Source organism: Watersipora subatra, chromosome 7 (assembly GCF_963576615.1).
Source record: "Watersipora subatra chromosome 7, tzWatSuba1.1, whole genome shotgun sequence".
NCBI classification, from domain to species: domain Eukaryota; kingdom Metazoa; phylum Bryozoa; class Gymnolaemata; order Cheilostomatida; family Watersiporidae; genus Watersipora; species Watersipora subatra.
Genome location: NC_088714.1, coordinates 20,702,717 through 20,991,074, shown reverse-complemented (window position 1 = coordinate 20,991,074; position 288,358 = coordinate 20,702,717). Strand labels below are relative to the sequence as shown.

Below are 288,358 nucleotides of genomic sequence, written 5' to 3'. Positions count from 1 at the left end.
TAATTTGAATACAAAGTATTACCTTTTTTCATTATAACATAAATACCTAGCAATGAGAATCTTTACCATAATTAAAGCAATGTCCATTCGTTTAACCCTACGCCTGCCAAAAGCCACGCTAGAAGAGTTAGGAAAAAAGCTTGCACATCCCTCTTAATTTTTAGGAAATTACAGTAGTTGTTCACTTTGCTTAAGATACGGAATTATTTGTTGAAATTTAATAAGGAGATTTTTGGCAACGCCTCAGCAAAAGGCATAGTTTGAGATCTTTAAAAATGTCTTGTTTCCGGTTGATGATAAATAAATGATTGCTTGTAACAAAGGCATTTAATTTATGTTAAAAATGTTTTCGTGTGTTTTTCCAAAATTTATCAACACTTTATTTATCACATATTGATGAAAGTGGCGGAGAGAACATACCTCCAACTTTAAAAATAGCCATACAAATTTACAAGTACTTTTAACTTACTTTATCCCAATTTAAATAGTTTTTGACATTCTAGTCATATACATATATCTTTTTAAGGTACTTGTAGAGAAACCAATTATGCTTACCAGTGCCATGCATCTTGTCATTTTCTTGGGAAATTTAAAGCATTTCAAAATTAAAAATATTTTCACCTCTGTCAGCAAAAAAGCTATTATGCAGTAACAATGACACACCGATCTCCCCTTTACCACCACCATTTATCATCCATGGCATTGCACGCTCTGAGCTAGTGATAGCTGATTCATATGATAGCTATAGCTAACCAAACGCAAACAGTTGCACAAACAAATAACTGGCAAGCCACATCCAGACTGCTTCACAATGGTCCCTGACCAGTAAAACCATACACATCCAATGCTTTTCTGAGAACAAGAAAAAAATTGTATGTCAAATCACTAGCACAATTGGAGAGGAACCCTTTTTTCAGAAAAGTTTTAGCTATCAGGGATACGTGACTCATCCCATAAGCCTCTTTAGGTCTCTGACAAGCAACAATAGTAACTTAACTATTATCGACATCCTTCAACCGCATTCATTATTGACCTCCATATAGTAGACCAATCACATGCGGATCTAGGTCCCAAGTTGCAAATCTTTAAAGCTCAGTAGTCTAGTTTCTTGATTGCATAAGTTAAAGGTTGTCCTTAGCTCATTGAGTTTTCAGAAAATCACAAAATGTTCCATTTTTTCGCTTAGTACTGCAAAGTGGTGCTTTACAAAATGTTGGCTTTTTTAGATTTTATTGTAAGTATGTGGCTAATAAGCTTTTTTCTCAGAATTTTTATAAAATCAAGAAATTTTCATTGTGAGTGGCATGTAAGCAGATGGTATGGTTTTTACATTTGCTGAAAGATTCACTATTCATATCAGATTGTGAAATGTTGCCGCCTCTGAGTTTCCCTAAAGGTACTGTAGGCAACGGATACAATTGCCTTAATGGTATACACATTCAATAAGGAGTGCATAGTTTTATTCAGTAAACCTTTATTTCTGATTAAGCGCATTTTGTAATTATCCTAGTAGTTACATGTATATAGAAGGCAACTCTTATCCAGCTCCTAAAGATTACAAGAGTTGACAAATGCTCTGATCAACCACTTTAACACAAGACACTGGATAGTAATCCTAGTGAAATAAAAAACAAGTAGAGAACTATTTGGAGCATGATATAAATGATCCAGCGTGTCCCTTTATCTTTCTGCTTAAAATTTAGTTTTATATCCTAATCGTGTGTGTGTTTTTTTGGCAACAGGTATTGTAAAGGATTCATTGTGTTCTTCGACTTTTCTACTGAAACTTAGTTTACTATCTGAATTATGTGTTGTTTTTTTGGAATATATTGTAAAAGGTTAGCAGTAATGCTTTACTTCTCCACTTATAATCCATTAATTACTCTTGTAGTATAATAATATATTGCGTATAAAAGTCAAATATAGAATAGAGCGTGTAACAAGGTACAGTAATTCTCATTAGATTCTCTTCATGCTTTTGTACTTTTGAGTGTGCTAGCCTCACCTACTGCAGGCCTAGCCTAAGTAATATAATTAGAGCCGGGCAGTCTCTCCAAGCAGGCCGGCCACTCTTCCTGCAAACTATCTATGTTTTTGCTAGGCTTGTCAAGCTGAGCCATCTCTCTTTCTTGCTCTGTTGTTGTTTTGGTCCAGGAGGGTTGACCATTTTTCTGCTAGACAATTAAAGAATTGGCCAGTCTGTGTTTTGGGGTTCTAGTCAAGATAGTGGTCAGAATGCTTCTACCACAACTTCTCCCACTAGAAGCTGTGGGGTTGAGATCTGAACTCTAGCAGTCACATCTCTTGTAAATGGTCTTATGGTGTAAATATCTTCATTTCTTGTCACCTTAACTCTGGGTTAGACACAAATAGCCAGTAACTTTGGCCATTTTCACTCAGATGTTGCTGTTTATCATTAGCTGGCTGGCCCTTGGCTGTAATGTCAAGATGGCAGTAAACTGGCATCTCAGGTTTTAGGCAAGGGATTCAGATTGTAAAACCTGTTCAGCTTGATTTTTGCAAAATTTTGATTATAGGTACTCAGTAGATCTTTTAGGGCTAGTGTGATATTCAGATCAAGACGGGTGATTTCTGGAACCAGTAAACTCCATTTTCTCTTTTTCCTTTTGGCTTACATTTGCAGAGTCAACAAGCTGTAGTTAGGAGAGGCTACACAGTTTCATCGTCAGATTGGAGCTCTAGTCAAGGTTTCTGAAGAGCTACTTGTAGTTGCGTCTAGGTAGTTCACTGTGCCTCCCTATCAACCATCCTCATGTATCATTTGCTGTTGCATCACCTGGTCAATAGACACATGCTGCCCTGCATAAAAACACTTAAACATTGCAAAGTGCTAAAGAATGTCGTACTAACATCTTTTACGCCTGCTCTCATAGCTGCAGATGTCTTGATATCCTTTTGTGCTACTGTTACTCTGTTTCAGGTCTCCTCGGCGCTGCATCTCCCAGTCCGAACTATGGCTTTAAATACTGGTTTGGCAGTACCCTATTCAGCTCTATTTTAGTGTCTGTGGTTTCAGAGGCATGAGTAAAGTACCTTGTAGCTCTCTTTTCAACCCCAAGCTCTCTTCTAGGGCAAATCATACGTCAGTAATCAATTTCTGAGGTGTTTGATTAGCTAGGATGCTTTATTAGACTGTTTCGCAGACCTCAAAGTGGTTTCTAAGGATGATAAAAATGGGGATATTTCACTTCCGGTTATTTGGTCTGCAGATTTTAAAATGTCTAGCAGAGATGTCAATGGTAGTGATTTTTTGAAAAAGAATTTGAGGAGGAAAATGTAGATTATTTAGATTTATAGTGTAGAGAAGAAAGTGATAGTGATTTTGGAAGCAGTGAGATTGACTTAAATCTTGATAATGATGGGTAAGATGGGAATTTTTGCCAAGTTTTACTGATAACAGTAGTAGTTTAGAGACATCGTCTAAAAAAAATACCGTTGCTCTGCCCTGCTTGGAGGATACAGGTACTGCTCTGCCAGCAGATGAAGAGTTTTATCTCCATGATGATGAAAACCTACTGCAAGCAAGTAGGTGTAGTCTAAGAAAAGTATTGCATGTATTATGGGTATTATTTTATTATGCATTGTTTTATTTGTATTATTATGTAGTATTATTATCTTCTTCCATAGTTTGGTTGAAATTACTAACAATCTCTTTCCTTTACCAATCTAACCCTCAGTGTGATACATGTATTTAGTGTCATGAATTCATATTTACCTCAAATCAGATAGCAGCATGACCCGACTGATATGTGTTAAGCTTACGATATTTTTAAGGATGTAAACCGACATGTGGCTGCATTTCATGATTTGAAATGTTTAAGCTATGCCTCATTAGAAGCCCTAGATTGTCTACTCTAAAGACACTATCTCATTCATCTCAGTGAAAGTTTTGTGAGTGGATTGGGTAATTATTCTAACACTGATACGTTTGCATCAATGTTATGCTCAAAATATTCAGTTCAATGCGCAACACATTTTGGTAGTAGCTCGATCCTTCACTTTGTATTAATGCGTACTGTTCAACAACATACCATGTGTGCGTGTGTGCGTGTGTGCGTGCGTGCGTGCGTGTGTTTATTTCATCAAGCAGACAAAAAATATACACAGATTTAAGTTATAATAATAAAGAGCAGAAAACATATAGTCAGGTGTGTAAAAAGAGATAACCTGAAGAGATGATGATGGGGCCCATTGCGAAATGGCAAAGCCAGCAGTACGCGAGCCCGAGTCAGCAGCACAAAACAAGACAACAACAATCACCCGACAGAGTGAAGATAGAGCCTCAGCTCCACCTTAAATTCTCCTAGAGATTTTATTTGCCTTAAAACCGTTGGCAGCTTATTCCACAGCGCAGGTGTAGCAAAATTATAGGATCTTTGACCAGCAGATGTTAGATGTTTGGGAACAGGAAGTGATAGTAATTGATGACGAGTACGGTAATGTGATAGTGATACAGAGCTACTAGTGTGAAACAGTTTATGAGCTTGAATTAGTAATTTATACTTATAAAGTTTATCTACAGTTAAGATATCTGAATTGACAAATAGGTCTTTTGTTGGAAACCCGAAAGGCTTAAGGTTAATTATACACAATAGTTTCTTTTGAAATATGGTTAATCTTTTTAGATATATCTGCGGTGCATTCCTCCATGTTTCAATTGAGTAACATAATTTTGAATAAATAAATGAATAATAGAGCATAACTAAAATTCTTTTTGGGACGTACCCACTCACATGATGAAAAATTCCTGAGATAGGTCGAAAATCCAATAAAAGTTTACGAATGTGGGAGGACCAGCTCAAGTTTTTATCAATTGTGATTCCAAGGAATTTGACTTCATCTACTGCTTTAATTGGCATGTTATTTAAAGTGATATTTAGATTGAAAGTTGATTTGTTTTGATAGGTTTTAAAAATGGTGTAATATGTTTTTTCTGTGTTGATAGTTAATTTGTTATTGTGGCACCAAACACTTAGTTTATTCAGATCAAAGATCACTTTATGAATAGTCTCATTCAAGTTTTTTGAACTCAAGAACAGAGCTGTATCCTCAGCATACAGTAAGGGCGTTAGGTAGGATAAACAATTATGGAGGTCATTTATGTAGAGCAAGAATAGTGTAGGACCCAGCACAGAACCTTGTGGTACACCACATGTTATGTTACTAGGATTTGAGTACGAATCACCTATTTTTGTAACTTGAGTTTGATGAGTTAAATAATTTTGTATCCAATTAATTGTAGACTGACTAAAATTAAACTGCTCTAATTTTTGAAACAATATGGTGTGGTCAATGGTATCAAAAGCTTTTCTAAAATCAATAAAAATTCCCAATACACATTCTCCTTTATTAAAAGATTCTAGTATTTAGTTGGTAAAAATTGAAATTGCTTCCGATGTACCTCTGCCTGGTCTAAAATCATATTGATTTTTGTAAAGTAATGCTCTTGACTCCAAATAATCAACAATTTGCTGATTCACTAGCTTTTCCATGATTTTACTGAAAACTGGCAGTATTGAAATTGGGCGAAAGTTACCGCATTCATTCAAAGAGCCTCCTTTGTACAAATGTATTATCTTAGCTTTTTTCAATTCATCAGGTACTATTCCGCTTTCTATTGATTGAGTTAAAATTTGACATAAAGGATCAGCTATACTTTCAGAGACTGATTTGATAAATTTCACTGATATTTGGTCAAGACCGGAGGCTTTATTTGTATTAACAATTGCTATCTCCCTTAAAATCATAGTTTTGTCGAAGCGATGGAGTTCAAAAGCTGCGTCTCTCATACTGGGACCAATGGACAAAGTATGATTTGCTACTGAATACAACAATTCATTGTCAACAAAAGTGGAAGCTAACCTATTACCAATGGTACTAAAGAAATGATTAAGTTCATTAGCTATTTCGGTATCAGTAGTAGCTATTTCCGTTGGATTAGAAAATTTAACTAATTTGGAAGGCAGCTTAGTGTTATCAGTCTTACGTTTTCCCAGCAGCTCACAATTGATAAGCTTCCAAATTTGTTGAGAGCTGGAACAATTATTAAAAGCCTGCAAATAATATTGATATTTGGAATTCCTTAAGCGCATGCCCACATCATTTCTCAATTTATTATATTTATATTTCAGTTTTGAATTTAATGGATTGGACTGAAGCTTTCTGTGTAAGGCATATTTTTTTATGCTTTCCAAAAGGTCTTTACTCATCCATGGCTTTAAAAAATGTTCACTGTTTTTATATAATGAATCTGTAAGATTTCTACAATCCTGAGCACATATGGATAACTTGTGTAAAAAAGCATTATAAAACAATCTGCATTTTTTGAGTATAACTCATTCCAATCAATAAGCTTAAGCTGGTCATTCAGTTTTTGATAATTAATGATAGTGTATGGCATTAGAATTTGCTTGGAGATAAGATTCTCAGTCTTAAAATCATGTATGAAAGAAAACGTGGGCAAATGATCGCTGAAGTCAGCGTTTAAAACTCCAGAAGTTACATTGTGACTACTAAAATTTGTCAAAATATGATCTAAACATGTCCATTTGTTGGAAGGTTTATAGTAATGAGTTGGAATAGTAATAGTGTTGTAGAAGCAGTATGATGCAAGCAAGTTAATGTAGTCATCATTAGAGAAGTTTAAAAAATCAATGTTAATATCGCCAGCAATGATATGGTTACTTGCGCGTGATGAAGAAATGTAGCGTTCTAGGTCAACAAGAAACTCAGCAACACCCGCGCTGGGCTGCCGATTGACAACTGTCAGGAACAAAGACGAGACAGAGGCACCAAAGTCCAATCTGACTGAGTGAACATCAGACCCAGCAAGAACCACAGCAGGCAACACACCCACACAACAGCCATCCCGCACATAGACCCCAGCACCACCTCCCCGAGATCCTCGCTGGGTACGTGAAAAAGTATAATTTTTTATTTTAAAATACTCCACCTCGTCATCATTCAACCAAGTTTCAGTTACACAAATAATATCAAAGGGAACATTACAACAATAAAGAAATTGTTCAAAGACAGAAAATTTATTTGTTAGGCTTTGACAATTCACATTAAGTATTGAAAGTTTATCAACAAAAAAGCTCTGATTAAACTGAATATCATCAACACAGTAATTTATACAGTTTATGTCTAGATTATAATCAAAGTCGGTCATTTTACTGAGTAACTCAATTATTAAAAAAACAGAAAGCATGTGATCTAACACTAAACAAGTTTTAGAGCTTGCAAGTCATCCTCTGGATTGATAACCATTGCATCCGAGTCCGACGTCTTGCGCAGATAAATTCGTTGATTGTAGGTCCATACAAATTTGTAATTATGATCGACTTTAAATTGTCGAGTTTCCCAGAACAGTGTGATGTGAGCATGACTGAGGACTTCATTAACATAGATCTTTCCCTCTTCCTTAAAACCAAGCGACGACAGGCATTGAATGTTTTTACGATACATATGAAAGAGCTGATTACGTTGGTTAGTTTGAGAAAACTTGATGATTACACATCTGGTTTGTTTAATACGATATAACTTATCCACACAAGACATTGGTAAATCAGCAGACTCCAATGAACTAATTATTTTGAAATGGAATGCCATTTAGCTCTACACATTTAGCTCTTTCAGCAAATTCTGCTGCCTCTATTCGAGTCTCTAATCCTTGCAGTTTATTGAGTTTTTGTTTTAGTTCTGTTATCGACGTAGTTAGGTCTTTTTGCTTGGTCTGAATGTCTTGATTTTCGAGATGAATATGATTTAACGATTTTTCGAAATCCGAATGTTTGCTCTCAATTTGATTGAGACGAGACTCAATGTTACCAAGTTTGCCAATAATTAGATTTAGCTTTTCATCTACATGTATGTCCATCAGCTTCAGAGCGCCACCATCCTCAGTCTCAGATATCGACTTAACTTGTTTCTTTGGTCCCATGATTGAGGACTGCAGCCTGACAAATTAGCTCAGATTGAAAAGCTTACCCTATGTGACCATAAACTCATTGTTTTATGTATTCGAGTTCATGTGATGTCATTGGGACCCATTTCATATTGTTGGCCATGCTTTTTCCCTATAAATCTCAACATTCATGAAAATGCAATGTTTGTCGTGTGCGGTTGCTATGACCTTCCAAAACTTCTACAAAAACACTGTTTAAAACTCAATCCATCAACATTAAAGATGAATTTCTCAATTTGTGGTGTCAACCACATTGACAAACACCTTTTTCAATAAAAACCTGTATCTCAGGTTAAATTGCTTCCATTTCAATTTCAAAAAAAGTTTAGAAAAGCAGAGAATTTTTTCTATTACATTGGATCAAAAAGAATTTTAGGATCTGTCCTTATTTGTGTATTGAAAATGACACGAACTGTCACAAATTATAAAACGGGTAATGAATCTGTTGTTAGATTTAAGAATAAAGCAAATTTTACTGCCAGCTCACTGCCAAAAGGTAAATACACAAGATTAGCAAACTGACATATAAGCAGATATACGAAATTCACAACCAATCCAGATAATTTGTTTGAAGACTGAAGGCTCACAGACTTTGCACTTGACTTCATCACTGAATCAGCAGAATGTTCAATGGCATTACAGACTGCATGAAACCTACAACTGAACAAGCGTTTGACTTCTTTTTCTCCAAACATATTGCCAGGGATGAAATGAGTTCTGCACTTCTTTTTGGATCAGTTGATGAGTTTTACGACAAGTGGTTGGGTTTGTTGTAGAACAACCAAATATTATGTGATTATTACAAGTTAGTTCAGTCACAAAGAGAAATAGAAACAGAGTACTTTACAGAAACTACAGGAAATGGCTTAGTCTTTTGTTATGGGTTTTTAGGTTTTAGTAAAACTAGTGTCATCTCTCAAAAGACAAAATACATGTTGCACTGTTTCAAATATCACACTGTTCATGTTCAGTCTTTTAGTTTGTTCAATGGAAAGTAACTCTGAGAATTTTCAGTGGTTTCATAGCATGATATGGACCATAGCAGCAGTACTTTTCAATATATATAATTAAATTGAGGTAAAGTTACGGATGGGTCACTCCAAACCAGAGGCTGCTACTTAAAAGATGAACTTGCACAAAATTTCAGAAAATTTTCATTAGAAAGTGCCAATACTTTTCAATCATTTGTAATTTTGGTTGATGTATGAGTTGATTTGACTGCCAAAACATACATGTATCAATATTACAGTCGAAAAAAGTTGATTGCGGTTAAAATACTCAGAAGAAAAATATGAGCGAAATAACATCACTCATTGGTGAGTGTTGCTTTAGCCGATATCGGTTATTGCGTTCAAGTTGCAGAATTTTTGTCTTTTTACTCTGTCCAGCTTTTTGCAACTATTGATGTCATGATTAGACTTTCGCTTAATCTGAGCATTTTTATCAAGTTTTCCAATTTTAATTTTAAGCCATACTAGCAGTCGGATGACTTTAAACGACAAAAACAATCATAAATGATGGGAAAGTACTCATAATTTCTAATAAAATCTACTAAAATTATGTGTAAATTTGTCTTCAAAATTTTAATGACACTGATAGCCACATTCTTAATTAATGGCAGCTAGTGTATATATCTTTATCTACTTGTGGAGATGGAAACAAGATGAATAGGCTTAGAATTTTGTGTTTTAATAAAATCAAGGAACCTTGCTGAGCGATAATGAAACAAACACCATTGAGCTCATATGTTTTCACAGGGTTTACCTGATCTAGGTGAGGCTGATTCAGATCTGGTTTACCAGATGGTAAAAGGCTGCCAAATTCTGGGCTTTATAATACAAGCATTTAAGATTTTAAGTTTTAGCATGAGAGTGGAGTAGCTAATACTTGACATATTTGATTTTGAAAAAAGGCATTCATCATGTAAGCCAATCTAAAACATGGATCCATCCAACCTTGGTCCCGGCACTCTACAGTTACACTAGTGTAAACATGATGACTTTATAAAGACATTTGGTGTTGTTAAGAAATAATTGAAAACTAATTGAAGCAAATAGAAACCTCTCACATTTATATTATAACAAAATATGTTTCATTAGCGACCTTCAATTTGATGAGAATGTTAAATGCTACTATAAGTTGTCAGAATATCGGGTGGTATAAAAGGCAAAAAAAAAGAGAATTGAAAAAAGTGAACAGTTTAACCTGTTGAACAAACAATAACAAAATATAGCTTCCAACAGAGCAGCGTAGCTTTGACACAAACATATGTGCTTTTTACTTAGGTTACTATGAAGTTATGTGAAAAAAATAAAAACGATGCTTTTATACCATTTGAAGTACATTTAAATGCAGAGCTGTAGTTTATGGTTTGACATGTAAAATTACACAAAATATCTTCACTCTGCTTACATCTCAGAGAGTGATTCATAGTACCCATCTTTAACTTTATCTTTTCTCATGACTTTATATTCATTAGAATCTTGAATCACCAAACCTACACCAGGCTCAAGTGCAGAATAATCAGATGATTTAGGAGCTGAGAGCTTAGTATAATCATCAAGGCATTGGTTTTGTGTAGAAGGGGAGTTTTCTTCTCTATCAGGTTGCTTTATTTAGTCTCAGGTATGCAATTATTCCACCAGCAGCCAAAATCAGTATTAGGAAACTTACTGCAGTTTCGATTCCGATTCCGAGAGGTTCGATGAAAATAAGTTTCAGATAACATTATTTTTTATAAAAAAGCATGTCCTTAATCTGTCATACACTTACCAAATTTGTAGAGGTTAGCGAGAAAAAAATAAAATTGTACTATATTATAATTTTAGGTAATACAAGTTGTTATATAAAATAATATAATATACTATAACACATTTTAACTGGATATAGTGTAATTTATTTTATATTGTATACTATGCAAAATCAAACATAATCTAATAAAGAGTATAAAAAAATTTAATCAATTACCAAAAATTTATTTGTATATTTAAAATACAAATCCTATCATATGCATATTTTTTCTATTTCTATATTTATATATGTATATTTATTTCATAATGTATTAGTTAAATGCTGACATATGATACATGAGATTTGTTGCTTATATATTAATGTTATTAATTAAATGTATTATTGATGTCATGAGCTCATCAGTACATGTGAACATTTTAACATCAGACTTTAGTGTCTACTGTGCATGCGTTAAAAATAACTCTTTCGCTGCCAAAAATATACCGCTCGGACTTCCTGAATGTACCAAGCCTATCAGTTGCGCAATTTTATTCTTACGAAGATACAAAAAGGCTGCTACAACTTACCTACAGCTAGTTGTAGATATTTTAATTAATATGCAGTAGAAAGCTGAGAAATATCCCTACAACTTTGTATATATATTGCTTGCAATCAACTTGAAAAATATTATAGTCTGCGCTGCATTTTTGGTGCTTCTAATATTTTATTTTGTTGAACAAAAATTGAAAGCATATTTTTATTTTATAGCTGTACTTAACAACGTCGCATAGAACTAACTGCACCAATTGATAAGCTGAGTTTACATAATGACAATGATGCCATCAAATAATATGCAGCTAATTTTCAACTTTGTAAGTTCCATAATAATCCATAAAGCACTATGTACAGCTTGGAAATGGGTGCTAAGGACAAAACCTTCCTTCAAAATAGTAATCTAGACTCTATTGTAATTCCTCAAATCAATAAATTACTTGTGATATTATATATTTTCAAACAAATGGAATTACTTTATGAAGTTCTAGAAAAACATGAAACCACATGCACTGACATGGGTTTCGTACACAGAGACAAGTCTTGTATCCCAACATATTCAATTACAGTATGCAAAGGGTTAAAGATAAGAAAACGAGGTAAGAGGCCAAATTTTTAGAACTACTGTTGCAGTAATAAACAAAGTACTTATTGCATGGCATATAGATTCATATTAGATGTATAGTTTAAGTTCATATCAAAATTAAATTTTAGTTTCCTAGGACGCCCAAAATTTGCTTCCTCTAATACAAGTGTTGTTCATTGTGCTATATGCGTGTGCTCAATTGTTTTTACCAGTAAGCATTAAAACTTATTCAGTTCTAGCAGCTTTTTATCCTTAGACTAATAAATGCATACCTGATTCAATTCTAATTTTGACATAACATGTGTCTACAGACAATTGTTTTACTGATTTGTAGTAAATTCTGGTCAATTTTTTGCCAGCACAAATAAATTTGCACTACGCTCTAGTAAATTTCAATAATTTTTGAAAAGGTTAAATTTTTATGACAAAGGAAAACTAACTCCTAGAGTAGATAAGAAGTTCTTGAATCCACTGAGTGTCATTGTTGTCCATAATAGTGCATTCCAACTGAGAATCTCCTATGATTCTGAGGTAACCATCATTGCATGCATAAACTTTTCTCTAATTTTTTTTATAACTGCTGCTTCCTACTGTAGTATTCTTTATTGTAGGAGGTGGTTTGCACGAGATGGCAGGTGCTGAAAATGTAAATAATTAGCTAGTATCTCAACTTAAACTTTGCCATATGCTATGCATGAAAATTTATGTGTTATATAATACGCAATATGTAAAATTGCCCCAAAACTTCAAAGCAAAGTGAAAATTTAAACCAAAGCAATTTAAAAACCCATAACCATATGGTCTAAAAACCCAATAAGCTATGTGGTAAGTAAATTTGTAAAAGAACTTCATGTAATTAAGCAGCTCAAAAATGCCAGCTTCGTCTAAACTTTCACATAAAATTCATAATAATCAATAAAGGAAAATTGACATTTGACAGAAAAAAGTATTTAGTACCTGTAAATAATGTAACTTCGGGTATCGTCTGATAATACAAATCTCCATTCTGCAAAATAGGTATGTTATATCAGCATGGACACAGTTTTCTAGCATGTTTTCGAGCGACCCATTTGATGGTGAGTTTTAGCTCACAGTGTTTTGTTATGCCGGTTTCAAGTAGCATAAGACAACATTGTTCAGCCATTTTCAAAGTCAACTAGATCCAAGCACTTTTTAAGTTTTGGTCTTACCACTAGTCTATCAAAAAAACTAAAATGATTGCAAATTGAATATCTAACTGTGATTTCATAACATTTGCTTCAATTGAATAATTGCCTATAAAACTCAAAACAACTAAAATAAATTCCAGCAAATGTCTCATATAGAACACAAAACGTTTTCATGAAAGCTGTGATTTATCAAGCAACTCTTGCAAACCACTATATTGGTAATTAAATCTATTTTAGATATTGGTTTCAATAAGCATTTTACGAAGTTCCACAATCAATCATAATAAAAACTGTCATGATCAAACTTATAAAATCGATTTAACAAAATGCACAAAGTTGCCAACTAGGAAAGAATAAAATAGGATACCATGTTTTGACAGCAATATCACTAGTTAGAAAATTCGCGCAATCTTTACATAAACTAAAGTGAATTAATGGTAGATTTGAATAAAAATTTAATACTTCTAACCAATTGCTATATAATAAAATAATTATAAAAACCCTTTAGGAGATACATTGTTTGTATAATAGTTTTTTACTCACTGTGGGTACCTGCACAGATATTGCCAGTTGCAATAAATACTCATTTCCTGGTTTTAATGGATTGTTTAGGTATCCACCATAGATTTTTCCATCTCCGATGTAAAATATATACCCATAATTGGTGATCAGGTCATTTTCTAGTTTTGCTATAATATTACAGTTTCCTTGAACCACATCACATTTCTCCAACTCAGTTTCTTCTGCGATATCAAGACCTTGCTTGTTCAGTAGTACAATATATGACCTGTGAAAATAATAAAAAAAAGAAAGACAATTATAAATACACTAAAAATTGCAGGTTTATATCTGTGATTGGTTTTTGCATTATTTTGTGGACCCTCAAAAGGATCAAAATGCTCAGCACAATGTGTTCAGTGAAATTTATATCATATCATTTAAATGGAGATGGCATATTAAATTTAAAAGACAATGCAAACGTAATTGTCGTGTTTCATTTTAAGGTAGATCGCTAAAAGTTCATGCATGTGCAAGGTGGATTTTTAATAAAATCATTTCTAAATAAGTATCACAAACAGTCTTTCAAAATTCAGATCAGAACTCAGACAAAAAATTGCTAACTAACAACTTTACTAGATTGGTGCATTTCACATGTATTCACATGTATTCACATGTGAATACACAAGGTTTCACATGTATCCGTTATATGTATTATTTAATTCTAAAGTTTTGCTGTACAGCGATGCATAGTTGCGGATGGCAAATGTGCAGTAATGTACTTAATAATTAAAGGTTAAATAAGTCTGTGAATATCTAGCACAAGCCTGTTCTATTTCACATAAACATACACTCCTATAATTTAGTTTAAGTCTGGTCATCATCTACCAACATAAAGTTTCAGCACAAGCTAATTAACAATCTACCTATTTATAAATAAATAAAAATCTTTAACTGTCTATATCACCAATATCCTAATGAAATATACTGAAGCTTAGAATTTGGAATGTCAAAAGGCAATTGCAGGAAATTTAATCTTAGCTGAAAGTTTTAACACAGGTTCTAAAGTTCTATTAACTAAAAAGGCTATTGAAGTTTGACCAGTACTTTGCATTCGCTACAATGGTGTATTCATTAGAATAAACACGAGCTGTGAAACAAGATTTTGAAATAAGGCTTTGGTGGTGTTCATGAATCATGATTAAAAGCAAGTGAGGTCTGCAAATACCTGATAGTTAATTCTTGACTTTGCAGTTCAACTTTGGAGAGCTCCACTCGAATGAATGGCGTTTGTGAAGATTCTAACAGAAAAATCTTAGGTGGATTACTCTGGTTTACTGTAAATATGTACAGTTATGATTGTGTTATTTTATTTTGAAATATACATATTGTACATTTTTTAGGCAAACCACTTAAAAGATTGTTTTTTTACAAGAAATTAAGTTTAAATGCTTCTTTGTGTCTTAATTGATTGTATCAATAGATATGAGCAATAATATTAACAGTCAGTTTTAGTCATATACTAACTTAATGCAAGTTATGGCTCGACTAGCCCTATAAAAGCAGTATAAAAATATAGATTTATGCTTGTATTAAACTGTTCTTAAAGACAGATGCTTTGTGTATAGCAATCAAAATAATTGTTTTTACATGAAAATAATTTTTAATATCTCATCGTGTCCTAATTGAGTTTATCAATAAATATGTATGAACCGTAATATTACCAGTCAGTTCGAGCGGTAAACCAGTTTAATGGTTAATGAAATTAGTGGAGTGTAAATTATGGCTCAGACAGCGCTATAAAAGTAGTAAAACATATAAATAGCAGACTATCTAATAGTTAAAAAAAAAATGTTACACTTGGTAAATGTGCTAAAAACTAACCTCAGCAAATTTGGTAGTGCCTGCATTTAGTCAAAAAGGCTTCTTTCTATCATCTGTGAGTAATAGAATAGTAATTAAGAGCACATCCACTGGTATAAGCATCGGTGTAAAAATAATTCAATGATAAAGTTTTTAATTGTAACTCTTTGCTTTCATATTGCTATTTTAAAATAATCAAACTCACATATAAGCTGACTGTAGACTGACACATTTGCTGGTAGTCCAATTCCAGCAGAGTTTTTGCTTTAACAGAACAGTAGATCAGTGATGCTGGAGGTAAACCACAAATTTCAGCTGCATCACTGGTTTCCATAGGAGTTACATATATGGCTGCTTCTTTATTGGCTTCACAGACAAACTGCAGTAAATCACGTATACACAATTATATATATATTTATTATAGATAATGTATACAGATAAATTATACATTTGTATACAGATAAATGCACACAAACACCTAGAACACGTATATATTTATACATATTCTTTATGTGTATATACATATATAATACATATAATTATATACACATATATAATACATATATATATATGTATATATATATATATTTATATATATATATATATATATATGTATATATATACAAAAAAAAATAATATTGTTTCCTCACCCCGGATACCCCGCATGGGTGGTAAATTCTGCTTTAACTCGGGTCTCCTACCAGAGACCTGGGAGTTTGAGCACTCGCCTCAAGATCTTAGCTGTTCCCAATAGTGCACTTTTCTGCAACACACCTGAGTTGATTGCTGTTGGTATTTGGGCAAGCCACATTTTATGCGCCGGTGTTATTGCGCCCAGTGCCCCAATGACTACTGGGATTACAGTTGTTCTTACATTCCAGCATTTTTCAATTTCTTCTCCAAGAGGGAGATATTTCTTTACCTTTTCTTTTTCTTTGCTGGCTATATTGTAGTCATTGGGTACTGCTATATCTATTATAGTAGCCCTCTTATTCTCCTTGTCTACCACCACTATATCTGGTTGGTTTGCTAGGACATGCTTGTCAGTTTGGATGTAGAAGTCCCAGAGGATCTTAGCCTGGTCATTTTCATTGACCTTACCCGGAGCTTCCCACCAGTGTTGTGGTTTATTAAGGCCATACTCATCACATAGACTTCTATACACAACACCTGCGACATGATTATGCCGCTCATATATATATATATATATATATATATATATATATAGTCGATAGTTCGTCGACTATCGACAAACTTCTTGGTCGAACTATTGACGAACTTAGTTGGTCGATAGTTCTTGGGAATCGGCCCTGCTTTGGATCTTTTATCAGAAGTACAGTTTGACCAAAGGACGAACTGTACTTCTGATAAAAGATCCAAAGCAGAGGCCGATTCCCAAAAACTATCGACCAATAACGTGCTTGCTCACCACCTGGAAACTGCTCTCAGGAATAGTTGCAGACAAACTGAAAGAGCACATGAGTCACTATATGACCAGTGCTCAGAAAGGAATTGGGCGCAACACCCGAGGAGCCAAACATCAGTTACTGGTGGATTGGACGGTCTGTCAAGACAGCAGGAGAAGGCATACCAATCTTGCCATGGCTTGGATCGACTGCAAAAAGGCCTATGACCCAATTCCCCATAGTTGTATACTTGAGTGCCTCAGTATGTACAATGTTCACCCTGCTCTTGTAGCACTTAACCGGTGTAAACAATAATTTAGTTAAATGAGTTGATCATTTTTAAGACCTTATTTAAAAATTTCGCAAACTTTGTTAAATAAAAATAACTTTTTTCTGCTTAGCTAAATAGATTTTTAGAGCCTAGCAATAGTAATAGATGCAATCTAAAAAAGTTAGACAGTTTAAAGAAATCTAAAATCCTCTATTTTTAACAAGATAGTATTTAATTAAAATGCTTCTATTTTCTCTTTTTATATGCTTGAATGCTTATCAAGAAGTTATTTGCCCTTTCACTACTTTACGGCAAGGACAGATAAATCTTTAAAGAGAATCTTAGTATTTAGCAGTATCCAGAGATTATGCCTACAAGAAAATATGACTATGAGAAGTTACACATATTTTACTGACAGCGTGTTAACCCTACAAACTTAGATATTATGCCTAGTATCTAGGATATTACGCCTATTTTAATTCTGTGATGTATAAAATAAGGAGTGACATTATGAATGTATGTTTTGCTTGTGTGGATGTATTGTATATATATATATATATATATATATATATATATATATATATATATATATATATATATATAAATATGTATATATATATAAATATATATATATATATATACTATACTATATATATACTACTATATATATATACTGTACTATATATATATACTACTATATATATACTACTATATATATATACTATATATATATACTACTATATATATATATACTATACTATATATATACTACTATATATATATATGTGTGTGTATAGAAGTCTATGTGACGAGTATGGCCTTAATAAACCACAACACTGGTGGGAAACTCCTGGTAAGGTCAATGAAAATGACAGCGCTAAGATCCTCTGGGACTTCTACATCCGGACTGACAAGCATGTCCTAGCAAACCAACCAGATATAGTAGTGGTGGACAAGGAGAACAAGAGAGCTACTATAATAGATATAGCAGTACCCAATGGCTACAATATAGACAGCAAAGAAAAAGAAAAGGTAGAGAAATATCTCCCTCTTGGAGAAGAGATTGAAAAATGCTGGGATGTAGAACAACTGTAATCCCAGTAGTCATTGGGGCACTGGGCGCAATAAAACCGGCGCATAAAATATGGCTTGCCCAAATACCAACAGCAATCACCTCAGGTGAGTTGCAGAAAAGTGCGCTACTGGGAACAGCTAAGATCTTGAGGCGAGTGCTCAAACTCCCAGGTCTCGGGTAGGAGACCCGAGTTAGAGCAGAAACTACCACCCATACGGGTTAACCGGGGAAGGGAACAGTTTATATATATATATATGAAAAAAAATTGATTCCTCACCCCGGTTAACCTGTATGGGTGGTAGTTTCTGCTCTAACTCGGGTCTCCTACCAGAGACCTGGGAGTTTGAGCACTCGCCTCAAGATCTTAGCTGTTCCCAGTAGCGCACTTTTCTGCAACTCACCTGAGTTGATTGCTGTTGGTATTTGGGCAAGCCACATTTTATGCGCCGGTGTTATTACGCCCAGTGCCCCAATGACTACTGGGATTACAGAAAGGGACATTGATTCGCTAATACACCTCACTCAGGTATACAGCAAGGACATCGGAATGATCTTCGGTATTGAGAAATGTGGAAGGCTAATTCTTAAGAAAAACCATTCTATGCTCACAGATGGCCTAAGAATGCCAAATGGTACCATAAAAGATATAGAAGAAAGGTACAAGTACTTGGGGATTGTGCAACGCAACATCAACCACGAAGCCGAGGTACGTCACAAAGCCATTACCGAATACAAGAAATGCCTTCAGCAGGTCCTACGGAGCCAGCTCAATGCCAAGAACCAAGTCATGGCAATAAATACCTACGCACTGCCAGTAATAAGATATCCAGCAGGCATAATAAAGTGGACTGAGGAAGCCATCAAGGAAACAGATATAGCAACTCGTAAACTGCTGACCTTGCATGGAGCACTCCACCCAAAATCTGATACTACTAGATTGTATCTCGATAGGAAAGATGGCGGTAGGAGACTCAAAAGTGTACAGCAGACAGTGGAGGAGGAAGAGCAAAGCATCAAAGCCTATGCAGCCTCTGTGGCCACTTCAGATAAGTTGCTAGCTGAATTTCAATCGACTGCTCTTACAATGGACCTTTGCTCTGATGATGAGGAAATTGACTGGCACACGAAACTTCTTCATGGTGCTTACCACCGACAAATATTTAAGGTTGGCGATCTTCACCAGACATATATGTGGCTGAACAAAGGAAACCTAACGGCCAATACAGAGTCGCTAATCCTGGCAGCCCAGGAGCAAGTGCTCCCAACAAGGCAACTACAAACAAAAATCTATCACACTAGAGACGATCCTAGATGCAGACTGTGCAAAGATGCACCTGAGACCATCCAACACATCATCAGTGGATGCAAGCAGCTAGCAGGAAAGGCATACAATGAGCAGCATAATCATGTCGCAGGTGTTGTGTATAGAAGTCTATGTGACGAGTATGGCCTTAATAAACCACAACACTGGTGGGAAGCTCCTGGTAAGGTCAATGAAAATGATCGCGCTAAGATCCTCTGGGACTTCTACATCCAGACTAACAAGCATGTCTTAGCAAACCAACCAGATATAGTGGTGGTGGACAAGGAGAACAAGAGAGCTACTATAATAGATATCGCAGTACCCAATGACTACAATATAGCCAGCAAAGAAAAAGAAAAGGTAGAGAAATATCTCCCTCTTGGAGAAAAGATTGAAAAATGCTGGGATGTAAAACAACTGTAATCCCAGTAGTCATTGGGGCACTGGGCGTAATAACACCGGCGCATAAAATGTGGCTTGCCCAAATACCAACAGCAATCAACTCAGGTGAGTTGCAGAAAAGTGCGCTACTGGGAACAGCTAAGATCTTGAGGCGAGTGCTCAAACTCCCAGGTCTCTGGTAGGAGACCCGAGTTAGAGCAGAAACTACCACCCATACAGGTTAACCGGGGTGAGGAATCAATTTTTTTTCATATATATATATATAAACTGTTCCCTTCCCCGGTTAACCCGTATGGGTGGTAGTTTCTGCTCTAACTCGGGTCTCCTACCCGAGACCTGGGAGTTTGAGCACTCGCCTCAAGATCTTAGCTGTTCCCAGTAGCGCACTTTTCTGCAACTCACCTGAGGTGATTGCTGTTGGTATTTGGGCAAGCCATATTTTATGCGCCGGTTTTATTGCGCCCAGTGCCCCAATGACTACTGGGATTACAGTTGTTCTACATCCCAGCATTTTTCAATCTCTTCTCCAAGAGGGAGATATTTCTCTACCTTTTCTTTTTCTTTGCTGTCTATATTGTAGCCATTGGGTACTGCTATATCTATTATAGTAGCTCTCTTGTTCTCCTTGTCCACCACTACTATATCTGGTTGGTTTGCTAGGACATGCTTGTCAGTCCGGATGTAGAAGTCCCAGAGGATCTTAGCGCTGTCATTTTCATTGACCTTACCAGGAGTTTCCCACCAGTGTTGTGGTTTATTAAGGCCATACTCGTCACATAGACTTCTATACACACACATATATATATATAGTAGTATATATATAGTATAGTATATATATATATAGTAGTATATATATAGTAGTATATATATATAGTACAGTATATATATATAGTAGTATATATGTAGTATAGTATATATATATATATATTTATATATATACATATTTATATATATATATATATATATATATATATATATATATATATATATATATATATATATATATATATATATACAATACATCCACACAAGCAAAACATACATTCATAATGTCACTCCTTATTTTATACATCACAGAATTAAAATAGGCGTAATATCCTAGATACTAGGCATAATCTCTAAGTTTGTAGGGTTAACACGCTGTCAGTAAAATATGTGTAACTTCTCATAGTCATATTTTCTTGTAGGCATAATCTCTGGATACTGCTAAGTACTAAGATTCTCTTTAAAGATTTATCTGTCCTTGCCGTAAAGTAGTGAAGGGGCAAATAACTTCTTGATAAGCATTCAAGCATATAAAAAGAGAAAATAGAAGCATTTTAATTAAATACTATCTTGTTAAAAATAGAGGATTTTAGATTTCTTTAAACTGTCTAACTTTTTTAGATTGCATCTATTACTATTGCTAGGCTCTAAAAATCTATTTAGCTAAGCAGAAAAAAGTTATTTTTATTTAACAAAGTTTGCGAAATTTTTAAATAAGGTCTTAAAAATGATCAACTCATTTAACTAAATTATTGTTTACACCGGTTATGGTAAAACCTCTGTGCAAGTAAATTGTGTTTTGGCTATTTACACAGAAAAAATAATATACAAAATTATTGACATATCTTGATATCTCATATTTGACCAATAATATGCGCTACTTTGCAAGTGAAACTGGGAGTTGGCAGGTCTGGAGAATTGCTATACTTATTGTAGCTGAAAACTCTACGCTATCAACTTATTCCTGTAGAACTAAGTCATTACGTTTCAAAATGAGGAGTCTCCAACTCTCGCGATTGTTGCTGTTGAGTACAACTTTATCAGTGTGCGACTGCGAGTTTGTTAATCCGTCTGAAATGGAGAAAGAGGTAAGCCATAAATACAGTACAATAGAAGAATTTTAAAACTAAAGGATTTTCTCTAAAAACCAAAACTTCAAGTATAGACTTCTGTTTACAAATGCTTCTTTACACAATCACAAAATGAAAAAGTGTGGAGAAAATATTATTAAAATAATATTAATATTATATTTAATTGTGAGTACAGGTAATATTAATATTATTAATATTACTCTTATTAATAATATCATTAATATAGTACTTTATTATTAATATTATAATACTTTTGAGGTACAGGTAATATTACTATTATATTAATATTTCATTAATGTTACGATTTTAATATCACAATATTAATATTATATTATAATATTAATATTATAATATAATATCCATGTAATATTAATATTCCCTGTACCTCAAAAGTATCCATTAAAATTTATCGACCATCAAGCCAATATATATATCCATGTCAGAATAAAATAAAAATCCCTTAAACTGATTTTAAGAAAAAGTAAGAAAGTGAGACATTTAGTACAATGAGTAGCATCTATTTGAACTCACTGAAGATTATTAGTAAAGGACATTAAAATATTATAATACCCTTTTAATATTCCGTACTATTGTACAAAAATCAACAACACATTAAAAGTTTAATCCTTTTTTTTAAATAAGTTGGCCTTTAATCCTTATATTTCTTATATTTTTATTTTAAGTTTGCTTGCGCAAATCTAACTCAAAGAAGTATTATTTGATTACCATTTTAAGAAAATACCAGTTTCACATAAAGATCTTTTGGTACCATCAGTGTCTTTAAACTAACAGCTGGATCTATGTATTACATATGGCGTGAACTAATGTACAATGCTATTGTTGTTTAGCCCTTAATAAGGCAGCATTTGTTGAGTGACTACTAGATGTTTTTGTTAGATTTCATCAAACAACATTTGATATCAATAATGTCAATGTATTTGATCTCTGGCAAAAGCATTTGTTCTTTAAAATAAGCCTTTTCTCTTTGACTAAAACATTTGTAAGTGACAACCAGCAAACTGTTGAGCCACAACAAAAATATTGTATACTTTGTACTATTTATCATTCAAAAACTACTGCATATAGAGTCTTTTCTACACTAACACTAAAATAACTATTTATAAAATAGTTATTAAAAGTTATTATAGTTTTTAAAATGCATCAATGGCTAAAATTCATAATTTAAAGCAGAGAATAATTATGGAATTTTAACCAATGTAGTATTCAGAATCTAGCAACACTGCAAGACAAAATTTAAACATCTTTTATTAGTTTATTGGCAATTGTTTCATTTTAAACAGAAACATTTTTAAAAGAATCCTAAAAAGGACAACAGTTAGTTAATCAAACCAAATAAATAGTTTGACATATAGCGTTTAAAATATATTTCTCTGTTAAGAGAACAGACATTAGGTAGGGAGTTGTTAAAGAAATGAGCGATCTTACTTTCAAATTAGTTGATAGTAAATAACTCACATAATATAAGTTGAAATGAGTTTAAAACTTGTAATTGTCCTTATAAAATGAGGACACAAACCTATTAAATATCTTGAAACCTTCAATTGACGTAAAATAACATTTAGCATCGGCTGAGTAAGAAGATGCAAATATAGTATTTGGAAAGATCATCTGCTGGAAGAAAATATGCTGGAATATGATGCAGATGTGCAATTAGTCAAAATGCTCTTTTTGCAGCACAAATAAGTCATTAGTGACATACATGTATCTTGGAGCTACATGATGATAAATGTGTACGCGATAAACAATATGGCACATAGTACTGCAATAGAAAGGTTTCAAGGAATTATTACACTAGCGAAATTTATAAAGAATGATTATTGGTAAAAAACCTTCTAAGTAAATTAAAAAAAGCATTGTAAAAGCTTAATCAACTAAAGGATTTCCTTAAAAAACTTGTGTTTAACCATTGGGAACAACTTTCATCTTTAGAATACTAAACCTAAAACAATTTTTATAAACTATTTTGTATCTTTTTTAAAACTACCTTTTGTAACATTATCAAAATGATTTTGTTGATAGCTTTTGCGCATGGCAATCACCAGATAAAACAGAAAGCATCAACAAGGTCTCATCAAAGCAACCACGTGATTAAGAAAAAGTGTTTTGAGTTTCTCTGATATGATATTGCAGGGCACAGCTGAAAACAGACTGGTGCTGCCAACGGATATCTATCCAAGAGTGATGGTAGTAGCTGACATCGACCTCCAAAAGAAGATCGGAGGTTGTGAAATTAATGTGAGACAATATATTCAACAACTCTTTGGACTTGTACAGCAAGTGTACGATACAATCGCACAGCCTAAGTTTCACCTGAGGATTGCTGACATATACCTGTGCAGGGTAGGTAGTGGCCTGTATATAACGGTAGAATGTGTTTGTGTTTACAAGCATTTAATATGTTTCCAAAAGTTTATTAGCTGGTTTTTAAATAATTGCTTGTATTAGGGAAGAGTTGGGATTAGTAATTTTATATCAAATTAAAATAAAAAATGTTTACATTGTTCAATTTGTAAAGAATTTCCTTTTGTATTTTATATACATTTTATAAAGTTTTACGCATGTTAAAGTGTATCTTAGGACATAACTAATTGTATATTTGTTCTTTTAAATTCAATTAGAAGTAACACAGAGTATTAATTTACTATAAGGGGGAGTGAAAGATGCGTCTTAAAGTTTGCTATCAGAAATCCTTCTTTAAAAATATTTTTGAAAAAAGATTAAGTATAACAATCTGGCATGGTCTGACTCATAACTACAAAAAACTTGATTCTGTGTTGCTAATCTATATATCTATTTCTCGAAGTCCGTATGTCTGTATGTCTGTCTGTTGGAAATCCAGCTATAGCTATTATTAGAACAGCTGAGTTTGACAAGAATAAAGACTCAAATTCATGGAATCTCATGGAAATTGATGGAATTCTTACTTTCATTGGAAGCCTAACCTTATTAACTAGCTTAGTGGAGTTTCCATTGGCAATATGCCAGGCCACTAGCTTGAAAGGTACAGTTGTTTGACAAAGTTTTAAAACCTTTACAGTTGTTTTTATTTCTCTCTTAATTTATTTCAACTACACGACACACTTCTCCCATGATGTGTAGTTTGGAAGTTAGAATGGCAAATGTTGTTATATGTTAAATACAAATCAATTTTCTGTCCAAAGACTCTTCTATTACACGGGCAACGCCGGGTGGCACAGCTAGTCTTCAATAAAAGTGTTTAGCAAACAGCTACCATATTTTTGTAAGCGAGTGTGTACATGTAGTTATTTTTTTCAAGTTGGCTAAATGTAGTAAGTGTAACTAATTGAAGACCCTAAAACAGCCCTTTCTCTCGTTTTTTCTTAAATCTTACTTATTTAGGAGATATTCTTCAGGTTAAAGTGCAAAAAACCAGCAATGCATAAAGAAGTAGGGCCTACATCACAGAGACATCAGGTTTACTTCATAGTGGTTTCGGATGCACTAAGCCCTTTTATATAAAGCGTTACCATAAAACCATATTGAATGAATATATTTATATATAAACATGTAATAATTTTATAGGATATTTTTTATAAATTTTTCCATTTTCTTATTTAAATACATGTATTTTTTGGCACAAAATTATGTGACAGTTTCTACAGACCATTATTGCTGTGCTCTGTTGTAAACATATCTCTTGGAGATATAATCGCATAACAACAGAAACCAACACAAAGGGCCTATAAAAAGGTTTTGAAAGCATATATAATTTAGTTTATAAAATTTCAAACAAATATAGTGCAAAGAATATACAACAAATAAAAAAAAATTGGTAGCCGTTTAAGCATAAAATGTTATGAACAAAAAACAATCTAAAATGAAGCTACAAACCATTGCTCTTAAAATGCAAACACAACTGCAGCTCACACCAGTTGGTTTGTTTAGCAATAAAGCAATTTATATAGAATATTTACTGTCTAGCATCTGTCACTAATGACACACCATCATGGACGGTAGCAGATTTAATAACAGCGCAGCTTTCATGAACCCCAATAAAACAAGACATTAGAGACTACGTTGGAAGCAGCAGCTGACAATAGTAGCCAGCTAGCAGCTGGGGAGAGCAAAATAGATTCTCTTGCTAGTGTTATAGCAGTTATTATCCGATGTGTAAATTGTGTTAGCAATCAGTCAAGACGAACAGAAAATGCAAAAAGATGAACCTTTATACAAAAAGTTTTTTGTTTTTTTCCACTCGCAATTTTTTTTATTGAACTTAACTTCTATTTTTATCGCAATAATTTTATGATGCAACTGTTAGCTAGGATTGAGTTATTTTTAATCTGAATAGTTAATGATAGACCAATAGAGAATATTTTAGATTATCACTAATATTTGAATAATTTATACTATAATATATAATATAAGAACTTTTTTAGACATTGTTAAACGTTACATATTATATTTTAGTAATGTACCCACTTTAAAAATGTTGTTTTAACTTTGCGTAACCACTAATTGTCACAATTCTGCAACAACACAATTTGCATAGCCAGCAACTTTCATGATTACTAAAAACTTGCAATTATATCAAATGTATGAACATACCACTTTTAAATTAGTTTATTACTTACTAGTACATATCAAATCTATTGATAGAAAACTATTGTCTCAGTTTTTTTGTTCAAGTTACACCAATCAAGTACATGTACGTGACATGGGAGCTACAATGACAGTTGAATTAGTGGCTACATTGGTTGTGTGAAATAGGGGCTACCGTGGTTGTGTAAGATATGGGCTATGATAGCTGTCGGAGATAGGGACAGCAGTGACAGTGTGAGTGGGGGCCACTCCAACATTTGTGAGATAGGCACTACAGTGGCTGTGTGAGATAGGCACAGCAGTGACAGTGTGAGTGGGGGTAACTCCAACATTTGTGAGATAGGTACTACAGTGGCTGTGTGAGATAGGCACAGCAGTGACAGTGTGAGTGGGGGTCACTCCAACATTTGTGAGATAGGTACTACAGTGGCTGTGTGAGATAGGGACAGCAGTGACAGTGTGAGTGGGGGTCACTCCAACATTTGTGAGATAGGTACTACAGTGGCTGTGTGAGATAGGCACAGCAGTGACAGTGTGAGTGGGGGTCACTCCAACATTTGTGAGATAGGTACTACAGTGGCTGTGTGAGATAGGCACAGCAGTGACAGTGTGAGTGGGGGCCACTCCAACATTTATGAGATAGGTACTACAGTGGCTGTGTGAGATAGGGACAGCAGTGACAGTGTGAGTGGGGGTCACTCCAACATTTGTGAGATAGGTACTACAGTGGCTGTGTGAGATAGGCACAGCAGTGACAGTGTGAGTGGGGGTCACTCCAACATTTGTGAGATAGGTACTACAGTGGCTGTGTGAGATAGGCACAGCAGTGACAGTGTGAGTGGGGGCCACTCCAACATTTGTGAGATAGGTACTACAGTGGCTGTGTGAGATAGGCACAGCAGTGACAGTGTGAGTGGGGGTCACTCCAACATTTATGAGATAGGTACTACAGTGGCTGTGTGAGATAGGCACAGCAGTGACAGTGTGAGTGGGGGCCACTCCAACATTTGTGAGATAGGCACTACAGTGGCTGTGTGAGATAGGCACAGCAGTGACAGTGTGAGTGGGGGTCACTCCAACATTTGTGAGATAGGTACTACAGTGGCTGTGTGAGATAGGCACAGCAGTGACAGTGTGAGTGGGGGTCACTCCAACATTTGTGAGATAGGCACTACAGTGGCTGTGTGAGATAGGCACAGCAGTGACAGTGTGAGTGGGGGCCACTCCAACATTTATGAGATAGGTACTACAGTGGCTGTGTGAGATAGGCACAGCAGAGACAGTGTGAGTGGGGGTCACTCCAACATTTGTGAGATAGGTACTACAGTGGCTGTGTGAGATAGGCACAGCAGTGACAGTGTGAGTGGGGGCCACTCCAACATTTGTGAGATAGGTACTACAGTGGCTGTGTGAGATAGGCACAGCAGTGACAGTGTGAGTGGGGGGCCACTCCAACATTTGTGAGATAGGTACTACAGTGGCTGTGTGCGATAGGGACAGCAGTGACAGTGTGAGTGGGGGTCACTCCAACATTTATGAGATAGGCACAACAGTGGCTGTGTGAGATAGGCACAGCAGTGACAGTTTAAGTGGGAGCCACTCCAAAATTTGTAAGATAGTGACAGCAGTGGCTGTGTGAGATAGGGACAGCAGTGACAGTGTGAGTGGGGGTCACTCCAACATTTGTGAGATAGGTACTACAGTGGCTGTGTGAGATAGGCACAGCAGTGACAGTGTGAGTGGGAGCCACTCCAACATTTGTGAGATAGGTACTATAGTGGCTGTGTGAGATAGGCACAGCAGTGACAGTGTGAGTGGGAGCCACTCCAACATTTGTGAGATAGGTACTACAGTGGCTGGGTGAGGCAGGGGTTAAAGTGACTGTACTGAGCATGTTACTGTTCAACCGTAAGCAATTAATAACGAGTGTGATTTACTATCACCCAGCATATATCAACAATTGACAGGATCAGTGCGACTGCAGCTACATATCCAAGAACAAGGTTGGCAACTTACTAGAGATCAATGGGGAGGAATTTATGAATGAAATGGTGAGCTGGGCCAATGAAAGAAAGAACTCAAGTGTTTCTTATGACTTGCTGCTTACCCTTACCTCGTAAGTACCATCTTCCATAAATTTAAAACCATAATTTGTTTTTCCATTATCTATTGTTTTCTTAAATGATCGGAAAATATTTTGGAAATGTTTCTTAACTTTTGTGTTTTTTTTTAACTGACTTCATGTTCAATAATATTCTCATGCAAATATTCTTTCTGAAAGATCTGTTTGAAAGTTATTTGTTTGTATTCAATAGCTTAGAGATGTACCGGAACATAACTGCAGATGGAAAAGCTGTAATTGGTAAGTCCCTTGACACCCGCCAGCTTGTCATTAAAATTATGAAGCATTAAAATTTATTCCTAAATACTCATTGCAAAATATTTTTGCTCTAGAAATAAATCCTGATTAGTTGAGACGTAAGGAAGCTCGGACTTGCATTTTATAGGCGACAATTCTTTATATACATGTATGTCATCCAATGACTGGCAGTATATATGTATGTCATCCATTGACTGGCAGTATATATGTATGTCATCCAATGATTGGCAGTATACATGTATGTCATCCAGTGACTGGCAGTATATAGGCTATGTATGTCATCCAGTGACTGGCAGTATATATGTATGTCATCCAATGACTGGCAGTATACATGTATGTCATCCAGTGACTGGCAGTATACATGTATGTCATAGAATGACTGGCAGTATACATGTATGTCATCCAATGACTGGCAGTATACACTTATGTCACCCAATGACTGGCAGTATTATACATGTATGTCATCCAATGACTAGCAGTATACATGTATGTCACCCAATGACTGGCAGTATAAATGTATGTCACCCAATGACTGGCAGTATACATCTATGTCATCCAATGACTGGCAGTATACATCTATGTCATCCAATGACTGGCAGAAACCTAAATATATGCATGTATACGTATAATTACTAGTTGCAAGAAAGCTAATGTTACAAATAAACTGTGATTTATAATTATACATAGAAACTTTGTTTAACAGGATAGTGTTGACAGTTTCACCAGAAGATGACCCTAACGGACCTTCAAATTGCTTATTGAGAGTGAATGTTGTCCGAAATAGTTTATACACTCTGACTTCAAATAGCTAACAAAGTTTTCTTTTTTTAGATTTAATTTTGGAGTGAAATAACAGATACTGGGCTTACATTCGAGCAAAACATGAACATGTTTTAAAATGCAATGAATGCTTGATTCTGGTTGGCCTTTTTTATGTGAGAGTACGAGAGACGTTCATTGGAGAACTTTAAACACTGCAATAAAATCTTGCTCTTTAGTTCAGCTTGTCAATGTTCTTTCTCATTCTGAGTGTTTTTTCCTTTTGCCCTGAATAATCCCATAATTCGCAAAGCTATCTGCAGTCCGTGAAATGCTAGTCGGTGTTGGGATATTTATGTCAAACTACATGTAAAGCATCTTGCCGCATCAGCTTTCTTTTTGCATTTTCAGAATGCTTTTAGAACAAATTTTTTGCTCTAACGTAAGCCCAGTATCTGAACTTCTTGTAAGCATTTTATAAACTTGTTAAAATCAAAATTTTTTGGACACCCTTTAATCTAAAAATACACATGGTGTAATATTGATTCGATAGTTTCTTAAATTCTATAATTTTTCACAAAGCATCGAAAAACATCACAATTACAAGCAACATGAAAATATCAGCACAACACATTTACATATTTGAGTGATTTTTGCAATTAAAAACTTAATGGGCCTTTTAATGAGCTCATAAATAAAATACTTATAACTACAGGAGAAATTTCATTTCTGCATGTAAGTTTTTATGTGATCCTAATAAATAGAGATTTTTATTAACAAATCCCACCTTGTTGTGTGTGTGTGCGCGCGTGCTTGCGTGTGTGTAAGTGTGTAAGTGTGCGTGCGTGAGGGTGGGTGCATATGTAAATGTGTGTAAGTGTGCGTGCATGCGTGTGCGTGCGTGTGTAAGTGTGCTTGCGTGAGGGTGCTTGTATGTAAACTCTGTGTTTCCACATATTTTGCTGATTTCATCCACTGATTTTGCTGATTCATTGTATTCCGTCAGGTCACTAAAATTTTTGATTTCAAAACTATGTCTGATTCCTAATTACCTCTTCAACACCACTCAAGAATATACATGCATTAAAGACAATGGCCATCAATGGATGCCTTCATGGATTTGTGTTGTGAAGAAAGTGTAGAAATTTGCATTGAACAAGCCCTCGCGTGCTGCAGGCTATCAAATTGAAAAGGAAAGACATCTCGGACATTGCCCGGTTTAATGCTAATAACTGATAGAGAGAATATTTGAATATAATAGGCTAAATATATAAGACTAATATAGCGTGACCTTAATTTCAATAGCGTAAGCCTTGAACACATCTATTGAAAGCACGATTTGTCATGATTGGTAGGAACTGGTCTCTCTGGGAAGGCTTCACTCGGAGGAGTGTGTGGAGTATCAAATACAGGCATCATCACAGACAATGGAGGCTTTGCATCAGTTAAAAGCATCTCACATGAACTTGCCCATTTGTACGTACTTTTCAAAAAGAACTTACACCAATTTTAGCAGATTTTATCAGAAAATATTGGTATTTTTCTATCGTTTGTGATTGTTTTTTATGTTTGAGGTAATCTGACTGCCAAGATGTTTCAAGATTAAAATTGACAAAACTTGATCGCGGTTCAAACACTCAGAAGAAAAATACGTGTAAAATGACAAAACTAGGTGATATCGTTGCTATAGTTGACATCAGCTCTTACATTCAAGTTGAAGAGTTATCAGTCTCTTTACAACTATAGACATCGTAATCACACATTCGCTTGATCTGAACATTTTAACTGCTATCAAGTGTTGTCAATTTTAATCTCTAAACATCTGATCACTTCAAACATGAGAAACCATCGCTAATAATAAAAAATACCGATATTTTCTGATAACAATGAGAAAATTTTTATGTAAATTTAGCTTTAAAGACAAAGAAAAATAGGGCCTAAGGAATTGCTGAAAGTTTATCAATGGCTGTCAGACATTGAGATTTAATTATTATTTTATAAGTCATTTCACAGTAGCTCAAAATTTTTCATAGGTTCTTGTGAAATTCTTGTCTTACTATAAGCAATTATTCATCAAATGATTTGTTTACAATATTCAAAGATTCAGAAATATTTATGCTATAAATAGACATGTATACATAATTCATAACATTAAATTGTTAATTTACAGAAACGCCCGATCTTTATTCTTATGGCTACTTAAAATAAACTTTTAAACGATAAAATTATTTAAAAACCGGTCGGCACCCTAAAAGCATGCAGTTACTCGTACCCAAAACTATAGTTTGTAAATCTTTTGACCTTTTACATTAGAAGCATTAACAATGAATAGAATTTTTTCATTTGAAAAGAATTTTTCAATCAATCGACTTATTTTTAAGACTTAACTTTTTATAATGATAACCAGCTATTGGTTATGATGCTAGCTACATGCTTATTTCAATATCTAATTCAATCAAAGCTACCATTCTTATAATATTACAATAAAATAGATATATCGGTAACTCAATTCTTATTATTTATTTAATAGTCTATTCTACTTCTAAGGTTCGGAGCAGTTCATGATGGTGACATTGGAGGAGGGGAAGAATGCAAGGAAACAGAGGGTTTCATTATGGGTATGTCCACCATCCTAACAAATCGATACCGTCCCTCACCCTGCACCATCAGATCCATGGCTAGGCATATTTCGTAAGTTCATAATTGCATTTACAAATAACATTCTCTCATGTATGCTTTTAAAGCTAACCTTTTCATATCATCAACAATATATGATTTTGTACAACTGTTCAAGCTAGCACCATGTCTAGAGCTTTGAAAAGTAGTTGCATTTAAGTTTTAAAAATTTGTATAAAGATCTATGACAACCAGAAGTAAAACGATAAGATATGCTGGGCAGTGAGAAGGTTTTGGTAAATAGTAGAACTATAGAATCACTGAATACCTCTTTGTCAATCAACATCAACGCTTATCAGCGAAACCTTATACGATATAAAAAATTGCATTTCGTAGTTTCGACTTGAATTATAATAAATAACCTGTCACATAATTTTCATAACTGTGTGCGTGTTTAGGTTGTTTTATGATGCTTCACAGTTCTGAAATGAAACATAAGTAAGGCCTAGTTCAGACCAACTTCGTGCGAGGCGCCGCATCCTGCTATGCAAGCTTATCTAGGTGTGCAATTGATGTGAATGCGATAGCTATAAAATTTCAGGATGATGCAACTAAATTCTGCGCGCACTCCACAAGAGCATTGTCTAGCGCAGTTGTACGTGTTCTGGGCTCACTATGCAAAGGCTAAAATTTATGTAAATCGAGCGCTCAGCGTAATCTCAGACTCACTATGTCTCCCGCCAGGGAAAAATAAGCACAAATTGTGCAGCTATCAATTGCGTCTGTAACAACATTTGTCTATGTAGGATGTAATAATTGCGTGGCTGTGTACTGTGGAAGTGTGTGCACGATAGCTCGCATAGCAGGGAGCAACACCTCGCACGCCATAAATATGACGTTGTTCTTAAACAAGCCTTATGCTGTTAAATTGAGGTCAGAACTAGCTTATGGATATAAACTACAATATATTTTCCTCCAGTTTCACTAATTCAAACAAATACATTACATGTAACATTAATATTTGAAACTATGATGTAGCAATTGAGAGAAACTCCAGACTGTATCCTTAAGAAAAGCAAAAACATGATTTGAAATTTTTGCACATCATGTATATTCCTTGCACTTATCAACAAAAATACAAACAATTTTGACTTACTAGATTGTAGTCCCACTGACAAAACCATTATAGCTGCAAATACTGATTTTACTTAGTTAATACATGATCCATTTAATAAACTAAAATATGGCAGCATTTGCAAGCTTATTGTGTGATGCTCTAAAACCTTATTTTAGCCTATTGCAAGTCTTTGCTTCATGTGCTTTTTAAAATTTGTGGGTCATATAACAAAATACATAATAAAACAAGAAAAACAACGATGAATGTCGATTTTACTTTCTAATTAATTATTATCAATAAAAACTTTTGTTTACACCCGTCTCTAGCACAAAAGCTGCAGCAAAGGCTAAACTTTATGGAATGCTTATCTTTTATATTTTTCTGTTGCTTTCCCCTTTTTATTGTGTTTAAGATGTTTAATACTAGTAGCAAAATATTCTAGAATTATATATTACTAAGGCCCTGGCAGTCTAGTGTGCTGTGAGAGATCATGAGAAATTGTGAGATGGGCCTATAGAACACAGAGAATAAGTATGCTCGCAATTATTCTAGTGGTTGGTTAGTGCTGGTGTTGGAGTGTGGGCTGCTAAGCTAAGTGTCATGAGTTTGAATTCTGTGAGAAGCAATCTTTTTTGTTTGACCTTCAACCTCGGCTTTGGACAGATGGACACGCCTCTCATTACAATAAAGATTACAAACTTTAGCTTTCAGCCATTAACAGCGGTTTGATCCATCATGATAAATGCCATTACCTCATTTTCTAATTCTATAACTACAAATAATTTAAACAGATCAGCTGAAAAAGACTGCGTAAAGGTAGATGAACCTGGAAAGTACCCCTTAGATCACACATTACCGGGAGTGAACATGCCTACAGATGAGCAGTGTAAAATGAAGTATGGACCTGAGTCTATGAATTGTCCATTCTTTGGGGATGTTCATGTAAGTATGAACTGAGACTACATGTACTTATAGTTATGACACATAAAAACTATGTAACGTAGAAAAATCTTTTTGAACACTATATAAATCTCACTGTTTGTCTGTATTCTGTCTGCGTGTCTGTCCGAGTGTCCAGTTATAGCGATGAAGTTCTAGGAATAAAAAGGTACTTTGCCCTGGATTTGAACTCGGCACCTCCAGTTCTGCAGAATGACATATATCCCACACACTACGCTGTCTGACTGGCTATATCGTAGAATAAAATGTGCACATACTTATTACAATTGCCAATATTTTATGGCTTCACGCTGAACACTTCAGCTAGAATTATGCGTAAACCCATACCAAAAGAAAAATATGTGCCATACGTGAAGAAAATACTTAAACTCGCATGACCAACATGGCTATTGCAATCAGTATAGATCTGTAGAAGGCACTGCAGCCAGTACAGTATAAATTACACAGAAATAAACACAGTACATGACAATATATACAAACACCTCACCTTCATTTTGTAGTTAGAATAGTAAATTCTGTATATGTTGATTAAAAGTAAACTTTATGTACAAAAACTTTTTTATTTCCTGAGCAACACCGGGCATTCAACTAGTACACTTACATAAACAACTGCGTAAACAATACATAAAATGCTTAATTGATAATATCTTACAAAAGACAAACCAGGAGAGATACATTCAAATTAGAATCTTATTATAGGGTTTTTCCAGTTCTTATGGAACACTTCCTTTTACCACCAATGATGGTTCATTTGTATATTTGGTAAAATTTATATAAAAAGTCAGGTTTTATGTCTAAGAAAGTAACTATTCTGATGTAATCTAGCCAGTAAACAAAATCTTTAATTTTTGAAGTTTTTTATAGGTTTATGCATCATGGCTTCTCTTTTCAAGCCTCATAGCTGTTATCTGTTTGCATACTTTGCTCAAATAAAAACATGACACGTTTTTTACATAGCCAAAGATTTTTAGGTTTCTTAAAACATGTTGAAACAACGTTTAGTAATGCAATAAAAAAGCAACTAAATACAATGTAGGTGGCAAATACAGAAGCACTATTGAAAATAATATGGTATAGCAGAATATTTAACCTGTGAAATTTCTGTTGAATGCTTGTTAATATCTAGCAATTAGAAGTTCTATGTAACGACCACCACAAATCACCAACTATTCAAAAGTGAAGTGACTAGAATAGCTTTAAAATGAACACAATAGAGTTACCCTATTAGTAGATGTATCGTCAGATGAAGAAACCATACTTACCTATTAAACCATATGGAGCATATTTAAGTCTCCTCTAATATTTATTTCATTTGCTAGCATCATTACACAATTTTTAACAACTTAATTTATATTAATAAACCATAATAATAATAACAATAATAATAATAGTAATAATAATAATATTATTATTACTATTAATAAACAAAGAAATCAAACAGTGTCAGGTCATAGACATAGCAATACCTGGAGACACAAGGGTAGTACAGAAGGAAGATGAGAAGATTGGTAAATACAAAGAGCTTGGATTCGAGATAAACATACTGTGGAAGGTGAAGACCGAAGTGATACCAATAGTAATTGGTGCACTCGGAACAATATCAATGAGGCATATAGCATACTTAGCCAAGGTGGGAGTGAACTTGTCTTTTGAGACTATACAGAAGACAGCCATCTTAGGAACAGCTTACATTTTGAGGAAGGTCCTCTCTTAGTGGAATTAAGGAAGATGTTGGATCCTTTGGCCTTTTGTTAACACCCGCACTCAACACGGACTAAAACTAGTCATCTACCACCACACGACTGTGAAGAAAATTTTTTACAACAATAATAATAGTAATAAACCACATTCTATCATTGCGTGTGTCTGTCTGTTAGTCTGAGTAAACTCTAGACGTTTCCAAAATTTTTTGCCATTTTTAGCCAAACATCACTCGCATATGCTCCAGGCCTTCTGGTAGTTCTAATTTTTGGTTTTGAAACTCCGTCTGATTCTTGAGAACCGGCCTCTTAAAGACCAACCTGCAGGATATCTGATTGAGAATGAAAGACATCTGGGCGTCGCTAGACTTACTTCTAGTAAAATAACAAAACCTTTAGCATGGAAGATATAAACGGTTTCATTTTTTACTACTACATTCTTGAATATTTGTCATCACATTAACAATCTTTCACTAGAACTGGTTTAGGTGCTGACTGATATATACCATGTTAGAAATGATCGTTATTCAAATACCCGTAATGCATTTTGTAACACAAAAGTGTCTTTGAAGTGTACTTGAATAGCTGATCCTTAAAACCTGTGCTATTTGTTGGTCAATGGGTAGGGTACCAAGTATCCCCCAAACTAAGTTGGTTAAGAGTATATAAACTTTTAGAAAGAGAAATACTATGCTGCAAGGCCCTTTACCGCTCACTCAGTTCTATTAATATACTCACTAACCCTTCATAACCTATAACAAACATTTGAAACTTGCTTGAGATTAGCTCACAATAACTATTTAAGTTTTTTGATATATTTTTATTTTGTTGCTTGTATCTGATCTTGAAGCTAAAAAACAAATCTGATTGGTGCGTACAGAGCTTATTTATACAATTGTGATGATGGTCCAGACTGATCATAAAACTTAAATTCAGAAAATACCGACACTGATCGTAGTTTCTTCACATATTTATGGTTGGTAGTCAACTTTGAATGAGTGTTTTCAGCTGTCGTGTTTGACCAATAGTAATTATTAATTTTTTTACTTATTTGCAGAACTCCAATGTGTGCAACAAGCACTACTGTTACTATCCAGTGAGTGGAACTTGCAGAGCTCAAGGAGGGGCCTTCTCAGGCACTTCATGTGGCTTGAATAAAGTAAGACTTATTCTAGTCTCAACGGACTCCCTCTTATTTGCAAACTTGAAGGAAATAAATAATTAGCTGAAAACTTTTTTTACTGAGCTTACATCTTCAGTTAAAATTCTGTTTTGAGCCATTAAAATTCATCAAATATTTTTTTTTCCCGAAGCATTTTATGACATAATTATGCTTTTCTAAAAAGAGAGAAAAAGAGTGCAAAAATAAAAATGGACTTGAAACTTTTAAAGTATCGGTAATGCAACACCATTAGATTAACAAATTGTGCTTTAAAACTAACCAGATTGCACTCTTTGCAAATATTTTACTGTGTGTGCGTGCGTGTGTGTGCAGAATTTATTCATGCTCAAGAAAATTTAAATTTAACAGTGGGTGCACATGTATGTTATTACCCTGAGTCATCAACTGGTTAAATAAAATATTTTTGTAAAACCCATTTTTTTATATCATACAAAACACACGCATATATAATATTTAGATCATTTTGCAAATCCTTGAAAACAATAAGCTAAAGACAGCAGATGTTTTAAATGCTGTTACAAGTCATTAAAAATTTGCCTACTAATTTTTGCACCTCCTAAACAACAAGCCGTTAAAAATTATTTAAAAAAACTTGCAAAAAATTGAAACCTCGCGTTTTATTTTCAAACATGCTAGAGCTCAAATTATACATGCTAAACAGTACATTTGGCAATTTTTTTCCTTTAAAAAGATTAATTTTATTAACTGTAAAAATCACCTTAAAATGTTAGGAAAACTTGAGTTAGCTCGAAGTTAGTTAAAGTTAATTTGAAATATGACGACAATAACTGCTCAATACAAACTATCTAAAATCAGTAATAAAATTTTTAACATTAGTTATTGTGAACTTAACATGCGACTTACTCCACCCACTTCTCAGCTATCATACATACTCAAGGATTAGTTCACTTAGTTGCACCAGTAAATCAATCGTGTTTTTAGCTTGAGGCAGGTACACTGGGTGCTGAGCGTGACATTCATGAAGTTGCACTAAACACTCATGAATCAGACCGATATTGATAAACTACATATTATAAAACATTTAACTTCGTTTAAAAAATCAGCTCACAAATATTAATAATCTTTTGCTAGAGCATTACGTCTTGCTAGGCAACCTTGCAATATGAACTTAGGCATAACTAGAATGTTTGATACAGGCCAAGGTTGTAACTCAAGATGTAAACAGTGTCAAATGTATAAGAATTGATAAAAATAAAGAGACAAAATGTGACTGCTAGATCTACTAGATACTGTAACTTGGAGTTTACTCATTCTTAATGCATTGATACCCCTACTTTTGTCTTAAGGAATAAAATTCAGGCTTTAACCAAAATTAAGCAGCAAATACAATGCACTTTAGTGATAAAAAGAGATCTTATAATCATACTTACTCTTGTACTTGGCCATCCACTGCATTTATCTTTCTTCAACAAAAGCTTCAACAACTTATACCAGATACGAACATCTTGCCAATTTATATTATAGAACAGAATTATGCAAAACAATCTTTTTCTTTCAATAAATATAGTTTACTTCACTCTTTTTTGTTTTTGTCTCATAGTCTAATTTGCTGAAAACGGCCTTGACCGGTGTAAACAAAGTTAATATATATATATGTATCTATCCATCTTTCTATCCATCTTTCTATCCATCTATCTATCCATCTATCTATCCATCTATCCATCTATCCATCTATCCATCTATCCATCTATCCATCTATCCATCTATCCATCTATCCATCTATCCATCTATCCATCTATCCATCTATCCATCTATCCATCTATCCATCTATCCATCTATCCATCTATCCATCTATCCATCTATCCATCTATCCATCTATCCATCTATCCATCTATCCATCTATCCATCTATCCATCTATCCATCTATCCATCTATCCATCTATCCATCTATCCATCTATCCATCTATCCATCTATCCATCTATCCATCTATCCATCTATCCATCTATCCATCTATCCATCTATCCATCTATCCATCTATCCATCTATCCATCTATCCATCTATCCATCTATCCATCTATCCATCTATCCATCTATCCATCTATCCATCTATCCATCTATCCATCTATCCATCTATCCATCTATCCATCTATCCATCTATCCATCTATCCATCTATCCATCTATCCATCTATCCATCTATCCATCTATCCATCTATCCATCTATCCATCTATCCATCTATCCATCTATCCATCTATCCATCTATCCATCTATCCATCTATCCATCTATCCATCTATCCATCTATCCATCTATCCATCTATCCATCTATCCATCTATCCATCTATCCATCTATCCATCTATCCATCTATCCATCTATCCATCTATCCATCTATCCATCTATCCATCTATCCATCTATCCATCTATCCATCTATCCATCTATCCATCTATCCATCTATCCATCTATCCATCTATCCATCTATCCATCTATCCATCTATCCATCTATCCATCTATCCATCTATCCATCTATCCATCTATCCATCTATCCATCTATCCATCTATCCATCTATCCATCTATCCATCTATCCATCTATCCATCTATCCATCTATCCATCTATCCATCTATCCATCTATCCATCTATCCATCTATCCATCTATCCATCTATCCATCTATTCATCTATTCATCTATCCATCTATCCATCCATCTATCCATCCATCTATCTATTTATCCATCTATCTATCTATCCATCTATCTATCCATCTATCTATCCATCTATCTATCTATCCATCTATCCATCTATCTATCTATCCATCTATCTATCTATCCATCTATCCATCTATCTATCCATCTATCTGTCTGTCTGTCTATCTGTCTGTCTGTCTGTCTTTCTATCTATCTATGTATCTATATATCTATTTATATATTTCTATCTATACATCTATCTACATATCCATCTATACATCTATGTACATATCTATCTATACAGCTATATATCTATCTATACATCTCTCTATCTATGTACATATTTATCTATACACCTATGTATCCATCTATGGATCTATGTATACATCTATTTATCCATCTATGGATCTATCTATCTATATATATATATATATATATATATATATATATATATATATATATATATATATATATATATATATATATATATATATATATATATATATATATATATATGTCTGTCTATCTACTTGTATCTTCTGAACTTCCTTGTGGGGTAATTACAAAGAGAATTAATAAAACAACTGCAAGACTTTTTCAAGACTTTCACAAAACGGAGAAATATAACAGTGATTCATTTCTTGATTTGCTCATTCAATCATTTACCACTGAATGTATGAAAACAATTTTATACTTTTAGTATTGCTATTTAAGCTATGGCTGTGTTGAAGAAGGCTTCAAAGCACCTCAAGTTGATGTTGACCTCTCCGACTTCATTTTTGTGACACCTTAGAAGATAGCTTAAGCATCTACAGAATGGCTTGAGGTAAAGCATCTAACCAAATACACGTCTCAGAGTGAATTCTTTGTCTTTGGGTTATTTTAAAGGTATACTTTTGATTGTGCGTGCTCCATAACTAAAACATATTTTGTAGGTTGTAGCTATCCGCTTCATTTTAAGATTTGATAAGCAAGAAAATATTTAAAATTATTTTTATAATGCTCAATAACAAGAGTTCTGGGTTTTTGGATTATTCTGTTCAGGACTATTGTTTTATAGTCAGCAAAATTCTCAAAAAACTTAAAAGGTAGTTTAAAACAGGTTGTAGTGTTTGAGGCTGATCAGGAAAAATCTTTATATAAACGTTAATAGTTTATTTTTAGCAATAAAACTATAACTGAAAACTTTCATCATGAACTTGTGAATGGTTGTCTAAAAGGTTCTTGTTCATTTATGTCTGTGACACTAAAACTGTCTAGCAAAAGAACACCCTTGACTATTTACACTACATTGCAGAAAAAATCAGAAGCGGTCACTTGATTCAAGTGTCAATAGCTGAATTATTTTAGTGAACTAATGATTGGGAGACACCAGCAATTAAATTATAAATTGTAACAAAAAAGTAAAATTACTTTACACTTGCTCTTCTTAGAAACTAAAAATGACAGAAATAGCAACAAGTGAAATATTCTGGAATTTTTCGCAAAAGTTTTTTTAACTTGATTTCAGGTTACATTCTTTGCAATGGAAGTGATCAACTGTACAACAAAGCAGTAAACAACTTTCCCAAAAGTCTCACTGTAGATTTTTGTGGTAGTTCTTTGTTTGCATTAAACACAATAAAAATCAATTCACCATATACATCACGTTCAATAATAAAACAGAACTAGATTTCTATTCTAACTTTTAACATAACACGTCTTGCCAACCTGATCAACAACATAAAATACTATTTTGAATATGAAAAAATAAACATATTTTAGAAGTCTTGCTTTAATTATTATTGCATGAATTACAAATGCTTTATTGCAGTATTCCTGTCTTGTAGCCACTCTGTGTCTGAGCGTCTATTAACCACTGCTCAGCTCTATATACTGATGGATGATGGAACTAAGGACTTACCTGATGTTCTCATGAAGTCTTCATTATTACTGACTTATAAACAATATTTACAAACGTACATGATAATAACTACATTTTAAATTGTACCTTTTTAAATGAATATGTATATTATCTCTGTCTGGTCATACACCGATCATTTTTTTGCTCCGTTGTTTTTAATTAATAGACTATAATGCCAGAGTCAAAAAACAATGCCTCAGACATAAACAGTTATGATTTAAACAAAATACCGTACCCGAATCCGACAACTAGGAAATAGTATTTTGGTGATATAAAAATGCAGCATTCAAAATAGATAAACCTATCAAACAACAAAACTGGTAGCTACTCAAACTTCACATAATGAGTTATTCTATGAAAAAAAGGCTAATTCAAAATTTGAATACAACAGTTCATCATGTAGTAGCCTCAGAGTCAAAGCTCATTTAGAAGTAGAAACAGACTACACTATGCTACCCTTATACCTCTAACTCTCAATAAAGAATCAGCAACAGACTAGCTTTAATGATGAACTTGCAAAAAATTTTAATAGATTTTCCATATTTTTCTATTGATCGAAATTGTATTTGATGTTTGAGGTGGCCTGACTGTGAAAATATTCTAAGTTCAAAATTGACAAATCCTGACCGCTGTTAAAGAACTCGGAGCAATCAAAAGTGCAATTATTGCATCTATAGTTGCAAAGACACTGGCAGAATAGAGATGCGTAACACTATAACGTCAAAGCAATAGCCGATACCAACTAGTGACATCATTTTGCATGTACTTTTTTCTGAGTGTTTCACCCGCAGTCAAAGTTTGTTAATTTTAATCGTGAAACATCCTGTCAGTCAGATTACCTCAAACATCAAAACAAATCTCAAAAGACAGAAAAATAGTGATATTTTCTGATAAATTCTACTAATATTTTGTGTAGGTTCCTCTTTAAAAACAGTAAATTTGGTATTGGAAGCTTTTTGGCAGCTTTCCAAGCTTCACATCTGCTTATTTAGCACTTTGAGCAAAACAAATAAAGCATAACAGCTAACAATCATACTTCATATATAGTCTAGTTTCTGTGACTAAAGATTCATAGAGTAGATTTGCTTATGTAATCGTAAACTAAAATGTCTATGATAATAATGCCTGAGAATACTGAACTATTTCCTAATAGCTATTAATAATAATAATTGTCCAGCTCTGAAGTGCTAGTAAGTTGTGAGAGAAATCACAAAATTGTTGTCAATGATATGCATGTACCTACAGCATAGCAGCTCAGACTACACACTGCATCAATATAAATCATCATGCAGCAAGCTTCAAATCATGGGTGCACTTTATGTGGGGATATCTTGAAGGCCTTCACCTTGCGCAGGTACATTTAAGCGGCTACGATTAATGTATACTTATAAAATAGATTTCTATAGATGAACTTTGTAGAAATCTAAGTGTTGAAGGCGTAGTGAATGTGACAATTGTCATTAATAAGTACACCAAAGGTCATAAGACTTAGAAAACATTTTCTTTACTTGATTCGGTTGCACCTTTGTAAAAATAGGCTATTAATAACATTGGCTGGCTATAAAAACTGCATGACGCTAAAAAATATTTTTGCTAGCAACTTAATGTAAAATGTAGAAAAAATATGAATTTTTTTGTTTGAAATTTTTCATCAGTTTTTACTCAACATATAATACTTTGTTTGTCTGATTACTCACTAGCAGAATTGAGGCTATTAGTAACCAGTTGGATGTTTTCTTGAAAACTTAGACTTCAAAACCAATTATAAATTATGTTAAACTCTGTTATAGGCTTATAGCTCTCTTTATTTTTAGACTTCAAGCAGTGAAAGGTTCCAATCAGAACACATATTATGAAAACTGTACAACTCTCCATGATTTTCTGGAAAATAACCAATCGCTCTCTGCAGACGATCAGAATGCATATTATCTTTCTCTTTACCAGCTGGGTAACTCCTTGTACATGTAGTTTGTTTCCTTAAGAGAACTCTTGTTTTAAAATGGCTTTTTATAAGCCTGTTTATGCTGTGAAATTAGTTTTAAGGAAATTTCACACTTTCTACAGAAAATGCTCAATAGTGTACCATGTATTATTCGTGTACCATGTATTATTGGTGCACCATGTATTATAAGTGTATCATATATTATTAGTGTACCATGTATTATTAGTGTACCATGTATTATTAGTGCACCATGCATTATTAGTGTACCATGTATTATTAGTGTATCATGTATTATTAGTGTACCATGTATTAATGTAGTGTACCATGCATTATTAGTGTACCATGTATTATTAGTGCACCAAGTATTATTAGTGTACCATGTATTAATAGTGCACCGTGTATTATTAGTGTACCATGCATTATTAGTGTACCATGTATTATTAGTGTACCATGCATTATTAGTGTACCATGTATTATTAGTGCACCATGTATCATTAGTGTACCAGGTATTATTAGTGCACCATGTATTATTAGTGTACCATGTATTATTAGTGCACCATGTATCATTAGTGTACCATGTATTATTAGTGCACCATGTATTATTAGTGTACCATGTATTATTAGTGCACCAAGTATTATTAGTGTACCATGTATTAATAGTGCACCGTGTATTATTAGTGTACCATGCATTATTAGTGTACCATGCATTATTAGTGTACCATGCATTATTAAGGTACCATGTATTAATAGTGCACCGTGTATTATTAGTGTACCATGTATTATTAGTGTACCATGCATTATTAGTGCACCATGTATCATTAGTGTACCATGTATTATTAGTGCACCATGTATTATTACTGTACCATGCATTATTAGTGTACCATGCATTATTAGTGTACCATGCATTATTAGTGTACCATGCATTATTAGTGTACCATGTATTATTAGTGCACCAAGTATTATTAGTGTACCATGTATTAATAGTGCACCGTGTATTATTAGTGTACCATGCATTATTAGTGTACCATGCATTATTAGTGTACCATGCATTATTAAGGTACCATGTATTAATAGTGCACCGTGTATTATTAGTGTACCATGTATTATTAGTGTACCATGCATTATTAGTGCACCATGTATCATTAGTGTACCATGTATTATTAGTGCACCATGTATTATTACTGTACCATGCATTATTAGTGTACCATGCATTATTAGTGTACCATGCATTATTAGTGTACCATGCATTATTAGTGTACCATGTATCATTAGTGTACCATGTATTATTAGTGCACCATGTATTATTACTGTACCATGCATTATTAGTGCACCATGCATTATTAGTGTACCATGCATTATTAGTGTACCATGTATTATTCGTGTACCATGTATTATTGGTGCACCATGTATTATAAGTGTATCATATATTATTAGTGTACCATGTATTATTAGTGTACCATGTATTATTAGTGCACCATGCATTATTAGTGTACCATGTATTATTAGTGTATCATGTATTATTAGTGTACAACGTATTAATGTAGTGTACCATGCATTATTAGTGTACCATGTATTATTAGTGCACCAAGTATTATTAGTGTACCATGTATTAATAGTGCACCGTGTATTATTAGTGTACCATGTATTATTAGTGTACCACGTATTATTAGTGCACCATGTATTATTAGTGTACCATGCATTATTAGTGTACCATGTATTATTAATGTACCATGTATTATTAGTGTGCCATGTATTATTAGTGTACCATGTATTATTAGTGTAACATGCATTATTAATGGACCGTGTATTATTAGTGTACCATGCATTATTAGTGTACCATGTATTATTAATGTACCATGTATTATTAGTGTGCCATGTATTATTAGTGTACCATGTATTATTAGTGTAACATGCATTATTAATGGACCGTGTATTATTAGTGTACCATGCATTATTAGTGTACCATGCATTATTAGTGTACCATGCATTATTAAGGTACCATGCATTATTAGTGTACCATGTATTATTAGTGCACCATGTATTATTAGTGTACCATGCATTATTAGTGTACCATGTATTATTAGTGTACCATACATTATTAGTGTACCATGCATTATTAGTGTACCATGTATTATTAATGCACCATGTATTATTAGTGTACCATGTATTATTAGTGTACCATGTATTATTAGTGTACCATGTATTATTAGTGTACCATGTATTATTAGTGTAGCATGCATTATTAATGGACCGTGTATTACTAGTGTACCTTGTATTATTAGTGTACTATGTATTATTAGTGTACCTTGTATTATAAGTGTACTATGTAATATTAATGCACCATGCATTATTATTGCACTATTATTAATTTTTACCAGTACAGGGCCTCAGTGTTCATGATAAAGAATATATAGAGCGGTTTGCTAGCTTCTCTCAAAGTCAGACGCTGCATGCTACAAGGCAAGCTGTAAAAAAGTTGTTTGAAGATGTATTCCTGGAAAAGATAACATCCTGGCTAAAGATTGCTGCGGTGAGTTTTGTTTATCTAAAATACCTATATTATTGTACATGTATATATATATTCCAGCAATTAGACCATTTTAAATAACAAATTACATACTAACAACTGTTCTAACACACGGGTTGCCAACTTATTAACTGTGTCAGTGTTAGCTTGGAGCAAAACATGATATAATATAAATTTATGCGCCATACTTGTTTGTTACGATTTTGACAAATAAAAACAACTGCAAGATGGTTATACAGTTTCAAAGTTTACAAAATTCAAAATTAAAATTGATAGACTACGTTTGTCACTGTATCTTTAATATGATAAATCCTATTCCATTAAGTTAACTTGAGTTATGAGTGCAGAAACACAGTATTAATTTGCAGGTAATGGAGCTGGTAGCAGCTATCATTATCCGTAATGTCAAGCATCTCATTATCGTGTCTGATGTTACAAGCTACTTTCAACATACAGCCATAGATCCTCACAACTCTGTTAACTCATGGATAGATTCAAATGGTCACCTGGTGGGTTTGAGCACTTGTCTTTAAATCATTGGACATAAGAGCAGTAATAAGCTTTCCAACTAATGTTTTTTTTTCAACTTTTAAATTTTAAGTAGCGCAATGCCAGCCTAAGATCTAATTTAATTACAAAAACCTGAACAATTTACTTATTAATATCAACTATCTTATTTTATTAAAATATTTTAATAATTCTTTTAATAATTAATAAAACTTTACTAATTTATTTCATTATTTAATTTTATGGAGAATATACTGATTGGGTAAGATATACCAACAACCAACACGGTTAGTTTGCTCTTCACGAAAGAGAGCGTAGATATGACATTTTGCTTTAAAATGACAACTTATGGAATAGTGAATCTCAAATCAATAGATTAAAAGAATTGCTGCACCGCCCAATGTTTTAGTACTTCTATGCCCCAAAGTTTTGTTTCAATTATATGTGTAGAGTAAGTCTTTCAGCTTTTTCTTCCTTCTGGCTTCGACAAACTGCTAGTTTTTGATAATGAAACTGACAAATGAATTTGTGTTAAAAAAATGTTTTTTATAATTATTCCCTGTTCTAGTTCATAAGCATATAAACTAGGGATAACAACTAGTCATAGAAACTATTATTGCAATGGTTGGAGTTAGTCTGAGAAAACTTGTTAGAAAACAAACTGTTTCTTTTGCCAATAGTAATCTATATATATATATATATTTCTCAAAGTTCGTTCATTTATAGGATTGATTGTTCGGCTACAGCAATTATTAGAATAGTTGTAGCTGGACAACAATGCAGACGCAAAGTCATGGCTTACCACCGTTAAAAGCCTATCTTATTAAGCTGCTTACTAGAATTTTCCATTGGCAATATGCCAGGCTACTAGTTTGTAGGTTACAGTTGTTTGACAAAGTTTTAAAACCTTTACAGTTGTTTTTATTTTATCTCTTAATTTATTTCAACTACACAAAACACTCCTTTTGTGATATGTAGTTTAAAAGTTGGCAAAGAATGGCAAATGTTATATTGTAAAGGTTTTGTGCGACCTTCACTTTCCTCCACTAGTACAAGACTCGTGCATGAGTACAATACATATATTTCTGCTTAGTTCATCAAGGTGTACAAGAAACGAATCAAGTGACACGCAATGAACAGGCCCAAAACAGCTCTGCTCTACTAGACAAATGTTCGGGCTTATATAGCTGCTAAACTCCGCCCCTGTTCTGCTTGGTTAGACCCGGCACGGCCCGGCTTGGCTCGGCTCGGTCCAGCTCGGCTCGGTCTTCAGTCGGTACGGCTCTGGCTTGGCTGTGCTTGACTCGGCTGTACATCGGCTTGGCTAAATGTAAGGGAGGACGCCATCCACCACAATAATTATGTTAAATACAAATCAAATTTTCTGTCCAAAGCCTTTTTTATTACACGGACAACACCGGGTAGCACAGCTAGTTAGCTAAAAAATTTAATCAATAGACAATCAGTCGACTAAGTTTCAACATTTGTAACCTTGACCAATGTCAGGGAGGCATGTGCTAAAAACATCGGTGAAGACATTCATCTTTTATTTATGGAGACCTTTCATCAAGTCTATCTCAGTGCTAAAATAGCAGATGGCATGACAAGCTAACTTCCACACTTTCATAGTTTGAAGCTAATGTTTGTTAGCTTTGTATATTCTTACCATCATTATACCGCACAGCAAAAAGAACAAAACCCTTTCCATACAAAACCATCAAAAAATATTACATAACTGTTAGATATATTAATTGAGTTTTGGGTAGGTGATAGAATGATTTGATACATGTACATAGGCTTTATTTTTGTTGTTAACTAATCAAATGGTAAATTAATATTTTAATTGAAATTAGGCAACAGTTTTTAATAAAATGAAGTTGTGCCACTTGTTTCAATTGTGATTTGTTAGGTAAGCTTATTAATGGAAAGCTTAAACGTTGGGGCACATCTAGAAAACTTCGATGAAACCCAGAAGGAGAAAGAACAGAAGTCTAAAATGGAGCAAATCTTTGTTGAAGCCCCTGTATTAAATCACATCTCCGAGAACAACTGAACTCAATGCTGGCTATTAGCCTCTTCCCTCACTTAGACCTAACAGGAATAATAAACTGCCAGAAGCCATGAGGTATCAAAGACCAATAGGAATCACCATTTGGCAGCGGAGAGAAATATCAAAAAAACGAAAGCGAAGATTTCTGGAACATATCAATAAACATTCATCAGCACTTGTGCTCAGTTGTGGTCGACTATTTTTAGAACCAAAGCTGTGATTCAACTCTAGCTAGAAGTGCTCAATACATTTTGTAATAGTAGCATATGTATTAAATAAATTTGCTAAATTGAAGCGAAGCTTATTTAAAACAAGGGGCTCAAACATTTTAAGAACTAGTGATAACCTGAAGCACTTGCAGATACTTGAGACTAAAGTCTTCAAATTAGTGGGTAAAGAATTGCCATTGACAAAAATTAGTAAAAACTCTGAACAAGCTTTACCACGATAATTCAGTTTAGGCTGACCTAGGAAACTGACGAGAAACATTAAGGTACACGTAAGTAGTCTATGACTACAGTTATTGTGATAGTTTCACTGCTAAAGAACCAATAAATATTCATACGAAGCTTTGATATCTAATCTAGACACTTGAAAACATTGTAAGCAAACTTCTTTAGATTAATTTTAAAATTTTTCTGAGTTTCATCGACTATAAACCAATGATTCTAAACGAACTGACTAAAGAATCTAGAACTTTTCTTATTGAGCTTTATAGAAAGAATTCTCGATATGGTTTTATGATATAAGTTTGTTTACCAAACCACAAAATGAAGCATCCACTTACAACTTGCGCAATAATTTTTTAGTTATGCATTACCAATAATTACAATGATGTTATGCATTACTTTTACATTAGTTTTAAGAGCCGGGTAACAATGGTAACACGAGGCTTCCACTTGAGCATCTTATGCATAATTACGTTAGCTAAGAAGTTAATGTCAGAGTTCAATTAGGGGAAACATGGGTGATATGAACCATTTAAGTATTGAGCAAAATTGGTTAAATTTCTAAGAAGGAAAATTACTTGGACATATAGCATTACCATGTAAACATATTTATACGGAGTGTCAGAGCCAAGACTTAACTATTGCGGCAGTACCAAGCAACATTAGGCATTCCATTTTCCCTCAAATTGTTATGCTGTTATAGGTGACATGATTCCATACAGTTTTACATGCAAAATTTTCTATTTTGCTAGACTGTATTAAAAGATTTTCACATTTTGACACCCAATACATTTTGCAATAGTAGCATATGTATTAAATAAATTTGCTAAATTGAGTAGGCTACCATCTACAGTATACCACCATTTTATTTAGAAATGTAATAACATACCATAATACATTTGAGATAATAATAATACAGTCTAATATTATAAGTAAACGTCTGCTGCTAAGAATGGCATTACTGCTGCTCTCTCAGACTCGCAGTTGTGCCCCCGCATACACGCCATGTCCAGGTGTGCATGCTTCATGTGCCCAGTGTTCTCACTGGGCACAATTATTACTCGCCTCTGTTTTCTGCTTCAGTAGTTTGTCTTTGCCCTTTGAACCATCTTGACTCCCTTTTGCTTTTTTGAGCTTCTTCTTGTAGCAATGTGGTTTTTATTGGGAGCCAATTAGCAGCCGAATTTGCAGGAGCCAAAATTGCACTTACTTGTGAGCGTGGTCTGTTTCTCTTACTGATTGGTCGAAGCTTGGGCCTTGGAGAAATCTTGGTCAGTATTGTGACTACACACTTAGTAGGAGATGCTGCAATTAGTGTCTCAGTATTGCTGTTGATGTTGCCAATTATTTTTTAGCAGTCATTGGTACATTTGAACAAAATAGCTGTTCTTTATGCTCTGGATTCCTGTACTTTTCATCAAGAAAGATGTCTCTTTAAAAGGCGAAACTCTAGCAGCGCAAAATCCAGAAACAGCAAACTCCATGCGGCAAGTAGTTGTATATGCGGTATAAAAGATGCTGGCTACATCAGCTGGTGAAACATCTTTACCTAGGTTATTTAGCAACCACATTTGAACACTTTCAACTTACTCGGTCTTCAATGGTTTAAAAAACTAACATTTAATGGTTGTAGTTGGTGCAAGGTAAAAGGGTGGAATGGTGACAAACCTTATGCCATTATCTTGTAGGAACTGCCAAATAGTCAAAGATATATGGCTGCTATGGTTGTCAGCAATCATTAAGACTTGACTCTCAAGAGAGCTGTTGGTAAATTTCTGGAAATGTTTCAGTTATTTCAGAAAGAGATTCTCATTGACCCAGCCAGACTCTGAACATTCTCCATTTGTTTGTACTGGCGCATGAGGTGAGGAGCCATTCTGATTCATTTATAGATACACATGGGAGGCACAAATGCGCCAGTAACATTCATGCAACACGTAACTGTTGTGTTAGAACCTCTTTCTCCACCAGCTATAGCTACGACTCTCTTTTTGCCCCTTTCTGCTAGGATTTTACCCCACTGTGTAACTGTAGAAATTTCAGTTTAATCTATGTTAAATGTTTTCAAGGAGTCTAAACCTGTTTCTGTTCTAGATTGTCAAAGAACTTTGCGACAGCATTTATACTGAAGATTATGGCACGATTTATTTAATTTTAAGTAAACAAATTGAGATCTTCAGATGCCTCTTAACGAGCCTTGTTAACCATTCCCGCCAAACCATTTCTGTTTTCTTGCTAAAGTTTTGGCTTACATCTAACCTTTCACCGAGCTGAAAAATTAATAGACAGGCTGAAGTAGTAGAACATAACTATAACAAACTATCTGTATTTCACATATATTTAAAATGATCCATGAATTGTACTTTGGTAGGTTCAAATCCTATACAAACTATTGCTCTCCTCACATACCTTATATGCAAGTTTTCGTAGATCTTTAGCCGTCAGGCCCTACAGCTCCTTCCCTATTTTTAGGACATGTGTCATTAATTGAGCTTCCACTTTTCTATGAATAGACTTTCCTCCAATTGTGATCTTCCCCTACAGCAGAATTTATAAATAATCTTCCTAATAAAGTTGAGCCAGGAATTCCATCATCTCACGAAGCGTTACAAATCTGTGTACCATATTTGACACACTACATCGCTCTGGATAGAGCCACTTCAGACCACTGTGACCTAATCTTCCGGGATGTATAACGTGACATTTTCTAAAATAGAGAGGCCAAAAGTGTACTTCATTAAAAATATGGACTGTTTTCATTGTACAATAAAATTAATTTGATATGGGTAATATGGACCACCTGCTCATATCACCCAAAGTTAATTCTTTAGAAAAAATGGTATAAGATTCTCACTTGAAATTATATAAATGTAAAAATACTGTAGCACTTTTTACATGCTTTACAACTACCAAACATATCATAAATCAAATATAATGATATGTTTACCAAGATAGTAACAAAGAAAATTTACTTCTTTTATTATAAATTTCAAAAATTCTTTTTTCTTGCTTTAACATAAACACATTTTTTTCCCAAGGAAGAGTCTATTTTACAGGAGGTCATGCTTTTTAACCTTGACCTTCTAATCTTTGTTTTCTTCCGTAGTTGTGCTTAGTGAGAGGTCAACGGTCCCATATCACCTGTATGGTCCATATCACCCATGTTTCCCTAACCTTTTCTAATGTTGCTAATAACAGTTTATTGAACTAGGAGCATGATGGTAGTCAACTTGTGGAACTTGAAAGTCTGTACATGGAAGTGCTATTCCAATGTTGATCTGTAAAAGTTAGAAAACCTATGATAATTGTTATCTGTGAGAGCAAAAACCAAAGTTTTGCAATTGGTCACCTGCCAACTTTCCCTCGAGCAAAAAGATATCTGGGTCTTATGCTTGAATGCTTCTCCTTTATCATCTAGCCTTCTGCTTTTCCCAACAATGTTTAATATAGACCAAACAAAGTGATTTGTGAAAAAAACATGGCAGCGGTAAATAATGATAAAAAGATCATTAAAATAAAAGTGAAGCGTTGCAGTTGAAAAGGCGTGAAGCTTCACTGTCTGGTTTATGTATTCAAACTCAAATATCATGCATCAAGAGTTCAGTCTATCAACCTTTGGTAACTTGTACTCAACAGACTTTGTTGGAAAGATTTTTAAAGTTTTCTGATTCTGTCACATTGACATTTTTTGTACTTGTTGATGAAAGTGGCCAGTAATTTAGTTTGCCAGCAGACAGTAATCAACAATTATTAATAGAAAGCTCAATTCTAAATGAGTAAAGAGGTTTATGGCAGCAATGTGCCAATTTTGATTAAAATAACACCGACTCTACCTAATTGCTTGCTGCACCATGAAGCGATGATTTATTTTGGAAGACTTCAAGGTAATTGACAAGACAACTGCAGTGGTTGTGTCTGACTTGCATTCAATTACCAAACCTAACAACTTTTACTGCATAGCATGTGGAATCATATAATACATAAAAGTTTTACTTACCTTCCTGTATAATCAATATGGTTGAAGCTGTTTTAACTGTTTTATGAGTAACCTGCGTTTTAGTTCCCATTATCCCTTTCGCAGCTAAATAACAATGGTGATTGTAATTATGGGTTACTTGGTAATTGTTTTATATCCCTTGTCATTTATAGCATAGACTTACCTTTTTTTATTATTTCACATAATGTATGTTATTATGAATGTTTGAGAAGCAAGCTTTTTATACACTCTATCATAAATAGTATTCTCAAGAAATATAATCTATTTATAGGGCACCTGTTTTATCCTATTTTGAGATTAACAATAAGGGCTGAAAAAGTAAATAGTAAGATTTGTTTGCTAATTTGTCAATTTTCTCTCACACTAAGATGTTGTGTAGCTATATGTCATATGCGTAAGATTAACTTAAGAGGATTGTTAAATTCTACTTACAGAGTTGCAGTTTTCCTTACGTCCGAATGGAATGTTTGACTGTCAATCTTTAAATAGTTATTTTAAAAGTACTAGCAATAATTGTATTTTCAAATACCAGTCATGTCTAACAATCAAACACTGCTATAATTGTTGAAGAGCTTCTTCAGAGTAACAGCAGAAGATATCATACGGATTCACGATGCAGCAGGCTGCATTATCAGCCAATATTTTGATCAGAGATATTTTGAAAGCCTTCATTTTGCGCAGGTAAATTTACAAGCGACGATTACACTGTTTAGTAAATGATAGTTTGTCCATTTACAAACTTCAAACATAGTTTAGGCATTAAAAGCATAATTCTAAGATGGCTCTTGCTCATTGCATCCGCATTAGTTTTATAATTCAGAAAATGTATTTTTATGCAAGGGGCTGATCAGATCTGCGTATAAACAACATAAACCAGTTTTAACAACTCAAATTTGTGAACAACTTGGATGTTTACTTATGAAAACTTAAATGTATATTTATAGACAACTTAAATTTACACTTATGGACAACTTACATATAAAAATATTTATAAACAACTTACATGTATATCTATGAACAACTCACATATATATTTATAGAAAACCTACATGTATATTTATAGACAACTTATGGGTATATTTATTGGCTACGTACATGTATATCTATGAACAACTTACATGTATAGTTATAGACAACTTACTTGTATATTTATAGACAGTTTATATGTATATTTATGGACAACTTACAGGTGTATTCATGGAAAACTTACTTGTATATCTATGGAAATCTTACATGTATACTTACACATTTTAAAATGAAAAGTTGATGAGTTTTTTATAAACTATGACAGGTACAGTTAAAGCCCGACAGTTTTAGCTGTGTACTGCATGGGTTTTTTGCACATTTATGCTCACAAATGTCTATTAAAAGTAAAACATTGGTGGAAATGCTTCTGTAAGGAATATATTAAAGAAGATAGACGCTTATGATAGAAGTTTATGCATTTATCCTGCTGGGCTAAAGCACAGGCTAACAGCGAGACCTTTTCGTTATTGCTAATCTTCCACTACTATCATTATTTTCAAGATTGACTCATTAAATAGCAACGTTTATTGATTTATTGATATATTATTTTTATAGCAGTAATTAGCTGGCAGAGTGCAGGATTTTTTCCCTTCGATCAGATAGCCCCCAGGCAGGCAGTTAGGAGGCTGATTTTCAAGAACCAGATCAAGTTTTAAAAGATATCACTCACAGATGTGCGCATATGCACAGTGACAAAAATGGGATTAATCAATGTTGATTAAACCAACCAATATAGATTGGTTTTTAACATTCTGCGACAGCACATTAGCCAACTAGTTGCACATTAACTTAAAGCTTAAGATATTCTTTGTGAGCAACAAACTATCATTGTTTTTTTCAGGCTACAAAATGCAACTGGTTCTGATCAGAACGTCTATTATGAGAACCTTATAACTCTGCATGACTTTCTGGAGGAAAACCAAACACTTTCTGCAGCAGACCAGGACATGTATTATACAAGCCTTTCTGAAATGCGTAATTACCTACAATTTTTCCTGTCTTTTTGAGAGGTGTTTTCATGACAAGATTATTTGATGAAACAACTGTTTGATATAAAATTTATACTAAGCAATTTATACAGTGTTTGAGACGTCATCCTAATCATTTGGAGACCAAATTTTAGAAACTAACCAATCACCAAATACGTAACATATTTAGGTACTCTAAAGATAAGACTGACCAAATCGTGGCCAAAATTATTTTATTATAGCTTTACTCTGATTGGTTTCCGTCGACTCTACGGCAACTAATCAGAGTAAAAATACAATACTAACTAAAAAATTTGCTTTTTTGGCCAATGTATATTATTTTCGTACAGTTTGACCAGCTTCTCCTCATTAGACCTAAGCCACACTCACTATTTTGTGCAATTGAAATAAATTAGGAGAAAAATAAAACAAATGTAAAGGTGTTTAAATGTAAATGTGAAATAATTGGCAAGAAATGGCTAAATGAAATATGTTTTGCTACGGTTAAAACGAAAAAATGATTTGGTATATAACTATATGATTTTAATTTGTCTCAGTGTTGACATAAGGCGAGAATGTCGTATAAAGCAGTATAGAAACTTCTAGTAATTATCTATTGCAAACACCTTCTGGTAAAAATCATCAAAGTTTTATGTACATTCAGTACATATTAAAAATTGGCAACAAAATAATATTTTAACCTTAGTAAATTTAATTGTATATTGTACCTTCAGTGTATTTATTGGTTATGATCTGCAATACTATTTAGCATTACAATGCACTATGTGCAGTATACGTACAGTATAGGGAGTTCTTACCTTTGAGACAGATGTATAACATAAATATTGAATTTAACTTAAATGAATTTAATTTACTAAACACACACTTAAAGTTAAGTTTTAGTATGTATTTTACTAAGCTTAACTTCAACTTTGTCATCTGCTAAAATCACCTGTTTCTTTTGTTTTATCACCATCCAATTTCTTTCAGGCGTTGTGAAAGAGATTTTGGCGGATAACACATTGACATCTTTGTTATTTTGACATAATCAGCACATCAACTGCCAAATTGAATTTTTTATAGAATTTTTTGTTGATATCGTAAAGAAGCAAAAAATTGAAAAATATTTTGTCTTCGTATGGTGAGAACGAAAAAACATTGAGTTCCATTTTGTAAGGCAAAAAACTGTATAACAGGGGCATATTTTAACTCGATGGCCCATTATATTAAATAACGATAAAAAGCACACATTTAGCTTGTGCAATCTTGAAAAGGATATACAGTATACATAAGTTTATGATAAGAGCGATGGGTGTGATAAGAATGATGTAGCCTTGTGGTTACACACGCTTGTTAGTAGACTTGCTATTTAAATATCGTGAGTTCAAATCCAGTACAGAGGTGATTTTTCAAAGCTAAAGCTTTATCCCTCTAACTGAACAAACAAAAAAAAACAGACAACAGGCAGATGACCAATAGACACTGAGATTTATAGATGTGACTGTATGCATTACTCTGAATTTGTTTGGTTTAGACTTCTGTTAACTGCTGCGTGTTATGATTAATTCAGTGAGTTTACCTTTTAATAGTTAGAAAACATTCAAGTGAAGATTTTAGAGTGATGGAGTTGCAACACTTCGATGACTGCTGCAGCGCTACATGTACTTGTTGTCTTCACTAGTATTAGAATTGTGTTCTCTTGTATCTGGATATTTTTCTTGTTGCTGTTATAATGCACTTATTGGACTAAATTTTGGTAGTCAAGTTTTATCTGGTTTAAAGGTACGTTGCGGTTTTCTATGAATCTGAGTGGTAACAGTTTTTTCCAATTGCACATGAAGCACATAAAACTGGATGACGCTAGGAGAATAACATTATTCACAAAGAAGAAAACGCTTGGGTTGAATAACTTATATTAACCTCTACCCATGCACACAGCTAGGAGTTATTAAATACATGAGTGCTATTTGAACTGGATATCTTTGCTCTGCGCACCAGAACCATTTTCAAAAACTGTTTGAGCACAAAAACGCCATCAAGGTTGACCCTAATGTAAAGCCTGTTATTACAAGACCTTGAAAAGTGCCACCATCAATATAATGGAGAAGGTTTGTGCCACCATCAATATAATGGAGAAGGTTTACACCGAGTTATAAAAAAGGAAATGAATGGTGCTATATCTAAAGTTCATTACCAAAAATATGACTTAACATCATGATGGTGTTAGAAAAAATGATCAGATTAAAATTTGTTCACACTGAAGGAAGTTGAACAGAGCCGTTCCAAGAGAAGAAAGAGCCTATGAGTTTGCTAACATTGCAAAGTTAGAATGGAGCAGGCCGGACTGGCATCAAAAGTATCATAAAAATAGTCATCTGCTCACAACCTTTGAAATATTGTTTGGATAGTGTGCTTTCCATTGGCTTGCAAAACTAGTGGAGGATACCTAGATGTTTGTTTAAAAACATTATTGCTTATTACAAGGATCAGACTGATAAACTTGCATGAAACCGTCAAAGAAGGAAAGTTATTTTAATGTGCTTGGTGACGTGGTCTAAAGATCAACACCGAGAAGGCCTATTTGAACAAGATCGAGATAAACTATTTCAACATCGACATGCCCAATTTAACACAGAAGTGTGGCATATAAAGGTAGCTTGATAAACTCAATTTTCTACAAAATAAATGGTAAATGATGTTGAATATCAAAGCGCCATAAACAATCTGATCAGCTTACAGTGTCAGAATATCGAAAGGCATATTACTTTGCAAAATAATTGCAAACCCGCATCTGTGTAGGTTTGCTAAGAAATGGTGATCTCCTATTATAAGATTGAGAGCTCTTACCGAAACTGAGGAATAGATCAGTTATGAACAGCAACATGATTTTCAAACAGGCCATAAATATTAATTTAAACAATGTGCAAAGTCTCTCCAATACTTCTAGAGATTACGAGCATATCTACTTAAACATGCCGTCACCTGTGAGAGCAAGCTTTATAATTAGCTGATGGGCTTTTTAGACACGCATACATATAACTAGTGGATCCAGCAATCGTGTTTGCAAGGTAGCAATGGCTCGTATCAGTCTGATGCAAATTGGGCGATTTCTCCAGTCGGTGAGTCAGCTGTCAGAAATTAAAGTTTTCGGTGAACTGAATTATTACACGGCTAGTATTGAATCGCTATCCAATCCCATGTTTATTCGCTAAGCATGAAATAAAATAATAAATTGTGTTCAATGTAAGGTTTAAACTTTACAAAGAATATATACCAAAAAGTACATGAAGAATTTATCAATTTATAATAATGTTCTAATCATACTTCATTATCTACTAAAGTCAATGAGACATCTGGTGTCGGTCGAAGTTGTCAACAAGTTGTTTGAACAAGTTTTCTGCTTGCACAGCTGATGTAGAGATTCTTCGCGAAGACTGCAGGTGCACACCAGTTACACTAGAATGTAGCTTATGATCAAAAAGTTAGTTCAGAAATGTATGTAGACCCAAACAGAACAAATAGTTGCATGGCCATGCTTCTTAGGTTGACAAACTTGGATGCATTCTGTAATTCCCACAACCAAACGAGCGGAGCGAAGTTTGAGAGTTTTTATGATAAATGCATGTGCACACAACTTACGAAAATTATTCATCAACAGCGTCGCAAACCCTTGTTTTGAAATCTCATCAACAAGTTCAACTATCGTTTTGTAGAGTCGTTAAAATATAATAATAACGATACAAAACACATATAAGATATGTTACCAAATCTTTGTAAATTTTTGACAGTATTTTAAAACTTACCCATCTGATCGGATTATATATAATTAGACAGATTAATTTGGCTGAAAATCGCCACAAAACGCTTGATAAGCTTGGTTTAATAAAAGTTAATACCGGCCTATGATACGCCAATAAAGCCGTGCAACAGATAGTAGAACTATTTAGCAGTGCTCATTTCATGAGAAAACCTGCTCATTTCACCAGTCTATGGCATTGTTTACTTGTAATCGAATTTATCCGAAGGTTTCTGTAATAAACATAGACCGTTTAAGGCGTAGACCGATTTAGAGGTATGAAATTGTGGTACACAGTTTATCAGCCTATGTTTTTTGTCCAATCACCAAAGGTTTCATTAAATTATTTAAAATGTTAGCCGAAACTTTTTACAGCTTACGCACAAGCTAGGGCCGAATTACAATGCTCCTTTATGACGCGAACATTTTTCTTGCTCCAATTTGCTGAGAACTTCCAGACGCGTGAACGCTCATACTTGCTTTCTGTTAAAGATCGCTATCAAAACCATTCTACATTCAACACAGCCAACCTTCAAACTGTGCATAGTACACAGTAGCTTGCCATTTTACTTCTAATTTTGCATTACATAGATATAATAAACATATTTCCTTATTGTTGTTGTTAAACTACATACATTACAGTAGGTTAGGCCTGCAGCTTTAATTAATATATAACCAGCACTGCCACTTTTTTCCATTATTATCAGGTCATGGGCTGATTTCTAGTTTTTTAAGAATTTCTAGTTCATAAAATTTGTCAGTTCTTCTAGATTGTTCTAGAGTTTCTCTTTTAAAGTATAGTCACACTGCAGATCAGTCATCTCACGCTGTACAGCCTCTAGCATGAGAACATTCCTGCATGATAAGATGACATGTCTTATAACAATAGGTTATTGACTAAAACAGACATACAGGCAGAATAGACATATAGACAGAGTATATCTATATATTGACTTTGGCAATATCTATCTATCCGTCTATCCGTCTATCCGTCTATCCGTCTATCCGTCTATCCGTCTATCCGTCTATCCGTCTATCCGTCTATCCGTCTATCCGTCTATCCGTCTATCCGTCTATCCGTCTATCCGTCTATCCGTCTATCCGTCTATCCGTCTATCCGTCTATCCGTCTATCCGTCTATCCGTCTATCCGTCTATCCGTCTATCCGTCTATCCGTCTATCCGTCTATCCGTCTATCCGTCTATCCGTCTATCCGTCTATCCGTCTATCCGTCTACACACCGCTCTACACACCGCTCCACACACAACTCTGCACCCCGCTCTACACACCGCTCCGCACACCGCTCCGCACACCGCTCCGCACACCGCTCCGCACACCGCTCCGCACACCGCTCCGCACACCGCTCCGCACACCGCTCCGCACACCTCTCCGCACACTGCTCTGCATAACTGTTGTTAAAAAGGTTCAAATATTTACTAAAATTAAACATTGCGAAACCATTATACAATCTACAATCTGTATCTTGCTGAGAGACACTGAATATTCATACGATCAGCAGATTTTGAACTTTTGGCCCTACTGAACTATTGTGTTATGACATGACTGCAACTAAGCTGGCTGCTATTACACTCACTATTTCAGCATTACAAGATGCTGGCCATTTTGAGCATTACAAGAAGGCTTATGGTCATTTTATGATAAAACATAAATTTATAAAAAGTGTGCTTTTGCGCTCATGTAAAATTATCTGATAAGTCTTCAGCTAGTATATAAAGCTGCGATGACCTGTTTTTATGCAAATGTTTTTTGGCCTGCTCTGATTCTAATGGTGAAGACGTACATTTATTAAATTATCTGTTCTTAAAAATTGTACCTTCACAAATTGGCATATGATATTACTCTATCTATATGTACTGGAAAAGCTCCTCCTGAATAGTCAATAAACTTCAAGAAACGAGTAAAATAGATTTTATACAATATTTTTTGCAGAATTTTCACACATTTTGCACAAATTGTCATGAACTTTATTTGGCAGTACAGAGAAGCCTGCACTCTCAAGATGCAGATTACATAGAGGGCTTTGCTAACTTCTCCAAAAGTCGAACTCATTGTTGTACGAGGCGAGCTGTGGAACTATTGTATGTAGATATATTTGCGGACAAGACTCCATCTTGGCTGAAAATTGCTGCTGTGAGTTGTGTTTATATTAATGTAGTAAATACACGCATTGTGCTGATAAAGTCAAAAGTATTAAAAACTAAATTTAAATTATAGAATTAATCTAGATGCTGAAATATTTTTAAGACATTAAATGCTACAAAAGTTACTAAAGTTGATGGTGAAGAAAGTTATTGGCGCTTTGCTAGTGAGTCACTATTAGAGCAATTGGTAATTCACACGGTGTTGCATCATAATTTGTCTCCAGTTTTTGAACTTGTTCACATGACGTAAGGCTGTTTGCTCATTGGCTGGTTAACCTATCATTTATGCTTTTAGTACATAGAGTCTGTATTTGATGGTTCATTACTTTGTTAGTTTTTTCCTAGGAACTTTAGTTGAACTTTTAGGAACTTTATTTGGAGTGGTTCCAAGTCAAACTTTTCAAGCACAGTACACAGAAACATACACAAATACAACAAAAACAAAAGCTGAACTGAAAAATTAATATCGGCTAGGAGTTACTTTCTACTCAAAGGCGTTGATTATCGTATTATATACAGAACTAATCTTAAAAATTTGGAAATACGTTGATATTGATGAGACGTTATATGGCTGGGTTGTTTTTGCGAACTCCGTAATCTTAGTTTAGGTTAGATAAAGCGATGTACATATTTTTGTAGAGTTTTTAGAGCCATAGTTGATAAAAGATCTGCTTTGGACTTGATTTTGATTTGATATGATTTGATATGATTTTGATTTGGCGTGATTTTGATTTGATACCAGGTCGTTTTGTAAACAAGTTTTTATCTTTGTTGAAGCTTAAAATAAGGTTTTTATTATTTAATTGTCTTTTTAAATGCACTTTCTTACACTTTGTGCTACTAAAACTTGAAATTTATGCATCTTCCATTAATCATGCTTAGCATTTTGAAAAAAGCTAAAAACTGCTACCTGCCGTAATCACCCATGTCTCACACATGTCTCTACTACCTCTGAAAATCAGCAATACATTTTTCACCGTCCTTAATTTTAAGAAGACTCGAGCTCTACCATACCTCTTCGTATATTTATTCCTAATGACTTCTTTTCATTAACACTGCGCTGATTTGTCTATTTTTCACAGATGATGGAGCTAGTGGCAGCCATAATAATTCGCAACATCGAAAATCTTATTATAGTACATGATGTGATAGAAGACTTTCAACAAGTAATGATCGACAGAGCTGGCACCACTGTGTCCTCATGGATAGAGGAAAATAGTCGAGCTGTGAGTTTTCACAATTATGTAATGGGAAGCTAGTTTTAAAAATAGTCTAACACAAAGTTTCAGTAGATTTTATAACAAAGTATGAATCTTTTTCCATCATTTGTGATTTTTGATGTTGGAAGTGATTTGATTACCAAAATGTTTCACGATTAAAATCTACAAAACTTATAAGTTTTGTAGATTGATGTTTGTTTTATATACATCACAGTTTTAAACTTGACCAATTGGTCAAGTTTGAAACTGTGATGTATATAAAACAAACATCATTCTGCTCATCATCAACCAGTACAAAACACCAGATCACATGCTCAGTCATCTACTGTGTACTTATAGTATAGAATTGAACATTTGTATATTTTAGTATTATCAAATTTAACTATGAAAACTATAGACAGAGATGTTTAATAAATATATGTCAAACATGCTTTAGAGTATCATATGCCGAGGCAGATATGTACTCATATCACGATATCGTTATGATGACTTGTTAAACAAGCTCCATTTTGGTGTTCACGTGCAATATATTCAATACTTACGTGTAAGTTTGAGATATATACAAAGTCCATATAAGATAGAGCTGGAATACCAAAAAAGTGATGGAATTTTATCTCATTGCATTTTTAGGCAAGCTCATTAATTGAGAGAATGACTACGCAACAAAATCCAAAAAACTCAAAAGAAAATACAATTAGACCAAGTTGTAAGAAGACCCCTGAGAGAACAAACATATATCAAATGAAATCTCCAGTACAGCCCTTCGTAATCAAAATTCCCGCCATAAACCCTAAACACGCTGCTCCTCCTTCAAGACAATCTGATTCTGAAGATGATACACTTTCCTCATCACTAGAAGAAAGAAATCTTTTGACAATAGGAGCTTGCAACAGGCCCGACTTGCTTAGTAAACAAACATCAACTATAATAAATCCTACAGTCGATGCATTGCGTGATAGCACCAACAAAGATGAATCAAACATGAATCGCGCAAAGCTTTCACGGCATCCATTAGAACCATTGATGGGTTGTAAGAAAATTTTCATAAGAGCGAAAGCTGCGAATCAGTACTGGTTAGAGTCACTCAATGTGTTTTGTGAAGACAATGATTGCATTAAAGAAATTTACAAAATAACAGTTCAGCCCTCAGCAGAAACAGTTACATTCTACGATTTAAACCGCAGCAAAATTTTAAAAGCAAAGGGTGGTCTGAAGAATTTTGAAGACACAATGACACTGAGTAGGCGTTGTAAAGCATCAGCTGATGAAGAAATGACATTTGCAAAGATTGATGGGACCGTTTTAGAAGATATCACGCCGCAGAGGATACGCAGAAAAATGAAATGGGAGGCAGGAAAAGTAGGAAGAGATGGCGTGTTTCACATAACAAGATTAGGACGTACTAGAACTACAACGTTGAATAAGTTTTGCAAGATCTACACTGCTAAAAGCTTGGTTTGCTTAGAATTCAGTTCTAATGTAAAGCAAAGTCTGTCTCATGCAGAACGAGCAATAATATTAATGGGAATGGTAAAACTTTATTACTCCATTTTCAAAATGGACGAACTTCCGAAGCCTGCGGGTCGTTTATATGAACGAAATCCTATTAGGGTTTACTTGCCTGAACCCTCGACTGAGCTGCTGCTTCGCTCGAGACTGCTGCGTCTCCGATTGCATGCCAGCGTTAAAAATCAAAATGGAGATATATACTTAGACGCGTTGAATGTGAGTAGCAATGAGATTGAACTGGTCTTTTGTCTGTATTTGCAAAGAAATGAACTATATTGCCTAGAGCCTTGCGGGCATAGGATTTTCAGTAGTAAAACCATCTCTGCCGAAGAAGTTCAAGTAGACAACCGAGATGGGTCACTTGTAGGAGTTTTCTCAAATGCAGACGGTTTTGTTGACTTTTGGATTGGCGAACAAACGGATTCTTCAATGGTGCAACGTACTTCTAGCGTACAAGTTGGAAATGAAACGGCTACGAGCTATCAAATATTTGATACTGTGACAACTAATTTAATAGCTACAATAGAACCGGAGGAGTCTTGTATTCTGGTATCTATTGCCTCTGGTAGGCTCGCTAGTGAAAATGCTCTTATACATGCTTATGCAGTTTTGTTGGCTCATTTTCACTACAATATCAGTGAGCAAATTTTAGGAAGAAGTACGTATTACTTTCAACAATCAAAATAAAATTATTTTTAAATCTAGTTCGGTATAAAGTATTTTATTATCTTACTGAATACAGCCTTTATTGTCAAAGATCAGTTTTTTGGTACACCATTGTAAGTTTAGAAATATTGGCCAGCATATCTTGATACATTATGCAATAATAAAAATATTGAATACCACTATTTTTATATAAACATTATAGCTGGCATGTTCAGGCATCAAATATCAAAAATAAAACAAAATAAAGCAATGCTGAATTCAATATTACCATTGAGGTTTAAAATGCAAACAAAGAAAATATCATGCAGTGGAGTTAAAAATAAGAGACCACTTTGAGTTTGACATATGACAAGTAACCTGGAAATAATGTGAAGCAGGTTTTACTATGTATATGATGGGCATCAATCTGATCATATCGCACAAGCAAACTGTAAAGAATTTTGGCTACTAATGCGATCCAATCAGAATTTGATCATGTTTTGGTATAGCCGAACTAAGGGGCGAACATTCCCTTTCTAGTGATATATATTTTGCTATAGCTTATGGCAGACAAAGAAAAAGTATTGGTAATAAACTGCAAACTTTGTGTGAGTCTGACTGATAATATGGATTTCACCTTTAATGGCATGATGTAGCTTCATTAAATTTTATTCAACATTTTATGGCATAAAAAATCAGCCAAAAAGCATTAATAGTAAACTCGACAAGATTGACGAATGAAGTGGTTGGCTTTCTGAAATCAATTGAAAAGACTGGGAATACAAAAAGGTGAACATAAGAAATTAATTACTAAGGCATATGCTTACTAGAGTGGATCACAATTGGTCAATTTCAGAAAATTTATGAAACTTAAAGTTTTGGAAGATAGCTCTAATGCTGCTGAACCATGATAAACGCCTATAACAAAGCTTCCTATAAAAAAAGGTGGTAACATTGGCTAACCAGTGTATCGGCGGCTCCTGGAGGTGATGTTCACGGAACGAAACCTACCAACATCACAAAAAATACTTCAATTAAAGGCAAGCATCTTCCTGAGAGGCTTCAATTGAAGCATCTTACTTAGATTGCTGATTGGTTGCAGATGCCTCTATTAACTAGGTAACAGTCAGTTAGTCTATATTTCTAAGTGTGGCTATTGAATTTATGTAGTGTTGCAATTTGACTACAAAATATCAAAACTACAATAAAAAATTTCATTGCTAGAAGAGCGGGTTTAAAACTGTTTGCACCCTTTGTGTTAGTTAAACAGTATTAAATATCAAACTCCGAAAGAGGCTACTGTTTATACAATATCAATATTTGGTGCTTTACTTAAACTTTCTTAAACTAAAAAGAACAATATCGAAAGATCTTGCATCGTTCAACTTTGCTGAGCAATTTTTCCAATAAAAGATATAAAAAGTATTCATTTATTTTTCCGTCATGTTCTTAACAATCGCATTCTATATGCAAAACAACTCTCACTTATTCAGCTATCAAGTTTAAAAAATGGGGAAAGTTCTGGAAGTCAGATCACACAGAAGGCAGAACTAAGTGGTAGAACTTATCTATAATATTCAGACTTGTAATGCATTAAAATCTCTATCAAAACTCATTGTTAGGTTACTAGAAACTCTAAAATCTTCTAAAAGTGAACAAAGATTACGATAGAATTTACTCGAGGCTTTAATTCATTGCCTGTATAAAATACAAAAAGTTATTGGGAGAGCTGGGCACAGTAAGCTAGCACTACACTTTGTTATATAAGGGCTTTTTGTTAACCCGTTCATCTCAAGTATTTTTAGCCAAAGTCCTAAAAGGAAGTTTATGTAACTAACAAGTATATATTCTTAAGAATGCTTTTTACAGTCTACCATATGCAACCTTTAACTTTCCTACTTATCGATTAGCAAACCCCCAGATCTCTGTACACGAGCTGCACACAGCCGAGCATGAATTACTGAATTACACCAAAGCGAGTCATTGTGATAGCGGTTGAAATTTAATTAGAGACCACTAAAGATAAGTTTTCAATTTCTCTGACGTTTTGAACTGTATATTACTATCAGTTTTATGCCAGTAAAACTATAGAAGTTGTGAAGGGTCAAAGACAGATGTGCCAACAATCTTTTTGATGTTAGTCAAATACAAAAATAATTTTTAACAGCATAAACATTTGAAACTTCAATATACACATACATAATGTAGTTGCAGTATATATAGGCTTCTATAGTCTCCAAAGGTTTATTAAGTTTAAACCTAAAGCAAATATCAACAATGACAAATCTCTTGCCGTAAGAACTAATAAAGCTTGGTTCAGTAGACACAGCTTGTTTTTAATAAAAAATCGTTACATAGAATTATAAAATGAAAAAACATTTGCCGACAACTACTACATATAAAATTGTCTAAATCTTAATTGGTATATTAGTTTAGTAACATCAACAAAGAAACATTTTATTTCATATTTATTTATATCTATTATTTTAGTATATTTATATCTATATTTATTTTTATCATACTTATTTTGGTTTGGTTTGCGTACGTTACTATGACAATAAAGACGATTAACCAGATACATAAGTTGGTAAGCTGTAAGATAATTAGAATGTCACTATACAGCAAAGTAGAAATTGTTTTCAAAATATTTACCTACTGATATTCTCTAGTTTGTTAGCAGTATAACAGCCAATCTAAACTTGTGAGTCTGTTACAAGCGTGTTTTTATAGAACACTATTCAGCTTGGTTCTCCTGTCCTTCAGAGGATTAATGGCATTATTTTGCATGTAAAACTATAGTATTATTCGAAACTATAATACCAAAAATTATAGTATTTTTGTAATGTTTATTTCAGTTGCCAAGATTGGCCTTCAAAGCTGGTTGGCAAGTCTGTGAAAATTTGTTCAGTTGAAACAGTTTTAGACTTCATTCAGCGACAGCAGAAATATATGCTGGCATTTGGTGTCAGCATGAAGGGGATTCACCTCCTGTTGTTACTGTTGGCTTTAAATACGTTATTATTGACAGGCTATAGCTACTATGATGAGGAGTCTCACCACTCTGAAGAGGTATGTTCTTTGCAAAGTTGTTTTAAATAGGTTTTAAAACCAACAATTGTATTATGATAATAAGTCATATAAATAAATATAATGTGTGTCAACAATTTTGATAGAATTAATAATGTTTTTTAAAAATATTTGGGTTAAACCCAGTTTCTATGGAAAAAACATGCAGAGTGTTGGCTTTGCCAGGTAAGAGCATGTAATGTTCTGAGTTTCTAGGAAAAGCTAAATGAATATAACAAACAAGAAAAAATCAATTAAATGCGCAACAAATGATCAGAGTGCTAATTCAGTTGTAAGTTATGTAAGTCTTAGAAAATATAATGGAAAATAATAAACTGAAGTCAGGTTAAAAAGACAAGAACGTTCTCTATCTCCAAACAATATATTCTGTTATCATTAATTAAGTGAACCAATAAATGAGTTTTCATTACTATAATTCATACAAATCTTCAAGGATATAAATAATATCGGGTTGCTCTTGCTTTCGTAAACAAATCCAACTAATTAAAATGTAAACGAACACAACTTATTAATATGTAAACATATAAATAATACATATTATATACACCAATATAATACTTATAAACGTAAAACAGTATAATACATATAAATTTTATAATGTAAATATAGCAGTATAATATAATGCAACATATTGATGTCATATTGTAATACAAGTTAATCTAGTACAGTGCAATATAATATAAAATATTAAAACATACTTTGATATAAGATATCATATTTGATAATGGTCATTATTGAATTAATTATATAATTTAATGCACCGCAACACAAAAAATGCTTTAAAAAAGTCAATAATATAATATATTACAATATAAAACAATATCATATTATGCAATACAATATAGTAAAATGTAATATACTAGAACATAAAATGATATATTCTAATAGAATGTAGCATGATACGATATAACATAAATTAATATAATATACTATATAAAAAATGCGAATTAATGTATAATATTATATTATATATTACACCACAACACATTACAGTTTGGTATATTATGATTCAATGTATAATAGCATGAGGTAATATAGTTTAATATATATAGCATACTGTGATACAACAAAATAGATTATTATTATATTATAATGTAATACATGCTAATATAATAATACAGTATAACATAAAAAATGTAATAAAAAGTGAGACATAATGTAATAAAAATAATAAAACATATACAGCTTATATACTCCCTATAAATGCCTAAAAACTATTGGCTATCTTATATGAAATGTCTAAAAGCTTTAGACGCAAACAAACGATAAATATCATGTGTCAAGAGCAGTATTAATAAACACTTTTTTTATCTGTTATAAAAAACTGGTAAACAAATTTCTTATTTAAATAGGATTACAATTGCTGAATCTATTTTGAGAAGGTACATAGCTCACATAATGTAACAAATATAAAAGCACTGCAGCTATAAACTGTATTAATGTTTACATCTACTTCAGGACTTGTATAATCACAAAGGAGAGATACCAACAGATATTTATCCAGAAATATTGGTGATAGCTGATCTTGGCTTTCAAAAGAAAATGGGAGGATCTTCAAACAATGTGAAAGAATATATTCAGCAAATCTTTGGGGGTGTACAAGATGTTTATAATACAATTCTACAGCCCAAGTTTCACCTCAGGATTGCTGACATATATTTGTGTGAGGTATGTACATGTACATGCTTGTATATTATTCTTTGGTAGGGTTTAATTTTTAAATTATATACATATATAATTCAAAAAGAGGCAAAAAACATATATACTAGGTAAATGCTCGGCATTGTATAGGTAATAAAATTGTTTTTTGCGTAAAAAATCTACTTTAATTGGCTAAGTTTTTTACCCAATGAATTTGAGCAACTCAACTTACAACTATAATAAAAGCTTATATTATAACTTGAGCCAGCGTTAGGAAAAGAGATTGTGTCATGCTCTTTAAGCGCGCAATAGCAGAAGCGGGAGTATATTAACCAATCAGCATTAAAGGTTGGCAGGTTCATAAGTATGTCCACTATTATTCATTGCTACGGCCAGTTGGACACGTAGTCTTGTGGTTTAGCACCCCTGTCTGCAGCATCTGTTTAGAGGTTTCTAATTCAAATCCTCTGCGAACCAGATTTTTCGTTCTTAAAACTTTATCGCTATAACTGGACACACGAATGACAGATCAACCAACATACAAACGACAAACATTGAGGTGTATATGTATAAGTTATTATTATGATGTCAGAGTTCCGTGGGGACTTAAAACCAATTAGAGCAGTTAATGAGCAAGAAGGGTTTCTACTTGCAAGATTTTTTGTTTATGAAATGGCTTCCAGAACAAATTAACTATGTAAGCGAAGCCTGCAGCTGTATACCAGTTACACTGCACCATTCTTTATATCTTTTTCATATCTTAGGAAAAGAGATTGCGTCATGATCTTTTAGTGTGCTAGCTGAACCACAATTATTTTAAAGTTTGACTTGCAACAAAATTCACATTACAGGTATTTGCTATCAAAAGGTTCACCATGTCTTACTCTGTTGTGTGGTAGGTGCAAAATGCGTAGAAATGTGATTACAAGCTCTTAAAAGCTCAAAAACGAACAGTCAATCCCGCCATCACAAAACCGCCGCAGATCGGAATTAGTTTATTTCTATACACATATATTTAGATTTATTTATATATTTATATATATATATATACACTCATGCTACAGACAGTACTGTTTCGGCTATTGAAGCCTCATCAGTGCAGCTCAGAGCTTAGGCAAGGGACACAAATCCCATTACCAATGAGAGTTGACTTCCTGCCATGAAATAACTAAGTTGCCTCACAGACTTTAAGAAAGTCAATGCGCTGACACCAGAGTGCTCAAATCACATGAAATGCATTCATTCTAAATTTGCACTCAAACTTTTTACAGTGAAATTTTAAACAATAATTTTTTGATATATTTCAAAAAATATTGCAATAAAACTTTTTTGCCAAGCTTTGAATAAAAATTCAGTTTGATTTAGGTAAAAGCTATCAACAGGTAATTATCCTGACATGCTCATAACATATTTTATGTGACTGTCAATATTTATGATGGCAAAGTAGAATGCATACTGACAGCTTTTTAAATGGCCATCAAGGAGCCTCATTTACCATTGAATGATAGTAAGAATGTTTGAATGTAGATATATATATATATATAAATATATATATAAATATATATATATTTATATATATATATATATTTATATATATATATATACATTCAAACATTCTTACTATCATTCAATGGTAAATGAGGCTCCTTGATGGCCATTTAAAAAGCTGTCAGTATGCATTCTACTTTGCCATCATAAATATTGACAGTCACATAAAATATGTTATGAGCATGTCAGGATAATTACCTGTTGATAGCTTTTACCTAAATCAAACTGAATTTTTATTCAAAATTTGGAAAAAAAGTTTTATTGCAATATTTTTTGAAATATATCAAAAAATTATTGTTTAAAATTTCACTGTAAAAAGTTTGAGTGCAAATTTAAAATAAATACATTTCATCCGATTAAACTTAAGAATTCAGTTTGACTTACTAATCTTACGTCAGTTTTCCAAAAGTAATAGTTAACTCACATGAAATTTTTAACAGTTTAAATTTATTCTAACATAACATATTTTAATACAATATCAGCACGCAAATATTACAAAATTTAATCTTCGCATTGTAAGGTCGGTTTCTGTTTGACAGAACGAAAGTGACTGCACCTATGTATCTAAGAACAAGGTTGGTAACTTGCTAAGAGTTGACAATGCAGAGTTTATGAAAGACATGGCTGATTGGGCAATGACCAGAAGAAATGTGACAGAGCCTTATGATCTGATGGTTACAATAACATCGTAAGTATACCTATGATTAGTTGAATGGTATGAGTACATAACATATCCCCTGGTATAATCAGCCTTTCCAGAATTACAAGTTACCAGAATCTTTTTAGAGGAGCTCTAACCGCTACTTTAACTGCTAGACATAACTCTAAACAGCTCTATTATAGCTGTCTATAGCTATAGCTAGAGACAGCTATAGCTTCCTGTAGCTATAGCTGTCTATAGTTATAGACAGCTATAGCTATGAATGCTATAAATGTCTATAATGTTTCCTGTTTAGTGCTATAGACAGGAAACACTATACATTTTGGCAGATGGATGGACTGACTTTTATTATAGTGAATTTTCTGTGAGTTTTTTTATAGTCAAAGAATTACATCTAGTATGCATAAGTAGCCTGAGCTTTAGAAGGTAAACAATCAAAATGTAGTCGCTGAACCTGAACCTTAGAAATAGTATACATAATTTTTGTGCGGTTTGGAGGCATAAAGTATTTAGATAAACTAATAAGGCTTAGAACTTGTAGGCTAGAGTTTATTTCAAAAAAATAGGAATTTCAAATGATACAAGCTAACATACCCTAAAAGTACTTTTAAAACTAAGCTGAAGCAAAGATTGGCTTGCTGAGACGTAATGCTGGCACTTACCTACGGGTTGTAGATTGCGAAATGTAAATAGAATGGAATCCAAAGATATATAATGTGACTAGTGTGTATAAAAAGCACTGAGAATTGAGCACAAAAGCATTGAGGATCAGTGACCCATAAGTGTAAGCTAAACCTACCACCATGTAGTTGTGCCATGGTAAAACTCACCAGACAGGTTGTTCAGTAAATGTGATCCTTCTTTAAGGTTCAATATCTTCACATTAGATACTCTGGTAAACCACATAAAGGTGTCAACTGTAGTTGACCGGTTGCTAACTTAGCAAATTACCCTAGCAAAACCATAAACTGTAAACTGAAACCTTTCACAATTTGAATATATATTAATTTCCCTTTCAAACTCTCTCAGATTACTAGAATCAATCTATCATTGATCAACAAAACCTGTTTTCTATTTCACCATGTTCAGCGGCTGCTGGTTTCAACTGCTCTTTCTCCTGATTAGCAAACAAAGTAAAATCACTGCACTGACTACTTCCAGTAAACAACTTATTATTTGTAGATTTTTGATGATGTCATTTTATGCTGAACAGTGTATTTTACTCTTAAGAGTAGACATATTCAATTTTAAATTGCTGTATTTCTCAGATTGGAGATGCACAGGGAAATAAATCCTAATGGAACAGCTGTGTCAGGTATTATGCTTTAACATTTTCTGGTATTCAGCTAACATCTTAAGTAAAATAAAATTTAAGTTTGAAAGTTTTGCAAAAAAATGAAAAATTATTATCAGCTGCCTTTTTGTGTAACCAAGCATTCTTGAAGATCCTAAAACTCAGTAATTTTTTGGGGTCAATGTATAAAATTTATGTGACATTTAGGGCTTTGTTGAAAAGTTTGGCAAGCTAGCAGCTGTGAGAGAATGCTAGTCAATATCTATTAGAGAATTATCTTATTTGTGAATTCAGACATTTCCAATGTTGCCAGTCTTATCTTTACAATAAAAATTTGTGTCACGTGTAGCATACACTTACACAAATACTTACAGGTTTACAGTCGGTGCCAAATAGAGGTTTTACGTTTTTTTTACAGTCGGTGCCAAATAGAGGTTTTACGTTTTTTTTACAGTCGGTGCCAAATAGAGGTTTTACGGTAGTTTTACAGTCGGTGCCAAATAGAGGTTTTACGGTATTTTTACAGTCGGTGCCAAATAGAGGTGTTACGGTATTTTTATGATCAGTGTCCTGCCCAAGCACATCAAGTACATGTAATACAAAGTGCTTGTCTGTTAGTACAAATGCCACTCGCCCTTTTCCTGTATCCTAGTAACATTCAGATAGGTCATTTTCAGCATATAGATATGTTTTAAAAATCCGTTTGTATTGTATTGAAAAGTAATTTAAGTGAGATTGTTTAAATTTTATAGATTCAAATAGTTTTTACATAATTTTTCTCAGTTATTTTTCTATTTTGGTTTTAAACTTTTCCTTGAATGGTTTAGCCAGTTATAAGTGGCAGATGGATAAAAAAACATGATAATAATTTAAAAATATAACTAAGTTTCACACCAGCTAATATATGTAGTTTTTTGCTATTTTTCTAGAGAGTTTCATGCATGAATCATCGATGGCTTACGATGAGTTATCTTGCAAGGGTTTACAATGAAAACGCATTTTTAAGTTTATCTGTGTGTTTAGCTAACAGTGCTGAATGTAAACAGAAAGTGTTTATGGATTCCCTACAGGAACTGGTCTAGCTGGCAAAGCCTTTCTAGGAGGGGTGTGTGGAGAGTCTAATGTTGCCATCATTTCTGACAAAGGAGACTTTGAAGGAATTAAAGTCATCTCTCATGAAATGGCTCATTTGTAAGTAGTGACATACCAAACCATGCTCGTGTGGGTATATAAAAATGTACTTGAATTTGCTTTTTGATCGTAATCTATTTTTGTATGATAGTTTGGAGCAGTTTTTCGTATGACAGTTTGGAGCAGTGAAGGCTAGAGTGGAAACTAGCTCTATTCATATATTGGTAATAGTTTCTACAGTTCCTACTCTTCTGTTGTTAATAAAATTATGCCTTACCTTCATTTAGTAAAGCAAGTAAGCTAGCAAGCTACTAAGCAAGCTACAAGTAAAAGTGTTAATGCAACTCCGATATGCCAAACCGATTCAATATGGGAAAACAATCCTGAACCAATAAATTTTAGATAAGGATTGTTAAGATAGTTAAAAGTGAAATGAGCAGATTAGTGTAATGATTAGATGCATGGGTCAGTAGACTTAGATGTTCTGAGCTGAAGTCCAGCACAATGAAAATGTTTTATTTCTAAATTTTAATCGCTATAACTGGATAGCAGAAAAATAGACAAACCCGGAGATTTATACGTAGGTGCATCGTTGAACTAATAGTCTTGATCATGTAATATTTGGTAGCAAGAGTCTATTCATAGAACAATCTAATGATAGCACTTGATTGTCGTTACTTTAGAATTTATTTTGTAGACTGCCTAGTTAACTTAGAATTGGCATGCATCAATACCTGTACTAACATCACATAATCATACTAATATTATTTTAAAGCACCAACTATTAGTAAGCTTGGCTTAAAAATTTTTTAAGAAATACAAAAAAACTTATCTTGTTTTGTTTCACATATTTCTGATGAAATAATCAGAAAAATTTTTTCTTTGTAAGAATATGTACATGTATTTGTTTACTTGCTTCTATTGCCTCGTCACAATCAGAAAATAACCTTGCTTAATAAAAGTAATGCATTTGGAAAATAGCTATTTTTGAGGAAAAAAACATTTTCTAATTTTATTGATGCAAGGCAATATTCACAAGTCATATTAATTGAGGATGTACTTTATTTATTAGGTTTGGAGCTGTGCATGATGGGAGCAGTGGAGGTGGAGAAGCCTGCAGTGCCAGTGATGGATATATAATGGGTGGCTCTGGACCACAAGAAAATCACTTTCGGCCTTCACCTTGCACAATTTTATCTATGATTAAGCACATCATGTAAGTTCCTTTAAGTGTCGTTTACTTAAAAAAGAAATAAGGAAAAGATTGAAAAGTTAGTTAGAAAACAAAGGAAGATACAGTGAGTAAGTTACCGAGAACAAAATATTTTATAACAAGACTGCCACATAACACATAAAAATTTTATCAATGTGTGCATGAAAAAATTAAGATTTATAAAAAGGCAAACACAATTATTTTGGCATGAAAACTCATTTTCTTGACCAGTTTTATGTTAATTCTAAACCAGGTTACATATACAAACATCTGATATCAGAAGCAATGTAATAATAATAATTTAGTAATGATATCATATACTATATGACATCATTACTAAATTTTTGTAATGATGTATAGTTTATACATCATTACGAAGTTTTTATTTTATTTATTACATTTAATATTTATTTATGAAGTTTATTTATAACTTTTGTAATAATGCAGTAATTTTCGCAATCCTTCATGTATTTTCAGATTGCCTTTTTGATAATGGACTTAAATAGAAATGTTTATAATAATTCATGTTCAATCATGCAGTCTGATCAGCAATTTTTCATGCGACAAACATAATTTTTGATGCCACACGTTCTTTACATGTTTTTCAACCAGCTATTGCTTGCTTGATCAAAGTTTAATTGAACAAAGGTATTGCCTGAATACTATTCTAGATGCCTTAAAATACTTAACTGAAGTACCTATCAGGTAATAAACTAGATGGCGGTATATGCAATTAACAGTAGAATGTTCAGATAACCACTAACTGAAGGTGCCAAACATGTATTACTGGTTTGTGTAGATCACCAAAACGAGACTGTTTAAAAGACAACAGACCTGGAAAGTACTCCTTAGATCACACATTGCCTGGGGCCAGTAAATCTACTGATGAACAATGTCGGCAAAGATATGGACCAGAGTCTAAAAACTGCCCCTTTTTTGGAGATGTAAGTTTCAATGCTCTATTCTCACATGATTAGCTTATGACAAAAATACTGCCTTTTCTAGATAGTTGGTAGCTAATGCGGTAATAATACTAATAATAATTAGAAAATGATAATGATTATAACAATGGTAACAATATCTTGTGATAAAAGTTAATCGAATGCGCTAAACAAGAGCAGTTGTTACTATAATAAGAGCCGTGTCTGTCCGTCTGGCCAAAACCAGACGGACAGACATGATTGCCCGTCTGGACATTGTGACAGACAGTCAGACGGACAGGATTGTGTTTGGAGGTCTGGCTAAAGCCAGACCTCCAAACGCAATCTTTTTCCAACCAGTTGGAAGTTGGAAAAAGATTGCATCATATGGGTCAGAAACTGGACACATTTGACGTTTTGACACACTCTTCCACATACTCGGATTGTCCTGCCTTTCAACATATCAAATTAGTTTTGCGTATTTTATTTTTTTGCCTTTACCGACTCCTGACAATCTCCAACAGCACTCAAGACTGCCATGGTCCTAGTACCTGTAGTAACTAGGCACTGATTGACATTGATCACCAGTCTGACTGTAAGAGAGTATTTCATGACAGCTGAATAACATTCAGAATTTGTCCATTTGGGATCACCTAGCATTATCAGGAAGGTACCACTCACCCGGGTGCAAGTGAACTGATTAGATAAATGCTCAGCCACCAGCAGAGACTGAGATTCTGTACGACAATAATAATAATAATAATCAGATGATGGGCTTTCCTCTTTTGCCAGTCTCCAACTATTGGACAGTTCATTTTGTTTTTCGTCTGTACTTTTAGCTATTTTCTTTGCTTCACCTAAAAATTACATGCAATAAAACATCACACACACGCACACGGGCACACACACGCACACGCAAACGCACACACACACGCACATGCAAACACACACACGCACACACAATAATGATACATCATGTATTTTTATTTTAGTCTGCAAGCTAATCGGTTGGTTCAGTATTGCATTACCTGTTTGCTATGTACATATAAAGAAATATTTCTCCATAACTGACAATTAAAACTATAACAAAAATACCCAAATTGTGAAAATGTTTTATGTTGAAGGTTGCATGGCTGCAACTGGTGACTTGATAATAAAAAGCACAGGCGTGTCTTGCAGTTAGTTTTGTTTTACTTGCAGATAGTCTCGGAAGTGTGTCAAAAACACTGGTGTTTCTATCCTCCAACTGGGACCTGCAGAAATAGTGGAGGTGCTTTTTCTGGTACCCCTTGCAACAAGAGCGACCCTCAAATGGTAACTAAAGCTTTTTGAATACTAAATGATTGCTATAAACATTAGACGTTATATGTCAGCTAAATTGTGTAATTGATTACATTAAAATTTCAAATGCAGGCATGTGTGCATTTGAAATGTTAATGATAGTTTTATCATTCTTATGTTCACCTTTGCAAGAATGATAGACTATCAGCACATAGGAATGTGAAAACCGTTAGTTTTTCTTTACTAAAGTTTGTCATTGAAGCTACCACAACTTCAGACTAGTTTTAGTCATAATCTTTACTAGACACGCTTGTGAGTTTCTAAAAATAGCCTTTAAAAAGTTCAATAGGTAAAGATTTAAACGTGTTCACTTTAACATAAAATAATTATACAGGTTACATAGAAGTCATGTTCCAGTTATACAATTCTTACTGACCACCATTTTTACTGACCACAGTTTTTACTGATCATAATTTTACTGACCACAATTCTTACTGACCACCATTTTTACTGACCACAGTTTTCACTGATCATAATTTTACTGACCACAATTCTTACTGACCACCATTTTTACTGACCACAGTTTTTACTGATCATAATTTTACTGACCACAATTTTTACTGACCACAGTTTTTACTGACCATAATTTTACTGACCACAATTTTTACTGACCATAATTTTACTGACCACAATTATTACTGACCATAATTTTTACTGACCACAATTTCTACTGACCACAATTCTCACTGACGACAATTCTTCAGGCAGTTTTGCATAAGAAAACTATTTATAACATAATCAAAATATATCTTTATGAATAAATTTAAGTAGAGTAGATTGTTTTTATTCCGATAGATTTACACTAAGACTTTCTTTATAGCACTGCTATCTCAGCTATGGATGCGTAGGAAAAGACTTTGCAGCTCCTCCAGTTGTAGTCGATCTTTCCACCATTGTATCAATGGCCACATCATCTGAAGTTACTCCACCTTCAAGGACTACTTTTCCAGGTAATTAATTACTAATCTAATCATTGATTAGGTTACTACTACTAAAGCTATATATATATATATAAATCTCAGTGTTTGTCTTTTGTTGCTCCCATGTTTCCAGTTTCAGCAATTAAAATCTAACAATGAAAAATCCGCGTTGCATGAGGTTTGAACTCGGTGGCTACAGGTCTTAAGACCAGCAATCTGAACCACTACACTACAACCGTTCAACTGATCATAGTGATGAATGATTGTAATTACATTAACTGTATTTAAGATACTCATGGTTAAATCGCTTGGGGTTACTAATAGTGCAGTTGAACGTAACTGTAACGATTATTAAGCTGCCTCCAAACACGGGTATCCTTCGTTTTTCCGTGACCTCATTTTATCATTGTCGGCCATCTTTATAGACAATTTTTTCGTTAAAAACGTGAAGCTTGTGCAATGAATTTATGAAAACGATGCTTTTGTTTGCATTTTATTATTATAGTATTAAAACAACACTAAAAAGTACTATTAAATAAAAGAATAGCGATCGTTTTCTACAAATATGGCGGCTTTTTCGTGAACGGGCGCATGTGCAAACAGCTTGATGCCGTAAAAAAAACATTGATTGTTTTAGTAAAGATTTAGACTAATAGCTTACTAATTAAGTTACCAAAATTCATTGGGTAATTATTTTATTATTTGCGCAACACTAGCCATTGTAACTAGTGTAATAAAACTAGCCAAATAGAACCATAAAGAAAATTTTTCTCAATAAAACATGTGATTTGAATATGACGATGATATTATGTCATCTACTAACTGCTGGTGTACTGAATCTAGTAGTAATTTTCTATTTTTTCATTTTCTTTTGTTTTTAAATTTGAGCCGTCAGCAGTTGTAAGCTGGCATACAAAGTTATAAATAAAGCCCTGGTCATCAAATATTTACAGTGAAAGCCATCAATTACTGCTACTCTGGCATCAGAGAGGGCTATATAGGATTATCTAACCATTCCATTTCTACATTGCAAAGACCTCTCTAGGAATACATGAAATTAAAACAAATAATTTATTCTATAGCTGCGATACTCAAAAATGTACTCAATCACCTGACGTATGTAGATCCACTAAACAAGACCAACTCTTTGGCAAACAGTTACAGTAATTAAAAGCAACTACAGTGAAACATGGATAACTCGCCCACGGATAGATCGAACACATGGTTAATTCGAACGGTTTCTTTGGTCCGTTCCCACGTAATGATAAATTGCTATAGATAACTCCAACTCAACAGTGTTAACTCGAACTGTTTTTCCCCAACGGCTACCAAAACGGTTGTTATCGCTTTAGAAAATCACTTTATTCCAAGCCATAGAGGTAAACCTCAACTTTTCGTAATTCATAAGCGTCGTTATTACCACCATCAGCAAAATATTTTTGTCAACGACTTTTCTAAAGGTTTGGTGAAATTTGATTTATACCAAACATCCGCTTTGGGATCGCCCTTCGGAAGCAAGGTAAAGTGAGGTAATCTTTGCATAAACTTCAAGAAAAATCGGCAAAATTGATCGTGGGTAAAACGCTCAAAAGAAAAAAGATGTCTTTTCTTTTGAGCATTTCAACAACGATCAAGTTTTGCCAATGTCAATCTAAAAAACGTTTTGCAATAACGTCACCTCAAACAACAAAACAATCTCAAGTAAAAGAAAAATCTCTATACCTTTTGATAAAAATGTTTAAAACTTTACATTGGAAGCATTTAATTTGAAACAAGCCATTTGTGCTTTTGCTTTATATTATAGTTTGTATATATACTGATGTCTTTTCTTTTGAGCATTTCAACAACGATCAAGTTTTGCCAATGTCAATCTAAAAAACGTCCTAGCAATAACATCACCTCAAACAACAAACCAATCTCAAGTGATAGAAAAATCTCTATACTTTTTGATAAAAACGTTTTAAACTTTACATTGGAAGCATTTAATTTGAAACAAGCCATTTGTGCTTTTGATTTATATTATAGTTTGTATATGTACATGTATCTACTAATAAATAAGTAAATACCTGGACTTGTGACAGTGCTCTGATAACTTGAACGCTCTGATAATTCGAACACTTTCGCTCAGTCCCGTGAAGTTCGAGTTATCCATGTTTGACTGTATTTAAATGTGTGTAGTATATCAGGTCAAGTAAGGTTGATATTATTGCTGTAAAGCCTAGTTCCCATATCGATTGCGAGACGCCAGCAGTAAATTGCGCAGCAAAACGCTTGCGACGCTAGGCGCGGCGGCTTCTGTTAACATATAGACTGCATCGCAAAAACACAATCGCCCAATCACATAAAATGTTCGCTTCTCACGCCGTTTTGATAATGGTTACCTTCACCTGTACAGTACATTTTGGGAAGGTTTTGCCTGTGGCTTTTGCGAAATTTAAACAGCGCTAAACTCTTGCGTTGACCGTACGGTGCATTGACTCATATCCAGCATCTAAGTTCACATTTCACCGCAATTGCCTGTGGTGCTGTCACCGGTGCTTTACGGCGTATATGGGAACCAGGCTTCAAGGTCAAACTAATCAGTATAGATATAATGTCTTTCTGTTCAAAGAATTAAACATGTCATATCTGATTTGTCTTCAGACCCAAATTGCAAAGATCTTGAAAGGGCTAATCTCAGAATCACTACAAACGGCCTCATTACCAACTGCACCGAGAACCACAGGCTTCATCCAGATGTCTTTTGCAGCACTGAATGGGTGAGGCAGCGGTGTTGCGCTACAGCCAGAGCTCACTGCGCTGACGTTGGAGATGATGCAGAGGCATAGCATAAGTCTTGTAGTTTCCTTTTAATGTCTCAGTGAGTTGAGGTACTTCGCAAAAAACAAAGGATTGCTTCTGAATATGAAAAGATTCTGATAAACACATTAACTTTTATTATAACAAAATTGCACTTTAGTTCAATTATCTGTGGTACTACCTCACCCAACTGTGGTTCTATCAAATATTAATCGTAGAAGTAGAGTAAAACTTTAGTACAACACATGAGACATTATGTTAGGAAAAATATGGCTGTAATGAAAAGAAATTTCATTGCATTAAATAAAATGTTTAATTATCACACGTATACATTCAATAAATGTCTCTCGTGTTTAGGAAGAAATCTGCAACAAGATATGATGAATGAACAGCTTCCTTTGAAATAGATTAACTGACATGCAAATAGACATCTGCAAGCTTAATGTGACACAATTTTTTATTTTGAAAATAGGTAGGCTACGTACAGAAAGCAGCTGCTGTTTCTGATACTACATAAAGTTGTCTATACTCATTTACAATTTAAGTTAATTTGTATAATGTTTTAAATATATACACTTAATTACCTAATATTTAAAATAATAAAAGTAAATACATTTTACTTAATTATATTTACTTATGGCGCACTCTCGTTATGGCAAAAAAATGCAGTAATGAGGGGATGGAAAACCATTCTTTTCTACATATCGTAAAGCAAAAAACTGTAAAACGGAGACATGGTAACTCAAGGGCGGACTATATTACAAAGCTGATATATGAAAAATTGTTTCCTCACCCCGGATAACCCGTATGGGTGGTAAATTCTGCTCTAACTCGGGTCTCCTACCAGAGACCTGGGAGTTTGAGCACTCGTCTCAAGATCTTAGCTGTTCCCAATAGCGCACTTTTTTGCAACTCACCTGAGTTGATTGTTGTTGGTATTTGGGCAAGCCACATTTTATGCGCCGGTGTTATTGCGCCCAGTGCCCCAATGACTACTGGGATTACAGTTGTTCTTACTTTCCAGCATTTTTCAATCTCTTCTCCAAGAGGGAAATATTTCTCTACCTTTTCTCTCGTTACATATATATATATATATATATATATATATATATACATTGCAGAAATATATATATTGCTACATATATACATTGCTGCCATTTGTTTCTTAAACTATCAATGACGTCTAGGTCCCTCCTGCCGTGACTTTCACACTCAAGTCCCAAGAAGAAAAAAATAGATAACAACCAACTTCACAACCAGAACAGTATAACATGGTTGGACCTGGTGAGGGTTGATATTGTTTTTGGTTGGTAATAAAATTCATCTCTACAATAATTATTATTCCATTTTATGCTTCACCCACCAGACGTTCATCCTCATCAGTTACAAATTCAGTGATTAAATTAATATCATCATCTTCTTCATTTGTCTTGGCTTTTCCAAAAATATTGTTATTTTAATTTGCTTTGCCATGCTGCTCATTCGATTTATTAGCTATAACGAGTTTACCAGAAATTTCCCAATGAGCCCAATTACACCCGATAATTACCTGCATTTCTAATATGACGATTTTATTGTGGATATCAATGAGCAAAGCTATTTAATTTCGCGTTTTCGCTCGTTCGTTAAGATAATTTAGTTTTGCTCATGAGATTTTCGCAAAAACATGACTCCGCGAAAGTGCGAAAGTTAGATGACGCGAGTACGTAAGTGTTCTAGGGTAGGTTAGGTGTAAGGCAATTTATGCCCAAACAATTAAGCAATAAATTGGTTTGACACAATTCTGTATTCATAAATTTGAATACATCAAAACAATTTTCAAAGTGTACAACTCGATTTCTTTATCTAATAGCCTCACTGATTACACAAAATTTAAGCACTGATGCAGATTAAGGCATATATTAACCATTCTTAGACTTGGTAGCTGATAAAAAGGTTTGGAAAATGGTGAGTGGAGAGAGAAAATGAGTAGAAAAAACAATACAGAGGTGATAAGTGATGCAATAGGTGAAAAACATGGAGTATTGTCATATAGGCTACTACTAATGGTTAGTTGCAATATGCAATACAAATTACCAATTATTAATAATTTATATTGATTATATTTGCTTTCTGTTATATAATACTCAGTTGCTAATTAGTAATCAATATAGCAATATATCTAATAAGTTAACAACCATCCTAATTACTTATCAATCTATCGATGAATTTGTAACTTTAGATTAACCACATATTTTGAATATCAGGTAACTTTTTAGCAAGGAATTGTCTTTACGTGTTTAAATGTAACTATAGTACATGCCAATGAGAAGACAACTCTATAAAATATGCCATAATTTTCTATTAGCATAAAACCACACAGAACATATCTACAAATACAACTTATCAGGTTAGCAAGGCAGAGACTCATGTGCTCACTATCTCTAACCATAATGCCAATAATGCCAATAATGCCTTAATTCCACTATGAATAACTGCATAAGGTCTCTCAGATCTGACTCAAGCTGACACACACAGCAGGCCAGCAAAGCACTTGAGCATATACCTTTTCTCTCAGGTTGACTTGCATATATCAAGTTTCTATTAGTGTGAAAGCTACAGCAAATCCTTTACCAGTCAGCCCTCTCCATGGCCCTCTCTCTTGTCTGATTATGGTGACAGCCTCTGGCTCTGCTCGCTACAGATATTCTAGCTGACTGAGGCAAACTGGAAGTTAATGTTAAAAAAGAACTGCCTTAAAAAGTGAAGGCAGGTGTTAATTTTTAGACTTTTGAGTCGTATGATGCCCAAACTATATCAACTGTAAAACTATGTCAATATTTAAAAAAGATTTATGCAGCTCTCTGTTATACATTAAAGAGCCATAAAATACAATACTTGGAATCAAAAATAGCTAAAAGAGCCATAAAACACCCCAAGGAAAGGCAGAGATCAGTCAGATTTAATTCATGACCCATAATAAGTAGCCAAATAGTTACACTTTGTAAATGCCAGAATGTAAATTATATATACATACATTTTTATGTTTCCAGCTATGCAGATGTTAACCAACGTTATCACTCTGTTGTTTTTTATGGTAATTTCGAACATAGTCCTATGTTCTTCACGTCATTGTTCTGTGGTTCTTCTCTCTCTTTCACTTATATTCCTTTTCTCCTTAAAACTGGATCATTGATGTTTATATAGTGAGTGTTGTGTGCTAGTCCACTGGCCATCCTTGCAAGCTGGCTTGTTTTTTACTTGGCTAATCATAGAGAAGATGTGTGCGACAAATCCATCACATTCTATACCTCTAGATGCTGTGCCATTATTTAAATATGGGCTTGCAATTGTTGATACTCCCATTAACTCTTTTCTTATCTCAGAACAGTTGACTCATACTACATAAAATAAATCTCCTGTGCGTTTGTCTATGCTACTCTCTTTGAAAGCCTGCAAAGAACAAAACACAAACATCAGTAGCATAATTAACTCTCAAACAAAACATTTTCCTTACTTGGCATCTGGCCTTGTGGCCCAATGGATAAGGCGTCTGACTACGAATCAGAAGATTGTGGGTTCGAGTCCCATCAAGGTCAATCAGCAATGTTTTGTTTTGATTATCAATAACTTTTAAACCAGATACGTTTTTTACTTTTATATGGTCAATACTATTCAATATTTTAACCCTTTTGTTATCGAGCTCATATTAACTACCAATTAGTTGCACAATTTAGACCTCACAAAAACAAGCTGTTTTTATTGTGCGGGATGAGTGCACTATGTCACATAAGTTGGTGTTAGAGGCCTTTAATCATTCACTAAAAGACATGAGAAATAGTAGCCCAATTGATGTTTGGAATAACAATTTAATTGTCTGGGGCATTCAGCAAATGCTTCCTGTTACCCAGAGGTGCACACCAGCTGATGAGATTCAGGTGACCTTAAACCATAACTGTCACGAACAACTTTTATCGTATTTTCTAGGTAAATCAGCCACGCTGATTCCGATTTTGTACTCAAAATAAAGATTGGTCCACTAACCTTCAAAGTCATTTAGGCTTTTTTAAAGCGTTTCACTATCCGTTTTGAAAACAACACAATCGGCATTACAAGTTCTGCCCATAAATATGTGACGAAACCTAGCTTTTTCAGGAACGGAAGTTGGGAATGTTTAGTCCGATTTAGAATAATAGAGATGGGTGTCTTAAAACTCATTATTATCTAAATCCAGCCTGTAAAATAATCTCAGTTTTTTTATGAAAGGTATATAAACTATGTAAAAATGCTCGTAACTTGTTACATGATGTTTAAATAGGCTGAACGCCGAGAAAGGTGAGCTCAAAAAGCATGGTTTTATCACAAGCTAGCGTTGTTATCACACTTTTTTATATATGTAATGTTAAATAGCTTATCTACCTTTCAGAAAAGACTGAGATTACTTTTTAAGGCTGAATTTAGATATTAATGGATTTTAAAACACCCATCTCTATTATTCTAAATTGGTCTAAACATCCCTACGTAACTTCTGTTCCTAAAAAGCTAAGTTACGTCACGTATTTATGGGCGGAGCTTGTTGTGCCGATCGTGTTGTTTTCGAGACCAATATTAAAACGCTGTAAAAAAGCCTTCATTACTCTGAAAGTTAGCGGACTAATCTTTATTTTGAGTACAAAATCGGAATCAGCGTGTCTGATTTACCTAGTAAATACAATAAAAGTTCTATGTGACAGTTATGGTTTAAACTGTTCGTTTTGGGACAATCTGTTTCAAAATTGCATCTCTGAACCAACATGAGAGCAGCTACTCTAGGTTATCAAACTGCCGAAGTTTTCACAGGTAAATTGCTACTGATGAGAGAAGGTCATTTGCCAGTCAACCCAGATGATGCCTCATCATCAATTGCTGACTATGGCTCTATTGGAGACTCTGGCGAAGTCCTCTGTGAAAAGGTTTAGCTAAAGTTTGAGTGGATCTCACATTGAGTGGCTTTCAGAGCTTACCATTCTTTGTCCTCAAAATGATATTGCTGTTGAAACAAACAGTCAGTTGTTGGCACAAATTTCAGGCAATGTCGGAAATTTAAATCTGTAGATACAGCCCTGACCAATAAAACAGCTGTAGAATGCCTGATTAAATTTTTAAACTCGTTAACGCCCATGCACACTATTGCTTAAATCAACGTTTAACTGTGCGATGGAGCCCAACAACTAGCTGCTTTTACATCATTTTGCAAGGAGCACTCAACGTAATCGTTGCTAACAATGATGCGATGGACTTTCAATAGACTTCCGATAGTTTGTCGAGCATCAATGACAGCTTGTAAAATGTGAAACATTTTGGCGATAATAATTCAAGGTCATGAATAGCATGAGTTATCTATTTTTGTTTGTGATAGTTGCTGCAGGACTAGCATTTGATTTGAGCATGCAAAGACTAAAAGGTTACTTCGCAAAAATTAAAAAGAAAAATGAGAATACTACGACACGGATTATTCGCTGATTCAAACGTGGATGGGTTGATGATAGTGTGAACATCTTTATTATTGACGATCACCAAAGTATCGTGGCATCAATGCAGAGATATGGCGATATAGTGTGAACCATCTTTTAATCGCTCGTAGTGTGTACACCTTATTATTGGTGAAAACGTTAAAGTTAATCGTAGCGATCCTTCACACAGCTAAACGTTGATTTGAGCGATAGTGTGCCTGGGCATTTAGACCTGACAAGAATGACCCCTAACAACTTGGAGATAAAGATTGGAGCACCTACTATGTATCTCCAAATCTTGGATCCTCCTGAACTGTGTAACAGTACAGAGCTCATTCTTACCCAGATGTTTAGTTTTGTAGGTGAAGCAAAGATTATTACTTCACCTGGTAAAGAAAAATCTGTTTTGACTTCCAGAATTCAGTTTATTTTCACAGATCTTTCTTTTAAATTCAGAATAATTCAATTCCCTGTTAAAAATGTTTTGCCATGACTATTAACAAGGGACAAGTTATACACCTTCAAGTAGGTCGCATTAATTTTTGGTTGCCTGGATTTTCACACAGCTAACTCTATGTTGCCTGCTCTCAAATAAAATCTGCTGCAAATGCATTTTTTAAATGCACTCGAACAAAGAAAAGAAGATATTGTTTATCCTCAAGTTTTGTGCTAGATAGTCAATTTTATCTGTGAGGTTTCTACTACTGCTTAGTTTTTGCCAAGAGGCAGCAGCTGTGGTTCATTGGTTAGTGCGCTGACTTACAATCGTTAGGTCTAAATCACAGAAGGACCTTCGGTGGTGTTAGGAAGGGCATCCAGTCACAATTCCTCCTGCGCACTCCATGAGAACAATGACAACAATATATTCTGTAACACCGCTAACTCTATGTTAGTGGTGACGATAACTACCACAGACGATATAAGATTTGCATTGCCGACTCCCTAAATGGGAGAAGCGAAGTGTTTATTGCCAAGTCCTACACATCAAACAATAACTTTTTTGCAATTGATTTGCATGTACAGTCCACTGTGACTTGAGTACAACGGTCATCAAAACAAAAGTGACTAATGCAACTGCACCGACAATCTTATTGATATACAAGCCCATATCTAATACATGTAATTACCATGCAATGTAAAATCAGGTACTTATTATAAGTCAATAGTTTACACACAGCTGAGAGACTGAAGATTTGTGTCACCTCGTATAAGCAACCTTTTAAAATAAGCGAAGTTTATTTAGCTCTTTGGATTAACCTATCACTAGCACTGTTAACTCACTGCATTTAGATACACATATACACAAAGTTCTTTATATTAACCTATCACTAGCACCGTAACTAACTGCATTTAAATATTTAAATGTATGTTTTAAAAAAAAAGAATTTATAGCACAGCATAAAAATAAATGATATTTAGATGCATTTCAGGCAGGTCACCACAGCACCACAGTCAAGCGAGCGAGAGCACATTCCTCTCGTCGAATTTTCATTGTCATATCAGGGAAAAATTAGTTTAAAAAACACCTTTCTGAGGGAGAATCAATCCTTACCAAGCAGAATAACATCACTTCTGACTCAGCCTTACCGACATCTCCAAAACGAATGGGTGAATGAATGATGTATAGCTATTGCCACTTCAACATGAACTAATAGAAGAGAATTCTCATAACAAACTTTTGCCAGCAAGGATGAGCCCACCTTGACCTCTGAGTGTGTTTGTAGATGTAATATGGGAACCCTCACAGTTTTTGCATGGTAAATATTTGGTGGGATGAACACAGTCTCCGATACTCTAGGCGGAGTTGAAAAATACAATCATACAATGAGGCAGAAGAGTAATGTTTACCGCTCTTTTTTTAAGTTTAACACTGCCTCCTTGTCAGGCTTCATACACGGTTTTTAAAAATGACAGAACTTGTATGTTAAGGTGTAAATCGTTGTTATTAAGTTTTTTTAACTGTTATCACAAAATAATGCATTACCCAGGCAACGACGGGTACCAGCTTGTGTATAATTATATCGATGGAATTAAAGGTCATACAGTGCTGACAAAAGTTAGCAGCTATACAATCTCTTCAATGTTTATAAATACTATTGTTGTACAGTTAGACACACCTACTGACTGCTGTTCAGAACTCTTTTAGGAGTCAATGAAAGAATTAATTACCCCACGAGTACAGCATGTCTACTTCAGCTGAAACAAGTTCTATGTTTAAGGTTTGGTTTTTATTAATATGATTAGAGAGATTGGTATAGAATAAGATTGGGCTTTGCAGAGTTCAAATGTTGAATAGGTTTGTCCACCTTTTATATAACGTCAATCATGGAAATAAGGTGCAGCTGTTATACTTTTTTATTTTCTTTAAATAACTTTTAGCTAAAAAACTTTACTTTCATTTAACCTTTTTGCATTAGAAGATGGCAAATTACAATTGACTACCATAATATTTGGCTAAATGTTGACTAACAGATAACCACTGGCTAATGAAAACACTAATGAAAGACATAATTGATTGCAAATATTGAGTACTAATTTGAGTGTCTTTAGAGTGAATATCAGATTGTCACTGCATAATGAATGATCAACAACACAGTAATAAAAGCTATAACTAATTAATTGCAAATATTGGGTACAGATTTGGATGTTTTTAGATTTAATAAAAGCAACACGCACGACTGGTAATAGACACGAAGCTGGCTGCAATAATCCTGTGCGTTAATTGATCCCTGACTGCAGGGGATTATACCGCAAATGCCTGAGTACAGTAAAAATCAATCAGAAGCTAATGCTCAAAGAATAACGTGAAGCAAGCTGATGCATGATTACATATAATCTTCAAAACAGATGAGTCTATGAAGGAGTGTTGAGACTGAGGAAACAATAACCATTCTATTGAGGTTTGATGATTGATACAATGGATGTAGGACAAAAGACGCTATTGTGATGGTATCCAATGGTGTTGTTTTGGTTTGATATGTGCCAGTGTTGTCATAGGACAGTCAACAGCCGCAGGTAAGAGGGAGTGTGAATGCAGGTTAGTGAGAAAAAGTTGCTTCACAGCAGCTCTTAAAATGGCCCTATCTATTAAAATACTGAACAATAAGTTTCTGATACTATAAAAATGTATACGTTTAGTTACTTGGTTGTCATGGTGACCAAGATGCTATAGCAAAACATAAGCTGGTATGCTTGTGCATCATAGGACCGACATGGATATGAATCTTTTAATATACATATTTATGCATATTTTTACGTTTTACAGGTATATGCCAAAAAATGTCTCTGTTACTGAACTTACTGTACCTAGATCTAATGTATAAATTGCTATATCTCTAAGACCGCAGTTTGCTACCGAGTTTGCTGAGATTCCCAAAGGTTTGGTGAGGCCTTCTCAAGCATTGGTCAGAGATGATTTCAGTTATCAGTATAATATATTTTTTTAACTACGATGGGTTTAGCATCACCAACAAAATTAAAGACCACGGCTCAGAGATGGGCAGACTGCTGATCTTGAAGAGTTCAGTTTTATAGCACTAAAATAACTACAAATCGTCTGTAAGCAGCAAAGTAAGTGCTGAAGTAAGTAACTGAAGTAGGTGTTTTGAACAGTGAATGTTTAGGGATGGTTGTACAGTTTATATTTATCAAGGCTTTTTCTGAGGCATTGCCTAAATTTTTCAAAGTTATGAAGAAATGCAAGCTGACAGGATGCAGGTTGACACTAAATTTCATTTCTTACAGGAAGCTACTTTGTGCAGTTAGGAGCAGTTTTGCCAGCACCATAGAGCCAAAACAGCAGAGAGTAGTTGAAGAAGTGTAATATTTTACTAGCTTAAAATTGCATTAAGGCTGTAGCGGTTCCATAAGGAGACTCTTTATCATAATCAGTAAGTTCATCTTTGTTGTTATATTAAAAAATCTTACTTCCTGTTTAGCTGCGGCTAGAATTATGGCAACCCAAAGATGTAAAACAGAGAAAATTGATCTGAACCCAAACAGAGTCCAGAATCCCTTTGAGCATCTAAAGAGAAGTCCAGGCAAATTTGATCAGCGGGTAAGGTAATCACAATTTAAACAGATTAAATTAATTTAAGCAAATTGAATTAAAATTAAATTGAGGAGCAGCACAAACTAGAGTATTCATCCTACTAATATTTAGCTCTCTTTTTTGTATACTCAGGTGAGCATTTGAGCAAAAATTTTCAATGAGATGTTAGTCAATCTATAATATACGGTATTAGCAGGAAACCTGGCATTGCCTGAGATTCCTTGCCTTTTTAATCAGGTATCCTGGGGCAGGCGTCTGCTAAACAAGACCTGAACATGAACATGCTTACTGAGGGCAATTATCCTTAATGCATGAATGCATACATTCAATATTTTTTTAATTTAAAATTTTTGGTGCTTCTGGGTTTCTTATATTTATTAATAGAAGGATAAAAAACAATAGAAGGATAAAAAACAATGTCAGCATTTGTGACCATTTGTGATTCTTCTCTCAACTGCGTATTCTAGCAGACTAGACAAGAACCTTTTAGTCATAACTGGAGTACCATGCTATGCATATGGTTCTCTGTTCTATACTCATAATGCAATTCAGATTTAATTTTTAAATCATGCATGCTATTATTTACATCAAAATATAAATAGTAGTACTAACACCATATACATGTATTTTTACATAATGAACCTAGATAACAAAAACCACACTAACAATATTGACTTTCACGTAACCGCCAATGAAAAACTTAGCCTCTGCATGCAAAAATACCTATTTGTAGGTTTACATGGAACAAGAACTGTTTGGTGGGAACAATGTGAGATTCTACCGTAAACTTTACAACACTCAGCAGACGGCACAGCTGACCAGCTATGACAAGTAAGTTCCAAGGTGATTGGTGAATAAGTTTCCTGGTAGGACTGAATTGATTTTGTCTTTTAATCTACATTTGGCAAAAGATCTCAAGCTTAATATACCGTAAAACCTCTAATTGAAAGCCGCCTCCAATTGACCGCCACTATAATAAAGGAAGGGTTGAAAAATAGAGCACCATGGTGTTCAATTAGAGGTTTTACGGTAGATGTAGGTTCATATTAGCTCTACGAATGTCACAATATGATTGTAACGGAGCAATCTAGTACAAAATACACTTGCTTAATTCTTCGAGGATGGCAAGCCGCGCCCAGTGGCTCAGGCACATGGTCACCGCACTTTGGTTGTCGTTCTTAGCCAATCCTGCTAATGCAACAATTTTTTCAGTTTTCTTTCACCCAAAATTAGCCACAAAAATGAACAAATTTCTCATACTAAAATGTAATTTTGCATGGCGAGTCAATTTTATGAAAATTGGGTTTGAAAATTTTGTTTCCTGTTTATAAAAAGTTGTTTTTATTTATTCAATTGCCTAGAAACTGCTCCATGAATCAATAATAAAAATAAATGCAAACATCATTAATATTTTTTTATCTTTATGCTTCAGTGAAAATATAGCACTTGCGAGTTCAATTTCAATGAATCAATGCCCAGTGATGCTGTCATTTATTGGCGATTTTCGAGTTTTCAGCAGAACTTCAAAATGAACTCGTAGCATAAAATGGAGATGACGTAAAATCTAACATCTAATGTATTTGTAGAAAGTAGATTTTGTGTTGAATAAGACGCTTTTCACAGTTTTTGAAAACACAAATTCTTTCTGGAGTTAAGTAAAGATCTCTGCGGGTGTTTTTCAAATATAAAAAAAACGGTGCTCCACTCCTAAAGAGTTAACATAGCAAAAGAGGCAATTAGCAAAGATTAAATCATAACCTTGTTTTGACTATAAAAACAAAGATGATGCTTTGATTTCATATTATATTTATTAATGAATGATGTGTTGTAACGTTTTTCATAGATCTATCGTTGGATTATGGCCAGCAATACCTTTCCATCGATCTATCAATGAACTCACTGTAATATCTTACCACAGACATATCAATGAACTAAGAAAACGAAATACCGAGCTGAGGGCACAGAATGGTGAGTATACATACCTCAAATCACTCAGAACTGCCCTGCACAAAGAGCAAACCAAGAGACAGAGGGAGGTACAAACTGGGGCTCAAAGACCAGAAACCCCGGAAGAAGTAAGGAGGAGGTTAAGAATTGAGAGGCGGAGTACAATGACTATAGCTGAGGCAGAAGAGGTTGGTTAGACCAGATAGTTGTTTGCTCTATGAAATGGATAGTCTATGCATAACCTTACAAGCATATCATAGACATGTTGATCTGTTCACGTCAGTTGTTTCAGAGGTCTCAAATGAATGTGATCTATATCAATATTTATATACGTAAAAAGTTGATATGTTTGATTAAGGAATGAAGTAATTGTGAGTGCATCTGGGCTAGTACAAAGTGAATAGGTTGTATAGTAAAATAAATTGAAGGCTTGAGTTTGCCATAAAAAATAAATTCAAATAATTTTATATTATATATTTTTCATGTCTTTATCAAGTATCTATTTTTAAGTAAATGTAGTGTTAACTTTTTCCACCAAATTGTAAGCAAATACATGTAAATTAGTTTTGGGCATTTCCATGGAATGCTAGCATTAAAGATTTGAATATTACATAGAGCAAATACTTCTTGAGTAGTGAGTCAATTTTCTTTACCACAGATTTTTAATAAATGCCCAGCATTTCTTCGGCTACTATCTTATGAAAGGCAGTAACAGATTTTTCGGTTCCATTCAAAATTTACGCGAATCAAATTGCCTTCCTCATCCAAACATTCAATAAATATATTCATATAATTATGCCAGAGTTATAATGTTTGGTACAGCTGATAAGTTTTATACTTTGCATAACATAAAAACAGCAAAAACGTTTTGATGTCTTGTTGATTTTTCCTACCATGTTAACCAATTTAAAAAAATTTGAAATGCTTATGCTCATGAATAATTACACATTTCTATATTTTTTAAACACACCTAGTTTTAAATAAACTATATGCATGCTGGAAAAAAATGCTTCATCGATCAAACCAAGTAGATAAAGAACTGATTATACCGTAAAACTTCTAATTAAACGCCACCTCTATTTGAACTCCGCCTCAATTTGACCGCCACTACGAGAGAAGGGTTGAAAATTAGAGCGCCATGGCATTCAATTAGAGGTTTTACGGTATATATGTTTTTGTAAAACATCTGCTGGGTTGATATAAAGCGGCTCTATATAAAATATGACCAGTCATACACTTTTCTACAAGCTCCAGTAGTGAAAAATACTTTTGGATTTATGTTACTTTTGCGGAGAGTCATACCTCTAATGAAAGATCCAAAGTTCTTTATGTCAATGGGAAAGACATGTTTGACATTATCACGGAGTTGTGTAAATCAGGTCCTGTTACACACAGTAGCATTGGATTTACACGAGACATTGTTCAGTAGGCTTAGATATAGATATGAATAGAAAGCCGCACCAATGCTACACACGCTCAAGTTTTAGAGGCCGGTTGTGGCATTGGTGTCTCTTCCAATCTTTTTATGACTACACAAGTTGTAAAGATGAACACACCAGGGAGACCAGTGGTATCTTGCGATCCCAGATATGAGATTCATTGCACATTAGTAACAGAAAAACTTTTAGACCATGAGTAACTATCTGACATTTTAATTGTCATGGATGCACAAATTGTGACACACTACTGTATTTAGATGTAAGCTCTGTTGTTCCCGCAATATATCCACACTTGGTATACATAGGTGCCAGTGTCACAAACATATCTGTGCGTCGTCTGACTAGAACAGCAAAAAACAGACGGGCATTACCTTTTAGGTCATTTCACATGTACAGTAAAGCCAAGGTCATTGTACCATAGTTCAACTAGTGATCCAAGTTTTTTTATGTTGACAAGAAAGATATACTTGCCATATGCATAGAAATATTATTTCTCAGTTATGTAGATCAATGCGAGTCATACACAGTAGTGTTGTATTTATATAAGACATTTGTTAGAAGGCTTCGATAAATGTGAATAGAAATACATGTTATAGTTGGCACATATACATGCAAAAGTAAAACCTTGTTCAACTTTCAGATACTTTTTGCATCATCTTTAATGGTTGACTTGCAACAAAATTCACATTACAGTTATTTGGTATCGAAAGATTTACCATGTCTTACTCGGCGGTGTTGTAGGTGCAAAATACATGGAAATGTAATTACAAGCTATTAAAAGCTCAAAAACGAACAGTTAATCGCCGCCATCACGAAACTGCCGTAGATTAGAATATCTTTCCAAAACGGCTCAAATGGGACGTAACTGATCAAGATGGCTTCTGTTTACACCTCCATGCAACCTCATTCGTTGAAATATTTTCACAAATACTTCACACATTCAATAAAACCATGTCTATTGTTCTTACGCGTCTATTTCATTATTATTGTACTGCTGTCATTTTGAGCAGTCATATCTCAAAACTTACTGTAAAAACTCGTTTAATTTTTTAACCTTGGCTTGAAGTGCATATTACCCTCTGATAAACATGACAAGCTTGTTGGTCACCTGGAATAGTTGAAAAATGCTGCAGAAGTTATTCGCGCTGTTTGGCAGGAAGTATGGGTCGCATGATCAGATTACGACTAGACGATTAGACCAAGCCGAAACAAAGCTGTAAAGTACCGAGCATCTATATTTGATACAGGCTTTTCGGTAATACCCGAAATGTTTGCCATAAACTGTTGCTACGAGAAGTTTGATATTGCGCCTTTTATTGGCCTTTAAATTCACGTGAGAACATCACGTGTCAAAACAATAACCAAATGGAATGATCACCATGCCTACGTCAGTGAAATAAACCGATTCCAATCTATGGCGGTTTCGTGATGGCGGCGAATAACTGTTCGTTTTTGAGCTTTTAAGAGCTTGTAATTACATTTCCACATGTTTTGCACCTGCAACACCGCAGAGTAAGACGTGGTGAATCTCTTGATACCAAATAACTGTGATGTGAATTTTGTTGCAAGTAGACCTTTAAGGTTAAAGGTTGACTTGCAACAAAATTCACATTACAGTTATTTGGTATCAAAAGATTCACCATGTCTTACTCTGTTGTGTTGTAAGTGCCAAATATGTGGAAATGTGATTACAAGCTCTTAAAAGCTCAAAAAACGAAAAGCCGCTATAGATTGGAATCTCTTTAATTTGATGACGTAACCACGAAATTTGGTTATCGTCTTGTCACGTATGTTCTCAGGTGAACTGGAGGGCCAATAAAAAGCTCAATATAAAACTTATCGTAGCACTAGTTTATGACAAACACTGGGTTTTACCGAAGACCCCGTGTCAAATATAGATGCTCGCTACTTTACAGTTTTGTTTCGGCATTATTCAATCGTCAAGTCGTAATCTGATCATGTGACCCAATACTTCGCAGATAATTTTTGCAGCACTTTTCGATTATCACAGGTGACCAACAGGCTCGTCATGATTATCCGAGAACGATATGCACTCCTTCGAGCTAAGGTTAAAAAGTTTAACGATTTTTTACAGTAAGTTATAAGATATCAGTGCTAAAAGTGACAGCATTACGATGATGATAAAACAGACTCGTAAGAACAATAGACATAGTTTTGTTGAATGCGTGAAGTATATTTGTGAAAATATTTCGACGAATACGGTTGCATGAAGGTGTAAACAGAAACCATCTCTCACAACTACATCACATTTGAGCCGTTTTGGAAAGGGAATCCAAACTACGGCGATCTTGTGTGGCTGCGATTTTCTGTTCGTTTTTGAGATTTTAAGAGCTTGTAATCACCTTTCAACATATTTTGCCCTTACAACACAACAGAGTAAGACATGGTGAATATTTTCATATCAAATAACGGTAATGTGAATTTTTTTTGCAAGTCAACCTTTAAGCATGTCTCTGGTAGCAACCAAATCACTGGCAGATCACAGCGAATCTTACCACTTTCATTGCTAGTTGGAGTGCAAACTCTGATCGTTGGAATTTTATTACAGCAGGGTCCTGACGCAGAGAACAGTGAAGCTCAGGCTAAACAAAACGAGCAAGTAGGAGATGCAGCAGAAGAAAGTAGTGATAAACAAACAGGAGGCGACAATACTCAAAGTGTAAACATCGCTCAAGACGAAAACCTGGAAACTGATGAAACCGATAGCAACAGAGCTCAAGTGGAAGTGGAAAAAAAACCAAAACCGCGACCTAAAAAATTTGTTCGAAAAAATCGTCCTGTTTCTCCAAATCGACTTGTTACTTTGGAAAGTCTTTCCTATGAGATAATGACAAACACACTCCCGATTGACAAGTTGAAGCGAATTCTTCCAGAAGAAAACTTGCCGGTACATGAAAAATGGCCAATTCTGTCAAACTATCGTAAGCAGACAATTCTCCCTAACGTGAAAGCGAGGAAAAAACAGCTGCATGAAGACATGGACCACCTTCATAAAAGAATTAATGAGTATTTTGGTTGTGAGAACTTTCCACTGTGGCAGTATAAGTACGTACCAAAAGACTATTCAACCAAATATAAGCTACTGAAGGCCATTGAAACAGAAGGCATACATCTCCCGACGCTGCCTAAGCGCTAATTTTGTAATAAAACTGTTTGCATAAAACACTCTAATGGCGTTAAATCATTGAATGACTCTGTCATCGTGGTGCTTGGCTCTAGGGCATGATTCAATTCTATGTAGCCTGCAGTACCTCAAGGTTGACTTGCAGAACATGTAATTATAAGACCCATACAAGTCACGGAGTTTTCTTCTCAACAAGTATCATGCTTCAAAGTTATGATTAATTAAGATAAGATACTGATAAATAGTCTTTCAGCCAATGTATTGTTGATGCTATGACCTACAGTGTTTTAGTTTGAAAATAAAAAAACTCCTGATATACATTTGATACAAGATGAGATTTTATTGTTTTCTTTAAAGGAAGCATAACAACAGAAAAGTCTATGCATTGTGTAAAAATGGTTATAAGGCAACCATTTTTAATAACTAGAAATTCCACTGTCATACAGCCCACGACTAAAGCAATAATGGAAAAAAGAAAGGGTACTGTTGGTTGTTGAAAAAGTAGTTCTCAGCAGGAATTGACAGAGTATAATGTAAATGAGACTTGTTTGAGATGATATAAAATAAATTTGAGGGAGCACGACTCTAAAAAGGCAACGACGTAATGATCTAGGAGGATGTATTGTATTGTATGTCCATGGTAGTTGTCAAGTAGTTTTGAAATGAAATTCAAAAGGTCAATTATGCAAAACAAAAGGTTGTATAAAAATCAGACCTAATCTACTACTATCTCAAACTTATGTTTTACAACAATAAAATAAATATTAATTCAAGCTGTAGACCTAAACTACTGTACGTAATTTAAATAACAACAGCAATAATGAAATATGTTTATTATATCTCTGAAATGCAATATTAAAAGTAAAATATATTGTAATATACAGTTTGAAAGTTTGTTGTGTTGAATGTAGAACGGTTTTGACAGCGATATGTAACAGAAATAAATATTACTAGAAATTCCACTGTCATACAGCCCACGACCAAAGTGATATTGGAAAAAAAAAAGGGTACTGATGGTTGAAAAATGCAATATTAGCAGGCAAATAGGATAACTGGAATGGTAGCTGTAATGTACTGGGTGTGGGTGTTATTATATACAACAAATAGCAATAATGAAAGGAAAAGATTATATGTTTATATCTCTCCTCCTGCAAAAAGAGAAATGCAATATCGGCCAATATTAGAAGTAAAATGCACTGATAAAGATTTTTAGAAAATCTGTACTACATAGCCATTGTTCTGTAGTCATCCAAACCTATATTTAATTATTGTAATAATCTCATTACAACCGTTAGAAAAAAATATCATTGTCTTGCCCTTCACTTACACTGCGTTAGATTTTTAGAAAATCTGTACTACGTAGTCGGTGTTCTGTAGTCATCCAAACTTATAATTAATTATTGTAATAATCTCATAAGAACTGCTAAAAAATATCATCGTCATTTGCTTTACTGACATTGCGTTGGACATCAGTTAGAATGCGAAAGTATTCAAATGTCGGCAAATGAAATTGAAAATGAAAAAATTGAAATCGGCAAGAATGAAACGATTTCTGTACTCCTATGTTAATTGCCGAAACCTTCGGCAATTCGACAATGCTATAGACTGGTGAAAAGTGCACGTTTTTTTTGTGAAACGCGCAAGACTTTATCGCTCTATTCTCTGTCGCCCGGCGTTTCAATTTCCGGTCTTAACTTTTATTAATCCAAGCTTTTCAAGCGTTTTGTGGCGACTTTCGTCCAAAAAAATCTGTCTATTTGTGTAGAATCCGATCAGATGGGTTAGTTTTAGGAATTTGCGCTAACCTTTCAAAGGCTTGGTAACATATTTAAATAGGTTTATATGCGTTTTGTATCATTATTATATTTAAACGATTTTACTGAAAAATAGTTAAATTTGTTGATAGGATTTCGTTGCAAGGGTTTGGTGACGGCCGTTAACGGATAATTTTTCGGGAGTTGTGTGCACATGTGCATTTATCATAATTCTCCCAATCAATTGTTTCACTCTTGTTTGGTCGTGGGAATAAAATAAATATTTAACTATCTCAAACTTATGTTTTACAATAATAAAATAAATATTAATTCAAGCTGTAGACCTAACCTACTGTACGTCATTTAACTAACAACAGCAATAATGAAATATGTTTATTATATCTCTTATTATATTGAAATGCAACATTAAAAGTAAAATGGCAAGCTGCCGTGTAATATACAATTTGAAAGTTGGTTATTGGTTAAAATAAATATTAATTCAAGCTGTAGACCTAAACTACTGTAAGTAATTAAACTAACAACAGCAATAATGAAATATGTTTATTATATCTCTGAAATGAAATATTAAAAGTAAAATATATTGTAATATACAGTTTGAAAGTTGGTTGTATTGAATGTAGAACGGTTTTGACAGCGATATGTAACAGAAACAAATATTAATAAAATCAATATTTAACTATCTCAAACTTATGTTTTACAATAATAAAATAAATATTAATTCAAGCGGTAGACCTAACCTACTGTACGTCATTTAACTAACAACAGCAATAATAAAATATGTTTATTATATCTCTTATTATATTGAAATGCAATATTAAAAGTAAAATGGCAAGCTGCCGTGTAATATACAATTTGAAAGTTGGTTGTTGGTTAAAATAAATATTAATTCAAGCTGTAGACCCAAACTACTGTAAGTAATTAAACTAACAACAGCAATAATGAAATATGTTTATTATATCTCTGAAATGCAATATTAAAAATAAAATATATTGTAATATACAGTTTGAAAGTTGGTTGTGTTGAATGTAGAACGGTTTTGACAGCGATATGTAACAGAAAGCAAGCGTTGGCATTTACGCGTCTGGAAGTTTTATGCAAACTGGAGTGAAATAAAGAAATATTCTTGTCATAAAAGGGCGTTGTAGTAACTCCCTATCTTGTAGATAAGATGTAAAGAAATCTGGCTGATGTTCTAGATAATTTGAAAAACCTTCGGTAATTGGACAAAAACGTAGGCTGATAAACTATGTACTACATTTTAGCCAATACTACAATTGTAGAGCCAATAGAAAACCAATGCACAATTTTGTTTACATTTCAAAATGTCATAGCTAACAATATCAAGAAGAATATCCAAACTTATAATTAAATATCGTAATCTCATAAGAATCGTTAGAAAAAAATACCATCGTCATTTCCTTTACTGAAATGAAACGATTTCAGTACTCCTACGCTAATTACAGAAACCTTCAACAATGCTATTATATAGACGGGTGAAATGTGCACGTTATTTTTTCGTGAAATTCGCACAAATTTATCGTTCTATTCTCTGTCGCTCGGCGTTTCAATTTCCGGTCTTAACTTTTATTAAACCAAGCTTTTCAAGCGTTTTGTGGCGATTTTCATCCAAATTAATCTGTCTATTTGTGTATAATCCGATCAGATAGGTTAGTTTTAGAAATTTGCGGTAACCTTTCGAAGGCTTGGTAACATATTTAAATAGGTTTATATGCGTTTTGTATCATTATTATATTTAAACGACTTTACTGAAAAATAGTTAAATTTGTTGATAGGATTTCGTTGCAAGGGTTTGGTGACGGCCGTTAACGGATAATTTTTCGGGAGTTGTGTACACATGTGCATTTATCATAATTCTCCCAATCAATCGTTTCACTCTTGTTTGGTCATGGGATCAAGAGTATTTTCCTCATGAATGAATTGCCGATCACCATGCCTAGGTAGTAGCACCCGTCAAGGAAATATGCAAACCCTCGTTGTTATAGTCATGCAGTCGCTTATCTAGAAACCTTGATGCTCTGGCAGCACATTACCAAATACATTCTGTTGGTTTTAAGAAAGCCTAGCCTTCGTCATGAGTACAAATCCCACCAGTAACCGTGGTTTTAGCAAACAAAATTCACTAAAAGTCCAATAACCTAAATTTAATTATTCGCGGTCTAAAAGAAATCTCTTTTTATGGTAAACTAGCATTAAGGATGACATTGCCGGGGCCTTCTTTCATTTTCAAACAAACAGCACCATGTAGATATTCAATGTAGTGTTACCGCTTTCATGATAGTAATCCATGGATAAGATCATTGAGGGCATTTGTCCTTATTGCAATCTAAGGTTTTTAATTTAAGGATACATGTTTTTTGTGACCAGGCGGAAGGCAAGAAACATATCCAAGTGAATTTTGGACAGATTCAGTCAAAAATGTGGAAACACGCACGCACACACACAAAGTGGGATCTATTAGAGATATTATCAACAACTGGTGCTGCATGGCTTTGTGTAAAGCAAGTTCACAAACCCTTTACAACTTTTATGGTCTGACGTACTGATACTCCGACTTTGACTCAAACTTCAAACACTTCAGCATGCCGAACAAACAGAGGCTTAAATAAATGACAAATATGAAACAAAAGTGGTATTATTTCTTATTTTCGATTAACATCAAACAAGACCTTGCAGCGGTAATGATATTATTGTACTTTATTGATAACGTGAGAGCACTTCCGACTTATAAAGGTAAAGATTACGCACCATTGTTCTATAACCAAATATTTTTTTAACAAACTCCTGTTGAAGCAGAAGCACAAAAAGCTGCATATCTGAAAAACATATTAAAACACCCTAAACTTGTTGCTATTCACCAAATAAAATGTATGTCACGTTAGTTTAAAGAGCACCTAGTGTAAGTTACAGTAAGTTACTGTAAGTTACGTTGCATATATCTAGCAATACTTGTATCTCTCAAGTAGAAAATCTTTGGCAAGTTTCAGCGAAAGCTACGAATGCAGTTGTGAGACTTTATTGAGTCGTTTTAATCACGAGATTGCCACTTGCCCCTGCAGATGACATGATGTCACTATGGGCCTCATCGACATTACTTAGCGAATACTCCTTCGCCAATGACACCACGGGCTTCAGCCAAGACTGTTTTTGGTGTTCTGCAATCGCATCACCCATCTCTCGCCAGTCCTCCTGGAAAAGAGCCACAGGCTTCAAATAAATTTATTAAAAATTTATGATGAATCATCTAGTAAATAAACAAATTTTTTTTAGCAAAATCAAATAAGCTGCTCTGATTTTTCGGCCAGAGTGAACAATTTTGGCCCATAAAACGTATGACAGTATTTGTACCACCAGTTGACCTTATTGTCACTAATGCATGTTCCCGAGACACATTCAAGACCAGGAAGTGTGTTTCTCTTTACAACACATTGATGAGACTAAGAGGCTGACACGAAACAGATAATTTCTGCAACTGACTTGGTATAAAATGACTATCGCTTTTCAGCACAAATATTTGGACTATTGCAGGATAGGTATGTAAGGAGCGACCTGAATCTATAGTGAAATTGAAGTTTAAAACTTGCCTCTAAACTTTTACCAAGCATGCAGCCAGTTATAGTACACTCCTTGGCCATTGTGAATCTGGGAGAAATGTTCACATCACCACGACTACCGACAATAACAATACGACCATTTGCTGATACCATCTCCAGATCCTTTTGCAGGTTGACATTTGCCAGCATTTCGATTATAATGTTGAGCCCAGCATCTCCAACGTCAGCCTACGAGCAGACATATGAAGATGACAGTGATGAAATTTTAGAGTATATTCACTTGTTTTCATCTCCGAGGTGTTCATAAATTTATATAATCAGAAACTGCATCATGCAAGATAATTGGACGTAATACTTTGTATACAAATATTAAATGTCAGATCTCTGACTTCATGAAAAATAAATCATACCGGCTTTAGATATTCTGTTTATCCCATAGTGCAGTGGTTCCCAACCTGGGGGAAATTCCCCCCCAGGGAGGAATTCCCCCCCAGGGGGGAATTTGGCATTTTAAAAGGGGGAATTTTAGGTTTTATAATTTTGCGTTTGCCGAACGCACTTTTAAGTCTTAACAAAATCCTAGAGGTGTTTTCTGTTCCTTTTCCTTTTCTATTACATGTTTATTCTGGCTAGGGTAGACCAAGTGACTTTTACTGTACAGTCATACTTCGACTTACGAGCTTAATGCGTTCCGAGACTGAGTTCGTATGTCAATTTCATTGCATGTTGGTGCAATTTATTTATATACATATAGAACAATTAAATATATATTGATTGGTTTCCATACTCTAAGAAATGCAAATAAAGCACTCAAAACAAGATACTGTAACAGAAAGAACATGTTGGTTATTGTCCTAACTTACCACATGCTTTCAAAAAGCAACAAATAAAAAATTATGCAAGGAAATGTGATAAATTAAAATGTAAAATTAAATACATACAATAGCAGCTAACGCTAGCATTTCCCAGAGAGGGAGATATAAGTTATCCTTCATTGCAACAGTTGACTGATAAATTTGGATTTTATTAAAGTCTTAAAAGACAAACTTAGAAGCAAATTTAAAAGCAAACTTTCATTTTTAATCTAACATAATTAAAATTTCTTCGGCGTTCTTAGTTTGAAGTTTCTCGCTGGTTAGCTAATGTTTCCTTTGTTTCGCTTTCATGACTAGCCGGCCGTTTTAGGATGAACCTATTTAAGGACGTTTGCCTTTGTCGCCCTTTCAACATGTTGCGATTAGGACGAACAGAGGTGTCGTCACAAAGGTTTAATGCACGACCACTAGGCAACTTGTCGGAATTTCTGTTTTTATAGTTTTGATAGATAGCACCGGCCTTTTCAAATAGCGTCATTACAGTTACGCTTTCACCGGCCAATTGTTTATCTTTTATCCAATGCCTGAGCGGTCTCTCCATCAGCGGTCGTGAAGATCGCCGCGCCGTTTAGAAACTATGGTTAGTCCTTTAGCGAGCTAAATGCCCTGAATATAATCCTTCTGTTTGATAATTGTGGATGTATTTCTGTCATATTGCTGAGCTAGCTCAATCACGCATACACATTTCGCATATTTTTCAATCCTTTTCCGTTTAATATCAATTGTTATCATTTGCTTTTTCTTTGCATTATTTTTCATTTTACTGGCAAACTTTCGGTCTACGCACAGTACTTTTAATTCACATAATTCTGCACTGAAAAGCGCGCACAAAAACACGGTACAAAAGTATAACCTGAGCAGTTGAAAAATACAGATTGATGCTGTTGTCATAAAACACCTCCGGCATACTTGGCAACTGACTCACGTGCTCGTATCTCAAACATGGCTCGTATGTTAGTGCTAAACTTGCCTAAAAGCTGACTCGTATCTCAATTTTCTAGTACGTTGGAGTACTCGTAAGTTGAAGTATTACTTTACATTCATTGAAATACAGTCTGCATGTACTGCGCATGTAATAATCTTTGCCAACAATTTGAAAAAATTCCAATAAACAATCTTGACCTTAATTAATGACCCTATTAACAAAGGTCAAACTAAGGCTTAGTTTGACGTTGTGCTGCTCACAGTGCATATATATTTGACACAAGGACACACTCACTTATCAACTACTGCACCACGTGTGAAAGAAAAAAATCTGGTAAGATTATTTGTACAAGTATGATTACGTATATTCTCACATTATTGTTTCCAATTATCACTCATGCTATGTCTTACTTGCTTTTCTGCAAAGAAGTCACATAATCATGCATCTATAGTAGTAGATCAAATAAAAAAATTCTAATACAGTAACAGATGATTGATATTGTACAGACATATACTAGGACGCTTATAATATTTTTCAGTCGCCACTTTATTGTAGAACTATCAATTAGTGCAGGATGCCAAAGGCAAAGAAACGAACCTACGGTACAATGAGAGTTACTTGGAGTATGGGTTTTCGTATCTCATGAAAAACGGTCTCCAGCTTCCGCAATGTGTGATATGCCTGAAAACTTTCTCAAACGACTCCATGAAACCATTTCAGTTGAAGCAACACTTGCAAAAAATTCACCCCACACTAGCTGAGAAAGACCAGGATTACTTTCAGTCCAAAGAGAGGCAAGTAAAGCGAAGTAGACTTGATGCAAGTGGAGATCTTTATGCTCATAGTGATGTACTTATTACAGCTTCATACGCCGTTTCTTATCGTATTGCTCAGTGCAAAAAGCCACATACAATAGGAGAGACCCTGATCAAGCCATGTATGTTAGACTGCGCATCAATAGTACTTGGAAAATCAGCTGAGCAAAAGTTTCAAGACCTCCCACTATCCAACAACACTGTGAAGCGACGCATTGATGATATTGCAGCAGATATTGAGAAGAAAGTAGTTGCTTAGATTAAAGCATCCCCATTTTGGGCCATACAACTTGATGAGTCAACTGATGTTGCCAGTCTTTCCCAGCTATTGATGTATGGTAGATATGTGCATGACACATCCATTGAAGAGCAGTTTATGTTTTGTCAGCCCTTGCTTAGAACAACTAGAGCAAGAGATGTGTTGAAAGTAGTTGAAAATTTCCTTGAAAAGGCCAAGTTAGGTTGGGAGAAGTTAATAAGTGTATGCACTGATGGAGCACCTGCTATGTTAGGATGTAGATCAGGCTTTGTAAAACAGATCAAGCAGAAGAACCCTGATATAGAAGGAGTGCATTGCTTCATTCACCGTGAAGCATTGGCATCAAAAACTCTCCCACAAGCGTTGAAATCAAACTTGGATGTGAACATAAAAGTTGTGAATTACATCAAAGCATCAGCACTAAATACCAGATTGTTCTCAGCACTATGTTCTGAAAGTGATGTCATGTTTACAACTTTGTTATTTCATACTGAAGTGAGGTGGATGTCCAAGGGAAACATGTTAGGCAGGCTCTTTGAGCTACGATCTGAGGTTATGAAATTTCTTGAAAGTAAAGGTCAGCATGAACTTTTAGCAGCCATGAAAGCTGATAACTATGCATTTGAGACTGCATATCTGGTTGATATATTTGCCTCGCTAAACAAGTTGAACTTGAAGTACAAGGGAGCAATCATCATGTCCTTGCCTTTCATGACAGCATTGATGCTTTCAAAGCAAAGCTGGTACTGTGGCAACCACGAACTTGCACTGGAAACACGGTATCCTTTCCCACACTCACTGAATTATTGGAAGACAAACCTGCTCCTGGTAGTCTAGTGGCAACCATTACTGAACACCTGTCTGATCTCATAACAGAATTTGGACGCTACTTCCCTGAGCTACCTTCAGAAACAAAAGAGATGCTCAACATCACACGAAATCCATTTCACCGCACTGCTGAAGAAACTCCAGAGGAGCTACAAGAGGAGTTTACTGAGTTGGTTAACAATTCTGCACTGAAAGATGATTTCAGATCAATGTCTATAGACCAGTTTTGGCTCTCAGCAAGAAACCTTTCTCCACTCATTGCCGAAAAGGCAATAAAGATTCTGATGCCATTTAGCTCTACTTACCTATACGAAGTAGGATTTTCATCAATGCTGCATCTTAAAACTGAGAAAAGAAATCGTCTTGACCTTGAGAGCGACTTGAGATGTGCATTATCAAAAACAAAGCCTGATTTGTGTAAACTTGCACAGAGGCATCAGCAGCAGCCTTCTCATTAAAATTCATAATCTCACACCACACCTGTTGAGTGTACAAGAATAACAATAATGTTGACATGATTTATTACTATATATGCTACTCTCAGTTATTTAACAAATGAATACATGTATATATGCTGCTGACCTACATATATGTACCTGTGCAGCCCTTTCAGTGAATACCATATAGTAAAAGGTTCACACTCCACATTTTTCAGTGGGGGGAATTTGTATTTTAAAATTTTGCAAAGGGGTAAAAGCAAATAAAAGGTTGGGAACCACTGCCATAGTGGGTGTTACTTGTCAATTCATTACTTGTATAGACATACCTGTATAAATACTAGGTAAGTATAAGAGAGTGATACGCTAATCCCTCAATTTTCGTGGTCAATCAAAACCCGCACCCACCAACCCACTCCACAGAACCAGATGAGTGTTTAAGAGGCCAGGTCTCAGGAACCAGACAGAGTTTAGAAGGCAAATATTTTTGCTGACCTGGTGGAAGGCACGAAGCACATGCGTGTGATTATATATATGCACATACTTTAGGCATATACAATATTTCTAGTTCTTTGTTTGTTTGCAGCAAAGACCTTGTCACGGATAACAAAAGTGAATGAATTGATTTAAACTGACATTGAAGACCCCCCTTAACTGAATGCTTAATCACCAATAATCGTGGACTCTAAACCCAGTGCAAGTGATAAGAAAAGGGAAAAGTTTTCGAGACAAACTAATAACAGCACAGTTCCTGTTGAATCTTCGAATTACCATGTTTAGTTTTTTTCATTTTGAAGAACCAAAAGGGTGAGCTTAGGAAGATCTTGGAACGGATTACTAAGATGGAATGGTTAATAATGATTACTTGGAATAGTTAATAAGATGTAATACATGGTGGCACAACTCCAATTGAGCTGGCTGATCAGAAACAGGAGTGAGCTTACACATATTTTACGCTACGTATAGTGCAAAATCTGTCTAACATAAACATTCTCGGAATGTATTATTTACGTTGCAAGGTTATCTACTGTATTATGGTAAAATTTGTTAAACGGTGAAGCAGAATGGAACATAAAGTTTGTTTGACACTCAGTTTTCCTGACGATTTAATTGTGTACACTGCTGAAATTCTTTGGTAGAGAACGCAACGCTTGTTAAATCCTACTAAAATTAGAAGGTACAAACCCTAGCCTCAAATCTAAAGTATAATGATATAACTACAATAATAATTATCCTAATATTATCATATGCATGTAGTATATAAGAAGATATTCACCATTATCTGCTTGGTGTAGTCTGGAGTGCGATGATTGTAGATAAAGTCAGCACCTGACTCCTTCACAATACGAATACCATTCTCAGTACCCGCCGTAGCAAAGACCTTGAGACCAAGGTGCTTGGCTAGCTGCACAGAAATTGTTCCAACCTACAAGCAAGCAACGTAAATATTTAACTAGAAGACTTTACCACCTACCACAGCCAGTTACATATGTGTATTGATTCCATACTAAATGTTACAGAATAAAAACAACAAACAGAATGGCAGCAAATACATATATATTGTTAGCAAAGTTGGCAGACTTGCCTTGAAGTGTCGTATTAGGTACTCTTAATAACGCAACTTCGGTTTGTTGTTACTTTAAAATGTTTCATATTATGTCTTATGCGAGTTTCACAGTTTTTTTAGCCGATGATTCACAAAAGGTTAATAAGATGTGTTACATGGTGGCACAACTCCAATTGAACTGGCTGATCAGAAACAGGAGCTAGCTTTACATACATATGATGTTAAGCATAGCATCAAATCTTAAAAAATGGACTCTAAAACCAAGTTTGGGGTTGATAGAAATTTACATTTAGTCTATGCTAGCAGTAAGGTGGGCGATGCCATAATTTATTCCAATCAGATAGATCATGGGTGGATGTTTCAAAGGTTGAATCCTGAAGTTTCGGGTTTCAGAGGAACCTGATGAAGTTTTAAAACCAAATCATTTTAGCGACTTGGTGGAAGGCACGAACCATATGTGCGTGCACTCTTTGTGAAATCAGCCAAAAAGTTTGGATATGCATAGATTTTACCCAGAAAAACAGAAACATACAATGACAAAGTGGAATTTATTAATATGGATGTAAATAATTAAATTGATAGTTACATGTAACATTGATTAATTATTTCAACGTCAGAAAAGTAGCAGAAACTGTCATGGTCAACAATAAACTTAATTTTATTAACATTACAAATTTTGCATCAAGTCCGCATTGCATAATAGCCTGGATAAAAGACAATGGACTTATCACTAACTGGTCACCTGCATAGAGAATGAGACCAGATTAGGGTAGACAACTCTGAAACATGCTAAATGCAGAAGTAATAGCTGTTTGGATTCTTGAGACGAGCATGGTCAAAACTGTTGATTAAAGACTATCTTTTTATCCGTGATAAAAAGTGACATTGCGCAGTTCGCGCATGGGCTTGGTTCCTAAGATGCCTGGCATGGCGTTCAAGGACCATTTTGGCATTTACAATTCCCAAAAGTGAGTTCAAAATACAGTTCCCAAAACAATCACTTCAATCCCAATGCTTACAATGAGGGTCCTATGTCGATGATTCAGTGTATCAACAACTAGAACTGAGTCAGCGCATTAAAATGATCTGTCAAAGTACTTCCTCTTCTCTCAGGGGTTTCAATAGAAGTCTTGATCAAGATACAATCAATTGATCATTACGATCAAACTGAACAAATCCTTCAACTAATACTTACTAACTAAAGGAATGTAAAATTAAATACAAAGTATAAAAACGATTTGCATTGATACTATTAGCTTTATTCTCACTGACTACGCTGAATTCTAAGGCCCCTGTCCTTGACACAAAAGCATTAACTAACACTAGCAATAACTAACTAATCATCAGCAATTTGTTACCGTAAAACCTCTAATTGAATGCCACCTCTATTTGAACGCCACTTCTATTTGACCATCACCCTGAGAGAATGGTTGCAAAAATAGAGCGCCACTCTGTAATTGAACGTCATCTCCATTTGACCGCCACTTCGACAATCTTTGATCTTTACAAACTCATTATATCAATTGATCAGTCGAAAAGTGTCCACAAAACCATATTAATAATGAATAGTTTACATCAATATCAACCAATTCTATCATTGTCTATCTCAAAAGTTTTTCGTTTTATCTGGTTAAAACTTTGAACGCAACACCATAGAAATAATTGATGTCTCAGGCTAATAATAGTTTCTTGTTTAACGCGGTCTTGATACTTCAAATGTGCATGTATATAAAAATCAGAGTTCAATTAGAGGTTTTACGGTATATTACATGTATATGCATGTATATAACATAAACATATCTAAACTTAGAGCACAGAAATGATTAAACACCTTCATTCAAAAGTTAAATTGTAAATAAATATTGATCTTTTATGCAAAAACTTATTTATTACTCGCGCAATGCCGACATTCACCTAGTAAAGGAATATTTTTGCTCCATATAAACACCGTGAATGTATAGTATAGAGAATATGACAGCTAGTTTAGTAAATATATGGCTCCATACCCCACCGCTAGCTCCGTGTATTAGTACACTCTCTCCAGCCTTAGCCTGGGCTCTACAGAAAGCAAAGAGCATTTTTGCAAATAGCCCACATTTAGACAACTCAAATGTTAAAATAGGATGATGGCTAAATCGTTGGCAAATAGAAATACATGAGCCAATTACTAAGACAAGATAGTACATTGAGCTGTCGAGCATCTTTTAAAAGGACATCTTCAGCGGAATTCACTTTTCATTGACCTAAGCTAAACAAAGCTCTTCAAGATTCTTACAAAAATGCTCTACAGTCTAACCTTGATCTATCACCTCATCACCTATCACGCTTCCTACAAAATTATGGAGAATTGGATTGAATATTTAATTACACTATACGCCTGAAGAAATTAAACAGAATTCAAAACTTTAGAAACACGGAGTTTTCAAAGGCTAAAATAAAAAGGTTATTGCAAGTTACACAGCAAGAAATAAAAAATATGTAAATCATGTCTAAAGAATTACCATGTGTAGCTAGAATAAGATTTTAGGTCACTTACCCCCTGGCCATATACCCCGGTCATTTACCCCCTGGTCACATACCCCCCTAGGCTATATACCCCCCCAGGTCAAATACCCCCCACATAACACATAATACAGTTTAACTTAAATCAGTTAATCTTTGGTTTAAATCACATGAATTACTTGCTAATTTGCCATGGTTTAATTAGCAGTTAATAATGAAAAATTAGAAATCACTTAAAAATAAATGCATTTATTTAGAATCTAATCACGAAATTTTATTTTAATACAAACAGACAGTAACTTACATGTATTTGCAAAACAAGCACATGCATGGACATTTATTTTTAGAGTCGTGAAGTTACATTTGAATATTGTGTGCTATACCACGTAAGAATTCAAAAGTTGGTCTATTATCATAGTCCGCAACTACTGTCTGTAGTCTTTGCAATACTGTATAGCTCGATATGTTGGCCTTTGTGTTGATGCTGGTTCACCAGCTATCAATCGGGTGATGGCGACTTTATTTAGTGCTTGCTCTCTACGAAGTATGATCAAGAAATGCTAGAAGTTGGGATGGTAGGCACTGATGTTTGCTTGCATGTGTCTGTGCCATCCTTCAACATTATTGTTTGTGCGAGGCAAATTGTTAACAACTCTTTCGTGAATACTCCACATTGTGTGAGGAAATCTCGGTTCACGTCGGCCTTTACGTTGTTGTCCCCCAATGTACGTGTCTTCAAAATGGTCCACAACTGGTTGGGCGACTTCAGGTATGTTATCTGAAAATTTCTCAAATGATTCCACGATGTCATTCACAGGCACGAATGTGGAAGCTGCCATAGAATGGATACACATATTTATATCTACATCATTCTGGTATTGGACCTCGAGGCCTTCATTTTGAACTTCCCTGTAGATTGCCTGTGATAGATGATAAAAGTATCCTTGTATTGTAGTATCGGGGAATACAGTGTGAAGTGCATTTTAATAGCATTTTCAAAGTCTATCATTATGGATGTGGGAGATAATTCCAGGTTCAATGTGTCCATCTGTCATTCACTCTTCAAAGATATCATGGGGAGGGGGTAAATGACCTGGGGGGGTGTATAGCCTAGGGGGTATGTGACCAGGGGGTAAATGACCGGGGGTGTATGGCCAGGGGGTAAGTGGCCAGGGGGTAAGTGACCTGATACCTAGAATAAGTTACCTATATACTGCATATCTCTATCATTACTACGGGCAGTACTTCTGAAGCTATAATCATGGTTGAGCCTACACACCCTTTTGAATGTCTGTAAAATAAACAAAAACTCAAAATCTCTATTTAATGATTATTTTACTGTTTTGTTCATATAATTTAGTTTTCATATATATATATATATATATATATATATATATATATATACAATATACAGAGCTGTACATAGACTAGCATTATGCCTGGCATTACCGAAATCAAATAATGCCCTAATCAGATAACAGCCCCCCTCCCCGGGCCATAAGTGAGAACTCACGCAATAGAAACTAATTAATTCATATCTAATAGTCACTTTTTTATTAATCGAGAGCATTTTCCTCTTTTTTTAGTTCATCAACAGTTAAGACAATTGAAGAAATTTAACAAACACATTTACAAGCACATTTAACAAACACATTTACAAGCACATTTAACAAACACATTTACAAACACATTTACAAGCACATTTAACAAACACATTTACAAACACAATTGCTTCGACGTGCAATGGTAGTAGCATACAAAGATGATTGTACAATGGACCAACATCGTCTACAGAGTTCGAATATATAATCTACATAAGAGCACCTTTTAATGAGAGCTCTGTAGGCAGTGAAGTAGGGCACACCAAGACACGCTCCCTGTTGGTAGCTCAACCTATCCGTGTTTAACGGGAAGGTTAGATGTGGGTCAGCAACACAATACTCTGCACAGGTTCCTGTCACAGTTCTCACAGTGAATACAGAGTCTCCTTCCTTAAATTCTGTCACATCCTTTCCAACAGCTGCTATGGTTCCTGGCGTAGTAAAGGAGGTATGTTCAAATTTATATTAAAAAGGATAGATACAGAACTACTTCTTACCAAAATTATCAAGACGGGTATTCACAAATGGGCATTGTATAAATACATCAACTGGAGTAGATGCATTACCATACTTGAACATATGAAATTCATAAAGAAATTCCAGTGTTAGCCCTATGCTATCATCAAGAAGGCTATTCACAAATGGTCACTAAAATAAACATGCGCAAATCCATGTATTCAGAGATGCACTGCAATGCTTGGGCATAGAAATTCACAAAACATTAAAATGCTAGCTCTATGTTAGAATAAATGCTACCTCCATGTAACATGGCGGCAAGCTCTACGTTAAAATGACTGGTAGCTCTACATTACCATGTATCCTAGCTCTATGTTAAAAGACTGATAGCTCAAATGACTTAGCATATATAACACAGCAAACTGAACATACACCGAGCTTAGGATACATGACTGAGAAATCTGAGCACACAAGGAGCTGAGACTACCTATAGGAGCTACCTGAGCTCACAGTAAGTTACGAATATGTACGAGCGCAATATGAGCCTACAACAAGCTGAGGCTACATACCAGAGCAATCTGAGCCAGGGGTGTAGGGAAGTTTTGGCTTTCTGGCGTATGTGCCACTCCTTATATACGTGTCTACTGGATTAATGCCAGCATATTCTGTCTTTATCAGAACCTATAAGGCATGTGAATAAATGAGCATCCTGCACAAGCAAACACTATAAACTTCTTTTACCTTGCCATCTAGTAACATGTTCCATCTATTCTCACTAGATGTACCAAAAAGTCGCAGCGTTGTTTCCCCCACCCCTGGTGTATGTTATAAATTCGAGTTGAACTCAAACTCATAAATTCGGCCTCTCCAGCCTTTAGTCTATGAAAAATTATATAACTAGCAGTTAATTAAAGGCACATTTGCACTAAAAACAATGTTGTTACAATTCAAATCATCTACTAATATTGTATGCATTAATAACATATTTCAATTTGCACCATTTGTTCCAGCCTTAATCATTAGTAACTAATTTGTGCTGAAATAATTCGCCCTTATCCATCAACCAATAGCAGATCAAGATTGTTTTACATTACACACGATTACTATTGCAGTAAACTGTCATTTATGTCATATTGTTGTCATATTTATTTGCAAGTATCTTGACCCGGATATTCTTTGTTTGCGAATAAAACTGTTCTTAAATAGACTATGTGAACTTAGTCTTCACAGCATCTTGTCTAACTCTAGCATATAGCTGCATCAAAACAAGACTACAGGTCCTAGCGTTAGAGCAGATTTTCTAATTTGTATGACTATGCTTGAGATTGTCACTTTAGCAAATAAGTGAGCTGCTTTCAAAGATTTAACATGGCTAAAAACAAATGTTCATTTTTGAGAACAGTGCACAAATATCAATCTGAAATTGATGTGATAAGTAAAAAATATTCCCTTTGACGAACTGTTGTTATCTTTGTCATAGCAGCCATTACTCAGTTACATAACTATAACCAAACAGTGCAGTTGAAAGCCATTAATAAAATGCAAAAGCAATCTGTAAAAATTAGCTCATATTATTACTGTAAATGTTTATAGGCTGTCTGTCCTTCCTATTTTGTATGCCAATGAACCTTTTGTGTAAAACTGTAAACTTGCTTTATAATTTTATTAAAAAGATATATGTTCACTCTTCATCAAAATCTGAATAGACACGCTAGTACACCAGGTAAGAGGTAAATGAAAAGTAATATGTTATTCGTCCTTTCACACGTGTCTCCTCCAAAAAAGACTCCAGCTAAGCAGTATAAGAGCAGCCTTAAGGCTAATTAGCATTTTTCACATGCGTATTTTCTGAGGCGTATAATTGTAAACAAATAGTTTGTCAATTTTAAGAAAGAACACTCCTTTAGTCAAGTTCAGACTACTTTATAGGTTAAGCAGAAGTCGTGTTTAAAAAACTAACTTGCAAAGGACTCACTTAAACTTGCATTGGCTTTGTTTCACATTATTATTCTTATAACAAAATTGGCTTGTGTATTCTTACTCGGCGTAAAAGAGGTTGAAAATCAAATATTGTTACAACTTTTGTCTGAACACATCAACAACAACAACTACTAATCAAAATATAGGCCTAGCAGATGGCAACTGCTCTACGTTTTTCGATGGTCAGGCTAACACAAACAAACTTCAAAACAACAAAGGTTATCTTTTACAGCTCTATTAATCTTACATTTGTATATCAACCTACCAAAATTTAGATGATAAATTGAAATTTTTGAATAATTCTGTGCAAACGATTAGGGAATCGTTTTAATTCATATGCTAACCTGGGTAGAATCAAACGTGTTAAATCATATGCTAACCTGGGTAGAATCAAACGAAGGTGTGGGAATACTGACAGCTTTACACACTTCTGGTCCGCCAAACGTTGCAACTTGAACAGCATTCATTATTCTCTGTAAAAGTGGACTTGATCTAACAACCATTAGTTCAAAATCTGCTCAAATATATCTGCAATAAAGATTGCTCATATATATATCTGCACCGCTGCGCTACAACCCGCACTAAAATTCTGAGCACGATAGGCGTGACGGAAAATGACATAAAAGAAACTGCATCGGTTCCTACAAACATATCGAACTATCGCGGGATAGAATCAGTTTACAACCAGATAACTACCGGTATTGCTTTGTATGCGGTTACGAGAATTTAACTAACGCCAATTAGAAACGCATAGCCTTAACCAGTATCTGTTGAAAATGAAGATTTTAACGCACAATATGCTAACATCGAATATAATAAAAAACGTTAAAAATGGTTACCCATTGAAGATTTCGGTAAGAATATGTATGTTTAGGGACAGACCTGCCAACCCAAGAGTGGGGCAATGCGTGAGATTTGGTTTTGGGGCAATTGATGTATCAATGATAGTATATATAAAATTATGGAAATTGGGGCAAAAATCTCACGCATTTCTCACGCATTTTCAGTTTTTCTTTGGGGTGATTGCGTGAGTCTCACGCCCAATGCGTGAGAGTTGGCAGGTATGTTTAGGGAAGAAACTATGTTATGCATAAATAATCAAAATCCACACACAACATCAGTGTTGAATTTGCTTTTGTCATCTTATTCTATTTTGACTATGTTCAGGTTGTGTACTTTTGCTTGGCTTGTGGAAACTGAATTGATTATTACTGGCTCAGGTACTAGTGGAGTTGTTAAGATTTTGTAAGCAATACTGATATTTACCAGTGACAGATACTTCTTTATTCTACAAGTCCAACAGTTCAAATACACAACTAACAAAATTCTAAACAATAATATTAATGCCAAAAGGTTAAAATAGCCAATGAAAGTTACTCCCTTACTCGAACGATCGTCCATACTCGTTTGCTCATTCCCGTACGGCTTCGAGTCTCGACAGTCAAACAAGAGTCATGACAGTTCATAGGTAGAAAACTTCAGCAGTTGGTGGGGACAAGAAACTTCACAGGCAGGAGAGAGTGGCTCCTCAGCAGGCAGAGAAAAGAGCACCTAAGCAGGCCCTCAGGAAAAAGGCTGCGTCATTGGAGCTGTTCACTTTTGTAGATGTCTAGCAAGTGGGAAGACTCGCCTGTGGGGAGTAGGTTGAGTGTTAAGGTTTAATGCTTTATGTCAGGTGTGCGAAGATATATTGTTTAGATGTACAGATGAAGGGTGAAGCCCGTGACTTAATTTTGGTATCTAGGTCGTGTCTGGCAGAGGATTGCAGAGTTTTATACATATAATCATCTGATTCATTTCAATATCTTTTCTTGCAATGCAATTGGCTAATTTTCTGTAATAGATTCCTTTTAAGTTGGAGTTTCTGATTTGCTTGTGGTTGCTTTTTCAATTATTGGACCTTTTGAATTTTTGGACGTCATGTTAGTGTGTATTGGGTGTGTATCTTGTAGTCTGGTTTCACTTTTTGTTTGTATTTTGTTTTAATGATATTTCCATACAACAAAACTACATGAGTGAATCATGTTTTGTCAGTCTGACATACGACACTAATAACTATTTCCAATCATTGAGTACATCACAATGTGAAATTAATATCTACTACTGCCAAGCAATAAAGTATGAAAATCAACATTTTTATCTATAATGGTACAACTAACAACTCAATGAGCTTTCGTGCCAATATAGATGTGAAAAAGCCTTTAAGGTCATCTAGTTGTTAAACTAGTTATTACATTTCATTTTTAGCGAAACAGAGCAACGAAATGTTTTTACTCTAATCTCAGTGTTTTGTCTAATTTGCAGTGTTTTAATAATGGACTTATTATCTGTACTCATTTGAGAAGTTGTTTTCTGACTCAAAAACATATGATTACTGAGCTTGCTTTCCTTTAGTTGCGATGGTTTTAGCATACATTATAACATACCAAATCCAACATCTTTTAGCCAATTTTTATATGTTTCAGAGACAAACCAAAAATTTTGGCATATGAAACTTGTTTAAAAAATGTTAGTTGTTTGTTAGATGAGAAATTAAAGATCCCACTGGTTGCATTTTCTGTGAATGCAATCTCATCTGTATTTCAGTTTTTAATTCTTGCCAAATTCTTAGTAAACAAATCACAGGATCTGGACTAATCGACCACCCATGCTATTTAGTTCTCCAAAGTTGTCATGGCGGCAAAAAACTGCTTTTTTGATAATTTAAGATAAATCGTCGTTAATTGTCATTTAATCATGTGTGGCCAATGCTCAGGTTGCGTTAACTTTTTTAATGGTCCTTGAAGAGTTGAAGGAGTTGTGAGATGCACAAAAGCTGTAATACATACATATGTATATAGGGTGGTAACTTTTAACTGTTCCTATGAGAGCTGTGAGATAGATATATCGGAAGACACTCAACTGTGACACTTTTTATAGGCAACTGAGGTGCAGGAAGTTGAGGTAGACTTCAATCCTGATTTTATACGAAGACAGCTACAAAAACTAAACTGGAGTGTTATTCGAGAGGCAGCTTCCCAGGTTGGCCTAATATATTAGTAGTGCCTTTTCATAGCTTTGCTTTCCTTCACTTCCAGCTAGGTTTATTTTTGTCTTCCTTTACAGTCACAGCACTTCCTTAACAAACTATTTTTTTAACTAAAGGCGCTTTTTGATTCCACACCGCAAACCGCCGATCTTGTCATCAAAGGAAATGCGTTGAACCCTGCTTGTTGTACAATGCTTACATGGTGTCAGGTTCTATCCGAATGCTCGTCATGTAAATATTATTTTGGAGCTAGTGGATTTCCCAAGCGTTGACATGGTTACGATATTAGTGATTCAATGCCACCAATTTCTAAGTATTCGATATTTAAAAATTGGTGACTATTCATGTCTATATTGAAATTCTTTCATGTCGTGAAAAACTAATATTTCAAAGAAATTATTTATGTTAGTAATGAAATATGTGGCAGAAATTATGAATGTTTGCAGGTAAACTAAAACTGCATACAATGAAATTGACAATATAAGCACATACTTGGCACAAGAGAGAAAATCTGTATTAAATTTCATTCGTGGTTGAAACTGAAGTGCTAGCAGCTACAGTGGCGGCAATAAATTTCATCTGGCCAGCTCAATAAAATAAATTATTGCTGGTGACAGTAAATCTGGTTTCCTGTCAGCTGATATTACGCTGCCAGCAACTCACCGCCACAGTTATTCGTATGCCGTTTTTGAGTCTATTGAAATATTCACTGCTAAATAAATTATTTTTTATTTTTGTAAAAAAAGGTCATATGCAAATGGTGTCATCACCACTTTAAAATAAATTGTTTTGGGGTACGTATGGGGAATTGGAAAAGATCCTTAGTCAACCTTTGAAATAATTTCCAACACGATGTGCTGAGTTTCTCGAAGCATCACATTTTTCTTATGAGCGAGAGCAGTTTTAGTGTCCCGGCTGATCGGTCCTAAAATAAATTAAACCCATGTCGAAATTTGTACGTTGATTGCTAAAAAAATTGCGTTGTTCAAAGGCTTGGTTAGTTATCATTTATGTTCTAGATATCTTTTGTTTTATGTAAATAATTTTTTTTGTGTGGTATTATTTTTAAAGCCTGTTATTTTAGTTTGCGAGATGTGTGGTCTATTGTATTCTTAACAATCCTATTGGTTGTCACATGCAGTCATTTGCAGAGTTTATGTGTTGCTATATATTTATCCTGTTCAAATCATGCTCCAGAAAACTTTTATGTTATGTCCTCTACCTCTCATCACACATTCCATCTAAATGTGCCAAATGCAATAGATTTTTACTTCTTTTCAGTTATTTTATAAAAGCTACTCCTATCGTTCAACAGTAACTTAGCAGATTTGTTCTTCCATATGAATCATGCAGTGAAGTTATGTCAATCATCATGTCATCATTGTTACGTCAATTTGGCTATTTTACCACTTGGTTTTTTGTTTGATCAGCTTGAGCCAATCAAGGATGTTGAACTACCAGAAGCTCTTACGGATGATATGAAGGAAGACGAGGAAATGCTGAAAACAATACATCACGTCTTGCTAGAGGTGGTTCAGTTCCAAAATATTGTTACCAATTCAATAATACCTATTGTATGTGGAAAGCTCGGGCTATTCATGCCTGTTGTACACGAGACTGAACTTGCCTCAGGCATTTTTGCCTCAGTTAATTGCCGTGATGAACTGAAGAAGTTAAAATCCATGCATTCAATAATTGTTTATTGGTTGAATTTTATATTAGAAAAATGATGTCCTTTGTGTCTGAACACGTCCAAGCACAATTTTATTATTATGACTACTTTTATTTATTGTTTAATTAGCTATGTTTATTATCTTATTCAATTATTTAATAGAGCTATGTTTTATCAGGTGGAGGTGATTGAAGGTGCCTTGATTTGCCCGGAGACTGGAAGGGAATTCCCTATAAACAAAGGCATTCCAAATATGCTGTTGACAGATGAAGAAGTGTGACGTGGTGCTCAATGTTGATATTTTTTGTAGTTTGCAAAGCGTGTCTAATTAGCCACATTGAAATGGAGATTTTAATAGCGTCATGACATTTGGCAATTGCTGTGGTAGTCGTCAGCTCTTTGTTAGAATGCGCGTCATGCAGCGTTTTGTCCACATCATGGTTTGTATATTATTAATGGTTGACAATGCTGGATTTGTACAAATATATGTAACACAACATGTTATATTTGAAGAACATCTTAATAGATTGTAAGTACAGTGTACTGTATACCACTTCATCAGTGGGTAAGACATTGCAGCAAAATTTTAGCAGAAGCAGTTGAGTTCATCAAGTATGGCAGTTTTAAAGAGAGATCATTAGCCAGAAAAGATGCATGCAAACAAGACAGCAAAAGAAGAACTAGTATTTATCTAGCCTTATCCGAGCATACAATTTGGTTTGACACTCAGCAGCCAGTATATTTTGGTGCACAAACATGTCTAATTATATGAGATGCCTATCAAGGCCCCTTGACTTAACAAGGATCAAGCAAATAGACTGGGAGTTATATTTCACTGTTGCAGGTAGGGAACTTTCAAGTTACCAAGATGATGAAACGGACCATTAGCGAAATGGCTACTAAAGCTTTTCGACTAGCTCTTTTTATACAGTTGAACAAAGATGTAAAGTTCTCTTCGATCCAGACGTAATAACATGCATTGCGAACATGGCTTGGCTGTGTTGAAATCTACATGTTTCATTCGCATTATTATATTCTTCTTGCAGACAAAAAAGTAGCATATATTGAATTTTATAAGTTAATGAACTTCTTACGATATAAGAGTGCAATAAAATGATAAATAGTAGGTGAGTCACTTCCATAATGCAACAAGCCCTGGCATCTTAGCAACAAGTCACAAAATTATAGAACACACAAACACCGGGTGCCAGTGGTCGTCTCCCATGACACACAATATATAGTCTGGTTGTTTGATGCCAGCCTTTAGAGTCGAGAGTTTCTGATAGAAGACGCCAATAATAATAAGACCAAGACTAATAATAGCCAGTGTGGATATAACAAAATCTTTACTACTAACTAATAGGCAACAAATTGTCATTAATTCTCATAAAATGTTTACAAAAATAACAGAGACTCTGATTGATGAGAGGTAAGAGAATACATCTAAAGGACCGGCTCTTATAGATAGCCGACCGCATAGTCTATTTCCAAGGAGTATCACTGGTTATTTTAGTTCAATAGCTGCTTCAATTATAAATAGATATTTTGAGCATTTACAAACTACTACGAAGAATTAGTTGCTCTGGTTTGCCATTTGCAATAAAAAGAACGAGTCCGATCCCAAAATACAAGGCTTAGCACTGTGTGAGGTCCTAGTCGAAACAAACTAGCTGCCCAGCCTACAAAGAGAATCAGCGATTATTAGATATCACTTGGGAGGGATCTGTGGCAGCTCAAGCCAAGCAAGATGTAGCATCTATCATTTTATGAGCAATTTAAAGAAAAACTAACGAAACTGAAACTGGCAGTAGCGGATATATATAAGCAAATTGCTAAAAAATATTTTTAGCCCTGTTTTTGCAACTGAAAAAGACTATATAGGTGTGCTAAGAAATTTCTGAAAGGTGATCATTTGACAAAAAAGCTGATTTCTGTGAAGAAGTCAACCTCTTTTATAAGAATACTAATCGAATTCCTGGTGTTGCACGGGTATTACAGTAGAGCTTATAAACAGTGATGGGTAATGTAGTTCGCCATTGGCTAATATGAGTAAGCTAGTATCCGTGTTGCTAAACTAACTAATAAGAGCCGTAAGAGCAGGCTTTAGTGACGTTACGCGTAACACAGAGTCGCTATGCATATTTTAACCCAAATAATGACTATCTGCCCAATAAATCAATTGTATCCCGTGTAGTTTAATAGATTAGCTTTTTGTTTGTGAACAGGAGGTTTCGAGATCGAACCCTCTGCAATATGGACATTCCATAGCTAGACTTCAATCGCTATAACTGTAAAAAGTCAAAGATTTATATATATATATATTAGTAGTGGATGATCCTAGACAACACCTTCTGTGTAGATGATCCTAGACAGAAAACTATAATGAAGCTAAACTTGTATAGAATGAACTAAGCTAATCTTTAGCAGGTAACACTATTTGACCTTCTTGTAAAAGGCTGCATGATAAATTGGATTAAAAATATTACCAGCACTTTCTGTCAACTACTTCCAAGTACTCGAGCAAATAACTCCTGACTTGATTCGACTTGGAGTTTAGAGATGACAACTATTATTTACATAGCAAGAGATCATGCAGCACCATTCAAAAGTCATTGAACATCATTCTGTGACAAATAGTAGAGATATTGCTGAAGATTTCAGCTTCTAAGGCCTTCACCTTGACAAAAAACATTAAATCCTTTCGCACGGTTAAGCTATTTTGTTTGTTTTACTGCATGCAAGATAACCAATGGTAGCTTGACGCTGGCAATACAATCTTATAGCCCAAATAATTAAGGACAACATTTCTAGCAACAGCCTACACACAGGGACTGCTGTGAGCCAAAGAAATGACACTTTAGCATCTAAGGCACCACTAAGGGTTTTATCCAATTCTGTAGGTTGATTAAAGTAACCGATCCATTTTGTAGCCTCACATATAGATAAACCCACTCTGATACAAACCTTTGTAAAATCCCCAGAGGCCTTCTTTTCTAAATATCTTTGTGAAGCAATCAGTTATACCGGAGTATAAGACACCACCTGAAAGTAACAGAAAAAACTTAGGCTATTCATAGTAAACATAGAGGGAGAACACAACTACTAAAATGGTGAGCAATGCAGGTCCTTTATCACGAAATACATCAAGGAGTGGACAACTCACCACGACTAGTAGCGCCTTCTACTTTTTGATTATATAACCTTGTAGAAACAACATCGAAGGGAGTCATGACCATAACTACAATGCCTCCACTCAGGGTGCTGGCTGCAAATGGTATCAAGAGAGATTCTTGCGGAAAAATCTGTAAAAGTAAAACCAGCCAATCAACAAAATAAAAACATCTGTTACGTTTTTGACAAAAGCAAAGCAGGGAGTGCTTACGGAGTGGTGCAGGGCAGTATACTTTTTTGTATAGTGCACGGCAGATACTAATAGTCGGATATTCTTGTGAAATGTTTAGTACATGAGCAATAAGGATCAATCAGCAAATACACTCAAGAAGATGCTTCTAATATGTGGAACAGAGGCTATAGGACTTATGACATGTCACTCTCAATCTTTTCAACTTTCACTGATATCCCTCTCGCCCTACAGGCAACGCAATAGACATACGGTAAAAACCACTAACTTATGCACAATTAGAATTTCCTTTAAGATGTTTTAAAAACACATACATTGCTGACAGAACAAAAACATAATAAAACAGTAGTTTTGAGATCATAAAACCTGAGCATGCCAACAGTGACATAAGCTTGTACAATACCTAATCATTTTAGGGGTTTCGAAATAAGATTGATAAACAAGTTTGGATATGTTGAAAAGCAAACAGCCATTGACGCTTCATTCATATTTTGCTCATTTTTCAGGTTGAAGCAGGTATTAATTATAGCCAACATTTTTAAACCTAGGAACTGAATCAAGGAGATCTATAACAACAGAATTTACGATGAAAGAAATGGGGTTTAGGCTATCACATGACATAATTTGGTGTAAGTGAACCATATGCGAAATCATACTACAGCTGTCAGGCATACCACCGCTGTCAGGCATACCGCCGCTGTCATGCATACCACCGCTGTCAGGCATACCACCGCTGTCATACATACCGCCGCTGTCATGCATACATAAAGTAAATGGACAATGATCAATACTTGCTTGACTATTGATGATATATTGCCTGGCTTGAGAGAAGGTTGAGAGCTGAGCAGCTGATCCCATCATCACTCTAGCTACAGCTCCACTTGAGCCTGAAATATTGCAACGGAGAAGTGAAAAGTCTAAAAATGGAATAGCTGACTCACTCTGCAACACGCCGATCGTGTTCGCGATATTATGTTGAAATGGCATGATAGGCCTACACGAGAGAGTAGATGAATACGCTTCATAAGATTTCCTTAACTCTGTCACTAATGAAAGCCGTTCATACGGCTCACCTATATTGTTCATCCTGATGGTCGGCCGTAGTAACAGTTCACCTTAGTACCTATGCAAAAACATTCATCACAGATCATAGAATTGATTGATTCATAAAACAAATCCATCCGAAATTTTGTCACAATCAATTGAAAATATCGTGTTATCATTTCGCCATAAACAAATAAAGTAGCTAGTTTGCTTTTCACGTAAAACTCTTACAAAATCGTTGTCTCGAAATTTTATTAATTTCCGGTTTGAGATTGATGAAAAGAAAATTGGAAACAAGATTGCACCTCAGATATTCCTGACAACCAGGGTTCTCTCCAAGAATTGGAAAGTAAAAAAGAAAATTTTAAATGAAAAATTGGAGTTGTCCTCTTCTGTCCTCAAGACAAGTCCCAACACATTCGGGATTATATAAACGTAACTTTAGACAGCGAATGATTTTTTCATCTTCACTTAGACTGTTCCACACTCAGACATCAAGCTCAGAAATTCAATACAGTATGAAAGTGACAAATTAAAAATTTTCAATTCATCTGTCACACACTAAGTAGCCTAAGGAATTATACATAAGGTGGCAACCTCTCCACAAGCCGATGACTCCATACTGTTTATAGATGCTGGAGAGAGCAGAGATGAGGCTATCACACCGGTTCTGATACCCAACCGCAATTGATGCGTATGAGCGAGATTGCATGTGCGTCTTTATCTAAAAGACACACACATACAATGTAGCTACAGCGACAACAAGATATAACATATCTTTATATGTTAGATTCTATAACAGTAAATGGCAAATACATGTACATAGTTATTATCTATGTTATAATAAGGAAATCAGTCGGTGTTGTAGGCTGCAGACTACTTTATTTGGGAAACGATTTAAGCTTATTCGTTGTAAAGTTATGTACTCTATCCTGGGTTATTTCAAACGAAAACTAGTTAAATGAGCTACATGATGTATCAGATATTCTGCTACAAATTTGTTGCATACAGTGCACCCTCAGGATACGATATTGATCCGTTTCAGAGTTGGCTGAGTATGGTGAAAAAATCGTATGTATGGGTTTAGAAACCATAGTAATTATATACAATGCAAACATCCCTTAGTAAAAATCGTCAAAATTTTATATAAGTGCTGCACATATTAAAAATTAGTTCCAAAATAGTATATTAACCTTAGTAACTATAATTACCTACAGCAACTTTATTATACTTAGTGTATTTATTGATTAATATATATAATATTATTATACATGTTATTATATAATATGAGTATATATTGCATTAATATTAAAATGTTTAGGAGTAAAACCATGTACCATAGAAACTTCTTACATTCAAGATAGGCGGATGTATAACAAAAACTTTGAATTCACTTCAAATAAGTTTAGTTACTAAACACACACACTCAAAGCTAAGTTTTGGTATGTATTTTTAACTATTTTATTGAATTTCAACCTTTGATCACTAAAATTTTATCACTTATTAATTTCTGTCTTCTCTTTTACTAAAACTTTTAGCAGACCTGTTTAGAACTTTTTCAACCTAATTTGGCAAGCAAACTCGAACAACGCTGTTTTTGAAATGAAGTGGACTTTTGTTAGCAGGTTAAGAGAAGTTGTTTGACCACGAGACCTTATGTATGAAGGAATGGCAACTCTAACTTTGCTACTGGTTTTAAGGAGAAAATATTAGTTTTACAAATGGGAATTGCTGAACTGAGAGAAATCAGTCATCGTGTCTTTTTCAGACGTTGTGAAAATATTTTCGGTAAACAGCATTCAGCATTTCGGTGTCTGAGTTATTTTGACTTATGTAATAAAAATGTTGTTGAATTTGTATAGTTAAACAAGATTCAATAGTGAGGTGAAAAAATCATCATGTTCCACTTCTTAAGGTGAAAAAATCGTATACCAGGGTAATCGTATCTTGAGGGTGCACCGTATAACCAAATAATTTTTTTTATGGGCTCGCCTGGATTGTGTCTGAAGGCATAGCAAGTCTATCAGGATACCATGTGCTGTACAGTGAGTGGGCAAGGCTTACCATCAGCATGTAAATCAAAGAGCCCATAACACATTCTAACTCCAAATGATCAGTGATCACTGAAGAGCAATGCATACGTTTCACATCACAAAATATTTACGAACAATCAAATAGCCGATATGCATGATTGGATGTTGAGCTATGACGCTATGTTATGCATCTTATTAAATGATTAATGAGCCAACCAAGGGGCTGAATTGCTGTGTAATTGCTTGCTGCAACGAATGCCAGTGAAAAAAGAGCATTGCTTGGGAATTCATCCATGTCTAAAGCATGGCCAACACCGGCAAATTGCATAGCCGAGCTGAAGTGTGGACATCATTATGGCTACACCGATGACATGGCACTAATAGAGGAAACAACTTGTGAATATTGGAGTCGATGAAGTGAAGACGGTGACATCCATGCTGAAATTTTCAAACAGTTTATCGTTTCAAGAAAACAATCAAAAATTTTAAAAATCATTGATATAATTCTGTTAAGCAACCCCAAATGTTACAAGGGATAGTTATACCAGCTGGCCAAAAAGTTTGTGATAGTTTCACAACAGGGGAAAAGAGGGTGAATGGTTAAGAATCTAAGGCTATTCTCATAAGAACCCGTAGATATATAAACCTATGCTTTATGTTTTATAAACCTAGGTTTATATATCTATGTAAGAACCTCAAATGAATGTGAATCAGACTAGAAACGAATAAAATTGAAATAAACTTCTTGAGTTGATATGAAATACCTAACTTTTGGCAGAAGAAGATCAACATACTGGCTCTTTTACAACATGCCATATGGCCAAACACGAGCATTTCATATGTCCATGTAGACCGAGTCTTAAGCCCTCTTTCTTATGTATCTACTAGATCATTGCAAGGCTCACAAATGCGTCCTGGCAACATACCTGCCGACTAATCCGTTACGTCACACTTGTTTGATCGTTAGTAGATAAAACCATGGACAATAATCAAGCTAGCAAAGATCGACAGAATTCGATTGAACAATTTGAAAGATGTGCTTGAAAACATTTCGGTCACAAAAGAAGGTCAACTTAAACAGATCGAACCCATTGTATCAAAAAGTGGTCGTGAAAGCAAGAAATCTGACTGACAACTCATAGACAAGCTAGACTGGGACATCTACTCTTGCTACTGACCTTGACACACCTTATGCATGGCTGCTACATTTATTGCTTCAACATTTAACAACTAAACTCACTAAACAACTAAAGGGATCGAACTAAAAAGGGATGATCTTGAGAAGTGTTACAGACTACAGGACAAATAACGCAAGTGTTCATTTTACTGACATTAATCATTCAATTAAAAGTTCGATCAAAGGTCAAATGTCGGTCATGAACAGCTGCTACTTGATTGTACTCAACAGGTTTTTTAAAGAAGCAAATCTAACTACTTTAGTGACTCCACAAATTCAGATACTGAACTCATTCATCTTTTAAATACACCACACTACATGACAAAATTAAGTTGATATTATCCCTTTTGCAGGCATAGCGATGATATTGTCGTTTATAGCAAAAAAGACGATAATAAGCAAAGCGACCATTATGTTGCCACACGAACGCTTTTTATAAATTGATTGCTGGTTTGCTTATTGCCATTTTCAATCAAATTTTTTACCAATAGTAAACTACAACAGATTGGCCTCTGTTAGCAACAAAAATAAGCTGTTTTGTGAAAAGAAAATGATAGTTATGCAATACTAAACAAGCGAAAAATCTGAAAAAAAAACAACTTCTGTAAATAAATTTGGAATATTGTTTGTAGTTTGAGTCTGCTTTTGCTTAAGCTTTCTGAATGTTTTCCCGCGTGCAACAATTTTCCTTTACTGTCATGATAATCATCAAGGTAAAAAGATATAACTCACTACAGCTTCATCATACTATTGCAAAGAGAGCGAAAAAGAGTAGGCCGTCCTAGTCTTACTTCTCCCCCAGCAAAGAGAACTGAAAGACATTTTATAGATACCATTACAAATCGAAAAAGATGAAAGTGTGCTACGTGTGCTAAGACAAGGCAACAGAGGCAAGGCTATAGAGGAACAAGAATAAGCACATGATGTCAAGACTGCAGGCTGGCTCTACAAGGACAACTGCTTCCGAAAGTACCATAGCTAGAGAAACAGTTATATGAAGAATTGACTTGAAACATGTTTATTTGTATTTAGCTGTATCATAAAACCATAATACATGTGTACAATATCATAAATAAGAGTGTATCAATGAGTTTTTTTAAATTCATTTGTGAAGAATTAATTTGCCTAGGGGTTCCCAAATAGCCCCAAAAAACTTGCTTGCGAAAAGGTTAAAAAAAGATTTTCGACCTTGAATAAAAATGTGATAGTAGGAAGTTGGTCAACAACACTTCACAAAAATGGCATCTCCTGTGTTCGTGAGAGCCAAAGTTACAATGATAGCAGCCATAATAAACTAAAGTCTGTGCTAAGGTCCAAGATTGCAGAATTTTAACAGTGTGAGTTTTACTGAATTCGTGAACCTCTCTAGTTAAAAAACAGTTTGTTAATTGAAGCAGAACTGCAGTTCATCAGCCACATTCATAGCTTTTTAACACTGACTACTTTTGGGAATCTCTGGACCAATAATACAAGGTCAAAATTCATTTGTGAGAAATATTTTCTTTATTGGAGGAACCTTAGAAGTTGCATTGAAACAATTGAGCCGTCCTGACCATAATCAGCCTTAACCGACATAGGCTTAATGCCAGTCCAAGCCTATATATGTTAAAAATCTTTTTATATATATATATGAACCTTATAGCAATCAAGTATGTGCAAACCTTAACACAACTTTGTGAATGGAGGTAAAAACAAAACTCATTTCGACATGTATCCATATTTCATTTGATGAGTAACAAAAGAGTTGCAAAGGGCATAGCGCTGTCAAAAATAGGATTTAATTCTCCTTTTCATAGCTTTCTATTCATTTGTATATTTTCAAGCTACTCGCAAGACATAATGTGCAACAGGCGATGCATCAAATAAAACACTTATCCACTGCTGGCATTTGTGTAGCTAGGTCCTAGCCATTTATTATTATCGATTTATTTGATGTTTATATATAACATTGTAAATAATTGCCATTATTACTGTCAGAGAGCGAGTCACTTTTCCAAACTCCTACCATCATAAAGAGCAGCAAAAATATTCACATTGGAAAGTACTTAAAATTTATACGGCAGCATCATAAAATAACTAGAACATCTATTCATAAACCCTAGCCAAATCTAATATATATCATCATCATGGAAGTCAAATTATATATCAAAAATAAAGTTGACTGACATTAAAGATGAAACTATTTTGTCAAGACACAGATGCATGTTTTATTCCCTGCACTGCAACGAGTTGAAAACCCATCACAAAACTATTCAAAATGGTTTAATTTTTCATAACATAGCAAAACGGTTTGCTATTACAAAACTATGAGATCGGTTAAAAGTCAAAAGCGATATATAGCAATTCCAAAAAGTTTTCAAAAACCATGAGCCGTTTATAATGATAATAATAGCTGCTAAGGAAAGGAATAAATGTACTTGATGAGACGAGATTCACAGACATTCAGTATAACAATTCAATTGTTTCTTGCTTCTAGAACCACAGCACTTCTGGCAGCAAAAAATAGTACTAATAATCGCTCTAGAACATTCTTACAAATTTGTTACTAAAGACAGAATGGAACTATAAAACTGAGCAAAGGGCGTGTCACAGATTCAAACCACTCATATATAAATGTATCTCTGCAATGCACAACATTTTCTGGGAAAATCACTTTGAAATACAAGAGCACAGATATACATTGAGCTTGCATCAAAATGGCCTTGAAGCACTCGCAAAACACTATTATTTGTATACACCACAAGTTGGACAAAATCTTAGGTATTTATGGCTGCAGCTGAAACAGCAAAAACCAAATGGATTCATGTGCACCAAGCAATGCCTGACATACATGCTTACTCATTGGCCATCAAGAGGTCTACTGTTTCTGTTTCTCAGCAACCGGACAATTTTTACAATTACAATTACAATTTTACAATTTTACAATTTTACAATTTTAATTACAATCTCAGTTACAATTTTTCTTGTTTTCAGTATAGTGATTGAGCAAACCAGGTAGCTGATAATGCCTATGAGTTCAAGGATACATAATCCACTCTTTGTAACTAACATGCTGGTAAATAAATATTACACTAAATGTCGTTTTGTTTGATGTCATTACCCTGTTTGCACATGCGCTCATCCAGGAAAAAGCCGCCATCTTTGTAGAAAACGATTGTCATTCTCTTGATTAATAGTATTTTTTGGTGTTGTTTTGATACTAAAATAAAAAATTTGCAGACAAAAGCATTGTTTGCAATAATTAATTGCAGAAGCTTCATGTTTTTAACAATAAAAGTTGTCCATAAAGATGGCAGACAACGATAGAATGACGTCACGAAAAAATGAAGGATTAGATAATATTGAGTAAAGCGTGGTTCCCCTGCGAGACCACGGTGGTAATCTCACGCAGCAAAATACTTGCGGCACTAGGCTCAGCGGCTTATGTTCACATAAAGTTGCGTTGCTAACAATCACACAAAAATGGCCGCTTGCCATGCCATTTCAAAAGTGCTGACCTTCACTTGTACAGTGCATTTCGGGAAGGTTTTGCCTGCGGCTTCTTGCATAAGTTGAACAGCACTGAACTCTTGTGTTGACCACCGGCAACTACTGGTGGTACTCAGAGCATAGGTTTTCACTTCACCGCTGAAAGCCTTGCAATTCTGCCACCGGCGCTTACGGCGTGTGTGGGAACCAAACTTAGCTAGTATCATGTATGTAGTAACTAGAATTTAGCAATTAGTATCTATTAATGTATATACCAAGACGATACAAGTTTTATAAGCAATAAGAGTAGAAGATAGAGAGCATGGTTTAGTTGGCTACTGAATACCATGTAAGCCAATACCAAAAGAACCTTCAAAATCAAACTCTTTTGGTAAGCGGTAAGTAAGCCAGCACATACGGGAAAATCTTCAACTGAATATCATATGGCACAATTTTCTTCAAAGAGATGATATGCAAGGGAATAAATTTATATAGTAAGTCTAATTGGCAAATGTATACCCTGAGCTATGGCTAATTTTGAGTGCCAAACATACAATAAATACTCCTTGAGGTGTAGAACATCCCCTATTAAATTTTGAACCCTTGAAATTTCTCTTTGAATAAGAAAGAACCTAATTTTCAAACATGTACACATAAGGAGACAAAAAGATTCAGTGATAACCTTCCAGCGATTGGTTGATGAAACTTAAAGGACACAAGAGGAATATGCTCAATCCATTAATAAAAGAATGCCTTTCAAATGAATCAAAAACGATTAACAAAGAAGAAGTAATTGAAAAAGATTGCTCAATAGGCTGAGTGAAAAGGGATTCTTAGACTAACAATTACCTCCTAAGCAATTGTGAATCACGTTTACCGAATTGTTTCAAGTGTACACTATAAATCTCGTCAATGGACGTATCAACAATAATAGCATGAACAGTGTTATCTGCGCTAGGATTAAATACATATATATAAGAAGATATATATAAATATGTATGAGATGACAGAACCTCCACAATGCTGCTCTATGAACAAAAGCTTGATGCTGTAAATTTCAACTTGATAGTCAACTTGATAGTCAAAAGTATTGGTCAAGTCAGTACATAGTCAAGTATTGCTGAAACTAGCCCATAATTGGCTAGATTAGATCGATTAGTCCAACTGTTCTGGCTAATCGTAGAACAGGATATTCACAGAAGAGGATGTTCACTTTTGCCATTGATAAATATGTTACAAACAAGGGAATGCAAACAAAAAATTAGATCTAGTCACTTGGGTTGAAGACGAAGAGCAAAGGATGAGAATTAAAAGGCAAAACGTTATGAATCTATATCGACATACATCCTCAAAGAAATGAAGGCCAAGGATACTACACCGTTACGGATAGTGAGTGATTCGTATATGTGTATTTTCAATCCAGACTATAAGAAATCTGTTTGAGCAGTAATTTCCTGCCCGATGAATAGCCGTTGTCCTATTGCATGTCTGTCCATGCACAGTGGACAAAAATAAAAAGGTTGCTGAGCAGATTAAACTTTAACAGATTGGCTAGCTATTCAGACATACAAACCAGAAATTTTGAGGCTTTTTTAAAGCTACATTAAACAGTATCTAATTTTTAGCTAAAATATGCAAAAAATAACAAAAACACAATATAAAACTGAAGCAAAAGATAAATAAAGTTCACTTACAACTTTCATGTTTGCTTACTCATCACAGCAGAGCATCATGTAGTTCTTAGAATAAATACCGGCAAAAATGATAGTTGGAAATTAAAATTTAGAGCTCATACAAGCCCATAAACTAATTAAATACATAAAACTGGTATATTTGTCAACATAAATAACTGAATAATTCATTGTAATCTTGTTTATAAACTATTAAACTATAATAAAAATTTGGGCACAAAGTCCTGAACAAAATATTCTTAAAAAATGAATAAACAAAGGAGATTGAAATGCTTAATTGGGTACGTATTGTGTTAAAAGGCATATAGAGTAATTACTGGTAATATAAAATTACAACACTAATTCGACTACAAGTGGCACACAATTTGCTATATTGACCGTTGATAACTTGTATACAAACTCACCATATATAACGGACTTCCAAAAAAGCCACCGATAGATCCTGAAATTGCCCCGCATAATACACTAGTATATACAGGCGTGTGTCCATCTTTATCTCGAAGAAGCGAGTCGTTTAAAAGTTGAAACGATCCAAGCCGAAACCCATTCATCACAAATTGATATGCCAATGCTGGACCAAGACCTTTTTGTAAGGAGCATATTCCTTCATGTTTGGCAACCGCAAAAAATGCGTGAAATACGTTCCGATAGTGTACTCGAAACTGTCCTTTTGCTCGTAGCTCTCCTTGCAGTTGCAAGCGAGTCTTTACCACTTCAAGTGGATTTGTAAATATTGCTGCACCACACGTAGATATACCACCAAAGAAAAACTCCAACGCCAATGGGTTTTTTGACATGGTCTCTCACCGTTTACGTGAAATACTCGATTTACTGCTTTTCCATTTCAACATCACTCAAATGTGGAAAGCTTCATTTACAACGGGCCCATGATTGGGCACGTATCCGGTCGGCGATTTTCCTAATATAGTTAGGGTTTTGTAAATTAAAGTGTAGATAATGTAACCACATTCCATCGCAATAGTCTGGTCCTAGATCTGAGGCTGGTTTGCGGCGGTCCTATGAATGAATAAACCCCCATCAACATTACAAAATAATAATTGGGGCGTGTATCTGCGTCGGACCAATTAGGCTGCACAGCAACCTGCGTGCGGTACTAGTATGTTTGGTCTAAATACTGATCGCGAGCAATACCGATTGGCACTCTAAAGCTTCTTGCCAAATTATCTGACTCAAGCAACTCATCAGTCTTAAGATCTCACTGTATGTTGCTCATGTAGTTATCTAGTAATGCAAATGTTTTATTGATTGTTTTTTAATAATAATTTTGTATAAAAGCTTTGATACGTTTTGTAATATCATGATGACCTGAACATTAAAAGTATTTGACAACGTTGGCGTGTTCCATTAAATTTAGGCAGAGTTGTTTATATTTTAGGCTTGTTATTTTTACGTTTAAAAAACTCATAAGTACTAATCTTCATATTTTATCTAAGTTTTTGCTGGCGGTAATATTCAAATATATTTGATAGTGTCATGTAGCCTACATATAAGAAGTCGCAATATAACCCCCAAATTTGTTAAGTTTTTACGTGAGGTTATAGCAAAAATGTGTTCTGTATTGCATTAACATTTTTTAAATTTCTTAGGGAAAACTCATTTTACAAAGCTCTGCAATTTCTCCGTGGCCCATTGTGTTATCTCCAAAAAACGTTATATGATATCAATGATATACAGCCCCCCCCCCCAGGGGCTGTATATCATTGATGATATAATGTAATTCATTTTGCTATTAGCTAAGATGAGCTAATTAATTGAGCTGAAGTTTCCAAATGTTCATGGAAAGTTGAGGAATGACTGTTAAATACCGGCCGCCACATGCAGTGTCACTGCTGATTATAAGGTATAAATTATTATCCATGTTTGTTCAACATTTGCATTCAAGTTTTTGCCAAGTTACTGCTAGATACAATTTTGCTTATGTAAATGTTAGAACTAATATTTTGAAAGTTTCATTGTTTGCAGCTGTAGATATATAGCTAATTTTTTTAATGTTTCTTTGGTATTTGAGTAAAAGCTCGAAATATTTTCGGTATACCAATAATATAAAACCCCCACAGGGGTTATATCATTGGTATACCAGAAATATTTCGAGGGTTTTGTATTATATAAAATCCCCACAGGGTTTTATAAAACCCTGATGGGGTTTTAATGATATATGATATGAAACCCTCACAGGGTTTTATTTCATTGATCTCGAAGAGAAGTTGTTGTTTCTCTCTTTAATTATGAATGACAGATTCTGCACAATGCTCTGACATAAATGGTTTTACATTTTTTTCTTTGGTATATCATACGGGCTTTAATTCAATAAATGGCTATAACTAAGCCAGTGAAGCAACAATAATCAATACCCACGAGGTGTTCAGGAACTTTTTAGTCATTGTTTTGCAAATTGTGTAATTTATTGTTTGTCGGGGCACTCTTACTAGTGTCTCTTTCTCAACAAGCTTGTATTGACTCTATAGTCGATAATTCAAGAAGTAGGTAGACTTATTTTAATCCACAGAGCTTTGAGAAGCTATATTTTAGGATTGAGGGGCTCTTACAATATTAGCTGTGCTTTATGTTTTTATCAACTGAGTAAATAGGTTAAGTAATATTAAAAAAAAATAAAGGTCAACGTTTAGAATAAGCTGTCAGCTATCTGTTTTTCTAGTCATCCCCGGACTAGCAGTTCGGTTGGATTGTTAATGAATGGAATAATCAGAAAATTTTAGTCAGTTTGGTCGCTAATTGTGATTAACTCTCATGCTTTGGTCTCTGATATTGCTAATCAGTAACATGAATGTTAAAGGTTGACTTGCAATAAAATTCACATTACAGTTATTTGGTACCAAAAGATTCACCATGTCTTACTCTGTTGTGTTGTAGGTGAAAAATATGCGGAAATGTGATTACAAGCTCTTAAAAGCTAAAAAATGAATAGTTAATCGCAGCCATCACGAAAACGCCATAGATTGGAAACCCTTTCCAAAATGGCTCAAATGGGAAGTAATTGAACAGGATTGCTTCTGTTTACACTTTCATGCAACCTCATTGGTTGAAATATTTTGACAAATATACTTCACACACTCAATAAAACCATGTCTATTGTCCTTACGCGTCTATTTCATCATCATCGTAATGCTGTCATTTTGAGCAATGATATCTCAAAACCTACCGTGAAAATTCGTTTAATTTTTCAACTTTCGCTCGAAGAAGTGCATATCATCCTCTGATAAACATGATGAGCCTGTTGGTCACTTTTTGTAGTTGAAAAATGCTGCAGAAATTGTTTGTGCCATTTGGCAGGAAGTATGGGTCACAAGGTCATACTACAACTACATGATTAGACCAGGCTGAAACGAAACTGTAAAGTAGTGAGCATCTATATTTGATACGGGCTTTCCGGTAGAACCCGAAGTGTTTGTCATAAACTAGTGCTACGAAATGTTTTATATTGAGCCTTTTATTGGCCTTTAATTTCACGTGATAACATCACGTGTCAAAACAATACCCACAATGTTTGAGTACGTCATCAAAATAAAGAGATTCCAAACTACGGCGTTTTTGTGATGGCGGTGGTTAACTGTTCGTTTTTGAGCTTTTAAGAGCTTGTAATCACATTCCCACATATTTGGGACCTACAACACAGCAGAGTAAGACATGGTGAATCTTTCGATACCAAATAACTGTAATGTGAGTTTTGTTGCAAGTCAACCTTTAATCTAAAATTTGCCATATATTTTATTAGAGCAGTTCAACAACTGTATGAATTGATTTCATCTTTAATACTCTGAAGAGGTCAACTAGCCACGGATTGATGAAGCAGCTATAATTTTTATATAATTTATATTAATAATAGTTAATATATTGTCACATGGCTTATAACAATATATTTTGAGAATATGGGGGCTAATAGTGTATTTAAAAAATGGGAGCCACAGCTGCAAGGCCTGTACCGGTATCAACACAATTCTGTTCATGTTATTCTATTGGTAGGCTATTAGTTCCACAACTATATTTGTCTGCTTAACTTGATAAAAAGGCAGCCATTGTTTAAATTCTTTCTAGCGAATATCTCTTGAGATCCTTTTTGCATTTGAATTTCAGTTTTCTTGAATAGAACAATGAGTGTTTTATAGCTTATCCGATTAGACTCATAACTTGATAATGGGTCAGTATGCAGGCACTAGGTTAAGGCCAGGTCCTGACCAGGTCATCATGTCAATGTTAGGTTGTGTTCACGATCCAGCATGCAGCTATTGCAGGCTTTCAGTATCATGAATATGACCTGCAATAGTCTTTTAAAACACTGAGAGGTTAATTTTGGTTCTTTGTGCCCTAAGCTACCATGTATATGTAATGGGCAAGCATAGCTCGTCACTCATTTGCCAATTTTTGCTGATAGTTTTTATTTGTCCCTAAAATGTAATTTTAGGGTCACATAAAAACATGAGCCTAAAATTGATTTTATGCTCAAATGGAATTTATAATTTCCATTTATAAGTTGTAACCACTCATTTAATGGTTAAATCTTTCATTTGAGTATGTTTGAACAGTTTCTTGAATTGTTCGAAAAATGCTCATTATTTAGAGTTTTTCACTAAACTAGGTGAGAATTGGTTCTTGTAATGGAGCTGTTCTTGTACGAGCTGGTAATGTGCAACTAAAATGCACGTATGCTAGACTATGACTGTGCCCTCTTTTTCATTAATGGACTTTTGGAGAAGAGTGTTTTTAAATTTAATACCATTTTGCATTGTTTGCCTTTCTGAAATGCTTTAATCCACTCTAGCATAAAATTATAATCATTGATCAGTCAGAATTATAAGAACATGCCATTGTTATAGCAATAAAGACTTGTCTCCCTTGCGGCTTTTATCAATTAATACACTGTTGTAAACAAAAACCTACCTAGATCCAATTGCACAAAATTTTTAACCATTCAACACTTTACCCAGTCTCTCACCACTTCTTTCAAACTGTGAGTTCACCTTCTTTTGATTGTAAACACTATTAACATTGTTGGTGTTTCAGGGTAATAAAATGACATGTTCTGTTGTAATTAGGTTTTTATGTATTTATCATCGGCAGCGAACGGAACTTATTTTGTTGGTTTAGTAGATTGGAGAGTATATTAAAATAGTATGTTTGCTTTTCATCACATGTCACAGTTAAAATTTGCTCATACTTAAAATTTATCTAAACAGCTCGGGCAATGGCGTCATACATTTGTTTATCAGTTTGGCAAATCAGATAAACTTCTATTAGTGAGCAGTAAATCAGTCGGTGTTTAGAAGTGATTGCGCTTTAGTCATTGACTTCATAGAATCTATTGTTCTGCTTGGTTCTAATTAATAAATAACCCTTTGTTTGTTAAGTCTAATTTCTTGTGAAACCTAACACTTGATGTTTTTCATTCAGTATACGCGGTGAGCGGGTTGGCCTTGATAACCCACCTTGGCGCAATAAAATATTGTGCTGGAGAACTGGGGCTAGCAACATGAAATCTCCCACTCTTTTGGTGGTAGAGTTAGTTGAGGCAGCAGTCGTTTTGAACAGTTGAAGCCGGGATATAGAGATATGACACATTACACATCAGGTTTTGCTTGCAGAGATGGCTGGGTGATGCCTTCGGGGACTAGAAAACATGCTGACAAGGGAGATGACTCCGAAGCGGACTTAAATAACTGCATCAAGGAAGTGAGTTATGCCATTAAAATGGTTATTGATTGCGAACATGTTTAAGTTTTAGAATCCAAATTATATTTTAGTTAGACTTGTAAGTTTTAAATATTTGCAGTTTATGTTTTAATCATTGTGCATCATTATTTAACGGTGTTCCGAAAGTACTTACTGGCTAAATTATGGGTTGAGAGCAACTATCGAACTCTGGCATTACATTTTCTCGCAGGGGAGATGACTGGAAGATGTGATTTTGTTTAATAAAAAAACAATTTCCATTCAAAAATAGTTTAAAATACAGTCATACTTCGACTTACGAGCTTAATGCGTTCCAAGACTGAGCTCGTATGTCAATTTACTCGCAAGTTGGTGCAATTTATTTATATATACAACAATTAAATATATATTGATTGGTTTCCATACTCTAAAAAATTCAAATAATATACTCAAAACAAGATATTGTAACAGAAAGAACATGTTGGTTATTGTCCTAACTTGGCACATGCTTTTAAAAAGCAACAAATAAAAAATAATGCAAGGAAACGTGATGAATTAAAATGTAAAATTAAATACCCACAATAGCAGCTAACGCTAGCATTTGTCAGAGAGGGAGATATAAGTTATTCTTCATTACAACAGTTGACTTTGATAAATTTGGATTTACTCAAAGTCTTAAAAAACAAACTTAGAAGCAAACCTGAAAGCAAACTTTCATTTTTAACTTTGCGTTTTTAACTTTTTAATTAACGTAATTAAAATTTCTTCGGCATTCATAGTTGGAAGTTTCTCGCTGGTTAGCTAATTTTTCCTTTGTTTCGCTTTCACGACTAGCCGGCCGTTTTAAGATAAACCTATCTAAGGACGTTTGCCTTTGTCGCCCTTTCAACATGTTGCATATAGGACAAACACAGGTGTCGTCACAAACGGTTAATGCACGACCACTAGCCAACTTGTCCGAATGTTTATGGTTTTGATAGATAGCACCGGCCTTTTCATATGGCATCATTTCAGTTACGCCGTTTATCTGTTTACAGTTACGCCAATTGTTTATCGTTTATCCAATGCCTGAGCAGTATCTCCATCAGCGGCCGTGAAGATCGCTACGCCGTTTAGAAACTATGGTTAGTCCTTTTGCGAACTAAATGCCCTGAATATAATCCTTCTGTTTGATAATTGTGGATGTATTTCGGTCACATTGCTGAGCTAGCTCAATCACGCATACACATTTCGCATATTTTTCAATAATTTTCCGTTTAATATCAATTGTTATCATTTGCTTTTTCTTAACATTATCTTTTATTTTACTGGCAAATTTTCGGTCTACGCACAGTACTTTTAATTCACATAATTCTGCACTGAAGATCGCACACAAAAAACACGGTACAAACGTATTATAACCTGAGCCATTAAAAATACAGATTGATGCTGTTCTCATAAAACACCTCCGGCATACTTGGCAACTGACTCACGTGCTCGTATCTCAAACATGGCTCGTATGTTAGTGCTAAAACGTGCTTAAAAGCAGGCTCGTATCTCAAGTTTCTCATACGTTGGAGCACTCGTAAGTTGAAGTATTACTGTACATGTATTTGGTTATTTGTGTGAATGACAAATTGTACAAAAGACCGTAATAGATCCTTACATTATTAGAGTTTTTCGGTTGGAACTTTCAGTCAATGTATTGTTAGAAAAGGTATTCAGCCATAAGCGCTGCTCAGCTCGTCGCGAAGTCTTCAAGAACAAGGTAATTCTGCTGCACTGAAAGGAGTTTAATCAGCCATAGGCAGTGCTGTTTCTGTCATTGCTACAGCTATTGTTGAAGTTTGTAAAGCCGCTTGCTGCCGAAAGGCATATTAGCCTTCTGCTTTGCTGCCAGAGCAACTTGAGTTCTTAAGATTTTCAAGAAGTATCATTGTATTTAAGTGAATAATAGATAACATAGAAACATACAATTTATCTGCAGAGCCTAAACCTTTTATAAAGAGTGTACAGATCTAGTTTACTGGCGCTAAAGGTTAGTCTTGCATCCAAACAGGTTATCAAAACAGACTACTTCTAATCCATCAAAAATGTGACAAAATATTTTTAAAAAATGCTATCAGCTATTTATAGACAAGCAAAGTACCAGTCATGCATCACTAAAAAAATAAAATTTTTAACCCTCCGACTTTGGCATTCAGTCAAATCATTTTTTGATGTTTCTTACTGACTATAATCTGCAGTGAACATCAGAAAACATTTACCGCAGATTATAGTCAGCGACAACCGGCAATAGTTGTTCAACTGTAGCCGGTTGCCGCTGACTATAATCACCGACCGGCAACTGTAGTCGGTTCTCAGATTATAGTCTGAGAACCGACAACAGTTTATCCAAAACTCAAAGGTGAGTTTTGGATAAACACTTGCCAAAGCCTTCGTTTCAATTTTTGACAAAAATTTAACGTTGCTGCCAGCAACTACTATACATATTAGCTGTCAAATATCCATAGAGACTCCCCCTTATGTAAATATTCTTTGTTTCTGAAGCAGTCTCTCTATCCACATCTTTTCATTCTCTATTTTTTACCTGCCATAGCTGATGGCTTTTTAAGAGAAGTACGTGGATTGATTTGTCTAGAGAAAGCTAACATTATCCATGAAAGAAACCTAATTAAAATCATGATTTAAAAGATACATCCAAAATAAAATTAGGTGTGATAACACAGTAGCTTTTAGGGGAATTTGTGTATACAGAATAAACCTAATACTTATTGCAACTTAATCATTCCAACTTGCGGATATGCAAATTTACAGGTTTTTTCTTTGCTTTTATTTAGTTATTTTGTTTATACAAATGAATATCTGGCTTCTCTTTGTTTTTATTGTTGTGACTGTAGCCCTTTCCACAAACTAATTTCCATTCTTAGCATTCCGCCGAGGCTGGTTGTCGGTTCTCAGTTGACTGCTACATGCCGACTGGTACTAAATGTTCTATATCCTTGACCTTTTAATTTATATGTCTACACTTGTAAATTTGGTTTGGCTACTTTCAGGTGCATAAGCTTTCTCTTGTGTTTCTTGGACTCTGTTTCTTTAGTGGCTTCAGGCGACTCTATTCGCTGTGTTTACACAAAGATGAATAGCCTTTCTCTTGGTCTAATTGTATCCAATTTAACTAGTGTTCTGTGATTGTTCTCAGAGGTTCTTAAGGCAATTATTCTCAAAGTTGTTCTTTCAGTGACTGAGCTTGCTTCTGTTCTCTTGTATGCCCACTATTCACAAATTGAGTTAACTGTTTAAGTCATCTGATTTGTCTGAATGCTGAAGCAGGGTCTATAATATGTAATACATATATATTCACTATGTTTTCATATATTGCATGATGCGCAAAGTTGAGCCAATCCGTAAGTTAACCGTATCATGGAAACAGCATGAATCCTCAAGCTATGTGAGTTTTAAGATTCGCAAAACTTTATCGAATCCATCATGCTTGCGAATAATTGAAGCAGCACTTGCAAATGATGCACATTAAAATAGTGCGCCTGCTATTCAATTTTAAGCATTTTCAATACATTCGTTCATCCTTTTTCGATCGGGTTTCATGTGTTTGCGTCATTAACACGTGCATGCGTCGCTACCTGCGTCGCTAATTATTAATCGTGTACAATTCCTTACCTTTTTTCCTTACACTTTTGCTCGGTCTCTTGAAGTTTGAGTTATCCGAGTTTCACTATATACAGTCAAACATGGATAACTCGAACTTCAAGGGACCGAGCAAAAGTGTTCGAATTATCAGAGCGTTCAAGTTATCAGAGCACTGTCACAAGTCCATATATTTACTTATTTATTAGTAGATACATGTACATATACAAACTATAATATAAATCAAAAGCACAAATGGCTTGTTTCAAATTAAATGCTTCTAATGTAAAGTTTAAAACGTTTTCATGAAAAAGTATAGAGATTTTTCTATCACTTGAGATTGGTTTGTTGTTTGAGGTGATGTTATTGCCAGGACGTTTTTCAGATTGACATTGGCAAAACTTGATCGTTGTTGAAATGCTCAAAAGAAAAGACATTTTTTTCTTTTGGGGTTTTACCCACGATCAATTTTGCCGTTTTTTCTTGAAGTTTATGCAGATTACCTTACTTTACCTGGGATTCGTTAAGAGCAACACTCCGAGGCAGTTCAATTAGAAGTTTTACGAGGTTTTACGGTACATTCTATATCACTCACGCTTTTTTAATAGATACTTATTGAATGTACACACCTATTCTGTGTTTAGGTCAAACGATGAATAGTTTTTTGTAGCTCAGACAACGTATTACAACAATTTTAAGACGTTTTAAACATTCAACATTCCGACGTTGATTCAACACGGAATCAACGTCGGAAAACTATTCATCACGGGCTAGCCGGGTCACGCACTCAAGGATTTTCGCCACGCACATACAAAACAACATGCGATTTTTGTTTTGTATGTGCGTGGCGAAAATCCTTGCGCGCGTACCTGGCTAGCCCGTGCTATTCATCGTATCGCAGTATAAATCAAATTTCACCAAACTTTTAGAAAAGTCGTTGACAAAATATTTTGCTGATGGTGGTAATAACGACGCTTATGAATTACGAAAAGATGAAGTTTACCTCTATGGCTTTGAATAAAGTGATTTTCTAAAGCGATAACAACCGTTTCGGTAGCCGTTGGGCAAAAAAACAGTTCGAATTAACAGTGTTGAGTTCGAGGTATCTATAGCAATTTATCATTACGTGGGAACGGACCAAAGGAAATGTTCGAATTAACCATGTTTTCGAGCTATCCGTGGACGAGTTATCCATGTTTGACTGTATATATATATATATATATATACTGATGAAGAAGAAGGTTGCAGTTCACTAGAAGAGAGTGCTCAATATTAAAATAGAGCATTTATATAAACTATATCAAGAACTGAAAACTTTTAAAACATTTTACAACTTAAAGTTTCATGGTTGCTACCATTCATCAGGTAAAATTAAAATGAACTCATTTGAGTTCATTTTAATTTTACCTGATGAATGGTTATAAATTATAACTATTGATAATAAATTATAACTGGTGATAATTATAAATACATGCATTATTAGAAAGTTGTAGCATCGAGGTATTCTATTACCATGCCTACAGCGCTAAAACAGATTCCTTAGATGGGAGTTGTCCTTCTACCGCAGTATTCACATTTGCTCAGTATGTCAACAACTTTATGGTTTGTAAGACTAAAATTTAGTTTTACACACATGTTTCTATACTATCTAAAACTTTTCAGACTCAAAAAACATAACATTGATTCATGACTTAAACGGTCAGCAAAGGACACGCTATGTTGTGCACTTGTACAGCATTCCGCAAGGATTAGGATGTACTCAATCACAATTAGTTGTACTTATTAAAATGCATTCGAATTTCCTCTCCTAAATGAGATATTTAAAACTATGACTGCTGTGGAACTGATTTCATTGATTTGACAGTGATTACTTAAACACCGGTTCTCGTAATGGCTGTACTGTACTCACTCATAACACGCTTGTCGGGGCTATCGTGATGAAATGTAAACCCTACACTCCAAGTATCGACATTTGTTGCAGGCAGTGATGGCAGCAGTGTAATGCTGTTCTACTTTTGCGAGTGAACGGCAAACCAAAATTTCCTAAATTGCATCGAACAGGTGAAGGTCAGCACTAGATTGCTGTCGATGAATTGCGGCTGATGTGAAACTCATCGACTTATGTCTTAGGTTGATAACAGTCATTTTCTAAGTGACTGACTTCCCGTAGCAGCTTAGCCAAATGATCACTGGTGGTGCAGTGTTATGTGAACACCAGTCCTCCAGTCTCGTGCTACAATGTTTTGCCACGCAAGATTTCCGTCGCGAGCTCACAGCAGATATGGAAATCACGTTTTAGAGATTGGGCTCCTTTAGTTTATTAGACTAGGTGAATAGTGGGGCACACTGCAACTTAGCATGCTTTCAAGTTTCCTACACATAGGGGGTATCCATTTATCTAGACATGAGACACTCAAATTTCATTTGCACACCTTTTCCAATTTTAGGAGATATATTGTAGGTGCAGCCTCGGTTGGGGTACATGATGGTATGCGATAAAAAAGTTGGGTAGATCCACCAACAATATATATGTGTATTCATAGCAGCCCATCATCAAAAGCCATGTTCTGTGATTTTCAAAATTGTCATTTATCGTTTTAGACTATGATATATGAGCTCTGGTTTTATAATAAATGGGTACAGTGGAAACAAAAATGTTTGATCGGATTCCTTCACCGGTTTTCGATAAAGTACCGTAAAACCTCTATTTTGACACTACCTTTATTTGGCCGTCATCTCTAATTAAACGCCACCATAGGGGAAGGGTTGAAAGATAGAGTGCCATGGCGTTCAAATAGAGGTTTTACGGTCACTACTGTGTCAGTCAGATATAGCTGCAAGCAGCATGTAGTATTATAGTCAAGGTTTAGCATCTTTGAGAGAATGTTAATATTTGTTATTCTAGTGTAAAATCTAGAGAGAACTACAAGGAAAAACTAAAATAACATAATCCTTAACCAAAAGATGTTAAACCTCTTTACTCAAGCTTAAGCTAAGTGCTCATTCAATCACAAAAACAGTGGAAAACATCACGTGATAGAATGCTCAAAAGTTAAGGCAACGTAACTCCAAAATATTACATCTCCTTCCTTATATGGGAGAAGATAGTGTTAGGTATATAGATGTGAATAAGGCTAACAATTATTTTACAACTACAACAATTACAATTATTGTAATATTTTGTCACACATACCTATCTAACGTACATGTAAGAAATGTAAGACCCCTAAATCGTAGTTTTTAATGTCAAGGTCTTCTGCTGGCCGAAACAACCCAAAATAATGAATCTTTTAAGCTATAAATTGAATCACCTAAAAGTCTCCAAGAGTCTCTTCAAAAGTCTTTTTTCGACAAACTTCAAGAGTGATGTTCATTTTTGTTATCTCAATGTATGTTGTGTGGTTCATGAGATGATTGGTTGGTATCTAACGCACCTTTTTACTACATTTATCTCTTACTTTTGTTTACCCGTTGAAGATGGCTTTGATTTGAGCCTGTGTGGACACTCTTTGCAAACGTTAGTGGCTTTAGTTAGTCAGTTTGCACATAGATACCCTCAGTTCAGTTGGTGTACAGTAATAGTACACGTACTATTACTTCAGTCTACCGTACTTTTGATCATACTCTTTTATAATTTCTAAAATATCCGCCATGCTGCGCTGGAGGCAGTATCGGTAGTATTGAAGGTCTCAGGTGGTTTTGAGAAATAACTTGATCCTAATCACTTGATCTATCTAGGTGTTGGCCTACTGTAATCAGCTACAGATGTTTGCGTAGGCGTATTTCTGTTGCTTTGTCCATTCAGTTTTCAGAGTTAGTCCAAACTTCCTTTCACGATTGAATGAGATTGTTTGAACAAGTCTTAACCATTTGCTTCTAGAAAACTAGTTTGTGTGCTTATGCTTAAATAGAGTTGATTGGATGTCGTACACATGGCTCTAAATATCAGGTCAGCGACAGCCATACAATCCATTACCCAGTTCCCCGTTGCCTTGTTTGGTTAGCACTGACTCATTCCTGTTGCTTGTAACTAAGGATTAACAACTAAGGCATCCCGCTATTTGAAGCTCAAGTTCTCTGAAGTGGGTATTGCTGCAACTTGTGTTTCACCCAAAATAATTAAAGCGTTACCAACCACATCTTGCTGTTCAAATTGTGAAACTGTAATTTGTAACGAAATATCAGATTTCGCTTATTTGGATTTTGTGTAGAGGTATATTTTTAGAATGTTGTATGAAATGACCTCAAGTTTAGTTTTTAACCAATGTTAGCCGATAAATAATAAAACTTTTCTTTTTAGCTTAATGCGACTACAAAGCATTCAAGATGTAGGGTATTCTTTGGCTCTCTGTTTTGTTGGTGTTAATATAATTCATCCTTATCAATTAGCTTTCACTACTATATATCATAAAAAGTTATTTTTAACAACCCAAAAAACTTATTTTGGTTGATTGTGTTAAAACAATCACCGCGGAAGTTCGCCAGTTTTTTTACATATGTGTTTTGGAATAGCATGAAAGCCTCAAAATTTGCTTTTTAGCCCATTAAGGAAAATCAACAGTTTTTAATTATGGACTCCTTACCTTGACAAGGTTTGTCTGTGAAGTTGTTTTTCGATCCAGCGTTCTTAAAATAGCCACCCTTCTAACATTGCCTTTGTTTGAGGAAATTATTGACAAATAACTAGCAGAAATTTTCATGGTATTTAGAGTGAGGACACACACTAGTGATAGAACATATATGTTGAACAGTCAGTAGGTAATGCGACTACTAGTTCTGTAGATTGTGAGTTGAGGATGGCAGAGATTGGTATAGCGTAAAAAAAGATTTCAGCAGAGTTTCCTAGTTTATTTTTTAGAATATGAACAGAGTTTGAAAATAGCCTGTAAAGTATCCATATCACATTCGATCGCGGGGAGGGAGGGTTTGCTGTGGGTTTGACTGCTCTTCAGATTCCAGCTAAATCAACGCCATCTGATAAGCATGATTAAGAACACTCGCTGATTCTCAGCAAATAGCACTTGCGCATTAACCACTGGGTTTGAGTAAATACCAATAAAACTCTTTGGTTCAACAACCTCTCTCGGAGGATCGCTACATCTCCCATGGCTTTATTTCAACTTCGAAAGTCAAATGGAGACCACCTATCATTTGCTCCTTCTGGTCTTTTAAGGTCAAATTTTTTTAGAGTGGGAGTTTATTCCTCATAGAATTTATTTACTATTAATAAATCATAATATATACAACTTATTCTTATTATACTTCATTGTATATTCGGAGTTTTCTTACTGTGATTTCAGTATTTGGAAGTGAAGAGTCTCCATAGAACCGTTACTGAGTTTGTTTTGGAATGTCAGAAGTATGGTCTCAAGCTATCTGACAGTAAGGGCGGTCGAACTGGCAGCCCAAAATGGGCCAATGTATTGGTAAGAGTTTGCTTCTGAGCTGTTCATTTAGAGTTGTAGGTTTGTTGAGACGCCTCAGTAGTTTAAGTGAACGCTGAATTCAAGTGAACACTGAATTCAAGTGAATGCTGAATTTTAGTGAACACTGAGTTCTAGTGAATATTGAATTCAAGTGAGCACTGAATTTAAGTGAGCATTGAATTCAAGTGAGCACTGAATTCAAGTGAGCACTGAATTCAAGTGAGCACTGAATTCAAGTGAATACTGAATTCAAGTGAGCACTGAATTCAAGTGAGCATTGAATTCAAGTGAGCACTGAATTCAAGTGAGCACTGAATTCAAGTGAGCACTGAATTCAAGTGAGCACTGAATTCAAGTGAGCACTGAATTCAAGTGAGCACTGAATTCAAGTGAGCACTGAATTCAAGTGAATACTGAATTCAAGTGAGCACTGAATTCAAGTGAGCATTGAATTCAAGTGAGCACTGAATTCAAGTGAGCACTGAATTCAAGTGAGCACTGAATTCAAGTGAGCACTGAATTCAAGTGAATACTGAATTCAAGTGAGCACTGAATTCAAGTGAATATTGAATTTAAGTGAGCACTGAATTCAAGTGAATACTGAATTCAAGTGAGCACTGAATTTAAGTGAGCACTGAATTCAAGTGAGCATTGAATTCAAGTGAGCACTGGATTCAAGGGAGCATTGAATTCAAGTGAGCACTGAATTCAAGTGAATACTGAATTCAAGTGAACTCTGGATTCAAGTCAACTTTGAATTCAAGTAAACTCTGAATTCAGGTGAATTCTGAATTCAAGTGAACACTGAATTTAAGTGAGCACTGAATTCAAATGAGCATCTTAGCATTCACTTGAATTAAAGTGAACATTGAATTCAAAGTTCACTTTAATTCAAGTGAACTTTGAATTCAAGTGAACTTTGAATTTAAGGGAATGCTAAAAAAGTTTCTAATCAACTAGTCAAGCCTGATACAAAAGTTGCCGGATATGATAACCTTGTTCTCGCTCATCTCAAATGGTCTCTTCATCTGAGTTTATTTGATTCCTTTATTCATATTACCGTAGTCAACCATTACCATTCATATCACCATAATGAACCGAGATCTGGAGTATTTCAATGCATTTAACTTCAGACTTTTGATTCATTGCCTCTAATTTACATTCATTTATAGTGCAGACGTTTAGTTGTTGTTTAGTTGTTTTTAGTTTTGTTTTAGTTGTTTACTTATTAATATATTTTTCATTGATCTACCAAAAAATGCTTAAAAAAAGCAGTTGTAATTTATTTAAAGTACCCGTTTTTGACATTTATAACAGTAGCCAACTTAATTATGGTGGTTCACCCTGTAACTGAATTATGTGTGAAGCAAAATTATTATTTGGCCAAACTTGATTTTGTAAAATATGTTGAGGATGGACCGCTCTGGAAAAATTCTAAGATGTCAAGGTTTTAAGGTTTTTGTGTGTGGATTAAAATATCCCATTATAAATTTTCTTAAAAATAAACACACACAAATCTAGTGGATTTTATCAGAAAGTATCAGTAATTTTCTACCATTTGTGATTGTTTTTGTTGTTTGAGGTGATCTGATTGCCAGGATGTTTCAAGAATAAAATCGATCAAACTTTATCGCAGTTCAAACATTCATAAGGAAAATATGTGCAAAAAAGTTATCATTTGTTATCATTGCTAAAGTTAATATCAGCTATTCCGTTCAAGTTGGAGCGTTACGCGTCTCTATTCTGTCGGTCTTTTTGCGACTATAGATGTCGACTATAATCTCGCCTTCGCTTGATCTGAATGTTTTAATCGGGATTTCATCAGAAAGAAGTATTGGTATCTTTCTATCATTTGCGATTGTTTGTAATGTTTGAGGTGATCTGACTCACAGGATGTTTCAATGTTAGAAATCGACAAAGCTTGCTCACAAAATGTGAGCAACATGACGTCACTAGTTACTATACATGTAGTTGATATCGGCTATTGTATTAAAATTGTAGCGATACACATCTCTATTCTGTCAGTCTCTTTGCAATCATAGGCGTCATAATTGAGCTATCGCTTGATCGTAATGTTTTAGCCACGATCAAGTTTTGTCGACTTTAACCTTGAAACATCTTGGCAGTCAAATTCCTCAACCATCAAAAACAATCGCCAATGAAAGTAAAATACTGATAATTTCTGGTAAAATCTACTAAAGTTTTGTGTAAGTTCAGCTTTAAGGGTTCAGGTCTAGACACGGCTTTTGCCACTCTGAGAACAATGCTTGATGCTTCTGTTCATGTACTATGTGTTATTTGTGTACTCGTGCTATCATACCTTTCGTGTTATACCATACTTCACTCGCATCTCGTATATTGGCAGAGGGAGATGCTGAGATTGTTCAGTCAAGGTGCTTTTATGGAGTTCTTTCAACTCTGGGATGAACATCTTTCATCTAAAATAAAAGAAGATGTAACATCACAAAAACTAGAATTCAAAATAAATGTCTACTTTGCAGTATATCCATTGCTGCAGCGGAACTCAAAGGGAACTCAGGTATGGCACACGTCTTTGACTTTCTATTCATCCAGTAGCCACCCAGCCATATAGGATTATTTTACTGCATTATCCCACTTATACCAGTAGTTACAGAAATATTACGTTTGGTGGTCAATCAGCTATATATATAAATATATATATATATATATATATATGCTATATATATATACATGTATATATGCTATATATATATATATGTACATATATATGTATATAGCATGAGTATATGCTCCCTCACTTCGGTTTGGTTGAGCACTCTGTGAGAGGTGCGGCACTATTAGCCTTTGTGCAAAGCTTTTGTTTCACTTTTGTTATTAAGCACTCTGGGGTCAGCACATTGACTTTCTTAAAGTCCGTGAGGCAACTTAGTTGTTTCATGGCAGGAAGTCAACTCTCATTGGTAATGGGATTTGTGTCCCCTGCCTAAGCTCTGAGCTGCACTGATGAGGCTTAAATAGCCGAAACATAACTGTAACATGAGTATATATATATATAGATATATATATATAGATATATAAGTACAGTAGATGTTCCTATAATAAAAACCTCATATAACATAAATTCACCATAACGTAACTAATTTATGAAGTTTTTGCTTCGTACTACATAAGAGATTTCATACAACGTAAAGCGTCAAGTCAGTGCAAGTTTTCAAATTTGATTTGAATGACGAACATCTTGTAGTTAGCCTTGTTGCCTTGCTGCCCTTGGGAGAGAAAACAATGAGTTACATCAGACACCGGACGGATGTATCTTTTTTATATATACATGTATATACGAGTATGCTAGTTTGGCGTGTGAGATCGTTAGGTGTGCCTAAATGGTTAGATAATAATTAGCTGCCCAATTATGCAGAAATACTTCGAGGTGGTTGATTTCAGCAGGTATTAGAGTGACGGTCTACCAGGCTGAATGTTACGAATTGGGACGAGCTGAAAGCAATGTTTTATTGTAACTTTTAATCTTGTCTTCGGATTAGCGAATGAACAGATAGACACCGCTCTTATTGTAGTAAAGATATATTTTTGTTTTACTTTATCTTAGACATACATGCTACCGGTATGTTTTGTTATATTTTTGTGGCATAAACCTTACTGTATAAAAAATGTGAAAAGCCAATATAAATTGATGCCAAAGATGTAAGTTCGCCTTGAGTGGATTTCACGTAAAAAGAGTGTTAGGGTGGCCGAGTGGTAGCGTCTTTGACGGTCAACCATGGGGCTGGTCGTTCAAGCCCTACTTAATGCCAATCTGACAAAAAGCTCTCAGCAAGCTTTCAACTCTAAATTTCTGGGTCTTTCGGATCTGGACCATAACTTGGAGGCCCCGTGTACCACACTGACAATGTGGGCACATTAAATATTTTTTCTCTAATGTGCCCATGATTCTGACTCTGTCCTTCGCACATTGGGCAAGTGAAATAGCTACCTGGCTCTGTCAGACTGGAAGTGTTGCAAAATGCATCCCTTCGGGTTAATCTGATAGTTTCAGAAGAAGCCCGTGATAAGTGTTAGGACCACCCAATGTCGCTTTTAAAAAAACTAGTCCTGGCGGTGTGTTTCTCTACTAGAGAACATGAGAACACTACCAAGCATTGTCACTACATGACAGAAGCGTGCCATTACTTTTTTACTTTCACATAAAAAGAGATTAATGTTGTGTGAGCATCTACCATATACCAGAATGTCTTTATCTGTCATCACTTAATTGTAGAACTGTGTTCTGTGCTCATTTCCATACTCATTCAGTCATTTAGGAGTATTCTGCTCTTTACTCACATGTGCAGAGATGTTCTATCTGGCTATCATTGCAACATCTAGGAGTAATCTACTCCTTATTTACTAATATATTCACAGACATTTCACTCTCTACTTGTAGGCCTACGTGCTTTGCTAATCTAATCTTTATTCATTACCAGCTAAAGTTCAAGAATTTTTAGCAGAGTTTTTGGATCACTATAAGGAGTTAAGCAATCAGTGTAACATTTACTCAGACTTTAAATTAAATGCTAATAACTTTCATGTATGTTGCTTTTTATTTATTATATTATTGTACGGTTTGTCTTCAAAGATTTTTGGTCCCTGCATTTCTATCACCAGTCCTGGTTGTATTAAGAAGCAATGTTTCTTGACAAACATACTATAGCTTGTACTGTTCAGAGCGTTCTTTGTAAAGGATGGAGTTCATTGGCTGTGAGTTGCTTGTTTACGTAAAATTAATTTGCTTGTTTACGTAAAATTAGTGCCTGTGTATATTAGCAGGTTTTTGCAGTGTGAAATGAATCTCAATAACAATTACCAGTTATTTGTTTGTTTACTCGAAACTGCTATTACAAACATCATCTAATTACTTAATTATCTACTCTGGAAAATTATAATTATAATTTTTTATAGATTAATTTGAATTTCATTAAAATTTTATTCAATAAATCAGGATTTTATTAATTTAATTTTAATAATTATGTTTTTTTTTAATTTTGTTTCAAGGTGAGGCAACATGCAATAGTCATCACATTTCTAGTCCATTTCGTACATACAATTGAACATTTTAGAGTTTTATTTATTTTCCATTGCATATTATAGCTTGTTGTAGTGGAACTAGGCTAACTAAAGTATATCCATAAAACTGAGCCCCTATGAGTCATGATCTCTCTTGACTTTGCAAGCAGAGCTGAATGAGTTGTGTTATTATGTAATATATCATGTAACTAATACACTAGTGTTTAGATTAATTCTGTGAGCTCTTGGAACATAATCCTTATATCTTTGAACAAGAATAAGTTTTTATAGTTATACAAATAATGATTAGATGGATATTTACTTTTTATCACACAGCAATGAAACAATGTAATTAACGAGCACACAGGGTAAAAAATCAGATGAGAGTTCTATATGTTTAGGGAATACAGAGGAAGTCGCAATCTTTTTTAAGCTACTTGCTTTTAGATATACGGGGAGTAGACGGGTTACACTTGTCCCAACCTGCGCCGCTGAAATAGCTCTCATAAATGTATGAAAAATTATATCATGCATCATTCTGCTCAACATTATTTGCTGGCACACACCAGAAGAGTAAACTTTGTCGTAGGTGAAGTGAAAGACGACGTCGCTTCCTATGCTCAAACTCTGTACATCCATCATTTTGATTGCTTACACTTGGAATTACAATCTTAAGAATGGGTCAACACGGTGATCTAAGGGCTCCCTGTAGCTTCTTTGCATAGGACTTGACTTTTTACAATGCTTTGCTCTTACCTCGGCTATATTTCAGTGCTCTATGCGCATCATGGAAACAGAGTGTAACATTGTGTTTCTATGACAGATTTGCAGACGCATGCAGACTGCAGGATGCATGTTACAGTTTGTGTTGCCGTGTAATCTAGTAACAGAGAGTTTATTTTTTTACTTGACAGTCACCAACTTCTATGCCAGATCAGGGGATGGCCAACCTCAAGTACTACCTCGAAACCAAAGGGTCTGCAATGAGTCAGACACCGGAGTTCTTGCCTTTTTTTGCCTTGCCCTACATTCCCAACCCAAAGACTCATCCTTCTCTTCAAGATATCTTCAAGGTGCCTGTTTAATGCCCACCTCTGAGGGTCCTTGTACATGCGTGCGTGTGTAAAAGGGCAAGCATGAAAGCGTGTGTGCGAGTAAAGGTAGACACTTATGCAGGTGTGTATGCAAGGTGGTGCAGGGATTGGTAAGTGTGCGCGCATCTACTGTATCTCACCTTCCTCAAAAAGCCCGGTGTAACAAAGATTAAGGTGTTACCCTGTGTATCATCAGATTTTTTATATAGCAGCCATATACAAGTATTACAGTAGCTATATACAGGTATTACAGTAGCCATTTACAGGTATTACAGTAGCCATTTACAGGTATTACAGTAGCCATTTGAAGGCAATACACTGTATTACCTTTAAATGGCTACTGCATTAAATACAGTAGCCATTTGAAGGTAATACAGTAGCCATATACATATATTACAGTAGTCATAAACAATTATCACAGTAGCCATATACAGGTATTACAGTAGCCATATACAGGTATCACAGTAGTCATATCCAGGTATTACAGTAGCCATATACAGGTATTATAGTAGCATATGTATATGGCTACTGTAAGATACAGGTATTACAGTAGCCGTAACAATCAGTCAAACGGAAAGTTCAAATTGTTCCATTTGTGCGCAATTGTTTCACTGTGACACAGGCATAGAACATCGCATGCACAGTTTCACTTTTTCAAACAACAAACTCGGTTTCATTTTGCGAATGTAAATATAGATTATATCATTTTTGTAATCCACTGATACCAGTAGAAAAAATGAACACGAATATTTGCGCGCGTAGTGTCTCTTAGTAGAGTAGATCAGTTGAAGTGCTCACATCTGAAATAAGGGTTCTCATTGGCTGGTACATCTAGGCTCAAGTCCTTTATTCTGGTTTCTCTGCTGGTCATGGTAGTTGTCTTACCATTGATGCATTTGTATGCTCTTCATTAACTAAAGAAAATGTTTCAAGCTCATGTTTACATCTATTAAACTACCGTGTAAATATGTTCTCCAAATAATTTTGCAATGCAGCTTCCATTTGTCTTTAGGAAAGCTGGGCAGGTGGCCTTCAATCAACTCTCAAGGAATTTCTCTCTCAGGCGCTAGACTCATCATGCAAACCAAGGCTATATGAAATCTTTCAAGCTGGTACCGGAGAAGAAGGTGAGCTTTAAAAAATAAACTTACACAAAATTTTAGTAATTTCTATCATTTGTGATTGTTTTGATGTTTGAGGTGACTTGATGTTTGAGGTGACTTGATGTTTGAGGTGACTTGATGTTTGAGGTGACTTGATGTTTGAGGTGACTTGATGTTTGAGGTGACTTGATGGTGCAGATTTTTCAAGATTGAATTCTATAAAACTTGACCGCGGTTAAAACTCTCAAGTCAAGCGAAGGTGGGATCGTGAAGTCTATAGTTACAAAGAGACTGACAGCATAGAGACGTGTAACATTACAACTTGAACGCAATAGCCGATATCAACTATAGCAGCGATAACAACTAGTGATGTCATTTCGCACGTATATTTCTTTCTTTCGTATATTTCCTTATGAGCATTTTAATCGTGATGAAGAATCGTGATTGTGAGTCCTCTGAGTGTTTTAATCGTGATGAAGAATCGTGATTGTGAGTCCTCTGAGTGTTTTAATCGTGATGAAGAATCGTGATTGTGAGTCCTCTGAGTGTTTTAATCGTGATGAAGAATCGTGATTGTGAGTCCTCTGAGTGTTTTAATCGGGATGAAGAATCGTGACTGTGAGTCCTCTGAGTGTTTTAATCGTGATGAAGAATCGTGATTGTGAGTCCTCTGAGTGTTTTAATCGTGATGAAGAATCGTGATTGTGAGTCCTCTGAGTGTTTTAATCGTGATGAAGAATCGTGATTGTGAGTCCTCTGAGTGTTTTAATCGTGATGAAGAATCGTGATTGTGAGTCCTCTGAGTGTTTTAATCGTGATGAAGAATCGTGATTGTGAGTCCTCTGAGTGTTTTAATCGTGATGAAGAATCGTGATTGTGAGTCCTCTGAGTGTTTTAATCGTGATGAAGAATCGTGATTGTGAGTCCTCTGAGTGTTTTAATCGTGATGAAGAATCGTGATTGTGAGTCCTCTGAGTGTTTTAATCGGGATGAAGAATCGTGACTGTGAGTCCTCTGAGTGTTTTAATCGTGATGAAGAATCGTGATTGTGAGTCCTCTGAGTGTTTTAATCGTGATGAAGAATCGTGATTGTGAGTCCTCTGAGTGTTTTAATCGTGATGAAGAATCGTGATTGTGAGTCCTCTGAGTGTTTTAATCGTGATGAAGAATCGTGATTGTGAGTCCTCTGAGTGTTTTAATCGTGATGAAGAATCGTGATTGTGAGTCCTCTGAGTGTTTTAATCGTGATGAAGAATCGTGATTGTGAGTCCTCTGAGTGTTTTAATCGTGATGAAGAATCGTGATTGTGAGTCCTCTGAGTGTTTTAATCGTGATGAAGAATCGTGATTGTGAGTCCTCTGAGTGTTTTAATCGTGATGAAGAATCGTGATTGTGAGTCCTCTGAGTGTTTTAATCGTGATGAAGAATCGTGATTGTGAGTCCTCTGAGTGTTTTAATCGGGATGAAGAATCGTGACTGTGAGTCCTCTGAGTGTTTTAATCGTGATGAAGAATCGTGATTGTGAGTCCTCTGAGTGTTTTAATCGTGATGAAGAATCGTGATTGTGAGTCCTCTGAGTGTTTTAATCGTGATGAAGAATCGTGATTGTGAGTCCTCTGAGTGTTTTAATCGTGATTTGTCGATTTTAATCCTAAAACATCCTGGCAGTCAGATCACCTCAAACATTAAAAACGATTAAAAAGGACAGAAAAATACTGTAAATACTGTTTGATAAAATCTAGTAAATTTTTAGGTAAGTTAATCTTTAGGCTAGCACTTGGTCTCCAGGCTTTTCTTATAGCTGCAAGACTTTTCCATGTTTAAAAGAGAAGTACACAACTTTACTCATCTGATATGCCATGTAAAAAAATCTAAGTTTATATTGTTCATGGCAACGTGGGTTCCTCAAATGTTTTTCTTCCGTCCATGCCTATTAATGTTGGTACTGGCATGTTCGTATGTTTATAAGGTATAGCAGGTATGTTCATTATAAAACAATGACAAATGTTTGATAATCTTTTTCCCCATGCTTGCTCAGGTGATGAGGCATTTAAAAACTGACATATAAAAGCCTGCAATTCTCAAGGCATCCTCTGACCATGTTCCCATGTAGCTGTTTCATTCATTTTGTGATAATTTATTCACTTCAGCCTTGACATATTTTATGGTATTTGTTTAAAAAGAAGCTATAACGGAACATTTAGTTTTTAGTAACTGTGTGTGTTTGCTTACACTCAAGTTCCATGGGCCTTTAGAGGGGCTTTTATTGGAGTTGTCTTGTCTCTCATTAGATGTTTACAGTTGGTTGCAGTCTTTATTTGTCTCAGCAGAGTAGATGGCCTTTTTTAATCTGCTTGTCGTATCCAAACTGTGTGTTACTGTAACTTCTTTAAATTACCTCTAACTTGACTTCAAACTGTACTTAGCCTTTTGATACACATAAGTTTCCTAGTAGTCGCAAAAAATTAAAAATATGAATATATTCCTAGTTGTATCTTTTAAAAAAATGGAATTTGATTGATTTTCACTATCTTTCCTTTGATGGGGCTAATAATGATTTTGTAAGCATCAATTGCGCGAACTATAGTAGTCTAAGGTCAAGTTTTATTTCTTGCAGGTAACAAGCTCTCACAAAAACACACTCAGCAACAAATATATGACTCTGAAAAGAGGGCTCTTCTCTACAACAGGAAATACCAAAAGATTCAAGCCGATTACCAAAATCTCATTGGAGTTGCAGCAGATCTTATCGACTCTCTCGAGATGTCAGTTCAGGGACACCCGGTATGAACATTTTTCATCGCTGTGAGAGCTTAGTTATTGAAATTTTAGACAAGTTTTAAAAATGTTTATATCAAAATAGTTTTGATTTTAAGTGTTGTTTTTTTGTGGTTACTATGTATAGCTAAATTTTAGTAGACCTTGGAACTTCATTGGAGTGTCATCATTATACGGGTCGAGTTTTTTGAGGCAGAATTCTGCTCCTAATGCATCAACTGGTTATGTATTTGTATCGGCAGCATTTGTCATATATATCAAGTAAGCCAAAATTATTCTGAGCCAATTACTGAGAAAACAATATCAACATTAAAATTATTTAAGCTTCAATCCAGAGTTAGGTCTTCTTTTCTCATACCCGATCACATTTGTATTATTTAACGTTCCACTAGGTTGATACAGAATTCCTGCAGACGATGTGTCAGAGGCTGTTTGCTAACCAGCTGCGTCAGAGCATTTCAGCGAGTGTTGACCTACGGCGCCCTGGTACTGCCGGGAATATGCTTCGTCAGTCTGTGGCTGTCAGCAAGGTCGGTAGAATGGACTAGCTTTCATAAGATCTTTGGTTTACTGAATCTTCGTCCAGAAAACATGCCAAAGTATTCATAGCTGAGGATAGTTTAGCTAAATAAATATCGATATGATTTTTAATAGCCGGTATTGCTTCTTTGTGCTAAATACAATATGGGAGAGACTTGATACCAGTGCAGTGGTTCATAACTTTGGTGCAATCAAACCCTAGGAGTTCAGTGAGTCAGATTAAGGGGTTTGGTAGAAGCAGAACAGCAGAAATCACACTGATTTGCAAGGTCATGTATTTGACAAAAATGTATATTTAATTTGGTTTGGGTTTATGCGTTGTATTGGTTTTGTTCTTTGAACACAGTGATGTTCAGGCACAATTAATTTAGTGCACCAGTAACACATAGATTTGTCATGAATGTGAAAAAACCATTTTATTTTTCAGGCAAGTAGGGTTTGGTGAAAGTGAATAGAAACTGGTGGGTTCAGTATGTTCAACAATGTTAGGAACCACTGGGCTAGTAGTATTAGTAGTAAATATATGATGAAGTATTGAATGATTTTTAAAAATTGATTTTTACGATTTATATCGTTTGTGAACATTTCTCCAATGCTTTTTGGGAGTATCTTTACTGCTCAATGTAGCCGTGAAGGTTGAGATATGTATTCAGGAAGTGTGTGCTAGTATTAGTGCTCAACAGTATGCTTAGGAGGAAACCTGAACTAATATGAGCACTCAAATACTCAGGTCAGCAATTTCAGAGTATCCTACATTCAACACTCAGTTTTTTTTTTCACAAAAATGGCAAATTTTTTTTTCTCAATGCTGTCTGAAATCGAGTGTGCGCCCTAATAAATACTCTCCAAAAACCGTTCATGACTATTCTTGTAGATTCAGCTAATATTCTGAATGAAAAGCTCGCCGCGTGAATATTTTGGTTTCTAAAGTAGGCGTTTTATTCTGCTAATATCAAATTAACTGGTGAGCAGTGTGATAAATCATGATTTTATTACCGTATTTAATACTAATTTTGAAATGCTGTCAGTTAATCAGTGAATATCTATATGCAAAATAAAGAGTTGAAATGATTAGTGGATTCTGAGGTAGTTTCTGATTAACAGACAGTATATTAAAGGAAAGAACCCTTTTTTATATTGAATATCTTCCAAGTAGCATGCAACATGCTGACCTCAATTACTTAACCTAAATTTGAAAAAGTTGTAGTTTTTTATTTGAAATATACTAAAGTGTCTATGTTAAGTTATTACAAAATTTAATACTTATCAAGCTCTGGTACACATTGCAGGTAAATGAATCAGCATCTGACTACCTGCAGATGGGCGACCTAGACTATGACAAGGTCAAGTATATGATCACTGATGGAGACTGGGAAGAGCGTGCTCTGCTCCTTCAAGCTCTGCGATGGGTACATCTGCTCTTCTTTCATTATAGAGGACTTTTTTCAGCTGTTTTATATGTACTATCATAATTTGTAGTCTATATGCTCTCCATATGAGCTTTAATTTTAGGCAAAAACATTACATATGATGGATGTTTCTATTTTTTAGTTTTGCTTTAAAAACGCTCTATAATGCTTATCTTAAACAGTATTTGTAGTTGTATTTAATTAGCGTCTTTTTGAGAGTCTAATTGTGGATTGTAGAGGTTGACTAGAGCGACTCCTAGTGAGAGAGATCAGGTGCTGACAGCCTACATCAGACACGACCTACTCGGATGCACCCAGCCTGGAGTTCACAGGGTGAGTAACTCCCATCTGCTTCGCCATCGGCTAAAACTCAGAGATAAGTTGATGATTAGCCAGAACCTAGGTCAGGTATTGGCTTTGTAACATTTTCTATTCGCTTTTTGGCTGTCTTCACTGTAAATTCGGACCGCGAAATGGTAATTGTGTGGAGTAGTATAAGCCATCATTTATCGACATAGACACAAAAACTAAATGGTAAACTTAAATTGTTCATTTCAATACGCACTCAGTCAATCAGTTCAATTATAACAGGTTATTGGTTAATTGCGGGATTTTTGCAATATAACTGACAGTATAAATGCCTTTATTTCATGGCTTCCAAACACAATCAGCCTTCTATTTATGATCAGATCGTTTTACAAATACTTGAATCTACGTCTGAAGTACTTTCCATAATGGCTTTTAAAGGCTTGTGAATAGTAGTTCTGTAAGGGAAAATTAAAAGAAAAACATAAAAAAATAGAAAGTATATATTACTTAGTCCAAGCTGTAAGTGATATCGCATCAACTATCTCTACCTCATAACCTACATATTGCCAAATATATATTCTGGTTTCTGTTGTAAAGTAATAACTAAAAAACTTATTTTTGTTGGTGATTATATTTTATAAATTAAATTAAATTTTATTTTTAAGTATAATTTGGCTTAGTACATTTACTTTTCATATTGTTTCAATATACGTAATACATTTTAGTACTGTGTGTAGTTGCTTGAAGAACTTATCATTACGCTTTTGGGTTGTATAACAAATTATACGCAATACGATGCATTTTTATGGTAATATTTGCTTCAACATACAAAGCATTATAAAAAATGAAGCAAATCTCACAACGAATTAACTTTAATATTTGCTCAAGCATCCACCATTATAACTAAATTAAGCAAATCTTGCAATGAATTAATTTTGTATGCAAAGGTTGGACTTTACAAAAAGCAAGTTATTTGTTTACAATATGGGGAAAGCTGTAAAAGTCAGTATTAAGTTGCCAGTTCTGCAAATGGATATAGTATTTCAATATTGATATAATTTTCTTGCATCTTTAAATAGAGTAGACTATAGTGTAATTAGCCAGCATAGCAGTTACTCGTTGATGCTGTCTTTAAAGGTTGTGTTCTCTTGCTATCTCTGTTGTACTTCATAGCAAGGAATTCCACAATGTTCTTGCAGAGAGGTGTTATGGCCCTGTACAGGTGTGAGGATGGTGTTGTGAGGCAGTACACAGCCAGGCTATTTAATGCATTCGCCAGTCTCTCCCAAGGTGAGAGTAGAGGCTGTTCATTTCGTTACGTTTTGCATGTTGGAATCAAGAGTTTGATTGGACGAAGTGCATGCTAGTCTTTAAGGCAGCAGCTGCCCCTGAGTTGTGAATGTCATATTTTGTCATTTGTTTAATCTTAGTTAATCAACATCATTTTTTGTAACTGTATAAGATGGGTTGTCGGGATTAATTTGTAACAAAAATAGCTTTTGTTACAAAAAAAAGTTATATGAATCAAATCTACCAGGCAGTTTGATAGAAACCAGTTCTAGGTAGATAGGAGGTTCATACTAAACATAAATGCTATATTTTTCAGTTTATTTATTATTAAAACTAATTATACAAAAACAATTTATGTCATATCCTTGTTATATAAATGATGTAGGCCAAAGCTCTTCAATTCTGAGATTTTCATTTTGAGAAATTCATTTGAACTATTTCAAAAAGTATTTTCAATTTTGAAATGCCTGGTATTGCGTCGCATCTGAATTGTTTTGTTGTAAAATTTTGTATGCACTTAAATTACTACAAACCAGTAAGGAAATGTTTGGTGGTCTCTGCTTGCAGCTTTAGCATACTCTGATAACCTGATAAACATTGAAGCAGGAACGGTATTTACGAGACAAAATAGAACCAAGTATACAAAAATAAATTTTCTGCGTATTTCTTGAAAATGGTAGCTTCGCAGTTGAGGTTCTTCACAAAAGCACATCATGTGATGGAGGCATTCCGGCATTTTTTAAACTTTTTTTCTATTCCATCGCTATAGTTACTCAGAATGCTATTTGCGGCTGTTTAGACCACCAACACAACATATAAATATGTTGTAATTTAAAAAAGTTACTGATCAGGCAGTATTACGACGTCAAAGTTTTGGCTGCTGTGGGGTTGTGAAGTTATCTTCACTTGTATGATTGTAACATCTATTATTCTTTTTATTTGTTTGACAGGGCGGACTTATTTATCACACAATGAAGAATTATTGCGAACTTTAGTCGAGACTCTAAGACTTGAGGACAGAGATACCATTGCCCGTGAGAATGTTCTCGGTGCTTTGCAGAAACTTAGCCTAAGGTTTGTTTATCTCTAATCTGTATTAGTTTCATCTTCAACTTTGGAGGGTACATTGAATAGCGCAACTATTCAGCTGTTGTTTCAATACCAGATTACGGTGTAGGCAGCCGAGATTATTCTGCTAGTTTTGATGCCGCCGAGTCTGAAGTAGTTATTATCATCGTGAGATCTTGCTGTTTTCACTTGATAATAAGTGGGTATGCATATTATTTAGGGCTGGTTATGAGTACTTGCATTTTTTTTGTTGCAAATTACTAGCCAATGTGTTTGCATACTCACTAACAAATGTAGCTGTTTTTATTGTTTCCTAATGGTGAGACATTCGCTTCTCACTAAATGGTCGTTAGCTAATAGCTAGACGAGCCTTTTTGTTTCACTGGCTTTCAATTTTCAAAAAAACTAGTAACAAGTGAATAATGCGCTTTTTAGCAAAAAATGTGACAGTTCATTTTAGTCTTAATGTATATGTAATGTTCTATCTCTTTTTACACTAGTAGGGATGAACCCGCAAATTTCCCATTCAAATTCTTACCTATTGTTAATCAATGTTTTCCTAGTAGTATGTTTGTAGTGTCTGGTAAGCGAATTCAGTTTTGAACTATTAAATTTTATGAATTTCCATTAGTTATATGATGCTCTTGAACATTATTGCGTGTGTAAATCAAGTTTCGTATGCAGGAGGCAAATGCAGACGTCTATGATAGAGGAGGGAATTATCGAGTGGCTGATACGGCTGCTAAAGGAAAATGATGATCTCTCAGACTATAACCTTGAATACGCTGTTGCTCTTACTATGAACTTGTGCCTCAGGAATGCCGGTGCGTCTGCTTCCAGTGATAGCAAAGGATTTCTCTTCTTGTTTCTAAAATACAGTGTCAATGCAATGTACCAACAGCTATAAATTGTCAGTCCATGTGTCATTAGCAGTTTCTATTGCTATGCTTCTCACCTTTCTTGTCTAGTCAGCAGTTCTGATTTTGTGCATCATTCCAGCATTTATGTCAGCAATTTGGAAATATTTTTGGTGGCTTTTTTAAGATTTAAAATGTACAATGAAAATTTGATCACAGTTTTAGTGAGTCCGCAAATTATTCTCTAGTATCTTTTGAAGAACAAAGAATTTTTCACTTTAATTATTTTTCTTATTTTAGTTTCGATAACTTAGAGCATCGCAATTTAGTTATCATGAAAATACTTGCAGGTAAGATGAGATGTGCTAGGGAACCTAAGCTAGTGCTGGAGGTGCTTTCTGACCTCCTGGGCCACGAGAACCTCGAGATTCGACCGTATGTCAATGGAGCCCTCTACAGCATTCTGGGTATACCATCTATCAGGGACAAAGCACGGTCTATGGTAAGGTCTTTAGATGCCCAACAATACCATTTTTACTATTTAATGTTTGAAGAGTGCAACTTCTTTATTTCGTTAGGACTGCTCTTGACTGTATTTGTAAGTTATGTGGCCTCGCCATCTAATATAGATTCTCGCATATAAGCTGAGATTAGAATGCAAAAAACTACCAAACGCTGAGAAAAGCTACCGCAGATCGAAACTCATGCTCTACAGATTCTTAATTCTAAGATAATGAAATAGCTATAGCTGGACACACATACACACCAACATTGAGAAATATATTGCAGATTTTTGCAAATAAACAAACGCCGAAAAAAGCTACCGCTCTAAGGGGTCTGCTTATACACGCATAACTCTGACCGCACTCAAACAAAATGACATGGTAACAACTAGAGTCATACTAAACACGCGCCTTGTAGCCAGCTACTTACTCTTTTGGTCGCTTTGCTCCTACTGCGGGTAACAAGTTGAACATGTTCTGAGTTGTCAAGCTATTGCTATTACTATAGCTTACAGCATTATTATTACTGTTAAAAATATATAATCACAGCCACTAGTCCTACTGCTCAATAAATACTCATCAGAAGTCTATTGATGTACAATCGGTGAAGTCTATATAGCTGTAATGCATCTGACATGGCTGGCCTTCGCAAAGAAGAAATTGTGAGAAAAAAATATGTTTTTGCACAGTGAAACTACGCTCAGGATGGGTTGTAAATGTATTTTCTATTGGCTCAATGCATGCAGATAATTGTTTCCTTCTGTTCAAGTATATATACGATAGGGTAATTAATTAACTACCCACTAATCAGAAGAGTATTGTATGAAACCTACAAAAGCTGCTCCACAAAAGTGCTTTTGTTTGTGGAAGCTGCCCCCTGCAAAAACTGACCATACGCAAGCTCTGTACCGAGCTGCACTACCTGGCTCGTAGTGCGCAATGAGTTGATTCTCTTATGCAACCTTTTGCCATGATAGTTGTGTATGGCATGTATGATTTGTAGGGTCAGTGTATATGCAAATTTTTATAAAATTTTAGGTTGTTTTTGTAGGGTCGACTTGTATGCGAAAACCTACAGTAATATCTCAGCAACATAATATCAATTGCTTTGAATTTGTTAATAAAATTGTCAATTGTAGAAAAATGCTCATTTAATTAATTTAGACTGAAAACCCAATTCCTCTGCTTTACTCGGAGTGACAGTGAGTAGCTTTGAACGGTTCAACAGATAACTAGTTGTTTGAGTACTTTACAGGGAATGGAGGACATCTTGAGATGCTTCATCAAAGATGGCCAGGCTGACATGAACAGGCAAATTGAGTTTATCATTAAGCAACTAAACTCAGGTAAATCATGGTTCGGTTGTTCCTAATATCACTAGAGAGCAGGGTGCTGTTTCACCATCATCGATAGGTGTTATGGTACAGTATATATCAGTATCTCACTCGCTGTTTCACCATCATCGATAGTTGTTATGGTACAGTATATATCAGTATCTCACTTGCTGTTTCACCATCATCGATAGGTGTTATGGTACAGTATATATCAGTATCTCACTCGCTGTTTCACCATCATCGATAGGTGTTATGATACAGTATATATCAGTATCTCACTCGCTGTTTCACCATCATCGATAGGTATTATGGTACAGTATATATCAGTATCTCACTCGCTGTTTCACCATCATCGATAGGTGTTATGATACAGTATATATCAGTATCTCACTCGCTGTTTCACCATCATCGATAGTTGTTATGGTACAGTATATATCAGTATCTCACTCGCTGTTTCACCGTCATCGATAGGTGTTATGGTACAGTATATATCAGTATCTCACTCGCTGTTTCACCATCATAGATAAGTGTTATGGTACAGTATATATCAGTATCTCACTCGCTGTTTCACTATCAATGATAGGTGTTATGATACAGTATATATCAGTATCTCACTTGCTGTTTAACCGTCATCGATAGGTGTTATGGTACAGTATATATCAGTATCTCACTCGCTGTTTCACCATCATGGATAGGTGTTATGGTACAGTATATATCAGTGTCACACTCGCTGTTTCACCATCATCGATAGGTGTTATGGTACAGTATATATCAGTATCTCACTCGCTGTTTAACCATCATCGATAGGTGTTATGATACAGTATATATCAGTATCTCACTCGCTGTTTTACTCTCAGTGATAGATTTTTTATAAATGTAGAAGTGCTTTAGCTAAAAAATTCATAAACAAAAGTGGATCTCCTTTTTCATTGTATTAAACAATAGTTATAAAATTTATTGTTAAGATGATAAGTATTGATCGATATCAAATATAGTTGTTCAATTTAATAAGATAAATAATTACTTAATTAAATACTCAAATTATAAATAATTACTCAATTATATAAGAATATATAGCAAGCTTGTGTTTGCTCAACTTATGAATAATAAATGTTATGGCATGACAAAGCTGTCACCAACCTGTCAAAGTTCATCTTTGTTGAATTCAGATAAATCATTGATCTCATAACAGCATATTTTGGATATTGTTCATGTCTATCCAAGTAACATTTTTCATGTGGTTTTAGAATACACCTCCTGTGTATATTCTCTTATAAGCATATATCTCCAAAGCCCTAGGTAGACTTCGTAAACATGCTGACAGTAGTTGCAATTTGGACATATTGGCTTTTATAAATGTAGCCTTTGATCATAATAATATTTTCCTTCAAACTACAAACTCAGCTCTTAAAAGACTCAGTGTTGAAAGGTTCTGGTGTACAGTAAGTCAACGACTTAGTGTTTTTTCGTGACATCATTTTATCGTTGTCGGCCATCTTTATAGACAATTTTATCGTTAAAAACACAAAGCTTTTGCAATGAATTTTTGAAAACGATGCTTTTTTTTTGCAATTTTTTATTATAGAATCAAAACAACACCAAAAGGTACTAGTATATAAAAGAAAAGCAATCATTTTCTGCAAATATGGTGGCTTTTTCGTGAACGAGCGCATGTGCAAACGACTTGATGACGTCAAAAAAATGATGGATACATATTCTACTTATGGCCCTAGTAACAATGCATCTTCCATTCAGGGAATTCTCTGACTAACCCTTATATTCAGAATAATAGCTATCTTTACTGCACTTAATTTTAGATGAGTTTCCTGAAATCGGTAATATCATTGCTCCTTTATTCTGTATAGTTTAGCCAACTAATAGTATTTATTTAAGCTTTGGAACTTGGAGATATGGAACAGATGACGTTATGTGTTGCTTGTCAAAGTCAGCGCATAACATACTGCACACTTTTTAGTTAGTGGCACTAAGGAGACAGCTTCGATATATGATTTGGTTATGCTCGTGAACACTGCTCAGCCGTTATCAGTTCTACTTCTATTAGCCTATCATGGCAGGAACTCTACTCATTTGGCTTACACCAAAAATTATTAGTTTACTTGATTCAGTCATTGCTGACTGTCATCACGTAACGCTTCAAGTTATTTAGTTGAAAAGGTTTTGGATTCACTTGATCACAACTTTGGGTTAATTTTGACTGCATCGAGGATTCTAAGTTTTTCTCCAAGCCGTAATAAGTGTGGTTCGCCTAATTGTGCCGACTAATTCAAGTTCAAAAATTCTATGTAAGGCTCAAATGTAACGTAGTTTCAGAATAACCTCACCATGTGTTAAAGCATTTGGTACGTGGTAAAAGTATAGTATACTGTAATTCATTTACATGTATGTGTTTTAATAAGAGTATACATTTTATTATTGTTTTGTGCATATTTTATAAAAGAAAAAATATACATACATTGTTGTTCAAATATGTGTACTGTATATAGACTTGAAATGAGTGTTTTTTGGCTTTTTAAGTTTGTTAATTCCTTTGATCCAAATATCAACACAAAAGTTCCAAGTCTTATAGATGAACTTAGACAAAACTTAGCAGATTTGTTCAGAAAGTATCAGTATTTTCTGTCATTTACGATTGTTTTTGATGTTTGAGGTAATCTGACTGCCAGGATGTTTCAAGATCAAAATTGATAAAACTTGAACGCGGTTAAAACGCTCAAAAGAAAAGTATGTGCGAAATGATGTCACTATTGCATTCAAGTTGCAGCATTATGCGGCTCTATTCTGTCAGTCTCTTTTGTAACTACCATTTTGTCGCTTGATTTGGGCAGTTTAATCACGATCAAGTTTAATATATTTTACTCAAGAAACATCCTGGCAGTCAGATCACCTCAAACACCAACCATTGCAAGTGATAGAAAAATACTGATACTTTCTGATAAAATTTACTAAAGATTTTGTAAAAATTCATCTTTAATGCTACTTTCTCATTAGATGATCTCTGTTGTTCCGTTCGTAAAAAAGACAGCTATCACTTAGGTAGTTGGGTTATTTAAACTTTAAGAGTTATGCTACCACACCCAAATATCACAATTCTTTTCATACTTCATCTCTGTTATTTTAGTAAAACGCATTGCTGAGTGATTAGTAATGTTGTAATTTGTCACGAACAGCTGATGACACTGCCGATGATCTCTCCGATGATGAAGAGGATGAAGATGATGATGAGGACCAAGATGCTATGGAAGCAGACCTTGACAAAGCTGAAGTTCTCAGACCAGAGCCAGGTCGCCTTCAGGGAGATATTTTGCTCCTCAAGCAGTACACTCTTTCTACTGATAAGAGGAATAGGGTGAGCAGGCTGTTCGTGTAATTATTTTTATAAGTTTTACTTAAAGAGGCCATATATTTATAATTGTTCATAGCTACAGGTTATATTAATGTTTGTTTTATTGTTTATTTATAGTTTACTGTTTATTTGTACTCTTATAAAATCATACACGATAGTTATTTAAGTTTCTAACAAGTAAGGTAAAATAGGGTTCTATGTATAATTTAATATTTGTACTGGAGCCAAGTAACGCTATCAACTGAAGTCTAGTGAGTAAAAAGTACAGTGTAAGCTACTTTGATGGGAAGATAACTCCTGGAGAACTTGCTAATGTGTGAGGCTACTGTCGCTTACTGATTTAGCACAGAGGCTGTTGAGCTCAATATCACTTGTTTCAGATGAGGCAGCTACAGAAGTCAGCCACTCCTTTTAACAGACCAGTTACTCCTAATCAGATGAGGCCCATGTCACGAGCCTTGGCTCCAAGGTTAGCCGATTTTTAGCATAATTTATGGCGTGAATACTTGCATCATCTTGCTATATGCTGATAGACGTTCACATATAGGAGACTAGTTGCGGGTTCCTTATGACCATCACGATGTTTTAGAAGTGCTCAAGGGAAATTCTGCTGTTAAATGTTTTGTAATATAGTGTGATAGGTGTGTGTATGTTGGGTATTTCCATAAAATGACTCACTTCTGTATGTTGTATTGCCATGAACTGACTCACTTCTGTATGTTGTATTGCCATGAAATGACTCACTTCTGTATGTTGTATTGCCATAGAATAACTCACTTCTGTATGTTGTATTGCCATAGAATGACTCACTTCTGTATGTTATATTGCCATAGAATGACTCACTTCTGTATGTTGTATTGCCATGGAATGACTCACTTCTGTATGTTGCATTGCCATGGAATGACTCACTTCTGTATGTTGTATTGTCACAAGATTGCTGGCCATATGATACTACATATTTCTAGAGGTTATATTTACATTGTCCCCAACTCATCAGTTTTATTTTAAATAGCTTAAATGATTACTTTTGTAACTTTCTTCATGCAGTCCATTGCTGTCAGCTGTTGCCGAGAGACCTCCTACAGGGAGCCATTCTAAGTCAGGACATCGGCCTCGCACCGGGGAAACAAGGCCAAAAAGTGGAACCGGAAGTAATGGTGGACGCCCAGTATCAGGTCAGAGCAACCGCTCGGCGCACAGCAACAGGTGAAGATAACTCTCATGTATTTGATGATGTAATCTCTAGTTTCTTTGTCTGACTCACTATAACAAGAATGGTGCTAAGGATAACAAATAGTAAGTGCAGCAGTCATATTTGTAAGGCAAACTATGAAGTGTTATCAATGCTTTGTTTCTATTCAATTTCCAAGTGTGAAAGTTCACTATAGCATTTTCGTTATAATTTTTAACGTTTTGTAGACCGTTTAGACTTAATTTTATTAAATTTAATAAAATACTTAAACTTAATCTAAATTTTAAACTAAAACTTAAAAATAACATTTATGCTATTTTTAAGCAGTTTTTTATATAATTTTCTTATGTTATTTAATTTATTATGTTTTTTTTGTAATTCTACAATCTTGACTTTTTTTAAACAGTGCGGCTATATGTCTGGCTTCATTCTAATTTTCATGGTTATCGATCATCATGTCAATCACAATTTAGGTAATTAAAATGCCTATTCATTCGTGAAGTTGATGTGAGACGACTGTATCATGTCAGCCCTATCACTTATTTCCTTTTGATATCATAATGCGGTTAAAGTAATTTTTCAAACTTATAACGTTTTTTGTCAGACGATTGGAGGATTCTCTGTGTTGACTCGAAAATACTCTTCTTTGCAGCTCTAGAATGAGTCATCACTCTAACAGTTCCAGCAGACGTAGCAGTCTCTCGCATTCGCAGAGTCCTAGTCCTACTGGCCAATCAATGAAAAGTAATGGCATGTCCGAGCGCCCAATCACCCGCAGTGGCAGCCGTCCATCTTCCGCAAGCGGAGATAACAACGGGGGCAACTTGACTCCCCGACCTCGTAGTGGCAGTAAAAACAAAAAAGCATCTACAAGCGCTACTCCCATCAGTAGCTATCCCAAGTATGTTCTTGCTGTTTTTATCAATCATTTTTAATCTATCTCAAACAACGGGAAGTTTTATGAAGCTACTCAATAAAACTAGAGTAACAGCATATTATTTAAATTGGAGTTAGAAGTGCATCTCTTAAACTTTCCTCAGTATTTTTTAATCTCATTTGTTCCAGTGTCTTTATAATGTAAGGATAGTGTAGAAGTATTTAGAATAAAACTTTGTATTCATCTCTTTGGTGGCCGATTCAAAAAACTCTTGGAACATGTTTTCAGCTCAATCGTTTAACTTTATCAAGGAAGGATTTAATAAGTTTATTTATTTTGGCCACTTTAGTCAGCCTGACAAGCTATTCTTGTTAATCGTGTGTGCAACAGCTAGTAAAATAAAATTAAGGATTAGTAAAGACATATATTCATTAATCTATTTGTCTATTTTTTTGGTTATTTAGCTATCCAAGTTTTGGCATTTCTTGTTCTATGGTCGTCTTGTTACACAGTTCTCATAGGAAAATTATCACAATTTAGGGTTTACACAATCTTAAAAGCTTTAACAGATCATAGCAGTAGTGATGCCGAGCCTGTTATACTGTCCGTGATTGGTCAGTTCTCTTTCTTGGAGTGGTAGAGTTAGCTTTTAGATGTACCACATGAGCAGTAGCGTTTGTATGCCTTTCTTTCATGGCAGTGACTTAGTAATAAAAGTTAACTTTACAAGGTGGTTATTTCATTGCATAGAATAGTTTAGTTCAGGGTTGAAGTTGGAGTTGTGCGCTACTGATGAAGTATATACGATAGTTTAATAGTGGTTGAAACTGCAGGAAGTACAATTAAAACTTTCTATATCAGTTATAACCTTTCAGTAGATGTATAGTTCTTTGGTGTTGTCTGCTTTTTGATGTATTTCTCCATTTTTAGATCTCCTGAATATGAGACAGCCTTCGGCTCTAAGCCTCGGATTCCACGAACGCCTGATACTCGAAGCATGTCTAAAGGCATGGGCCTGCCACCTCAACCAACCTACAGTGATAGTCTGCCCAGTCCTAGACCCAACTCTGGCTCTAGTGAGAAGGGTAGAAGGTACGCTCGGTGAAAAGAATTGGGTCTATTCTCATAGGGAACGGTAAATGATCGTGTGCCGTGTTTTATCGATCGTAGTGTTCTCTGTCCGTCTCTAATACCTCTTCCATCACTATGTTTCCATGAGGCGGTTCATCCACTAGTTTGCATTCTCCACAAGCTGCAAATGGCAAAAATTCGCAAACAAGTGAGTTTTATTACTCGCAAATTTTTACCAAATGTTTCATGTTTCCGAAAGATGGAAATGACACTTCCGGATGATGCGCTGCTAAGCAGGTGCTGCGAAAGCTGATCCATTTTAAGCATTTTTCACACTTCAATTGTTCTTATTGTAATTTGGCCAGATTCGAATGTCCTGCTATGAATACTGGCGTAGAAATCTTTATTTCTTTTATAACAAAGCGCTCGCATTAGTCCGCAACACGTGAACAATCACCGAACATTTATGGCATGGTAACTCTATGTGCGCACAACACCAAGCCCTCATCATCCGCACAATGGAAGCATAGTGCATATCAAGTTTAGCATGTTGCCTGCACCAACTAACTCTGTCTATAGATGTCTGCTTGTTCTGACTAGTCTAGGAGTAGTGACACGCTTGCATTTAGAGGTAGTAACACATTTGCATTTGATTCAAGATCTGAAGCAGCAAGACATCAACATACCTGCATCTTGGTGTGTCAATGATTTCACAAAAGTAGGGATGGTATAAGTGTCATTATCTTCTTTCAATGCTGGTTAACGAGGTTATTCCGCGACTTCCTAGTTGAATTACAAAAACTGCTGATTGCTTATGGAAATTCCTATCTTACGGTATAACTGGCAGTCATGAATGTTCTAGAGGTTGCACGGGTGCTACTTGTACACTTACAGTTCTCTGTGTGGATGCTTGTATGTTTGACGGATCCTTGCTCATTAGTGTGCAAGTTCTTTTTGAATTGCCATATTTTAATGGTTGTCCTGAAATTGTCGAAATGTACTTTATGCATGTTTGAGCTTATCCGATACGCTAGTTGACTTTTCTAGCTGTCCAATCCAGTAGCTAGCTTGGCTTCGTATCAATCTGTATACAACTCACCTACTTACAACGTTGGTTTTAATTCGCATCAAATTAGTTGTCTTTAGGCTGCTATTCAAAAGATAATATTTGCTAGCTAGCATTAAATGCCTTGAGCTACAGACATTGGAGTTGTCATATCGGGTGATGGTTACTACCGATGATCCTACACTAGTAATATCACTTTGGAGGTTAATATTGACTGCGGAACTAAGATGTTTGTATTCCAGTCGCAAGACTCTTACATTGAACTGATTGAGTTTTGAATTTTAGACAATAAAAAAATGCAATGCATAAAAAATTTATTTTAATTTAAACTAGGGGTTTTATGTTGCTAATTTTAGCAAACAGTTTCTGTACTTCAGGTATTAAACTATTTGATGAGTTTGTAATAGAGGAATGAAAATACACTTTCTGTTATTGACCTTTGCACTGATAAGCTTTTTTAAGGTATATCATCATCTAACCAGCTCTGGTAATGTCAAAGGTTCTTAAAACTTCGTCATTTAAAATAGTGTCTTTCAGTGTTTTTAAAAAACATAATTTTTCTGTCGAACATTTTTGGAAATCACCATGCACTAACTTAAAAGTTGACTTGCAACAAAATTCACATTACAGGTATTTGGTATCAGAAGATTCACCATGTCTTACTTTGCTGTGTTGTAGTTGCAAAATATGTGGAAATGTGATTACAAGCTCTTAAAAGCTCAAAAACGAACAGTTGATCGCAGCCATCACGAAACCACCATAGATCGGAATCAGTTTATTTCTCTGACGTAATCATTACATTTGGTTATTGTTTTGTCATGTGATGTTCTCATGTGAATTGAAAGGCCAATAAAAGGCTCAATATAAAACTTCTCGTAGCACTAGTTTATGACAAACACTTCGGGTTTTACCGAATAGCCCATATCAAATATAGATGCTCGCTACTTTACAGTTTTATTTCGGCGTGGTCTAATCATGTAGTCGTAATCTGACCATGTGACCCATACTTCGCGATTAATTTCTGCAGCATTTTTCGATTATCACAGGTGACCAACAGGCTCGTCGAGTTTATCAGAAAATTATATGTACTCCTTCGAGCCAAGGTTGAAAAATTAAACAAATTTTCACAGTAGGTTATAAGATATCAGTGCTGAAAGTGACAGCATTACAATGACAATGAAACAGACGCGTAAAAACAATAGACATGGTTTTATTGGATGTGTGAAGTATATTTGTGAAAATATTTCGACGAATGAGGTTGCGGGAAAGTGTAAACAGAAGCCATCTTGTACAACTACATCCCATTTGAGCCATTTTGGAAAGAGATTCTAATCTACGGCGGTTTTGTGATGGCGGTGATTAACTGTTCGTTTTTGAGCTTTTAAGAGCTTGTAATCACATTCCCACATAGATTGCTCCTACAACACCGCAGGGTAAGACATGGTGAATCTTTTGATATCAAATAACTGTAATGTGAATTTTGTTGCAAGTCAACATTTAAGGCATGATTGTATGGTGATTACAAATATTATTTAATGGCTGTGTGTAAATGTGTTTCCAAACCCTACATGAACTCAGGCAACACATAAACAGTATCTCAAAAGGCAGTTGCGTATGCAAACTCGACATCATATGGTGGAAGGCCCATTTATAGGAGGCTTTTTACTATGCCACAATATTGTTCTGTTTCACATGACAAAATGCGGAATTTCATAATTAATACAAGATTAATATATAATTAATAATAATAATATAATTGATACAAGAACTAAAGATTCTCTTTGTTTTTGTAGAAACTGAGATTCACAGTTAGAACCGAATCAACTTCGATGTATGCATCATCTTTCCACCAAGTGAATTATCTTTGCCTTACCGATATATACATTATTTTACCTTTAGAAGCCACATAAGGCTCCATATTCCTACCTTACAGTTACTCAAATCGTCCACACTTGATATTCATCCAGTTTATTCATGGTTCAGCTCATAGACATCTGGCTCAGTGTTACTTTTATGTCATTGTTTGCAGTTTGGCAAATATATAAATGTCATAGAGCTTTACCGGCAACAATTTCCACATTGGGAAGTGTCGGTTTTTTTTGTAGAAAACTTTTGTTTTAAGGATATGATAAGTTTTAAGGTTTCAGTCTCATTTTACTCCGTCCTACTGTACTTTTTCTTTTAGTTAAATTTTGATATTGAAAGTTAATAATTATGCATTGCTATAATTAGCTCAGTTTGTTATGCTATATCATTTATGCAAATTATAATACCTAGTCTATTAGCTTACATTATGTATGAAACTGCTGAATAAGTGCCAGCGATAAGAGAAACTATTCGCTGAGCTAAACATGGTAGTTCATTTCTTATCGGGAGATTTTTGTGAATGTTTAATTTTTATGTCACGAATACTGTGCTGTATTTTCTTTTATGTTGCTTAATATTATATTTTAAAATAAATAGACTTGTTTGGTTCTGGTTTTGCATCATCTTCTGTTTGAAGAATGGCACAATGCTGTATTTTCTATTTTCTATCTATTTTCCTATTTATATTACTAAATAATTATTATTCACTAGTATATATGCGTACATTCATATACTGTACATGTTTATGTACAGTATATGTATGTATATACATATGTATACATATACATCTATACTTAATTATATACGTACATGCATGTACATATGTATATATATAAATAAATATATATATATTATGTAAAATAATATATATTATTATAACATATTATTATATTATTTATAGTATATTTTTTAATATGTACAATGATGTTTAAATGAATAGTATATTAAATATGTATAAATATATATACTAGTAAATAAGTATTTTTAGTGTATACGTACATGTATATGTATACAAATATACATGTTTATATATGCGCAAATATATATATATACACTAAATGTATATATGTAGCGTGCAAAAATGACTCGCTTTATTGTCGGCTCTGGTTTGCAATCATTAAAAATTATCCATTAAAAACTCATGATATATTTAAGTAGTGAAACAAAAGGAAGATTTTGGAATGTCACTAAAGCCTGTCATTCCTATATAGCTTGACTACACAACATGAGCCTGTCTCAATTCCACATGAACAGTTTCTGCATATTATTACAGTCCTGCTTAAAACTTGCAATTGAAAATGAAAAGCTGCATCAACAATTCAATTCGTGTGTAAATATAAGAATTCTCATGTAAAACTAATGATCGCTTGAAGCATATTTGGCAGTTTCGCTGATCTATCTCTGTTCATATACATTGTGTAGCCTTTCATCAGTTTTCTCTGGAGATTTTATGAGAGAATTTTGCAAGTTTTTATAGAACGACGAAGAACTGCATACATTAAATATCATCAAAGTGATTCTAATGTTTTTATAAATAGCAAGTGTCCTAGTTTTTCCCATTTACTTCATGTCTCACTTTAGTGATTTGCAAAAACTAATATTTCTCCTAGCAGAAATGAAAGCAGCTAGGTACTATAGCAACTTTATTTCAGAGAAATAACATCTACATGCCGCTGAAGGTTCATATTCAGGTAGGCCTAAATGGCATCAGTTGGCCTACTCTAAATGCTAACTTCCTCTACATACTCATAAAATACAATTTTTCTCCCTAAATGCATATGAAAAAAGGTTTATTGCGGAAAAAATTAAATATTTATTTTTATATAGCGAAATTTGAAAATTATTAATCATCTTACTCAAACATAAAAATATATAATTCGTGCTATGCAGAGTATTAGCTAACAAACGAAGCTATTAAAGCCTGAAAGCTCTTTCCATAAAGTTCCTTTTAGCTACAACAGAGGTATTCAAGAAATAGTAGTTTATATGAAATTATTAAAAAAAATTCCACTCCAATTGCGCAAACATGAGCAAACAGCCACAAAAGATAAGTCAAAATGTTAATCGGCTCATCAGCAATAATGATGAAAATAATTCCTATAAAATTATACTAATATATTAAACATTGCTAGGTTTTTGATTCCATCTACCTGTTCAAGAAACCCTACAGCTTTTGTAAAACTATTCGAAGGCCTTCTAATTCTTTAAAGTACTTTTCAAAGGTATTCTGTTCAATTAATTGAACCTTTCCACAGGTAACCATTTCTCCTATCAGTGGGAGTAGCTGAATAAGATCTGCATCGGTATCTGTGTATGACTTTCTCATTACGATGATGATGTATCCCCCTGCAAACAAACAAAAATTCGAGGTTTTTAGAACGCGAAAAATGATTTTCTTAAAATTTTTTAAATCGCTTCAAGCATGAGTGTTCTCACACTTTTGCATTATGTGAAAAAAGTTTTCCTAAAAAAATTTGTAGTCCAAAACAAATTGAAATATGATTCATTTGTCTAATGATAGTAAAGGTGATAATTTGTAAGATGTGACTTGTGGTTTACTTGTGTTAGAAAACAGATTTTATTTTAAAACTGTTGATGTTAGTAGGCCTATTGTGTGTAGTATTAATTAAATTTGCAAAATTTCTAATGACTGATTTATAGAAAAATTATTAATAACAAAATAATTAATAACAAGATAATTAAAAGCAGGATAATTAATGAAAGCAAGAATAATATTATTACTTGCAAGAGATGCGTATAAACTTACCAGGTTTAACAATATCATGAAGCTTAGAAATTGTTGCAGCTTTAATATGCCCGGGCACGTAAGCTCCACTGCTGCATACGGCATCATAGCTGTCTACCAAGAAATGGAAATCTTATTTGAATCGTACAGGAATTTGCTGATAAGCCATGTTACTTTTCTCATCGTAGGTTTTGTATCAACACGCAACCTAAGAACTAGCATCCTTTTAGAAAGAGAGATATGACATCAATATGCTAAAATAATTTTATAGTAGAAGTACGTAACAGCAGTCAAGTTTATTCTTGTTCAAACATATCTATAATACTGGTTCTAGGACTAGTTTATTTATAAGTGTTAAGGGTATCTTGTAGAAAGCATCTACATATTTGCAAATGACTTCTATAAGGAATAAGAAGGCTTGCTCAATAGAAATATTTTAGGTCATCACCATCCATCACGGTTTTTACTATCACTGTGTTTTTCATGCTTCAAATGGGTTTGAAATCGCCTGCTCCCGACGAATTTGCACCCTATCGATTAAACAATTTAATGTAGCACTATATAAACCTTGTATCCCTATTTATGCATTCCTTAAAATAAAACTCGGTAAAGTCGGCTTGCTTTTTCACAGCAAATGCCTTTGCACATAATTAGCGAAGCAAAATGGCATAGAATGCTTACAGACTTTACCGTTTCATTGATTTAGAGTGGAAACAACTCCAAACCCATTTGAAGCTTGGAAATATAGTGTGTAAGGATTGTAATATATCACGTCCGAACTGAGTGTGTCTGCCGCCTACTTGTACTGGAAGTAACTTGGGCATTTTGTGTATATTCAAAATGTTTTATAACTTACTAGAAGGTATGTCAGAGTCAAGAGTAAAGCACTGCGGAAATATGTTGTCGTAAAGTCCATTTTGCTTTCCTAGAATCAACATCTCTCCTGCCGGGTCAAGGCCATCAGCATTCTTGTATGGCGCCAGGTCTTTTAGCTGAATTTAAATTGAACACAAGTTTGTCAAGATAATGCTCTTACGAAGACTAAAATAAACATGGAAAGTTTTGCAGCCTCTTTTCATTTTCATCTTGAAGGTTGACTTGCAACAAAATACACATTACAGTTATTTAATATCAAAAGATTCACCATGTTTTATTCTGCTGCGTTGTAGGTGCATAAAATATGTGCAAATGTGATTACAAGTTTTTAAAAGCTCAAAAACGAACAGGAAATCACAAAAGCCATCACGAAAATGCCGTAGGTTGGAATCCCTTTATTTCGATAACGTACTCAACACAACGTACATGTGATGCTATCAGGTGAGTTGAAAGACCAATGAAAGGCTCAATATAAAATGTCTCGTAGCACTACTTTATGACAAACACTTCGGGTTCTACCGGAGAGCTCTTATCAAATATAGATGCTTGCAACTTTACAGTTTCGTTTCAGCTTAGTCTAATCATCTAGTCATAATATGATCATGTGACCCATATTTTCCGCCAAACTTTTGCAGCATTCTCCGACTATCACAAATGACCAACGGGCTCCTCACGTTTATCAGAGGAAGATATGCACTCCTTCGAGCTGAGGTTAAATAATTAAACTAATTTGTGAGTTAGGTTTTATGATATCAGTGCTCATAGTGACAGCATTTGAATGATGATGAAATAGAAGGACAATAGACATGGTTTTATTGAATGTGTTAAGTATATTTGTGAAAATATTTTGACAAGTGAGCTTGCATGATATTGTGAACAGAAGCACATCGTGTTCAACTACATCCCATTTGAGCCGTTTTGGAAAGGGATTCCAACCTACGGCATTTTCGTGATGGCTGCGATTAACTGTTCGTTTTTGAACTTTTAAGAGTTTGTAATCACATTTCCACATATTTTGCTCCTACGACACAGCAGAGTAAGACATGATGAACCTTTTGATACCAAATGATTGTAATGCAAATTTTGTTGCAAGTCAACCTTTAACGCTATTCCGATCAAAGTTTTATTCTGGGACAAACCTTTCAAAATATAATTTAAAATTAAAGATTTTCAATCATTTCTCTTTAACCTGTCACTTTTATTCAGAATAATGAATCCTGTTTCTAAATACAAATTTAAGTGAAACCTTCAAAAATCTGCCCTCATTTAAACATTTTTTTGTCAACTAGCTGTTCTGTTGTAGTTAGAAAACTTAAACTTTCTTTTATAAATTTTCTGACCAACAATTAAAATTTGGCTTAACAACTCCACCTAACGTAAACAATTTACAAAAGCAGTAACTAGCATAGGTTCAAATACTTCTAGCGCTCGACCATGATATCCAATTTGCACTCACTCAGTGTTTATTAGCCATTGTGTCACCGGCAAAGCAAAAACCATTTCAAATGTAGTAGATCTTCACCATACGGCATTAACTCGTTCTGGTGTTGAGATCGTAAGATGAAAATGTTGTATGGAGGAGTAAAAGAACCCTAAGTAATTATCTAATGCAAAAACAGCCCGGTAAAAAAAAACATCAAAATTTCACATAAGTAGTACTGCACATACCGGTATTTAAAATTAGTAACAAAATAGCTTTAGTGATTATAGTAATTAACTAACTTTAGTAACTATAGTTACTAATTTAGTGATTAAGATCTACAATTAAATGTAGCATACTATTTGCAGTATGTACTGTAGGAAGTTCTTATCTTCGAGACCGGAGTATTACATAAACTTTGAGTTTAACTTAAATGAATTTAGCTTACTAAACACATACTTGAAGTTAAGTTTAACTATGTGTTTTACTAAGCTTAACTTCAACTTTGTCATCTGCTAAAATTTTATCATCTATATGTTTTCGGTTTCATTTTTAATATAACTTATAACGATTAACGCTGAACTGAGATAGAGAGCAAGCAAGCATCGTATCTGTTTCAGGTGTTGTGAGAGGGATTTTGGTGAATAGCATATCGGCATCTTCGTGACTCCGATGTATGCAGCACACTAAACACCAAATTTGAATTTTGGGAGACATTTTTGTTGCTGTCAAATGGCGGGAAAATGCTAAACCAGGGACCGGAAAAGCTTTGTATTCCACATCGTGAGGTGAAAAAATCGTTAGACAGGGACGCCATAACCCGGGGATTCCATTGTAGAATGAAAAAAAAATGTCTGCTCAGGTTGCAAGCTAAAATTTCAAAATTTTTGGTGAGAAAGGCGAAATAGAAGTTATATCACTGCTGATAAGGACATAAGCGATGCCATTATAATGAGAAGTTTATATGATCTGTTTAATAAAATATATAATTTTATTTACTGTAACATGAGCAGGTAATGAGTATATCTATAAAGGGCTTGCTGCAGTTTTGAATTTTAATTTGAATTTGCTAGAAGGTCTACCAATAGTGTGTTAGCTTCCTTATAAATATCTAAAACAAAGCTTTTCATTTAATTTTCCTATTATTGCTAATTTTGTACTACTGTAATCGCAAAAGAAAACAAAATACAAAACAATTTCATACAGACCCAATGCAGACAAAGCTTGCTTTGAAAATGCATAAAAATCGTATTTTTGGATATTGAATGAGTTACATTTTATTTTATGTAGAACTGATGTAGCAAACACGTGAAGTTCTAATACGCGTGTCCGACCACCTTGTTACGTCACAGATATAGACATCGAAATACCTTTTTGATGACAAGGCCTGTCCCTCCACCGACATCCAGGATCTTAGCATCAAGGTTACCTGTTAAATAATCAAATGACAGCGCTGCCATTTATCTTGTAAACATCATTTGCTCTGCAGCATAACTTTTCTTAGATGTTGTTGAGAAAGTATGCCTAGAGAATAGCATCATTTATTTAAGATAAACAGTTATAACTAGTTGGTAACTATTGCAGGAATTTCTGAAACTAGGCTTGGCCTAGCCGATTATAAATTAGATCTTAGGCTAGTCTGTTAAATTGTTCGGTATCTACCAGATAGTGACAGTCTGGTCAAAGATCAATAAACAACCTTTGCCGAGAATAACAACTTTTCGCTTCATATGACACCCATTTCTAGGCCATACATTTTCAATGGCATCTAGACACTCAATATAAACAAGTAAAGGTCCAAGACACATATCGTATCGAGGTTACATATGTGGGCTAGAATTACAACTGCCTTCTCATTGTGGTTTGTGTCAAGACTAATATAAACTCATCAACATCTTGCTGAAACGTAAGACGGTGGCGACTCTAAATGAAGACATCTGCAATAGCTGAGTTCATTGGCAAAACTTTATCTCTATTCGTTTCTGTTAGCTTACATTCTAAGTGACAAAACAATTTCTTTTTTATGTTGTTTATTCGTATTATTTTACAAGCCTAATTTAATTTAGTTAATTTAATTTATTTAATCTAATTTATTTTATTTTATTTATTTAATCTAATTTAATTTAGTTTAATTTTGCGAGTAGCATAGCAACCATGATAATAAAGCATCTTTAATGCTTTAGTGCTTGGGAACAGTCTAACGTTAAAAATTCAATTTTCTGTTCTTTAGCTTAAAGCCTTCAGCAGACTTCTTTACTAAATGATTGTCTTAAAATAAGTCTAATAGAAAAAAGAAAACTTAGAAGTGTTTCTAGAATAACCTTTAGGTCTAAATAGTAACTAGTCTTTAGTAACTAAATAATTGCCAACACAGAAAACACGTAAAAATAGTCATGGATTCGTGTAATAAATTATTTTTGGAAATTGTCATACAAATAAAAGGTAATAACTGTTTATTATAGATAACAACATGTTATAACAGCATTTTATAATGTTATAACATGATGTTATCTATACAATATATAACATTATCGCAGTAAATGATAACATTTAAAAGCATCTACTGTACATGTTTTTGTGACAACTTCAGGCGTAAAAGCAATGCACCCTCACTTCTGTTTTGCTTATAATTGTAGTAAAACTAACAAAGCAGCATAGTTACAGAATCATTATTATGCATTTTTGAGCAATGACTTTTGAAATATTCCAAAGTATTTAAATAAAGTTAACTATATCTGTAGTTCTCATGTGAAAGTAGAGTAGCGTTGTTTGGGGGTTTTACAGTAAAATAGAGGAGGTTTAGGATAGAATGCTGAAGAGTGTTTCACCATATTTTTCAGGTTTATACCTGAAAAGTATAAAATTTTATTAGCAAAAACATCAATTTAGATGGCGCCATGGCATATGTTTTATTTTGTGCCAAATAGCATCGCAACAGGGAAAAATAATCGTAGCAATACTTCAGCCTAATTAGCCAGAAACATTAATTTTTGTTAGATACAAAAACAACTTAATTAAAACAATAAATATGAGTAAAAATCTCATTTGTATTTGCTGAAAGAGCGGTAATGCTGCTTATTTGGATGGTTTATAAAACAAGATTAATGTAGAAGAATGATGCAAATGCTAAATAACACTGAAATAAAGACATTCTATACGTGGTTTTGTCATCCTAGTATAGAACATCAGCTAACTCATACAAGACTTTACTGTTACCATTAGTTGAAGTATTACTCAATGAAACAGGCTGCCAGCACACATGCTATCCATAGACGTATTTTTATGAGAAAATCATGCATAAAGGTACTACTACTAATAAGTAATGCAGGACTATGGTACTATTTATAAAAGCAATAACATAAGCTATCCATAGATGTATCGTAGTAAGAAAAGTGCTGCAACAAGCTGATACTGACCATAGAGATGTAACTATAAAAAGTACGATTAATGGCACTCATACTATCCATAGAGGTACTGCTATAAGACAGATAATGCAAAAAGCTGATACTGCCTATAGAGAAGCATAAAAAGGTGCAAGATATGATCTACAGTATGTATGTATGCATAGCAGTACAAAAGAATGCTGCTGAACGCTGTTACTATTTATAAGAATCTATCTATATATAAATCCAAGTGTCTATTATTAAGTGCGTCAAGTAAATAGTAAATGCCGTTCAGTTATTAGAGATTGTTGAAAATCCGCACCCTGGAAATCCAGGCATAAGCGGCCAGGCATACGCTTGCAGTCTTTACGCATACGCTTGCACGCTTTAATTATTTCGAAGCACGGCAAGGTGGCTGCATGGTTTTATAGTAGTGTGCTTGGCTTCACATTTGTGCATCCAACGTACAGGTTTGATCCCTATGGCGTACAATCTTTTTTCCTAACACTCTCAGCTGGCTTTGGACAGACCCAGCTCTTCTTATAGTAAAGATTAAAATATTTGCTCAAGTTTGACTAAAAATAAATTTTCTATGAGAAAAAACTTGTTATTATCTATGTAACTCCGGGCATTCACTTAGTATTATTATAAGTATATAGAAATAAATCAAGAATAAATGGTACAGTTATAAAATATATCAACTTGTTTTTAAATTTTTTATGAGAATTCATACAGGGTACTAAAATTTCATAGCTATTACTTTCAACTACTAAATAAATATTATAAAAAAGGTTACTACAATTTTATTTTTGAGACAACCCTAGCAACTTTAGACTTAAATGCAATAGCTACTTTTTGCGAGCAAGATATTTTTTTAATCATAAACAAACCTTTCAAGTATTTGTGCAGAGCGTTGGCAGTTTGGGTTGCACCGGTGTACTCATAATATACCTCCATATCTTCGTCATATACAGCCGCATTACGATCATAAAATTCAACTTTTGCGGCATCTGAAATATCTGCATCAGTGCTTCCACCCAATTGCAGAGCAAGGCCTTCGTGCCAGTCAGCCTAAAATCGCACCCGAGTGAGTATTTTTTATTCAGAGTCAACTATAAGCATATGATGAACAGGAGAACAAATGTTCTTCATATATTACTTGGATCACATAAATTCCCTTACAATATGTAGTCAATGCACATTCAAATTATTTTATTACCACACAAGTTGAAGCCATATAAAATGGTTTTAACATATAAATGTATGTTTACCCATAAATCTTTGTAAAATTTGTTGATAATCTCGTTTGTTGCATAAAGTATATCTGATGAGTGAGATAATGCATGCTGGTATTGATTTTTTATACTGTAAATTAAATTTGTGAAATTTTATTGAGACATCTAAACAGATTTTTTAAATGTCTCAATAAACATTCAGAGACATATAAAAAGACTTTTTAAATGACATTTATATGTTTTTAAATGTTTTTTAAGACTTTTCAAAATTTGAATTCAAAATGAAGTTCACGTGGCATCTAATCCTCAAATTGATATTTTGCATACAATTGCATACACAGTTGTCTCAGGAATCAGTAAATTCGTTCAAGATGTAATCACATCAAGTTTCAGCAGATTTTAAAGGACGGTATAGAGATTTTTTCTCATCTGAGTTTTTTTTTCTGTTGTTTTACGTGATTTGGTTGCCAGAATATTTCAAAATTAAAATTATCAAAACTTGATTGCAGCAAATTTCGTGCCCAGATGACACCCAAAATGATATCAATGTTTTGCTCTTTGTCTTGTTAATGCTGTTAGTATATATAATTCATTTATTTCTTGGATGTAATGTGATAGAAACTAATGAATTAAAAACGATTTTTGTCAAACTAATACCTATATTTATGGAGTTTCTGAAAATGAGCTATTCGTACAAGTTTACATGAAGTGAAATGATTAAAAGCAGAAAAGTAGGATACAGAAGAACACATACGGTATATTAATGCTCGCATTGTCAGTGACAAACAGTCTGTTCAAGATTAACTTGCACAGAGTTTTAGTAGATTTTATCAAAAAGTATCGCTATTTTTTATCATTTGCGCTTATTTTTTATGTTTGAGGTAATTTAACTGTTAGGATGTTTCAAGATTGAAATCAACAAAAGTTGATTGCGGTTGAAACGCTCAAATCAAACAAAAGTGTGATGATGCATCAATAGTCGCGAAAAGATCGATAAAACAGAGACGCATAACCCTGCAACTTGAAAGCAATAGCTGATATCAACTATAGCAACTATAGCAACTAGTGATGTCATTTCGCATGCATTTTCATTATAAGTATTTTAACTGCAATCAAGTTTTGTCGATTTTAATCTTAAAACATCCTGGCAATCAGATCACATCAAACATCAAAAACAATCGCAAATGATAAAAATTGATACTTTTTAATAAATTCTACTAAAAAATTGTGCATGTTCTGTTTTTAAAACCACAAAAATGTACTTCATGAAGCATGAGAAAGGTATGGTAAGCACCAATCGGAACAAACTATAACTTGTCAGTATACGTAAACTTGCGTTAGGTTTCCGTTCGCTCATTGTCTGTTGTTTCTAATCTTTTTGCCAAGTCTATTACGATGAAGCTGTTGTTCTCCCTTGTCAGAGCCGTCTAACAGGAGGCTATGTCTTACGTCAATTTATAGTTGCTAGAAACGCTAGCCAGACCTGTCACTCTACAAGGTCACAGCGTACAAAAGGTCATTGCGATTGATACTTATACCAGGTTGCTACCTAGTGAGCTTACCGATTAGCAGGCCAATTCATGCCAACTTTGATTAGAGACATTAACTACATGTATAAGCTTCAAATAGCCTGTGAATGCTGGCTAAGATCCCCCCCCCCCCCGGCATATATGTAAATAGGAGTTCAAAGTATAGGTGTATGGCTAAGAGTTATTGATAGCGCACTTTGCTATAATGAAAGTGTCTGTCCGTCTTTCCGTCTATCTGTCTGTCTGTCCGTCTGTCCGCCTGTCCGCCTGAAGCTATGGTTATAGGTTTGGAAAAAAGCTCTATGACTTTGACTTTGAACCACGACTTTCAGCTTTATTATCGGCGCACTACTACCTGTGCTAGTCATCTTCACTATAGTGCTTTGAGATAGTTCTTCAGATGTGGTTTGTAGTTATTCCTTGTGCTTAAATACCTGTGCATTCCCAATAAATGATCTTTCATGGTCCACTAGACTGTCAGTGTACTAGTGGCTATAAAATGATAAAATATCTAGTGTGATTGCGAGCTGCGATTACAAAATGTTGAGCCTTGTGAGGCGGTGAAAATTATTCGATTGCGAAAGCCTTACTTGCATGGTTGGAAAGTAACTACGTGCATCTATCTGTGATGTCACTATGCTTTGCAAAAAAGGTAAAAAAATGGTAACCACACGGTTATGATGTGATTGTCTTATATCACAGATACTGACAGTGATAAAGCTCTTCAATTTCAAATATATTTTCAAACTTTTTCTCAAATCTGGCAATGCATCCTGGGTCAAATTCTGGTAGAAACAGTATTCGTATGATGTAGGGCGTGACAAGATTTACTATGCGTATTTTTGTTGAACAAAACCACAGTAATGATTAACAACTTTTTAAAATTTGGTTAAAAACATTCCTAATAATCTCAAATTAAAGTAGTTTTTAATTTCATAATCTGTATATATAAACCTTAATGTTTGCCTATACTCCATCAATTTATCTATCTGCTTATAGCGATAAAGTTTTGGATATTTAAATTGCATTGCAAACTGGTTTTGAACTCAAAACCTCCAAGCCTGCAGATAGGCATTTATCCAATACACTATGCTGTCCAACTAGATATACTCTGGAATAAATTGGGCGCATACTTACTACGCAAGCCAATCTTTCATGCTTTCAATCAGTACTGTATTGTCCTATTAGGAGACTCCGGAACCATCCGGAGCACTTTTCTTATGTCAAAATCTTGGAAATTGCGAAATCGGCATAGTGTACATAGTGGAAGTCATTACGTGCCACTAAAATTCACAGGCCCGTATTCCCTGAAGCGGTTGGGCAGCTGAGTCGCCCCAACTTTTTAGTGGTCTTCGGCGGCTAACTAGTAAGAATTTAGTCTAAGAATTAGTCTAAGCTCATTCACTTGGAAATTCCAACAACTAATTACCTAGCGCTCTAGCGTAACGTTGCGCTCTAGCGCTACTAGCGATGAACTGGAGAGGCTCCCTAATTATCTAGTATTGGTTTTGCCTGCCACCAATGCAGTGGGCGAGAGATACTTTTCAAACAATCCAAACATCGATGAGGAACACTATGGGGCAGGCTGTTTAAATAATCTTCTAATATTACACATATATAAAGATGCTGAAATAGATACAGAATCAGTTGTAAAAGATTTCTGCCATGGACACATTGTCGGAAGAAGAGCTTTTTAAAAGACAAGTGTCAAGCTATAACAATCAATCTTCTATGTACACATGTACACGTATATTTGTGGTTGCAGGCCAAGTTTGTTGCTCATTGTATTCCTAGGTGGCCATAATTTGAACATAGTAAGTTTTAAGCAGGCCAAGTAATCTATTTGTTGTCTTTTCCTGGTGCATGTAATATACTATTTAAACTTATTTTTGTAAATGAAACAGGTGCTCTTAAATTTAATTTTTAAAAGACAAGTGTCAAGCTATAACAATCAATATTCTATGTACACATGTATGTATATTTATGAATATAAATGTAAATATACATACATATGGTTACAACTCAAACCCATGTAACTCTGTAGCTAGCTCTCTTTGCAAGACTCGAAATGACTCACCTTGGCAGGATCTGAATATCCACCTTAAATAATACAAAATACACTTTAAAATGCTCTAATTTCGCTCTTAATTCTCAAAATTTTCTTGGGGGAGGGCCCCCCGAACCCCCCTTCTCTGGGAGGGCGTTTTAGTTCCACTCCCAGACCCTCCCCACACGACCGAGTTGGGCCTTCAGCCCTCTGGCAACTACTAATTGACAGTCTCTTGATCACTTTTTCTTTGGACAATACAGCTCTGCTTTCAATCATGGCTTTCAATCTTTCATGGCTTGGTGAGACAAAGCTGGGGCTCGGGGTACCAACATCAGCTTTTCCAATATTTCGGCCGGACGACCTGTATCTCTATCCGCGCTTCTGGCATGCTGGTTAACCATGCCGGTACCTTCCTCTTACGAGAGGCACCCATTGGTTGTTCGGAGGCGATCTGCTACGGTTAAGGCAGCTGGACCTCCTCTAGTTCACAAGGTACCTCGCCTCAAGTTACTCCTCCTGCTATCACAGTCCTTCTATATACCATCATTCTATTCTTGGCTTGCCTGGCCATGTATCAGTCTTTTTCGGTTCTGAACCCGGTTGTTAGTTTCCATCACACTCTGTTGTGTCTAATTAGAAAATCTACCATCAGCTAATAGCAGTATTCAAATATGGTGATAGGTGAAAACCACAGATGTTAATTGAACTGCTGAAAGCAACCTATGTCACCAACCTGAAAACCTGCTGGAAGCAACTGATGTCAAACAACCTGTGTCTGATCCCAAATATTGTTCATAAGTTCGAAAAGAATGTCTTCTAATAAAGAATAATGAGAGATCGTGTATGAACATTTTTATATGAAAAGAAACTTATGAGTTTACTAAATATTCAGGCTTAAAAAATGTTGACAGTAAAAGTATAAAAGTCTGGTATTTTGGCCAGAACTTATTCTTAGCACACGTATAATCGTTCTAATATTTCTCTCATGATCTACAAGCTTGTTCAACTATTGCTATGCTGCAGTGAAATGCCAAATTTAGTTATAGTAGTTATTTAGGTAATTTAGTTATAGTTATTTAGTTATACTTTAGTTGCCAAATTCTGTAAATATTCATTTTGCATTTTGTGTTCTATTCGTCAATAAACTCACAGTTTTTCCTAAAATGCTTTGTAGTAGTATGTCCTTTCACTCAACCTCTTACATTCGATAGTTGCTAGTACTAATGCTGGGCACATACAAAATATAGGAAGTTGGAATTAGTTACAGATTAGACTTCATGCAACTGAGAACACATGAACGCATTACCAATGCAATGCGATTGAGTGACATGAATGTGAAAAATAAAAAAGTAAAGCTATCAGTCAGGTGTTACTATTCAGTAACACAAATGTACTAGCTACAAGTGTGTAACATTTATCTATGCACTTGCCATCAAATCTGAGAAGAGGTGCAATGGGTAAAGAGACATAATCAATTGATAGCTCTTACCGTGGAAAACAGTAAGTAGAATCGAATGCCCTTAATTGAGTAGGTGGTCTCTAGTTAGTTTACCGGCTAGTAAATGAACCTGACGATTACGAGAACCATATTGATATAAGAATGTTACCTGCATCGAAACGCTCACTCGAGCAGCAGCAAACACAAAGCGAAGCTAATAGTCATTGAATAGCCTTCATTTTGTATTCAGGGAAGCACTTGTTTAACTATGCAGCGACTATGAATAAAACACTCAAAGAAAAGGCAATGAATAAGTTTGCTTATAGCTTAGTTATGGCCAACCTCTTTATTAGGAGCTTATGAGTTGTAGGTTAGAATTGGCAGCCAAAGCTAACTTTGTGCCGCTACTCAACTAAAGCTGTTTCTACTTACTTTTGCTTACTGAACACACTGCATTCCATGGTTAGTCACTAGATAGTTAGTCAATAGATAGTTAGTCACTAGATAGTTAGTCAATAGATGATTAGTTACTAGATAGTTAGTCACTAGATAGTTAGTCACTAGATAGTGAGTCAATAGATAGTTAGTCACTAGTTAGTTAGTCAATAGATAGTTAGTTAGTAGATAGTTAGTCAATAGATGGTTAGTCGCTAGATAGTTAGTCACTAGGTAATCACTAACCATCTAGTGACTATCTAGATATCACTAGTTACTACTTATTAGATAGTTAGTCAATATATAGTCAGCCACTAGATGGTTAGTCACTAGATAGTTAGTCACTAGATGGTTAGAGTGCCAACAATCTAAATTTTACCTACTCCACTGTTAAGTGAAGAAATGCCTTGTGGAAACTTGTTTAGCCTATGACAATTTTGTTATAGACCAGTGTAAACTTATTTATCTTTCAACATGGATGCAGCCTATGTCATTGCTCTGTCATTGCGTCTCATGCGTCTAGGACTCTAGGCTATACATATGTAAGGCTACTAAGCAGCAGTAGGAGGCCTTTTCACTTTCCAAATTTCCTTTACTTTCATTCCATATCGACTGGCGGCCTGTGTTCACATATGCTGCATTGTCAGCGATAACATAGCCAAGCTGCTTCAGAAAGTCAAGGTCGTTTATAAAATGGCAGTTTGCTGTTTGCAAAATTGGTTATTGATAATTATATTCTATTTTTATATATATGTAGTATAAGAGTTCTAGTTAATTATATAAGTAATTTCAGTCAAGCAAATAAAACGTAATATATGATGACTGAGAGCCGGCATAGCCTTAGTGCCTTCTATAATTCACAGCTGCTAAGTAAATATTTTATTTCTAAAATTTAGTATCCTCATTAGACATATCGGTCGACGTACAGCATATTTGTTTATCCATCTACCAACCGTCTTGTAGGCTTGACACTGCCATGCTACGTATTTTAATGACTTATTCAACTTTACAATGGTGTGAGAGAAAAACATCATGACATGACATGACAGCATAGCCATCCGCAGAATAGGCAAAACAGTGTCAGCTACACATGAGGCTAGTAAGAAAATGGCTGAAATGACAAAGCAGTTATACAATGTTTAGCTTGCCATCAATTTATTAAAACCAAACTAGCAGTGATGAATTGCGTTCTGCAGACTTTTCATAGAAACTAATGATACCATGAGCTCAAATGGTAGGTGTGAACTAGTGCTGGGACGATATCAAAAATATGGTCGGTATCAGAAAGTGATATCGACGATATACCGAAATATCGCAATATCGTCCCAGCACTAATGTGAACAAGAATGTTTTTACTTTCCTCAGTAAAATAGCAATGTTATTGAATTCATCACATGTTTAATACGTTCTATCAGATAATACTCTTTGAACATCGCTTGTCAATTTTTAATCGGTAATCTCAGTTAGTGATTTCATAAATATTTCAACTACAGAATATATTAGGAAAATGAAGTTGTCTGCACTACTAAACCATTTTTATGCCTTTTGGTAGCTAAAGGCTATGCAAATGTTTCATTACAATCTCAACAATTACTTAAACAAACAATACATTATATGTCAAAGTTCATTCTTTATAGACTTTATATTCAACCCAGTCTACAACAACACGGTGATGAGCTCACCTATTGCTATTTACCAGATAGACTGTGCTACCAGCAATTTTGTTGTCAACAAATAGGTAGCTATATCAACAATTTAGATTGGTGAGTGCACTGCTTACTGAAATTAAATTCTCCCTCAGCTTTTGCATGGATAGAGTTCTAGTTACTTATATTGGCTATATAGTATCAAAAAATAATTGCTGAAGTGAAACCATAGACGTCATAATCACAGTTCGATTGATACTGAGCATTTTAACCGTGACCAAGTTTTGTCAATTTTAATATTATAACATCTTGGCAGTCTGATTACCTTAAACATTAAAAACAATTGCAAATAATAAAAAATACTGACGCTTTATGATAGAATCTACTGAAATTGTTTGTAAGTTTATTTTTAATTTTAGTGCATAAAGTTCTATATATAGCCCTCTAGTTTACGTTGGTAATCTATTTATAATTTGCATTTCCAAATGCACCTATTTTGCTCTTTGTAAAATCACTAAAACGAAGCAAGCATTTGGTAATATGTTATACAAATTCAATAATCCAGCTTCATTGGAGGTTTTGGAGCTTAATTATACCCTTTGTTCTGATGAATAGGACTTGATTTAATTACACCCCTTATTTTGGTGAATAGGATTTGATTTGATTACACCCCTTATTTTGATGAGTAAGATTTGATTTGATTACACCCCTTGATTTGATGAGTAGGATTTGATTTAATTATACCCCTTATTTTGATGAAAAGGATTTGATTACACCCCTTGTTCTGATGAGTAGGATTTTATTTAATTACACCCCTTGATTTGATGAGTAGGATTTGATTTAATTATACCCCTTATTTTGGTGAATAGGATTTGATTACACCCCTTGTTTTGATGAGTAGGATTTGATTTAATTACACCCCTTGTTCTGATGACTAGGATTTAATTTGAATTGGTCTTAACTTTAATTCACTGGCTATTGCGGACAAAAGCCAATCAGGTCATGTAAAAACAAGATATAGGATAAAAGATACAATTTTATTGATGGTACATCAGACTCCAAAGTAAAATAGTAAGTAAAATAGTAAGTAAAATAGGAAGTAAAATATTAAGTAAAATAGTCCCACGACCAAACACAAGCGAGGCGATTGGTTGGGAGATTTATGATAAATGCACATGTGCACACGACTCCCGAAAATTATTCATCAACACTGAGAAGAACCCTTGTCTCAAAATTTCATCAAAAAATTTAACCATCGTTTTGTAGAGTCGTTAAAGTATAATAACGATACAAAACACATATAAGCCTATTTAAATATGTTACCAAGTCTTTGTAAACCGTCGACATTATCTTAAAACTTACCCATCTAATCGGATTATACACAAATAGACAGAATTATTTGGACGAAAATCGTTATTAAAACTTGCTAAGCCTCACTTTTATCAAAGTTAAGACCAGAAATTAAAACGCCGAGCGACAGAGAATAAAACGATTAAGTCTTGCTCATTTCACGAAAAAATAACGTGCACATTTCACCAGTCTACAGCATTGTCGAATTGTCGAAGGTTTCGGTAATTAACATAGGAGTACAGAAATCGTTTCATTTTTGCCGATTTCAAATTAACTGGCATTTTAGACACATTTGAGTACTTTGGTATTCTAACTGATGTCCAACGCAGTGTAAGTAAAGGAAATGACGATGATATTTTTTTTAACGATTCTTATGAGATTATTACGATATTTAATTATAAGTTTGGATATTCTTCTTGATATTGTCAGCTATGACGTTTTGAAATGTAAACAAAATTGTGCATTGGTTTTCTATTATTACTGTATTACTATTACTAAGTTTGGATATTCTTTTTGATACTTCTTGATATTGTTAGCTATGACGTTTTTAAATGTAAACAAAATTATGCATTGGTTTTCTATTATTACTGTATTACTATATTAATAATATTGGTTATTCTAATAATATCAGTGCATTTTACTTCTAATATTGGCCAATATTGCATTTCTACTATTGCAGGGGGAGAGATAGAAACATATAATCTTTTCCTTTCATTATTGCTGTTTGTTGTATATAATAACACCCACACCCATTACATTACAGCTACCATTGCAGTTATCCTATTGCACTGCAGTGCCATTTGACTGCTAATATTGCATTTCTCAACCATCAGTACCCTTTCTTTTTTCCAATATCACTTTGGTCGTGGGCTGTATGACAGTGGAATTTCTAGTAAGTAAAATAGTAAGTAAAATATTAAGTAAAATACTAAGTGAAATACTAAGTGAAATAGTAAGTGAAATAGTAAGTAAAATAGTAAGTGAAATAGTAAGTGAAATAGTAAGTGAAATAGTAAGTGAAATAGTAAGTGAAATAGTAAGTGAAATAGTAAGTGAAACAGTAAGTGAAACAGTAAGTAAAATAGTAAGTAAAATATTAAGTAAAATAGTAAGTAAAATGGTAAGCTAGAACATACTTCAGCTAGAACCGAACTGTCAGCATTGTTGTAAGAAGCCAACATTTTCAGTTACATCAGAATACAAAAGTGTTTTTGCCCACTTTTTTATTTCACCTAAAGTAGCAAACTATTAAACAATAATTGCATGCTTATTGCATAACAATTGCATACTAGTTAAATTATAATTTCTTACTACAGCCATGCATATTTTAGAGAAATATAAACAGAAGCAATATATTGCAAAGTTCCATAAAAAATTTGTCTTATGTACAATTTGAGAACAGAATTGAATAAATGCTAAGAGATTATATTACGTTCTCTACCATATTTATCCTTGGTCACAAAAATAAATAAGGCTATTTTACCTCCAGCACCGAACAGTTTACCATCGAGTTTTCTTATCAAATAGATGAGATTCTCCTATATATTTTCAATTTTTGAATCCAACAGCAAATACTTGATTGTCTAATAGTGTATTGTTTTTGAGTATTGGTTATGGTCAGATATAGTAATGGATGAAGATATTGAGTATTGGATGTAGATATTGAGTATTGGATGTAAATATTGAGTATTGGATGTTGTCATATAAAGTATTGCATATTGGTAAGCCTATCAAGTATTGGATATTGGTAAATTTAGAATTGGATATTTGACGTTGAGTATTGGCTATTGTCAGGTAAGAGTATTGAATATTGGTATTGAGTATCGAATATTGTCAGATGGAGTATTGGATATTGGTGTTGAGTATTGAATATTGTTAGACAATAGTATTGGATATTGGTATTGAGTATTGACTATTGTTAGATAATAGTATTGAATATTGGTGGAGTGTATTTAACATTGGAACGCAATTGAATTTATTGGACGTATTGGTGTTGGTGGTTGGTAAGTGTTGGCCTCAAACAACTTACAGAATATTAGAAATAAGTTTTGTTGGTCAGCAAGTTTTACACAAAAATAAGCAATGAAATTATCTAAAATATTTGGTTAATAAGAGGTGGCACATGACAGACGACACTATATATGGCAGCGTTGTTATTATGATCTTGCCAAGACTACCAACTAAGTTTGCCTACATACACATGCGTCATTTCGGTTCTTTTTTAAAGTTTTCTTGTTACTTGTAAAATAGCTGACAACATTTTAAAAATTCATTTGGCTACTTTACACTGGTTTACTAATTTTGAAACTGAGGTTAACTGCACCACTAACAAGTTTATTGTATCCACAGTTAGAAAGTTGTATCCCTTAACACCAACTTATTATGCTCACCATTCTAATGTTCTTTCAACAACAGTTAAACAAGGTGTAAAGTCAAGAACTATTGTGGTTTCTCAGACCCTTGTAATACAAGAACCAATAAACTCTATTTGACCCAGTGTATGTGTGTTGTATAATATAGTCCTACTTTATGACAGATGCCATTGATTAATTAGTCGCATAGAGATGTCATGGTCTTTTTGCAGCAGTTGCATCCTGGTACGATGAGCCCGGGATTAATGAGTTATGCATACATATGAATGTTATCCATTTATACCACTAAGTTTAGGTTTCAGTTGGTTAATTATGTGGTAGCACTAAAAGCCAAACTCCTGAGTGTTAGTTGAACCATAATATTAATTTATTTTTACTGGTGCCAAAACCTACATAATAAGAAACACTACCTTTTTGTGACCACATATAATCACAACATTGAGAAACTACTTTTAAAAACCGAGCTGAGTTAATGCATAACATGCCATAAACGTGCCAAGGAACGAACATATTTTTTACGTATCCGTTAGCAACTTGATATCCTCACCGAAGGAACATTTTCAATAAAAAAGATAATTCCAAAAACATAGATAGGAACTTAATTCAGTATAGAATTTTACATCATACTCAAATAAATTAAGTTGATATGATAACTATAATTAAGCTAGCCTTGCATTACATATTTACAAAATGCGGATATTGAAATGTGGAAAACAGCAATAAAGATTTACTTATTTTAAAAATATCATGTTGATAATTTTGATGCTTTGGTCTTTATAATTTAAACTTTTGCTTTTTGCTACTTTTAAAGTATAACTATGTTCCTACTAAAACTTACGTCATCATTAAAATAAGCCAAATTTGTACTTTTAAGACAGGTTTTGTTTATAAGTTTAGCTGCTTCATTGGAGTGAATAAATTCGTTTTCTTGTAAATGAAAAAGATTTAACTTTCATATATAATCATTATATTAAATTTTATAAATTAAATTATTTTATTAAACTTTTACTAATAATACATAACGGTTGCAATGACAAAGCAATAGCTATGAGTTGTTTGGCCATTTTAGATACTACATGTATTATCATTTAAGTCCTAAAACAGACAAGATCGAAAAATACAAAAATTTTTTTAGACCACAAATGTATTCCAGCACAAGATTGAAAAAAATAGACTATGGTTTTTTATTTGTTTGATATACTAGGTTAAAAATCCTTCTGTAAACTTTTTTTTTCCTGTTCCACGTTACTTTCCACGTTACCGCTAACTACAAAAGTAACATCACGCGTGTTACTGATGAAATAAGGCTTTCGCTTTTGTGACACTATTTCATTTTAAATTTCAATCTTATATTATTGAAAACCTACTTTTTATATGGGCTACTGTACATCTTTTTTGATTGTTGTTAGTGCTATGACAGCTATAGTTAGTGCTATGGCATTATGATAAAAATGTTTTATCAGTAAAAGTTTCAGGTAGTCAGGCCTTTTGACAAAGTGGCACCAATAATAATGTAGACTGTTTGGTTTCCTACACTTATATCATCTTTTGCCCAGTTTAATGCTGCCAGGTCAATGCCAAAAAAGGATAGTTTTAACAGCTCAACAGAAGCAGAATATAGACCATCCGCTGAGTCATAGAATTGTTTTTAATAATCTCAGGTCTTTCCACATAACAAACACACGCTCTGTTTACTGCCCTGAGATAACACACACTCAGAAGAGATCACAGAGTTTTTTTTAGTTTTTAATGAAATTTTTCAACAATGGCAACATCTATCCATAATTAAGTGAGTGAGCACAATCATTTCAATATTGTCAACCATATAAATTTGCTATTATATGTATGAATAAGAAAATGAAATAAATTCTACCTTTACCTAGTTGCTGAATTTATAATAAAAGAATCGTCAGGTTTACATAACCTCGGCTTTTCATTGGCTAGCTTGATTTGATTATACAAAAAGAATAAGCAGCAAATATGATTATATTTGTGGTATTTGTACACTACTAACAGCATCTGCTGACTGATTCATGCGTGCAAATCATCATTTATACTGTCAGACTATTCTGCGAATCTTGAGTCATATTTGTACAAATGTCCTCATACAATAAAGAGCGAGTGATTGAGAACATCTATGAGTCATTTTTATGTTTGGTTAGATTTTCAAATACATTTGACATATAAATGTATGAAAGTGTTTCATTTAATGTAAGTTGTAACACGTTCTCTAAAGGGAGAACACTGTTATGGCTTTTTGGTGACCGAATACCAGAAACATTAAACCAGATAACCAGAAACATTAAACCAGATAACCAGAAACATTAAATGCAAGACAATGCTCTCCTTTATAAACATTCTATTATACTGAAATGCCAAAATACATCTTCAGGGAAAACAGTTACAATATAAATGGTTCACCATCTAACAATTTTTAGTAGGTAGCAAAGAGAACTATTTAAATTCACAGCTTTTTTCTGAGTCTCAGCATGGTTTTCGCAATACTATCTTTAGCCCATCATGTCCATTAACATAGTTCTCTGTAACACACTCTTCAATCAATTCCATCTGCTTTGTATCCGCGAGTTTATGAACAAGAGGCCTGAGTTGCATCAGATTACTATCGTAGTCGGTAAAATGCTTTCTCATAACAATCACAACGTAACCACCTGCAGAATCAAATACCGGTATTCAATCTTATCGTAAACATTTGCAGGAAGAGAAAAGGTAGATGTCTGGTCACAGTTATTTAAAGCATCATAGACATTTTACAGCTGTTCTAATCTTTCACATTTTGTAGAATTATTTTAATCCAAAACAGTGTTTATGAGACAACATAAAGTGTAAACAGCGGTCATGCATTTAAAATAATTAACTCATTTGCTCGCAATGAGTTTTATATAAATCAAGTCTGATTGCAGTTGAAATTTTGCTGTTAGTATTAAACATTCCAGTTGATATATCGAATAGTCAGGACAACCTACTCATTCCTTACCTGGTTTAACGATGTCACACATTTTTGTTACTACTTCGGCTTTAAGATGGCCTGGTAGGAAAGCACCACAGCTCGACAATGCATCATAGCTATCTAAAACATAAACAAAAAACATTTAACATCTCAATGTAAAGTAATTAAAATAATAAAAAGTTTGGGTCTCTAAGCAGCAAGAATTAATTATTACATGACTGATACTTTTGAACTAAATTTGGTTTACCGTAAAACCTCTACTTTTTACCCTTCTATAGTGGCCATCAAATTAAAGTTGCGTTCAATTAGAGGTTATACAGTAGGTACATTTGTTTGTACTAAAATGGTACAAAGTGTGCGCTTTACTTAAACTTACTCAAGAATACCGCAACATTTAGGCTCAATTTTTTATGTCAGCTCTAACAAAAAATTAAGGAGAGGTCATATTTATTAGTTTATTCTTTTGTAATTTTCTGCTTTAAAGCTAAAAAGAAGTGTACATGTAAGTTACTACGGAATAATTAAAGAATGCTGTAGAATACTGAATTAATTAAACCTAATTGCAAACAAGACACCAACTATATCACAATGACTATCAGCAGACTGGCTTTTTAGGGTCGCGACTCTTCATCATCTGTTCACTCTTGTTAGAACCATTTAGCACAAAAGCCCTTTGCTACATCAAGCAAGCCACAATTTATGGAGTTCAAAAATATTTCTACAGAACTGATGGTTATAGCTAACATAAAACACTATATTTTCGAAAGCGGTCCTGTTATATTTTATAATATTCTTTCATTTACTCCGCTAGCTTGAACTACTAATCTCATTCTTGAAAGAGTATTGTAAGTTATCACTATATTCTCTGATAAGGTTAATTGGTTAGTTGATACATTTTTTGTTCAACATTGTACTATGGAACTTGGCTGCTTTCTCTAGTGGCAGTGATAATAGCTTATGCTTTTTCACTCTCAATAAGGTCAGCAAAAGTAACGAGATTGTTTGTTATATGTTTCACTAAGATTAAAAATTATTTGGTACTCCAACACCTAACAACAATTTTCTTTGATGATTAGGATACGAAAAACTTACTTGATGGTACATCAGACTCTAAAGTAAAATATTGAGGAAAGATGTTATTATAAAGTCCATTCTCTTTTGCAACAGCCATCATATTCTCAGCTGCATCCAGACCGTCAGCATTGTTGTAGGAAGCAAACTTCCGAAGCTACACAAAAAGAAAGGTCAATGCACTATTATATTGACCTACTTTGGAACAATGAACTTCCATAAAATATATGCCACATTTTCAGGTGTACCCCAAAAAATTGTCTAGAATTAATTATACTATACAAAGTGCGTCTTGCTGGCAACCTTATTTGACGCAAATTAACCTATATGATGCTGAAAGAGATTGATAGCTTTTGCCTTTAAATAAATTTTTATATTATAATTACCTCTCTGATTACCAGTCCTGTTCCCCCACAAACATCTAGGATTTTAGCATCAAGTCTTCCTGACAAAAAATGATGAAGACATAGACAGTAATTTGGTTAATCCAACAATATATACTAGACTCTATGATAGGCCCGCTACTGGTAAAATAGTAAAAAGGTAAAGCATAGATTAGTTTCTGCAGATTAAAAATAATTTCTTGAATCTTTAGTATTATAAAGTGAACATTAAAAAGATATCTCACCAAATACAGTTGACCTTAATGTGGATGAACCTTTTTGTTTAATTTATTCTAATATGTGTTAGAATTTGCCTAAGTTTATAGCCAATCACAGCAGACACGAGAATATGTAACTAGTAAATTATGTGACATATTACTCAGAAACATTAAAATGTAATTAAACAATGAAACAAATAAAGTCGAGTAAGTCTCCTACCTTTGAGATATTTATGTAGTAGAGAAGCAGTCAGTCTAGGACCGGAATAGTCCCCAGCCGCCATTGACTCCTCATAGTTTGTTGCATTTGTATTATAATACGTAACCTTTTCGGTAACAGAAATTTGTTGCTCTTCTTTATCTCTCACACGAAAAATCTCCTCCCAGTTGTCCTAAATTTTGAGCCACATTTGAGTCAAAGTTGCAATCAAAACAATTGTCATAGTTAAAATAATTATAATACTGGCTACGCACATAGGAATGAAAGATTTAGTCAAATATGAAAACTGACAGTTTTTACTGTTTTAAGCTACGTGCACATATTTCATCAACAGTCAGTTTGTAAATACTTTTATGATTTTGAGGACAGACCGACACCAGTTTCTATTATAAAAGACCTACACAACCAAATATGACACTACTAACTTATGTAATGCCAAACAATTTTAAAAAGAAAACAGTAGATAGTAAAGATCACTATTACAATTCTTCTTACTTGAATAAGTCATAATTATTTGCGGCAAAGTTTTACAGGCCACTTCCTGATTGTCTTCAGGTAGTAAAAATGGATTAATCTCCACATAATAAAGTCATATGAATATGAAAATAGTTGTAATTTTAGTTGGGAGTGAGTATAAAATATCACAACATACAGACACTCCATCAAGAACAACACAACAAATTAATAAGGTAGAGACTTACATAGTTTTCTTGCACAGACATATCAAACTATTCAAATGATCTCTTTTCAATTACAGCTTAAGCCTTTAATGAATTGGGGATATGATTATAAAATATATACAATATATAATATTACTAGCAGCTAACCTAACTTTGGCAGTTGCTGTGATCCTTGCTAGCCAAAAAGCCATATTTATATTCATTTAATCCTACAGACCTAGCAACCTCTTAGTACTAGCTTTTATGTAGGGCAATTGAATTTGCTTGCACAGACTTGCCAACTGCATGACTTGTTGGTCAGTCGTTCTAATGTTAGAGTATAGTCATGAGTACACTGTACATGACATGGACATACTGTTCATTCCGTGGGCACGCTGTACATTCCATAGACACACTGTACATCCCATGGACACTAAATGTACCATAACCCAATACACATATCATGGACACACTGTTCATTCCATGGACACACTGTACATTTCGTGGGCACACTATACATGTCATAGACATGCTGTTTATTTGGTGGACACACTGTTCATTCCATGGACACACTGTACATTCCGTGGACACACTAAATGTGCAATGGACCCACTACATGTGTCATGGACACACTGTTTATTCCGTAGACACACTGTTCATTCCATGGACACACTGTACATTCTGTGGGCACGCTGTACATGCCATGAACTCATTGTTCATTCTGTAGACACACTGTGTGTACCTTTAAAAGCGCCATAGTTAAGGTCAGCCTGAGATGACGACTTTTCTTATTACAAAGAGGCAACAAAAGTGCAAGCTCAATAACAAAAGTGTAATTTGAGTTGGATAGACAATATTAAAATTAAAAATTAATAGACTTGAAATATTTTACTGAATAACATAATTAACCGGCTATCAATTGTATCAACAGCTTCATAAAGTCATAAAAGACCAAAAAAATTAGATGAGGACAAAAAATGAATAAGGTTTAAATGTATGTTTTTTATAGATTTGATGAAGGTTATACTAAACGCAACTCAATTCTTTTAATAAAAGAAGTCATTGCTATATAAAATAATACAAATGAGACTTTTTCAAGAATAAAAGCCGCAGTGTTAAAGAATGGAGTTGGAGCAAAGAGTCCACATAAGTGGCACATAAAGCTAGTTTTAAACTAAAAACATAGTATCCCAATCGCTGACAATAATACTAGTGTCCAGTATATAATGTTATTTAATATAGATATAATATTGGTACACATAAAATAAAAATAGCCGTGTGTAATAAATAATAGATTCACTGAACCAGATTTTGTCAACTTCATTTGGATGCTCGCTATACAGATATACTGCTATGTAGATATAACTGACATAGGAATACATGCAACAACATGTCAGCAAATGATAAGCTTTTTTAAGAAAATACTTAAGGTTAATATTTGACCTGCTGAAAAAAATTTCTACATTTGATAGAACTTTTTTCTGCGAATAAAAAACCTTAAGTGTATTTAAAATGGCTACCAAGCATTACAATATTTCCAGCTAAAGTCTTTGCTAAAAATGTTTTAACCCTGAATTTGAAAAAAATATTTCTTAAAAGCAAGTAAGTTTCTGTAACGTTAGATTGTTGAGTTTACAGGGGGTGCATCAAAAGTATCCATAACATTGACCGATCATAATCGCAAAGTCAACTGTATATGTTTGGTTATCTGGTAAGCAGCCTCTCTTTCTTATCAGTAGTCTAATTATAGCAACTCATCTAGGAGATTGGAGACACTCGCTTGACCTCAAACTGGCCCCATCTGATAAAGACGCTGATTCTATACACGAGCGAGCGGATTAATTCCAGACAACAGTTCTAGAAACATTTAAGGAATCCTGGAGGGTTCGCATAAGGTGTTTATATTGAACTCGCGTGCCTTAATATGGTATAACACCAATGTATTTGATTAAATAAATTTTATCAATTTCGACAATTTTTCAAAACTTCTCATTACAACTGATTACAATTTAAATTAAAAAAATAATTTGGAGCTTTTAAGAAGGGAAAATTTATGACATGTCTCTCTGAAACCCAACTTACAAACAGTGTAATAAAGTCTAAAGCAAAACTATAACACGTTTAAGCAAACTGGCAAGTTATTAAAAAAAGAGTAGTTGGCAGCGCACCATCACTCACCACTCACTACACATTATTATTAATTTGTCGATTTCTCCTTGACTTTAGGAAACGTAATTTTAATATGTTCAAAAACTTGAAAATTCCATCATTTAATTTATATGAATATAATTTTTAGGCTTAAATATATTGCAGTATTTTAGAAGATTTAAAAAAATTGTAAACTGTGGACACAATTTAGTTATGCGCAACTGTTTTGTAACTTTAAAATATGCCTCATCATAATGTATGCACATATATTATGGTGAGATACAGGGATTTGTGGTTATTCTATACAGTTGACACCAGACATCTTGTGGTTGGTCAGATGTGTCAAAAATAAATAATTATATTTCTCTTCTGCGACTATCGTTATCATCATACAGTAATATATGGATTCCTGCTGAATATGTGTTCATGTTTTATCTTGGACTGATATCTCACAGTATGCAAATTGGGAAAGTTTTGCTGGCACCAGTATTTTCTACGTTATGTATGACAAAGGCTCTTGTTTTAAGCCGGTCCATTCCTAAACACCATGCCAGAGACTAAAGTAAGTTACTTCTTAACCATGCTATGAATATATATGCTAAAGTTTTCTTTGGATTATGAATAAAACTTTATTTGTTATGCACGCGGCTAGTTGTCTATTTATTTAGAGTCACACTTGTAATGCTTCAAGAGCTTTCTGCCAAAACAGAGATTCGACACATTAGGTTAAATACAAAATTAACATAACCTTAGGTTCAGGCATTCTAATATCTCACACTATCCTAAAAAACACAGAATCATAAGACAGCACCAAATCTACACTGATGCCTTGGAGCTACACCAACGCATAAAGCTTGTACAACCATGTCAGTTTATTGATGGGTTACATAATATAATCCTTTTGCTTATAAAGTTTTGATTTACTCAAGATTGCATACTTCACAATTCTAGATTGATTGGGAAAGATTCTACACCCTGGAAAATCTATGGAAGGTACAGCTGAAAAACGAGTTGCCTATTGCTATGCTAAAGTTGATGTTTATGAACTTGATCGGGCAGCGAGTGAATATGTCGAGCTAAGGCAAATCGCTCACCTTATGCACACAAATATGCATAGATTCTTTCCATAATTTGACATGGAAATGGATATATGTTCTAATATTTCTTACAAACTGCTCAAGCTCTATTAGATTAGCTAAAAAGGCATTGCGGACTTTCACTTCTCACATATTTGTAGGGATAGTGGACCGTCAACTTTCATAAAATTATCAGTATAATAGATCATTGACTTTTATATAGATTTTTAGACATAGTAAAACTACCTTTGATAGATTTGTAAAAAAAGAATACATTCAACTTTTCTGAATCTATAGATATAATACAAATTCAACTCTCATAAATTTTAAAGGGCAGACTTTCAATTTTATAGACTTTAGAACATGATAAACCTTTCACATATTTTTATTCTGACCATTTGTGGTTTTTTTTGCGTTTTTAACTCGGTAGAAAATCTAATTCTTGTCTAACCCAAACTGAATATGACAAATTAAAATTTAAAGAACCGTCTTTCGGTTGAAACCAAAGACTTTAAAAAAGTTTTTGAAAATATTAATCTTACTCACTGAAATCTAGTAATCTGCATGAGTTAATTTGATATACAGAGAGAAAGAGAGCAATTTTGTGTTGGATGTCCTTGTCACTACTAGTAGCCATTTATAAGAATTCAATTCCACCATGCTGTTCACGGGTCTGGCCCTTCAGACCACAAGGCCACAACAGATGCCTAAAGCGTCAACAATCATATAAAAAGCATTAACGATCTTATTAGAAGCACTAACAATCTTATTAAAAGCACTAACAATCTTACTAAAAGCACTAATGATCTTATTAAAAGCATTAACAATCTTATTAAAAGCACTAATAATCTTATTAAAAACACTAAAAATCTCATTAAAAGCACTAACAATCGTATTACGAGTGCTGATAGTCTTATTAAAAGCACTAACAATCTTATTAAAAGCACTAACATTCTTATTAAAAGCACTAATAGTTTTATTAAAAGCACTAATAATCTTATTAAAAGCACTAATAATCTTATTAAAAGCATTAACAATCTTATTAAAAACACTAAAAATTTTATTAAAAGCACTAACAATCTTATTAAAAACACTAACAATCTTATTAAAAGCACTAACAATCTTATTACGAGTGCTGATAGTCTTATTAAAAGCACTAAAATTCTTATTAAAAGCACTAATAGTTTTATTAAAAGCACTAATAATCTTATTAAAAGTACTAATAACCTTATTAAAAACATTAAAAATCTTATTAAAAGCACTAATAGTTTTATTAAAAGCACTAAAAATCTTATTAAAAGCACTAATAGTTTTATTAAAAGCACTAATAATCTTATTAAAAGCACTAATAATCTTATTACATCCGATTATGGTGACATCCATTATTTTCTGTATTTTCTTTTTATTTTAAGGCAACATATAGATTCATCATATTGCTACAAACCGCCTATTTATTTTTATTTAATGTTATAAGAGTAAGCTTCATTGAATCAAATACTCAGAGTGATTTTTTAGGGTAAGACAAGTATAATTTTTTGAAAGTTGCTTCAGAGCTTAAGCAAAACAGGTAGCAAGTGTGTTCATCTCTTTTTTTTATTTATTACCTATAAAATTTTTAGATCTTAAGGTTTTAAAATTTGAAACCAGAATAACTACATGAATACATGCTTCATCAGATTTAATTGCCTAACAATTAGTGTGCCCTTGGGTTACGGATTACTCTGTTGTACAATTTTTTTGCCCTGCGATGTAGAACACGCTGATGTTTCACTCTCTTCATATCAAATCAATAATGGTTTCTCTCGAAATTCAAATTTGGCGGTCGGGATGCCGATTACGTCTGAATAACTAAAATGTTGACAGACTATTTGCCGAAATCTCTCTAACAGCGAATGAAAGAGAGACAAAGCTCGATCTCGCTCAGTTCAGCGCTATTCGTTATTAGTTAATGTGAAAACAAGACCGAAAACAGATAAAATTTTAGTAACAAAAAGTTGAAGTTCATTAAAATAGTTAAAAATACATACTAAAACTTAGCTTGAAGTGTGTGTTTAGTAAGCTAAATTCATTTAAGTTAGGTTCAACATCTATGTTATACAGCTGCCTTGAAAGTAAGAACTCACTACATTATGTACTGCACATATTACATTGTAACATTAGATTTTATTGCAGATCATAACCACTAAATACACTGAAGTTACTGTAGGTAACTATAGTTACTAATGTTAATGTATTATTTTGTTACTAATGTTTAATATGTACAGTACGTATATAAAGTTTGGATGATTTCCGCCAGAGAGTGTTTCTATTATACTGTGGGCTATATTTTTTATGGATTTCTCTACTACTTTATGCAAAAGTTTTGCCTTTCCATGCCAACACTTAAAATCATATGGCAAGAGTTCTGCGTATGCGAAAATAAATGAATTTAGGATTTGTCTGCTCTTTTAAAGATAATAAGAATAGCTCCAAATTCAGTTCATACACTAGGATGGTTAGAGAAACTTCACTCTAATTGATTAGCAAACAGGGTTGTGACACATTAGCCCAACACTGCCTCATTAATTGCAGTGCAGTACGCAGTAATTACGCTGTACATTCCAACGTCTAATGCGCAATAGACATTCACTGCTACAGAAACTGTGCTACTGCAAATTGCTCACCATGCTCTATTGCGCATTTACTTCTATGACGCATTACTCGAAACCAGGCAAATCACGCATACTGCAAATTTACATTCTCCAAAACTTGAAACTGCATGTACACTGCAACTTTGTGACTGTATCAACTGACACAGCCAGCTTTCCAATCATTTGTACTGTATTGTACAACCTTTTCAGATGCTATGGTCAGCAAATTCATAAGCCTATCCTATAACTCTCATATAACTAATTGAGAGCCAATCATTATCACCTTTCTGATCAATTAAATTGGAAGTTTTGTGTTGTGATCTCCATAACATCACATGTATATTAAAGCCATAATACATTTACGTTCCAACCATATACAACATACTATTGTGATCAATTTGTTTGTCCACTCATACCCGAGTTTGGGCAGCATTCGCTTTTTGCAATTGTGTTGTGGTCACGCCAAAGTCAAACCAATATTTGATTTTGTGATGAGCTGTGATGGTATTGTACACTGTGTGGAAGATAACACCTTGCATACCTTACTCCTAATGAGCTCACAGCTCGTGAGGAAATAGTTGTACTGCGGTATATTTCGTAGTAGTAAAAATAGGCAATGCAATGATGCTGTATAGCTATGTAGCTATATGTAGCATATGCTGACATGTTTACTACTGAAACTACATAAACATCCAAGCAAAATGTTACTGCAACTGTTGTGCATTTTGCATCTGGGCATCATTGAGTACATATCCATGAGCAGTCAGGATTTTTTCGTATTGGTCACAACACTGATAGCAGTAAAAACAAATTATTTTTTCACTTTTGCTACTAGGTGTGCAACACATCACGCATATTTTTGATCTTTGTGTAAAGGATTTCATTGAGAAATGTAGAGATTTGCAAAAAATTTTAGTTTGAATTTTTTTCACATTGATTCTTCTGTCATAGCTTGTTGTGAAATGCAAGCAGTTTACCATGCAATATTATAGAAACAGTTGATGAATTTATGATAGAAGTCACAAGTTTGCATGAGCGTGACCTTTCATTGGCTTATCCGATTATACAAAGAACAAGCAGAGAATATGTTTATGTTTGTGGTATTTTTAGCATACTAATTGCATCTGCTGACTTATTCATCCTTGCATTTATTCTGAGGGACTTGAGTCATATTTGTACAAATACCCTCTCATAATGCTGAGTTAACTGATCATGGTTATTCATGAGTTATTTTGTATAATGTATTGTTGTATTTTTAAATATGTTTGACAAAAGCATGTATGAAGTTTTACATTAGGTATAAGTTGTAAGACGAGGGTACAAAAAGGTTCTCTAAGGGGATATAATAGCACTATGTGGCTAAATAACACACACTACAGAGCCTTTAAAGGTTATGCTAAAAACATGACCAACAACCTTTTTGTTCGTGTTACAAATCATAAAATGTGAGATGTTGTTCTCTTTTAAAACAATCAATTATAATTCAGCTTAAAACAGCTGCAACATAAATACATCATCATTTAGCTGTTTCAGTAGGCAGCAAATAGAACTATGTATATTGAGCGCTTTTGTCTGAGTCTCAGCATAGTTTTCGCAATACTATTTTTAGCCCATCATGTCGGTTAAAAAAGTCTTTTGTAACGCACTCTTCCATTAATTCTACCTGCTTCGTATCAGCGAGTTTATGAACAAGAGGCCTGAGCAGCTTCAGATCGCAATCATTGTCTGCGAACTGCTTTCTCATACCAATCACAACGTAACCACCTGCAAAATTAAATATTCAACCTTATCGTAAACATTTGTAACAATAGATGTCTAATCGCAGTGTAGTTATTAAAAGAATTATTGGCAATCTATGCTAATACTATTCTTTCACATTCACTAGAATGATTTTCAACTATAATAGTGAGTTTTTATGCAACAACATGAACTGTATACAGCCATTAGGCAATCATAATATTTCAAGTCATTCACCAGCGTCTTATCTGAAGCAAGTCTGAATGCAGTTGAAATTTGCTGTTAGTTTAGACATTCCAATTAATATATAGAACGGTGAGTACAATCCACTCATGTCTTAGAATTATTGCAACTAAAACTGTGTTTATGAAAAAACATTAAGTGTTATCAGCAGTTCAAGCATTTGTAATATGTTACTCATTTGCCAGCATCTTATGGTAAGCAAGTCTGACTGAAGTTGATATTTTGCTTTTATTAGTAGACAGCATACTTGCCAAGTAGCTGAGAATAAAAAGCGTGAGATTGATGGTAAATGTAGTAGTTAAATCTGAAGCCTAGATTTATTTGTGAAGGTTTTTTTCTTCATTGGTACTTACATAGGAGGCCCTTCTACGATTTTATTCAATGTTCAGGTACTCTACTATCAATGTGAGGTCATGGTCATTTGCCAACGATATGTCACAGCTCCATGTATAATCTTTGCTTATTGATGAAAAACTGTAGAGCAAATCGTTAGACATCAATGTTGCTAAATCTGAATAGCCCAGGTTTTATGGTAAAGATATGGTTTAATAGCGGTCTGTTTCATTGTTGCTAACTTTGTATGATGATGAGGGCTCACAACTAGTAAACAAAGGGAAAACGACAAGTAAAAAAATTAAACCACTACTTTTATTGAAAAAGCTGGAGGAAAACGGGAGATTTTGTGCAAAAGGGAGACTGACTTAAAAAACTGGAGGGTCCGGCCAAACTGGAAGACTTGGCAAGTATGGTAGACAGTTCAGTTAATGGATAAAGTAGTCAGCGCAATGTACTTATCCCTTACCCGGTTTAACGATGTCACACATTTTTGTTACCACTTCAGCCTTGATATGGTCTGGTATGAAAGCACCACAGCATGATAGTGCATCATAGCTATCTGTAAATAAACAAAAAGCATTTATCCTCGCAATATGAAGTATGAAAGAGAAAAAGATTGGGTGAAGTCATGAAGCAGAGAGAGTAAACTAAAGGTAAGGCCACACGTATCGTGTAATTTCAACTAATCTGGGAAATTCCATTCGAACGAAATTTCTGACCTGCCACACGGAGTTTCCCTACCACGGATTCGTACGAAACTAACTTTCAACTAGCCAATCAGAACGCGGTAATAGATTGAAACCGATTCCGTTTCAATCATTTGCTTCAGCACGAACATACGCAAAAGAAATCGACCTTCAACATCCAACTAACCTTTTCAACCGACCAATCAAACAACGATTCGTAGGAATTTCTGACGTTTCGTCCAATTCAGGATTCGTTCATCATGCACAACCAACGATGGACGAATTCGTCCAAATGTCAATTCGTACGAATCGTTTCGTCCAAATTTCGCCGATTTCGTGAGACTTTTGTCTCGTGTGGCCCTACCTTTAGTCCTGGTACTTCTCAACAAATTTGATGAAAGAAAATTATTTACATTAAAATGGCGCAGATTGTGAGCTGTTTCATAACTTACTCATGTTATAGTCTAATGTTTAGGCTCAATTTACCCTATGTTAACTGTAAAGAAAAATTAAGAGACACCGTAGTTGTGCTTGATGCTGTGAAGTATGCGAGTTTTCAAGTAAAATCAGTGGCTAAACAGTGGCATAACAGTGCCTAAACAGCGGCTAAACAGTGGCATAACAGTGCCTAAACAGCGGCTAAACAGTGGCATAACAGTGCCTAAACAGCGACTAAACAGTAGCTAAACAAGTAAGCAGTAGCTAAACAATGGCTAAACAGTAGATAAACAGTGGCTAAACAGTGCCATAACAGTGCCTAAACATCGGCTAAACAGTGGCTAAACAAGTAAACAGTAGCTAAACAATGGCTAAACAGTAGATAAACAGTGGCTAAACAGTGGCATAACAGTGCCTAAACATCAGCTAAACAGTGGCTAAACAAGTAAACAGTAGCTAAACAGTGGCTAAACAATGGCTAAACAGTAGATAAACAGTGGCTAAACAGTGGCATAACAGTGCCTAAACATCACCTAAACAGTGGCTAACAAGTAAACAGTAGCTAAACAGTGCCTAAACAGTGGCTAAAAAAGACAATTTTCTCTGATGATGCGGATTTCAGCTACTTACTTGATGGTACATCAGACTCTAAAGTAAAAAATTGAGGAAAGATGTTATTATAAAGTCCACTCTCTTTTGCGACTGTCAACATCCCCTCAGCTGGATCCAAACCGTCAACATTGTTGTAAGGAGCTAACTTTTTGAGCTGCATAAAAGAATTGTCATAGCACAGTTATGTTGGGCTAACTTGGACCAAATATAATCTACAGGTTGATTTTTACTCAAAAATCATCCAGGATCAATTTCTTATAATACCATAGAAAAGATGCCTTGCTGACAACTTCATAGCGCAAATGAATTTTACGGGTTAATAAAAGAGATTACTACTTTTTTTTCTTAAATAAACCTGTATATTATAATTACCTCTTTGACTACCAGTCCTGTTCCACCGCCAACATCTAGGATTTTAGCATCAAGCCTTCCTGACAAACAAATGATCCACATGGTTTAAAATAGAAAAAGAACATAGCTTCCACTCTTTGAAAATAATTTCTTGATGTTTTAGTGTAAAAGTAGTGATAAAGTTGGGCATCAAAAAGATATGTTCTCAAATGAAGTTGGTCTTAACTAATATGAATTTGATTGTTTTTGTTTTCGATTTTTAAAAGTATGTTACATTAAAATGAGAAATAATGTGAGCAATTAAACATCAAATAGCCAAACTATTAAAAGTCTATATGCTACTAGTGAGCCTGTGTGAGAAGCATACTCAGTACCATGCTGAAAAGTCTATATGCTACTAGTGAGCCTGTGTGAGAAGCATACTTAACTAATATGAATTTGATTGTTTTTGTTTTCGATTTTTAAAAGTATGTTACATTAAAATGAGAAATAATGTGAGCAAACAAACATCAAATAGTCAAACTATTAAAAGTCTATATGCTACTAGTGAGCCTGTGTGAGAAGCATACTCAGTACCATGCTGAAAAGTCTATATGCTACTAGTGAGCCTGTGTGAGAAGCATACTCAGTACCATGCTGAAAAGTCTATATGCTACTAGTGAGCCTGTGTGAGAAGCATACTCAGTACCATGCTGAAAAGTCTATATGCTACTAGTGAGCCTGTGTGAGAAGCATACTCAGTACCATGCTAAAAAGTCTATATGCTACTAGTGAGCCTGTGTGAGAAGCATACTCAGTACCATGCTGAAAAGTCTATATGCTACTAGTGAGCCTGTGTGAGAAGCATACTCAGTACCATGCTAAAAAACTTGAAAATAAAATAAAGAATTATTTTGTTATTTCTCTTATTATTGTATGCTATATTACTAATAATCAATCAGCATTACACAACATAGGCTTTGATCTCTTCTATTAAACATAATATGTGTTAGATTTATTGATGTCACAGTACCATAGACTATATACTTGTTTTTCACTATCAGTATATGACTATATGGCATCATAACTCTCACATAGTTCACCAGCTAAGATCAATGCGAAGATTTCCATCTGTTTGAGTGACTAGATTGTGGCTTTTTGCTTTCTCAGAAAAAGGAGCCACATTTTAAATGCTGTTGAAATTTTGCAGTTTAGAGCTATGCTGAGAATAATGGGCTAACTTTACCTAAGATTCCTATGAGTAGGGAAAGAACCACAATCTAGTCCCTCCAACAACTGGAAGTATTCACATCGATCATAGCTGGTGAACAATGTGAAAGTTGAGAGTTATTTAGACCATAGCGAAACATTGGGTGAAATATAATATGTTACTATAGCACTATATTATTCTTATTTCTATTAAAATAACTTGCATATTATATACTATTTTTATGGTATAACTTTGTTATGTAACATATAACCTTATTTCGAGTAAGATATTTCATGTTATCTGTGTTATTAAAATTGTGTTATATAATAGTGATCTATTTAGGCTATGCAGTTTTATTTCTAAATCATGTATAAGAAGTTGTCTGACCCTGCACAGCTATACAAACTGCAATAAAAGAGCAACTCTAGCAAGAGCAAATTTACGTAAGTTTGTATCCGGTCACGCCGGACACAAGAACATGTAATTACTATACTAGTGTATGTTACATAGTACTTAAAAATGCTAATATATAAGTAAACATCGAAACAAGTGAAGTCAGATGAATCTCTTACCATTTAGATATTTATGTAGAAGTTCTGCGGTCATTCTAGGACCAGAATAGTCCCCAGCGGCCATTGCATCTTCATAGGTTGATACGTTGGTATTATAATAAGCAACTTTATCAGTATGAGGTATTTGCTCCTCTTCTTTGTCTCTCACTCGAAAAATCTCCTCCCAGTTGTCCTAAATATTGGCAAAGTTGTATTTACTGCCATAAAGAAAATATAGGTAATAATGAAAGTAATGATAACAATGGTAATGTTTGTAGGAATCAAAAAGGCAGCCAAATATAAATATAGTATTGCCAAATATGGTAATACTAATACTTAACTATGAGCATTTAAAAAAAATTGGATACTATATTTCATAACTGCAATTCTTATGTAAATAAGTCATAATTATTTGTAACAAAGTTTTACCGGTTGTCCCATGATTTATTTCACGTAGTAAAAATTGATGAATTTTCATGCAGTAACGCTAAATAAATATGAAAATAGTAGTTATAATTGATAATGAGTATATTACATCACAGCGTACAAACATTCAATAAATACAACACAACAATTTAATAAGGTAAAAACTTACATAGTTTTCTTGTTCAGACATTTCAAACTATTCAAATGGTCTATTTTCAATTACAGCTCAAGCTTTTAATGAATTGGGGATATGATTATAGAATATATAAATGTACAATATATAATATTACTAGCAGCTAACCTAGCTTTGGCAGTTGCTGTGATCGTTGCTAACAGCAAAGCTGTATTTATAGCGCGGAGTCAAACAGACCTGACAACCTCTCAGGATTAGTACATACATTTGACGATTTTGTTTGATCAAACAGACTTGTCAACTGCTTCAATTGTTCTGTCAGCCCTGCCAGCCTGTGAAATTATGTGTTAAATACACATTCATAGTTTACATTACCAACAATGATTCTTTGTTTGTTTCATTTGACAATTAAAAATGGAACTAGGCTGTGCAGCAACATGTGTGTTCTTGAAAGTCTTCGAAAAATATAACTAACATAAATTGTAAGCTGAATTCCCATGTCTTTTAAAAACGTAGCGCTATCTAGAATCTAGTTCAAGAAATTTAACCACGAAAGAAGCATTAAAGCACATAAATTACATAATTTTTTTATTGTATATTTCAATACATCAGTCTTGGCTTTCGAATGAGCTATTGTTTGCCATGGTGAGACAGACATTGGTTGGTACTTATAGGATTTCCCCAGAGCTCTACCGCGAAAAGGTTTACTGACATAGTCTCGAAAATTGTGACGTCACAATTCTCATATTCGTTGTTGCGTGCTCTTACCGCTTATTTATCAACTACGAAAGTGACGATAATGACGCTAGTGGCAGGCGAAGGTAGGTCAACTCCAGAGAACGAATGAAGATGACAAAGGAATCAGTGTCATTAGTTCTCTATGTACATATTGTTTCTATGATAAGTACCTCAGACTCCAAGAACCATACTATATTTTCCCGATGATATTATGCACTAGCTCTTTATTTTTAATGCGATGTTAAGGGTGACGACTGAGACTAATTAATTTCAAGCATTGCGTGATCTCGCGAAAGTGCGATTGACATTTAGTCCTAGGGCCACGCAACCGCAGGTCATAATTTAATCGATGTGATTTCATTACCTTTATCAACGACAGTACATTTATTGAAGCATAATGAATTAACCCAGAACATGTGTTTGTATTGGTCGGCGTTAGCACGATCGCGGGCATTGTTGATTATCTAGAATCTTAGTTTATTATTAGCGCTCTCCGGGTTTAACAGCACCAATTGTCACAGAAAAACGCAGCCTCAATGGCAGCGAAAGGGATTGACGACCTAAAGCTAAATGAGAATTATGACGCCACATTTTGAGTACCTGAACCAAGTGTTTTTTTTGCAGGACGTACTTTTGACACCCCGTTTTTTATAGTTCTATTATTCTTTGTGTATTGAATATAAACTCATTCGAAAGCCAAGACTCTGATGTATTGAAATATATAATAAAAAAATTATGTAATTTATGTGCTTTAAGGCATTAGAGTAACTTTCTATAGCTTGATTTAAATTAATACAAAGTTTTATCCATAACTATGAGCATTCAAACAATGATTTCATAACCATAATGGCTCTATTTTAATCTTCGTTGTAAGACAAACCGAAAGAAACAAATTTATTAACTATCAGGATTACTTACATGATTAAAGAAGCTTAAATCATAACTGCCACTTACAGCTTTCATTGTTATTTCTAGGTAAATCAGACACGCTGATTCTGATTTTGTACTTAAAATAAAGACTAGTCCACTAACTTTCAAAGTCATGACAGCTTTTTTACAGCGTTTCAATATCAGTCTTGAAAACAACACAATCGACACAACAAGCTTCGCCCATAAATATGTGACGTATGCTAGCTTTTTAGGAATGGAAGTTGGAGATGTTTAGTCCAATTTTGAATGATAGAGATGGGTGTCCTAAAACCCATTATCATTTAAATTTAGCCTTTAAAATAATCTCAGTCTTTTATGAAAGGTAGATAAGCTATTTAACATTGCTGGTAGCTTGTAGCAGGATGTTTAATAGGCTGAACAAAATAACAACGCTAGCTTGTGATAAAATCACGCTTTTTTGAGCTCATTTCACTCGGCGTTCAGCCTATTAAACATCCTGTAACAAAATACGAGCAATTTTAAATAGCTTATCTACCTCTCATAAAAGACGAAGATTTTTTTGAAGGCTGAATTTAGATAATAATGAGTTTTAAGCTACCCATCTCTATCATTCTAGATCGAACTCAACATCTCCAACTTCCGTTCGTAAAAGGCTAGGCTACGTCACACACTTATGGGCGGAGCTTGTTGTGTCGATTGTGTCTTTTGCGAGACGGATATTGAAACGCTTAATAAAGCCTTCATGACTTTGAAAGTTAGTGGACCAATCTCTATTTTCAGTACAAAATCGGAATCAGCGTGTCTGATTTACCTAGGAAAAACGATGAAATCTGTTTGTGGCAGTTATGGTTTAATGTCACACTTCTCTAACTTAACTCCTGTACCCGCTGTGGACACACTGTATATGTCATATACACACTATACATGCTATGGACACACTATACATGCTATGGACCGACTGTATATGACATGGACACACTTTACATGTCATGGACACACTAGACATGCCATAGACACACTATACATGCTACGGACAGACTGTACATGACATGGATGCACTGTACATGCCATGAACACACTATACATGCTATGGACAGACTTTATATGACATGGACATACTGTACATGCTATGGTCAGACTGTACATACCATGTACACACTGTACATGACATGGGCACACCGTACCTGAAATAGAGACATTGTGTATGACATATACTGAAGTGAACACACTGCATGTACACTCTATAGACAAACTGTACATGCATTGGACACACTGTACATGCCATGGACAGGCTTTATATACCATGTAGGCCTACACACTGCACACGGCATGGGCACACTGTACATGCTATAGACATACTGCCTATATCATGGACACACTGTACATTCTATTCACACACTGTACATGCCATGGACACACTGTACATGCTATGGACAGACTGTACATGACATGGACGCACTGTACATGCCATGAACACACTATACATGCTATGGACAGACTTTATATGACATGGACATACTGTACATGTTATGGTCAGGCTGTACATACTATGTACACACTGTACATGACATGGACACACTATACCTGAAATAGAGACATTGTGTATGACATATACTGAAGTGAACACACTGCATGTACACTCTATAGACAAACTGTACATGCATTGGACACACTGTATATGCCATGGACAGACTTTATATACCATGTAGGCCTACACACTGCACACGGCATGGGCACACTGTACATGCTATAGACATACTGCATATACCATGGACACACTGTACATGCTATCGATCGACTGTACATCCTATGGACACACTGTACATGCTATCGATCGACTGTACATGCTATGGACATACTGTGCACGTTTACAAGCGCTATAGTTAAAGGTTTACTTGCAACAAAATTCACATTACAGTTATTTGGTATCAAAAGATTCACCATGTCCTATCCTGCTGTGTTGTAGGTACAAAATATGTGGGAATGTGATTACAAGCTCTTAAAAACTCAAAAATGAACAGTTAATCGTCGTCATCACGAAACCAAATTTTCGGATTGGCTGCGATTAACTGTTTTGTTTTTGAGCTTTTAAGAGCTTGTAATCACATTTCCACATATTTTGTACCTACAACACAACAGAGTAAGATATGGTGAATCTTTTGATACCAAATAACTGTAATGTGAATTTTGTTGCAAGTCAACCTTTAAGCTCAACTTTTTATGACGACTTTTCTTATTAGCAAAAAGAAATGTTAAGGGCAGGTTCAATAGCATAAATATAATTTGAGTTTTGTAAGCAATATTAAAATTGTAAAATGTTCAGCTTGAAGTATTTTATTGAATAAATAATTCGGCGGCCTAAAAGTCAACCAACAGCTTTAGGACTTCATAAAATAGCAAAAAATATTAGATTGTGATGATATAAAAAATAAATAAAGATTAAGTGGGTTAGATTTTTTTAATCTTCCATGATTGTAATAAAAATAATTATTGTTTTGATAAAAGAAGCTTTTGCTATATAAAGCGATGCAATTGTGATTTTTTGAAAATTCAAAGCCGCAGACCATTGCGTGTAAAAAACGGATTCGGAGCAAAAATCTTGGTAGCACAAACTAATAACATAATGTGTTCTTAGGTTTTGCCACCAAGGTTTCCGCTCCGAATCCATTTTGAATTCAAATCCGGAGCAAAACCAAGATTTTGCTCCGAAACAATATTATTGTTTCAATTATTTGAATGTTATCTGAATCATTATACAATAATATAATTTTATATACCTGTAATTGCTAAGTGCAGTTTTTACACCTGTGGTAAAAACAGTATCTGTACAGATTCACTGAATCAGTTCTTGTCAACTTTACCTAGACGATCGCTATATATATACCTGATATAGGTTCAACTTTACCTAGATGGTCGCTATATATATACCTGATATAGGTTCAACTTTACCTAGATGTCCGCTATATATATACCTGATATAGGTTCAACTTTACCTAGATGGTCGTTATATATATATACCTGATATAGGTTCAACTTTACCTAGATGGTCGCTGTATATATACCTGATATAGGTTCAACTTTACCTAGATGGCCGTTATATATATATACCTGATATAGGTTCAACTTTACCTAGATGGTCGCTATAGATATACCTGATATAGGTTCAACTTTACCTAGATGGTCATTATATATATACCTGATATAGGTTCAACTTTACCTAGATGGTCGTTATATATATACCTGATATTGGTTTAACTTTACCTAGATGGTCGTTATATATATACCTGATATAGGTTCAACTTTACCTAGATGGTCGTTATATATATACCTGATACAGGTTCAACTTTACCTAGATGGTCGTTATATATACCTGATATAGGTTCAACTTTACCTAGATGGTCGCTATAGATATAGCTGATATAAGAATAAGTGCAGCAGCACGTCAGCAAAATAATAGCTGTTCTATACAAGTATTAAGGTTAGCATATGGCCTGCTGAACAAAATTCCTACCTTCTATATAATTTTTTTCCTATGAATAGCACTAGCTAGATGGGTTTAAAATGGCAACCAAGCATTTCAATATTGCAGGTTAAAATAAACCTGAATATGTTGTAGCTCCGCATTTGAACTTTTGAAAGCATGCTTAGCTCTCGTGATCTTGTCAGTCTCAGCCCGCATAAAAATTTCCATAACAGCAGATTATTCGATATACTGGGAATGCATAAAAAGTCTCCATAACATAAACAGATCATTTTGCTAAACTCGGCATACTCAGTAAGGATGTGGCGTGTTGAAGGCAGCCTCTCTTTCGTATCGATAGTCTAATTATAGCAACACATCTAAGAGATTCGAGACACTTGCCTGACCTCAAACTGGCCCCATCTGATAAAGACTGATTCTACAAACGAGAAGATGAAACCCATACATAATTGTAGAAACATTCAAGGACTCCTGGGAAGATTCACATCAGGTGTTTATATTGAGCACACATGCCTTAATTTAATATAACACCAATGTTTATTAGATTATATAAACTTTATTTAAACTCACCGATTTTTCCAAAACTTATCATTATACCTGGTTACAAAAAGGTTAAAACTTAAATTCAAACAATAATGTGGAACTTTTAAGAGAAAGTACATGTACTTATGTTGCGTCCTATTTAAAATTTCCACCTACAACGAGTGTAGTATGTTTTAAAGCAAAGCTAGAACACATCTTAGCAAGTTGGCGAGTTTTTTTCAAAACAGTAAAGATATGATATGAAAAATTAGTCTATTTCTCACACGCTTGTAAAAAGACTTTTGTCAATAAATACAAAAACTCTAAAATCCCATCATTCAATTTTACAATAAATATTTTAAATTTTACAATAATTTTAAATAAATGTATCTATAGTGAACTGTTAAAAAAGTGATTTTATTTTATCATAAACATGACACCATAAAGAATAATATAAAATTGTTCAACAATTTCAAAGTGTGCAATTTATAAGCAAGAAATACAAAAAGTGACAAAGCAAAGAAGAATAAAATAAAACATACCTATTAGTTTCCTCAAATCAGGTTACTAGTGAAAAAGCAAAACATGACTCATCCCTGTTAAGACTCACTATAAACTGGGTAGCAAACAACGTTGCTGCGTCTTACATAATGAAGAGTGTTGGTGTGTGGTCCTTTAGCTCGCCTACATTAAGCACACAACACTAAGAGTAGATGGTTGTAATTTCATTACAATATCTGTCTTAGGTTTCTATACAGTAGAAGATGTTGACCATACTGGTAACGTGATATCATTTATCAAACCTTTGTTATATGTAACTGGTTTATAAGTTTAGAACGCATTTGACAGTTTCTTTGTAGCACAATCTTTATGTAGTCGTAAATCTGAAAGTAGTCGTAAATATAACCTTGATTTCCTTTGTTTACGCGTAGAGCCTTCTGTCATTTCTTGAAAAATTTCTTTTAACGCTGCACTGAATCTTTTCAAACAAATGGATTGCACAACTATTTTAGCTAACGTATCAAGGCATTATTCTTGTAAAAGCAATGTTATGGCAAAGTCAAAGCTAGGAATGTTAACTATAAGCCAACTTGTAAATGTAGTTAATTGGCACTATGGCCTTGAGAAAAAATGCTAGTTGGTATTTTTGTTAGTAGCTGTACTCTTGCCATTTACAGTGGCTGATAAGTATACAGTCGACACTCCTATAACGTATACCTCCTAATATATATAAGGATATATAATATATATATAATTCATACAATATAAGTATACATTATATACTTATATATACAATATATATTAGTTATATAATGTATAACATAAATTCTAGATAATGTAAAGAACTTATGTGAAGTTTTTGTTTCCTCCTACATAAAAAATTCCATATAACCTAAAGTGTCAAGTCGAACGAGTTTTCAAATTCGATTTGAATGTTACTCAATCTCACCGTACATGCGAGAAAAAAACGCCATGCGTATAAAGTTATATCTATTATATATACAACTTCCGTGACGTTCTAGTGCGTCGTGATAGATCATCAGATGTATCGACAAAATAGAGAACAGTTACTGCGCGATTGTTCATAAGTACAAAGGCGATCGATCGGTGCAGGTGTTACAGTGTCGGTCTACCAATCTGAATGTGACGAGTTGGAGTTTTGTCAAAAATTCTCTTTTATCCTAACCTTGACCCCTGAGTACAGATAGACGACGAACAAGTAGTACCGCTTTTTTAGTAAAAATATTTTGTTGTTTTGCTTTATTGCAGATGCATAAAATATTTGTTATTAGTTTTACTTTGCAGAATAGACTTTGCTGTTTAGAAAAAAATAAACAAATCATTGTAAATGAACGTTGAAGATGTGCGCTCCCCATCAACTTATTGTAAAAATTACAGCAATCATAGTCTATAAAACCTGCAAGATTGATCAGAAAAAAAGAGAAAAGTTGTCGATGCAAACCAATAACGCTGCAGTTACAGTACAGCCTACAAATTGGTAAAGCCAAGTTTTTCCTTTTTGCATGGCCAAAGGTTTGAGTTTGGAAAAATATTGGAACGGATTAAGTAATTTACATGTATTTTACTGTTCCTTGAATGGACTATTTACGTTGTTGGAGCACCTACTGTACATTAATAAAACTAATCTGTTTTTTAAAACTGACATTTTCTCTGACTTCCTGTCCAGTTTACATAATGAACCAAATGAGAACACAAGTTTAAAATGTGCTGAGCAACATTGTAGGTTCATGAACTGCTCCTTTTGCATTGCTAAAATTCAAGGAGAGCAAATTCTATTCTAACAACCTTAAAATTCTATTTAAGACCATCGTTATTTGAGCTCCACTATAGGAAAAAGGTTGAAAAATAGAGTGCCACCCTTTAATTGTATGCCACCTCCATTTGACCACCACTATTGGAAATTCTTTGATCTTTACAAACCCATAATAGAAAGTGATCAGTGAAAAAGCTTCTACAAAATGGTACTAATAATGACCCGATTACATCAATAACAATTAGTTCTTTCGTTTTTACTATTTGTATCGAAGTCCATTTTTTAATTCTTTTACGGTTTTGTTAGAAGTTTGAAAGCTACACCATAGAAATAATTAATAACTGTATTAAGCTAAAACTAGTTCCTTGTTTAACGCGATCTTGATACTTCGACGTATGTGAAAAACCATTTAACATTTTGGATGGAATCTTTATTACTATTTGGAGGCTACGACTTCTGCTTAGCACACATGTGCAAGATTACACGAGGTTTTTCTTTATTTACTCGATAAGTGTATTCTACATAGCATTGCGTAAAAGATTTGGTCTACTAAAAAATTATTTGGACGCTTAATATCAATTAGCTCATTAGTGCAGAAGAAAAGTTGAGGTCAGAAGACTCTGTGGATGGTATTGAACAGCTCAAAGAAGTTGAAATGGGTTCAAACGAAAACATCAATCAAATCACAACTTGCCCAGCAAACGATGCAAATATTTTTATTTCAAAAATATGAATTTTTGTTTATACATCTATTATAAATATGATTGGTTTATACTACTTGATCCTGAATATATATTTGTAGCATTTACTAGATTATTATTATTTAACATATAAATTTGCAGATTTATAGCATATTATTTGATAGCATCATTACGACTATATACAGCTTACGAGGGATCAACACTCGTCACTCCTCTTCTATTGCACACGAAAAGCCAGTTTTGGCTGCAAACTGTAGTAAATATATCAATAAGTGCAATGAAAGCAATAAGAGCTCCTATGCAACATTGTTAAATATAGTTATAGAATAAAAAATATGCCTTCCAATTTAGAATGAAATAAAAAGTTGACAGCTCTGACAAATATCAACACAGGCTATAAGATCATTGTAGGTTAATTGCAAGCAATAGACATTAACTGGTAGAGATATTACTGAGGGTCCTAATGCATATTAATTTAGAAGCCTATGACAAGTTGGAGGTAAGTTAGCAAATTTCTTGCACCCAATAGTGTTAATGTCACTCTGTCTGAAGGAGAGTGCAAAATATAAGCGATATACAGTTCGCCCGTAAAAAGGTTGAATTTTGCTTACTAAAATGCTGATGATCTATTAGAAAAATACAATTGCTACCCTTTATTTGAATGTCACCTCTAATTAAGCACCACTATAGGGGAAGAGTTGAAAAATAGAGCACCAAGGCGTTCAAATAAAGGTTTTACGGTATAATATTCTGATAATTTCCCATGTCTTTGTATTTTTACTCATAATATCATAAATTAACCAACAAAAAAGAAAACTTATTTGTTGACCTTCAGCAGCACATTGTATATTTTTAACTAGGCGTGTGATTGATTATAGAATAAGTTGTCTCACACTTCAAGCATCAGGAGTTAGCTACAATTGTTGCAATTTATCGTGTTATTCATATTGCTCTCCATTTATGAGTGGATACACAAACAGTGTATTTATGCTAATGCGTATCAGCAGTGCTGCATATGAACCACTATCTTTTATTACTGTTTGTATTGGTTGTACACCCATCTATTACGTTTAGCCACTGTTGATCTTTCTGGTCTTTTTGAGATGGTCATTCGAGTGACTGCATTTTGTGACTGCAGTTTGTGGCCGTAAATTTATTCAGCAAGTATATTATGTAAACAAAATGACAAAGGGGCAGCAGCTATGCATAGCAGCTAGCAGAAGCGCATAGAAGACCCGCTATTGTTCTATAAACAAGGGACTCGGCTGTTCGTAAAGATACTAATGGCCACTAATGATTATTTAGGACAAAGATTCTTGTTTGAGCTGGTTGGTTAATGAAAGCCATGCCAGAGATCAAAGTAAGTTACTACGTAACCATGCTATTAAGTTTTCTTTGGATTATCAACACAACTTTCTTTGTAATGCACATGGCTAATCGTTTGTTTATCTAAAGTTTAGTGGTTCATACTTCCAGGTTTTCTTATTTTGTTCGTGACTACATCTTTGTACATGCTTTTCTTGACCTACATGTCAACTAGAAGTAGGGAAGCCTTAGATACATATGTAAATAGCAGTGAGTTCAGAGTTCACATTCTTAGTAGATCTCAGAGGAACCGCTATCTTGAAGTAGTCCGACTAGACATGACTTAACATCAACATGACCGGTAGGCTGTATATAGCTAGTAACACAGATGCAATATAAGAGCTGCTATTAAAGGCTCGTTCACGCTTTATCTCGGCTTTGATGCCACAATACTTCGGTGATCGTCGATGATAACAATGTTTACACTATCATAAACCCATTCGTGTTTGCATCAGCAAATACTCCGTGACGCAGTGTTATCATTTTTACTTTTAATTTTTCGCAAAGAAACCTCTTTGTTTTTACATGCTCAAATCAAATACCCGGTCTGCAGCAACTCTCAGAAACGGAAATCAATAAATGGTGCTATCCGCAACCGTGAATTATTTTCGCCAGCATGGTTCACATTATATGGGCTGTCGTCGGTGCGCGGCACAATATCGGTAAAGTTTGACAGATGCAAACTTTCTCTGCATATCCGCGTTGCTTCGTCGATGCTATTGACCCCTGGTTCACATAGTCGATGATAATGTCAAAAGGAAAACGCCGACATACAGGGATACAGGGATACAGGGTGAACCAGCATTTAGTAATCACTTAAGTAAACAGTGTAGTAAACAGTCTTAAGCTGTTAAATTGTTAAATGGAAGTCTGGCTGACTAGTAACTCTTGTAGATGTGAACATGTAACTGAAACCTGACATCATATTAAAATTTGTTTTATTTTAGTCATTGAAAGATATAAGATAATCAATATAGCCTATCATATTATCATGAACATTGTTCAGCATGACTTTCGTGATTATTTATACCATTATGTACGTGTAGCTTTATTATAGCTGCTCTAAAAATTAAATTGTAATACACAGAACTGTAGATATAGGCTTACTGTGTATTGTAATATAAGGAACTGTAGATATAGGTTTACTGTTTATTGTAATATACAGAACTGTAGATATAGGCTTACTGTTTATTGTAATATACAGAACTGTAATATAGGCTTACTGTTTATTTTAATATACAGAACTGTAGATACAAGTTTACTGTTTATTGTGATACACAGAACTGTAGATATAGGTTTACTGTTTAGTGTAATATACAGAACTGTAAATATAAGTTAATTGTTTATTGTGATACTTGTGATATATTGTGATATTTCATTTAAACTTAAATGAAATATCTACATTTATATGCACATGACGATTAACACACTTTTTACTAGACTACTAAGGAACTTTTTACAAGAAATTTGGGCTACAGCATTGCTGAGCATCTTAAATGCTGAGTAATTTTATGAATGCAGTATTAATAACAGCAATAATTCATTTTTATAAGTCAAGTGGTGCTCTGAGAAAATGATTGAATTTTGTTGAAGCCTATTAGTTCAAATATTTATTATACACGTAAGTCATGAAATAGCATGAAATAAAATGAAATTTCATGAAAGAAGTTTAAACTTTTTTTTATCTATTTTTTAAGAATAAAATTAACTACTAAACATTTTCCATTGTGGTATTTGCATACCAGTATTTTGTAGGCAAGAATTATTATAGCGGTTCTTATTTTTTGCTACCAAATATGTCAAAAACATCTATGTGATCAAATTTTCATACTTCTGGTTAGCCTACTGGTTAGCCCTATTTTGACCGTAAGTGACAATAACTTCCATACAAGTGTAGAATGCTGCAGTCATTCCATCATCAAAATGTAGAGACGTTGTAATCACATCTAAAAAGGCAGATTATGATGATGCAATATAGGGCTTCGGCAACGGGCCATAGACTTATCTACTTAGAGAGCTTTTCAGCATCTGTGGATTGGTATATATTCATGGCGTGACACTTACATTATTCCTTTGTGAATATCACTATGACCACCTTATCTATGCAGAAGCGTGGAAGAGCAAATGACGTTGTTTTGTATATATGCTGCTATTTGGCACCATTAAACTAGTCTGGGCTTAACAGGTATCCGGTCCCATGCCAGCCGAGCGTATTCCCACAGTTGTAACTGAAGCCAAGCACAGGCTAGAATGTACGGTATGAATAGATGTGCGATGATCTGTGTAAATAAATACATGCCGGCAGGTATTTTTGGCAGTCCAGCAACGTCTATGTTTTATATATAAACAACCCGGTGACTATCAATGCTGGAGTAAAAATTCAGTCCGTTTGCACATTTATTTGACAGGTCAGTTAGATGCCAACATTTTAAATGTTGCTGGTGGAACCGCACTGGTTGCAAAGGAGGGAAAATTTTGCAAATAACATGTCACCCTGTCTACTTGGTTTCCATTCGATTTTTGTTTTTGTAGTCAATTCTACAAAAAAAATCTAAAACAAGAAGTGCATGTGACATTAAGAATTTACGATTTTAAAAAAAGGCTGTTGCGTGCAGGTTTAAGGGTAAACTTTAAAAACAGTATCTCAGTTGATTGGGTTTAGTAGGAAAGAATAAAATAATGCACTAAAATTATATTTGCTCTACCAATGTTTTACCTTGTACGTAGTTGAGCAGTTCATAATCAAATTATAATTTTCATTTGTCAGGAGGATTTTAAAGTTTATAGAACCTGCCACAGTCTTGATGAATATATTAGTTGCCCAAACATGTAGCTAACATGCCTGACCTTTGGCGGCGTAATACTATTTTTATGAACTTTTAAGGGTGGTGAACCGTCACCTCTTATGTAGCTACCTGTAATGATAGTGAACCTTCAACTCTTATGTAGCTACTTGTAATGATAGTGAACCTTCAACTCTCATGTAGTTACCTGTAATGATAGTGAGCCTTCAACTCTCATGTAGCTACCTGTAATGATAGTGAACCTTCAACTCTTATGTAGCTACCTGTAATGATAGTGAGCCTTCAACTCTCATGTAGCTACCTGTAATGATAGTGAACCTTCAACTCTCATGTAGCTACCTGTAATGATAGTGAACCTTCAACTCTTATGTAGCTACTTGTAATGATAGTGAACCTTCAACTCTCATGTAGTTACCTGTAATGATAGTGAGCCTTCAACTCTCATGTAGCTACCTGTAATAATAGTGGATCTTCAACTCTCATGTAGCTACCTGTAATGATAGTGAACCTTCAACTCTTATGTAGCTACCTGTAATGATAGTGGACCTTCAACTTTTATGTAGCTACCTGTAATGATAGTGAACCGTCAACTCTTATGTAGCTACCTGTAATGAAGGTGGACCTTCAACTCTCTTGTAGCTACTGTAATGATAGTGGACCTTCAACTCTTATGTAGCTACCTGTAATGATAGTGACCCGTCAACTCTTATGTAGCTACCTGTAATGATAGTGAACCTTCAACTCTTATGTAGCTACCTGTAATAATAATGAACCTTCAACTCTTATGTAGCTACCTGTAATGAAGGTGGACCTTCAACTCTCATGTAGTTACCTGTAATAATAGTGGACCTTCAACTTTCATGTAGCTACCTGTAATGATAGTGAACCTTCAACTCTTATGTAGCTACCTGTAATCATAGTGAACCTTCAACTCTTATGTAGCTACCTGTAATGATAGTGAACCTTCAACTCTTATGTAGCTACCTGTAATGAAGGTGGACCTTCAACTCTCTTGTAGCTACTGTAATGATAGTGGACCTTCAACTCTTATGTAGCTGCCTGTAATGATAGTGAACCTTCAACTCTTATGTAGCTACCTGTAATGATAGTGGACCTTCAACTCTTATGTAACTACCTGTAATGATAGTGAACCTTCAACTCTTATGTAGCTACCCATAATGAAGGTGGACCTTCAACTCTCATGTAGCTACCTGTAATGATAGTGAACCTTCAACTCTTATGTAGCTACCTGTAATGATAGTGAACCTTCAACTCTTATGTAGGTACCTGTAATGATAGTGAACCTTCAACTCTTATGTAGCTACCTGTAATGATAGTGAACCTTCAACTCTTATGTAGCCACCTGTAATGATAGTGAACCTTCATCTCTTATGTAGCTACCTGTAATGATAGTGAACCTTCAACTTTTATGTAGCTACCTGTTATGATAGTGAACCCTCCAATCCTTATGTAGCTACCTGTAAATGTAGTGAACCTTCAACTCTTATGTAGGTACCTGTAATGATAGTGAACCTTCAACTCTTATATAGCTACCTGTAATGATAGGGAGCCTTTAACACTAAAAGCACTAACTATATGAGTTAAATAATGCTCAATTATTTTTCAATTGGTTATAACTTAAAAAGGTCAAAACTGTATAGAATTACAGCATTATATATGTAACCTAGCCATCTATAAATATTAATTATTACTGTAAGGGAACTATGGTTAATTATTACTGTAAGGGAACTATGGTTAATTATTACTGTAAGGGAATTATGGTTAATTATTACTGTAAGGGAACTATGGTTAATTTTTGAATAAAAATAATATTGTATACAAGTTTAGCTGAAAAATAGTGAATATGTAATATTTTTGTTACTTTTTCCATTTTAACTAAAAATCGGTTTATTGTTTTGATAAGGCTGGAAATTTTAAAATGTGTGACATACACTAAATGTGGCCTCTCCAAAGTACCTAAAAAGAAATAAATATGACAAGAATCTACCAGAGTTTATGCTGTATTCATATATACTGTAGCAAATTATGTCTATTTTTGGATAGCTATCATACTCCAGGACAAGTTAAATCGGAAACAACAGTCAAGACGATTAGTATAGTCCAACCAGACATATACTCAAGACTGTACATGTACATTAACAGGAATGATAACACTCTTATTTATTGGTTACATATGCAGAAAGATGTGGTTGAAAGTTTGGCTAGTTGATCAACATATTGCATAACTAGTACCGTTATCTTTTTAGAACTAACCAACCTAGTCTACCAGTTCCTGAGAAGTGTCTACAACTTTTTTTATGATAGTAATTCTTGTGACTTTTGTTTTGTCATAAATGAAGGTCAGCATTGTGCTAAAGAACAAAGTAAGTAAAATGACTCACATCAGTAGTGTGTGATTCGCTGACAGTCACTGCCATGAAGAAAAGCAAATTGTAGTAATTACCGGTATGTAGATTCTCTAAGGGGTTGAAATTACATAATTACATATTATGCTTTTAGTAGAAACTATAGCTTAGCATTTTTTATATTTATATAAAAAAATATATATATATATATATTATGCTTTTTATATGAACTACCAAGAGGATGTATGAGTTAAGGAACCATTAATCTTATAAACGTTAATTTTCCTGTTTGTTGATTGGGCTATTTTGTTTTGAAGACATTGAGAGACACCAAAGACATTGACAGTCTCCATCTATTTCAGTGAAGAATAGATGTGAACTAACTAAACATGAAAAAGTGTTGTTACACGCCAGCTAACTTCAATCCTTTCTACATGTACTTATCCTACAATTGCAACCAAAGTATGCCAAGACCAACCACATGATTCGAAAATGAATTGCTCTAATGCTGCCAGAATTAACTTTTGTGTATTCTATGAAACAAAGTAAATATTGCATTCAATAGCAACTAGATGTTTAGTAAAAACAAAACTTCAATTGCAGCCAGACAAAAAAATTCCAATGATAAGGTTGTTCTAAGATATAAGATTAATTCTTTTAATGAATAGTTTCATTATCAGAGTTTTGGTTCAGCTGCCATATGTCTACACTTTAATCATAATTAAAATAAGGTGCAAGATATGACCAATTAAGAATCTGATGCTTTTACCCCAGATGTATTCTTTCAGACAACTATAAATATTTTATTAAGATGGTAAGCCTTTTCCTGTTGTAGATGGACATGTGATCATTTTGATGAAACTCGGCTTTGCCAAGACTGACCTTGACCTGCTCAAGCTTCATGCCTTTGTTCATCAGCTTGTCAAAACTAAGAAAGTTAATTTAATGAGTAGAGGTTTATAACAAACTGGAATAAATTATATTTCATTGTATTACGTTGCGGGTTATGTTCATATTATATTGTAATATTGCATTCAGATTTTAGAATTTAAGATTAGAACATGTTTCCTTAAAATTAATTATCTAACAATTGAGAACAGAACTGAAATAGGATTTGCCTACCTTTCTAAAAGATTATAAGGATAACTCCAAATTCTTTTAATACACCATCATAGTTTAACAAAATTTCCGTCTATACAATTAACAACAAATACAATGCTATGTTTATCTTACTATTAATTGGGCCATGTGTCAGACATGTTTCTAATCTTTTAATTTACGAGTTTATTGAGAAGATGTAGAGAAGGCCAACGAACATTAGTTTAAAATTATTTTCTTTTGGTAGATCTGCTGTCTGTATGCTGCAATACAAGCAGTTTCTCATGCAAGATTATAGAAACAGTCATAAATTGGCTGTATTGATAAGAGCTATGACGGAATCGGTAGTGATTTAAATAATTGGGCCAATACTTGAGTACGTGCAACAAATTTCTTTGGAGTAATTCTAGTCCGTTTTATTGGTTTTTACTTAAGGGTTTATTTGAAAAAAATAATAAAATTGTTGAAAATTTAGATTTTATAAACAAACCAAATTTTTAGCGAGTATTTTTTATGCACAGTTTTTTAGGATAATTTATTGTTTATAAAACAGAAGTATGCATTGCTCAAAACAGTTTATTTCAAAACAGTGAAATTACCATCAAAGGCAATTTAAATATGAAAGTGTCCAGCCTAGAACTAGCTATTTTATGCTGTCAATTATGTTTTTAATTCACACACGATATTCTGACAAAATTCAATGGGGACATGGCAAGCTGCAATGATATGAAAATTACATCTCTAAATTTAGGTGCTCGACTTTGTTACTTGTCGCTGATCTAGACATTTTTGTTTTGTTTTATGTGGTAGTTTTTTGTTAATTTGCAATTTTTAGCAACTTGATAATACATGTAGTAAAGCTAGTCAAAATATATATATGATCATGATGTAGTAATTATCTATAAATTGTTATTATACCATCGTAAAGGTTTTTAGGGTTACTATATCTAGAACAGTGAAGCCCTATGACAACGGTAAAATATATGACATAATTCCTGACGCTGACAACATAAAACAGTGCACGCCTATCTCTGAAACAACTGCTCCAATAAAAAAGGTTTTAAGGAAAAAAAATTCACAATGTGCCCAAGGCAAAGTTCTCCATCTGTTCCTAAAGTTCTGTATCTCAACTTTTGTCAAAAATCATTGTTTATGAAATGTAATAGCAAAAAGTGAGTGATAAAATAAATTTTAAAAAATGGCAATCGTTTAATTTTTTTAAATATTTTCTGTATATGCTTTTTGTTGTTCATAGGTCAGTATGCAAAAAATATATTCAACACATCTATGGCTATAATTTAAGGAGGTACTTCATTTGCCACCTCCTTATTACTATTATACGCAGTGCAATATATGGCATCATTATTCAATCAACCAGTAAGGAAAGAAGAGGAAAATTTTGGTGCTACTTTATTTTGTAGAACATCTGCTTTGCTTCTAGAAATTTCCTATTTTCAATAGATTGCCAACTGTTTTCAAATCATCGTCAAGTGACTCAGAATTTGATTTATTCACATCATACGAGTGATTTGATTTGTTATATATCACTCGATAAAACAGGTGATATGATTTTAGTCAAATTCTTCGTAACCGATTTGATTTTAAATTAAAAAATGTGATTTGATTAAAGCTCTGGTAATTTATAAATCTCAGTGTTTGTCTATCATCTATCATTCATCTGCCCAGTTATAGCAATCAATTTTTAACAATGAAAATACATCTTCGTATTGGATTTGAACACACAACCTAACATTGCAATCTACTATTAAGCGCATTAACCACAAGGCTAAGTCGTTCTTAACATTCCAATCTTTTTTACCTTATACTGTATATCCTTTTCCCGATTGCACACAGTAAATTTGCACTTCTTATTATTGATCATTTTTTTTTAATTTTAAAAGCTGTTTTCTTAATCTTACTTATTTTTATAATTTGTAATTTTCAAGTACACGGCTTCAATTTCAAATGTGCTGTTACACTATTATTTTCAGTTTTTTGTAAGCTTCCATTGCTCAATCTGTAAAAGTTGATACTTGTCACGTGGATAATTGTATTATCTCAAGTAGAAGTTGCTTCTACATTCTCTCTCCATTCTGTCAGATAAAGTATCAGTCAAAACAGTCCAATATTTCATTTTTATGTTTGCACCAGTATCGAGAGATACTAGTATCGTCCATCTAATCTTTGAATGCAACGAGCTTCTGTTGCAACAGCAACCTTTTTTATACACACTCATCTATGTACTCATTGTTATTATTAACTTAACACTATCAATTTTTTTTTCAATTTGCCTTAATTGTATCAGTATCAAATATCTTTTCATTGTTATAATCATAGCCAAACAGACTATGTCACCATTACTCGCTGATTATTTTACATTTAGACACCTTTACAATTGTTTTATTTCATCTCTCATTTTATTTGAGCTCCACAAAACACTTTTCTCCTGATATGAAGTTTAAAGTTAGAATAGCAGTTTTTTTATACATTAAATATAACTAAAGAAATGTGTGCGAAGATTTTTTATTGCTCGAGCAACGCAGGACATTCAGTTAGTAAGTGCATAAAAAACAAGGCAGAGACATCTAGATACTTTGTTACCACTAACAAAACAAATATTACACAGCATGTCACCAATAAAATAAGATTTTTATTATTGTGAGATCTTTCCATTTAAAATTTTCATCCAATGTTATTGAAAACATATTTTTCATATACATATTTTTTTATTGTTGATAGTACTATGACAGCCTGTTGTGTCATAATAAAAAGTGACACTTTTATTATGACACAACAGTATATTACTAATTTATTCAATTGCATATAAATGGTACATATGGTATAATATGGTACTAATTTATTCAATTGCATATAAATGGTACATATGGTATAATATGGTACTAATTTATTTTTGAAGACAAAATTAGCACATACTAGTGAGCAGTTAAGGAGCTTTTGTGGAAAACTTACGTGTGCTCAGCAATAACCATAATTAACAGAGTGTGTTAACCATAATTAACAGAGTGTGTTAACCACAATTAACAGAGTGTGTTAACTATAATTAACAGAGTATGTTAACCATAATTAACATGGTTTGTTAACCATAATTAACAGAATGTGTTAACCATAATTAACACACTGTGTTAACCATAATTAACAAAGTGTGTTAACCATAATTAACAGAGTGTGTTAACCATAATTAACAGTCGTGTTAATCATAATTAACAGGTTGCGTTAACCATAATTAGGGAAGCTAACGGCACAATAAATTCAAAGATGAGGTTGCTACACACACATAGACATATAATTGTTGTTGCACACTCATAAGTTGTATCATTTTACTGGATGTAAGCCAAGTTCTCTGCATTCTGAATGAAAAAATGGTTGGAGATCTTTTACAGTTGAAACTGATTTTTAATGTCATTTTAAGCTTAGTCCAGATTTTTCCTTTCATTTATTGTCCAAAAGACTTCAGATTTTAGAAATTTCTACTTTGAAACCTGATTATATACACGCTTAATTAAAATCAAATATCTAACAATTGAGAACAGAACTGAAATAGGATTTGCCTATCTTTCTAAAAAAATATAAGGGTAACTCCAAATTTTGTTAATACAGCACGATAGTTTAACAAAAATTTCAGTCTAGACAAATAGCAACAACAAAAAATACTTTTTTACTCTTACTACTGATTGGGTTACGTGTTTTTCATGGTTCCGATCATTTTACTCAGGAATTCCTTGAGAAGATGTAGAGAAGGGCAAAAAACTTTAGTTTTGAAATTACTTTGATTTTGCTAGTTCTATGCAAGATTATAAAAACAGTTTATGAATTCAAGCTCATGTTTGTATAATATCAACTTTTTATTGGCTAGCATGATTTTAGTATAAATACATGTAATAGACAATAAATAGTACAAATAAAATAGACAATCAGTATGTGTATATTTGTTGAGTATTTTCATCACTGATTGCATCTGCTGACTGATTCATGCTAGCAAATTATCCGTTATGCTGTCAGAGTTAGCCTAGTAGACTTGAGTCTTATTTGTACAAATTATCATTTACAATAAAGAGTTAATGATTCAAATCATTTATGAATCATTTTTGTATAATGTATATTATCGTTGTATTTCAAATATGCTTGACATATACATGTATCAAGTGTTACATTTGATATAAGTTGTAAACGGAAGATTGTAAAAAGTCCTATAAGTGAAGAACAATAGGAGGCTTTTTAGTTGCCAAACTGTGTTTTTGTGAATCAATAAATTTATGAAAGGGAAGCTCTCTTTTATAAATATTTTATTATACTGAACTCTCAACATATGACATGGCTCAAAAAAGTTGCAATAAAAATATCTTACCATCTGTAGCAGTTTTAGTAAGAAGAAATAGAACTATGTATATTGAAAAGTTTTGTCCAGAGTCTCAGCATGGTTTTCGCAGTACTATTTTTAACCCATCGTGTTGGTCATAAAAGTTTTCTACAACACACTCTTCTATCAATTCCATCTGCTTTGTATCAGCGAGTTTATGAACCAGAGGTCTGATTAGCATTAGATCACTATCTTAGTCAGTAAACTCCTTTCTCATACCAATCACAACGTAGCCACCTGCAAAATTAAATATTCAATCTTATCATAATTATTTGCAATAAGGGAAAATGTAGATGTCTAATCGCCGTCATTTGAAACATCATAGACATTTTGCAGCTGTTCTAATCTTTTACATCTAGTAAAACTATTTTTAATTAAAACTGAGTTTATGAAAAAACAATAAGTATTAACAGTCATTTAAGCATTTGTAATATGTTACTCATTTGTCAGCGTCTTACATGAAGCAAGTCTGACTGCAGTTGATATTTTGCTTTTCTTAGTAGACATTCCAGTTAATGGATAAAGTAGTCAGGGCAATCTATTCATTCCTTACCGGGTTTAACGATGTCACACATTTTTGTTACCACCTCGGCTTTAAGATGGTGTGGTATGAAAGCGCCAGAGCATGACAGTGCATCATAGCTATCTGTAAATAAACAAAAACACATTTATCCTTCTAATATTTACTCAGTGGAGAGACTAAAAAATTGCTTGATGTCATAAAGCCGCAAGCTGCCAATACTTCTGAACCAGTTTTGCGGTAGATGTTTATTCCTACTAAAATGGTACAGAATGTAAAAATCCTTTAAACATAGTCAAAGAAATGTTCAAACATTAAGGTCAATTTTACTATGTCAACTTTAAAAAAGACTAGCTGTGCTACCCGGCGTTGCCCGGGTATTAAAAATCAGCTTATAAACAATGAGAGGTAATGAGAGTTGCCTGCCACTTGCTATTAGCCTGACACATTGCCAATGGATAATTTGAGTAAGCTTACTAATAAGAGCTACCACTTCTCATGACGTTATGTCGTGACGGAAAGCGGTAGCGTATTTGCTCCCATATAGCGACATATATCGCCGAACAAATCTTTCCAGCTCGTGTGGCTGAATTGATAAGGCGTTGAACCAGTAAAACGAAGGGTCTGAGATCAAATCTTCTGTGGTTAATTCTATTTTGAATTCTTTATTCCAAGATTTTAATAGTTATAGATGGACATATACAATGACGAACAAATACACGATGTTTGAGAAATATAGATTAAGAAGAGGCCATACTTTTTAGTTTTTTTTGCAACATTACGTTTTAACGCTAAGAAATATACGAGTTCCTAAGAAAAGCTAACCAAATTTTACGCTAGTGAATTATCGAACCTAATTTTAGACAGTACCAGATAGTAAAACTAGCTATGAAAACATTTTCTTCTTCGCTTTGAGAATCTCTATCACCTCTTTCTAAAACTGAGCAGCGCATATCCTCTGATCACATAAAACAATTCAACCTTCAGAGTTGGATAATATTTGTAAAAAACAAATGCTACTCAAATGTATAGTTGGAGACCACATGATGTTCCAAAGTTTTTGAACTCTTGTATTTTACCCTCGAACAACGTTGTGTGGTTAGTTTATAAAATGTTGCACTAGGTACAATGACTTTCCGATATTTCTCTGCTTAATTTAACTGGTCCCTCTGGTAGTCAGGATATTGGCTCTTGCTTTTTCTCTCACTCTTCCTTTTCCTTTTTTCCCTCAGTCTCAGTAAAGTCAACATAATTAAAGGAATAGTTAGCTATTTGTTTCATTAAGGTCAAAATTGATTCCGGTACTCAAGTGACTAGCTAGACAACTTGACTTGAGGGTACTTATACTTATACTACTTATATTGTGGAATATTGTGGAACCTAAACAGTGGCTAAACAGTGGCTAAACAAGTAAACAGTAGCTAAACAGTGGCTAAAAAATGGCTAAACAGTGGATAAACAGTGGCTAAACAGTGGTTAAACAATGGCTAAACAGTGGATAAACAGTGGCTAAACAGTGGCATAACAGTGCCTAAACATCGGCTAAGCAGTGGCTAAACAGTAGCTAAACAGTGGCTAAACAATGGCTAAACAGTAGCTAAACAGTAGCTAAACAGTGGCTAAACAATGGCTAAACAGTGGATAAACAGTGGCTAAACAGTGGCATAACAGTGCCTAAACATCGGCTAAGCAGTGGCTAAACAGTAGCTAAACAGTGGCTAAACAATGGCTAAACAGTAGCTAAACAATGGCTAAACAATGGCTAAACAATGGCTAAACAATGGCTAAACAGTGGATAAACAGTGGCTAAACAGTGGCATAACAGTGCCTAAACATCGGCTAAGCAGTGGCTAAACAGTAGCTAAACAGTGGCTAAACAATGGCTAAACAGTAGCTAAACAGTGGCTAAACAATGGCTAAACAGTGGCTAAACAGTGACTAAACAAGACAATTTTCTTTGACTTGAGGATACTAGCTGCTTACTTGATGGTACATCAGACTCCAGTGTAAAATATTGAGGAAAGATTTTATTATAAAGTCCACTTTTTTTGCAATGGCCAACATCTCCTCAGCTGGATCCAAACCATCAGCCTGAGTGTAAGGAGCCAACTTTTTTAGCTTAATAAAAAAATGGTCAATGCGCAGTTACTTATATTGGGATAGCTTGGAATAATAAACTTACACTGAATATATGCTACAGTTTGAATTCTTACCCAAAAATTTATCCAGAATAACTTTCTTATAATACAACAGAAAGCGTATCTTATTAACTACTTGTTGTGCGAATAGATTTCATGTGATGCTAAAAGCTATTACTACAGTTTGCCCTTAAATAAACTTATATACTAAAATTACCTCTCTGATCACCAGTCCCGTTCCACCACCAACATCTAGGATTTTAGCATCGAGTCTTCCTGGCAAAAAATGATGGAGACACATAGACAGAAATTTGGTTAATCCAACAAGGTATGCTAGACTCTATAATGAGACACAACTAGTAAAATAGAAAAAAACATGAAACAGAGCTTAGTTTCCGCAGATTAAAAATAACTTTTTGACTTTTCAGTGCAAAAGTAGTAATAAACATGGATATGAAAAATACATTACTAAAATAACTTTGATCTTAATTCAAATGAATTTAGTTTTTTTGTTTTCAGTTTTTTAAAAATATGTTACATTAAAACGAAAAATAATGTGAGCTATTGAACATCAAATAGTCAGACTATTAAAAGTCTATATTATACTAGCTAGTGAGCCGATGTGAGAAGCATTCTCAGTATCATTTTAATTGACTTGAAAATAAATCAAAAATCTCGATAAACTTTCTAATTATTATATGCTATAGTACTAATCACCAATCAGTATTACACAACATAAGCTTTAATCGCTTCCGGTGAACATCATATGTAGTATATGATATGTATAATATGTATCATACTACATATCATGCTATATTTTATACAATATTCTGGTCATAAAATCAATATATGGTGTGCTTATGTAAAGTTAGCAATTAAATTATTCGCTCCATAGTTTTAAGATTGCAAAATTTCGTCAACATTTGTATTGTAGTTTTATACCTTTGAGGATAGATTGCTGAAGTGCCAACAACCAGAAATAATTGCATTGACTATGTTTGCTGAACGACGTGGGGGTTCTTTAGAACATAGCGTAGAATTAGGTTGGCTGTTACTACAGCACTATATTATGCTTCTTTTTAATAAAATAACTTCAGTATATTATAATATCGTATTTTATAGTATATTGTAAAAGATTACTATATATTAATCCACATATTTCATACAAAATATATAATTACTATACTAAGTGACATATTACTTAGAAATGTTAGGATGTAATTAAACATTGAATCAAATGAAGTCAGACAATTATTTTAGTTTTAAATCATGTATAAGAAGTTGTCTGACCCTGTACAGCTATACACACTACAATGAAAGAGCAATTCTAGCAAGAGCAAATTTACATAAGTTTGTATCCGGTCACGGCAGGCACAAGAACATGTAATTACTATAATAGTGTATGTGACATAGTACTTAGACATGCTAAGATGTAAGTAAACATTCAAACAAGTTAAGTCAGGTGAATCTCTCACCTTTTAGATATTTATGTAAAAGCTTTGCGGTGCGTCTAGCACCGGAATAATTTGCAGCTGCCATTGCTTCTTCATAGGTTGATACGTTAGTATTATAATAAGCAACTTTATCAGTACAAGAGATTTGCTCTTCGCCTTTGTCTCTCACACGAAAGATTTCCTTCCATTCATGCTAAATTTTCAGTCAATGTTGTATTTATTGCAATAGAGAAAACATAGTTTGTGGTGAAGTAATAATAACAATAGTAATGTTTGTAGGAATTCAAAGATGCAGTCAAATATAAATATTAACAGTTTTTACAGATTTACATGTACACGCTTTCTGAACAGTCAGTTTGTAAATATTCCTTGATTACGAAGGCAGGCTAGCCAAAAAATTATATTGCTCACACACACACACACACACATGGACACGCATACACACACACACACACACACACACACACACACACACACACACACACACACACACACACACACACACACACACACACACACACACACACACACACACACACACACACACACACACACACACACACACACACATCACACACCACGCATCACACATCCCATATCACACATCACATATCACACAACAAACATCACACACCACATATCACACAACACACATCCCACATCTCATATCACACATCACACATCACACACCACATATCACACAACACACATCACACAACACACATCACACACCACACATCACACAACACACATCACATATCACACATCACACATATCACATCACACATCACACATCCCATATCACACATCACACATCACACACCACACATCACACATCACACACCACAATTCACACACCACACATCACACATCCCATATTACACATCACACATCACATATCACACATCACACATCACACACCACATATCACACAACACACATCACACAACACACATCACACACCACACATCACACAACACACATCACATATCACACATCACACATATCACATCACACATCACACATCCCATATCACACATCACACATCACATATCACACATCACACACCACACATCACACATCACACACCACAATTCACACAACACACATCACACAACACACATCACACATCACACACCACACATCACACATCCCATATCACACATCACACATCACATATCACACATCACACATCACACACCACATATCACACAACACACATCACACAACACATATCCCACGTCGCACATCACACATCGCTCATTGCTCATCGCTCATTGCACATCGCACACACACACATAGGACAAAATATGGCATTACTAACTATTGCAAGGTCAAAAAATGTCAAAAAGAAAAAGTAGATAGTATATGTCATTATTGCAATTTTATTTACTTGAAAACAACATAATTATTTGTATCTAAGTTTTACTGATTGTTTTATGATTGCCTTCAGGTAGTGAAAATGGATCAATTTACTCATAGTAACATTTTATGAATATAAAAATATTTGTTATTGTCACTGATAATGAGTATCAAATATTAGAAAATACATTAATTAATTACTTTTATTATAGAATTAATTTAAAACAAAACAACAAATTTATAAGATAAAGACTTACATAGTCTTCCTATTCAGACATGGCAAACTACTCAAATGGTCTTTTTAAAAACAACAGCAAATTTACTACAAATAAAAGGAAATTATTAATGAATATGTATAATATACAATATTATTAGCAGCTAACATAACCTTGACAGTTGCTGTGATTATTGCCAGCTGCAAATCTCTTTTTATACGCACCTAGTCAAACAGACCTAGCAGCCTTTCAGGATTAGTTCTTATGTCATGCAGACTTGTCAACTGTATCAATTGATCTGTCAGGCTCCGTAGCTTATGGGGTTATGCCCTAGGTATACATTCATACTTGTTATATTTACTGTTTGTATATTTATTTACAAACAATAAATATCTCTATAATTATTGTCTGTTTGTTTCATCGGATAATCAACATAGCATGGACACATTGTACATGCCATGAATACACTGTACAGTGTACACGATACATATACACTGTACTTACAATGAGTGCCCTGTACACAACATGGACCCGCTGTACACGGTTTAGACACACTGTGCATGCCATGAAAACACTGCGCATGGTAAATACACACTATACCCATTATGGACATACTGCACCTACCATGGACACACTGTATACTGCATATACACACTATATACACCATGGATACAGTGTACACGCTAGGAAAACACTGTACATGATGTAGACACACTTTGTATGCCATGCACAATCGATACACACCACGAACCAGCTGTACACAGCATGTAAAAACTGTACACAGCATGGAAGCACTCTACACGGCATGGATACATTGTACAGACCATGGGCACATTCACACTGTACCTGTAATAGAGACATTGTGTATGACATATACTGAACACACTGAGTGAATAAACTGTACATGATATGGACACACTGTACATCCCATCAACACACTGTTTATGCCATGCATGGGCACACTGTACATGCCATAGACACACTGTACACTCCATGGAAACACTGTACATGCCATAGACACATTATATTCACTATGGACAGACCACACACTCCATGGAAACACTGTACATGCTATGGACATACTTTCCACTACATGGAAACACTGTTCATGCCAAAGACACACTGTACATACTATGGACAGACTGTTCACTCCAAGGACACTCTGTAAATGTTTTAAAGAGCCATAATTAAGCTCAACTATGACGACAATTACGGCATAAAAAGCCGTCAACAATTACATGTACGTATGACGACTTTTTTTATTACAAAGAGGCAACAAAAGTGCAAGCTCAATGACAAAAGTGTAATTTTAGTTCGATAGACATTATTAAAATTAAAAACTAATAGACTTGAAATATTTTACTGAATAAGATAATTAAATTGCTAGCAAGTTAACTAACAGCTTTGAAACGTCATTAAATAGCAAAATAATTCCATGAAGTCAACATAAAATAATGAATAAATTTTAGATTTATAAGAATTTTAAAAACTTTGATGAAGGTTATAAAGATAACTAAATTCTATTAATAAAAGAAGTAATTGCAATACAAAATAATAAAAACAAAAGTTTTTAAAAAATGCTGCAGAATACTGTGTTAAAACTGGATTTAGAGCAAAAAAGGACTTGTTGGTACATAAATGAAGCTAGTTTCAGCCTACAAACATAGTATTCTAATTACATGATATTTCTCAGTGCTAATAATATGAATAATACTTATAATGTTAATATTACTAATCTCTATTATATAATAGTGTAGATTTATATTGCAATTGCGTAAGTTGTGGCCATACGTATGTGATAAAAGCAACCGCCAGGCCTGACGATCGATTCATTAAATCAGACTTGGTCAACTTGACGGCGAGGGTCACTATAGATATACAGTAACTGACACAGGAATAAATACATGAGCATGTCAGCAAAGTATTTACTTTTTTTAAGAAGCATCAAGGCTAATATTTGGTTTGCTGAACAAAAGTTAAGCCTCGGGTGTGGTTTTTATGTGAATAGTAAATGCTATGTGTATTTTAATGTATTTATATATACTTTTTATACGTACATGTATTTATTTGTACTTTAATGCATATTCCGCTGTATATTCAGCTATCTAGTATTACGATAATGCTAGTTAAATATATTTAAATATGTTGTAGCTCTGAATTTGACAAGACACTTATTGAAAGCATGCTTAGCTCTTATGATCTGGCCAATAGTGACCTGGATGTAATTTTCCATAACAGCAGATTATTGGATATGCAAGGAATGCCTAAAAAGGTCTCTATAACATAAACAGGTCATTTTTGCATAAGCTCCGTCGCACCGGTAAATATTTGCTATTTTGTAGGCAGCCTCTCTTTCATGTCATCAGTCTAATTATAGCAGCATATCCAGGAGATTAGAGACACTTGCTTGACCTCAAACTGACCCCATCTGATAAAGACACTGATTCTATAGAGGTATTTTTACGCACCAAATATGGCTAACAGACTTTTTAACAGACTTTTGTATGATCTCAATTTATATTTGTATATTTTGCTCTTTTTAAATATTTAATGATTAAATAAGTCAATTGTGAATAGCTGAGATAGGTATTTATTAAAAAATAATGACGTTTTTGGTTGTTTTCTGATCACTATCTCACTCAGTCAAAACCACCGTAACGCCATGGAAAACCCTGGGAATCCTTTTCGTGAATGCTATATGATCTCTGAATGAGATGCGCAGTTTCGCATGAGTGAGATAGGAATCAGAAAACAACCAAAAACGTCATTATTTTTTAATAAATACCTATCTCAGCTATTTGCAATTGACTTATTTAACTATTAAATATTTAAAAATAGCAAAATATACTAATATAAATAGAGATCATACAAAAGTCTGTTAAAAAGTCTGTAAGCCAATTTCGGTGCGGAAACATATCTGTTCTATACACAAGCAGTTTAATCCTAGACCACAGTTATAGAAACATTTAAGGAATCCTGAGAAGCCTTGCATCAGGTGTTTATATCGAACACACATGCCTTAATATGATATAACACCAATGTTTATTAGATTATATAAACTTTATTTAAACTCACCGATTTTTCTAAAACTTTTCATTATACCTGGTTACAAGAATGTTGAATCTTAAATTTAAAAAATAATGTGGAACTTTTAAGAGAATCTATTTATTTTGTGTCTTTTTTAAAAGTACAACTTACAGTCAGTTTACTGGGCAAGGCCAAGCATAGTGTCACACACATAGGAAACTTTTTTCTGCCTTTTGTGATCATAAGTTTCTGTCAATTTGTGAGTAAACATGTTAAGACATAAAAAAGCATAAAAATCTTTTAAATGAAACCTCTCATGATGATATGGGGCATGCAAGTAGATTTTTTTGGTACGGTGCTAAGGTACGGTGATACAAGGGACAATAGGTCATTTTTTCTCTAACTTTGCCATTCATTCTGAAATGAATTTTGCTTTTATTTTCTTTTATAATCGAAACAAAAGTAGATTTTTAGCCCAGGTGTTTTTTCCTCGCAAATGCAATTTTTCCTTACCATTCAGGCAAGCAAAGAATAATTTGTCCCACACGTCACAATTTTAGAGCATTCAGTTGCAGCCTGTTCTTCCTAAGTTATCTGAGATAAAAATTCATATTTATAATTTGATTATAAATAATCCAAACTCGCCAGTTTGCTGAAAATCTGGCAAGTTTCTGTTTTATAGACACGTGGAAGTATTTGTGACATGCGGGACAATTTTAACAATATGACGATGTCTGCCTTTGTTTGAGATTTTTTTGATACCCTGCATGTGAAAGCAAGGCTGGATATTCCAAGCAAAAAAAGCCAGTTTTTTTGAGAGAAATGAAAAATTGGAATTAATTTGCAATTTTTTGTAACTCAAAACATGGAGTTTGTCAAGATTAACATACTGATACACACACCTGGCGTGATGCCGTCAAATCATGAGGTAACCTTTGAACCACATGTGTGTTTTTAAAGTATATCCGTAAAATGTAGTACTACATTTTAAGGGCGGACTAGAACACATTTTAGCAATTTGGTGAGTTATTTAAAAAGCAGTGGATGGCAACAAATTGCCACTTGTTTAAACAATATCAGTTAGTCTATTTTTCACAAATTTCAAAAGATCTGTTGTCATTGGACACAAAAACTCCACAATCCCATCATTTAATATTATATAAATATTTCTTTCTTAGGTTTCTACACACTGTATGCAGTTTAACAGTTTAAAAATATTGGTCAAATGACATTATTTAGCAGACCTTTATAATATGTAACATTCTTGTAAGTCTAGAGCTTATTTGACGGTTGAGTTCCTTAGTAGCAAACTCTCTCCGCAAATGAAATTACTCTTAATAAGAGCTTAATTTTCTTTTTATAACAAAATTCTTGTTATAAAAAAAGCGTATTTTAAGAATTGTATACAGAAAACCTGCTATACATCAGGGAGTTCTATTATCTAAATATATGTATTTCTTTTTTCATTACTGCTAGATTCAAATTTTTTATGACCAATGACAAACAAAAATTTTTTTTCAATTAAATTTGGCAATTCATTATTCTGATAAAAAAAATCTCTGTATGGCAAATGCTAGGACAACTTGTAAAAGTAGCCAACTAACATCATTACTTTAAGAAAGATGTTTTGATGCTGAGTGTTTGTTGTTAGTAGACTGTATTCTTGCTATTTACAATAGCTGATAAGTGTAAGTTTATAAAACTGATTAGGTCTTAAACCGAAATTTTCTCTGACTTCCTGTCCAGTTTGCGTAATGAACCAAATGAGAGCGCAGGTTTCATGTCTGTTGAGCAACATTGTAGGTTCACGGACTGCTCCTTTTTTATTCCTAAAATTCAAGAAAAACAAATTCTATTTCAATTATATTATTCTGACTATTTATAACAATTTTCAGATTTTTGTATTTTCACTTATAATATTCTAAATAATTAACAAAAAAGAAAACATATTTGTTGACCTTCAGCAGTGCATTGTATATCTCGAACTAGTTGTATGGTTGATAATAGAATAAATTGTCTCACACTTCGAGCATCAGACATTGGCTACAATTGTTGTAACTCAAGGTGTTATTAATTCATATTCACCTCCATTTTTGAGTGGATAGACAGTGTATTCATGCTGATGCTTATCAGCAGTGCTATATATAAACCACTATCTTTTATTACTGTTTGTCCTGGTTGTATACTCATCAATGAAGCTTAGCTGTCACTACTATTTTTAGCAATTATATTTTTATGAGCAAAAATTGAAAGTGCAAGCTTACTTTTGTTTAACATCCATTAGTTGGTAAATACGCCACTTTCGGCCTCTCTGGTCTTTAGGCGATGGGCATTTGAGTGACTGCAGTTTGTAGCCGCAATTTATACAGCAAGTATATTATATAAACAAAATGACAAAGTGGCAGCAGTTACGCATAGCAGTTAGCAGAAGCACATAGAACACTGGCTATTGTTCTATAAGCAAGGGACTCGGCTGTTCGTAAAGATACTACTGATTATTTAAGACAAAGATTCTTGTTAGAGCTGGTTGGTTAATAAAAACCATGTCAGAGACTAAAGTGAGTTACTACATAACCATGCTATGTGTATGCATATTTTTAAGTTTTCTTGGGATTATAAACAAAGCTTTATTTTTTATTTTATTTTTTGTTACTTTATGGCTAGTTGTCTGTTCATCTAGAGTCACACTTGTAATGCTTCAAAAGCTTTCTGCCAAAACCGAGATTCGACGCATTCGGTTAAATATAAAAATTACTTAACATTAAATTCAGGCATTCTAACATCTCAAACTACCCTTAGATAACTCACTTTCTCTCCCTCACTCACTCTCTCCATCACTCACTCACTCTCTCTCCCTCTCTCTCCCTCTCTCTCCCTCTCTCTCCCTCTCTCTCTCTCACTCTCTCTCTCCCTCGCAGTCGATTGTTTCAAAAATGACTGTCCTATGGTTAGGCTTTATCGCTGACTTCCACGCAGCTGTTTTCCACCTTTTCTTGCCATTTCTTTGGGTGCAGCTCCTTCCCATTTATGTTACATTCAACAACACTTTTGTATCTCAGCCTGGGTCTGCCCTGATCTCTCTTTCCTTATAGAGTTGTGAATATAAAGGTTTCTTGGAAATCGCTCTTCACCCATTCTCTGCACATGTCTCAGCCATCCTAGGCCTTTTTGTATCAAAATTTCCACTGCTTAACTTGTAATGGTTTTTTTAAGTTAAATTTCTTTTTTACATTACACCCATGGCAGTTTATTACATAATATTATCATTTTGCTCATAAAGTTTTGATCTACTCAAGAATGCATACCGAACTGTTTTAGGTTGACTGGGAGCAAATTCTACGTGTTGGAACATCTATTGAAGGTACAGAACGAGTTGCCTATTATGATGCTAATGCTGATGTCTATGACCATGATATGGCAGCGAGTGAATATAGCGGGCCGAGGGAAACCGCTCAACTTCTGCACAAATACCTTCAAGGTAAGTTTATGTTAAGTGTTTCTAAGCGTATATACATGTGACTGTATTCATAGTAAATCACTGTGCATAAGCATTTTGTTGGCTAGAGTCACACGCCTAGCGGTTCTCGTATGCTTGCATACTTCCTGTGTTCTGTTGGTGTCTACATAATTTATATGCTCTTGCTGACCTACATGTCCACTAAAAGTTCTTAACGCCTTGGCCAGCTTTGCAGTTACTAGATACAGTTAGTCACACATGGCCAATCTATCAACATCTCCACTCTTTCATGATAAGTCAATCAAAACTGCGTCAGTTTATGTGTTATATCTTTCATATAAAGCGAATGAAATATCAACATTTATATGCATATGAAGCTTAATAAGATATAATAATACTTTTACTAGGCTACTAACGAACAGTTTCCAACAACTTTGGGCCTGGAAAATATTCTTATAAATGTAGTATTGACAATAGCGAGAATTCATTTTTATAAATCAAGTAGTGCAATAAGTGAATTATTAAATTTTATTGAAGCTTATAAATTAGAATATTTATTAGATATCATGAGATAACCTTTAGCAAGAAGTTTAAACTTTTTGGCTATTTTATGAATAAAATTAACTACTAAACATTTTCCATTGTGGTATTTGCATACCAGTATAGTGAAGGCAAGAATTATTATGGCGATTCTTATTTTGTTGCTACCCAACATGTCAAAATGATATACAAAAGTGATCAAATCTTCATGCTTTTAGTTAGCCTTATTTTTTCCACGTGTGGTGATAACTTCCATACAAGTGTAGGATGCTGCAGTCATTCCATCATCAAGGCGTAAAGACAGTAAAGACGTTGTAATCACAACTGAAAAGGCAGACTATGATGATGCAATATATAGAGCTTTTAGTGATGGGCCATAGACTTATCTACATAGAAAACTATTCAGTATCTGTGAACTGGTGTATATTCATGACGTGACACTTACATTTTTCCTTTGTGAATATAACTATGACCGCTTTACCTATGCAGAAGCGTGGAGGAGCAAATGACCTTGTTTTTTATACATGTTGCTATTTGGCACTGTTAAACTAGTCTGGGCTTAACAGGTATCCAGGCCATTGCCGGCGAGTGTATTCCCACAGTTGTAACTGAAGCCACGCACTGTCTAGAATTAACGGTATATATAAATGTACGATGTTCTGTGTAAATAAATACATGCCGGTAGGTATTTTTGGCAGCCCAGCAACGTTTATGTTTCATATGTAAACAACCCGGTGACTATCAACGCTAGAATAAAAATTCAGTCAGTTTGCATTGCCTTTTGACAGGTCAGGTAGATGCCAACATTCTAGACATTGCTGGTGGAACCGGATTGGTTGCAAAGGAGGTAAATTTCTGCAAATAATATGTCACTCTGTCTACTTGGATTCCATTCTATTTTCAATTGTTTAGTCATTACTACAAAAGATTTACAACAAGAAGTGTATCATTGAAACTTTGTGATGATTTGAAAAAAAAAATGTACAAACGAGCTTAAGGCTAAAAGTCAAAAACAGAATCTCAGTCGATTAAGTATAGCAAAAAATTATATTATATAAAATTATATTTGCTCCATCAATGTTTGCTTGTCCCAATGTTTTACCTTGTTGCTAGCTGTGTATGTTCAAACTAAAACGTTTATTAGTACAGTGTTATTAGTACAGTGTTAGATTTATAGCACATCTCTAAACATTTAACTGGTTCGTTATATCTTTAGCGAGATAATACCGTTTTACATACAAATACAAATGTATCTTTAAACAGGATAATATTTCTTCATTTTTTATTTTCATGAAGACATAATTATTTAAAAAAATATTAATATGCTCTTTGGTTGTTTGCTCATTGCCCTATCAATGCTATCAATACAATCATTACTCACTTCACCTGCCTAATTTTTTCTTAGCTGAAAGAGTTGGCTCCTTATTGCAATGTCGATGGCCTGGATGCTGCTACTGACATGCTAGAATTAGCAAAACAGAGAGGCCTTTATCGTAAAATCTTTGCCCAGTACTTTTCCATGGAAACGAATATACCTTCTAGTAAGTAACAATATGTCTACAAACGGCTTGAGCTCTGCTACATGTAGGCTAGCTAAAAAGGTACAGTAGACCTTCAACTTTCATGTACATGTAATGATACTGGAACTGAAACTTTCATGGAGTTATAGGTAAAGTAGGTCCTTAACTTATTAGATTTGTAGGCATAGTAAAACTTTACCTTTGGTTGAGTTGTGAAGATAGCAGATATTGAGAGAATAGATAGACAAGAGACCAGAGAGATAATACAACTTCCACGCTCATAGATTTTAATGCTTTGTAGACTTTCAACTTTTATAGGCTTTCAAGTATAATAAACCTTTCATGCTTTTGCACTGTGATCTTCAGTGTTCTGTTCTCGCTTTTCTAACTTTATAGAAAATCTCATTCTTGTCTTGCTTGCTCAAAATGAAAATAACAAATATAATTTTAAAGAAATGTCCTTTAGTTGGAGGCAATAACTTTCAACAATTGAAAAAAATGTTACTACAGTAATACTTCAACTTACGAGTGCTCCAACGTACGAAAAACTTGAGATACGAGCCAGCTTTCAAGCAAGTTTTAGCACTAACATACGAGCCATGTTTGAGATACGAGCACGCGAGTCAGTTGCCAAGTATGCCGGAGGTGTTTTATGAGAACAGCATCACTCTGTATTTTTCAACTGCTCAGGTTATACTGTTGTACCGTGTTTTTTTTGTGCACGATTTTCTGTGCAGAATTATGTGAATTAAACGTACTGTGCGTAGACCAAAAGTTTGCCAGTAAAATGAAAGATAATACAAAGAAAAAGCAAATGATAACAATTGATATTAAACGGAAAAATATTGAAAAATATGCGAAATGTGTATGCGTGATTGAGCTAGCTCGGCAATATGACAGAAATACATTCATAATTATCAAACAGAAGGATTATATTCAGGGCATTTAGTTCGCAAAAAGACTAACCATAGTTTCTAAACGGTTCAGCGATCTTCACGACCGCTGATGGCATTGGACAAACAATTGGCCGGTGACAGCGTAACTGAAACGATGCTATGTGAAAAGGCCGGCACTATCTATCCATCCAAACTGTTTAATAGACATTCGGACAAGCTGGCTAGTGGTCGTGCATTAACCATTTGTGACGACACCTGTGTTCGTCCTAATCGCAACATGTTGCAAGGGCGACAAAGGCAAACGTCCTTAGATAGGTTTATCTTAAAACGATCGGCAGTCGTGAAAGCGAAAAAAAAGGAAAAATTTCTCGCTAACCAGCGAGAAACTTCAAACTATGAACTCCGAAGAAACTTTAATTACGTTAAGTTAAAAATGAAAGTTTGCTTTTAGGTTTGCTTCTAAGTTTGTCTTTTAAGACTGATAAAATCTAACTTTATCAAAGTCAAATGTTGTAACGAAGGATAACTTATATCTCCCTCCCTGGCAAATGCGAATGTTAACTGCTATTGTATGTATTTAATTTTACATTTTAATTAATCACATTTCCTTGCATTATTTTTTATTTGTTGCTTTTTGAAAGCATGTAGTACGTAAGGACAATAACCAACATGTTCTTTCTGTTACAATATCTTGTTTTGAGTGTTTTATTTGCTTTTTTTAGAGTATGGAAACCAATCAATGTATATTTAATTGTTCTATATATAAATAGATTGCACCAACATGCGAGTAAATTGACATACGAGCTCAGTCTCGGAACGCATTAAGCTCGTAAGTTGAAGTATGACTGTACATTGATTTTCCTTACCAAACTCTAGCTATCTGCATGCGTTAATTTGGCCGAGAGGGAAAGAGAGCATTTTGGGGTTAGATATCCTTGTCACAACTAACAGCTTTTTATGACAATTCAATCTCAACCAGCTGCTCACAGGTTGGTCATTTTAGATCAACAAGCTGTGATCCTTTGACTAAAGTTTTAATAGTCTTATTAACAGCATCATGTGACTTGAGGGTACTCAATTAATTTTAATCAGTGGCGACACGAAAAAATCAAAACTGCATAAGATACATCGTTCCGTATGTATGTGACAAAGCGATATACAACTTTTTTAAAATGAAACTAGTTTTTAATTTTGACTAAAATGATAGTGCTTTTGAAGTGTACATACTTAAGCTGAAATCTAGTGAATATGTGAGTTTTGGGAATTTTTTTGTTTCAATTTCAGAATAATTTATGAAAATGTGTGACATCAATTTATTGTTGCCTCACCAATGTAAATAAAAAAAGATAAATATATCAGTGATTTAATAATAATAGGATAGTAATGATATAATATATAATAATGTAACAGTGATTTAGCAGAGTTTTTGTTGGATTGATCAGACACTCCCTTAAATAATATTCTCATTTAATAGATAGCTACGATGCGGTTTCCTGCTGCGGAGGATTTATTCCAGGACATGTTCCATCTGAGACAACAGCCAAGATGGTTGATCTAGTCAAACCAGGCATGTACACAAATGATAACGCTCTCATTTATTGATTACATAAGTAAAAGATGACGTGGTTAGGAGTTTGGCTAGTTGATCAACATATTGCATAACTAGTACCGTTATCTTTTTAGAACTAACTAACCTAATCTACCCGTTTCTGATAGGTGTCTACAACTTTTTTATGATAGTACTTCTTGTGACTTTTGTTTTGTCATAAATTAAGGTCAGAATTGTGCATTAAAGTGAGTAAAATGACTCACATCAGTAGTGTGTGATTCGCTGACAGTCACTGCCATGAAAAAAAGCAAACTATTTGAATTCTCTAAAGAGTTGATATTACAGTTTATGTTGGTAGAATTTTTTATCGAAACTACAGTTTAGCATTTTTTCTTTACAAATAATGCACACAATTTCTTTAATAATAAGTGGACACAACCTTTTTAGAACTAACCAACCTAAGCTACCAGTTCCTGAGAAGTACACACAACCTTTTTCATGATGACAAACTTACAAACCTTTTTCAACCTTCTTATGACTATTTATTGTTCTAAATTAAGGTCAGAATTGTAATAAAGATCAAAATGAGTAAAATAACTCACATTTGTAACGTGTGATTTGCTCACCGACACTAATTGTCATAAAAATCACATCGTGATGATTATGTAGATTCTCGGGCAGTTTGTATTCTATATTACACTAGCAGAATTCCCGACGTTACACGAGTATTAAAAAACAGCTTATAAACAGTGGCAGGCAATGTAGTTGCCAATAACTAATCTGAGTAAGCTAGTATAAGCACTGCTAAACTTACTAATAAGAGTTGTGAGAGCAAGATTGAGTGACCCTATGCATAACGCAGAGCCGCTACGCATATTTTAACCCAGATAGTGGCTACCTGCCCAATGAATCTATCGTATCCTGCGTAGCGTAGTAGGTTTGCTTGTGAACGGGAGGTTCCAAGATTAAACCTTCTACGACATGGACTTTTCATTGTTAAATTTCAATCACCATAACTGGACTTAAACTGTACACAAAGACGAAAAAAACAAGCACTGGGATTTACATATATATATATATATATATATATATATATATATATATATATATATATATATATATACATGTATATATATGTAAATATATATATATACATGTATATATATGTAAATATATATATATATATATATTTATATATATATATGTATATATATGTAAATATATCTTTATATATATATATAAAGATATATTCATGATCTATATATATATACATATATATATGTATATATATATATTGATAATCTTTAAAAAAAAACAATACAGTTATTCATTTTATTTTTACATTTTTAAAATAAACTTACATGGTTATATATGTGTCTAGGAACTATTATACTTTCACGCATAAATTATCATGCCTACTCGTATAACCATTTTGTTTTGCAGACACTAACGTGCACTAATATACACTAGCAAATAACACAGACATTGTCAGTCAACATTTCTTTCAGTGACCCTATTCAATAAGCTAAGCACAAAAAAGATGTCAATATATGGCAACTGAACTAAGCCTTCTTACATGTACTTATCCTACGATTGCAACCAAAGTATGCCAGGACCAACCACATGATTCGAAAATGAACTGTCCTAATGCTGCCAAAATCCACTTTTGTGTATTCTATGAAACAAAGTACAGTAAATAGTGCATTCACTAGCAACTATAGTTGCTAAGCACTTGTTAGGTGGGCTAAGTACTTATTGTTACCTAGACAGCTAAGCTGTCTAAGTAAGCTAGACAGCTAAGCTGTCTAGCTTAGCTGTCTAGTAAAAACAAAACTTCAGTTGCAGCTAGACAAAAAATTTTAATAATAAGGTTGTTGCAAGATATAAGATTAATTTTTTTAATGAATAGTTTCATTATCAGAGTCTTGGTTCAGCTGCTATATGCCTACACTTTAATCATAATTAAAATATAAAGTCCAAGATATGACCAATTAAGAATCTGATGCTTTTACTCCAGATGTATTCTTTCAGACAACTATGAACATTATATTAGGATTGTAAGTCTTTTCTGTTGTAGGTGGATATGTAATCATTTTAATGCGACTTAGTTTTGCTGAGACAGACCCCGACCTGCTCAAGCTACGTCCGCTGGTTCATCAGCTTGTCGAAACTAGGAACATTGATTTAATCGAGGAGGCAGAGGTTGACAACTACTTCACACAACTTCCTGGTCTCAAAATAGTTTTACAAAAAACATGTAATTAAGAGAATCATTCGATTATAAAAAGTTTCAAAATTAATTTTTACTTTTGACTGAAATTCTGCAGTTTTGTACCATAAAGTGACTATGACCTTTGTGTACCCCACAGCAAGGTGTGTAAGACCTTACAAATAAATTGGTTGAATTTGTTTACCTCACTCGCTTATAATTTACTTCAAGACAAGTTTATCATACTTACACAAGTGAAACAAAACTGTTAAGGAGACTTTTCAAATATCATGTTGTAAGCAAAAACCAAATAGTAATTTTGAAGCATATTACCAAATCTCAGTTTCTGCCTACCTTTTTTGTACCGTAAATGGTAACTTTGCTAGAATTAGACATAGCTGTTTAGTAATCTTTAGCCATGTTTACAACAAACTACACTATATTATGCTGTATTATGGTATATTACATTTCATCTCATTATATCATATTATGTTACTTTGTATCGCAGTATGTTGCATGCTATGTCCATATTATATTATAAAGTATTATGTTATGTTTATATTATATTGTAAAGAATCTGCTGCAACCCTTTACTCCTCCTCAAAAACCAAACTACTTAGAGTATGTAAGGCTTGACTATTTTGCTCAAATATATAGATAATTACTGTGAATGCTCAACTGTGAATGTTCATTGTCTTCCTTTCATATCATTACCGCTGGCAAGCTCCACACTTTTTCCAGCAAGTTTGCCTTGGTAGCGCATCAGTTCATTAAGTTGCCGGTTCAGCAACAGTTCGGTCGCTTATATGCAGGCTCGGTGGTCTGCCTGGCCTGTCTTCTACCGGCTAGTTGCCAGCCAACCAGACGTGCTTCTTGCCGGGTTGAGGGCTGGCCCAGTCTTTTCTGACCTAGGTCCAGCAGGGCCGGTTCAAGTCTCTCTCAGCTCAGTAGTAATGAACCGTCCTCTTGGCCTCGGCACGGCCGGCTGGCGGTAGCGGTGTTTCTTGACCCTAGGTACGGCTATCTTCTCCCTTTACAATATTATACTATATATATATATATATATATATATATATATAAAATACGTAAAAGTGGAACTTCACTCTATAAGTTGAACATTTTATTACTAATAGTTTTATGTGGTACGATAAGTATCACACTATTCAGATAAAATGTTTAAAAATTTTAAAGAAATGTCAGATAACTTTTTAGACATTTTATTTGAAGAGTTTGATACTCATTGTACCACATGAAACTATTAGTAATAAAGTGTTTAACTTATAGAGTGAAGTTTCACTTTTACGTATTTTATATATATATATATCCTATACTGTATATATAATATATATACTATATATACTTTTGTATCATATTATATTTTATTATATCTCAATAAATTATATTACATTATAATAGCAAATTAACCTAAACTCTAAAGTTCTGTCTATGAACTGAACAGCCAATCAACAGCTGCTACCTTTCAACTTTTGTAGCATAAAGATAAAATAGAGGGTCTCTGTTTTCTAATTTGATGGTCTAATATTTTATTTTACAAGCAAAAGCATACTTATACAAGCATATTTAGGTTTTGCTCAGCTGTACACTATAGCTAATAGCATTAAGAATAATGTATTTTGCCACGTACCATTAATAGAATATATGCTCAAAAAAGGTGTAAAGGTTTATAGGAACTCACACTACAAATTTAACAAACTATCTACATACAACATATCACTGAAATAAGTTACATGTATTTATTTCTTGTTACAAACAAAGAAAAAATTAATTACCAGTTAACTTGTTTTGTCTGAGTCTGATATCACTGATTTGAACTCAAATGATAAACATAACAGATTACTTATCAAACAGACAAACAGACAACTACTTATCAAAGATACAAGCATGTAATTGCTGTAGCAAAGGTGCTAAGAAGTGTATTGCCTATTGAACTCTTTTTTGTTCGATGAATTTGAGCAAAATTGTTCCCAGAGGCTAGTAGACTTTAATGGGAAGATTTTTTTGATTTACATTTTATTAGTCTGAAATTGCCATAATGCTTTCTTTGTTAAATTTGGTCTTGCATTTGTGACATTCTTGTAAGCAAATAGATTTTGCAGCAGTAGTACATGAGTTTGAAAAACTTGATTTCTGAATGCTCACAGAGTTGAGGATTCATAGATAATGCCCAATTGATACAAAGGACACCTTATCTGCCTAGCAATGATTAACATAGAAAAGGCAAATAACCACTACAAAATGTATATTTACAAATACTATAATGGAAATGTGCCATTTTGTAAAGAAAGAGTCATTAAACATATATCTGTGCATCTGCAAACTGAAGGAGAAAACTTGTGTCATCAGTTATATAATCGCAACTCTATACCTCATGCGTGCAGACTTTTTCCCTCACAATGCTTTTCCACTGAACAAAACTTCAGCTGGGAAATTTTTGTCTGACAGTTTTAAACAGGCTTATGGCAATGGTAAATGCATTTTGACACAACAGATCTAATCTTATGCCAGCATTCGTTGTATCTATCCGGGATCCATCTAGTTCTATGTCAGCATCCATTTAACAACTGGTCAAAAGGATCGTCTAACACCCACTCAATTCTCTGGTTAAGTTTGTAAAAAGGTGAGTTTAAGCGTAACCAACACTTTTAAGATAAGTCAAAATTTTTTATCGCAATAAAGTTCTTCTCTGTAATACTTTCATTAGTTTAATATGACATTTTCTGTTTTAGGGTAAGTAATATGCTATTTAATAGTATTTATGCATTTTCTGATTCTGATTCTGATTAAAAAGAGTCTCGAGACCTCAAAAGGAGGAAGTGGAGACCGTTTGCATAGATTGTATAAGAATAAAAATTTATCTATTTGAACAAGTGAATTTAAAACATCAATTAATAAAACTTTCCTGTTCTAATGATCTCCCAATCTAATATCCCGAGAAGTTCGTGGAATGAAGCTGTTAAAATATGTGTTTGTGTTGCAGGCGATTGCCTTTGGAGCGTTAGACCGAGATGATCTGGTGTCATACTGGTGTGGTTGGGACATTAAAAAATTAAAACTTTCAATTAGCGCTGAGTGTGTGCTATTAGATAGAATGTTTATTAAAAGGTTGAGTCTTGCTCGTTTTCTTCTGATCTCTAAAACTTCCAACTGGATATTCTCTCGAGCTTCCGTTACGCTAGCAACTCCTTTCAAATTACATATAAATCTCACGGCTCTTCTTTGTATAAATTCAATTTGAGATATGTGTTTGACTAAAAAAGGGTCCCAGACCTCACAAGCGTACTCCAAGGCGGGTCTACATAAAGTCAAATATGCGATTTTCTTTACTTTATTAGGAGCATTAAAAAGAACCCGTTTTATCATTCCCAAGGTCTGTAATGCTTTGGTACAAATCGATGTTATATGGTGGTCCCAGCTCAATGTATTTGTAATAATCACGCCCAAATATTTAAAGCTATCCACAACTTCCAGATTGGTATTATAAAGGTTGTACTCAGCTGGGACGCCAGAGTCTGACGTGAAATTAAAATTTACAATTTGACACTTTGTTACATTAAAAATCATTTTGGACTCAGAGGCCCAATTTTCCAAGGCAGTGAGGTCAGACTGAAAATTTATGCAATCATGGTTTAAAAGCTTAATATGATACCTAATTCAACATGTGGCTGAACCTTTCAAAACTATAAGAAATTTAGCATGTTCTTTGGATTATGAAAAGAACGTTGATCGGAAAAAGGGTGCTACAGTAAGATCATACTATGACACTCATTGTGTAAGTAAACATGATTCGGTGGAGGGTTGTCTTATCTAATTAGGCTGGATAGACTAATAGACAAGTGCAGACTATGACATGACATTATTGATACTGTATCGATGTCATAGACTAACCCATCGCAGTGAGATAGAGGGGAGCCGCCATACGTTCGTCAACGTCCACCCACTGTAAAACTGCATAGTTTTATGGCAATTATTCCGGAAGCTTGATGGTTAGGTCAATGCCGCTAACAAACCACACGTTGAATTTGTTCAATCGCTAGGTCAAAGCACTAATATGCGCTTGTGGTATTTTTATTATTTTTATATACCGATTCAGAGAGCCTAGTTACAAAATAGCCTAGCCTTAAAATTAGCAAATTAGAAATAATTGCTAATTTTGTTCTTGAAAGATTCATCCCAATTTTGAGGTTGCTTTTTGCTTAGTCTATAATTAGAGTTTTTAAGTATGGTCTTGAGGTTTGATTATGATTGATACACCGCAGAAAGTGAACGTAAATTATAAATAAAATAGATGCTGCCTCATAATGGTTTAGCGTCGTAGGTTTTTTATTTGAAGCTTGCCAATGTTCAAGTTATTAGGGATTCTCGAATTTGACTTGGGCTTTGGCGTGAATGAGCTGAGTTGAGGAAGTTAATTAGGAGAAAATCCTCATTCAGGCAAGTCTTGCGTGATTGAGTCATTTTCTTTGCTGATGTGGTTTCTAACTCTAATTAATAAGCTTTTGTTTTGCTTTTACACACTTGAACGTTTTTTTTACTAATTTTTGGCTCTATAGTTACGCCCTCACTTTCCTATTTTGTTTGTCATCATCATTAGTTTCTTTCAGTTTATTATCACTCTGCTACCATAAAAGCTTTTATGGTGGGAAGATTGTTTTGGGCTCTCAATGTCTTGCTTTTGTTGATACATAAATATGGCTACAGTCTAAAAGTCAAATATGCAAAATAAATTTTAGTTGAGAGATTGTTAGACATTGTAAAACTGGAAACCGTCAGAGATAACTTTTTAAAAATCTAAAACTTGCTAAGTTTTCAAAGTTTTTTAAAAGAGCTATGGCGCTATGACTACTTTGGGGACCTATTGGAGTTCAAAGTTGGTTGTGCCTAAGATATCAAACTTGTCATGGTTCGAAGGGTTTCGAGCATTGTTCAAAACAATATCTGAGACATATCTAGGTTATGGTTATGTAGAAGGAAGCCACTAGGGTGCTGAATGATTTTTATCTTGATGCTGGGATGGCTAGGTCTTTGGTACCCTTTGGGATTTAGTAAGCTATTGTTCTACAGTGCTTTGTCAACACCTGCTCTTCCATTGACACCCTCGCATAAGGCGCCATGCAACTTTTTTATATGGCACTTCTTTTTCATTCTTAGCTTTTGTCAATACGACTAATGCGTTGCTCATTAACTGCAGTAAAGTATGATGAACAATAACTGCTATTTTAAATCAGAGTGTCATTTCGACCAGAGATGACTTAAAAAAGTTGAAAAGATTTTTTTTATAGTGAGTTAGCCGCAAATCTGAAAATCTACTTGAAATGATATTATCCTGTTGGCCTAATGTTAAAGTTCAATTGACACCTTGTTCACCTCCCAGAATATCAGTAGTATTTATTCCAGTAGTTAAGCTACTAACCAATCAAAATTATATACTGTAATTAATGTTTTTATCGCTTTTTTCTCACATTTCCAAGGAAAATACATCTACAATTTTTTACTTATTAAATCTTGAACATGGTTTACCCTTATCCTAAAATATTGCTCATTTTCAGTTATAAATAGATTTTTGCTAGTTTTTATGGTGTTCATTTCGTTTTAGAATTCTGGTTAATTTATCATCATTAATTTTTCTATTATTATGTAGTCAGAATTTGTACACAATTTGCATTGAGCAAAGTTTTTGATGGGATTATTCAAACAATTCCCGCCAAGGTTTTTTAGGCTTGTTGGGTTATAATAAATATACAAAATTTATGTAAAATATTAAGTATCAATCGCATTTTCATCTCATAGTCATTCTATTTTTAAGCGTAAAGCGTGCCTATAGTGATGGATTTTATTGGGATACATTATGAATTTTTTTTATTAAAAGCGTAGAATTTACTCCAGCATGTTTTCTACTGTAACGAATTTTAGGCACTTCAAGCGCGTCGATCATTCCATGTATTGTATTGTACCATCTCATGTATTTTTATTAAATAACATATAATACATTTCCTCAGTTTAATTAAAATAAGTTGATGTAGTTAAAACATCGCAGTCTTCATTTAGGAAACTTGGTCTAGAAGAGGCATAAGCTGTAAGATGGGAATTAGTATTTGCCTTATGCTCATTTATCACCTATTTGTATTCTTACGTTTTTGCCCATTATGTTCTGCTGGACAACCTGTAATGCATGCGCTTCATTAGTTTGATCTATGACTCGTGAGTAAAACAATTTTATACGAATACATCAACAGTAGTTGTGTTTCCTTCCAACGTGGTGTTATGAGAGCATTTCCTTTTCCACTCGATGGTACTTGATAAGATAAAATGATGGGATATGGAGCTGGAAACTAACGCTTGTTTATCTTTCATATGTGTTGTTTGTTGTAGTTTACTCACTGGCTGAGATAAGAGCTAGTATATGCATGGTACAACATGCTGACTGGGTATGTGTAACATATTGTCAGATAACCTACTGATTTGCCTAGATAAGCGGGTAAAGTAAAACAAAATTATATATGTATTATAACGAGCAGTGTCTGTTCGTTGTAAGACCTACATGTAACTCAAGGTTAAAGGTTCGGAGAAAAAGATTGGTTTCAATGAGATTCTAACTCGTGACATGTAGCTTGTTAGACCAACCCTCTACAACTGCACCAATTGACCACCTTTAGGTATTTCTCAATAACTGTGCAGCCACTTATTCTCTGTGTTTTATCGTGACACCTGACGATCTCTCACGACATATTAGATTGCCAAGCTAATAGTATATATATAGTGATACCCCTATACACCATTTTTTCTTTCAAGTGCGGCGAGAGAAAAAACGATTTCTTAAGGTTAACTACGGGACTCGTGTTATTCAAATCAAATTTGAGAAGTTGTACCAACTCGACACTTCAAGTTATACCTACATATTTTTTGACATGTAATTCCATAAATTCTTTATGCTCGGTGGCATTTACTACAGCTCTTTCACTACCGCATTAAAAACTGACCGAATTATTATTCTGACCGAATTAATTCCAACGGATTTTCGAAAAAACGATATACCGCTAGTATTTATACAATATCTCGAGAATCAATGCAGATATTGTTTTACTGTAAAATGCATCTTATTCAGAACAAAATTCTCTACAAGATGAGTACAAAATTGTTTAGTGAATCCCACTCCTGCAAAATTTCGGATGCTTCCTTTGCATTGAAAGAATGTGGTGAGTTCATTATTGCCATGATGATCGCGATTTGGTTTTCCCGTTTTTAAAAATGATTAAAAATGGAATTGCATAGCAAAAAGATTTCCGATAGGATGCAAGTGATTGGCAACAAGGTTGTTTCATTGGAGACAAAATTTGATTGGTCTAGCTAATGTGTAGGCTTATTAATGAAAAAAAAGTGAAACTCTTTTTAGAAGCCGATACATCGGCTTATGATCTGTACTTCTATTACCGCGAAAGCCGATACATCGGCTTACGGTAGCGAAAGAGTTAAGTAAAAGGAGGTTTATGTTATAGGGGCGTCAACCGTACAATATTTATATAATAATTACCTAGCGTACATATAGCCGCAGCCCAAATAAAAACTTATGTATTATGACACTAATGAAACTCTGATACTAAATCTCTAACGCAGGAAACATTGAGTTCTCACAGCAAAAATAATTTAGCAAAGATTAATGCATGCAGTAGAGATAACTTACTTGCATATAGAGATACATTAAAAAGCTAATTAAAATGTAGTATTATATTGGATAAAAGATGTATGTAGTGTATTGGTACATTGTTTGCTGGCTTGATGGATATTAGCCTTGTGTCTACCCTATCAGACATGACTCGGTCATTGTATTATATTTGCATAGCTATTGTCTGCTGACGGGTTGGTTTGCAGGCTTGTCTCAGATGTGGCTGGCAAGGCACTGCTGATAATAACCTTGGCCCTGCCACCTCTCCTGTTTTCTTTATGGATGCTGCTGCGGGCTGTCCGGGACTACAGGAAAAAGATGTGTCGTAGAAAAGTGAGTTGATGAACCTTTAAGTTCGATTGCGGTTAGGTGTTCATAATAAGCAAAACTCTATTCTTGATGCTATGGGTTTGATCTAACAACTTTCTTGGGTGTTCGGAGACATGAAGTTTGTATGTGCTTATCTTTTTATATCCTTCTGAGTTGTTGATCGTAAAATAGGCAAAAGGTAGTCATGCTGATCGGTTTTTATATAAGTCCTGTGTGGATGATGTTCATCATCATATGAAGATTAATATATGAATAACAGTAAATTTATTGAACCACTAATATTAAGTGTAGGATTTTTAGGGCTAAAATGTGCTGGATTACAATATTCCACCACTTGGCGTGCCTATGTTGGCATATTAATATATTATAATAACATGTATAAATACATATTAATATACAGTGCACCCTCAGGATACAATTTTGATCCGTTCCAGGATTGGCATCGTATGGTGAAAAAATCATGTGTAGGGGTATAGAAACCATAGAAATTATATAATGCAAACAACCCCTTGTAAAAATCGTCAAAATTCTATATAAGTGCTGTAAATATTAAACATTAGTAACAAAATAGTATGTTACTAATTCTTAGTAACTATAGTTACCTACAGTAACTTTATTATGTTTAGTAAATTTATTGGTCATTGCTACATTAAAATGTATCGTTACAATGTGTTATGAACAGTACTACGTACCTGTGGAAAGTTTTTGCCTTCAAGATAGATGTATGTATAACAAAAACCTTGAATTCACTTCAAATAAGTTTAGCTTGCTAAACACACACACTCAAAGCTAAGTTTTATTATGTATTTTAAACTATTTTACTTAATTTCAACTTTTTATCACTAAAATTTTATTATTTATGAGTTTCTGTATTCGCTTTTACTATTACTTTTAGCGGACCTGTTTAAAACATTTTTCAATCTAATTCAGCAGGAAAACTGCTTTCACTATTACTTTTAACGACCTGTTTAAAACATTTTTCAATCTAATTTGGCAAGGAAACCCGAATGATGCTGTTTTCGTAATGAAGTGGATTTTTGTTAGCAGGTCAAGGGAAGTTGTCTGACCACTGGACTTTCTGTATGAAGATATCGCAACTACAACTTTGCTACCAATGTTGTAGGAAAAGTATTACCTTTTCACTTGCGAGAATTGCTCAACTCGTAGAAATCGGTCATCGTGTCTCTTTCAGGTGTTATGAAAATATTTTTGGCGAACATCATTTGAGGGTCTTTGTTATTTTGACGCTTGTAATAAGCACATCGACTGCCTAATTTAAACTCGGGCAAAAATTTCATTGGATTCATATGATGAAATAAGATTTTAATGATGAGGTGAAAAAATCATCATGTTCCACTTCGTAAAGTGAAAAAATCATCTATCAGGGTAATCGTATCCTGAGAAACAGAAAACATGACACATCTACACAAAACCTCCGTCACTTGCGTCATCACTCCATATTCATCATGTTATTCTGTTGTAGGGTAGAATAACCATAGGTTTTTTCCATCCGTACTGCAATGCTGGAGGGGGTGGAGAGAGAGTGCTTTGGTGTGCCATTCGTGCTCTGCAGATCAAGTAGGTCAAATTTCTCTCTTTCAGAGGTGGATTGAAGGACTAATTTAAAGGTCAACTAACAGCTCACAAGGCCGACGCCTTGTTAGTAACACATAACATGATCAATTTAAGTTTCAATGATATTTCTGTGTAATTTTTACCAAATACTAGGTTTTATCAACACTTTCAAGTCACAAAAATAACACAAAGATTTTCAAAATACCGACCGGAAATAGCTGCGAAAGTAGAAAGTTCGTTTGGGTTTTAAGCTAGATTTTCCAAAAATTGTTTATTTAACTTAATAATGAAAGTAGAGCAAGTATTGGTAAGTTTTTAAAATTAAAAAGTAGCTTTGACGAATAGCAAGTTTTTGTGAAGTTTTTAAAATTTATAATTTGTGTAAGGAAAAATTTAGTGCTAACACCATCTACAGAGATGAGACGTGCAAGCCAATCGGTGTTTCCATAACCGCTATTGGAAATGTAATAGCGGTAAGTGGGATGTATAAATACAACATAGACATATGTGCAACCTGCCTTAACCTCGGTCGATAATTGCAGAAGTTTGAAATTGCTAAGTGGTTAACTAGACCACCGCTAGCTTGTAACAGTTTTCGGTTAGTATTATAGTTTTTTTTACTGTGAATTTTGTCTTACTAGATTGATATTTAAAATGCATGTTATGCATTATGAGTAATGCTAAAGATAAAGGCCAACATGAACCAGTCTGTCCTGCATTCATGCATTGTCTAGTCGTCTGTATGGGCGTCATAATTCATAGTCTATGCTTTGCAGTAAAAATGGCCTCACATCGCAGTGGAGAGCTTGCTTCGCAAATATTTGGTCTCCATAACTGCTTTTTGTCTGCTACTTTTCGAACCGTTGATAAAAAACAGTATCAGGGTTATAGTGGGATAACCAAATGTAATTTTAAAATATGACAAACAATTTCAGTCAATAATTGATGATATACAAAGAAATTTTCCAAAAAAGGATTTCTAACTTATCTGAAGACTCAGCAGTTTTATTAATTAGTAGGCTACATATCTATATTAGTAGGCTACATATCTATATTTGCGGGCTACATATCTATAGTAGTAGGCTACATATCTATAGTAGTAGGCTACATATCTATAGTAGTAGACTACATATCTATAGAAGTAGGCTACATATCTATAGTAGTAGGCTACATATCTATATTAGTAGGCTACATATCTATAGTAGTAGGCTACATATCTATACTAGTAGGCTACATATTTATAGTAGTAGGCTACATATCTATAGTAGTAGGCTACATATCTATAGCAGTAGGCTACATATCTATAGTAGTAGGATACATATCTATAGTAGTAGGCTACATATCTATGCATTCTCATACATCGTTTGGTTCTACCTTGTTCATATAATATTAACCAGTGCTTCACACCTTCCTTTTGTAGTTTTAAATCATCTATTAACCTTCAATAAGATTTACGGAGTTCATTCAGTAAAAGGTTTATTTTCTGAAATGTTACACGTCTTACTATCAGATCCCATGTCCTTAAAGTATAGGTAAACGTAAAAGTGTAGGGGTTTTGTCAGGCATACAATTTTACATATCTTTATAACATATAGTGGAACCTTTGCTTTAGAAATTAATTCATTTCCGGAGCCATTTTGTAAATAAAAAATTTCGTTGGTAAAAACCGATTGTATTATATATGTAACCTGATCCATTCCAAGCCTCCACAAAACTCGAACATACCGTTTGTATAAATCATAAACACATCTAAGGGTTAAAATTTGTAACAAATACATGCTAGAGTTTTATTACGACAATAGATAAAAAGTAGACATGGAAAGGAGAAAGAGCAGAGCAAGAAAGCATTTCAGGGAAACAAGCTATGGCATCATATGAACACAAGATATGCAATAACTCGTCATTGTAAAGCCTCTTAAAGGTGACTTGCAACAATATTCACATTACAGTTATTTGGTATCATAAGGTTTGTTATGTCTTACTCTGCGGTGTTGTAGGGTTAAAATATCTGGAAATGTGATTACAAGCTCTTAAAAGCTCAAAAACGAACAGTTTATCGCAGCCATCACGAAAACGCCGTAGGTTGGAATTCCTTTATTTCGATGATGTACTCAACTCGGCGTGGTTATTGTTTTGACACATGATGTTATCACGTGAATTGAAAGGCCAATAAAAGGCTCAATATAAAACGTCTCGTAGCACTAGTTTATGACAAACACTTCGGGTTCTACTGCAAAGCCCTTATCAAATATAGACGCTCGCTGCTTTACAGTTTTGTTTCAGCTTGGTGTTATCGTCTAGCCGTAATCTGATCATGTGACCCATACTTCCTGCCAAATGGCACGAACAATTTCTGCAGAATTTTTCGACTTTCACAGGTGACCAACAGGCTCCTCATGTTCATCAGAGGATGATATGCCCTCCTCCGAGATGAGGGAAAAAAATTAAGCTAATTTTTAGGCTAGGTTTTGAGATATCAGTGCTCAAAGTGACAGCATTACAATCATAATGAAATAGATGCGTAAGGACAATTACCATGGTGTTTTTGAGTGCGTGAAGTGTATTGGTGAAAATATTTTGACGAATGAAGTTGCATGAAGGTGTAAACAGAAGCTCATCGTGTTCAACTACTTCCTATTTGAATCGTTTTGGAGAAGGATTCCAACCTACAGCGTTTTCGTGATGGCTGCGATTAGCTGTTCATTTTTTAGCTTTTAAGAGCTTGTAATCACATTTCCACATATTTTGCACCTACAACACAGCAGAGTGAGACATGGTGAACTTTTTGATACCAAATGACTGTAATGTGAATTTTGTTGCAAGTCAACCTTTAAGCAGCGATTTACATGTATATTGCATTATTGCTATCGCATCAGATATACAACTAAGTGTTGTGACAGGTACCCTCAGGTTGACTGCATTGTCTATACTGGAGACATTGATGCTACAGATGAAGAAATCCTGAGCAGAGCTAGTGACAGGCTTGGGGTGGAGCCAATACGGGAGGTAGAATTTATCTACCTCAACACACGCCACTGGGTTGAAGCTAAGCGATATCCTGTGCTAACTCTATTGGGACAAAGCTTGGGGTCATTGGTTCTAGGTATGAACATTATTCTATGCTGAATAAACTAGACATCCACTCTCAGGCAACAAGGTGGATGTCTAGTTCTTGCCTAGATCTCATCTAGGATTCATCCAGATTGGGGATTCTAGGCCTGACATACTGTTTCCACTGCAGTGCATATGTACTGGGTCAATTGCTCCTTTACTACATTCCTACTAGGTCAATTGCTCCTCTACTGTACATCAACATTTCTACTAGGGCACATGTTTCTCCACTAAGTATGTACAGGGGAACCTTTACTTACAAAATTAATTCATTCAAGAAGCTGTTTCGTAAGTCAAAACCCAGTTTGCCCCGCAAAACTCGGACATTAAGTTTGTAAAAGTTGTACATACATGTAATGGTTAACACCTGTAACAAATACAAGTTAGAATTATAGGACTTTGCTACTTTAAAAAATTGAAAAAAGTACACATGAAAAAAGAATGAACAGAGAAATGGTGAATAAAAACTATGCACGGTATGCTGTTGTTGTTTACCATTGACATTGACCGTCTAGATGAGGCGAAGCGAAGACCACGGGTAGTCGGAAGACGACCGTCAGGAAAGGTCGGTATTGTACAGTTGTTTTTTTGTTTTTCTCAGAATAAATGTTTTTTAAGAGCAGAAGTAGAAATATTTATTTACATGAGCACAAACTAAAAAACTACATTAACATACAGAAAACACAGAACTTGAATTGCTAGAAACGCAAGTTGTGCTACTCTGTATGTGATATACGATAACTCCCAATTATACAATAAATGAAAACGAAACACTCATCACTTCCTAAATTATGCTAGCGAATTAAACTGAGTTAAACTGAGTTGTACGTAATACCTGCGGTAAGCAAATGGGCCAAGATACAAAACAGATAGACTAAGATACAAACCAAATAAACAGGCTAAAATATAAACCAAATAAACTGGCCAAAATACGAACCAAATAAACAGGCCAAAATATGAATCAAATAAACTGGCCAAAATGCAAAAGGCTTTTCTTATCAAGAATCATCTCTTGTACACCTAAGTAAAATTTCTACCAAAAGCCATTTTGTAAGTTGAAAATTTCATTTGCACTCTTTCATAAGCAGTGGTTCCACTGTACGTATCTGCTAGGCTCGTATATGATATATTAGGCACTTGGAATGCTTGCTTCACTTTTCTGTCAATTTTAACCATTACTTTAGCTTTAACTCTAACTCATTTCATTTGCAGGTTGGAATGCTTTGAGGAAGTTCATTCCAGATATTTATATAGACAGCATGGGGTACGCCTTCACCCTGCCCCTCTTTAAATATCTTGGTGGCTGCCAGGTTGCAGCCTATGTACATTACCCGACAATCAGGTACCTTCAGTTGGTCGATTGGTAGAGGATTTTTTGCTACACTTTTTTAATAATATCTTTTAACTGGCAAGTGTTAACCCTCAAGTCATTAATTCTGCTAAAATTCTACTGTACTTATCGTAAACCTTTAAAGGTTGACTTGCAACAAAGTGATGGGAATGTGATTACAAGCTCTTAAAAGTTCAAAAACGAACAGTTAATCGCAGCCACACGAGATTGCCATAGTTTGGATTCTCTTTCCAAAACGGCTCAAATGTGACGTAGTTGTGGTAGATGGTTTTTGTTTACACTTTCATGCAACCTTATTCGTCGAAATATTTTCACAAATATACTTTACGCATTCAATAAAACCATGTCTATTGTTCTTACGCATCTGTTTTATCGTCATTGTAATGCTGTCACTTTTAGCAGTGATATCTTATAACTTACCGTAAAAATTCATTTAATTTTTTAGCCTTACCTCGAAGGAGTACATATCATTGTCTGATAATCATGACAAGCTTGTTGGTCACCTGTGATAATCGAAAAGTGCTGCAAAAATTATTTGCGCAGTATTGGGTCACATGATCAGATTACGACTTGCGGATTAGACCAAACCGAAACAAAACTGTAAAGTAGCGAGCATCTATATTTGATACGGGGTCTTTGGTAAAACCCGAAGTGTTTGTCATAAACTAATGCTATGATAAGTTTTATATTGAGCTTTTTATTGGCCTTTCTATTCACGTGAGAACATCACGTGACAAGACAATAAATAAGTTTCATGACTACGTCAGAGAAATAAAGAGATTCCAATCTACAGCAGCTTTTCGTTTTTGAGCTTTTAAGAGCTTGTAATCACATTTCCACATATTTGGCACCTACAACACAACAGAGTAAGACATGGTGAATCTTTCGATACCAAATAACTGTAATGTGAATTTTGTTGCAAGTCTACTTTTAAGAAACTGCATTGATGTGGACTCTGTCTGTATCAAACTGAGTATGTCATAGTCTGATTTGGAGTTGGAAACATCTAGTAGTTTTTCTGGATTCTTTTGCAACAGTGTATATCACGGCTCACTGTTATCATTTCGCTGTTTATTTCTTCACATTAACTGACCGCTATGGCAAAAAAGATCGGCCAGAGACTGGATGTTATATGGCTGGCTAGTTAGGTTCATGCTTGTTATGCAAAGGGAAATATTTTAAAAATCGATATTAGAAAAAAATAAATCTAATCAACCATTTTCTTTTTTATTATATCTTTCTCTGAGCTAACATTAATTAACATGTAGATTTTTTATTACAGAAGACACTTGCTTTAGGCTGTCATAGCTGCTGCTCATTTCTCTTGTCAGCTGTTGCTATCAACAGGAGAATTATGCTCTTATTCTTTAACTTATCTACATTGTGTTTCTTTAAGAAGTTCGCACTTTGTACTTATTACTTTCAGGATGTTGAATCCTTAATACAACTTACTTACTACGGTATTTTGTAAATTCCATAGTTCTGCCCTATATGCATTTTACATATCAAAATAATGAAGATAACGTATATGCCGTGTGAACATACGTACTGTAAAACCTCTAATTGAACGCCACCTCTATTTGAAGTTTTGAACGCCACCTCCATTTGACCAGCACTTTGACATTATTTGATCTTTACTAGCCCATAATATCAACTGATCAGTTGAAAAGTGTCCACAATATTGTATTAATACTTAATCGTGTATATCAATAACATTTAATTCTCTTGTTGTCCAATTCTAGAGCTTTTCATTTTTTCGTTAAAACTTAAAAAGCAACAACATGAAAATAATCAATAATGGTCTCAGATTAGTAGTAGCTCTCTGTTTAACGTGGCCTTCCTACTTCGATGTAGCCTACGTATATAAAAAAGGCTTAAATTTATGATGGTAGATAGAACTTTGAAAGCAACGCAATAGAAATAACTACTAGCTGCCTCAGGCTAATAGTAGTTTCTTGTTTAACGCGGTCCTAATACGTCGAAGGACATGCGTATAAAACCCGGTTTGCAAATTTGGGATCAAAGGTTATCCTAGCAAACAAACTTTTACGCCTTGAATTAGTGCTAAATGCAGCGTGTGAAAGTTTTGTTCTGCTAAAAACTTGTTTGGACGCTTATATCGACTAGTTCAGCAGTTCAGAAGAAGAGTTGACGCCAGAAAATATTGTGGAAGGTATTGGACAACTAGAAGATGTTTGTTCCATTGAAAGCACCAAGCAACAATCAGAATGCAGCTATCTGAGCCAACAATGGAAATATTGTTTTGAAAACGTTAATTTTGTTTCTGCATGTATTTAAAGTATGGTTCGTTTATATCACTTGTTCATGAATATATATTTGTATCATTTAATAGATTATTGTTGTATACCTTATAAATATGCAGATTTATAGCATGTTATTTAATAGCATCATTGCGGCTATCTTAACACGGCTTACAATGGATCGATGCTCACAGCTACTTCTATTGTACATCAAAAGCTAGTTTTGGCTGCAAACTGTAGCAAACATAATATTCAACAATGTTAAATATAGATATAAAAGAAAAATGTCTTCAAATTTAGAATGAAATGAAAATTTAAACTGCCAACAAATTGCAAAGAAGGACACAGGCTATAATATCATCGCAGGTCAATTGCAAGCCATAGATATCAGCTGGTAAAGATATTCCTCGATGCACATTTATTAAGAGATCTTTGACAGGTTAGAGTTAAGTTAGCAAATTTATTGCATCCAAAAGGTTTAATAATCGCTACATCGCAAAAAGAGAGCAAGTTATAGGCGACATGTGCTTCACCCGTAATAGGGCTAAATGTATCTTTCGAAAATTCTGACAAGCCATTTGAAAAATACACTGCCAGACTCTATTTGAACGCCGCTTCCAATTGACTGCCACTATTATAGAGGAAGGGTTGAAAAATAGAGCGCCATGGTGTTCAATTACAGGTTTTACGGTAAATGCATATATATGATATATGAAATATTCAAATGATAGAATCATGAAATTTTATGAAATAATAACTTTATTGTGTATTTGTTACAGCTTTTTGGTAAATTAAAAGCAAACAAAACTTGCATTGAAGTATTATGTTTGAATTCGACTATTCAAGAATGAATAGGCACCAACACTCTGTTGTAGTACGGATATGCTGCAAAAAGTAGAGCGGAGAGAATCATCTTATAACAACCAATCAGCTGTTGCCAGGAGTTCAACACTGAGTCGACTGAAACTCCTATACTACAAGTTGTTTGCTTTCTGCTATGGCCGTGCTGGCAGGTTAGGCCTGTTTGTGTTTGATTTTAGTTGAGGTCTTTGTGTACAAGCCGGCAGGCCAGTTTGTGTCCCATCCAAAACTATAGCAAACAGACTTTGTATAAGCAATACTTCCTTTAGGTAGACTATATATGTAGATGGTACCAGTGTCGGTGACTCTTTGTGTGGATAGTGCCTTGTTTTGTTTGTTTTGTACACGTCCTTTAGGTAGTACTACAGTGGAACCTCAGTTCTCGAACAAAATCCATTCCAGAAGGTTGTTCGCAAACCGAGTTGTTTGAGATCTGAAACAATTTTTCCCATTAGAATTAATGTATGTAAATTTTAATCCGTTCCAAGTTGAGAAAACAACTTCGATAAAATATTTTTTAAACATTTTACATCATACTCTACTGTATACTACATACTATAAATATAACCGGGTAGATATAGATCATATTTATTTTTAATAAAATATTTTCTATGCGTGATGATGAAAACAGAAAACAAAAAGTAAACATTTTGTATGCTTTGCTCTTAAAACATCGAAAACATTGTAGGTTACGATACAATACCAAAAATTGCAGAATTTTATAATGAAACAGCAAAGAATGCCACAGATCAGTTACATCAAACAATTTAGGGTAACTCGACTGAAGGAGTTGTCTCCCTAGCAAATATCTTTGGTAGAGGGACGTCGTCTCAGATGGTTCCTTCCTTTTTGTAAAGAATTTATGAAGCGTAACTTTGCTTCTCTCTTTGTTAATGAATGTTTCCATGCTGTTTCTGGAGTTGTTCCGAACGTTTACTTCTTATGCGCATGCTCCGGTTTGGTTGAGAACTGAATTTATGTTCGAGATCCGAGACGAAAAAATCTCAATCTTTTTTTGTCAAGAACCGAAGCGTTTGAGAACCGAGATTCCACTGTATATGTGGATGGTACCTATGTTGGTGACTCTTTGTGTAAATAATGCCTTGTTTAGGTAATTGAGACAGTGTTTTTCGAGCAGATGGTGACTTTCACAGGCACTACTTTATTCTCTCCTTTAGCCTAAACCTTACGTAGGTTTTACCTTGGCTAAGTTGAATAAATTGTGTATTGTCTTACCTTGTGTAGTTTGTAGCTCTAGTCTGCAGCTTGTCTAGGTTACATATTATGGGATATTTACATTGTGCAGGCTGGGTCTTGTCTATATTCCACCTTGGGTAATTAGTAACCCTGTAGAGGGTTACACCTTATGTATGTTGCACTTTTTACCAATGCCTTTAATAACCCATGTAGAGACAGCCAACGTTTGTGATGAGAAAATTTTGTTCAGGCTTGCGTGAGATACCTACTGAATTATCGATATACCGATTTTAAGTTTGACCACGTGCAGGTGTACAACTTGAATTGCAGTAACAACAGGTTCAATTCATTGATATGGATCAATTTTAATCAGTCATTGTGCAGTGAAGTTTAATTGTTTCAGTTGATTTACGCTGCAGGCGTCATATAGTTGCGGTCACAACTGCTATATTTGAGAAATATCACAACTTGCATTGTCTTGCATTTTATCATGTTCGATCGATGTATCTACATTGCATTTGTTATATTTGCAACTTTAGGCAGCGAAGTCTTATCACAACACATTTAATATGGTATACATTACACAATGATTTTTTATTAGTATTTGATCTATTTTGTTATCATAGCTTCTCGGTATTCTGGTATATATTTTTTGTTGTTGAAAATTTTAATAAATTTGACTATCTATAGGTCTTGTGATGTTGTGATGGTCAACTCGTCATGGACCATGGGCCATATAGCGGATATATGGAGTTGTTCTACCGCTCATATTGTTTATCCACCCTGTGATGTCACAGAGTTTATGAAACTACCATTGAGTGAAAACAAGCTCAAGCAAATTATCTCAGTAGCCCAGTTTCGACCCGAGAAGGATCATAAATTGCAGGTACACTATTAGTCATACTTCAACATGTTATTCATATACTTAACACGAAGTCCGATTGAGAAACCATTCATCTGATAGTAAATTGAATGCATGGTACTAACGCCATGAAATCGCGCTGTATAGATTCTGTATTTTGGTGACCTGAGCACACACAACTTTTACATGGAAAAGCAATCCTTTATGTCAAGCGTTTAGGATAGAGTTCGGTTTGAAATGTCTCCAGCTTATATTGTTCTAAGGAGTAAAATATGGCATAAAGATTTGCTGTGAGGCAAAGGTTTTTGATCTGATTTGTTATTTGTTTACACATGGAGCTTTATTTTTACCTATATCAATGTTGAGATTTGTCGTTGCTTGTTCATTTGAACTACATCAAGGATGTTTCAACTGATTGAATGCGCCTGGTGTTGTTAAAAGGACATAGACTTCATTGCTTAGATTGTTATCGTTAGTTACCTGATTATTATACTTATTTGTCTAGACCTTAACTATAGTCATGGTATGAACTTATAGTATGTGATTGTAAGGTGATTATACATGTAAGGTGATTTCTAAGGTAATAAGTAATAAGGTAATAAATAAGGTGAACCGGTTTATAAAAAGGGTTCTATTATAAGTATAAGCTTGCATATTTTTATATTTTTCAACATATAAATACAATGACACACACTTGCCATCAAGGTACCAGCTTTTGAATGCCTTCAGCATGTAAATCTTAAGATGAAAATTTTAAAAAGTCGTTCGCTGCAATCTCAACCTCGTCATCACCATAAATAGGTGCCGCTCAGAAACTCTTTAACAGGCCCAAACATATAGAAGGTATATGGTACAAATTAGAACTGTAGAGAGAATGCGGTGGCATTTCTCAATGAAATTTGTTGGTTGTTTCTATCGTTTGTGCTGTTGTATGGTGTCTAGCATTGTCTTGGTGATAGATGACACCTAAATGATTGTAAACCTTGATGTTTATGTTTTCCACATCCTTCATATCCTGCTTTAGTTCGCAGTAAGTGGTGCTGTTGACCTTCAGGCCTTTTTCAAGATAGGAAAGGGTAATAGGCCCTTGCATGTCCCGAAAACTGGTAAGCATGATTATATGGGCAGACCATCGTGACTAGAACCTTCTTTTTGACAAAAGATTTGCCATGTTTTCGCTGCGTTGACTGATTGATCCTTGGGTTTCGGTTTAGAGTGCCAAATTCATTCTTCATCACAAATGACAATCCTAAGGAATTCATCGCCTTCTCTCTCATATCAAGAAAGGTTCTGTTCAGACAACTCAACCCTTTTCTGCCCGTGCTTTTATGTCAGCTGTTTGGGAACCAGCGACAGCTGACTTTTGAGTAAGCTAGGTCCTCATGAATAATTTTGTGGGCTGTACCAACTGACTCACCAAATTTTTTTGCAACACCTTCCACGGTTGCCCTTCTCTCGGACTGAACAAGCACTTCAACCGCTCCAATCATGTTAGAGCTTCTCACATTAACAGGTCTACCTGATCTCTCTTCACCATCAATACTTGTCCTGCCTTCTCTAAATAACTTTGCCTATTTTTAGACCTTTTTCTGGCTCAAACTGTCTTCTCGTATAAAAATTCCCTGTTTTATTGTGAATCTCACTGGGTTTACACCCTTCAGCTACCCAAAGTTTGATAACAGATCTCTGTTTAATTCTGGAACATGTGCCTTAGTGGGCCATTAAAAAAACTTCAAAAAATAATCACACGGTCGCATATTCTCCAAGAAAAAAATATGTGAGTCATCTGTAAAGTTTATATAAACATTAAAAAAAGATTTGGGCTTCTACTTATAATAGAACTCTTATAAATAATTTCGCCTTGCTATTGAATGGCTTGTGTACAAGGAGCTCATTATATGCCATGATAATGATTTTGTCGGTGGGGTACTGAAAGAACAGTGTTCTGTTCATTCTATAATAACATACAGTTAGTTGACAATATTTGTCTCGACTATTGACATTTCACCTGAGGGAAGCCATCATCATTGATTTTTACAAGCCTGTCACTTTATGTTAATAGTTAACTGAAAGTTTTCAATGTGACAAACAACATCGAGGCAAATTGGGAGTTGGTTTCACTGAAGCTAAGTTTACTCGGTCTTGCTACCACAATGAAGTCTACATTAACAGCTGTCTTAACATAATCTAATCTATAACCTGTTTTTATATAATAAAACATACAACCTGTGCTATTGGCGCCATGGTTTCTTATTTATTCTTTTTTTGTGCTACGCAAAGTTTTGCCAATAAAATTTTGGTTGTTTGTAGGAAAGTGCCTGATATTATAAGGCTCTCAAGTTGACTGCCTTCTTTTATTGTTTCCCTATTTTATAACATTTATATCATTATTATATATCATTATATACACTGTACCACTCATTTTTTCTGAGTTCATTTATTCAGGATGTTTTTAGAACCACTTAGCAAATCATTACGAGCACGTGAATCAAATCAGTTTCTACTAATTATAAACAACTCAAGTAATATCAAGTCATATATGAAATGAGCCAATAAAAATGTATGTGATATGATCATATCTGTACAGATCATTATCCCCAACCATTAAAACAATTAAATGTTCGTGGTTTAGAGTTCGTAATCATTTGAAAATTTTAGTTTAATCATTTGTAATTTTATAGCTGATTGGTTTAAATATTTGAAATCAGGACTAAATGAGGATTAATTTAATATATAATTTATAGCTGTTGACTAAATTCACAATGAGTAATAATGTTGTGAATCAGAGTTTATTTTTCCAACGAAGAGCTCCAGTTTATTTCACACACTCCCATAAATCAACGCAAGTAATTGAAGCCAGCGTATTTCAAATATTCAAGTCACCGCTCTTTTTATCGCAGTACATAGGAATCATTGTTATTTGATTATGTAATGTGATAACATCCACAATTATATCTAGGCTCTGCAACAACTAGCGCTCACAACTTTTTTCCTAATCAGGATTAATTTTTGTATGGGGCCTATGAGCTGGTTCATCAGTTTTTTTCAATGTAAAACTTTCATAAGCTTAGCTTTATTATTCAGTATTTTAAAAATATCTCTAATTACATTTTTAGATTCGAGCTTTTCATAAATACATGTCAGGGCTGCACTCGACGCAGAGCCGTGGTCTTAAGCTTGTTCTCGTCGGTGGGTGTCGGAATGAGGAGGACCGCCAGAGGGTTGAAGAGCTCAGGAGGTTGGCTGAGGAGCTGGAGGTATCAGAGTCAGTTGAGTTTTGTCTTAACGTTCCTTTCTCAGTGCTAAAGGAGAAGATGGCAGAGTCGACTGTGGGCATACATACTATGTGGAATGAACACTTTGGCATTGGTTCGTATCTTTCTTATTTGCTGTAACCTACCGTACTTTTTGAACTACAAACCGCATCTCTATATAAGCCGCATCTGCTTTATTTTCCAAAAAACGATAATAAAACAATACATAGGCCACACCTTTGTATAGGCCGCAGAACTCAGGACGGTGCTTTTTAACGCAGCAGCAACATTGCTGTTTAAAATGACGCTTTTTAACCTGGTGTCTAACGGAACAGTACCGTTAGGCATTGTTTCGTATTTTCTTTCACCGCTGGAGGCGCACTAACCGGAGATTCTGGTTAATGCGCTCTAGCGGTGAAAGAAAAAGCCACAGAATAGCTGCACCCTTATATAAGCCGCGTGGCTCAAATCGTCAGAAAAATGTAGCGGCTAATAGTCCGAAAAGTACAGAAATTGATTCTGCCAATCACGCCATGTTGTAATAGACACAAACTCCTTATTGATTTTGCTTGACATGTCAAATGAGATTTTCATAGTCTCTGTTCCATTAGAGTTTCTGAAAAGTGCAAATCAAGTTATCAATAAATATGTAGCTCCAAATATTGATGTAGATTACAAAACTCTGCACAAGCTTAGGTTTGTACAGAGTTCTGTAAACATAGTTCGGCGTGTACAAACTCAGGTCTGTACATGCTGGACGGCTTTTTCTTTGCTCTGTAACGGTTATGGGTGTTCTCTTTTCAAAAGGATATCTAAAGCAAGATATTGTAGTTGGCATGTACTAACCACAGTTATTCCTTGACTAACCATACTAGCTGCTGATATTGAAAATCTTGGGACCCTGCAAGTTTCTATCAAAAGATGTGGAGTTTTTTTCCTTACTTTTACACTAGTAGTGATGCTTAGCAGTTGGAAATGGTGGGAATAGACATTCCAATTTGTCGCAAACATTTACACAAAAGATCTTATTCTTTGATTTCAACATTAATTTTGTTTGTGGTTTTTGTCAAATGTTGGATGGCCAAAAGAACAGACTTGTGAATAAATTCATTACTGAGTTATATGGATATGAGCGGAAGAATTTTTTGATAATATCCGTAACAAGTTTACACCCGTAGTTTGCCTGTGTGCTTGTTGTATCTGTAAGTTGTATTAGTATTGAGCCGTTATGAATACAGTAGAAGTGTTTGTATACCCTCAAGAGTCCCGGTGAGGACTCGTGGAGGTGCTGCCATTCTTATATGTAATATCATGTCTTTTCAATTGAGTGAAACTGATCATATGTTGAACACTTTTGGTAGTGACAGACAACTGAAGGCTGTAGCTCTGGCAAGTCAGCTGTGCTATTTCATTTAGCTGTGGTTGAATTATTTTATAAAAGAAATAACGCGAGTTTGCAAAATTCTCATGCATCGTGAGAATTTTTCAAACTATGCAGGAAAATAATTTTGGTTGTTTTAGTTTGATTTGCTTTTTCTGATCTGCATGATGTCACGTTCAACTGCTGCCGGCCATTCATGTTACACTTTCCTACAGAGTAATTAATTTTAGCTCTGTTGTTACCAGACTTGCTCAAATATTACAAAAACAGCACATGAATTCTCGCATTTTAGTCGCACTACAAATATGAAAGCAGCGGATTTTCTCATGAATTACTTCAATAGTGATATAATACTGCTCATATTCATAGACAACTTGCAATAGTCTTCATAATAAATGTAATAGTCTTCTAATAAATTCTTTAGTGACATATCTAGGAAATAACATTTAATGAAAATGCACCCATAGATGTATAATTAACATATAATAATTATATTATCGTTTTTGTGACAAACATTAAGGTAATCTAAGCAAGTCCTGTTAATTACACTATTCATTGCAGGTGTCGTTGAACTGATGGCAGGCGGAACTATTGTATTAGCACACAAGTCAGGGGGGCCGCTGATGGATATTGTTACAACAGTACCTGAGGAAGATAGAACGGGATACCTTGCTAATGATATTGGTGTGTTGAGTAGTTATTCAAATTTATGTGACTTTGACGCATCAAAGGAACTAGTACCCTGGCAGTTAGAGTGCCATCAGATATAGTCAGGTGTAGTAACTATACGTACAAATATTCTGAAATACTTGTGGCAGTCGATTGGTGCAGTTTCTAGAGGGCTGAAACTCATGAGTTTGAATCTCACGTAATGCAATATTTTTCCAACCTCTGCGGTGAGAGGCAGACGCCGCTCTTATTATAGTAAAGGCCCTTGCACACTATTGCTCAAATCAATGTTTAGCTGTGCGAAGGACCACGATGATTAGCTGTTTTGACGTCAACACCAACAATAGTTGTAGTGGTGTACACACTAGTGCTGGGCACGACTACTTCTTGGCCAACGAGTTTAGACTCGTCCCCTTTTGTTCGAGTTTTTCGAATATCGGGTAGATGGTAGTGCTTGGCAAGAGTACTTCTTGGTCAACAGGTTTTTTGGGTATCCAATTTGTTGATACAGGTTTTATGTCTAAAATTACTAAACATCAGACACATTTTAAAATTCACAATACAATTATAATTCTTTTCAATTTATTGTTTTTTACTATTTTCTAACGACCGATATTCGTGCTCGCAGCCTTAACCCTTTGAAGTTTGAACCCCCAACTGTCAGTTTTCAGGCGTGGCGTAGGGTGTGTCAGAATCTCTATCGGGCGGAATTCCGGCATTCACATGGCTTTATTTACAAAAGCCATTTCTAAGTAACAGCGTAAATCAATCAAATTAATTTTTGCACAAGATATTAGACCAGAAATGTAACATTTGTAACAGTTTTCAAATGTCTTCACCTACTTCTTTCGTTTTAATAACAAGCATTATTTGAACGATATCGCGAAAAGATTGACACGACTCGTTTGTTGGTAGGTCATGAATGATTGAGATGCAAATAAAGCACTTTATAATACTAATTGCAATTTTCCAGTATATTTTGAGTCATAAAATAATGATGAACATGTGCTCAATGGATATAATGCTATTGTAAATATTTTTACGAGTTTTGTTAAATCGTACAAACTTTTATAGTTTTAGCCCGAATAATGATAAAGTACTGTTTTTTCTGTTTGATGACATTTGTTGTGGGATGCCTGAATTTTTTTACTATGTTTTACCACATATCATTGTATTATGAGTACCTTCAGATATATATATAATAAAAGTTTAAAAACTTCGGATCATTGGATAGATTGCCCAGGGTTATTGACACGCAATGACAAACAAGGCCAGGGTTCAAAGGGTTAACAGGCGGGTTATTAAACAGCGTTTAGAGACAGGACGCAATAGACCGAGCTTTTGTCCACTCTACTCGACGGATCCGTGTAACAAAACCCGAACTCGCAAGTTCGAACCCACAAAACCGAAATGCTCAAAATCTCTATTACCCGAGACTCAAGAGAAGATAAACCCGCGAGTCCAACGAGTTTTATTACCCGTGCCCAGCACTAGTACACACTATAACTGTCGGTGACTGCTAACCAACAACCAATAGAAGTTAAAAAATTGCATTCCTGATATTGCTGGTTCTTTTGTTATCTTTTAATTATCAAATTGTGTAATTCATCACGAGCGTAGTTCTTCGCCATCCTTGTCAAATGATATTGACACCGATCTTCATAACTGTTGAAATTTGATCCAATGCCATCGACAAACTGCCAATCAAGATGCTAGCAGTTGCGATCGTTCGTGTCAAAGTTCAGCATGTTAAAAGTCCATCACATCATCGCTAGCGACGATCACGTTGGCCGCTCATCGCAAAATAACGTCATAGCAGCTCATCGTTGCGGTCCATCGCACAGCTAATCGTTGATTTGAGCGATAGTGTGCATGGACCTTTAAGATTATAAGACGAACTTGATGCCGCCAAAAGTTACAAAATGGATGAAGGTAACTTTCAACATTCTGCTATTGTTAGTAATAATCTGTAGAAAATCATTTTAATATTTCACTAGTTTTTTACTCACGTTTTCAACCAGATTCTTTACCTGCCGTTAGTTTTGTATAGGGTTCATATACACAGTCTTCCCTCGATACTTTGCAGTTCCGTTTTCACGGCTTCAGTACTTCACGGATAAAAATATTAAAAAATTACATACATTAAATAAAAAACTGAATTACATAAATCTCTCTCTCCCTCTGCAAGCATCATTATGATATTATATTTAATGCGTCTTGTGGCTTGCTGTTTTCTTGTTACATTATGTGAAGTGTATAGGGATGACGCTACATTGTGGGTTTTTGCCTATCGCTGCTGAGTTCTGATTCCCAGTAACTGCGATAAACAAGGGAATACTCTAGTTGCAAATGCAGCCCACTTTCTCTCTCTCATTGGTTTTATAGTGATGTTTCAAACTAACAGCATGAATTACAGAGACAATAGCTAAATACCATATTTTTTCATAATTATGCTCTTGTAAACTGTTGCCATGCGCACAGCTAGAGAGTATATCTCATGTCACGATGAATGTCATGCGTTGCACGTGGCTGTAATCTGAACTGTAAGTAGTAGCTAGCTCTCCCTGATACCATGCTTAGACATCGTTCTAAAATGAAAACATGTACTGCATGGAAATATGCTTTATTTTGAAAATTTAACTCTTTGAAAAATTCCGTTTGTTTTCTCAAAAAATCTTCACAGCAGTAATCTTCAATAATTCAATCGCTAAGACAATGTTCATTTTGTAGTCAGGAGTGCCAGTTATAATAATATAATGCGTATGTTATAATGCATAGCCGACAGTATTTGAGTGCAGCATCACATGAAGGGCAGACGAAGCGAGGCAAATCGATAATTTACTTCAATACAAATTGAAATATAAGGTTGTTACAGTGTAAAGTCTGTGACATTTTTATACCACCTTTTTTAAGTATCTCACTGTAATCTCCTATCATTCATTGCAATTCATGGTCAGGTTTTTATCACTTGTAGACTTATTTTGAGTCTGTCATAACTGGACTACGTCTTTTGTTTTCAGAGTCATACAGTGAGTGTCTAGAGGAGATATTCAGGCTGTCCATCGTGGAGAGGGAGGAAATATGCAAAAGGGCAAGATACTCGGCGCTTAGGTTTGATGAGGAGATGTTTGATAAGTCCTTCCTCTCAGCCTGCGCTCCTTTAGTTCAGAGCATACTCGTAAGGAAGTGAATACCTCAGCCCGGTTAGGGTATAACTGAAGACTGTCATAGTATGTTCTATTCCTTTGTTGCTCACAGAACAATCGAAACCTAGAAGAATGCATATATTTCTGAAATAGTAACACGTAAATAATCATGATTTTTGTGAAAAAAATTAGAATATACGTAGTTAATCAGAAAGTTGAAAATGTTCAATTTGTTTTTCTAACGTTTTGTTGAGTTTTTGTATTATAGTCAAAAGGTTTTCGCCCCACTTTACTCTCTACTCATACCATATCATTGTGGACAAGAATATGGTATGTACTATTGGCTTATATTTGTCCTCGTCACAATGTTAGCAGCTCGCAATGATCTCTCCGCTGTGCTTGCGTTTTCCTTTAAGTCATTACTATTTTTTAGCCTTTTTACTCCAATGCTTCATATCAGACGGAAGGCCTAAGTATGCTCAGTCTTTCATGATTAACTGAATTGAGCCATGATTATATTACGCAAGTTAGAGATGAAAGTGTCTTCTGTTTAAGTTACTGCTGTATTTGTTTATTTAGTCATATTGTTTCAGGGGACTCAGTTAATAATTGAGGCCTCTAGCACTGGTTCATCCTGGCTTACCTTAACTGTTTTTTGTAGTTCGTCCAGTTTTTAATCTTGGCCCGTCTTCCACGATTAGTCAAATTTTTCTCGTGTGTCTTTTACCATGCAGTCCTATTCTGCACAATAATATTTTTGCCCGCTTCGCTGTTGTAAGCTACATAAGCCTATGGAGTTTTCACTCTTTTATTATTCGTATTTTAGCAACCCTGTGCTTCAACATAACAATGCAATCAGATCACCAGTTCTACAGTTCTAGCTACCTTACATCATGCAATTCTATCGGTAAAAAATTATAATTTAATAATAAATGCTTTTGTCTTCTCAATGTTTGCTTCTCTTTCTATGGTTGATTGAAGTTAATTATTTGTGACTCATCTTCTCTTACAATTCTACTAGGGACTCATTAGGTGCATAGCTATCACCTCATCCACACTACAATTAGTTAAGGAAGGATAAGTCTTAATTTGTCAAACATTATGTAGACTCATATTTTTGCAGCTTCAAACTCTATCGTATCAGTTGCCCTAGCATATGCCAACAAGTTTTTATGAACAGTTCTAAAACCTGTTAAAGATTTTGCCAAGATACAGCCAGTTTCCTGATGTTCTTCTCACACCTTTGTAATGTATTGTCAGTGTAATTCATAGTGTGATATTATGAGCAAGTGGGTAACTACAATGCATTGTTGGTATAGGATACCATTGGCCAGTTCTCCAGTTCTCCAGTATGGGATAGTCATACCATTTCATTTTTCTATGCAAAATCCTTCGAGCAGTTTGGCATACAATACATTTTGTTTATGCAAAGCCATGGGTTTGTTTGGTACTGCAATGCATTGTGAGTACATTAGATTATTGGACATTTTGTACTATAGTGTGTCACTAACAGAATGCTCGGCGTTGCGCGGGTGTTAAAAATCAGCTCATAAACAGTGAGAGGTAATGTAGTTGACTGCTTCTTTCCATTAGTCTGGCACATTGTCAATGGCTAATTTGAGTAAGCTTGGTATTAAGAGTCGTGAGAGCAAGCATAAAATTATGTTGCCCCGTAACAGAGAGCGGTAGCATACCTATTTTCACACACAACAACATATATCGCCCAATGAATCCATCAATCTCGTGTAGCTTAATCGGTAAGGTAATTGCCTGGTGAATGGTGGTTCTGGGATCAAATCTTCTGCGATACGGATTCTTCATTCCAATATTTTAATAGCTATAGCTGGACAAACTGAACTACATACACACTTTGAGATTTACATATATATATATATATATAGAAGATTGATCCAAGATCATACAGACCAGTTTAGCTCAACGGTAGGTCTCTACAGCCTTGTAATGCTCTGTAGGTGCATGAAAGTGTTAGTTAGGTACACCAGTGCATTGTTTGTCTGAAATGCTACGGTAACTTTGGCAAGCAATGTATTGAATTTCTGGTACTGCAATGCATTGTGGGTGCGGAGAACTACGAGTCAGTCTACATAAGTCTCATTCATAGCATTTTTTACTTATGGGATTGGTCATTGAATGGAGACATTCTATAGCCTATTCCGCCTGAAGACAATGGCAGAATTACATATGGTGGAAAACAGCGGAATGTTTGTGCTCCATTTACGTTCAATCAAACCGCCAACAAGCCAAACTCTTTACGACGAGGAAAGTGTAGGTAAATTGTACATTGCTCCAAGTTTATTGTTCAGACTTATTTTATAGATCCAGTCACTTGTTAATCCGTACCACAGTGTAATCAACATCAATACTACCAATATACAATAGTGACATATTTAACATTTCATTCCGTATGAGTTCCTTCTACAAACAAACTCGTAATCAGTAAGTGAGATTGTTTTACAATAAGTTGTATCGTTTGAAGCTATTAATCTAAGTGCCTTAGCAATGCTTTGCATTTCATTAGACTGACTAGCTGCAGTGTGGACTGATACCCTACAGTTGTTCATCTCAGACTTGCTACAAGTGATGGTACACCAGTGAGTAGTCATTCATATTTCTGATTTTGTTGTTTTTAGTTAATTTTTGATGAAGTATCTGCTGTTAATGTGATTCTTCAAAATGGGAAATATTGAGGATGACATTTGTTTTTGCTTGTTTGAACAGTCATAAATCAGACCACCCATTTTAATGAGTTTGTATCATATTTGCAATCATAAAAAATATGCTGTGGTTTTTATGCTTTTCCAAAACAACAAAATTTAACAGCAAAACAAAATCAACAACGCTGTTGTAAAAAAGGAGTTGATGTCTTAATTTGTCATTGCAGCAAATGTCTGCAAACTCAAGTATATTGCTAAATACTGATATATTGCTTTATTATAATCTATAGGCTTTAATAGCAAGTATTTTGCATAATTATTGTCACATTAATTTGACTGGCAATCATCAAAAGGACAAGAAGAAATGCTCTTGTGTAACTATTGGGAAAAGCTAATAACTTAATGGGCTTTAATTATTTTCTTTGCAGACGCTATAATGTTTAAATAACCACAAGGTGGTTATTTAAAGTTATTTTTAATACCATAAGTAATTTTTTTTGCCAAGAAAATTGAATTGTGGAGGAGCTTGGTTAATTAGGCCTAATAGATCTGTCAGCGCTAACCGTTTGCACTCCCTTGTACCCGTTGACTGGCACCGAGTATGCATCAGATAATTCCTTGGCTACAAAAGCGCTCCCTAGTCGCTCCAGGTGTTACTTTTCTTAGAGGTTTGTGTTTGTATTGCATGTAACAGCTAATAGTCTTTTCATCTGTGATAATACTTGTTTGCATTTGAATGCAGAAGGGCATAATTGTACGGCGTTATCAAGCCTTGCCGAGGCGACCTATTGTTGGTTTCCAGTTAACAGTTCCGCGCTCACATGTCTGCACAGGCTCCGATCTTCGACGAGTGTACCTCTTGAGATTATTGATTACCAAAGGTGATAGCATGTTTTATCTGTCTTGGCCTTTTCTGTTAGTTCAGAAGTTGGATATAGATCTGCATATAATCATCTAGAATAGTAAGTTAAACATTGGTTCATGAGTGTTTACATCAAATAGTTTTACGCTTTGATATTTGGTCTGCCGCAGTTGGCACATACTTTGTAATAAGTATCTAGTGTAAACCTTCGTGGCTGTTTACAAATCCCAGCGAGCAATTCTCTGACTTGCCACTCTTCAAAACGAGAATAGTTTCCTGAAGCCTGTAGCTATTGCTAATTACAGTCAAATTTCCACATACAAATTAAATTGTTTCAATAGTTACATTGTATGTCATAACCGTTATTCGTTGAAGCAAATATTTTATAGGAATAAATTCTATGGTCTCTACTTCTTTGCGGAACTCTGAAACAATATTATATTTTAAGTGATTTCATTAGTAGTGAAACAAATGCATTATATAAATTAGTATAAAACGCTAAACGTGAAAAGCTAAATTACCTGTTAAAAACTAACATAATAAAGTATTAACCAGTAAAAAGAAGCTTTTTATTTCTACTTAGAGATACGTGAGCGAAGTGTCGGCTTGCCGATGCTTATGTTTGGCAGTACTGTAACAGTGAGTAGTACTGGCTGTAACTTACTTTACTTGAACTGGTGTAAATTGATGTTATTTATATAATATGTAAATTACATCAATTAGTTTAAGATATAATATTATTGTACCTTATTTTAAAGTTTAGCTGTTGATTTTAATCAGCTGTTTTTATTTTGAGTTGAAAAACTGTAAAAGTCAAACAATTTCCAGACATAGTGTGCTTGACATTAGGTCTAGGTCGCTATTATTTTCCGCCATATTTCAAAGATTTGTACGTAGATGTGATCATACGGCGAGGCGTGACTGTACTTGTGTTAAATGTTCTTCTTTAAATCAATCCTTGCATTTTTTCAAGGACACATAACAAAGTGGTTGATATAGCCCAAAGTCTTCCGATAATACGTATAAATTATTTGTTTACATAAGATGAGCCGACACAGTGTCATGTTTGTTTGGATTGGACCAATTAATGCCATGACTACTCAAAGGAATGATTGTATCTGATGAGCAAATAATACAATCATTATCACATTCAACTCTGAGGCATGTTTACAAGCTCAGAGAAACATAAAAGAAGGGAGAGTAGAGCCCACAAGTAAAACGGGCACAAATATCGACAGTAAATATTTTTTTAATAGTTTCTTTCTAATATATCTGCCATTTTTTGATCATGCATGCTAAGGTGTAATGATTATACAGGCAGTTGATGACTCGATGGAGAGCTCAATGTATCTGCAGTGTGTAGCCTGTAGTAGGTTAAATATATCATTTCAGTATTTAGACTTGAGTAAAGATTTTCTACCCCATTATTCCCACAGCGATCACTAGTGCATTGAGCTAGTAACCATCTTTTTGTACTACCAGTCTCTTGGGTATAGCCCTCTTTTCCCTAGACTGCTGGCAATTCACTTACAGGAGTCACATACACAGCGCACCCAGCATTGTTAATCATTTTTATAACTAGTACCTTGGCAGTATCATGCAGCGTGTGCCATGAGAGATCGTGAGGTGTGCCATGAGGTGTGCCGACAAAACAGAGAATAAGAATTGGCCCAACTATCCAATCTATCATTTTTTTTACATCATCGAGTCGTTTGCACATGCGCTCGTTCACGAAAAAAATCGCCATTTTTGTAGAAAACGATCATTTTTCTTTGATTTATTAGTACTTCTAAGTGTTGTTTTGATACTATAATAAAAAATTGCAAACAAAAACATTGTTTTCAAATTATCATTGCAAAAGCTTCGTGTTTCTAACGATAAAATTGTCTATAAAGATGGCCGACAACGATAAAATGACGTCACGAAAAAACGAAGGATTGTGCTGCAAGGTGGGTGGTCGAGGTGTAAAGTCGCGGGTTCAAATCCTGTTCTTTGCGATCTTTTTGCCAACCTCAAACCTTGACTACAGACACATGCTTATGGCTCTTATTATAGTAAATATAGTGAATAGTTACTCATATTGTTTGTTAAGTAGTTCAAGTGTATCATTGCTTGTATTTCTCGTAGGATATGGCAAGCTTTGTAGCATGAGCTGCATTAGTTAGCAAAGCCATTGTCGGACTGTGTAGCAAAAAGAAAATTTTATTTTTATTTAGTGCAATTTTGAGTTAATTCAATCAAACGGCTACTAATTTCACATTGAAGCATAGAAGGGATAGAAACATGCTGAGATCAAAAATGAAATAACAATTTTCCAAAGCAAGCACAATTCAATTAAATTCTCCTTTGGAGAGTGGTTAAACCTTGCATTTTAGAATGCATTTTACATGCATTCTACAATGAGTAACAACAACTAAACAAACGTGATAATGTTACAAGTGATTAGAATATTGCATTTTCTAGTATGCATACTGTAAATCATTCACATCATCATTCTGACCTTAATTGCTAACAAGCATGCCTTACTTAGTGCAAGAACTATGTCTAATTTGTGTACTTCGTAAAGAGTTGGCTTCTAGCCGCATGTGTAATCCCCAGAGAGCTATTACTAAGGCATAATCCCGCTCATCAATGTGTGCGCCTTTTGCTCATTCTATAGTCGAGTCAAAGCAATGGCTCTGCCTATAATTGTACTGATATGTAGCCATTGATTTCCTGACACGCTTCTGTCGCGTTGCTGGATACTTGAGCGTCCGGTGAGTCACAAGCTATTCTCTATCCTCTGATATATGTTTTGTTTTAGCACTTGAAAGTGCTTTTTTCTAATGTCTTTTCACGAGGAGGTAAAAGTTGTTATTGCGTGTTGTTATAGACACATTCAGAAGGTTTTAACACAAATGGCATCCAAAGTGACTGGTTTAATTAAATCACTTTACAGTATATTTTCTAATCCTAAAAATGCTGGATATTCACCTAGTTTTTTCTTTTGATGAGTTGTTTTGATCCACATGTTCTCTAGTCATTCCCATCCAGTTGACTTTAGGCTAAATACTGCTGTAGTAGTCTCAGTTAACGAATGTCCCAGGTATTCTGCAAAAATCTACGGGATGAAAGGATGCTACGCCTTAAATTCAGTGGGCTGATGCCTAAAAATTAATTAGCGCTTTAAGGAATCATGCTGACTGTGAGCACCCTGGCAGCCTAACGTTCTGTAAAAGATCAGGTGTGCTGATAAAGCAAAGAGAATAACTATTTGCAGTATTATTCTAGAATGCCAAAGATGGTTGTTTGGTGCAGGTGTTAGAGTGCCTGTCTAACAATCTGTATGATGTGAGTTGAAATCCTGTTCATAGTGGTCTTCTATCTCAGCTGCTAATCATGTCTTCTTTGGCTTTTTTGAGTGCATACGAGTGCATCACTGCCTGTATGGACTTGTATTACTTCGACATTTGGATAAACGCTTACTAATCGGAGACATGAAAATCTGTCATTCATTTTGGTATTCTATCACAAAACAGGCTGCGTTCAACAACCCATCATTAGCACCTCTGGTGTGCCATAGGTGTGCCATAGGTTGCTTATGGCACACCTATAGGTGTGCCATAGGTTACCAAGTTATCTAGTTGGTTATCCTTCAGCTGTTTACCAACAAACATTTTAACATGGAAGCATGTTTCTCAAGTTTATTAACTACCCTGTGACCATTTGTTGCTGTAACATGGCTGCACTAAAACTAGTAGCATATTATTAATTGCTATTGAAGCTTTCGTTTCTGGTATTAATGCCCTACACTGCTATTAAGTTTACCATTCATCATGCCGACGTTACTATAAAACTATATATATATATATATATATATATGTGTCACTAGTCTGTGTTTTCCAATATAACAAGTTATCATATTTTTTCATAAGTTAGCCATTCCCACCCTCTATGCCCACGTCTGAGTATTCATGTGATTCTGATGTTAAACTGAACTAGGAACTAGCTTCTAAAATTGCTAAATGAAGGAGTAAAATGAAACCTTTTTCGCCATTTGTATAATACTAAGCAGTCTAATTATAGGAAATTCATATTTATGCCATCTGCCCTCCATTATTTGAAAGATGAGAAACTCAAGAGAATTTTGTTAAAATTATGATTTGCTGTATAAGTTCATAAAATCATTTTGTTCGGAAAATATTCCAAGACAAGACTGGGCGTGACCTTGCTTCAACAGTTCTCTTCCTAGAATGTAGAATTCCACTATCGGAATGCCCGATGTTGCACAAGTATTAAAAACAGTGGCAGGTAATTTGGTGGCCTGCCACTTTCTATTAGCCTGTCAATTTGTTAATGGTTAATTTGAGCAAGCTATTATCCATATTGCTAAACTTACTAATAAGAGCCGTTAGAGCAAGCATAAAATGACATTGCGCGGCAATGCACAGCGTTATGCGTATTTTCGTATATTTTCGTATGCGTATTTAAAATAAAGGCTCTCATCATATTTGGCATATCATTGTACTTTTATCTAAATGTTCGGTGCTATTTGTCGGTTCTCAACTCAAATTCCAATGTCAAATTTATTGAAGTTTTTTATCTCTTTTAACTGTATGAAACCAAACTCTCAATCGATTTACTGAAAAGGCTGTACTTACAAATTCAAATCAAACTCAGACCAACAAATCATCCTTAAGTCAAATCACTTGATTTGGCAGGCGTCTAACTTTTATAGCTATTTGTTTGTCATTCTAGGCAAGGGCCAATATAAATAGGATTGTTATTACAGTTCTGACAAAAGTATTTAAAAGAAAATATTTTAAAAAGTTTGGACAATGACAGTTAAAAAATTATGTGCAAGACAGGTGAATCTGATAAGTTTGAACAAGGAAAAATTTCAAATGAATCAGAGATAACTACATCTAGATTTGTCTCACTTGTTCTGCCATTCGTCAATATGAAAATAGTGCGTATTAGGTTTTTTGGTAACTGCCCATCCTACAATATTTGTCTATGATATATATGTACCTGAGCTAACCACTTAAGCTAAAACTAAAACAAAAAACTAAACTAAAACTTTTGAGTTAGAGTTATATTTTTAAACATTTTGCTAAAACTAATAACGATTATCAGTGGAATACACTATTGCAAGAATAGTTTTCTTTGGAAGGATTTAATAAATTATCATTTTACTAACATCTAGTAATCATAAAAAAGTCTATAGCAACATTGATCTGAAAAGGGGTGAATGTAACAGGTAGCATTCACATATGGTGAATATTAAACAGATGAGTTTATCATATGCAAACAGAGAAATTTATCAAGTGTTACCAAATTGATGATGTAAGTCTTGTTCATCATTCTAAGTGGAAATTTACCTATTTTCTCGTCATTTAAGTTACTGCCTAGAGACATCGATATTAAAATTATTAATATACATATAACACGTGAAAAACGCTTAGGAGTCAGGATTTCGTTAGGTATCAGCTTGTTTGTAAACAATATATTTTCAAAATTCTTTTCTTATCCAATTAGGCTACAATCTTATTGGCCCATCTCTGTGACCTTGACATTCTGTCTCAACTCCGT

The 288,358-nt window shown here is 34.4% G+C and overlaps 13 protein-coding genes and 1 non-coding gene across 15 annotated transcripts in view; 9 read left to right on the top strand and 5 right to left on the bottom strand.

Moving 5' to 3' along the window:
- The first annotated feature begins 21,599 nt into the window (after positions 1–21,599).
- Positions 21,600–38,017, top strand: LOC137400534 (A disintegrin and metalloproteinase with thrombospondin motifs like). The gene is made up of 9 exons (XM_068086859.1): positions 21,600–21,695; positions 23,850–24,059; positions 28,250–28,398; positions 28,598–28,644; positions 30,777–30,897; positions 31,969–32,112; positions 33,946–34,096; positions 36,872–36,973; positions 37,940–38,017. Exons 1-9 carry the CDS (start codon positions 21,600–21,602, stop codon positions 38,015–38,017), a joined length of 1,098 nt encoding a protein of 365 aa, XP_067942960.1.
- A 4,767-nt stretch (positions 38,018–42,784) lies between these two features.
- LOC137400533 (uncharacterized) lies at positions 42,785–54,905 on the top strand. Its single transcript, XM_068086858.1, has 6 exons — positions 42,785–42,896; positions 43,357–43,490; positions 45,863–46,014; positions 46,380–46,520; positions 53,585–53,695; positions 54,882–54,905. Exons 1-6 carry the CDS (start codon positions 42,829–42,831, stop codon positions 54,903–54,905), a joined length of 630 nt encoding a protein of 209 aa, XP_067942959.1. The 5' UTR covers positions 42,785–42,828.
- Positions 54,906–84,400: 29,495 nt separating this feature from the next.
- Trnar-acg (transfer RNA arginine (anticodon ACG)) lies at positions 84,401–84,473 on the top strand. Its single transcript has one exon. It is a non-coding gene; the product is annotated as a tRNA-Arg (tRNA).
- Positions 84,474–90,308: 5,835 nt separating this feature from the next.
- LOC137401019 (uncharacterized) lies at positions 90,309–97,108 on the top strand. The gene is made up of 4 exons (XM_068087363.1): positions 90,309–90,423; positions 91,151–91,248; positions 92,336–92,552; positions 96,373–97,108. Exons 1-4 carry the CDS (start codon positions 90,319–90,321, stop codon positions 96,958–96,960), a joined length of 1,008 nt encoding a protein of 335 aa, XP_067943464.1. The 5' UTR covers positions 90,309–90,318; the 3' UTR covers positions 96,961–97,108.
- Positions 97,109–101,420: 4,312 nt separating this feature from the next.
- On the bottom strand, positions 101,421–115,122 carry LOC137399437 (quinone oxidoreductase-like). Its single transcript, XM_068085541.1, has 7 exons — positions 114,921–115,122; positions 113,130–113,241; positions 112,328–112,535; positions 110,008–110,059; positions 107,711–107,860; positions 102,326–102,523; positions 101,421–101,930 (listed from the first exon to the last, which is right to left on the bottom strand). The coding sequence occupies exons 1-7, from the start codon at positions 115,041–115,043 to the stop codon at positions 101,757–101,759; spliced, it is 1,017 nt and encodes a 338-aa protein (XP_067941642.1). The 5' UTR covers positions 115,044–115,122; the 3' UTR covers positions 101,421–101,756.
- A 124-nt stretch (positions 115,123–115,246) lies between these two features.
- On the top strand, positions 115,247–119,730 carry LOC137400050 (uncharacterized). Its single transcript, XM_068086360.1, has 4 exons — positions 115,247–115,394; positions 117,460–117,561; positions 118,999–119,097; positions 119,419–119,730. The coding sequence occupies exons 1-4, from the start codon at positions 115,317–115,319 to the stop codon at positions 119,518–119,520; spliced, it is 381 nt and encodes a 126-aa protein (XP_067942461.1). The 5' UTR covers positions 115,247–115,316; the 3' UTR covers positions 119,521–119,730.
- Positions 119,731–120,259: 529 nt separating this feature from the next.
- Positions 120,260–132,913, bottom strand: LOC137399462 (solute carrier family 25 member 35-like). The gene is made up of 6 exons (XM_068085591.1): positions 132,419–132,913; positions 124,243–124,369; positions 123,397–123,488; positions 122,407–122,542; positions 122,205–122,282; positions 120,260–120,919 (listed from the first exon to the last, which is right to left on the bottom strand). Exons 1-6 carry the CDS (start codon positions 132,809–132,811, stop codon positions 120,804–120,806), a joined length of 942 nt encoding a protein of 313 aa, XP_067941692.1. The 5' UTR covers positions 132,812–132,913; the 3' UTR covers positions 120,260–120,803.
- A 196-nt stretch (positions 132,914–133,109) lies between these two features.
- LOC137399238 (lisH domain-containing protein ARMC9-like) lies at positions 133,110–174,118 on the top strand. 2 transcript variants are annotated; one of them, XM_068085254.1, is made up of 21 exons: positions 133,110–133,235; positions 137,633–137,720; positions 146,624–146,749; positions 149,115–149,288; positions 152,704–152,862; positions 153,896–154,010; positions 156,604–156,770; positions 157,157–157,294; positions 158,594–158,713; positions 158,951–159,046; positions 160,222–160,312; positions 161,263–161,386; positions 162,065–162,204; positions 162,588–162,739; positions 163,996–164,086; positions 167,263–167,441; positions 167,819–167,907; positions 168,486–168,644; positions 169,283–169,531; positions 170,438–170,599; positions 173,438–174,118. In XM_068085254.1, the coding sequence occupies exons 2-21, from the start codon at positions 137,646–137,648 to the stop codon at positions 173,442–173,444; spliced, it is 2,613 nt and encodes an 870-aa protein (XP_067941355.1). In that variant the 5' UTR covers positions 133,110–133,235; positions 137,633–137,645; the 3' UTR covers positions 173,445–174,118. The 2 variants fall into 2 exon arrangements, with proteins under 2 accessions (XP_067941355.1, XP_067941354.1); XM_068085253.1 differs by having other exon boundaries at positions 170,438–170,642.
- Positions 174,119–175,144: 1,026 nt separating this feature from the next.
- On the bottom strand, positions 175,145–187,150 carry LOC137400532 (methyltransferase-like protein 27). Its single transcript, XM_068086857.1, has 6 exons — positions 187,076–187,150; positions 182,826–183,006; positions 179,923–179,981; positions 177,113–177,248; positions 176,278–176,370; positions 175,145–175,856 (listed from the first exon to the last, which is right to left on the bottom strand). The coding sequence occupies exons 1-6, from the start codon at positions 187,148–187,150 to the stop codon at positions 175,675–175,677; spliced, it is 726 nt and encodes a 241-aa protein (XP_067942958.1). The 3' UTR covers positions 175,145–175,674.
- A 9,194-nt stretch (positions 187,151–196,344) lies between these two features.
- Positions 196,345–199,688, bottom strand: LOC137400267 (uncharacterized). The gene is made up of 6 exons (XM_068086596.1): positions 199,552–199,688; positions 198,851–199,022; positions 198,416–198,474; positions 198,051–198,186; positions 196,986–197,078; positions 196,345–196,659 (listed from the first exon to the last, which is right to left on the bottom strand). The coding sequence occupies exons 1-6, from the start codon at positions 199,570–199,572 to the stop codon at positions 196,475–196,477; spliced, it is 666 nt and encodes a 221-aa protein (XP_067942697.1). The 5' UTR covers positions 199,573–199,688; the 3' UTR covers positions 196,345–196,474.
- A 6,915-nt stretch (positions 199,689–206,603) lies between these two features.
- LOC137400210 (ubiquinone biosynthesis O-methyltransferase-like) lies at positions 206,604–212,239 on the bottom strand. The gene is made up of 6 exons (XM_068086538.1): positions 212,102–212,239; positions 211,528–211,699; positions 209,788–209,846; positions 209,434–209,569; positions 208,146–208,238; positions 206,604–207,127 (listed from the first exon to the last, which is right to left on the bottom strand). Exons 1-6 carry the CDS (start codon positions 212,120–212,122, stop codon positions 206,943–206,945), a joined length of 666 nt encoding a protein of 221 aa, XP_067942639.1. The 5' UTR covers positions 212,123–212,239; the 3' UTR covers positions 206,604–206,942.
- A 31,581-nt stretch (positions 212,240–243,820) lies between these two features.
- LOC137400530 (methyltransferase-like protein 27) lies at positions 243,821–252,566 on the top strand. The gene is made up of 7 exons (XM_068086856.1): positions 243,821–243,958; positions 244,719–244,878; positions 246,186–246,244; positions 246,803–246,938; positions 249,288–249,380; positions 251,440–251,564; positions 252,384–252,566. The coding sequence occupies exons 1-7, from the start codon at positions 243,944–243,946 to the stop codon at positions 252,564–252,566; spliced, it is 771 nt and encodes a 256-aa protein (XP_067942957.1). The 5' UTR covers positions 243,821–243,943.
- A 5,388-nt stretch (positions 252,567–257,954) lies between these two features.
- On the top strand, positions 257,955–280,200 carry LOC137399522 (GDP-Man:Man(3)GlcNAc(2)-PP-Dol alpha-1,2-mannosyltransferase-like). Its single transcript, XM_068085675.1, has 10 exons — positions 257,955–258,017; positions 259,459–259,585; positions 261,066–261,160; positions 264,058–264,260; positions 265,481–265,610; positions 268,756–268,893; positions 270,629–270,824; positions 273,917–274,169; positions 275,997–276,119; positions 279,125–280,200. The coding sequence occupies exons 1-10, from the start codon at positions 258,007–258,009 to the stop codon at positions 279,292–279,294; spliced, it is 1,446 nt and encodes a 481-aa protein (XP_067941776.1). The 5' UTR covers positions 257,955–258,006; the 3' UTR covers positions 279,295–280,200.
- A 2,670-nt stretch (positions 280,201–282,870) lies between these two features.
- LOC137399801 (rho guanine nucleotide exchange factor 33-like) overlaps positions 282,871–288,358 on the top strand; it is a 39,834-nt gene continuing 34,346 nt past the window's right edge. The window contains exon 1 of the mRNA XM_068086026.1: positions 282,871–282,887. The gene's annotated coding sequence lies outside the window, so the exon portion shown is untranslated. The remainder of the gene's footprint in view (positions 282,888–288,358) is intronic.

What these genes read in the sequence shown, in the direction of transcription:
- LOC137400534 (XM_068086859.1), top strand. Translation starts at nt 21,600, where the DNA reads ATGAGGAGTCTCCAACTCTCGCGATTGTTGCTGTTGAGTACAACTTTA. An exon ending in CTGACATATACCTGTGCAGG is followed by an intron (nt 24,060 to 28,249) that starts GTAGGTAGTGGC and finishes AACAATTGACAG; the next exon opens with GATCAGTGCGACTGCAGCTA. An exon ending in CATTCTTTGGGGATGTTCAT is followed by an intron (nt 34,097 to 36,871) that starts GTAAGTATGAAC and finishes ACTTATTTGCAG; the next exon opens with AACTCCAATGTGTGCAACAA.
- LOC137400533 (XM_068086858.1), top strand. Translation starts at nt 42,829, where the DNA reads ATGCAGCAAGCTTCAAATCATGGGTGCACTTTATGTGGGGATATCTTG. An exon ending in CCTGGCTAAAGATTGCTGCG is followed by an intron (nt 46,015 to 46,379) that starts GTGAGTTTTGTT and finishes ATTAATTTGCAG; the next exon opens with GTAATGGAGCTGGTAGCAGC. An exon ending in TAGATTCAAATGGTCACCTG is followed by an intron (nt 46,521 to 53,584) that starts GTGGGTTTGAGC and finishes TAATTGTTGAAG; the next exon opens with AGCTTCTTCAGAGTAACAGC.
- LOC137401019 (XM_068087363.1), top strand. Translation starts at nt 90,319, where the DNA reads ATGGCAACCCAAAGATGTAAAACAGAGAAAATTGATCTGAACCCAAAC. An exon ending in CAGGCAAATTTGATCAGCGG is followed by an intron (nt 90,424 to 91,150) that starts GTAAGGTAATCA and finishes ACCTATTTGTAG; the next exon opens with GTTTACATGGAACAAGAACT. An exon ending in CTATAGCTGAGGCAGAAGAG is followed by an intron (nt 92,553 to 96,372) that starts GTTGGTTAGACC and finishes ATTTTATTACAG; the next exon opens with CAGGGTCCTGACGCAGAGAA.
- LOC137399437 (XM_068085541.1), bottom strand. Translation starts at nt 115,043, where the DNA reads ATGGTTGTTAGATCAAGTCCACTTTTACAGAGAATAATGAATGCTGTT. An exon ending in CTTCGTTTGATTCTACCCAG is followed by an intron (nt 113,242 to 114,920) that starts GTTAGCATATGA and finishes CATGCCTTATAG; the next exon opens with GTTCTGATAAAGACAGAATA. An exon ending in TGCTTGGTAAAAGTTTAGAG is followed by an intron (nt 101,931 to 102,325) that starts GCAAGTTTTAAA and finishes GCTCTTTTCCAG; the next exon opens with GAGGACTGGCGAGAGATGGG.
- LOC137400050 (XM_068086360.1), top strand. Translation starts at nt 115,317, where the DNA reads ATGAAGATTTTAACGCACAATATGCTAACATCGAATATAATAAAAAAC. An exon ending in GTTACCCATTGAAGATTTCG is followed by an intron (nt 115,395 to 117,459) that starts GTAAGAATATGT and finishes CACTTTTTATAG; the next exon opens with GCAACTGAGGTGCAGGAAGT. An exon ending in TACATCACGTCTTGCTAGAG is followed by an intron (nt 119,098 to 119,418) that starts GTGGTTCAGTTC and finishes ATGTTTTATCAG; the next exon opens with GTGGAGGTGATTGAAGGTGC.
- LOC137399462 (XM_068085591.1), bottom strand. Translation starts at nt 132,811, where the DNA reads ATGTCAAAAAACCCATTGGCGTTGGAGTTTTTCTTTGGTGGTATATCT. An exon ending in AGTCATCGGCTTGTGGAGAG is followed by an intron (nt 123,489 to 124,242) that starts GTTGCCACCTTA and finishes GCAATATTTCAG; the next exon opens with GCTCAAGTGGAGCTGTAGCT. An exon ending in AATATATCATCAATAGTCAA is followed by an intron (nt 122,543 to 123,396) that starts GCAAGTATTGAT and finishes TTACTTTTACAG; the next exon opens with ATTTTTCCGCAAGAATCTCT.
- LOC137399238 (XM_068085253.1), top strand. Translation starts at nt 137,646, where the DNA reads ATGCCTTCGGGGACTAGAAAACATGCTGACAAGGGAGATGACTCCGAA. An exon ending in TCCTTCAAGCTCTGCGATGG is followed by an intron (nt 158,714 to 158,950) that starts GTACATCTGCTC and finishes TGTGGATTGTAG; the next exon opens with AGGTTGACTAGAGCGACTCC. An exon ending in TCACGAGCCTTGGCTCCAAG is followed by an intron (nt 167,908 to 168,485) that starts GTTAGCCGATTT and finishes TTCTTCATGCAG; the next exon opens with TCCATTGCTGTCAGCTGTTG.
- LOC137400532 (XM_068086857.1), bottom strand. Translation starts at nt 187,150, where the DNA reads ATGGTTAACCAGCATGCCAGAAGCGCGGATAGAGATACAGGTCGTCCG. An exon ending in TATTGGAAAAGCTGATGTTG is followed by an intron (nt 183,007 to 187,075) that starts GTACCCCGAGCC and finishes GTGCGATTTTAG; the next exon opens with GCTGACTGGCACGAAGGCCT. An exon ending in TGACTCTGACATACCTTCTA is followed by an intron (nt 176,371 to 177,112) that starts GTAAGTTATAAA and finishes ATTTCTTGGTAG; the next exon opens with ACAGCTATGATGCCGTATGC.
- LOC137400267 (XM_068086596.1), bottom strand. Translation starts at nt 199,572, where the DNA reads ATGTCTGTGCAAGAAAACTAT. An exon ending in AGAGTCTGATGTACCATCAA is followed by an intron (nt 197,079 to 198,050) that starts GTAAGTTTTTCG and finishes TTTATGTTTTAG; the next exon opens with ATAGCTATGATGCATTGTCG. An exon ending in GTGTGACATCGTTAAACCAG is followed by an intron (nt 196,660 to 196,985) that starts GTAAGGAATGAG and finishes TTGATTCTGCAG; the next exon opens with GTGGTTACGTTGTGATTGTT.
- LOC137400210 (XM_068086538.1), bottom strand. Translation starts at nt 212,122, where the DNA reads ATGTCTGAACAAGAAAACTAT. An exon ending in CAGGACTGGTAGTCAAAGAG is followed by an intron (nt 209,570 to 209,787) that starts GTAATTATAATA and finishes TCTTTTATGCAG; the next exon opens with CTCAAAAAGTTAGCTCCTTA. An exon ending in GTGTGACATCGTTAAACCGG is followed by an intron (nt 207,128 to 208,145) that starts GTAAGGGATAAG and finishes TTAATTTTGCAG; the next exon opens with GTGGTTACGTTGTGATTGGT.
- LOC137400530 (XM_068086856.1), top strand. An exon ending in GGAAACGAATATACCTTCTA is followed by an intron (nt 246,939 to 249,287) that starts GTAAGTAACAAT and finishes CTCATTTAATAG; the next exon opens with ATAGCTACGATGCGGTTTCC. An exon ending in GGTTGATCTAGTCAAACCAG is followed by an intron (nt 249,381 to 251,439) that starts GCATGTACACAA and finishes TTTCTGTTGTAG; the next exon opens with GTGGATATGTAATCATTTTA.
- LOC137399522 (XM_068085675.1), top strand. An exon ending in AAAAGATGTGTCGTAGAAAA is followed by an intron (nt 259,586 to 261,065) that starts GTGAGTTGATGA and finishes ATTCTGTTGTAG; the next exon opens with GGTAGAATAACCATAGGTTT. An exon ending in AGAAGGATCATAAATTGCAG is followed by an intron (nt 270,825 to 273,916) that starts GTACACTATTAG and finishes TTACATTTTTAG; the next exon opens with ATTCGAGCTTTTCATAAATA.